Raw genomic sequence first — 247,460 nt, 5'->3', positions numbered from 1 at the left:
AATCAATAATTGAAATCCCACATTGAATTAATATTAGAAGTCTGATTTACAACATGAAACAATGGACATCCTAATAATCGTTAAGTTTAACAACTTCTGCAATATGCTAACCTTAATTGTTGTGATTATAAATAACCAACTTAACTTTATTTTATGTATTTTTGGGCAATGTAATCCTTTTTACTGAATAAAAAAGTTAGTTATAACATAATTTAAAAAAAAGCATGAACTTTATAATGCTCCGGAGATGCAAAGATTGCGGAACATTTAATAATGACATAACTAATTATGTCCCCGACGAAGTGGAGATTATAGACATTTAGTTAGAACAGTGGTTCCCAAACTTTTTTGTCTCGTTTACCCCTTGCCATGTTTTCTGTTTTTTTGGTAGACCCCTGGCTTAACTTAAATTGCATTTTCGCAAATGCATCAATTCACTTTCTTGTCTCATCTAATCTTTAACTGTAGTGAGTTGAAGAGTTAAAAAGTAATTGAAAGCTATATTTTAAGTAAGAGATTTATCTTTTTTTATTAATATTATTTAAATTTAAGCCAATTAAAATAACAATTAATATTTAAAACTGACATCACCAAACACACTGGATTTTTGTTTTTTGAAGGTACAACATCCGTTGCTATGGATATTTTTTCATATAGGAATTTGCTGCATGAAGTAGTCCTCCAAACATAACATATTAATTAATTAATTGGGCTTTAGTATCATTGTTAACGTTTTCGCAAAGAGCAGTTTCTAGTGAATTTCTTGCTTTTCACGTGTGGCGCAAAATCGGGTCTGCGGAACTGCTTTTATTAACAGAAAGGGCGAGTTACTGGCGCATAAACAAGTAAGCTTTGGGCAGGAGGAACTCGTTAGTTTTGGCTTGCAATCCACCTTGCCGAAGGAAAACTGAATTCAAACCTCTGCTGCCTTGCAGCTATACACAAACATTAGAAAGGTGTCGTGGGTCAAAAGTGAGAAAAATATGGAGTCGGCGATCCTTAGGTAGTTTGCAGCAAATAGCGCTACGCTCTGTCAGAGCCTGCGACGTCGCTGATCCCAATCTATTTATGTCTTTTGCAAAGAATTATATTCGAAGCTTTTAATGTTATAACTCATACCACCGGTGTGCCCTTGAACTGTATTGTTGCTTAAAGGAATTCATTAAACAATATCAGATGTAGGTTTGTGTAAAACAGTCTTTAAATTACTTAAACGGCTGGTAAAAATCAATGTTTTACCTATTGTGGTTTCCGTATTTGGCTATAAGTAAAGAGATCTTGTAAGACGCTCACAGACCACCATCTTCTTTATATGATGTTAATGCGAGATTTTGTTGGTCTATTCTGAATTTTATCTTAGAGTGTTCGAAAGTTTTAAAAATCTGTTTATCATGGTAACATCGTCTCAGATGATCCTCCAGCATAATTAGTTTCATATCATCATAAAAAAGTCACTTAGGCAAATGCTTGTTTGACAATGAAGGAATGAATCCCAATTTTAAATAATCAACGTTGTACAAACTACATTTCTTTTGGTTAAACATAGTTACGCCTATGAAATGAAAATCGACGCCTTATTGTGTATAAGCAGTCATGTTGTAAAAGCCGATGTTGAGAGGGTGCACTGCATCACAGCACAAGCCCCTCCCCTGCAGAAAGCGCCATACCTGTAGAGTTCATGAAGAATAACGGTGGCGGTCGAGTTTAAATCATGGGACATACCGCCCTTTCCGTTTCTTTGTATATATTATTTGAATAATGATACTTAAATTACTTTATAGGTAATTACAAAACTTATATAAACTCATTGACTGGTACAAATTATTACAATTATGAATCGTTCGAAACAAAACATTAATCAATCAAAATTTCAACAAATTATTTAAATAAATAGTGGTAATTAATACAGAAAAAGAAAAATAAATCTTACAGTATTGAGATACATTGCTGTAAATGTGGGGTTCTTTTCTTTGAAAAAGATGTTTTTTTAAGGTATTTCTTACAGTATGCTTGTAAAACATTTTTATTTTGTCATTTCTATGTGTTTAGGTTTTGTGTTGAAAGGTTCTTATTAAGCTCATGGCTACGTTTGCTCTTTGATATTGAAAGTTGAAGACGCATAAATAAACCAAATAGATACGTTTAGGATGGTTTCATAACAATTGTTGTTTTATTCTGTCAGTTACCACTAAGTATCATGTTGAAATCTGGGCATTAATTGCAAAAGTACCTGCATTAGCCAGCCATTAGCCTATATTGTATGGTGTACCACCAGAATAAGTTTTGACTTCAAAATCTAGCGTAGTAGTGTTACTTTTCACGATAGCTAAAATCAGTAATGTCCCTTGTTTAAAACAAATTTCCCAGATAAAATAATGTAAATAATGCTATGCATAAGATCGATAGATTAACTTTAACATCAATGTAATAATCTAGAACACTTCACCGATACTTCAGAAATTTGATATTTGTTTGCAGTTTGTGCAGAGATAAGGAAAGTTGAGATTGCTTTGCAATTAAGCTTATTTACTTAATTAAAGCTTTTTTTTTCTTTGATATTCTACACGAATTACTGACATTCGTAAACGAAGGATAAAATAGAAAATCAACAGAATCGATTTATATAATATAATTCATTAGTAGACATTATTTTTAGAAGATAATATAAAAATTCGTCAAGTTGCCGAAACAAAATTGAGCCACAGCTTGAAGGAATCTTTCATAAAAACCCAACTATCTAGAAAAAATAAATGCTTATATTTCTGAAAAGTACATAAAAAATAATTTTATTTTAATGGGTTTTAAAACTCGTTTTTCAGTCTGGTGCATTTCTGCCGTTTTCAGACTATACTTCAACAAAGCCAAAAGGTTCACCGAGACATTCCATGATGGCTCCTAAGCAGAAAAGGCAGAAACATTGTTTTAATAATTGGAAATGGTCACAAATCATCATATCTGATCACAAATTCCCCAAGTGCTGCAAACGAAGTAATCTCTGGGCCACACGTCATAGGTTTGAAGGAAAACTGTTCTGTTTAATAACCCCTTTCAATTCAGCAAAAACTGAGCAGTGGCGTAGTTAGGAATTTGCCATCATTTGGGGGCCTGGAGGGGCTTTACCTCTTTTAGGGCCTTACATTTTGAGTAATATTTAATGTAAAAAAAAATTCGAACACTCATTTGGGGTCCCCCTTCAAGTGGGGGCCCGGTGGGATTTTCATATTTTCCCCGCGCTTCCCGCCCATCCTAGTTACGCCACTGAAACTGTGAAAGGTTCTGAAATTTGGAGTAGTGATTGTTTCATCGTCTCTCAAAAGCCAATCAACATTCAGTCGGGGCGCATACACAAACACACACGCACACGCATGCACACACACACACACGCATGCACACACACACAAAGCAAGCACGGCCACTGATACCGCTCATTGAAATACATTTCCAGGCCTCCCCTATTCCGGTACTACTTTGATTGGCTCCACACGCACTAGTGTGGGCGTCTGACCTAGTTTCCTGTTGAAGTAACCAACAGAGTCCAAATGATTTTTTTAAAGTTATCAGTTGTTTGACAAATGTGTATAAACTCAGTAATATTATTTTATATTTATTTAGTGTCTAATTAGTATTAAGAAGAAACGTTGCTAACACACACACAGAGAAAGAGAGAAAGAGAGAGAGAGAGAGAGAGAGAGAGAATAGGGGGGAAAATTAAGAGAAGAAGAGAGAGAGCGAGGCGAGACAGAAATAGAGAGAGGGAGAGAGAGCAGACCTATTTATGTTCTGTTGGACTCAACTAAAAAGTATGATTAATGATTATAATTATAGCTTTTATATTGCGCTACTTTCGTGCTTAAAGCATGCTCAGCGATATAGTCCAATCTCATCAATGGGTGGAGGGGGTATCTGTGAGAAGGTTTTCCGTGCTGCCTTTAGGCGCTCTGTAAAAAAACACTCTTCTCCAGTCGGGTGTCGAGCCTAGAGCCCCCTTCATAGGTAACTAAGTGTACTTAGCCTTTCGACCACGCTTCCCAAGATCATTATTTCCAGGATTATGATTTATACCCCAAATGCTATACGACACCTACCAACTAGTCAATGAAAAGAAAATACACATTCAACCCACAACAAATCTCAAGCATATGAGTCTATGTAATTATATTTTATATGCGAGATAATATACACCACGACCAATATGCCTTGACATCCTACGTAAATGTCAATAATAATGGGAAAAAAAACACGATCAAAAAATACTTTTTTTTGCAAACAAAGCTTATACGAAGTGTAATTGTATCAATTAGTTTGGATCAGTCAAGTAATTAAATTTGTAATAGATCTAGACAATAAATATGTGCGATCACAAATATTTTTATCTTTTTTTTTGTGTGGAGCTATTTCATGCTTTTAGCTTTCTCAATACGCTATGATCTTATCACTTATCTCGACCAGTTGGGAAAATGGGGGGGGGGGGGGAGAAAGGAATATCTGGATGGATTTTACTGTAATCAGTTTTTAAAAACTTAAAAAAAAAAAGAATAGCCCCACTACATTCAAGTACAATGTCTTTCTCTTGTTCGAGATACCAAAACAAAATAATGAATTACTAATAGTTATTTAGCCAATTGGTTAATTTTTGTTCTATAGGTTTATGTGGTGTCGGGTAAAAGAAATAATTGTGCATGATTTCAGCTTGATACGAGATTTGGCGTGGGGGAAAAAACGTGTACACACTTTTTACCATACAGTCAGACAGAAAGCTTTGTAGAAACCACAAGGAAACAAGGCTGCTTAGTGTTATATAGGTCGCATAGATGTAATAGGCAAATAGAACGTATGTGTCAGTAGATGCCAGAGGGCCTCTGAAAAAAAAAAACAGTTGGAGAGTTCTTACGAAGGTCCAGGGACACACGTTTGAGGCCCAGGCGAAAGCCTTTATAGAGGACAGGCGCAGAAGACTTATATAAAACTAAATGTAACCCATGCAGACAACGGCTTTGTCTGCACTAGGTGTGGAAAAATATTCAGGTCGCAACTGGATTTGCGTAGCCTTGTGAAACACTGCACTCATCCTTAATCTTCATAATCGAAGACATTGTCATTAAAACATGTTATACAATAAATTGTCATGTCATATAAGTCAAGGATCTAGAAACAATTGTAACTCCTTGTGTTTTATAGAGACCAATCGTCTTAAAAGGCCTAAACACTGACCTGCAACCTGTGGGCAGTGGAGATCAATAGCTTGTTGATACGTCACAGGCCTGTACGTGGCAACGTGCTATTGGTCTCCCCTGCACAGGTTATGACGTCGCAGGTTAGTTTTGAGGTTTATATAACGAATGGGCTATGTTATATAAAAATCACATATATACAGTTTATTATATATGAGCTATATGTGTTTTTTTAGGATTTTAAATACTCTCCATTTCACCTACTTAAGAAAATAATGATGGAAATTATCACGTAGCCCGTGTTATTCGCCAAATGCTGGAGAGAGGGAAACACTCTGCAGTAATTGAGAAGATTGGCCAGCCATTGTTTGGCTCGTGAACAAAAACAAAACAACTTTGAAGTATGTGAATATGGAACATTTTTATAGTAGAAAGTGATCACAACCTTTTAAGCGATATGCAAACAAGCACAGGACATGGCCGAAGAATTGGAAGGTCACTCGCTCTTCAACGACTTTTAACGGTGAGGACTGACTTATTAAACCGTTTGTATTTGGAGTTGTTAAGATGGTATAAAGAAACACACAATTCCTCTTTCTTGTTGTCTAATCATCTTTGTTTTTTTTTTCTATTCTTTTTCTTTCATATATATTGAAAGGCAATGACGACCTAGGACTTTTAGCTAGCTTTCCTTGCTTGACTGTCTATCTAGGCTTGATCTAAGCTTTCCTTGCTTGACTGTATATCTAGGCTTGATCTAAGCTTTCCTTGCTTGACTGTATATCTAGGCTTGATTTAAGCTTTCCTTGCTTGACTGTATATCTAGACTTGAACTAAGCTTTCCTTGCTTGACTGTATATCTAGACTTGAACTAAGCTTTCCTTGCTTGACTGTATATCTAGGCTTGATCTAAGCTTTCCTTGCTTGACTGTATATCTAGGCTTGATCTAAGCTTTCCTTGCTTGACTGTATATATAGGCTTGATCTAAGCTTTCCTTGCTTGACTGTATATCTAGGCTTCATCTAAGCTTTCCTTGCTTGACTGTATATCTAGGCTTGATTTAAGCTTTTCTTGCTTGACTGTATATCTAGGCTTGATCTAAGCTTTCCTTGCTTGACTGTATATCTAGGCTTGATCTAAGCTTTCCTTGCTTGACTGTATATCTAGGCTTCATCTAAGCTTTCCTTGCTTGACTGTATATCTAGGCTTGATTTAAGCTTTTCTTGCTTGACTGTATATCTAGGCTTGATCTAAGCTTTCCTTGCTTGACTGTATATCTAGGCTTGATCTAAGCTTTCCTTGCTTGACTGTATATCTAGGCTTCATCTAAGCTTTCCTTGCTTGACTGTATATCTAGGCTTGATTTAAGCTTTTCTTGCTTGACTGTATATCTAGGCTTGATCTAAGCTTTCCTTGCTTGACTGTATATCTAGGCTTGATCTAAGCTTTCCTTGCTTGACTGTATATCTAGGCTTGATCTAAGCTTTCCTTGCTTGACTGTATATCTAGGCTTTATCTAAGCTTTCCTTGCTTGACAGTATATCTAGGCTTTATCTAAGCTTTCCTTGCTTGACTGTATATCTAGGCTTGATTTAAGCTTTCCTTGCTTGACTGTATATCTAGGCTTCATCTAAGCTTTTCTTGCTTGACTGTATATCTAGGCTTGATTTAAGCTTTCCTTGCTTGACTGTATATCTAGGCTTCATCTAAGCTTTCCTTGCTTGACTGTATATCTAGGAGTGATCTAAGATTTCCTTGTTTGACTGTATATCTACGTTTGATCTAAGCTTTCCTTGCTTGACTGTATATCTAGCCTTGATCTATCTTATCTTATCTTATCTTATATGATACAGACGTTACTTCAAAAAAGATGATTTCGTCTACGCGTTATGCTTTTAGTCATGCATATTAACCAATGACTTAAATTCTGCCAAGTCACTGGTTTTTCTGGCTAGCTCAGGCAACCCATTCCATGCTCTAATAGCACTAGGGAAGAAGGAGTATTTGTACAAATTTGTCCTAGCATATGGGACGAGGAATGTGCCTTTATCTTTGTGTCTTTCAGAGTATTTTATTAGCGGCCACCGTAAGGGGAAAAAAACGCTATTAGGTTTGTGCAAAATGTCCGTCTATCCGTCTGTCACACTCAGAGCTCGAAAACTAGAAGAGATATGAAAAATATTATTTCATCATTAAATGCGGCTTCAAAAGTTTAGGTGCAACGGCTACTTTTGGTTTTCTAAAAGGAAACCGTTTAATTTATAAAATTAATTATGCAAGCGATTATTTCATAAAAATACGCCAATTCTAAAACAATTACGTAAATGTAAGGGAGGCAATGTTACAATATGCTAACAAAGATGAACAACTATTTTGTATTTTCAGTGTCACTAAGTAAAATATATTTAAAAAATGTACAGGAAATGTTTACAACAAATATAAATAATAGTTAAAGATGTTTTTTCTGGTCAATTAGCTGCTAAAATTAAAAGAAAACATTTCTGTTTGTTTATAAAGGCTAATAATGCATTTTGTATGTAAATATCACACACATTTTTTTTAATGGACTTTTTATGCAGCGATTTTCGTGCAGTAGCGTAAGGTCGCTACATGATCAGGTACTAAACCAATTCCTTAAACTTTTTAAAAAAATCAGATTTTATTTATTTTTTGTTTAGTGCCCCCATCCGAATAAAAGAAGATTATTTTTGTGCGTTTTGTCTGTTGGTCGGTCTGTCCGTCACGATTAGATTAAAAAAACTAGAACTCTAAAAGCTATTGAAAATCTGATTTACACTTTAATGTTCCTCATCTCAATAGTTTTAAGTATCTAAAAATTGATTGTTCCGGATTTTTTTGTGCAAAATTAATCAACCCCAACAAATGTTTGTTTGCTCTTCTAATTTATATTACATTCAATTTCCATGCTTAAACGTTGCAAAAACACATTATCAATAATATGTTGTTCCGTTTTTTATGTAAATAGCATATTAATGCTAAATCAAAATCTCTATACTGACTTATATTTCATTAAGTGTAAAAATGTTCCGGAAATTGTTTTATAAAACATGAATTATGCCTAATGATGTTTTGAAATCGCATAATTTACTAATATTACACTTATATTATTTGACAATGCGTCACTATAATTTGGTTATCAATATCAAATTGCTTTGTATTTTCATCTTTAAACAAATTTTAAAAATATCGACAATAGGTTGTTCAGGGCTTAAAAAAAAGTAATTTACTAGAATTGATTACTGAAAATTACTTTTTTAGACATTTAATTTTCTTGCTAAAACATAACATAGAAGTTTTGTAATCGATAAAGAAAGTTCCGGATTTTGTTTCTTACAAATCGTCGCCAGAAATTTCCGAATTTATTTAAAAATCTACTAACGCCAAATAATTGTTTGAACTCCCTCTTCTAATTAATAAACAAATAATCTTCTCATTTACGAAATAATGTTTTTACGGATTTTTATGAAAAATATTTTAACTCACTACTCTCTTACAGTACATTTAACTTTCTACCTAAAACATGTAAAAATCTAATTATCGTTAATATTATGTTCCGATTTTTAAGGAAAACAGAATCCAAACTCCAAAGTAAGGTATGAAAATCTCTCCACATGGCTGTAGTACATCTAATTTTTATACGAGACCATCCAAAAAATTTAATTAACAGTATTACATTTATCTGAAATTCTCTTTTTCTTTTACTATTTATACAAACATCCGGAACAATCTATTATATACACTTTTAAATTGTGTTCATACCTAAAAATTATTGCGATGTTTTGAGACGTAAAATAAAGGTTAATCAATTTTTAATAACTTTTAGTGGTTCTTTTTTTTATATCAAGATGACGGACAGACCGACTGATAGACAAAACGCAAAAACAATACGGCTTTGATCCTTTTTAAATAAATTCTATTAGAACTCAGTGCACCAATGTCTATGAACCCTTGTTAAATATCTCGTGTAAATAAAGACATTTTTTTTTATGGTACCGGTACTAGCCTATTGACCGTGTTAGAAGAGCCAATGAAAAACGCAAATGGGTCGACGGCAAGGCTGGGACGGAAACATTCTCAGAGCCCTTTACCATGATGGAGGTGGCTTTCGCGATCAAAAAGGCGAGACTACACAAGGCAGTGGGGCCAGATGGCATCAGCGCTGAGATGCTAAAAAATCTTGGAACGATTGGCCTCCTAAAACTTCACGGCTTACTAAATCGGACATGGATTCAAGGGGACTTCCCTAAGGCATGGAGATTGGCTACCATTGTTCCTATCCTTAAAAAGGGCAAGAATGCAAACAGTCCTGAGAGTTACAGACCAATTTCCCTCACATCGTCTGTGGGGAAGGTTGCGGAGAGAATCATTAACTGACGGCTTACGTGGTACCTAGAGTCCCACAATTTAATTTGTCAGGAGCAGGGTGGTTTCAGACAGCGGCGTAGTGCAATGGACCAGGTTACAGTCTTTATGCAAGAGGTGGCGGACGGTTTTCAGAGAGGCGGAAGGGAGAAGAAGGGTGAGTCGACACTCGCGGTCTTTCTAGATCTAAAACAGGCGTACGATAGAGTCTGGAGACAAGGCTTGTTGCTTAAGTTGATGGACCTTGGGGTAAACTCCAATATGTATCGATGGATCAAAAGCTTCCTAACGAACAGGTTAGTTCAAACACGTTATGGCGAGCAACTGTCAAATAAGAAGGTACTCGAGCAGGGGTTGCCTCAGGGCTCGTCACTCTCATGCACACTTTTTCTGGTATTCATCAACGATTTGACCAAACGCCTAGTGTGTCGCTCATTACATTTTGCGGACGATTTGCTGATCTGGAAAACTGGGAGATCCGCAGCCGCTCTAGCTGCGGAGATCCAACGTGACCTAGTCACGATTTCCTGCTACACACGATTGTGGAATATGGAGGTTAATTGAGCGAAAACAGTCTGGACCCTTTTCACCCTTGGCAAAGATATCTACAAAGAAAAGATTTCTCTCTCAATCAATGGTACCGAATTAAAAATGGAAGCCAAGCCGAAATACCTGGGAGTCACCCTGGACCCAAAAATGGGTTTGTCCGACCATGTGAGAACAGTGCGAGAGCAAGAGTCAGAGAGCCTTAAGGTAGTCAAGCGGTTAGCCACGACCAAGTGGGGGGCCAAAGCGAACGTGTTACGGGCCCTCTACATTGGAGCGGTAAGGTCGAGGATGGAGTACTCGTCTCTTGCACAAGTCTATGCCTCACAAACGTCTCTAGCGGGGCTGGACTCAGTGCAGAACCAAGCAATTAGACTCATTTGTGGTGCATTTCGTACGACGCCAACTGCGGCATGTGAGGTCATGACAAATCTCCCACCACTGAGATTACGAAGGGAGCGAGCCGTTATGATCGCTTATGAAAAATTCAAACGGCTAGAAGAAGGCTGCCCAGTCAGGAGTCTGGTCGACAATTGGCAGGGTGGAAATCGGCTGAAGCGGAACTCTTTCATGCACTTGGTGCGGGAATTGTCCAAAGAAGTCGATTTACCCCAGAACAGAGCAGCTCTCGCTCTGCAAGGGGCTTCTTCTCCGGCGAATGCTCCTGGAGTCCCAGAGGTGAGGAAATCGCTGATTGACCCAGATGTTAACAAGAAATGCACAAAAACTGTCCTACGAAACACTGCCAGGAAAACTGTCGCCCAGTACCCAGCTGATTCCATTAAAGTGTACACAGATGGTTCCACGAGAGAGAACCTCGGACAAAAAACCTCTGGGTATGGTGTGGTAGTTCGATTCCCTGGCTCGACCGAGAACGATGAGATTCTAGGTGCGCGTTCTGGTAGGAGTAATTACGTAGCTGAAATGGTTGCAATTCAAAATGCAGTAGAGTACATTGAAGAACGACTTAACGAGAAAACAGCACAACCCAGTCCTATTGTGCTATTTACAGACTCTCTGTCGAGCCTACAAGCCATTGAAAGCCCTGCAGATACGCTCCCGGAACCACTGGCAAAAACACTGGCGTGCGTGGGACGCCTCCAAGAAAAACACAAAATTCGGACGACATTCCAATACGTACCTGGACATGTGGATGTGGAAGGTAATGTGAAGGCTGACTTATTAGCCAAGCTCGGCACAAAACTGGACCCTGTGGACGAGCCACAGACTTTTGAGCAGGCGCGTGCGATAGTAGATGAATGGGCAAGAGATAAATGGTGCAAAAGCTGGGAGACTGGTAATACGGGAAGGGAAGTCTGGCAAAACTTAAAAGGGCCCTCAAAATCGGACTAATGGTGGCAGCTAAATAGGGAAGAACAGGTGACAATCGCTAGGTACCGAACGGGACACTGTCCAATTGGTGCCTATTTTGCTAAATTTAAACCAAACTTCGACTCACGCTGCAGGCATTGTCAGGACGACGTCGAAACAGTTAACCACATCCTTTACGAGTGCGCAACACTACACCCTAAACATGGCCATTTGAGTGAAACAAAAGCTGGTTTGCATGAGGAGCTGGCTCTGTACGGAGACAGAGAAGCTTTGAGAATAACTGCCGCTTTCCTTGTCCGTGTTATCAGAGAATAGAGTTCTCAACATGGTGCCCTAGTGCGATGAGACTTACACGGTAATGGAATTTTTTTTCTTTGACGTCATATGAATGGACTCTTTAAATGTAATGTTAAAAGAACGCACTCGGTGCACCAATGTCTATTAACACTCGAAAAAGTGCTCGTTTTAATGAAAATATATTTTAGTCTAACTAAGCCGTGTGACGTAGTGTTTTTTTTTTCCTTTGACGTCATATGGAATGAATTCTTTAAATGAAATGCTTAAAGAACGCACTCGGTGCACCAAAGTCTATGAACACTCGATAAATGGCTCGTAATGATGAAGGCGATTTTTAGTCTAGCTAGGCCGTGTGACGTAGTGTTTTTTTTCCCTCTGACGTTATATGGAATTAATTCTTCAAATAAAATTAAAAAAGAACTCGGTATAGTAATGTTTAATAAGCCTCGTTATGTGACTCGCGTTTAAAAAAGGAATGATATCTTGATTTAGATCTAATCTAGATTTTTTAAAACTAGATCTAGATTTTTATTACAGTATATCTAGATCTGGATTTATATTCTAATTAAAAAATTTTTAGAGTCTAGATCTAGAATTTCTAGATCTAGTTTAGACTAAAATAGACTAGATTATGATGTAGAATATCAATTTCTAAACTTTAAGTGTAAAAAAAAAATTGTAGATTTTCATTTCCAAACGTTTTGATCAAAATTGTAATGTTTTAATATACTAAAACTAATCTACTATTTTTTATTTAATTTAAATTTACAGCAAATGAATCTTTGAAACATTATTACTTTTGACCATCAAAATTAAATCACCTCTTGAATATTATTTGCGAATATGCAGATCCGACAGGGATCCGACTTCGACGGGGGCCGCCTCTGAGTTTGTGTAACACAAACTCTCTTTGTAATCTTGTTAAATTTTGTTTTTGTATTTGAAGATTATGGTCCAGTGTTTTATGTATAGTTGCTACTTTACCTTTGAGTCTTCTGTCCTGAAGGCTTTCTAAATTTAGTGATTTTACTAAAGGTGTTACTCTGGTTAAGTGTGAATATTCGTTTGTTATGAATCTCACTGCTCTATTTTGTGTCTGTTCCAGTTTCTTAATGTTATCTTGAGTTGAGGGGTCCCAAACGGAGGATGCATATTGTATTATTGGCCTAACCAAGGTTAAATAACATTTTAGTTTTATGTTCTTATTTGTTTTATAGAAATTTCTTTTAATAAATCCTAATGCTTTGTTTGATTTTTTTATAGTTTCAACAATATGTGGATTCCATGACAGTTTTTTTTTCATTTATTATAACACCTAGGTATTTTGCGTTTTTAGTTTGTGTTACTAGTTTGCCATGAATAAGATAAGTGGAATTAATTTGTTTTAGTTTTTTTGTTACTGTTAACAACCGACATTTTTCTGGGTGGAAAGACATGCTCCAATTTGATTCCCATTTCTGTAATTCATCTAATTCTCTTTGTAAAATATCTGTCTTGTGTTGTTTTTATTGTTCTATATATTATGCAATCGTCTGCAAATAATCTGACTTTAGTTCCTGAGGTAATGCAATTTGGTAAATCATTTATGTAAATTAAGAATAGTAGTGGACCTAAGACAGTTCCTTGAGGTACACTGTTTACTGTTATCAAGCTTTTCTTGCTTGACTGTTTATCTAGGCTTGATCTAGCCTTTCTTTCTTGACTGTATATCTAGGCTTGATCTAAGCTTTCCTTGCTTGACTGTATATCTAGGCTTGATCTAAGCTTTCCTTGCTTGACTGTATATCTAGGCTTGATCTAAGCTTTTCTTGCTTGACTGTTTATCTAGGCTTGATCTAAGCTTTCCTTGCTTGACTGTATATCTAGGCTTGATCTAAGCTTTTCTTGCTTGACTGTTTATCTAGGCTTGATCTAAGCTTTCCTTGCTTGACTGTATATCTAGGCTTGATCTAAGCTTTCCTTGCTTGACTGTATATCTAGGCTTGATCTAAGCTTTCCTTGCTTGACTGTATATCTAGGCTTGATCTAAGCTTTCCTTGCTTGACTGTATATGTAGGCTTGATCTAAGCTTTCCTTGCTTGACTGTATATCTAGGCTTCATCTAAGCTTTCTTTGCTTGACTGTATATCTAGGCTTGATCTAAGCTTTCCTTGCTTGACTGTATATCTAGGCTTGATCTAAGCTTTCCTTGCTTGACTGTATATCTAGGCTTTATCTAAGCTTTCCTTGCTTGACTGTATATCTAGGCTTCATCTAAGCTTTCTTTGCTTGACTGTATATCTAGGCTTGATCTAAGCTTTCCTTGCTTGACTGTATATCTAGGCTTGATCTAGATTTCCTTGCTTGACTGTATAGCTAGGCTTGATCTAGCCTTTCTAGCTTGACTGTATATCTAGGCTTGATCTAAGCTTTCCTTGCTTGACTGTATATCTAGGCTTGATCTAGATTTCCTTGCTTGACTGTATAGCTAGGCTTTATTTGCCAATAAAACTCGTGACCTAATCTTCATGTTTAAGATTTAACGTCTGGACTGAAGTACTTATACTAAGCCAGAATACAATGGTACGTACCATCCACTTACTAGTAAATGTAGTTGTTTTGGCCGTATTAAATTAAATTTCAGACAAATAGACCTAACTAGTAAACTTTTGAAAGAGACTTGATTGTTATACCCAACAATTTTAAAATGTCTGCCTCTTATTTGTTAATTGTATCCTTTTGTCTTACATCGGGAAACACAAACTCGTCTCACTTTTTCTTCAGGGAGTTTTTACTTTTTTAAAATGTTCAATCTCTACCATCACCTTACACTTTGTTTTCATAGTCTAAAACTGGAAGTTGGAGGAAGGGAGCTGGTCAGAAAACTAAAACTCAACTAAAAATGAGATCATTTATTTCAAAATAACATTTCGTACATAATAGTATGGTTGATTACATCTACTTTGATTGAGCATCGCGCAATAATGTTAATGTGATAAGTTCTATCCTAGGGGTTCTCAACCTGTGGTTCGCGACCCCCTTGGGGGTCGATAGACGATTTGCCAGGGGTCGCCTAAGACCATCGAAAATATGGATTGTTTTGTCTATTCTTCTATTGCTGTGTGTGTGTGGGAGGGGTCGCGGCAGAGTGGGGGATTGTAAAAAGGGGTCGCCGAGCATAAAAGGTTGAGAACCGCTGTTCTATCCCCACACTAGCATTTTTTCTCTTTATTTTAAAACAAATAAAATGTGCATAATTAGTCTACTATTCTATTTGAACATAAAGTTGAAATCAATTTAAAAAAATAATTTACTTGTTTTAAATTAATTTTCTTTATTGTCTTCGAGCTTTCTCAGATCCAAAATAATATAGGCAGATGCCCTTTGACACAACATCTGTTTAAAGAGACGACAATAGCTGCTGCCTAAAAATATCGTTCCAGAGATGACTAATGCCCAGGTTTTCATCTGATTATTTTTATAAAATGATTCATATTAGCATCGCAACTGTATGATGCCATGGAGTATTGCTAAAATGAACTCACATAGAAAAGTTTGATGGAATACATTTGTGATGACTTTCTAATTGTAATGAACCACAAAACATCTAATCGAAGTAACAAACTCGAAGAGCTTTATTTTATAGTCATCTACAGCTCCTTCTTTCCTCTCTAGTTTCTACCTCACAACCTACACCAACGGGCCTAGCCTCTCAACTGTCATTCAGCATTCCTGACCGCTCGTTAACCCGCTAGGCTGACCCATTCAATCGCTGGACAGGTACAGAACAGGGGCGTAACTTAAGGGTGACACTCATGCTCCACGACATACATACACACCATGATCCTTTCGCATCAACATTTACTCGTTGGAATATGTAAAGTTTGAATGTACAAAACGTTTCAATAATTTCATGTATTTTTTGTGTTACAAACTGGCAGCTCTTCCAAGTCCATACAAGTACACACGTCTGTCTCAAAGTCTTTCCTTCAGCTGAAATGAAATCCTGAGCATTGGTTATGGTCGGAACGATGTCGTCCACACAGCAATTTCCCCCCCTCTCCGCGCATCTGATGTGACCAAAGGAATAGAATATCCGATGCAGTTTGGGATTAGTTGTGCTGCAGGCTCTGGTTGGCTGTAGCACAGTAGCTCCTGATTTTTCCTAAGGGTTGTCTCCTGAAGCCTTCAACGTGTTTTGGTAGCCTATAGCCGCAAGGCAGCGGAGGTCTGGATTCAGAGTTTTCTTTCTTCTAGACGGGTAGCCAACCAAGGCTAACGAGCCCTTCCTGCCCGAAACTTACTGGTTGAGGCGCCAGTAGCTCGCCTTTGCCCCTTCTCCTGTAGGTGATAAACACTTTTATATTGACTTTAAGAATACTATAAAAAGGGAAACGATTCAAGAAAACCGATGGATTTGCAGAAGTGAAATTTGTGACTAGATTGACACATGGATACGCGTAGCATGTAATTATCTTCTGTTTTGAAAGAACGGCTGTAATCTGAATTCAGACGCGAGACACAAATTGTAACTTATCTTTGCACCAAATTGTCCCAGAGATGAACGTGGGCTGAAAGTAATTGTGTTATTATTAAACAATAACTTAGCTTTTTGATATTCCTTTATCTCTTGAAGCAAGTGTAAATAGTTGTACAGTATGTAGACTTAAAGCGTGCTTTGAATGGCACTCTTTAGTTAAGCACGCAAAGACAAACAACAGAGACAACACTACAAAAGTTGAAGATGTATATTTCATGAAACAATGTTTTAGGGCTAATGTAGAACCGAGACACTCATTGGACCAACGCATGGACAAAGAAGACGGCGACAACGAAAGTAATAGTGGGTATGTAGACTCAATACTAATACAAAATAGATCTAGATGTAGATATAGAATAGATATAGATTGGACTGGACCTTTATGTAGACCTTATAGAGACATGGACTAGATCTAGATCTTGATGTAGACTACATCTTGATGTAGGCTGGACTTTGATGTAGACTAGATTATAGATCCAGATCTAAATGAAGACTACCCCTCGATATAACGAGATTCTAGACCTTGTTGTAGACTAAATTTTGATGTTGATTAGGTTTTGTGCAGACTTAAAGAGTTACCAGATGTAAAAAGATTGAAGATAATTTCAAATTATTCATGATTGCCTTTAAGAGTGAAAATGTCTGTCATTCACTCTATTGTTTATTTTCCTTGCCTATTTTTATTATTATTTATTTATTTATTTAATTTTGGTATCTTCTGACAACTTTCTTCCTGAACAGACTGTTGTATCTATTTAAGTCTAAACTCTTGTTACGCCATTTTTTTTCTTTTGCCTTTTCGGGACAATGCTAATAGTAAATGCGAGCTTTAGGTGTTGAAGGCACTAAAGAGAAAATAAATAATCAAACTTTTCATTGACTCAGTGAGAACCATTTTTTATGTGTTGGATGTTCTTTTGGAAACCTAGCCCAAACCTTCAGCAGGTGAAGGTAGGCTGGCAGGGTTTGAACCTGGGACCTTAGAGACGTCAGACCAGAGCACATACCACACGTTCAGTCAGCCATCTTAAACAGCTTGAATAAAGAAAAAAAAGTCATTGTTGGCCTCCTTCAGTCGTAGAACGACTATGGTTCATCTCGCACACTTCCTCATGTGGCTGTGGAGCCTTATTTTGGAGAGACATTGCCGTCCACAAATATCGCAGGTTAAGGTGACTTTTGCTTCGGTGGTAGAGGAGCTGGCCATTTTTCGTATTGTACGTTTATCTTCCTGAGCTGAGACCCATGTTCTTTCACTGTTCATAGCTTTCTTGGTCACTGTCTCTCTCCATCTGGTGCGGTCTAGAGCTATGTCTTGCCAATGGTCAGTATTGATGTTCACTGATTTAAGGTCCCGTTTTATTACATCTATGTAGCGGAGGTGGAGGCGACCAGTTTTTCTTGAGCCAGTCGCGAGTTGTCCGTAGAGGATGACTTTCGGGATGCGATTGTCCTCCATCCGGCGAACATGTCCAACCCAACGCAGGCGGCATTGTCTGAAGGCTGTAAAGATGCTGGGATTAAGCAGACTATAAGGCATTAAAACGATATAACATTCGATTAACTGAGAAGTGTCTAGTCCCTGCCCCCCCCCCCAAGTGTAATCAACTGGTACTGAAGTACTGATATCGGATTTTAAATATCATGATATAAGCCTTTATCAGCATCTGTTTTATTCATTTTATAAATTGTCAAATTGTATGAATGTTATGGGAAATGAAATTCAATTAAAAATATTATAAAAAATTAAATTAAATCATTCTTAGATTTAATGAACGGGATATCTTTCTAGATTACTTCATGAACGGGATATCTTTCTAGATTACTTCATGAACGGGATATCTTTCTAGATTACTTTATGAACGGGATATCTTTCTAGATTACTTTATGAACGGGATATCTTTCTAGATTACTTCATGAACGGGATATCTTTCTAGATTACTTTATGAACGGGATATCTTTCTAGATTACTTTATGAACGGGATATCTTTCTAGATTAATTTATAAACGGGATATCTTTCTAGATTACTTTATAAACGGAATATCTTTCTAGATTACTTTATAAACGGAATATCTTTCTAGATTACTTTATAAACGGGATATCTTTCTAGATTAATTTATAAACGGGATATCTTTCTAGATTAATTTATAAACGGGATATCTTTCTAGATTACTTTATAAACGGGATATCTTTCTAGATTACTTTATAAACGGGATATCTTTCTAGATTACTTTATAAACTGGATATCTTTCTAGATTACTTTATGAACGGGATATCTTTCTAGATTACTTTATAAACGGGATATCTTTCTAGATTACTTTATAAACGGGATATCTTTCTAGATTACTTTATAAACGGGATATCTTTCTAGATTCTGTATTTGAAGTAAAACTCCATCAAGGGATGTAGAGATCCACATTTGTATTATAACTATTGCACCGTGTAAGTTCCTCTTTTGGACACTTTGAGCCATACAGCAGATAAAGTAAAACTCATCTTTTTAAAATGGCCGATGCCTAACGAGGGTGTCACTTGGCTGAACTGAAGGGCGGTCTAAAAATCTCGAAATTCAAAATCCCAGTCTTCACCAGGATTCGAGATCCCTATGTCCTGCAGCAATATATAATGATATGTTTCTGTTCACGCCAAAGTTTGACCAGTTTATTAACAGTGCGAAACTGCAATTTGTCCAGCCAGTTCGCGAAATGTCAGGGGAATATCGGCCAAAATCGTCAAGTAATGGTCATTAGCAGAGTCTGTGTTGTTTTTTTTTGATAAATGAATAGTATTATATGACAGAAACACAAACAATTTAAGTTCCTCATTCAGACCTTGAGATCTATAGGGCAGATGATATAAAGGCCATCTGTTTCTGTGGCCCACTTTATATAACATAAACTCATAAACACATTTGATTTCACGCCACGATCATTTCGCGAAATGGCCGTCCAATCTTCAAAATGCCACACTTAGGGCTTTGGTCGTAACATAAATTTTGATAGCTTTTCTTAAATTAATTGTTAATGATAATGGAATGTAAATATAACCATTCATCTCATGTAGGTCAATAGAGTGATTCAGTAATGTGTCAATATAGTTTGTCAGGAGAGTGAGTCAACAGAGTGAGTCGATAAAGAGAGGCAATACAGTGAGTCAGTAGAGTGAGTCAGTAGAGTGAGCCAGTAGAGTGAGTCAGTAAAGTGAGTCAGTAGAGTGAGTCAGTAGAGTGAGTCAGTAGAGTGAGTCAGTAGAGTCAGCCAGTAGAGTGAGTCACTAGAGTGAGCCAGTAGAGTGAGTCAGTAGAGTGAGCCAGTAGAGTGAGCCAGTAGAGTGAGCCAGTAGAGTGAGCCAGTAGAGTGAGTCAGTAGAGTGAGCCAGTAGAGTGAGTCAGTAGAGTGAGTCAGTAGAAGAATGAGTCAGTAGAGTGAGTCAGTAGAGTGAGTCAGTAGAGTGAGTCAGTAGAAGAGTGAGTCAGTAGAGTGAGCCAGTAGAGTGAGCCAGTAGAGTGAGCCAGTAGAGTGAGCCAGTAGAGTGAGTCAGTAGAGTGAGCCAGTAGAGTGAGCCAGTAGAGTGAGCCAGTAGAGTGAGTCAGTAGAGTGATTCAGTAGAGTGAGTCAGTAGAGTAAGTCAGTAGAGTGAGCCAGTAGAGTGAGTCAGTAGAGTGAGTCAGTAGAGTGAGTCAGTAGAGTGAGCCAGTAGAGTGAGACAATAGAGTGAGCCAGTGGAGTGAGTCAGTAGAGTGAGCCAGTAGAGTGAGTCAGTAGAGTGAGCCAGTAGAGTGAGCCAGTAGAGTGAGCCAGTAGAGTGAGTCAGTAGAGTGAGCCAGTAGAGTGAGTCAGTAGAGTGAGCCAGTAGAGTGAGTCAGTAGAGTGAGCCAGTAGAGTGAGTCAGTAGAGTGAGTCAGTAGAGTGAGTCAGTAGAGTGAGTCAGTAGAGTGCGAAAGAAGAGAGATGGTAATGACGAAGGGTGGAACTATTCCCCTCGTATCTTATGTCAAACTAACTGGCCGCTACTTATCTCGACATTGAATTGTTGACTTTTCACATTATCAACTCGTGACAATCTAATTGGACTACGGTCACCCTGAAATAACATTTCGGCGCCTTGAGGAGGTGGGGCGTTGTCAAGGAAGCCTTCCCACTCCCCGGCAAGCATTTTGGTTACCAGAGCCAATTCAGAGATATTGATAACAGAGCTATGTCAATGTCCAGCCTCAGTCACTTTCCTGTGTGAGCGATACGGTGGAAAACGACTAATTTAACAGAACAATAGCTAATTGAAAGACATTCATCACAATTGTCAACTAAAATGATTCCAAACTACCGACTAGTAGAAAAATATCAATACGTGTAAGGGTTATATACATTAATTCAAAGACAGAAAGATTAAAAAATCGAGAAGAAAACAAAAACAAACATCGAAAACAAACTGTAGAGAGGCAGGCCTATGTCTGGCTTAGAATGAATATGCATCCTTTGTTTTTGTAACGTAAATGTACAGATATCTAATATATAAAGCAGAAAGTAAGGCGTATGTATGTATGTATGTATGTATGTCCCCGAATAGAAATCAAAACCGTTTCACCGATCTTGATAAAACTTGGCAGAAATGTTCCTTGGGTACTAACTTGAACCGTGACGTATGCATAGTAGCCCTAAAACAAACTTAAGACCCTCCAAAAAAAAAGTTGACCAACTCTATAAAAGTATTGTATCTTATTAATCTAGGCTATGTTTATCATGATGACATGAGAAAAGATTTTCTTTAATTGTTTCTAATGCACTATATCAGTGACTACATCAGCAATACGCAAGTTAAGACCCGCGGGCAGCGGGTAATATATGTCTAGTAATTCTATAAAACTTGTGTTTCAATTCTACTTTAAATATGGCCTGCTTACGTTTGTTGAGTGTAAGAATCTGAATTCTAAGTCTACTACTTGCGTCAATGCAGATGAACTTCCAATGTCTTTAAAAACTAGATGTATTTTATAGAATTGTTATGGACACTTTTATCTGATCTAATGTGCTATTCAAGTACAGCATTATTCTCTACAACATTATTGTTGATCACTTATCTTCTTAAGAATTACATTAGATTCACTCTTCTGTTCTTATTGTTTAAATATATCTCACGCTACAGCCAATAATAACAATTAGATTAATTTGTCAGTTTTTCCATCTTTCATATTCGAGACAAACAAAACTCTCAGCTATCCTAGGTTCGTCTATCTCTCCTGAAATGGGGAATATAAAATCGATTGGGCTTTGTGATTGATACACAACATCATGATTTTAACCGTAGAAAATCTCAATGTCGCCTTTTTATTTGTGTTCATGAACATGTCGGTGATTATTTTGTAAAAACTTAACAGTTAACCAGGGTGTCACGTGGTCAGCACAACGACCAAACACCTTCACTTTCCCGAACTAATGACAGGTAGCCATGAGAGTTAGATGAACCCAGGGAGGTCCTAAAAATCTCGAAATTTTAAATACTCTTCTTCACAGAGACTCGAACACGGGATCCATAGGTTTGGAAACCAAGCCCTTTACCACTCAGCCACCGCGCGCCTATCACGCCTTTGATTGTAGCTTCATTATTACACTTTTTTTTTGTTAATGTAAAATGTTCTCAATTCGATCTCTATATAGACAAGACGAGACTACTGACCAACCGAATGACAGACCCAGCGATGATCCTTGCTACATACACATGTGTACAACGTCTGCCCAGATACTACAGATGCTCTCACATATAGGTAGGTGCCAGGTGTGTTTAGGAGGAATTATTAAGAATTGAAACAGCCATGCTAGTTTACACTCAGGTCACTGACAGTTTTTCTCAATCTTTATCTCGAATGTGAAGAATTTATCTATATATATAATTCTCTTCATGGCTCAACCATTCCTGACACCACCAAGAAGTCATGGAAAGATCGCCTTTTTTATTTCTGCAAGTCGGATTAGAGTTACCCTGCGTGACTTTAGCGGCAAAAAAAAAAAGAGGGGAGGTGAGAACAAGTAGTATTCACCTGTCACTAAAGAGCAGGGCTGGACTTAACCATTGCGGGACCCTATGCAAAACTGATTGAGCGGGGCCCAGTTTGGGTAGGGATACGGATAATAAGTGAAAATTAAGAGTTTGTATTTGAAAATATATTCGTCTTTCATTTATTCATTCTTTATTACGTCGGAATTACTTTACGAGCCTTGCGTGTAGCGAAGTCATACAGTATATCATAAAAATTCTGTTTCCCAGATAGATCACGCTCAATAGCAAGAATTACCAAATGTTTCAATCTATCTTCAAGAATTGTTGACCTCAAGTAATTCTTCATTAGTTTGAGGTGCGAGAAGCTTCTTTCACCATATTCACAATTACGGGTATTGTATAATGCCGTCTTTTTTATCGCGCTTAGGATTGGCGTTTTCCATATTGAATGACACCACAAAATGCCAATTTTGGTCTATATATTTCAGGAGATTTTTATGAGTTTTTAAAAGATTTTAATAATTTCCGGAGATTTCCAGAAATTTTTCGCATATTTTGCTGTTTCAGAGGATTTCCAAAAGCTTCTGGTAAATCAGAAGGACGAGGGGAATTTTTTATAAATTATAAAATGGTTTAAATTAATAATTTGCACCTAGATTTAGCGCGGGTCCTAAGACTGGCCCTGCTATAAAACAAAGGAATGGAGGGGGCTAACATTTGAATATATTTAATTCGGGATGAAAGTTTTGTAGAATATAAATTGATTTAGACACGAATAAACTCATTGCATAAGTCAGCTTTCCATTTTCTCTCCATCCGCTCTCAAACACAAAAGCCTTTGCGATAGTAATGCTAGACGCGCTTTCCTATCAGTCTATGCATTTTTAATATGTCTGAGGATCTGAGGTCCCATTCGTAAACATCATCGTGGTTTATCGTTTGGCATTAAGGGTTCTTAGTCCTGAGAAAAAAATGATTTCTTTTGGAGAATTTGACCATATGGCATGTGGATAGTGCTGGCATTCAAGGGTCAGTATCATTGTGTCAATAATAAGCCCAGAATAAATTGCGAGAGTGATGCCGAAACAACGTCCAGCGGACCATATCCGGTCCGTTTCGCGGTGCTTTCCGGCCCCTGAAAACTTTTTGCCCATTGTACACGATGGAGCAGCTACGGATTGGTTTCCATGACACTCCACAACATTTGGAGGCGGTCTGTCACATGGGTGTCACAGATTTATATGACACCAAACTCGAAAGAAATTTGGCAAGGCTGGATTGACTTATAGACAACATAAGCCATAGCTTAGTTTTGTTAGGGGACCAAGTTATGTCTTAACAGTATGATCATTAGATTGACAACTAAACTAGTGAAACTAATTATACTAACCATACACGCGTGTCGTTTACCTGAAGAGTCTCTGCTTTGAATGTACCCTGTACTTAGGTACGTCCACACCTGTGCAGGTGATTGAAATAGAGAGCCTGAGTGAGGAGTGCGAGTCCAGTCCTTCTTCGTCTCCGTCCTCGGTCAGCTCATCAACTCCAACCTCGATATCAGGTGAGTTAGTCGGTGTCACAGCACTCATAGTCAATGTATTGGGTGCAAGGAAAGTAGTTTGAACAAAATATTATTTATTATTTTCTATTTATAAGGATTTCATTTCAATGTTCAGTTCTGAAGTCTCCTAGGGGCGTTAACTGTTTCTTCTTTCACCATACCTCTCTCCTTCTTTGTTTCACATTCTCCCTGTCTTCTCATTTTATTGTTCTTCACGTTTGACATACAATCTATATCTATATTTATGTGACTTATATAACATCATGTCTGTGGCGTAGCTAGGAGTTTGCTAACATTTGGGGTCCCGGGGGGGGGGGGGCTTGACCTCTATGGGGGCCCCAGCAATTTCAACATTCAACATCATGACATGATATAATTTAATGTGAAAAAAAATTAGAACACTTATTTGGGGGCCCCCTCAACTGGAGGCCGGGGGTGAATCTTCACATTATCTCCCCCTGCCACCCTAGCTACGCCTATGCACCATGTTGATAGGGTTGTGCATTGAGAGTCCCTAGGGCCAGTTCAACTTACCCTTGTTATCGTAGTACTTAACTAAATACAGAATCTACGAACACTTCCTATTTTTTCCCAAACAAACAAAAAAAAACTTGATTTTATTTAACACACATATATATAAAGTTCAACTTTATGTAAAAGATATCAAATAATTTAGACAATACATTTGAACACATTTAAAAACATTTGCTTTCATCATATATTACTCCCACGTGATTCAGTCTTATGTCTCCCCTCTCGTTTTCGTTCAACCATATTTATCCCCTAATCTGCGCCAATCCTATTAAAAGTGACTTCAGATATTAGACACATACACACATAGCGCACCATATACCTTTTTTCTAAAAATCTTTTCTTTGATCCTTTTTCACCTCTATTGTTATAATCCATGTTTCAGAAAATAAACCTTTTTTTTTCCTCTGTCTTCTCTTGTCCTTTTATCTTGTATTTTCACTCACTTTTCTTCTCTCCCTCCCTTCTCTCTCTCTCTCTCTCTCTCTCGGTCATCTTGCTGTTTATTTTTGTTCTGCTTTGATTAACGATTGCTGTGGCCTAACTAAACAAAGTTAAACTACTGTCAGTACACACTATCACGACTTGCATGAACATATCTACGCTCACCTCTTGCAGACGAAGCTAATTACGTCATATGGGCGGAACCTATTATGACCTGTCGGCTAGTGCCGGCCAAAAACAACTGCACGAGCGAAGTTCGAAGATTGCCACCTGGCCATAGAAATGTGGCTAGCACAACGCACTCTGCATCAAGTATGTAATACAAATATAGCAGCATTGAAGATAATCTCAGTTTTGTAGTAGCTAGTATTAAGTAAAGAAAAGAATAGATGACTATCTATTTGGGGGACATTTCCAAAGGGTTACATAACGTCAGAGATATCCAACATTTTGCGACCTATTGTCCATGTAAATTCCGACAGAAGAAGGCCTATCATGGGGGCCTACCAAACAACGCCGCGTTCAATCGAGAACAATCGTTATAGGCCTTAACGCTGACCAGCGACGTCACAGGGCTGACGTTCCGCCGCCTACAGGTTGCGACTTCGCAGGTTAGCTTTGAGGCCTACTGTAACAATCGCTCTCGGTTCAATGACCTTTGAGGCTGCACCATAGACTGAAGCTTCGAGGTTCCGGATAGTACAGCGTCATGTACCGGACATGGCCACGGGCTTTAGGCTAGACAACACTGTTTTAGGTCTATAGCTTAAAGGTTCCCTTTTAGACCTTGTGATCTATAGGGGAGATGATGTAAAGGTCATCTGTTTCTGTAGCCCACGGTTAACGAGGGTGCCATGTGGCCAGCACAACGACCAACAGCCTTTACTTTTCCCCAACTAATGTCAGGTACCCATTAGAGCTGGGTGGACTCAGAGGCGCCCTAAGATCTCAAAATTAAAAATCCCAGTCTTCATCGGGTTTCTAACCCCGGACCCTCAGTTCGGACTCCTATCGTTTTACCGCTAAGCCACAGCGTCTCCAGACCTATAGCTTAGGCAACCAAATAATAGGTCTATAGCTTAGGCAACACTATTTTAGGTCTATAATTTAGGCAACACTGTTGTGAGTCTATAGGTTAGGCAGCATTTGCGTCTATATCTTAGGCAACACTGTTTGCAGTCTATAGGTTTTTATGGAAGTGTTTCTATAACCAGCGTGAGTCCATTTCCTTCACACACACGCACAACTTACATACACACACACAAACAAAGATGAATAAAATAAATGCAACTATTGATAAGTACAACAAAGACACACTAAAGTACAATAGGAACCTGTAACACTGATTTGTAATTGATTTGGACTTTAAAAAATTACATTCTTGTTTCTTTTGAAATATATTGTTAAGGACTACATAACTTTAGCACATAATGCAATTGAAGTTCTTTTTCAACATTTAAAATACACATTTGCAATTTGATGGTAACACATACATAAAGATTTCTTTCTAGCTGTAGATGTATTTTGGTTGACCTTAAGATAATGTTTAAAGGCTACACTAACTTTCTCATTCTGATTCTAACTTAACCTTTGACTTCAGCTACTACTGGAGAGCCCAGGAATACACTGCCCGGTACATGCTTTCATACTGAAGGAACAATTACTGTTAAGAAAAGTAAGATGATCTAGAAAGAATGTCTGTATTAATTGCATACCTTAAAGCGAACAGAAATAAACACAATTGATGTGCTTTTAAAAAACCTTTCCCAGAACAACTGTAAGGTAGAGCTCATGAAAGACAAACATAAGACAGTTTCTTGAAGCTTTCTTTGTAACTCCCTATAACACAATTAAAATCTTTCTTGACGAGATACACATGGAACGTAATGAGGTCTAAAAGTGTTTCTTTTTCTCACCAAATTTTCCTTGATTACGAGTCTGTAACGTTACCCTACTATTGAGCTTGAGATTCAACATTGAGTTAAGGGAAGGAGGTAACACCTTTGTTATTTGTTTTTACCTTGATTACTTACGCAACAAAATTAGTTTTGTTTTTAAATCTAGATCTAGTTTTGCAAATCCTATCCCAAAGTAAGAGGAGATCTAAATGTGAAAATCCCCCCAGGGCCCCCAATTGAGGGGTCCTCAATTCAGTATCCGAATTTTTTTTTACTTTAAATATTAAGCCAATGCCATATCATCTTGTTATTTATAATAATTTATATATATAAATTAGTGATCATTCTGCATGTATTCCACACATTAGACTTTTATATTTATTAAGTATATTATATCATGATTTCTAATGTCAAAATGCAAGCCCCCTGACTCAAATCCCTTGCTGTAGTTTCGTAATTATAACTCCATATTTTAAATCCTAGATCTAGTTTTTTAGCCCTATACCATCATAAATAAAGCCTCGATCTAATAATGTAGACATGATTGCACATGGTAAGACCTACATCTAGTTATATTAAGCACGCAATACTTAATTATCAATGTCATCAATGTGTTGGCCATACAGTATAAACCAGATCTAGTGAAGCAATGAACTGTTAAGCAATAACCCAAGGATAGATTCATTTATGAATAACAAGAGAAAGAATATATTATCCTATAATACGGATGTCGAAATGGCGACCTTCTAAAGACTGAATGTTTTATCCTCAAAAAAATATCATTTGAATGGTATTCAATGCGATTAGATTCTGCGCGGCTTAATTCTAATATTTGGCTTTAAAAACTACTACATTCCATTCCTGAAGACGGATAGATTCTTGCGACAGTTCCTTGCTATTATCTTCTGTTAAGATTGTTGCTTGTTAGCCATATAGTCATAAACAATTTCACTCTAGTAATTAATATGTATGGATGTATATATTGATTCGTAATAGGACAACTTTTTGTTTTCTCATACTAACGTATTCCCTGACTCGTTAACTTTTGAACAGGGAGTCCAAACGCTGGCACCTCGACTGCGATATTCTCTGAAGCCTTAAAGAAAATGTCGAAAGCCGCAGACACTATCAGACAAGCCAAGAACGTACTATCTGCATTGACTGTCAACAACAACAATGATCTTAATTCAGTGGCAGAGGATGACAATCAAAACGAAGGACATTCAGCAAAAGACGCCACATCGGAGCACGTGACTCGTACGGGTGAAAGTGTTTCTCTAAGCCAGAGATCCCAAAGAGAGAAGGGTGAGTCAGAGATGGAAAACAAATTTCCGGAACCAATTTTGGTCAAATCTTGCACAGACTCTGAAAGATCTATATCGGTCAATACCGTATCCAGGGATATGCACACTATGACAATGGGAGACTCAGGAATGTCGACGTTAAACACCATTGCTCACACGGCTTTTTCCCAGCCAATAAACCAAAGGAACGAAAGGAACACTAGACTGCGGTCCACTGCACTTCCTTCAAGAGCGCCATGGTCATCAAACATGTTCGACTCGGACTACCAGGCTGCTCGCATTGTGCGCTATCCTCGAATATTTGGCCCAGGATACAGGCGCTTGGGGGAAACCACAGTGAACGAAGATAACAGCCAGAATAATCCGAAGCAGTGTCCCGGAAAGGGGGATATGGTCCAGTCTCCGGAGTCTTCTATCTCCCAGAAGTCAACACTTAATGTTGGCATTGGTTCTTGCGCACGCGAAAGTGAAATCGAAAGGCGATTAAACCTAAAGAGTAATATTCCCTCCGCGACCAAGTCCTGTTCAACGACCATTCGAAACAAGATCACAGTGGTCGACTTGAAAACGGCCTTGGACCTCGCTATACGCAACCTAGAGAAGAATGAGAAGTGGAAAAGTTATAAAAATAATATGCATGCAGGAACGGAGGATAATTCAAAAGTTATTCCCAATTCGCTTAATTCGTCTCCCCTGAGAGGACTTACCTTGACTTCTTCACAAAATCAGCGCCAAGGAAGTAGTCGTAGCTTGACTCCAAGGGAAAATTCTGCTTTTCAACCAGTCACGGCTACTAATGAAAACCTGAAACCTAAAAATGAAGACGCCCTTTCACCCATGCGTTGCGTAGAAATTAATCCAAGTCTATCAAGAACTAATGATTGGGACAAGTATATTATCCCCATTTCGGATATTCGATCTAGCATATATACGAACAATGGCGAGACTGCTAAGGAATCGCTACCACAACCAATCTCAAAATCGCCTTTAGTTTCTTCTAAGCAGAAAAAAGTTGATTTTTTAATTCCTTTGGCAAAAGAGATTGGCTCTTCGTGTCCAAATACCGACCATTGGGAGTCCGAGAAAAGCTCCTTTAGGAACCAGAAATCTCCCATGGAAAAAAGTACCATAGATGAGCAAAGGGAAATAAGCCATACAGATTGCAGCGAGAGTGACTCAGTCTTTATAAAGCTAAAGACATATTTTAAGCCCATAGGACAATTGTCTGAGGACGATGTCAACAGTTACCAAACTTATACACGGAAAGACGCTGACTCGGACAGCTATTCAGGCGGAACCCCTCTTGCTATGCAAGATGAGGATAATATGTCTGATAAATTGGGCCGTGGACGCGATACCTATTTGTCTAAATTAACTCCGTTATTGGAAAACGGCGCCGCTGATGAAGATCAAAACGTGGCTACGGATGATGGTCACCTCGAAGGCAGTGAAATACATGAGCATCGAAGAAAAGACATACCGATTGATCTTCTAGCGCCCCCAGGGTTTCATCCGCGCAACAAAACTGACGCCCTCGATACAGAAAATTGTGATGGGGACGAAAGGCTGAAAGGAAGCTCACACTGTGTACCCCAACCTGAAGAGAGGACAATATTGACTGCTTCGCCAACGAAAAGGTCTCCGAGGGTTTCATGTAGTCATTTATTTGAAACAAGTCCTGCCCTATTTCTTGGAGATACTAGCATGTTAGACTCGAGCAAGGAAGCAAGTGTCACATGCGATAAGGTATTGAATAAGATAGGTAAAGAGAGAATCAAAGAAAAGAGACTCGGCGAGATAACACCAAGGATTAATAAAGATTGGAGTGAGGCAGATGTTGCTGCTAAGGAAACAAACTTCTGGGACATAGTCCAACCAAGCGTTGCCGCCATGGATGCTGAATCTCAAGAAACCGATGACGATTCAGTGTCGGTAACTGTTAAGTCAGTTTCTGTGAGTATTTCTACAGCTAACCTCTTACCAACATTTGAGTTCCGTAGCAGGACCCGACGACCGCATAGGAAATATTTTCACGATAGGCACGTCTCGGAATTTTTCCATCCTTGGGAGATTGAGCTGCTGAATGAACCATTTGTGATCCAGTCTTCAGAGCTCCTCACACGTGACCAAAACGTGTTGAAAGAAGTAGTCAAATGTGAGGTCATCCAAGAGTCGGACGAGATTGAGACTATTGAGCTGGTCGATGAAACTTTCAACCGCGCAGACGATAAACCTAAGGCAAGAATTTTTACTACCGAGTCTGGAAACCAGTTAAAATCTATCTTGACTAGAAAGCAACAAAATTATCATATTTCGGATCCAAAAATGATCACTGTTTCTGACGCTGTTAGCTTCGCTTATCACGAAACTTCAGAAGAGTGTGAGCCGGAGGTATTGAAGAAAGTGAAATTCGATATGGTGTCATACGTCTCTCAGTCCAATGACGGAACATCTTTTGTAAATCAGCCTGAGTCGCTTCAAGTTGAATCCCAGAAAGAAGACGCTTCCGAAGACCAGAAAGCGAAAGCAAAACGAGAACCAATCGGAGTTAGAATCCGGAGATTTTTCAGGTCCTGTCTAAGGTTAAGCAAATGATTTGAACCACAAATTGAGGGACTTAACAATACTTCTAGAATACCTTTTACCAGTAATTGAAAATGCGAGTCAGCGTTTATTTGAAAGGACTTAAAATTACTTGTAAACTTATGTTGGACTAAACTGAGAACACTGACAAATATATACACATATTTAGAACAGTATGTATTGTTAGTTAATTTTCTGAATATACATTGTATTCATATAACAGCGTTCTCGTCATCTCTTGAGATGTCGTCATTTTGTAGTCATATCTATCTATCTATCTATCTATCTATCTATCTATCTATCTATCTATCTATCTATCTATCTATCTATCTATCTATCTACCTACCTACCTGTCTGTCTGTCTGTCTCTCTATCTATCATTTTATGTCTGCCTCCCTCTGTTTACTTTTCAGGACTATGAATTATTTACCCTACTCTTTTATGTTTTTCTTACATTTGTCTGTTTGTTTTATATGCACGCTGGACTGTCTTTCAGACTTTTCAATGGTCCCGGGTTCACACCCTGCCTGCTTCCAACATCCGTCGTCCTGAAGAAGCTTTGGACTAGGAAGGAAAAAAGTTTTCAACATCCGAAACATGTCAAATATTTTACAAACCTTTAAAGAGATCCTTGATTGACTTCAAAGTGATACAGACTTATTGTTGACTTTAGCGAAACATGAGACAAAATTATTGTGGATTTTAGTGAAACACGAGATACAATTATTGCTGACGATAGTGAAAAAGTCAAACAAAATGATATCTTGTGAAATCCACTTGAGAATTGTCATAATGCTACTTTGAAACTTACTCCTAGAGATCTATAGACTGAGCCATCTCCCATTATTTCAGTTGCTTGCTAACAAAGTCGTGTCTAACTAAGGTTGAATGATCACGAGCGTTGGATGATTTGAAATGTAGATTTATTCAAAACATGCTCGTTGATAAGTGACCCTTTCATTTTATGAAACCAGTTCACATTGAATCTGACCTCCTGATTCTTGAGCCAATGTTTTAGCACTATGTTGTGTGTCAAATACAAACACAAAGCATCTTTTTCGTTTGTTACAGTGCTAAGTAGTTGTAATAACAAAACAAGTGCATGAAGAGATGAACGGAATTCTAAGTCCAGTTGATAAATATATGACCTCGCATCGAACTCGCGCACCACCTTATCAATGTGACATTAGTTAACAGTTTGTTTCTTATTTCGGTCTCGATGCCAGATCAATCCAGCTAGTCGAATAGAGAGAACCGATACCACTTAGGTGTGAATCATTGATGGAGTGCTCACCCACAGAGATCATTCATTTGATTTGACCCGGGAATGGAAAAGATGGAATTGGAATGACTAACTATTCCTAGGCTACGGTTGTTTGTGTTGGTCACTTCACTCAAAGGTCACCCATACAACACTTAAAGATACACATAGACAAACACACATTGACATACATAGATTTATTTGTACAAACACTTATATGAGTGTTGTTACAAGCTCTTCATTGCACTATGATTTTTTTTTCTGGATAGGAACGTGAAGATTAATAATTTAAAATAAATAACGTTTTACTAATGTATTAAATGGAAGACAAATAGAAGTAGATAGGCTCAAATAAAAAAAAAGACTTTTAAAATATTTTAATTATGTATATTAAGATCGTATCTCTTTTTTTTTCTTTTTTTTTTTCCAGTTGTAATCCGTTTTGGGCCTTTTTTTTTTCAACCTTAATTAGCGTTATTTAAACCTAAAAGACAGATTAATAATCAATTTCTAAACTACAATTGTCATAATAATTTCAAAGTTGATGCTATACTTAAACTTTACCTTCTGCACAAATGACCAATTAGCTATTTAGGAAATAAAGATGAACTAAATTTTGCATTTAATTAAGTAGTTATTAAGAAAATGAAGGTGACATCGATTTTCAACTGTGCTTTATGTTATTTTTATCTATGCGTTGAAGAATGATAGACAGACAGCGCAAACACAATATTGCCTTTCACTGACTAGCCTATTAACAAACTAGATTCTGCTGTCTGGTTTAAAACTACAGCAGACAGAAAGGCTCACAATTAATAAAAAAAAAAGTATTCACTAATATAAATATGAGACCTTTTTAGTATCCTCGCACCTACGTGGCCTACCCTACTTATAAAGTCCAGTAGGGAATCGGCGCCATTGATTGTTGGATAGGCTTTTATCCAACAAACATGTTTGGACCAGGAGCTCTTCGCCTCCAATCCTGTCTGAGAGTTCCAAGCAGTACGGCCATTGGCGATCTGTGGTCCGCACCGCGCCTAGGAACGGCCTGGTCCATATAAGCAGCTGGAGGCAGCGCTAACCATGGGTGATTGACCTTATTTTCTTGTACTTTAAAAGCCTCGATCCGTGCAGTGATCGCTACATCTATTGCTCTCATATTACGGTCCCCTTTGTAGAACGGTGTGGCGACTTTTTTTTTTTTTGACTGGGTTGCTGGCTTTTGTTTAATTCCCACCCCGAGTGAGAAAAAGCTCACCCAGGGTATCCTGCTGGGGCCTTTTTTCGCTTCCCATTCTTAGCCTAGTTCCACTGCTAGACGTTTCGAAGGAGCCGCCACGCTGAGGCGACGGAGGCTGAATCCTCCTACCTACCAGACTTAGCGGATCATAAAGCTGTTTACCAGACTTAGCGGATCATAAAGCTGTTTACCAGACTTAGCGGATCATAAAGCTGTTTCATCTATTTCTGTTCCCTAATGTTAAAGTCAGTTAAGGTAACCATCGTCTTCATCATCTGTCCCTTGACTTTCGTAGTTGGGGACGCTATCACAGTAGGTGTAACCAAAATCCCTCCACTTTTCCCGGTACAGCGCTGCTCTTAGCAGGATATCAAGAGAGAGAGAGAGAGACAGGTCCATTCTTTTATGTTGTCGTGTTATCCAGCCAGCTTTTCTTTGGTCGACCCTTTTTACATGTTTCCTTCACAGTACTTTGAAGGAAGATAGATAGATAGATAGATAGATAGACAGACAGACAGACAGACAGATAGATAGATAGATAGATAGATAGATAGATAGATAGATAGATAGATAGATAGATAGATAGATAGATAGATAGATAGATAGATAGATAGATAGATAGATAGATAGACATACTGACTGACAGATACATAGATAGATTGATAGATAGATAGATAGATAGATGGATAGATAGATAGATAGATAGATAGATAGATAGATAGTTGAATAATGTCAGCTATCCTGTCACAAGTAGTCTACACCAACACGCTGTAAGCAACGTATCACGAGAGACAGAAGAAAAGCTGGGTTTTCTAGGTTGTCTGTGTTTTCTAGGTTGTCTTGGGTTTTCTGTGCCCGGCTCTTGAGTTCCCTAATTATCCTTGCACGGATATTGTTATCTCGGCTTCGAATGACCTACGAGATGCTTGCTTGACCTTTTTTTTTTGTCGCGCATACCAAACACTCACGAGAACTTCTGATGAGTGACGCCTCATTTGCATACAGAGGCTACTGCCCACATCATCAGGATGTCTTTTACACTCTGATATGTGAGGGTATTATTTTTCTCTCTTTATTTGTGTATCTCTCTCCAGAGCCTTTGACAAACTTGAGAACTCAAATACTCCTGTGTTTCACTTGATTTGACATCTCAAATATGTTTCAGCGTGTTTCAATTTGTTTTACTGTTTGGCTGTGTTCTTTATGTTTCACTGTGTTTCATTGTTTCGCCGTGTTCCTTGTTCCACTCTTTTGCTGTGTTTCGTGCTTCACTGTTTCGATGAGTTCCTTCAGTTTCAATGTGTTTAACTGTTTCGATGAGTTCCTTCAGTTTCAATGTGTTTAACTGTTTCGATGAGTTCCTTCAGTTTCAATGTGTTTAACTGTTTAGATTTGTTTGTAGGTTCGACTGTGTTCCACTGCTTCGTTATGTTTCATTGCCTTTCAATGTCTGAAGACTTTGGGATACATAGAACACATTCTCATTGCCAAATTTTTATGTTTCAAAAATACAATCACACAAATGAAAGTATACTTACTACTAAATTTCTAAATTTTTATAAACTGTGATGCATGTTGATTCCTTATCTTGTAAACCAGAATATGAAATGACTCTCTCAACAGGATCGTTCAAAGAAATTAATTTGTTATTCTATATCAGTGAGTCACAAACTTTTTTGTCTCGTAGACCCCTTTCCGTGTTGTCAAGTTTTCGGTAGACCCTAGATTTTTAATTTTTTAAATTCAACATGAAATGTGTTTATTTTCCACGCTGATTTCTGTCATATATATTTATTTTAACAAATAAATTAAAATTTTAAGAGATTCATAACAAACGAATATTCACATTTGACTGGAGTAACACCTTTGGTAAAATCACTAGATGTGGAAAGCCTTCGGGACAGAAGACTCAAAGGTAAAGTAGCAATTATACATTAAGCACTGAACCATAATCTTCAAATACAAAAACAAAATTTAATAAAATACTCTGAAAGACACAAAGATCAAGGCACATTCCTCGTCCCATATGCTAGGACAAATTTGTACAAATACTCCTTCTTTCCTAGTGCTATTAGAGCTTGGAATGGTTTGCCTGAGCTAGCTAGGAAAACCAGTGACTTGGCAGAATTTAAGTCATTGGTTAATATGCATGACTAAATGTATGACGCGTAGGACGTAATCATCTTCTTTTTTGAAGTAACGTCTGTATTATATAAGATAAGATAAGATAATGAAGCTAAAAAAGATTATATATTACCAAACAAAAAATGTACACATATTTACACATATTAGTGAGCTGCTATGAGAAAATGTCAAAATTGGGCTTCAATTTAGTTCAATATTAAAACTTCTCGGTTAGTGATGTCCAGTAGTTTTTTTTTTAAATTATCATTAGAAGATTAGCAACCTTACTGAAACATTTTTTTCACTAGATATGAAGATGGAATAACAATTAGAAACTTTATGTTGATATTTTAATTAGTATCAAGTATTATCTTTTCTGTAGCAAGAAGAGCTGTCTGCAAGAGAGGCGGAAAAATATGTCGGTCACAACTGGGTTTGCGTAGTCATGTGAAACACTGAAATCATTTGAATCTTCGGAATTGAAGAAATTGCCATTTTTATTATCGTCTCAAATGATCCTCCAGCTTGAATGGTTTTATAGCGTCATCACTTTGTTGAGTTAAAGACACATACAAGGCAATGAAGACATTGGAATGAAGTCAAATTTCAATGAAACAACATTGCTGTGTCTTCTTTCCTTTTTGTATAATATTACTTTCTCATAGACATAATTAAGATATATAAATACGGTGTTAACATTTATAAATAAAAACATATTTTGGACTACCAAGGTTACAATTCAAAGCATTAACTATGCACAAATCTTGTGTGTATGAGTTTATTCCATAAATAGAAACTAAAATTCAGGCTCGACATAGACCACCAATTCATTTTGTTTTCATTCTCGTAGACCCCTTGCAGTCGTCGTAGACCTTGGGGGTCTATATAGACCCCTTTGGGAATCACTGTTCTATATGTAAAGAATTCCAAAGGCAATATTGTTTCCAACCAGCAGGGCATGAATGAAACATGCGGTCATTTGAGTCATACCTCCTCGTCACGTGACACTCATGACTTCTGTCAACAACCAAATTGAGTCCAGTAACTTTTCGGACGCTCGTTCGCACGTTGCTTCCCAAGCTAGGGCCACTATCTCCAAAAGCGCATAAACTTTGATCTTGGGCAGATAACTGATCCGAAAAGCTCCCACCCCACCCCACCCTCCACTCTATTTTTATTCTTCGTGATCTCATCAATTGTTCTCTCCCCGCATGAAACCTGAAAGAGCTTTGGTCGCATTAATCTTGGTGGGATTGGTCGGTGAACGACCTTCCAAGTCGACCTTCTTCTGAATAGGGACAAAGTCAAAAGACACTTTGGGCCGATCAAGAAGTGTTGATAGTGGCTAGATATCGAAAAATATAAAAAAGAGGTACAACTTATCCTTTGGGGAAAAGAAGATCCACCTATTTTGTAATGAATAATTAACAACTTCCGATGCAATTCTGTAATAAATAAAGGGGAACAACTAGCACAGGTTGACTACCTTTTTTTTTTCTTTACAAAGCTTATATCAACTCATCTGTCTGTCTGGTAAACAAGTTTGAACACGTTACTTCTCCCACACCCATTCTCGGATAAAATGGAAACTTTGCACTATTATTATTGTAGTGGAGTGGATATCTTTTTAGAAAAACACCGGCCACCCCGATATCCACGTGACCCTTCACCCTAGATGGCACCTTGTGTCCGCGCATGACAAGGCAGACCAACGTGGGCACTGTCCATTCGACCGGCATCTCGTATCGCTGTAATGTCCGTATGTTACTGGACCTAAGTCGTCTCCACTCCCTTTTGTGCTTGGTTCTACACCATGTGTTCGTATGGCTGCAGGTCTTTAATGTATAATAAACAGTTTTGAATCGCCCTACGAGTCGCCTTGTCCTTTAGTTTGTTCTGTGCCAAACCCACCACAGAAACTTGGTAGCACGAGTGGGGTCAGGAAGAGAGACTACACTGTGGGACCAGAAGTCGTCTCAGAATCTGCTTCCTGACAACCGAAACTAAGAAAGTGACAACCAGACGTAGATGTCAACAAGTAACAGTTAGTTTTTTCTCGTTTCTGTACTTTCAAATATTTTCTATTTTTTGTTTTCTTCTTTTTGTTTCAGGGTAGTTAGATTTAGTTTAGTATATTTTAATATAATTTGCTTATATTTTCTTAATTGTGATTTTACTTAGCTTGAACATTGTTTCTGTTGAGATAGATTTAGTTATTAGGTTACTATTATTGTTAGAGTTTCTCAAGACCTGCAGCCAGATGGAGGGAAGTATGGTGGAACCTAGTTCATTGAAGGGGAGAGACGTGGGTCCCGTGTGCAGTGGAGGAGAGCCGGAGGGAATGGAACGTGTCACTAAGGAGATGTTGACTCGACTACAAGCTGAACTTGAGGCATTGAAACTGGCCTGTCAGCGCCCTCATTACATCATAGAACCTGCTAGAAAAATTAGACATTTCAGTGGGGATGGCAGAAATGAGGAAGTTTCAATTGAAGATTTCGTCAGAGAAATAAGAGATCTATGGGAACTTCGGCCTTACCTCTCGCCTCAAGAGAAGACAGCAACCATCATTGCGAATATAAGTGGTCCAGCAAGAGTAGAGGTAGATCTTCAGCCACCTCATATCAGAAGTGATCCAGAAGCTCTGCTTGATGCACTTACATCTGCTTTTGAAGTAATCATACCGGTGCGAGAGGCAGAGATTGCATTTCTGATGTCGCAGCAGAGAAGAAGTGAGTCGCTGCTTGAATTTTCTCACCGACTATTTAAGGAGTTTACAACGGCCATCAGACAAGAACAAAGAGAAGGCTTAGATTGCTTCAAGGAGGAAAGATTGAGGGACCAATATGCCTATGGAATCAGTGATCCTGACCTACGTAGAGAGCTGTTTAAGTTCATGGCGCAACATCCCCAGACAAGCTTTCAAACGCTACGAAACTATGCGTTCAAGTTGGAGAACCAGAACAAAGATGCAGTTCGAGCCCAAGAACATTGGCCTGAAGTTCTCTTAGCACAGTTCGCCAAACTAGAGAAGCAACTTGAAGAGATAAAGGGGTCCGGGTATAACAGTCGGCTAAGTTCAAGGAACCCACTCTCTAGTCAACAGCATAGTCAACGCAGACCAACACAAAGACACATGGAACATAGCCATCAAAACAGAAGTCGACCAACAGCACCACCGGGTCTTGTGTGGACGAGGACCAAGAGAGGATTCTTCCCATACACTGATGATGGATCACCAGTCTGCACCCAGTGCTGGGAAGTTGGACATGTAAGGCGTCACTGTCAGCAATCACCACAACTCACAGCTGAGGTTCAATCTGTGTGCAATAGTGAACCCATTGTTTCACAGCCAACCCACCAAGTAGAACAACGAACCAATGAGCCACAAGCTGATGCAATGTACAATACAGATGCAAGTCACTCAATTCAAACATCGAGAAATAGAAACTTTAACACTGGGCAGCCAAACAAGAACAGGCATAACAGAGTCCGGAGGCCAGATAGACAAAGAAGAAACTACAGGCATTTTAACCAGCCACAAAGACGATTTCACTCACTGCTCCCTATCACACTTTCTACAGCTTCCCAGTCATTATGTTTAGAGAAAGACAGACCACTCTGTATGACCGATGGAACCAGCACGTTACAAACTGGAAAGATGCTTGTCGTTTCAGAAGACACTGACAAGAAACAGTTGTTTCAGTTTTCAGAAACCTACTAGGCTGAACGCCCCGGGACGGGTCGTTTCAAGCTAGGGGCTCTGTAGTGGAGTGGATATCTTTTTAGAAAAACACCGGCCACCCCGATATCCACGTGACCCTTCACCCTAGATGGCACCTTGTGTCCGCGCATGACAAGGCAGACCAACGTGGGCACTGTCCATTCGACCGGCATCTCGTATCGCTGTAATGTCCGTATGTTACTGGACCTAAGTCGTCTCCACTCCCTTTTGTGCTTGGTTCTACACCATGTGTTCGTATGGCTGCAGGTCTTTAATGTATAATAAACAGTTTTGAATCGCCCTACGAGTCGCCTTGTCCTTTAGTTTGTTCTGTGCCAAACCCACCACATTATTATTATTACTATTATTGCACTATTATTTATTGGCGAAAATAATACATGAATCAATTGAAAGCTAGTCAATTGATTTTTGGTAACAAAAAAGGGAAATCAACCCTTTAGTATTAAAAGTTGTTTCTAAATATGTACGGTTTTCTCCCATTAGATAATTATACACGTTATCTCTATCACACCTATTTTCAATGAAACATGAATAAATTAAAAAATTAACTAGTAAATTAATTATTGATGACTCATTTTTTGTAAGACAACGAAAGGGAGAAATAGCTTCAGCATTATTGATATATCAGATTTAATAGTGGATTTCATTCCCTTTGATAATTCTTTTTTTTTTAGTATTCTACATTTTGCTTGTTATATATAGAGACAGTTTTTATGGCCTTAGATATTTTTTATGTGAAAGATTAAGCAGGTTTTATTAATCAATTAATGGCTTGTACAATCCCAATGATTTAATGGGAGTCTTACCCTAAGTATTTCGCCTATCGCCTAAACAGCCCAAATACAAACAAATTGAACCTGGGCTCGGTCTCGTTAAAGGCTCTATTTTCCTAAAAAAAAAAATACAATTGATATATATCAGGGGTTCTCAACTTGTGGGTCGCGACCCCCTTGGGGGTCGATTGACCATTTGCCAGGGGTCGCCTAACACCATCGAAAATATGGATTGTTATTGTCTACTCTTCTATTGCTGTATGTGAGTGTCGGGTGGGGGGGGGGGGTCGCGGAAGAGTGGGGGATTCTAAAAAGGGTCGCCGAGCTTAAAAGGTTGAGAACGGCTGATATATAGCGTTTTGAAAAGAGTTTCTAACTCGTTTGCCACATTGGAGAAAACACTAGTTTGACCGTTATAATTTTTTAAAGTATAAAAAGAAATAAATTTAAATTTGGCTAGAGATCTAGAAAATATTTATCTTGGACGAACTAGACGTCTTCGGGTATTTCCGCATGTAGGCATTCTTCATTAAGGTGTTTACTAAATAAATGTTCAGGAACATTTCGCTTACCATCTTCCAACTCTAGTTCTAAAGGCTAACTAAATGTGAAAGAACTTTTTTCCTCGGTATTAAGGGGAGGGGGAGAAGAGGAAACTGGACTTTGTAAAAGTGCTTTATTTATTTTCAAAATCTAACATTTATAGGTTATTAAGAGCAAAATAATCGCTTAATAAAATTTAAAAAAGGAGGAATTGTCTTTTTTTTTTTTTTTTTTTAAGTTTTTATTTTTTATTTTTTGTTCGTCGTTGTTTTCCGAAGATTGAATGTCCTGAGCTTGGGCAGAGTTGGGCAGAGAGGAAATTGGGAAATGGGAAATCGGAGAAGGAATCAACGATAGCATCAAAAACTTTCTCTCTCACTTTGTGTGTTGAGTGTCCACCGGCGTCCAGTTTCTCTCAAGGGGGAGACAAACACTAGCCACGTTCCGTGACCACCAACACATTGTGTTCGTAGGGCCCAACTCGCACGTCCAGCAAGGTAGTCCAATGACCTTGGGGAATACTCTGGAATTATATTACATATTGCGGCTTTTACCAATGATGTATCCTAGTGTGGTGATTTTGTATCGAGTTGCTAATGAATGCAGAACCACAGTTAAATTGTTTAGAAACAAAATGAGCACAGAGATATTAATTATATAGAATTTACATTCAGACTATTTTTACCCGAAAAAATTTTAATCATTATCCATCATTTTGATTGTTTACTCTGTTATTTTCATTAAAAACGCGTGCTGATGCATTGATTCTTTGTCTGTATCTGTTTTGTATTTTTCGGATGTTCTTTCAGATTTGAAGATAATTTCCTCCTTGTTCAAACCTCCCATGGGCAGGGTATAAACACGAGACTATCGAGAACATTCAATCTATAGAGAAAAAAAATCTTTTTGTTAACTTGTTAAAGGATGAAAATAGTATAGTCTTTACAACAAGAGATAATGAATGAAAAAACTAATAACATGTTAGTTTTGTTTTTTCCGAAGCCTCAATTAAACGCCACATTCCCGTTTCCATTTCTACACTTCTTTTTGGTATTTTGTTCTCTAAATACAAAGAAATATCAATTTGGATATTTTAATTGTAATTTTTTGTTTGACCCCTTTCGAATGTCGCGAAATGACACAAGATCTAGATTATATCTTTTTAATGCTGTTAGGAGTTAGTCGGCGTCTAAATAAATCCTTCCATTGATCACCACACACTTTTGAGATTTGAAATCTATATATAGCATCTATTGTGAGTTTTAAACATTTTATCTACATCCTTTAATCATTAGAAAAAGAACCAAAACCTATATTTTTAATGCTATTAGGCTTAGGAAAAGTAAGCGGAAATGACGTAAGACATATTCGGGGCTACAAATAAATGCATACAAGAAATGACGGAGAGCCTAGATAGAGAGGCACCCAAGATTGGCCTCCGCATAAACTTTGATAAGACTACAATTTTGCGAGTGGGATATAAGGCAAAGGGTGTCCCCGTCAAACTAGGCGAGTCAAAGCTTGAAGAGGTGGACAAGTTCACGTACCTTGGCAGCATCATAACAAACGATTGGGGATGCCTTCCATTATGTAGCGTGCCGAATAAGAAAGGCAGGTAGCATTTTCCAAAGGCTGCAGCCTATTTGGACAAACCAAGCCATTGGACTTACCCTCTTAACACAATCGTGCCAAGACAGCTTGCCGTCCAATGCCCCAAACGGCGCGGAAGGACATAATTCTGAGTAAGTAAGTAAGTCTAAGAAAGCTTGCAGTTTTTTGCCTTTTTCCGGTGGTCAGGTTTCGAATATGTCAAATCAGGTTTTCAGTAAGCGCCTTAGAGGTAAAAGGAACCTTAGTACGAAATTTCATGCGATACAACAGTCTAAGAAATCTCTTTATCAATGTTTTAGTGGTAACGTAGAAATATTTTACAAATTTTGGTTTTTGTTAGTCCCAATAAAGGCATTTTTGTAATTTGCCTAAAAAAATCTTAAATTTATTTGGAAATTTATTTGAAAATAAAATTTTATGTATCTTTAAGACCTGAAGAAATACTTGTTAAGAGAGTTATCCCAAATTTGGGATCTAATGCAGAACAGTTCTATAAAGAATTTGTATACATGGCGTAAAAACTATAAATAGCTCGCTTTTTGGTGTATCCGGTGTCCAAACTAAAGGAAGTGTTGTAGTGCAATGAAATGTCAATATAGAGGAAGCATTAGACTTTCACTCTAGGACTTAAAACGTAGATTGACATGACAGCGAGCTATTGGTCTCCACTGAATACAAGGTTGCCACGTCACAGGTCTGTCTTCAGGCCTACTCTAACGATTGGTCTCGGTCGTACTCGCCTCGATAGTTCCAACACTTTGGTGCGGAATAACTTTAGGAAGGCTACAAGTCTAGTTAGATCATACAAAACACGTTTGAACCTAAATTGCGATACGTACAAAGGACAATGACCGACTTTCGGGCTCCATCTCGAGGATTACGTCCTAAACATCAGACATGACCTCCAGTGAGCTAACTTAAACGTCATAAACAATTAAAAAAACAAAACAGAACGATGTTATTTCATGAACGTGGGTGTTGCCCTTTAGAGACGAGTGTTGACAATATCACTTGATGAATTAGTAAAACCTAATTCAATTTATCATATAATGTTAAAGGTCATTTACTGATTTCACTTCCTTTTTTTTTTTTTTTTTTTTTTTTTTTTTTTTTTTTTTTTTGACAAAAATTTCAACAGATGCTAAACTATTGAATTTGGTGTGAAAGTAAAGGTACTTTTCAGTCCTTGCTCTCCTTGGGGGGGGGGGGGAGGGCATATAATGTTTGTTTTTTATATCTCTAAGGCCCACGGTTAACGATGGTGTCATGTGGCAATCCCAATAACAAGTCGCATTTACTTTCTTCAAGCCATGAAAGATACCAAGTAGCTCTTTTCCGCGAAGATCTGTGTTCCAGTCTTGACAAGGGTTCGACCTTTTTAAAAGAGGGTTAGAAAACCCAGTGATTTAAACATCTAGCATTCATCTAATGTGACCAGACTAAATGTTACACTTTCTGACCCTTACATATAATTGGGATTACATGTACCCCTTTCAGACCTAGCGATCTATGGGATAATCATGTATTCCTCTCTGACCTTGCAAATCTACGGGGGCAGGTGATGTGAAGCTAATCTGTTGCTATGGCTAACATTTAACGAGGGAGTCATGTAGGCAGCACAACGACCAAACGCTTATACCTCCCCAACGTATCTCAGATATCCTTTAGAGTTGAGTGGATCTCAGAGGTGTTCTCAAAGCTCTGACCAGTGGATCTCAGAGGTGTTCTCATAGCTCTGACCAGTAGATCTCAGAGGTGTTTTAATAGTTCTGACCAGTTTATCTCAGAGGTATTCTCATAGCTCTGACCAGAGGGATCTCAGAGGTGTTCTCATATCTGACCAGTGGATATCAGAGGTGTTCTAATAGCTGTGACCAGACCAATAAAATCGAAATTAGGACCATAAATGGTACATTTTAAATTAGGGTTAGTGTTTGGTAAACATTTTCTATTTTACTCCAACCCGCTAAACCACTTAGTAAGCCTACTTTATATTCGCTTAATGGAGCACCTATGCACTCTAATTTAAACACGATTGTAAACATTCAACAAAATGGAAAACGAGAAACATAAAAGAAAAATACAAACGTCACCCGATCACACATCACTCAATAAAACATCACATGACACATCACCCTATCACACTATCACAAATCTTCTATTGAAAATTGATCACCTTGTTATTTAAAACAAAACGCCCATTAGTTTTAGGATCTCATAAAAAAATCAAATATACTATAATGAGAGGCAACTGGTAATTAGACAGGTCACAATGACCTGCCAGGAATGCTCAGTCAAATGTTAAATAGCTCGTGTGTCACTGGGCGACTCATAGAAACCTGTGGCCTAGATCCACGGTCAAGCAAATAAAAGCTTTTTTTTTTAAATATTTCAATTTGATAATATATGTCAAATTATTGATCATGACAGTTACTTTTTTTTATTGAAGAATAAAACAAAATTAAACTTTATTTCATTATGTGATAGAACTCTATTTAAATGCTAATCACGTGGGAGTGACATAGCACACCATAATGAAACGAATTCTGAGACATACGTAAAGAACCACCGTTTCCTTTTCTAAGCAGAATCTGTAAACCGCTATGTGAGAGCGTCTGCAAAAGGATTGTCTGATACTTCTGAATGAGACGTATCGGTGCGTCTCCTCCAACTTAATTCCACCCATCCTTTACACGTCAGACGGGACAAAAGTTTTCATGAGTGTCTTACTATTGTTGCTTTCATGCTTTTTATGTGCCCAAAAAAGGTTTACTTAAAGACGACTTGCTTAACAACAAGCTAATCATACGAAGATTAACTTCATCCTTAATAAATATAAACGAATAAGCGCTGCAAGTGGTTCGAATGTTTTTCCACATGAAGAATTTGTCAGTGTCGCCATTTTTTAAAATTTAATAAGCTTTATTTAAATGGTTACAAAGTGCATGCTTAGCATCCAGGATATTTTAGTGTTTCAGCTCAAAATGTTGGAAAACCTGAGCAGCGTGGCCATGCTACTCTCTGGCTAAAGAAGGGAGGGGGGGGGTCTGGCTAAAGCTTGCTAAACGAGGGGGAGGCATCACGTATAAAAGATTTATTAGTAATGGACTATTAGAGCTTATATAAAAACACTTCTAGAGTTATTGACCATATGATAAAGCAAACAATCGTTTTGTATTCCTTATCGTGGCATCATTGGGTTTTTGTTGGGCATGCCAACGTAATGAGAGAAGGTCAGGTGTTCAGAGATTTCATCTCGACCAGACTGTCTCTCTCCTTTGTTATTGGTACAGTTAGAATACACATCGGGAGTCTAGGTCAGACTGCCCTGAGCTCAACTTGACCTTCCCATTCACTCATTGGTTAAAATCGCAGCACATGCAAGCAGCCTTCTCCAGCAACTAACTGGTTTATTGGTTTTGGTGGTCAAGTTTTTGTTTTCTCATGAATCACTAGCTGGTATTTTTTTTTAAAGTAAAACAAAGCCAATACAATTAACTCTTTCTCTCGAAATTGACGATGCCAGCGTTGAATTGACTCCCTTTAAACTAAATTGGTGTTATATAAAAAGAGCATGCATTCTCCTATAATTCGATACCAAATGTAACATTTTCTGAGAAAACAAACACAAAAGTTACTGAAGTTTAACCATAATAGGAAAGTAAAATACAAATGAGCAAAACGAATAACACTATCGGAGCGAGAAAAATAATTACAGAGAGAAAGAGTTAAAGAGTGGCTGACTGGCTAGGCCGCTTTGCAACGATTATGTGGGATCCAGCTCAAATCCTGACTTGAAATGAGTTTGCTGTACGCCAAAAGGCCTCACGGAAACCTTTTCCACTATATCCCCTCCTCTCATAGGTCGACAAAAGAGACTGAATCACAGGGCACCGAGTATTCTATAACATAAACGATACACTATACAAAAAGTAATGTTTTAAAGAATGTACAAGATTTAGTCCTCGCTTGTGATTGCCTAGTTTCTGATTTATCTCACGGCGTCCCTATGACATATTCTTTGCAAGTTTCATGAAGATTAGTCAAACACTGTCAATATAAACATAACTTGCATACATAAATCATAGTCATACAAAACATAAACAGACAGTTGGTCTAGTGATTCTAATTTTGTTTCAAGTTTACTAAAAAGATAAATGTAAGTTATCCACAAGAAATCAAACATTAAAATAAACAAATTGGAGTCGAAAAAGCGAGAGCTGTGAAAGAAAAATACTAAAAGCAAACGAACTCTTTTTTGTTTTGTTGGCAAATGTTTATTGACGATTTGTAGAATCGATGGAACTATATACAGTTTGGTTTGAACCAAGTCAAGATTTGAATTCAAGATTTTCTATTGAAGACATTTCACATTGTAACTCCAAAACCCCTTCCACTCATCTCCCACACAAAAAAAAGGAATAACATAAAAGACAAACAAATAAAGAAATAAACAAATACATGTTCACAGAGAAAAAGATAATACGTTCTGAGTTGAGGTTGTAATGTCTCTATATATAATTACAAATACAAAGATTTTAATGCGTCATTTTTTGTATATTGATGTTAATTGCAAAAGATCTTCTGGCTCAACACCAAAAAAAGCTGGCTTGTTGAAAAACAAAAGATTGCAGTTTAATGAAAGGAATTCAACAATGGATATTTTCAAACATGGCGAACTATAAATAGCTTAGCTTTTGGCGTTTCCGGTGTAGACAATACAGGAAATGTTGACATGCTAGGTTTTTTTTCAAAGGTAAGGCTTGAGATATTTGAGATATTGCTAGAGTAAAGCTGGATTAGTTTAGTATTATACTCTTCTATTCTTACTAAGTGTGTTACATTACAACAAAATCACTAATGAATGTACAAACTACTCTAAAACATAAACTTCATTATTGCTATGTATATAATTATAGAAATAAATAGAATGACTGAATCGTCATACCGTGTCAAATACGAGAAAAGAGGTATTCTTATTTATTTGGCTATACAGCAAAATTAGGAGAAGGGTAATATCTATTTGCTTAGATACATAGATTAGGTACAAATTAAAACTGTCAACATAGTACTTGGTAACACTGAATGAATGTTAGTGCGTTGAAAAAACATTAAAAAAAAACACTTTTTCATATAGATTTTTTAAAAAATGTACCTTATTTATATAATTATAAATGAATAATTATTACGTTTGTAGAATGCCAGTAGGTCGACTTCCACAAGACATTCTGCATGGTGATCTAATAGAAGGCAGGAGAGCCGCTGGTCGCCCACTTTTACGCCATACAAAATCGACTTTAGCAGCTGGGAAAAAGTGACACTGGATAGATTCACATGGAGAGGAAGAGTCTTGGATTGCAGATGCCATTCACAACAGCAGCAGAAAGAAGGGTGAAAATGCAACGGCGCCTGGTGATTACATATGCCTAGCCTGCGACCGCAGCTGTGTATCAGGAGATTGGTCTCTTTAGTCACACAAGAAGTTGCAAAGGGATAGGACTATCTCTCGAGACGTAAAATGCCACAGAATTATTACAATCATAATAATATGGAAATGACTTTGAGATTAAATTGATCTAAATGAATACAGAGATATGGAGTGATTACATCATTTAATTATGGATGGATTTGATAAAATGAACACAGAGAAATGGAAAAGTTGTGACAAACACACACACACATATATATAAAGAGGGCGCGATAAATACACACAGACACATGCATCTATGAATTGGGGGTTGAAAGGGGTACTCACACTTTAGTTTGAGACTGAGAAATACACTAACACAATACAACACTTAGTGTGAGTGGTTGGATGTCATATCAGTATATATTGCTTCTCATTACAGTTTGTGATAAGATGACAAGAAAGGGTTGCAATAGGAACACACATGAGTCTTACATTATATACATCATAGTTTCTCTTAGTAATGTACATTTCAATCCTACAGCCTTGGGTACTAATTATTTACAACTATACGCTTATTGAAACATGAAATCAACAAGCATTATACTTGATGACCTTGAATGTGTTGGCTGTCTTCGTCCTAATTGAAGTTGTTCAGGGACAACAGATGAAATAAGCTGAGTTAGACGACAATAAAAGACAGACTTAGTTCAATATTAGATATGATAATCGTACTGTTTTAGTTTTGCGTCGAGGCAACCTACAGCTAAACAAATGGTTTTTAGATGTAAGCTATTACACTATGAAGTGTTTAAAAAAAGGCTTGCAATACTGCAAACACTGTGGCAGCAAACACAGGTGTAAGAAACACTGTGGTAACAAACACTGAGGTTACAAACACTGTGGTAGCAAACACTGTGGTAACAAACACTGTGGTAACAAACACTGAGGTAACAAACACTGTGGTAACAAACACTGTGTTAACAAACACTGGTGTAACAAACATTGTGGTAACAAACACTGAGGTAACAAACACTGTGGTAACAAACACTGTGGTAACAAACACTGTGGTAGCAAACACTGGAGTAACAATTATAAGTCTCCAAAATTAACCACATAGTCACATTAAAACATTTGACATTAAAGAGAAAATAGTGTCACCATGCACGCATTCTTTCTTGGTGAGACATTATATTTAGCATAATAGGCTGTCTGTAAACGTATTCGCCAATAACAGAAGAGCTTTTCATAGCTAGAAAGATTGAAGACCAAATAGAAAGACTGAAAATAAAAATAAAAACTTTGCTATTATCTCGGAGGCGGCGTGACAAGGAGGCTCAAGTAGAGGGGCGAGATCACGACAAATGTCAGTTCCAGTCTGACGAAGGCGTGTAATGCAGGGGGGAATGGTTGGCGTATGTGATCTCGTCGTGATTGTTGTCCCTCTTTTCACGCTGCTCAGTGTCTGCAGACGTGTAGGCCGTCCTTCTGAACTCTTCACCCAGTTCCTGGGTCCTAAAATTGTCCGTCTGTTTTGATTTGGTTTGACGTAGCTTCTGAAAGCCAAGTAACAAAATCAGACCACATTACAATAGGCCAAAACAAATGGATTGAACTTACTTTTCATTTATGTAATCGTTGAATAAAGACTTCAAACACAACAGGTCAAAAAAAGAAATGGTGCAGTTTCATGACGTATTAAAAAAATCTCTAATTTTCAAGGATGTCTGAATTGAGAGCTGTATATTTTTATGTCATTTAATCTAGGAATTGCCTCATTAAAATTTAAATTCACTATTTCTCTATCAAATATACAGTGCCAGATTTAAGTCAGTGGAGGTCAGGGGCAGTACTTTTTGTGGAGTACCCTACCCTCATTTGAAAATGAAAGGATCTTAATTGATAAGTGACCCATTAGATCACCTGCCCATTTGATCTCTTTTGTTTTATATTTAGAGGGCAGACTTTAAGAAGAAGGCTTCAAATAGGAGGGTGAGGCTTTAGGTGACTGTATAGTAAAGCCATCGAGGAAAGGCTCTACTGCATATGACATTTTTTTTTGGATGGGAAGCCGTCCCTGACACATATATCTTGAAGATGTATACGGCCCCATGTTGGGAAATGCTGGGCTTCTGTTAAGTTCTTGAGATAAGCACTTACTTTTTAAGTTCTTGAGATAAGCACTTACCCTTTTCCGTCTTAGTTGTCCGTAGATATATTGCAAGACACACAGGAGAACGGAAATGACCGCACCGCTTAGGATGACCACGTACATCCCAGAGACAGTCTCAAAATCCAGAGATTGCGTCTTGGCACTTTGATGATGACTTGGACAGTTCTGCGGCCTCCACCACCTGAAAGAGATTCGGCAATTGTTCATGCACTTGGTATGATAGCACTTTTGTATTTATAACTTTTTGTCTCTGTCTTGTTGGATTTGAGATCTATAAGTGATTAATACTAAACTCTTTGAAGGTGTTTGAGTTGCAAGTTAGTTTTTGTTTTAAATGTCTCAGACTCAAGATTGTTTCAATCATGGTTGACCTCATGAAAACCTGGACACCTTATCTACCAAGAGACAGTTATTTAGTGAGTTAGGCGTTTTGATATTTGGTACATCTTATGCAAACACAAGAATAGCTGTTTTGTGATGTGAAAATAGTTAATGAAGAGACTCGGTTTAGCATCAAGAGAAAGTACAGCATTAACACATTTATAAATGAAAGCTATAGCAATTCTTTGGAAGAGATATTAGGAAAAAAATAGTCCTCTGTAATTGATCGAAGTCTAGCTTTGTGTTCGTTTGGTTATAAATATAAGTATACACTCAGCAAAAAATCTGAAAAACCAGGGGCTGCTATACTGAAAGTATCAATAAGTTTGCAAGAATTTTTATTACGAGGTGCACTAATGATTGGCATATTGAGGCCAGTCCAAAGAAAGCCCGAAAAGGTCCAAATCTCTTATACATTGAGTTACAGGATGTGGTGTAAATACGATTGAGTGCTCTTTTGCAGGCTACACATATATAGGTCAAAGTCAGTACAATTGAATGTAAACACAATTTAAAACTAGACACGTGTGACTACGGAAAATAAACAAAACGCGAAAAGCAATAGTAGGTGTTACTTCCCCTGCGAAACAAAAAGCTATAAATATTATGTAATAACATAAACCCAAATAAACACAACTGGCCAGATTTTGGCAAGAGTTATGTCCACAAACTAGATAAAACAAATCATTAAATTAAATCTGAACTTGTTTTTCTGGTTTCCTCTTTTTCATTTTCTACTGTACAGTGTAAAGAGATATAACTCAAGTGACTATAGTTTAATATTGTAGCCTGTTTAGTTTATCCAATTATTTTTGTACAGTTGATATGTAAGGAGGATGTACGTTTTACTCGTTTGTTTGCAATAGTGCCTTTATTTCTTTATTTAAATAACCACACATATAAGGTGTGAGTCTATAAATAAGTCAGAAACACCAGGCGTAAGATGCAAACTAGTCCCCATGTTCAGTGGCGTCACTAGGGTAGGTGTCACCCGGTGCGGTCACACCCCCCCCCCCTTTAATTTTTTTTCTTTCGTTTTTTGTTGAGCCGTAATACTTGTACTTTATAATTATCTACGTTATTTGATTGTTGAACAACTATAAAATAAGTGTGTATTAAATTTTTTAATTGTTTAATATAATTGATCTATACTTCACTGGGTTTGTGTAGTCATTCGAAACTCTGCACATATAGGACATATTATATTTATTTCAACCACTCAAGCTGATTAAAATTCAAATTTCTATTTCATTTCTATCCATTTATTTGAAAGTAGTCGACAACAAAAGAATTTAGTTTTTTTGCTATTAAGAGACTAAATAATCCAGATTAGGTAGCATCAGAACCATTCTTTTGACAACTGGCGTATTTTCACTTTTGCTCTGGATAATTTCCTTCGTAAATCATGTGAAATTGCTAAACGCCAAGAAGAAAAATCCCTAAAATATTCAAGTATATCATTTGAATAGCACATTGTAACATTTCCTTCATCTTGGCTACAGCTTCTTTTGCAAAAAATGAAATTACTTACATATCTTGAGAAATCTCAATGGCCACTTTTTTTACTTTTCAATTTTACAAAACTTACATTCTTTACATGTGAGATTTCAATCATATTTTATGCCTGAAGAATGTCGTCATTTGTTAAACAGTGACTGTTGGTTGGCATCCTGATATTACGGTGCTAGTCACAAATTCAATAGATTCGATTTAAATATTTTTTAAAATCAAAGCATTGTTCATATCCATACATGCAGATGGTATACATCTGAAAGTAAGGTTTCATGTTTTGTTTGTGATAATAAGTATGATATAACATTTTAAACAATTGGTTAATTTCGTAAAAAAAAATATATTTAGTCGAAAGGAAAAGAAAAGTCCATAGATCTATTTATTAATTGTGAAAAGCATGTTCCAATATTTAGCCACTGTCGTTTATTTTTTTAATTGTCAGTTATTCCCAAAATGCATTTTTTTACTTGGGTGTCACCCCCCTAACGGATGTCACCCGGTGCGAACCGCACCCACCTAGTGACGCCACTGCCCATGTTTAATATCACCGTTTTTTGTTTTTTTTAGAATTACCCATTAGGTCATGCTGATCTGGAGAGTGAACGGTCCGAGATGAAAATAACGACTCATAAAGTCTAGAACAAAATAAAACTCTTTTCTTTTCAATGTCATACTTAATTCAATGATTTAAATTGCTTTCAGAAAAAAACGTTTGGTTAAAGTTAGCATTACAGAAACGAAAGATCAACGTTTGACATCGTAACGTAAAGGCAATGTAAACGTTTGACTGGAGATATTTGATAGGAGCTTTACAATGGACAAACTTGAAGGTAAACATGAATCTTCCATGGATGTGCACGGCTAACTGAGTGAATTAAAAGGAAAAAGGAGTGGACATAAAATAAAGGGGAGAGAGTGGACATAAAATAAAAGGGAGAGAGTGGACATAAAATAAAGGGGAGAGAGTGGACATAAAATAAAGGGGAGAGAGAGGACATGAAATAAAAGGGAGAGAGAGGACATAAAATAAAGGGGAGAGAGTGGACCTGAAATAAAAGGGAGAGAGAGGACATGAAATAAAGGGGAGAGAGAGGACATGAAATAAAGGGGAGAGAAAGGACATAAAATAAAGGGAAGAGTGGACATGAAATAAAGGGGAGAGAGTTGACATGAAATAAAGGGGACAGAGTGGACATAAAATAAAGGGGACAGAGTGGACATGAAATAAAGGGGACAGAGTGGACATGAAATAAAGGGGACAGAGTGGACATAAAATAAAGGGGACAGTGGACATAAAATAAAGGGGACAGAGTGGACATGAAATAAAGGGGACAGAGTGGACATAAAATAAAGGGGACAGAGTGGACATGAAATAAAGGGGACAGAGTGGACATGAAATAAAGGGGAGAGAGTGGACATGAAATAAAGGGGACAGAGTGGACATAAAATAAAGGGGACAGAGTGGACATGAAATAAAGGGGACAGAGTGGACATGAAATAAAGGGGACAGAGTGGACATAAAATAAAGGGGACAGAGTGGACATGAAATAAAGGGGACAGAGTGGACATGAAATAAAGGGGAGAGAGTGGACATGAAATAAAGGGGACAGAGTGGACATAAAATAAAGGGGACAGAGTGGACATGAAATAAAGGGGACAGAGTGGACATGAAATAAAGGGGACAGAGTGGACATAAAATAAAGGGGACAGAGTGGACATGAAATAAAGGGGACAGAGTGGACATGAAATAAAGTGGACAGAGTGGACATAAAATAAAGGGGACAGAGTGGACATGAAATAAAGGGGACAGAGTGGACATAAAATAAAGGGGACAGAGTGGACATAAAAATAAAGGGGAGAGAGTGGACATGAAATAATGGAAGCTTTAAGACTTAAGGATGTATACACGTTTTTTTTCCAGCAGTGATTTTTTGTACTCCTGAGATTCTTCCAATGGATGTACACAGATTATGAAGAAGTTTTGTTCAGCTATTGCATCCAAATCTACAATATACCAAATGATGTCCTCACACCGTGGCATTTTAAAACATTAAATGTCCTACCAATTGAGAACTAACCCAAACAAGTGTCAAGTATGTGTTGAATGACGAGCTGGCACGAGAATCTAGTAGTCGGCCACGTTTCCAATTGTGTCATCTTAAGAGATATTGGATATTTAAGCGCAGAACGATATTATTTAAAACATCTGGATATCTTTAAGGTACAAACGATCGTTCCAATCTTTACAAATGTCTTGAAAGTGACTTCTTCACCAGTTGTAAGTATACTGTAAGTAAACATGCTTATCCTGCTTCTCAACCTGCTGTGACCTGAAGTTGATCGTTCACGTCTTGCCCCACTTGCCGGTGTAGAGAATGACATTGTGATGGCAGATATTAGACCTGGCGCTGCTTAGTAACGGCTTAAGAAAGAAGTATCCTCTGAATAGCAATGTCAGTTTCAACTAGTTGACTCTCAAACCTGACGAGACGAATCAGAATCTCCAAACACATAGAAAATACTCAAGGACTGAGGCAAGACTTTACACAGCCACTGCATTTTGTTTTTCGACATGATTGATGACCAACTCTCGATGTGCATTTCTTAAGTGTGTGTGTTTATGGAGTGGGGGACAAGGTGGAGAAGAAAGGAGAAAATAAAAAAAATTACTGGCGTTGTGGGATGGGGGGGGGGGGAAGGAATCCGGATATGACGTCAGTTTCGTTTAAGATAACCTTCAGCATTATTTAGTCTCACTAAAGCGCACATATTACCAAACGAGAAAAATAAATTTGACATACACGTAGCGTAAACAGACCAACCTGGAACGTGGCGCTCTTGAGTTTGTACACGAAAATAACAACTTCCCGCAAATTGCAGTTGGTATTTTTTTTTTCAATGAAACAAATATAGCAACAATTAAATGCATGTGTGTGTATGTGTGTGTGCCCGCATACATGTATGCGTATGTGTTTTAGTTAAAAAAGAAAAGTATTTTTAAGCCACATAATTCCTAAGGTTGTAAGGCTTATGTCTACATAACCAAATATGTATTTATGTGTCTGTGTATGTCTGTGTGCTATGGTGTGTATGCTATGATATTGTGTTGATGAAAAAAAAAAAATATATTTATGACCCGAAAAAATTCAATCCATATCTATTATTAGAAATGACACTGTTGGCAAGAGAGGTTTTATGTTCAGACGTTGAGATTAAGTAGTTTTTTTGTGTGTGTTTTAGGAAACCTAAAGCTGGTGAACTGTTATGGAACGCATAGATATCGCTCAAGTCCAATGTAGCCTCCATGTAATGATAATTAATGCACTTCATTGTACGTGATAGATATGTTCATAACAAGGACAGACATTGTATGTGCACAGTGTAGAATGAGAAATGAGTTTATTGAAAATGTTCATAATTGGAAACTTGGACAAAGAGAAAGAAAGAAAGAGAGAGAGAGAGAAAGATAGAGAGATTGAGAGATAGAAAGAGAGAGATAGAGATAAAGAGAGAACAAGAATGAAGAATTCGAATAAAGAGGTCAAAAGTTATAGCCTAGAAGGTTTCTTAAAGCAAATTTAAAAATCTGATTTATCCCTTATATCTAGGTATCATTGTCACTCCTGTCTTTTTACAATGCTTACGCTGTCTTATTGGTACAAGTTATGTCTCCAATATCGGATTAAGTTGAAATTTTGCACAATTATTTAATTTTCCTGACAACACAATAAACAATTTAAAAATTAACCAATTAGCTAATTGACTATTGGTAATTTTTTTTTTGTTTGGTATCTCGAACAAGGGAAAAAAATTAATACTAGACTGAAGTGATGGCATAAGCTGAATTAGTTCCCTTCATAGGTCGCTGCTATAGATTGAAACAAACAAAATATAAGAATACAATTTTTCACTAGCAGAGTGGTTAGCACGTCGGAATAAGGAGGCGTGAGCCACGAGTTCGAAACTGGATCTTTCCCCCCCCCCCATTTTTTGTGTAAATACTTTTAAAAATCAATGACTGTATTCCCCCAGATCTCTCTTTCCTTTATCCTCCGCTTCCCATTTTGCCGCTACTGGTCCAGGTAAGATCAGAGGGTAGCGAGAAAGCTGAAGGCATTAAACAGCGCTTAACAAACAAAAAATGGTAACATTAATCGCACAGATTTATTGTTGTTGGTCTAGATATATTACGAATTTAATTACATGAATGATCCAAACTAATTGATACATTTACATTTGGAGCTTTGTATTTCTTATATTTTTAAAAAGTATTTTTCTTTTTTTTCTTGTAAAAGAAATTTACTTCAAAACAGAAAGTTTTAAAAGAGTAGCATTATCTGTAAAAGAAAATAATGGTTTAGAGACTTAGAAGTCTACATCAAGCTAATTAATTAATTAGCGCATGGCATTATCAAAGTTACAAGTAACACCATAAAATATGCCCAGTTTTCTTTTTGCAATGTTGAATTACATAATAAGATACCAATAACTCATTTTTAGCGGCCCCCGAAAGGGGCCAAGACGCTATTAGTAAGAAACACTGAAGGCTTTTTAGTAAGGGATGTGACTATTTACCATATTTTTAGCGCAATTATGCAAACGGTTTTCGATTTTTGTCAATTTTTACAATTTTTTTTTACAATTGTATTACTAAGTTCAATATGCTCTGTCCTATTAACTACTACATTCACACAAAAAAATCTTAACATTTTTTAAAGAAAAAAAATCTATTTAGTATTCATATGAGTTTGACGTAATTTAAAACAACAATTAATAAGTAGTTTTTCATATTATCGCTTGAACGGCTGAGCTCCGCTGGCATTATGGAGCACAGAACTATAGGAATATTATTTTCCTTGAGGCTTTAAAAAAGAGATTGAACCTTTATAAAACAATTAGATAATCATTATAAGACATCAGTTAGTAAGGCAAGGTTCATATCTAACTACACATAAACTTTCACCTATCCCTTGGTCTGCTGAACCGTTGGGGCACCACACAGGATCTGTCAACCTTCTTTCTCCATTCTTCTCTGTCATTTGCCTTTGATAGAATTTCATTCTGATAATCTTTCTGAAAATATTGAAACCTGCCTTTTTACCTGCTTGGGTGGACCACTTCGGGTTCCGATTTCGAGTTTGTGTTTACACACAAACTGTCTTTGTAACCTTGTTTTATTTACAAACTGTATAACTCACCAATGTTAGCATGTTGCTATTTTTAGAAGTTTGCGTTGTTAAAGTGACCAATTTAGTAAGTTATGAACTTTATATTTTAGTCCTGTTATGTTACTAACACGTAACTATTGTTGAAAGTTGGTGGTGCAGTTTGCCATGAATACAAGTATTTAAGATATTGCACTTTTAATCCAAACTTTCTGAAAAAGACTGAGAGGTGGAAGAAAATAAGAAAATCGTGTCGAATAAATGACATGAAATTATAGCTTTTATATAGTGCTAATTTCTTGCTTATAGCATGCTCAGGGCGTTATGATCTCAATAATAAGAGAAATTATTTGAAACGATGGACTCGTTTTCTATTTCAGAACATTGACAGGTGCTAACATTTGGGTTTTCGAAGCAGTACAAGGAAAGGGCAAAGAACTCTTATCAACGTGTCAGCAGAAGATTCCCAAACACAAGAGACGATGAAGAAGAATTGTAATTAGGATGAATACTGAAAACGTGCGGTCATACTGGACCCTAATCTTACAAAACAAAACAGAAAAACTTGTTTGCTACTAGCCCGATATTACCCATGGCCTGCGGGCCTTAGTTTAATAATGTAGTGGATTGGATTTAGTTCTACGTCAAACTTAGCTAATGTTCCTTTTAAGTTTTTTTTTTCTTTCGCCACGAAAATAAAAGTAGAAAATGGGTTTACCCGTTCAGCCGATATATTCATATCAAATATAAAATACTGTGAATGTGAGTGTACCTGATTTGTTAAAACGGGTTTATCCAATTTGTTAAACAGTTTCTTTCTTTAATAGAGATAAATTAAGCTTTTGTGGGAGGAACATTAAACGTACACTTGTTTTTTCAAGATTGGTCAAATGGCTTTGATTTCTATGCGGGACATTCATACATACATATATACAAACATACCCCTTACTTTCTGCTTTATATATTAGATAGTGAATACTTTACAGTGGAAACATTTTTGTGTATTGTAAAAATAGTGTGTCTAAAATCTTATTTTTAGAGGCCCCCAAAATGGGAAAAGACGCTATTAGTTTTATGTGGCCTCTCTGTCCGTCCGTCTGTCCGTCCGTCCGGTTAAGATCTCAGAAACTAGAAGAGAAAATGAAAAGCGGACATTATGCTATTTTAGATCATTCAAAGTTCTTATGCAACGGCTACTTTTTTCTTTTCCGTAAGTGAACCATCTAATTTTTAAAATTACATATGCAAGCAGATTTTTAAAAAAATAAAAAAATACTCCACTTTTAAATGGAAAGCTTCTGTGGAGGTATGTTTTTTTAAAAGTTCACAGACTTCTTCATTAATAACTCAAGCTGTATTCATAGATTCGCGCATTGATACAAAAATTTGCATCTAAGGTCACAATGGAAAACATGTGATCGGATCATAATAAAATATATTTTCTATTTATTAACTAACTTATTTAATGGAATACTGATTGAAATGTTGTTTTTTAAAAAAGAATTTTAATACTAACTTCGTTTTAAGTATCAGTTTAAAAAAAATGAACTACTTTTATAACACGCAGTTTTATACACTTGTCAGTGTAAATAAAACTAAATATAGCCCAGATCTACATATATTTATAATAATTTAAACAAAATTTTAATTATTAAGGCAATAGCTTGTCTGACAGCTTAGGGTTGCAGATTTATTTATAATATAAACAGTAGATTCACATTAAGAAGTGATCCGATACGGACAGCATAGTAGGCCTACACTATTATTTTTTAATTTTTTTAAATCTAATTTTGTAAGAAGAATACATCTTTTTTATTTTGTTTTTTATACATATAACATGTTATTAATTTTGTAATGTATGGATAAGGTTAATAATTATTATTTAAAAAATAAGTGTACGCTAAATTAACATATGGAGATGCTTGGCTGAGGGGTAAAGCACTTGGAGCCTGAAGTCCCGTGTTTGAATCCTCGTGAAGACTCTAGGTGAACAACTTCGGGAACCGATTTTGAGTTTGTGTTTCCACACAAACTGTCTTTGTAGCCTTGTTTTTTTTTTCTAAGTTGTGAAATTGAAACCTTTGGCTTGGTTACTGAGCAAGTTCTAAATCGCATGCCAAGGGCGATGCTTTTGTCGAACTTATAGGTGGAAGGCGTTACAAATGTGCCCCACGGGAACGATATAATGTTAAACTCATACGCCATTTAGACGTCCATGGCAGAGAGAAACGAAGCTGGGAGAAAATGGCCACTGAAAGTGACAGTTGGAGAGCTCTACAGAAGGCTGCAGGACATACTTGAGGCCCAAAGAAAAGCCTTTGTAGAGGAGTTGTATAGACCCAATGCGAACATTAGATGTGAGAAAAATATACAACTGGGTTTGACTAGTCATGCGAGACACTGCACTCATCCTAAATTTTCGGAATCGAAGACATTGATTTTAAACTTCTTAAGTAAGGAGACTACTAAGTACAGGATTAATATAAACAAACAATTGAAGATTATATGAAAACATTAATGATGTCTAATAGACAGTGAGTCTACAAATTAACAATACTATCATTCACACAATAGGTTTGTTAGGTGAATACAAACAATGAACACGCGGGCTGTGAACATAACACTTTACCACTGTAACAGCTGTTTGAACCACATTTTTCAAAGACTTTTTTCAACACAGGCGTGCGCTCTTTTATCCAAGCCGACACTTTAGATTACACACTACCAATTACACACTCAACGCTGTTATTTGTTAGCTTACTATGAACGTCCAATGAGTTTATTTAGGAAAAGCAAAGTCTCACAAAGCTTCAAACATTAAAAGTATAACGAATGGTTGGTACTAATTATTAATTGACCTGATCTCATTAACGAACAGATATGCACTTTGTCTTACGGTCAGATTATAAGGAATTTAATTTAGTATTACCGTTCCTTTCTATGTGGTTTATATACTTCATGTTAATAATAGTATACACTACTTATAAATTGTTGTTTTAAATTATATTCCACTTATATACCTACCAAACAGATTTTTTCTCTTTAAAAAAAAAGTAAACATTTTCTTTAAAATGTGAGTAGCTGGTATAGCAGGATGTACACAATTTAGTAATACATTTTTTTAAAATCATTTTTTTAACAAAAAATCTAAATCGTTTTCAATAAATGTTTTAATGTTATGCTGAAGAAGTTCTCCCTTACAACAGGGTCCCCCGTGTTGTTCTTTCTTTTTTTTTTACTATCAATATTGAATACTTGTAAAAAAAAAAAAAACCTGTTTGCATAGTTGAACTTAAAAATTATTTTTTTTTCGTTTTCAGAGAAGAGAGAAGTAGCCGTTCATCAGAACGTTGAAAGATGCATTTTCAATATCTTTTCTAGTTTATGAGATCTAAACCGGACGGTCGGACAAACAGACCACATAAAACTAATAGCGGCTATTCCCCTTTCGGGGGCCACTAATATAAAATTACGAAGAGAGTTTGTGTTTTCACAAGGCATATGCAATCCATAATATTGTTTTGTTTATTCAAAGTAATATCTTCATGTTAGATCTTTAATAATACAAACCAGCGAATTCAACTAGATTTAAAAAAAAAATATTATACCTGACGTATACAAATACATTGCCATTTTAAACTTTATGTGATAATCAATGACATTCTGGAACTTTTGCCAGAAAAATAAAATGTTAAAAGAGAGAATTCAAAAAAATTATTTGGCATTATATTTCAAACGAAAAAAACAACAACTGAAAAACTGAAAAACCCAACTTTTGGGGAAAAAAAACAAATGTGTAATATAAGTCAAAAGAACGATTTCAAGAATTAATTGATGCTGTTTTTGTGTTTTTTTTTATTTTAAGAAAATGAACAAACGATTATCGATAATGAGATCTCTTTACCTTTTGGCAAACAAATATTCGGTTAAAAATATCTCACCTACATTTATGTATTGTTTTAAAAGTGGTCAGAGAACTAATTGACTCATTTATTTCAACTCATTTATTTAAAAAAAACAAAAGACTCATAGCTATTCACTTTCAGAAAATAGCCAGCAAAATAAAAGAAAATCTTTTTTGAAAAAATAACAAAACAAAACCTATCTAAGGAAAAGATCTCCGCACTTACAAGAATCTCTTAATAATGTAGAAGTTATTTCTGTTATTCTAAATCATAACAATATAATTAATTACCAATAATTAATTGACTAATCGGTTATTTATAAAATTTATTCCTGTTTGTTAGATACAATAAATATTTAGTTTAAAGTTTCAACACGATCCTAGAATGGATGTGAGAGAAATAACGTGTTCAATTATCTAAGGGGGCGAAACCCTACATGGTTAGCTGTATCTGTGAATACTGAAAGATTAATTTCCCTTTTGGTATTAAAAAACAAATTACCAGTAATTAATTTACAAATTGGTTTTATGTTTTTTATTGATTCATACCTTGTCTATACTAATGAATAATTGTGCAAAGTTTCAACTTGATCCGAGAAAGGGTGTGTAAGACATAACGTGTACACACTTTTTACCAGGCGACGGACGGACAGACAGACAGACAGACAGATTGAGAAAGTGAGTTGATATAAGTTTTTTAAAAATAAGACTTTGCACCAAACCTATGAGTTCCTATTATCATATTGGAGTTTCAATTTCCTTTTTTAGTTTTTGCAATCTAAACTTGGTAGATAGTGGTCAGACGGTCCACACAAAATTAATGGTGGCTTGGCCGCTGAATACATTTTCGTTCTTTTAAATAAAAAAATAATTCCTAACACATCTCACTTGTTAAGATCTAGCTCTAGTAGGTAGATGGACATTATGATATGCCTGAGGTTATAATTGGTGCATGTATTTGAGTGATAGTAAACAGTATCTTTACTGAGGGAAGTCTCAATCTCCGATTGAGACTAGAAGTCTTAATTCAAGTTGTCTTACAGAGCACCCTACAGGCAATACGGACACGTTTTCTCAGAAAAAAAAATAGAGCCAGTTTTAGGAACATGGTTATTAAACACACACACACACACCACCCACACCCACACCCACACACTCACAAACCAACACATCCACCCACACATACACACACACACAATACTCATGGATATGTTCTACTATTTCCGCTGGTTTGCTACGTTTTGTATTTAAATACCTTTCGAAAATATCTGCATATTTAAAAAAAAAAAAATGTTAAATTTATATTTTAAGGCAGTTTTTGACAAACTTTTTCTTTAATGGAACACTTTGCACATTCTGAGTATTTAGCAGAACACTTTGATTAATTTATAATTGATTAGAGAGATTAATTCACGCAGTGGCGTACTAGTTAATTATTCCAGGAGTTAGTGGAACACTTATTCAGACCTTGCGGAACACTAGGGTGCCGCGGAACACAGATTGGAAATCACTGTTTTAAATTATTGTGAATTGTACAAATGAAAGAAATAGAATTATTTCTAGCAATGCTGCACAAACAATTTGAATATTTACTTTCATAACACATTTATGCTTTCTTTATTGACCGCATGCGTCGTCGTGTGTTTCTAGGGATGGGTATATGATGTGATGATCTCCCTAACAACCCGGCTTAGCTAGTCACGTGACACATCCGGGCAATGTGGGAAACGTTTACTGCCAACTACATGTCTACGTAAAAGAGAGAATAAAAAAAAGATAAGAAATACTTTTACAACAAGGTTACAAAGACAGATTGGGTGTAAACACAAACTCAAAATCGGCCCCCCGAAGTGGTCCACCCAGGCAGGTAAAAAGGCAGATTTCAATGGAGAATGGAGAAAGAAGGTTGACAGATCTTGTGTAGTGCCCCTAAGGTCCAGCAGACCAAGGGATAGGTGAAAGTGAATGTAAAGTTAGATGTGAACCTGGCTTAACTGATGTCTTATAATGAGTATCTAATTGATCTAATTAATTTGTAAAGGGTCAATCTCTTATTCAAAGCCTCAAGATAAAATACATTCCAGTAAAAAAAAATCCCTTTAGTTTTGTGTTCCATGATGACACTGTGATTCTGCAGTCCACGCGATAATATGAAAAGCTACTTATTAATTATTATTTTAAATCATGTAAATGTAGTATTTAGTATGACAGAACTTACATAACTTTGCAATCCAAGCAAGGGTGTGGGAGGTTGTATGTCCTAAGTCAGTAAGAATAGCAGATTAGGTTTTTGAACTAACATTTTGTGATAGCAGGATAATGCACTGTAGATACCTCAGAATATACATGTTTTTTTAAATACCGGAAATAGTGCATAGCGCTCCCCCATACCCCCTTACTGGCAAAGGCGGGGTGTCTACAGTTTTTCCACTAACTCCAGGAAGAACCTATTCTAGGGTACAATAAACGTCTTGCGAAATGTAGGATGGTTAGAATGTAATAATCATTAATTATGTACACACACACTCACTCTCTCACACACACACACATATCTATCTCTCTCTATATATATAAATATATATATGGCTGTGGGGGGGGGACTACCCCCCCCCAAAAAAAAAAAATGGCTACGCCCATGACCCCCCCCCCCTTAATTAACCAGTTAGAGCAGAGGTTCACAACCTGTTGGTCGAGACACCCTTGGGGGGTCGATTGACGATTTGCCAGGGGTCGCCTAAGACCATCGAAAATATGGATTGTTATTGTCTACTCTTCTATTGCTGTATGAATGTGTTGGGGTTGGGGGGGGGGGTCGGGGCAGAGTTGGGGAATATAAAAAGGGGTCGACGAGCTTAAAAGGTTGAGAAGCGCTTAGCTAGAGCATCTCAGGGAGCGGAGTAAACAAAACTATTCTCTCCATTTGGAGCTGTATTTATGCCTTGTCTTGAAATCTACAGTGTTTCATTGATCATAGTCAAAAGAGTGGACGTAAACTGGACCACTACGTAAGTATGAAAGACATTTGAGACAGATGTCTGTATCATAGAAGTTAGTCGTAACATCAAAATATTGTATTAAACCTGTTTTGTTCACTCAAAGACGTCAGCAGAATGATGAAACGCCCTCGGGAGAGTTTCGACTGTTCCGAAGAGCGGAAGAGGGGTAGAAAACGCATTGGCAGAGACATATTGCAGTGTCTTAAGCAAACAAGAAACCAAGGTTTAACGTCCTGCTAAAGAAGTCTTTCACATAAACTATGAAAAAGTATAAGTAAGGTGAAAAGATATTCTTAGAAGTATAATGCAATAAAAATGTATTCATAATCGTCACAATGTTTGTTTTTCGTGATCCATAGTCAAATAAAAAAAAACAACTATAGCTTTTGGCTTTAAATACTGTAAGGGTAATGCCCCGCACTTTGTTAGGCCCCGCGCAAATTCTAAGTCTAAATTATTCAATTAAACCATAATAGCTTTTATATAATAACAGGGTTTCCGCGGCCTCCTAGAAAACTCATGTAATTCCATCCTGTAATATACAAAAAGTCCTGTTAATCTCTAAAAGTTATTAAAATCTCCTGAAAAATAGACAATAGACAAAATTGTAAATTTTGGGGTTTCCAATCCAACGCGCGATAAAAAAAAAACGGCATTGTCATGTTTCAAAGACGAATGTATTTTCAAATACCAAATCTTAATTTTGACATTAGACTTATCCCAACCCATACTGGGCCCCGCGCATTCCGTTTCGCCTAGGGCCGGACCTGGACTGATACAAGACATATTTTGAACCTTCAACAATGAGATAAAGGCATTTGTTCACAGGTTGAGAAAGGCTGACAGGGATTTGAGAAATGTTACAACAGTTAGTACTTTAGAATCCCCATAAAAAAAGAGAACAATCTGGATAATCAGACCTGGATGTATTTGTTAAAACTGAACTACATCAGTTGGTCGAAACTTGCATTAAACACTAGATAACAAATAGAAAGCGTTTCACATTAAACACTAGATAACAAATAGAAAGCGTTTCACATTAAACACTAGATAACAAACAGAAAACGTTTCACATTAAACACTAGATAACAAATAGAAAACGTTTCACATTAAACACTAGATAACAAACAGAAAACGTTTCACATTAAACACTAGATAACAAACAGAAAACGTTTCACATTAAACACTAGATAACAAACAGAAAACGTTTCACATTAAACACTAGATAACAAATAGAAAACGTTTCACATTAAACACTAGATAACAAATAGAAAACGTTTCATATTAAACACTAGATAACAAATAGAAAACGTTTCACATTAAACACTAGATAACAAATAGAAAACGTTTCACATTAAACACTAGATAACAAACAGAAAACGTTTCATATTAAACACTAGATAACAAATAGAAAACGTTTCACATTAAACACTAGATAACAAATAGAAAACGTTTCACATTAAACACTAGATAACAAACAGAAAACGTTTCACATTAAACACTAGATAACAAATAGAAAACGTTTCATATTAAACACTAGATAACAAATAGAAAACGTTTCACATTAAACACTAGATAACAAATAGAAAACGTTTCACATTAAACACTAGATAACAAACAGAAAACGTTTCATATTAAACACTAGATAACAAACAGAAAACGTTTCACATTAAACACTAGATAACAAATAGAAAGCGTTTCATATTAAACACTAGATAACAAATAGAAAGCGTTTCATTCTCTTGCTATTTTCACTAAGGCTAGCGTAATGCTTGACATGAAGATATTCTTCTCATCATGGGGAATATGTTTCCTTGAAGTGCTATATCCACGCCCTCTGGTGCCATAGGCTTAGAAATAGACAATCAATAACAAGGGGAGACAAAAAAAAACGAATGTCAGGAAAGAAACACAACCCTGGGATACAATCACGGGTTATCTGCACGTTGACAAGCTTTAACTAAAGGAACAAAATGATACGGTCAGGGCTGAGATATATGGACAAGCACTTGGATAGATTGGTGGCTCGTTGTCAAAGAGTTCTCTCCCTTGTTGGCGTCAGGGGTAGGTAATGAAAAGAGTCGAAATATTGAAAAAGAATAGAAATACAATGTTGCTTTTTTTTTTTTTAAAATTTTCTAGCTTCAACTTTTGGAGACTTCGAGAAGCAGAAGTAGAGATTGAACGTAAGCTTAATGTCAATGTGTGTGTGCTCGCGTCCATGTGTGTGTGTGTGTGAGCATGTGTATATGTTTTATTTTTGTACATTTGTTTGCGTCAACGCCATGAAAGATTGATGGATAGATGAATGGATGGATAGATGGATGGATAGCTCTAGATGTATCGAGTGAAGTGATACAGACGGAAGGTTAAGAAGAAATCGTAACTAAAGGCGAGAGACTTGAAGAAATAAGAGAAAAACGGGAGAGGGAGTTGGTTTTCTTATATTTATAAAAATACTATCATTTAATATTTGATTTGTATGTATTTTGACAAAATAAGTTAAATCTTCCTCAAGTTAATTTGGGAAATGATAAATACATGTACATAATAACTTTTCTACGAATTTAAAAATGAGGGCGGGGGGGGGGGACAATTATTGTATTAATTACTTGGTCTTTCAGTTATTATGCGACGATGTCCATATGAACACTGCTAATTTTAAATTTATGTAGTATGAGTTTAAAGTTACAATAGTGGTATGTGACGGCGGTCATAAAGGCAATTAACACAGTGAAGTAATTGAAACTAATCTAAAGCACACAAAAAAGTTATCTTCATTTATTTGTGGAACCAAGTGATTTTCTCTTTGCACATTGGAACTGGTTACATTCACTTCATCGATCCACGGAAGCCCTGCCACTGGACAAGAAGTAGATGACCAACGTCCAGATGGGACATTCAGATCAGTACGAGTGTGTTTGCAATCACAGCTACAGTTCTACCTAAAGATTAAAGACTAACTGTGGGTCAAGCCAAGTCACTTTCGGGTCATTCCTGTGAGAAAAACAACTGATGGAAAAGGGGGGACGGGTGGTGGCAGTGACATCGTGATGGTCTCATCCAGACTGATAGCCCACATCCGAAGCCTAATGCTTCTCAGATTACAAGAACACAAGTTGTCCTTTTACTTTCCTAGTACCGATGGAATACACTGAGAATAACAAACAGAGAAAACAAAACGAGGAGATATTCAGAGATAGGGACAGAGTATATCAATACAAGACATTTAATTTATATAGGACTTGATATATGGACAGAGAGAAAGAGAGAGAGAGAGAGAAAGGGAGGAAACAAGGAGATTGTTATGGAAAGGAGACGGATAGTAAGAGAGTAAGAGAGAGAGAGAGAGAGAGAGAGAGAGAGAGAGAGAAATGAACATCGCAAGATAGAAACAACCTAAACATCTTATTAGTCTGGACTTTTAATCAAATTTTCCCTGTACATCTAGAAGACATCCGTCCTCGTAACTCCGCCCCCCCCCCCCAGCTCACCCCTCCCCGCTAGAGATTCATCTCGGCCACATTTTTCTTTTTACTCAAGATTTGTATAAAGATAAAAGACTAAATAGTACAGTGGGAAGGGTGTGAGCTGGAAAAAGTGTGGCCCCCGGGGGGGGGGGGCGGTAAAGATGAACGGAGTACACAAAAGATAATAGTTTTGATTAGAAAAGATCTTGCAGAGAATAAAAAAAACAAATATTTGACACAAACAAAGAAACAAACTTATTGACCTAGACTTGAAGACACTTGCTGCTAAAGAAAACGCGAGGGTCCAATACACAAACAGAGAATATCCAAACCAAAATATTTACACTTTTCTTAATCTAATCGAAGAAAGAAAATGCGATATTCAATTTGACAATGTATTACATTTGTGTTTAATCTGTACTTAACATCTCCAATCAAATGTCTTTCAAATACCAAGAAAAAAAAAAAAAAGAGCTGATTTTTTGGTGTCTCCGGTGTAGAGGCTAGAGAAAGTGTGTTGATGAGAGATGCTTTGTTTTTTAAAAAGTAATATTTTGTTCCTTTGGTGCAATGTCTAGCACTAAAGAATAAAATATTCTAATCTATTCCATTTGTACTCATTTTTTGCTTATTTGGTAACTGAGTGGTCTTGACATTTAGTTGATCATGAAAATCTTCAATAGAAATAGAATGAGTGCTTTTATCATGTCTTACTTCCATTTGTCTGAATTAATAGACATTTGTTTAACATAACATTTGAAGCTTCCTTTAAAATCTCCATGGGACATACTGCATTTCTCATTAATCTTCAGACTCGAATAGAAGCCTTATTATAATCAACGTCTCCACTCCATTTATCTGCCTCTTACTTTGAGTAGCAACAATGATACTAATAACACTAAATCACATATTTGGATACGTTCACGAAACTAGTCTTCCTTCAGTGAGATCTGGGTAAAGATGCGAACTTAGAGAGGTTATTTCAAAAAGGATATTCCAAAGTAAAGAAGTTAATTCAAAGAAAAGAGGTTATTTCAAAGTAAAGAGGTTATTTATTTCAGGGTAAAGAGGTTATTTTAAAGTAAAGAGGATATTTCAAGGAAAAGAAGTTATTTCAAAGTAAAGAGGTTATTTATTTCAGGGTTAAGAGGTTATTTTAAAGTAAAGAGATTATTTCAAGGAAAAGAAGTTATTTCAAAGTAAAGAGGATATTTCAGGGTAAGGAGATTATTTCAAAGTAAAGAGGTTATTTCAAAGTCAGGGACGGTCTTAGGCCACTGCAACCTATGCGGCGGCAGTGGGCCCCGCACTTTCATAGGCCCCGCGCTATGCGAATTCTAGGTGTAAATTATTAAATTAAACCATTAAAACTTATCATTAAAGGGTTCCTGGAATTCTCCTAAAATTATAAAATATAAGAAAAAGTCATGAAAATCTCCTGAAATTATTAAAATCTTCTGCAAACTGATGCAAATCTCCTTAAAACAGACAAAATTGTCATTTCGGGGTGTCATTCAATATAGATCCATTGTCAGCTTTCATTCAATAAAAATGTAATAATAAGCCGAATTTTAACCAAAACAAGAAGTTCAAATGACATCTGAAAGTTTATCAGCTTTTTGTTGGAAAACTACTATCTACTGTAGATGGCTCGTAAAGTTAATTTGACAGTGATTTTGTAATTAGTAAAGTATAAATAAAATGCAAAGACGAATTTCTTTTCTAAAACAAAATCTTAATTTTCACTCATTATCCTTATCACAACCCAAATTAGGCCCCGCGCAATCCATTACGCATAGGGCCCCGCAACCTGTAGGACCGGCCCTGTTAAAAGTAAAGAGGTTATTTCAAAGAAAAGAGGTTATTTGAAAGTAAAGAGGTTTTCTCAAAGTAAATAAGTTATTTTAAAGTAAAGAGGTTATTTCAAAGAAAAGAGGTTATTTGAAAGTAAAGAGGTTATTTGAAAGTAAAGAGGTTATTTCAAAGTAAAGAGGTTATTTCAAAGAAAAGAGGTTTTTTGAAAGTAAAGAGGTTTTCTCAAAGTAAAGAGGTTATTTCAAGGAAAAGAAGTTATTTCAAAGTAAAGAGGTTATTTCAAGGAAAAGAAGTTATTTCAAAGTAAAGAGGTTATTTCAAAGAAAATAGGTTCTTTCTAAGTAAAGAGGTTATTTCCAATTAAAGAGTTTATTTCAAAGTAAAGATGTTTTTTTCAAAGTAAAGTGGTTTTCTATTAATCTTCGCGTAGCATCAAATACAACCTTTCTTTGACTATGTAAGTAGATGCACATACGATTGAATTTAATGTAAAAACGTATTTCTAGGAGGAAAAGGTTGAAAACTTTTGGTAGCCGCTAAGAAATAGGCGAACTAAAAGAAAAACAAACAGCATATGTTTGTACTTTTCTTTATCTTGAAGTAGCAGTACATTACTGTCAGGCTATTGATAGAATTGATGGTTGGTCGAATTCATGCGTGAATCTCATTCAGGATAGGTGTAATTTTTTTTTTAGTAGGTAGTAGGTGTACTCTAGCAAGTAAGTCAAAGTAAAAAAGACTTTCTAATGAAATGCTATAAATAGATTGATTTTTGTGTGTGTGTACATTTTTATTTCTCAGTTATCTGACTCTTGACATTGCAGAGTAGAAAGAGAGTGCAGAAAGTCAATTTCTATGTTCGAGCTGTAAAGTAGGGATTAATTATGTTGGTATTGGGTTAGGGAACATTACAGTAACGTTCAATTTACTGTAGCTAATTTCTAATATCTTCCAATTTCTTGTATATTCTTGTCTATTAGTTAATTATCTGTTACTTCTTAACACGTTTGCCACGCAATATTTTGTATTTCCTGAACAAGAAAAGAAGAAATTGTAAAAGTTGTCCCCCTTTTCTAAGTCACATGCTTACTCTTGTTACCATAGTTTAATATAGTTTACTGTTTCATAAACTCAATAGTTTAATCATACTTCTGTTACTTCTAATTTCAATTATGCGCACAGCATAGTGTGTAAAGATGAAATGAATCGACACCCTATAAATTTATTTATGTTTATATATATGTTTGTGTGTGTGTGTGTGTAAATTACCCGCAAAACATGTAAGTGTCTGTTTGAGTTTAAGTGTGCGTGTTTCGGTGTGCGTCCTTAATTGTGATTAGATGTGCTTCCATGACTGTATGCTAAGATGTGCGTTAGATGTGCTTCCATTATTGTATGTATGGATGTTTCGAACCTGACTGAATTTAGATGTGTTTGCGTAATTGTGTGCGTGTCCACTTGTGTGTGTGTGTGTGTGTGGTGTGTGTGTGTGAATGTAAAGAAAACAAAACAACCGTTCAGTATCTATCCAAAGTAGTTTTGTCTGACTGACAAGCTGGACACATAGCTGGACACATAGCAGGAAGTAGAATTCACTTTCTTGTGTTCTCTTCATTGGTTGTTTGTCAACAAGTCAGAACTACATCGTGTACCCGAGTTAATCTTTTCTCCATGGACCACATTTTTCTTTCTATCCACGATTGTTTGCTGACTGGGAAGATAACAGACTTTGTTTTTTGGAGTCCCCTAGGACGGGTTCAAAATGTGCATTCAGTTTTTTTTTTCTATCTACCTACTAACCCGAATGTTCAGACATATGATGAAGGATTCTCAAGCTCTTTTTCTAAAAGCCATTGTAGAGGAAATCTTTTAAACATCTAAAATGATTTCCTCCATAGTAACGATTGTTTTCAAAATGAAAGTAGTGGATATATTGTTTTAACGTAATTCAGGGCCAGTTTATAGTCAGTTACGCGAGATAACCATCCATGGACTAGCATTCTATGGGAGTGCCATTTCCTTAGCTAGAAAGTTATAGAAAAAAAAACTTTTGAAAATATGCATAGTACATTAAAGAAATAAGTAAAAAATATTAAATGTGCAAGTGATCTATTATGTCAATAATGTAGCATGAATGAAGATCATTTCCATTTAAGTGTTCAGCACAGGGTAAGAGGATCCCACCAAAAAACTGCCCAAGGTCTCCACTTACTGAAATCCAGCCATGGCCTTAACATTGTGAATTTAATGAAACGTTTACTGAGACAATGCCCCCAAAACAAGCTTAACTCTTTCTCTCCGTAATTATTTACCACATTCTGGTGGAATCAACGTTGGTATCGTCAGTTCGGAGAGAAAGAGTTAATATATAGATTGAATGTTGAAGTCATAAAGTATAAGGAATGGTGACAGACAGTCATAACACTTTTAAAAGTAGTTAATATTATTTATTAAGACCTGTCCTTTATAGCTCGTTCGTTCAACCAACAGGCCCATTACTAAAGGTACATAATACTAGTTTGATTAAACTATCCTTTTGTTTTTGTTTTTACTCAAATTAATAAAAAATAGCCGGATATGACCCACGGCCTGCGGCGCTTAGTTTGGGTATCACTGATCTACTGGATTGGTTTAGATCTATGTCAAACTTGGAGAATGTTCCCTTGACATTTTTTTTTTATTTTGACACGAAAATAAAAGTAGAGTGTGTAAATCTTTTATCCGTTCATATTTAATATCAGGTGACCGAGCCTCGCTCGGATGAGTAATTTGGTAAGGAAGGATATTTACCCGAAGTTATTTTGGGAATATTGTTGTAATTACGAAAATGAACTATCGGGTAAAGACTATCAATCCGAAGAGTTGCTTTTTAGTTCTTTCAGTTCTCAATGTAAGTGTACATGGCGATTAGAATAGAAAGTAGGCCTATAGAAAACCACAGCTCACGTCTTAACGTTTTACATTGCTTCTTTGATGTAGAACTATTGAGCTATTATAGGCTTGTAAGAAAGTCTTTGCAGTGTAACTTCTAAAATTGTTACTTTCTGACATTTAATATTGCAATTAATATATTCATTATGGCTCTGAGACATGGACACTTTACAGAAAAAACTAAGACTTCTTGAGTGCTTTCACCAAAGATGCTTGCGCTCCATCATGGACATACGGTGGCAGGACCGCACTACAAACAGCGATGTCCTTGCCAACGCCGGTATGGACAGTATAGAGGGACTTCTTATGGTCCAACAGTTGCACTGGGTAGGGCACGTATCCCGTATGGGAGACGAACGAATGCCAAGGCAGTCTTTTTTGTGAGCTAAAAGGTGGTCGACGTGACAGAAGCGCTCCACGGAAATTCTTCAAAGACCAGCTTAGTCGTCAACTTTCCTTGGCTAACATAGAAGAGAGCACCTGGTTGCATGCGGCCTCCGAACGAGACAGCTGGATGTCTCTCACGAAGGCCGCGGGATACACATTTGAGACAAAAAGAAAATCTGCAGCCGAGAACAAACGCAGACGGCGAAAAGAAAATCTAAATCGGCCACCTGCGGACAATGGTTATGCTTGCTCTGGATGTGGCAAAATATGTAGGTCACAGTTGGGGCTGCACAGCAAAGGGAAATACTGCATTCCTCACTTATCTTCGGACTCGAATTTCATACCATTTTGCAAGAATATCGCTGTTTGTATTGTGGTCTTTGGTGAAGTCGTTCAAGAAGTCTTAGTTGCTTTTTATAAAGTACTCATGTCTCAGATCCACATAGATGGGTTGAGAGAATACTGGTTGAAACTGATTTTTGTAGACAGGCGAGCGATTTATTTCGCCACACTCTCGCTTGAATGCGTCCAAAAGCACGACTATCCATAATCACATATCAAACTCTCTTTAAAACAATGCGTCAATTGATACAATGCTTCCCAGATAATGTGAAGTTATCTACCACTTTAAGGGATGTCTATGGCAGTGATCTTTGGGCTGAGTAGGTTTTATTGGGTGACTTTTGGAACATGACTTCTGTTTTACCGAGGTTTATAGGTTAACAAATAAAAAAAAAAGGCAGCAGCGTGATGAAAATTCGTTGACCGCGAGCTGGATATCATCAGGGCCAGCCCTAGGCCTATGTTGTCACAGTGGTGGACCCCGAAGGTTCAAAAGCTCCGCGCTAATTCTAGGTGTAAATTATTAAATTAAACCATTATAATTTATAATAGGGTTCCCGTGGTCTCCTTGTTTTCAAGGAGCTCCTGGAAATCTCCTCCTGAAACACATAAAAATGTCCTTAAAAAGACAAAATTGTCATTTTGGGGTGTCAATCAATATGGTAAACGCCAGTCCTACGCGTGATATAAAAAAACGGCATCGTCAGCTTTCATTTAATAAAAATGTAATGCAAATACGAATTTATTTTCTAATACAAAATCTTTATTTTCACTTATTATCCTTATCAATACCCTTACTGGTCCACGCGCAATCCTCATTTTTTTCACATAGGGCCCCGCAAATGTTAGGGCCGGCCCTGATTGTGCAAGTAAGGCATAAGCTGTGTTATGACCATTTCCTACGTTTTGGTATTGGACGGCAGACTTCGAAGCTTAAACACATTGCAATAATTCACCAGCAAAATAATAACAAAGTAAAAGCTACCTACGGGTGTAAGCAATTAAAGTGTAAACAACTTATAAAGCCTTTAAAACACAATAACTAATCATACATAAAGATATTTCATTATTTTTCTTCCATAGTTTCATAATGGATCAATGTAAATTAAGATGGTGCGCAAATGTTTAATTACGCCAATTGAATCATTAAAACTTTTTCTTGTTTGCGAAGAAATGTCTTAGTGTACTGCTGTGAGCCTAGTGACGTAAGCGGTGTCAAGTTTTTTTTCCTATTGACGTCATATAGAAAATTTCATTCATAAAACATTCTAGCCAAAATTAATTTTTCGATAATGAGCCATTTTCAAACCGATATAACGGTCGACCTCGAGTTTTCCCGATGTGGCCAGTGAGTTGAGAATTTTTTTCTCACTATTATGCACATATCGTGAACTTTTAAAGAAAATCGTTAGAGCCGTTTTCGAAATAAAATTTATATATATATATAAATATAAATATATATACATACATACATACAAGAATTGCTCGCTTAAGAGTATAGGATATACAATGTAAAATACTGTGAATACGGGTTTACCCGATTTCTTTAAAAGTTTCGTTCTGTAATAGTGATACATTGCTGTACTTTTTGTCTATTTTAGGGCTCTCCGGTTGTGGTAGGGACATTAAACATACACTACGGTCTAAAGAACATTTATTCCAAGTTTTAGTAAGATTGGTCAAACGATTTTGATTTTTATTCGAGACATACATACATATAAACGCCTTACTTTCTGCATTATATTATAGATCAATGAACTTTATTATATAAGCTAAGAAAAGAGAGCAAGACGGAAAGAAGCTTTTAAAGCACCGTTGGCCTCATTTCATGTTTTCTAGAAGATAGTAGGATATTTTTTATTTTATCAAAGTTTGAGACTCCCTGTTCACCTCACGACGTAAGAGTTAAGGACGTAACTCCCACCAGGTAAAGTTTTATTGGCAGATGGCTGACTGCATTAGTCGATATTGAGGAAGGCAACAACAAACTAAAGCAGAGCTGAACACCTTCGGAGTAAACGCTCTATAACATTGGATAGACTTGAGATAAGAAAAAGATAAAGAAAGTCAAGATGCTTGGACAAGAGGGTGATAAGTTCAGAGAGAGAGAACTTGAGGATCAGAGAAATAGTTTTGAAGAATCCGAATAGTCCAAACAAAAAAAAAAAAGAATGTTGTAAGTGTGAAGACGTAGGGTTGATCCAGATTGTGAAGTAGATGAAATCTTTCTCTCCTCCTCTTTTTTTTTATCTCTCCCTCTCTCTCCCTCGTTTCCCCTTTTCTCTTTCATATAGATGATTTTTTTTTAAAAATGTGTTCCCTTATGACCAACATAATGGACACGACATGGCCTGAATTGTGCCTATGTGCCACAAACCCAAAATATAAAATACCAAACACAAAGTTTAAACACAATTTTGCAGCCAGTTAGAAATACGTTTTAAATATAAAATAAAACAAAAAGTATTAGAAAAATATCTATTCAAACTAGCATTCAGTCTTTCAAAACCCTGCTGACAAAGTTATAAAAAAAAACTAGAAAACAATAAATCCTACAGTGCACTGCCTTAAAACACTTTAGAAATCGGATGAATTTATATCATAATTTTCTTTTCTAATAAAATAATTATTGAGCATTGAGCGCTTGGCTTCCGAACCGGGATTTGGGGTTCAAATCCTGGTGAAGACTTGGATTTTTAATTTCGGGATCTTCGGGCGCCACTGAGTCCACCCAGCTCTAATGGCGGTTGGTCGTTGTGATGACCACATGACACCCTCGTTAACCATAGGCCATAGAAACAGATGACCTTTACATCATCTGTCCTATACACCAAGAGGTGTGAAAGGTGAACTTTTTAAACTTTGTATATTATAAAAAAAAGTTTTAATAAAGAAAAAAGAGAAGAAAAAAGATGTACACATATCTATGTTACGTTTTTTTGACTCACGAATATTTAGTAAACAGACCGTCAAGTTTCATACAGCTTTTATGATATCCATTTCGGGTAGAGAAAAAAACACATGAATTTACCAGCAACTAGATCTAGATTATATTTTGTGATCTAGTTACGCGAAGTTGTGAGAATGAAATTGTTGAGTATTGTATTGTAAACAAAGCTCCGTGATGAGAAACGGTGTAAGTATGTAACTTAAGTCTATGCTAACTAAAGCTGGACAATGGGAAAATAGATCATTTCAGCCAATCCCCAGGATTTCCTTCTCTAGCAACTGCAAGATTTTTTTTTCTTTTTATCTGTTTTCTGATAGAGACAATTATTAAATTTAAAAAAAAAGGTTGTCTTCTTTCTTTGTTTTAGATGGGGGTGGGCGGGGTAAGATGTACTTGTGTGTGAGTTTGAGGGGGGCTGTATTCTCTGATGTCCTCTAGATCTGTTAGGCTGTATGCTGATTTTTCCGTGACTTAATAACACGAAGCCAGTGAATGAAAACTAGAAGGCTGTCGGGTTATCCTGAAAATATTCCTCACATCATCTTGTCTTCAAAGGTTGATGTTTTAATGGACATTTTCTTGATGATCATCAACTTTTGTACAGAGAAAGGAAGTCTTAATGTCACGGGAGAAATGACCTTTCTCTCAATTATCAACAACAGAATGTTATGCATTTGCTCAAAGAAAAGGTCAAAAGGAATATGAAAATATAACTTAATGCTCTAGGATTAGTTCATGATCGATTCAAGGGATATCCTGTGTTCGATACTCTTTTTTACAAAGATTATATTAATTAACTCACTCCGTCCGTTTGTCTGTCCGTGTGATACAATTTTTTTCCCTCCCACTTCCATATTTCGGATCAAGATAAATTTTTGCGCAATTATCTATAGCCCATGGCAATACAAGAATATTTTTTTTTGATTGACCAATTAGTTAATCAATTGATGGAAATTAGATAACTTTGTTTCACACAGAAAAAGGGAATTAAACCTAGCAGTAGTGAGAGAGGGCATTATTTTGCGGTTCTTTCCATTAGATATTCTTTGTTTGTTTTTTTAAAGCCTTTTTTTTAAAATAATTTGCTTGTTTTATTTTAAAGAGACATTTAAATCAATAAAATTTTTAATCAAAAGCTACACTTGAGTTTGAGTTCGACGCAATCCTATTGACAACAAGGTTTTAGTTTAGCGTGACAACATAGCTCTAAAATAAACAAGATTACAAAGAGAGTTTGTGTTACACAAACTCAGAGGCGGCCCCCGTCGAAGTCGGATCCCTGTCGGATCTGCATATTCGCAAATAATATTCAAGAGGTGATTTAATTTTGATGTAAAATGTTTTACACGTTTCGGATGTTCCTTCAGAGTTGAAGATAATTACTTCCTAGTCCAAACCTCCTGCAGGACGACGGGGGATGGGAGCGGGCAGGGTTTGAACCCTGGGCCATCCATAAATCTTAACGACAGTCCAGCGCGCAAACCGCACTACCAGGCAGCCATCCGATGGTCAAAAGTAATAATGTTTCAAAGATTCATTTGCCGTAAATTTAAATTTGAATTTAATAAAAAAAAATAGATTAGTTTTAGTATATTAAAACATTACAATATTGATCAAAACGTTTGGAAATGAAAATCTACACTTTTTTTACACTTTAAGTTTAGAAATTGAAATTCTAGATCTTAATCTAGTCTATTTTAGTCTAAACTAGATCTAGAAATTCTAGATCTAGACTCTAAAATAATTTTAATTAGAATATAAATCCAGATCTAGATATACTGTAATAAAAATCTAGATCTAGTTTAAAAAATCTAGATTAGATCTAAATCAAGATATCATTCCTTTTTTAAACGCGAGTCACATAACGAGGCTTAATAAACATTACTATGCCGAGTTCTTTTTTCATTTCGTTTGAAGAATTTATTCCATATAACGTCAGAGGGAAAAAAAAACACTACGTCACACGGCCTAGCTAGACTAAAAATCGCCTTCATCTATAAGAGCCATTTATCGAGTGTTCATAGACTTTGGTGCACCGAGTGCGTTCTTTAAGCATTTCATTTAAAGAATTCATTCCATATGACGTCAAAGGAAAAAAAAACACTACGTCACACGGCCTAGCTAGAATAAAAATCGCCTTCATCATTACGAGCCTTTTATCGAGTGTTCATAGACATTGGTGCATCGAGTGCGTTCTTTTAGCATTTCTTTTAAAGAATTCATTCCATATGACGTCAAAGGAAAAAAAACACTACGTCACAAGGCCTAGCTAGACTAAAAATCACCTTTATCAACACGAGCCATTTCTCGAGTGTTCATAGACATTGGTGCACCGAGTGCGTTCTTTTAGCATTTCATTTAAAGAATTCATTCCATGTGACGTCAAAGGAAAAAAAAACACTACGTCACACGGCTTAGTTAGACTAAAATATGTTTTCATTAATACAAGAAATTTTTTCGAGGGTTAATAGACATTGGTGCACCGAGTGCGTTCTTTTAACATTACATTTAAAGAGTCCATTCATATGACGTCAAAGAAAAAAAATTCCATTACCTCACAATAGGCTAGTACCGGTACCATAAAAAAAATGTCTTTATTTACACGAGATATTTAACGAGGGTTCATAGACATTGGTGCACTGAGTTCTAATAGATATTATTTAAAAAGGATCAAAGCCGCATTGTTTTTGCGTTTTGTCTGTCAGTCGGTCTGTCCGTTATCTTGATATAAAAAAAACAACTAAAAGTTATTAAAAATTGATTAACCTTTATTTTACGTTTCAAAACATCGCAATAATTTTTAGGTATGAACACAATTGAAAAGTTTATGTAATAGATTGTTCCGGATGTTTGTATAAATAGTAAAAGAAAAAGAGAATTTCAGATAAATGTAATACCGTTAATTAAATTTTTTGGATGGTCTCGTATAAAAATTAGATGTACTACAGCCACTTGGAGAGATTTTCATACCTTACTTTGGTGTTTGGATTCTGTTTTCCTTAAAAATCGGAACATAATATTAACGATAATTAGATTTTTTAATGTTTTAGGTAGAAAGTTAAATGTACTGTAAGAGAGTAGTGAGTTAAAATATTTTTCATAAAAATCCGTAAAAACATTATTTCGTAAATGAGAAGATTATTTGTTTATTAATTAGAAGAGGGAGTTCAAACAATTATTTGGCGTTAGTAGATTTTTAAATAAATTCGGAAATTTCTGGCGACGATTTGTAAGAAACAAATTCCGGAACTTTCTTTATCGATTACAAAACTTCTATGTTATGTTTTACAAGAAAATTAAATGTCTAAAAAGTAATTTTCAGTAATCAATTCTAGTAAATTACTTTTTTTAAAAGCCTTATGCGATTTTAAACAATCATTAGGCATAATTCATGTTTTATAAAACAATATCCGGAACATTTTTACACTTAATGAAATATAAGTCAGTATAGAGATTTTGATTTAGCATTAATATGCTATTTACATAAAATACGGAACAACATATTATTGATAATGTGTTTTTGCAAAGTTTAAGCATGGAAATTGAATGTAATATAAGTTAGAAGAGCAAACAAACATTTGTTGGCGTTGATTAGTTTTGCACAAAAAAATCCGGAACAATCAATTTTAGATACTTAAAACTATTGAGATGTTATGGGAGAAACATTAAAGGGTAAATCAGATTTTCAATAGCTTTTAGAGTTCTAGTTTTTTAAATCTAATCGTGACGGACAGACCGACCAACAGACAAAACGCACAAAAATAAGCTTCTTTTATTCGGATGGGGGCACTAAACAAAAAATAAATAAAATCTGATTTTTAAAAAAAGTTTAAGAAATTGGTTTAGCACCTGATCATGTTGCGACGTTACGCTACTGCACGAAAATCGCTGCATAAAAAGTCCATTTAAAAAAATGTGCGTGATATTTACATACAAAGTGCATTATTAGCCTTTATAAACAAACAGAAATGTTTTCTTTTAATTTTAGCAGCTAGTTGACCAGAAAAAACGTCTTTAACTATTATTTATATTTGTTGTAAACATTTCCTGTACATTTTTAAAATATATTTGACTTAGTGATACTAAAAATACACAGAAATTGTCCATCTTTGTTAGCATATTGTAACATTGCCTCCCTTAGATTTACGTAATTGTTTTAGAATTGGTGTATTTTTATGAAAAAATCGCTTGCATAATTAATTTTATAAATTAAACGGTTTGCTTTTAGAAAACCAAAAGTAGCCGTTGCACCTAAACTTTTCAAGCCGGATTTAATGATGAAATAATATTTTTCATATCTCTTCTAGTTTTCGAGATCTGAGTGTGACCGACGGACAGACGGACATTTTGCACAAACCTAATAGCGGCTTTTTCCCCTTACGGGGGCCGCTAAAAATTGAAAGTGTGGTGTATATGTGTGTTTGTGAGTGTGTGTGGGCAGGCTTATTACCCATTCACTATGACTAAACTTCCCCATTTAGTTGTATGTACACAAGCTGTGCTTTTTACTCGTAGCATCGAATCTTTTAAAAAATAAAATTGGGTTGACACTTAGTCAATGACCAAATACATTGAAAAATAAGCATACATCATTTAAATAGCGAACAACCTGTAATGTTAATTTAACAGTAAATCGTTACACATGCGAGTCAGCTTACTTCACATTGTGCTGCAAGCATTCTTAGAAGATCTTTGTCTCACGTCATCCTCTCAGCAGCAGACTACTCAAGAAATAATGATTCTCTTGTTTAATTCCTCCTTCATGAAGCTAATACATTTTGTAGACACGATTACTTTGTTCTTTAGAACTAATGAATGATTCATGATAGATATAAAAAAAAGGACCATTTACACAGCCCCGAATCCCCCCACGCCTCCGAAAAATTCATTCATAAGCTTAAGTATAAATAAATCTACTTAGAGTATGTAAACTTCTAATGATAGGTCTATAGATCCAGAGCTTAAAGTATGTATGTATTTAACTATGGAATGAATACATTCGGGAATGAGGGCTGACCGGTACGCGACGTTTTTATTTATTAAGGGAAAAACTAACTTTTGTTGTTCTTTTTTAAATACTAAAAAAAAAGGCTTATCTGAGGGTCTGATGGGAAGAGCTCCACATTTACAGCATTATATGTCAATAATGTAGAATTTATTTTCCTTTCTCAATATCAAATACAATAATTAATTACAAATAATTAATTGACTAATTTTGGTAAACTTTTTAGTTGATTCATGTCTTGTTACTTGTTAGGTAAAACAAATAATTGTGTAAAGTTTGGGATCCGAGGATGGTTGTGGGAGAAACAACTTGTTCAAAACTTGCACCAGACAGACAGAGATGATATATAGACCTACTTTGTAAAAATATCAGCACACATGAACTGTGCGATCCTCAAAAACGACATAAAAATATCAAAACAAAACAAAATCTAAAAACTCCACTGGGCGTAGAGCTTGACAGACACCTTTTTGTTTAGAAACCATGCGCTTTACATTCGTCGCTTCCGCTAATTAAACAAAAAAATAAAATAGGTTGATCATCCTATGTCAATTAAAGCCTGTCTTTTCTAGTGACTTTAAATGACAGTGCGTTAACATATATCTAGATAGGCGTTTGGAAAATTCACTTTGAATAATGTTGTTCTGTGAGCTGCATTGTTTTATTCTTGCAATTTGTGTTTGTTTAGAAACCACTATTGAGCAATATTCTTGTTGGTACTTAGTTTGTTCCAATGTATTAGCCACGTATGTTAATATTAAAAAGATGCCTCCATTGTCCTCACGCCTTGAGCAACAAAAAAGCTAAATAGTGAGAGATTGTGCCTGACAGAGATTGTCAGGGCCTGACTCAAAGTCGTATCAAAGGGCTAATGCACTCGCCAGCTCCAACAGAAAACAAAGTTATGGCTATTGATCAAAACGCGGACCATTGTGTCCGGTCAGAGAACTTAATCGGACACTGCTCGGAATCATAGCTCGGAGGACTGGCACTATTTGAGTAGATTTGATACTAGTAATGTGTGGAGGGAGGGTAATTGGGGCGCTGAATGGCTCCCGTGGTGTTCTCGTGTGGGCGCCACTGTTTGTTTGCTCATAGCTCGAGGAGGAGTTAAAACACTATCTGCGATGATGTTGTGATGAATGGATGGATGAATTGATTTGGAAGCTATACACATGTGTGTGTGTGTGTGCTAGTATGTGGGGAGTGATATTTATGTATGTGAGGAGGTGCTGTAGAGGAGAGAGTGAAAGGGGGAGTAAGCCAGATGGATAGTCTGTTACACTGCATTCTATAACATTTCGTCTAATAACCATAAGAATAAGCCCCACCCGCCCCATTTTTTTAAATATAAAAATACAAAACATAATGGATTGAGTATATGTTGCGATGTAGTTGGTGGACCCTGTCGGTCTTTTATACTTGCACAACACTAGAAATACAAACTTGCATTTAACTCAAAAGATTGTTACGGATAAATATAAAGGACCTCTAAATTTTGTTATATAAACCTAATAACACATATGTTCTTGCAATGGACATCCTTTTTTTTTATTTAATGTATATATAAAATAGAAGAGTGTGGCGGTTTTTAGTTTCACTATTGTCTATGTAATAGAAGACTTTTAAATTTCATTGTGAAATAGTGCATGCATTTAATCAAAACCAGTTCACGTATTTCATTTTAGGAAACAAAAGAAGCTGTGGTACCCGTTTTAAAACATGCATAATACTTCACATCAGGCTTTACAGTCATCCTACGTGTAAGCTCTGAACACTAAAAACCTTTTTTGTTGTTTTTTTAAACAAACATTTTTAAAAACTTGCACCTCAATAAATATCAAAGTGAATAGAAGGTTTAGAATGAGCTGCTGCATTCCAAGACCTTGTGTGAGCGGACCGGAAGACGGGTTTGTCTGGAGAAAAGCAATGAGCTCATTTCGAAGTAGAGATGTTGATAGCGTCATTGCTGGGAACCTGAAGGAAAGCTGGAGAGTGTGTGTGTACTTGGGTAACATAAGAAGTAGAAGATAGAGAGAGTTGTTTTTTTTTTCAACTAAGTGAAAAAAGAGTTCTCATTTAATCTAAGTTTTAGGATTTATTTCAACAGACGAAAATCTTTAAATAAAAGAAAAATTGACCGAAATATCTTTTAAATTTTGTTTGTTTGTTTGTTTTTTCCCTATTAAAATCATGCAAGAATAGATACACCTGTAATTAGCCAACACTTTTCATAATCCATTATTTCTTCATTTATTTATCTGAGATCTCTTGTCTGCAGTTATTTCCCTTTCTATCTTGAGCCTCCGTTATTTTTCTCTAGATTAGGTCTTTTCAGATTGAGCCTAATAGTTTGATTTGCTTTGCATAACACAATTTTACATATTGAAAAAGAGTAATGGGTTGGCTAAACTGAGAGCTTGGTCATGGCAGCCCACTCACGTAATAGTTCGATGAGACTCAGGATACAGACACATGCAAGTCGAAATTCTCCTTTAAACTGTGCAGAGGAGGCTCTATAGCGGGGAGAAGATGTATTCTTGACTGAGGTCAGACTTCATCTAAGCGCATCGTCATTTGTATGACGTATTGAAAAACTAGTTTTATTTTTAACCTATTTTAGAATTCAAACTTTTATAACTTTTTATGTCTTTTGGTGACCTTCTCGAAAATAAACTTTAATAAAAATGACAGAAAAAAAATGAATGATGGATCCCAAAGGTTCATGAAAATTATCGAATGTCATTGATTTCTTAGATGAAGTAGCTTCTAATGTCAGATCATCATTCTAACACTCCACTCCCCCCCCCCCTTTTTATTTCCCTATCTACTTTCACTCCTCTCCATCTAATGCTTTGACTAGTTCATCTACACATTTACCACATAGATGGCGCCCTAGAACTGTCTTGTCATTTGGTTCATTTCTGTACTGCGTTCATTTGAAGTCAGTCTTCATCTTAGCGCTAGTCTCTCGTTCAGGGAGAAGTAATCTATTTTAATGAACTTACAGAGAAACTTATGCACGTTGAGAATGTTATTATTTATTGTATGTTAAATTTAGTAAGTTTAATATTGTTCTATATTGGAAACACATAAGTGATTTAAAGGCACATTTTTAATTTATTAAAGACATAACTATTTTTTAAAGGGATAAATAAAATTGTTATTCTATTGCCTTGCTAGCATTTATATAGCAATGTATACTGAAAAATATAGTATAATATAATAATATAATTTGCAGTTTGTAATTTGGATTATATAAAGGAGGTACTGTTTTTTTGAAGAAAGTATTTTTAATTTCTTGTTTTGTATAGTTTTTATATGTGTTATTTTCTGCAAGCGGTTTGAGTCCAAATTTAGTCTATTCAAAGCGCTATTGTCATTAAAATGTCATCGTGATTATCAATCCCGGTGTCCATTCTAAAAAACAACAACAAAAAAAAAAAAAAAAAAACTATTAGTACCGCCATGATCATTGACGTCAAAAATTAATCTATCGCCTACGGGAAGGCGGATCTGAGCACGAGTCACTTCAGAGTGAATGCCCTTGTATTGGACCGGAAGGCTAAACGGAGGCTAACTGGTTATTAATTAATTACGCATAATAATGAAGATGAAAAAGAAAATAAATAAAATATAACCCAATAGAAAACCATTTTTAGGAGGTGGCTGGAGAAGGTGGAAGGGATATCAGCTTCAAAGGTGAATCCCAAGGGCGTACTCTAGCAATAGTCATGGACCATCGCCTACAAACCGTATGACGTCATTAATTCACAAAAGTGCGAGTTACTAGTTATCCACTCCCAATTTTGATTTTTGAAATTGTTTCTAACATTTGTCTGACATCTGCAGCTTGTATCTAGGTCTGTAACTTGAATAATTTGTTATATACTATAAAGTAGAAAGTAAGGCGTATGTATGTATGTATGTATGTATGTATGTTTGTATGTATGTATGTATGTATGTATGTATGTATGTATGTATGTATGTATGTATGTATGCATGTCCCGCATAGAAACTGAGAACAAGATTCTGAGGTACAATGCTGGAGAATGAAGTAAAACTGCAAGCAAGACAGAGTATCTCCGACTAAACAGACATCTTGCAGCAATATTGCCAACGTACGCGAACAAACCAGTGATGGAATTACTAAGTGACATTTCCTACAATTTAACTTTGTGAAAGTTTGTGTGTGTGTGTGTGTATAAATCTGACAAGTATCTTTGCCTGTCTTCAAAGTACACTTTTGGAATGTAAATAAATGAAATATTCTGAAATTAGTCATTATAGCTTATTAAAAGTTTTACTTAGTGTTTGCATATTTATGTTTTAAGATATCTAAAGTTTCCTGCAAAATGACTGAAAAATAATGATAACATTAAAACAATACGATATCTAAAGTATTTCTTTCAAAACGAATGAAACTTATTTTTTTTCTGCGTTATTTTGTCCGCGCTATTTTGTCCGCGCTATTTTGTCGGGGTACCCTGTCTAATGCTTCGTCTATGTTGACCTTGTATAGTGCTAGAAACGGAAAAGCTTAGGAAACGTGTCTCTGCGGGGCTTTAAAGTACAAAGTACACGATCACATAACTTTAACACAAACACCAACTTATCAACGCTTCATTTCTTTGGTACACCAGAGACACCAAAAAGGTTGCTACTTAGAGTTGTTTCTGACATGTACGAAAATCTCTTATTAGGCCAACTCTTTATAATAAACATGAACATCTATCTATCGTTCCATCAAGTTCTCTTTTTGATTCATCTCAGTTCTACCTAAGAGAAGACAAGACTGTGTCACTTCTGTGTTCCTATGCCCATTTAAGTAAAACATATGTTCCAAGATTTGTTTTTAAATTGTTATTTTCGGTTCTTTCATTCGTACCACGAAGATGTACCTTTATACAGTCTGTAGCTTTTTCTGAATTTTACCCTGTAAACTGTTGCAAATCAAAAGTAAAGAAACCTACACAAAACTATTTTCATTATTTGTGGTGTGAGAGTCTATTAGATATCTGTTCTGACCTTCAACTTGACCGTTTGGTAAGTGAGAAGATGAACACTTAACTAAATGCGTTGTGGATCGCCAAGAGAACCATAGAACTCGTTTCTAAAAATAGCTAAACACTGAGACTCGGGAAAGTGCAGTAAAAGGTCACTAATTACCAATGAGACTTTCCACCTTTGTGTAACCTCCCAACCCACGCAGACGTTGGTCAATTCACTTAGTCACTTGTTGATAACAGAGTTAACCTTTGGCCATCCATCGAAAGGGATTTCTCTCGAAATGTTTCATATCTTCGTGTGAACTGATGTTTACAAACAGACGACAATGAATACATTTGTGTAACATCCATGTCACAGGCACCTCTTAACTCTACTTTAACCTTCAACTACCTCCATATTTTTGATAGCCCATGATCGCTCCTAATGGCGTGGAGCCGTGAAAGTCTTTGTTACAGACCCTCAACAGACCCAAGCTATTCGAGTGTGGTCAACTTTTGTAAGAAAAAATAGGGCTTCATAACCCTTTTGAAGCTCATTGCTCATCTTCGACCATGACTACTTCTGGAGGCCAATGAATAGTTCGTGAGTTGATCTTAGACCACTATCACTACTTCTGGAGACCAATGAATAGTTCGTGAGTTGATCTTAGACCACTATCACTACTTCTGGAGGCCCAATGAATAGTTCATGAGTTGATCTTAGACCACTATCACTACTTCTGGAGGCCCAATGAATAGTTCATGAGTTGATCTTAGACCACTATCACTACTTCTGGAGGCCCAATGAATAGTTCGTGAGTTGATCTTAGACCACTATCACTACTTCTGGAGGCCCAATGAATAGTTCGTGAGTTGATCTTAGACCACTATCACTACTTCTGGAGGCCAATTGAAATAAACTATGGTTGTCCTACAGTTGACAGGTCAAAAGTATGTCAGGTTGTTTTTTTTTTTCACAAAGACTAGTTTCTCAATAACTAGACTACATTGAATCTACAAAAAGAAAAATCTGTCTAAAACATTCTTAAACAAAAAGTCAACTGTACAAGGAAAACATTCTTTGAAACAAAAAAAGTCAACTGTACAAGGAAAACATTCTTTGAAACAAAAAAGTCAACTGTACAATGAAAACATTCTTTCAAACAAAAAAAGTCAACTGTACAAGGAAAACATTCTTTGAAACAAAAAAGTCAACTGTACAATGAAAACATTCTTTGAAACGTGTGAAATCTGTGGCTGAGTGGCTAAAACCGCTTGGCTATCAATCAATGGGAGCTCGAGTTTGAATCCCAACACGAGTAGAGTTGTCTTAACTGAAATAAGGCAGCACGGAATACAACCTCAACCCACCAGTCCTCAAAAGAGATACGCCCTAGCACTCTGAGCATGCTATAGTACGTGGTTTTGCGAAATATACAAATTCCTATTAAATTTCAAGTGTCTATTTTGTTTCCAATGCATTTGTTCAAAGTTGTAAAGTCAATAATTCTTTTTTCTTCAATGTTGTGTTTCTGTTGGCTGACATAAAGATAGTGTGTACTGTCGTAGATCAAACCGAGTATGAACTGTCATCCAAATGCGATTTGCGTGAAACCAATGCGGGGGTGTTATAGGTCAGATGGTCATCACGACACGTTTACTTAATGAGCCGTTCAACGGGGCATACATAAATTGACAACTAATGTCATGACCTGTGTATACATTGAAGACTATTCGGTAGCAGTTCGTGTTTACGACCTTGCAAGCTGTTACCAATAGATTTATCAATGTCGTAAACTTTTCAACTCGTTTGAGCAGCATGTTACTTCAAAAGAGAATGTTTTCCATTCCCAGAGAAAGTTAAAGAGATGAATGTATTGGTTTTATCTTCACCTGAACTTAAGGTACTGAATTACTTGGTTTCAATCCCAGCTGACCTTAAGGACCTGAATGTCTTGCTATTTATCTTCATAAATGTGTGTTCATTACCTCATTAAAACGTTTGTGTTTGGTCTTTTCTACCTTCAAATTGATTACATCCGGTTTTATGTTCATGTTTACTTGAACTAGAATAGCTTGAAGTTATATGCATTGAATGGTAAAATGATAAATCGAGCTAACACAAGTCAGTTTGCTTCGATTATCTATATTATAAAGTAGAATGTAAGGTGTATGTATGTATGTTACTTATAGACATCAAAACCGCTTGACCAATCTTGATAAAACTAGGCAGGAATGTTCCTTGGGTACTAATTTAGACCGTAGTGTATGTATTGTAGCCCTAAAACAAACTTGAGACCCTCAAAAAAAATAAAGTTGTCCGACTCTATTAAAGCTATAGTATTTATGGATCTAGGCCATGGTTAACAATGTTGACATGAGAAAAGATCGAAAGGATTTAGACCTAGATCTAATTTTAAGAAACACACTTTGCGCAGATAGTTTTTTACTTTGACACATGAAAATACAAAAGAAGATCCATTGATTTCATTATATTGTAGTGGAGTGGATATCTTTTTAGAAAACACCGGCCACCCCGATATCCACGTGACCCTTCACCCTAGATGGCACCTTGTGTCCGCGCATGACAGAGGCAGACCAACGTGGGCACTGTCCATTCGACCGGCATTTCTTGTCGCTGTAATGTCCGTATGTTACTGGACCTAAGTCGTCTCCACTCCCTTTTGTGCTTTGGTTCTACACGATGTGTTCACGTATGGCTGCAGGTAATCACATTTTACTTATTCATATTAGCTTGTAAATTTAATTACCGGTAGTAGTTTATATAGAATATCATGTTGGACTATTCTTATTTTTAGAAGCCAGCATGTAGATGAATTCATTTATTGAAATGCGTACCTGTAGTATTCTATATAGAATGTGAACTGTCCATCTTGTAAATGTATTTTTACAACAAGTGTTTAGATACTGGCTTTTAAGAAACAGTATATTTGTGAGTGTATAGATTTGTTATATTTAATTATAGTTTTTGTAAGGAAAGGAAAGAGCGAAGCTCTTCAATGTATGTTAGTTTTATATAGAACTAGTTGATTTATTTTTTATTAATTACTTTGTCATTTATTTGTATAATGTTTGTTGGTGTTCTATATCTCTCTTGTGTTTATAAAAGAGATGATTGGTTCACACTATAAGATTTTCTTCTTTTCGTTTTTTTGCTAGATCTAGTACTTATACCTGATGTTGTGTTTACTAATTGGTCTGTTCATTTAGGCCATATAATTATGTTTATTTTATGCTCATTAGTATTTATGTTGTATGTTTGCCTTTTGCAGGTCTTTAGTGTACAATAAAGTTTGGAATCGTCCTACGAGTTGCCTTCGTCATTTAGAATTTAGTTGTCTTCTGTGCCAAACCCACCACAGTATAATAAAATTAACCTTCAATTTTGTGTTTCAAAAGCATTTTTTACATAAATTAGTTCCTGATATCTGTGACTACAGATTTCCTGGCGAACATTCTTTCATTGACAATACCGTAATGAATCGCGTACTAAAAATTAATTCGTTTAATTGTTTACTTAATAATCCCATCCCTAGATCTAAAACTCTAATTCATCTCTAAGATGATAAAACTTTTCTTCGCACAGATAGTTTTATACTTTAACACATGAACATACTAATTATAGTCCATTCATTTCATATTTTGATCAAATAAACATTCAAATTTGGTTTTCTAAAGCATTTTTAATAGACTGCATTCGTTTACGAAAGCTACGAAGCCGAGTTGAGATAGGCCTAGATCTATATTCATCTATGAATCGCGTACTAAAAATTATTTCGTTTAATTGTTCACTTTATAATACCATTCATTTAACAAATATATCGCTCTTTTCGTTTTTATTAGATAAGAATGTATCGACTTCGGGTAAACCCATTTTCGCAAAACTAATTTTATTTTCGTAGCGAAATAGAAAAAACTTGAAAGGATCATTAGCTAAGTTTAACATACATCTAAATCCAATCCACTACATTAGCAAACACAAACTTAGACCCGCAGGCCGCGGGTAATGTCAGGCTAGTATAATATATATTTGGCATGAGGTGAAATAAAATTAATTTTGTAATTCAACTAACTTGATGGAATTCTATAACTTTCTACATAAATTTGATTTGGTTTGTAGGCTTAATTTTTAAGGCTGTACGTTTCCATTTAGCCAAAATAGATAGGGTGATTGAGGCATTCAGCCTCCTGTCACAGGGAGATTGGGGCATTCAGCCTCCTGTCACAGTGTGATTGAGGCATTCAGCCTCCTGTCACAGGGTGATTAAGGCATTCAGCCTCCTGTCACAGGGTGATTGAGGCATTCAGCCTCCTGTCACAAGGTTATTGAGACATTCAGCCTCCTGTCACAGGGTGATTGAGACATTCAGCCTCGTGTCACAAGGTGATTGAGACATTCAGCCTTGTGTCACAAGGTGATTGAGACATTCAGCCTCCTGTCACAGGGTGATTGAGACATTCAGCCTCGTGTCACAAGGTGATTGAGACATTCAGCCTCCTGTCACAAGGTGATTGAGACATTCAGCCTCCTGTCACAGGGTGATTGAGACATTCAGCCTCCTGTCACAAGGTGATTGAGACATTCAGCCTCCTGTCACAGGGTGATTGAGACATTTAGCCTCGTGTCACATGGTGATTGAGACATTTAGCCTCGTGTCACATGGTGATTTGGGCTTTCGACCTCCTGTCACAGAGTGATTGGGGCAATTGTCCTCCTGCTATATAGCAATTGGGGCATTCACAGGATTAGCGAAAACGATAGCAACCAAAATCTGTTCAGTTCGTTAGAGAATAACACAGAGGAAGATTAGCAGTGTATGTTAATGGTCCTCTTGTAAAAAAATAAAATGTTATGTGCCTTGTGTAAAATATTCAGTTACCCTACTAGCCCTAATGCATAAAAGTTACGCTTAAATACCTTAAGCATGACTGAGCCGAACAGTTGTAATGTATATACTCTACATAGAACTGATATTATGTTAAAAAAAAAAAAAGAGCAAATATTTAAGAGCGTGTATAATGTTACTCAAATAGCCCCTGTCTACGGCTTTACATGTAATATTAAAATTGTTGCGTGCTCTAAAACACGCACTAACCTTCCACCACCAGCCCTCACAAGCTGTGTTAATTAAAAATGACATTTTATGGTTGCCAGGAACTGGACGTTAAGACCCCCAACCTTCACCTTTCCCTCTCCCTTTTTAAAAACTAGTTCTTGAATGTAACAGAACGTAATTTAATACAAACACACTCACAGCAAACTACAAACAAAGGCAAACATCCTTTCTATTAGCTGCTCACGCATATGCAATAACACAGCTGGGTAAATCCGTTGTACAAACTGTCTACTCCAGCGGCCTACCTTTGATTAACAAGCTAATGCTAAAATCAATCCTATAAATCTCCCCGTGGAAGAGAAAAAAAAAGTAATCTTTCCTTAATGCTTGGTAACAGGAAAACTACCAGAACGTAAAGTGTCGAAAACAAACAAAGCCGAAACGTTTTCTACTTTAAAGCGATAACGAGAAGTAGAAGGAGATTATTATCACAGACTGAGAGAAATTGAACTGGCTTTAAGAGGGGAGTTAATAAAGAGAAGCCCAGAAAACAAGTTTAATTAAACTAATTTATTTAAATTACCTTGTTCAGTAAACATTTTTTCTTTACAAAAACAGAAAGAGAGAACGAAATGTAGACACCATTATTTATTTCTGCGATGGTTGCGGGCCTTATCCGTTTCGTAACGCCGTGATATCTGGCCTCGAACCTTCGGTCTACAGTGCAAGAACTTGGTGGGTTACAAAGAAGGAAAAAAAAGCCACCAAAAAGTATTTAAATCGGCCCATGTCAAAAAGGCCGCGATGTCATGTACTTCTCAAATGTATCTGGTCGGACTGGTCCCATGGCTAAAAAGAGAGCATCAGAGTAGTATGCCCTTAAGCCTACCTAAGACTGTAAGGTTAAATCAGTTACAGGCATCTCGTGGTGAAAGTCAAGGCTGTTGGTTGTCGAACATACCAGACATTACCATAGAGAATGTTTTCTTAATTCCAGATACCACACGTAGACATGGTTTAACATTTTCGAAAGGACCAAAAAAAAGTCTAATTAATGCTTAGAAAACCAATTAAGCCAGGGGATAGTTTACATTGACTCTGCCAATGATCCGAAATTTTACCAAAAGTTTTCGATCAAACAATCTTTTGTGGTTGAATCAAAACAAACATTTTTTTCAACTGACTTTCTTTTTGGTTATGATGTTATCTGCTGACGAATTTCTCACGTACGTTTCGTGTCTGTATGAATGGAAAGTCTTTTTTAAATTTGATGACTATATTATAAGTTGTTTTTTTTTGTACCATATTTTACTCTTTCTCAATCTAGATTTACATATAAATTGTTCTCTCGCCATTTTACGGTTCATGTTTCGCGGGTTAAAAAAAATATTAATGTAACATATTTAATGATTTTTTTTTTCTGTTTTGCTTCTAGAAGGGCAGTGCAGCACTTCTTGGCATTCATTTCGTCGTCATGTCCAACGTCACAAGTACCTAGTACTCGCAGAGTACTCCACACCTAACTCATCATCATTCTAGCTGCAGGGTGTAGTTTTAATGAAAAGCACCAATTATGAACATATTAAACTCATTCATCTAGGTTTAGGATTTCAAAGCTTCCATTGACTCTCTCTGTCTGTCGGGTACACATTTTGTACAAGTGTTTCTCTCACTTCCGTTCCAATACCTTGGATCAAGTTAAAGATTTCTATAATTATTGAGTGTTCCTAACAAACATAAACCATTTTTTTTTTAAATTAATTCATTTAATACTGTAATTGATGAACTTTGTTCCATACAGAAATGGGAAATAAATATTACAGCATTTAGAGAATACGGCTATAAATGTGGTTGAGTTATTCCCCTTAGATAACTTTTTTTTTTAAGTATTTTTTTTTTTAATAGATTTTCTTGTTATGAACATACAAGTAGATAGTCCTAGAAATGAAACGTATACAATTTAAGAAAGGTAATGGGAAACAAAATTGACATTGTTATGTATATGAATGTGCGAATTTTACATAAACACTTCAATAATGTATAAATATATAAGGAAAACGTACCCATATAGTAGTTCTTACATATCGAAGGTGGGCCTGCTTATATTTGATTAATCGTGTTTGGTTACTATGTTCATGTGTTCGTATATATATAGCTATTTTTATATTTTGCCTAAACTTGTTGTTGAAATTCAACGCCCTCTATTCCTTCGCTCAACCAACACATAAGAAGAGAAGCGATTCATAAATAAAAGACAAGTTCAGAATACAACAATAACGATTCGAAAAGTTTATCTAAGACTCAGTGGCGTAGCTAGCCATGTGCGGGTGTTGCGGGTCGCACGGGGCATCAAGTGGTGAGGGGCATCAAACTGAGCATAAAATTTCTCATTAAAAACTGCACACATACATGAACAAACAAACTACTGTATTTAATTAAAAAATTTATTCATTTTGCCACTCTGTTAATATTATGGGCGTTTGCTCAAGATTGATAAGTCTGGCTGGCGCTCATAGTGCTAGCTCAGGCGGAGAAATTGTCTTCTCAGGTTAAAATGGTTGAAGGCAGGGATCAAAGGGTCCTAAAGGTAAAAATCTGATAATGAAAAAGAATCTTGGATTATATTCATTTTCGCTCAAAGCAGAATCCGGCCCTTAATGGGCATTACGAACGAGTTGAAGAAGAATTCTAAAGTAGGCGGATTGTTAGTTGCTATGCAGTCTTAATTTTCTCACCTGTTTTGATTCTTGGCCCCTGAATAAACTGAAGTAAAAGACGGGTAAGTCTACCTTCAAAAACAACGATCTTCAATTCGAGACTGTGCACTTAAATGGAGAACATAAGAAACATTGATACCTATTAGTCAGAAGGGCAACGCTAAAGCCATTATTATTATTCAAAGACGTATTGGCCACAATAAATAGAAGCCAAGCGAAAAAGGTGAAGCTTTTGTATAAACATATAAGAACGAACTACGGCTTGAGATTTATTCTTCCTTGGACGTGATAGTCCAAGAAATAATACCCAAATATGAGCAATATCATGATGTGGTAGGTGAATATGAATTTTGTCGCTATCCCAACCATTGAATGCTCAGATTGAAATCAATCTCGATAGTGATCATAGCAACATTGACAAAAACAAATTTCTTCTGGAGCGAAAGAGGCGTCAACAGTTAGTCTCAATTTCTTCAGAATCCTTTGAACTTCTCAAACAAGGACCTGTTTGAGATCTTGAGGTTAAAAAAAATATAAAGGTATCACCTAGAATGCCACCAGGCAGGGGCGGACTGGCTATATGGGCAAACGGGCAAATGCCCGGTGGGCCGGTACCAAATGGGCCGGTCTGGTCGCGACCAAAGAAAAAAAATTCAATGCAGACAACTTTTTTAAAAAAGTGACAGCAGCAAGACACAAAGGGCCGAACACGTTTTCTTGTTTTTTTTTTTTGTTTTTTTTTAATTCTTATTACAATTAATTTTGTTTGAAATTCAACAAGAATATAAAAAACAAAAAAACACAGTACGTATTATCATTTGCAAAACGTTAGACCGTACTTCCTGCTATGCACGAGCGGCATGGGCTGCTTTGATGTCTTCGAGGTTGTGTTTGGCCTAATCATTTTGCTGGTCGGCATGGGCCTTTGATGGCACTCCCATTTTTTTTGCTCCTTCCCTCCCCCGTCTTTTAATGGTTCCAATGAAATTTAACCAAAAAGAGGGATGAGAAAGGTTAAGTTAGAAAACATTGATATAACGCAGCAAAAAAAAAAAAAAAATAGGCGCGACAATAAGCTCTTTAACAATGCTTAATAACACATACACACAGCCGCGAACTTGCAAACCACCTAACTTATTCACAGCTCAATAACATGAATATGGGTATAAAGCTCTACTTTCTGCGATTTGAAAAGAAAAAGTAAGTTTCTTTTTGTTATAACATCTAAAGTACTACAATTAAGGCTTAAAAAAATATTTAATTAAAAAATAAATCTAGATCTAAATCAATTTTTATACTATTATAGTTAATGGCAAACCTATGCTTAGTATGAAGTCATTTATGATGAAAATTATTACAATAATTACAAAAATTTATAATATGCTGTTTCATCCGATATTTAATGAAAGGAGATTTATATTTTAAATAATGGGTCCTGGTATATTCATATACAAGTCGCGTTTTTGAGAATGTACTAGGAGGAAGCAAGAGCTTTTCACATTAAGTAAGTGCCTCTTTAACCGTTCTGCTTTTTCTTATTTTTTAATGCAATGGGTTGCCTGAGTCAGCCAGGAAAACCAATGATTTAGCATATTTTAAGTCACAGATCAACATGCATGACTAGATTGACAAATGAAATGCGTAAGACGTGACTATCTTATTTTTTGAAGAAACGTCTGTAATCTATAAGTAATACCAAAAAGCCTCAAACTCATTAGGCGGCTATTGTATTGTTTATAGTTTTCAGACTACATACATATATAAATAGAATACATTATGTAATCCTACGAATGCATCCATCCAGTTTTCGATGTGTTATCAAACTTTATATATTTTATAGAGAATTAGGCTTACGTCTATAATATAACACATGGGCGTAGTCGGGAGGGGAGGGTCTTCAACCCATCACTTGCCTCAGACCTCATTGTCTGAAAGGGAAACTTTACTTACTGCCCCAGTGCACCAAACTACAGTCACCAAATTTCATGAGCGTAGCCAAAAGAGGTTTTGTGGTTTCCTTCCCCTCCAATACAAAACTAAAGAATTTTACCATTTTCAACCAGTCGCTGGACTCCATTGAATATCAGCTTTGGTTTTTTTTTTTTTTTAGCGGAAGAATAGCAGGCTAATTGCACTGTAGATACCTCAGAATATGCATTTATAAAGCTTAAAATAACAAAAATTATGCTTGGTTCCGGAGCGAAGGTGAGCTCACAGCACGGCCCCGGACTCCCTAGCTGCACTTTAGCGGTGTGTACTGTCCACTAATTATAGGAAGAGAGTATTCTAGGGTAGAAAAAACTTTGAAAAAATGAAAGATGAGAATGTAATGAAGATTAATTACATACACACACACACTATATATATATATATATATATATATATATATATATATATATATATATATATATATATATATATATATATATATATATATATATATATATATTGCGGATGGGGTAAAAATCCACAAACACACAAAAAATATATGACATGCCATGTGTGGGCCGGTTTATATGGTAATGCCCGGGCCGATTTTGATACCCAGTCCGCACCACGTGATTCAGTTCTAAATATTGTCTAGATATTCGTGATGCCTATTGAATGCCAAATTCTGCTTTGTGAGAAAAAGAAATAAGAAAAAGAAATATGTCCAAGATTCTCTTCTGGTAGCATTAACAGATTTTAGTGTGGCTATATGCGAGCGAAGTTTTTTCAGACTTAATTAAGTTGATCAAGAATTTATACCAATCAGCGATGAGTTTCACTAACTAGGCATTAATGGAAAACAGATTTCGATAAAATTATTGATAGTTTTGCGACCAAGAAAGATCGTACTATTTATTTGTAGTATATTTTTTTAAGGTATAATAACGTATTTTCTATGTTTTATATCCGAGGGGGGGGGGCATCAAGAGGAGATGCCGCACTGGGCATCAAACACCCTAGCTACGCCACTGCTAAGACTACCTCAACATATACTAGCCTCTCTACCCGGTCTGAGCGCGCGACTATTTAGCAGTAAGTGGGAATGCGCAGGTAACCCTAAATGAGTGGTCATGAATCGTCAGTGACCTTCAGCTACTTCCTCTCCAGCTGTCTTCACAAATCTAAGCTGCTAGTAGGAAACTTAAGATTCTGCAAGCCGGAGAAAAACAAGAGGGGAAAAAAATCATTTCGATTTTAGATGAGAAGAAGAAAAAGAAAAGGAAGCTTCTTGCCGAACGAAATGGAAGATGTATGGTCCATGGAGATGGAAGGGGGGATATGTTGAATTTATGAGGATCAAATAGAAAGGGGAGAGAGGGAATAAGAAAAAGAAAAAAAATAGGTTTATTCATTTCTGTATGTTCAGTTGAACATTGACTTAGTAGTATGTTATGTTCATTTGGATGTTCACAAGTAGCTGTAACACAATTTGGCTTCACATGAAATCAATGAATTAGACTTTTGTTATTTTCAAATATTTGTTTCTAATTCCAATGTCAACAGTAAATTTAAACTGTAGCTTTTCTCAATAGAAATAAATTAATTAAATGTATATGTTAAAAAAATAGAATTAACCGTGTTCCATTTAAGACATTGTCCCAGTGCTACAAATAGGGTGTGGCTTAGGCATTAAAATATAGTATTTTTACACACATCAAAATTAGATCTAAAAGTGGATTGTTTAAATATCTTTTAATAAATGATCTATCCAAATGACAATGGTCTTACCTATTAGGATCGTGCTACGTCGTAACGTAAGTTGTAAGTGAGTAATTAGTTCATAGTATTCCCACACTTAACTCATTGAGAAAAAAAAAGAATTTCATTGGTGTCAGAGAGGAAAATTCTTTCCAAACTATGGTTCTAAAAATACATTAATATAGAAAAAATCTCAAACATCGAAGTGTTGCTTGTACAGGGTTGATTGTAGATAAGCTTCAGGACATCGAGCCACACATTGTACAGGTGCGATCATTAACTGAAGCTTCCTGTGCTTAATATCTCATATCTCATCTCGTCTTGCTATCATTTAGTCTGATAAACCAGTGATACAAGGACATGTACAGAAACCTAACAGACAAGTGTGTCTATAACATTTTTAAGCATTAACGCACGCGATTTTTAAATATAAAACTTATCTATATTTGAACCATTCAGTTTAGTGTGATAGCTTTTCAATTTTAAAAAAAAGGTCTCTACGTTAAGATTTTAATACTATAAAATTGTTATTATATAGATTTTCAAAACTTGCCTCGTATATTTATTATTAACACACAAATATACAGACACCCTAACACACACACACAAGCCCATATAAACACTCCCTAGTTAATTATATTCCTTACCAGCAGTTTCTCCGATAAGTCAAAAACTATCATTACCAAACTCCTACCAATTGTTCTTTTACAGACGCGTTGATCTCTGTGTCAGAGGTTTCGCAATAATAAGTCTGCAATTAAGCCATCCCTCACTAAGGCTGCAATCAGCAATCATCTGGTTCTCACCTAGTATTGATTAACTAATCTTTTCTAAAAACAGGTACTCATTTCTAAGAATAATTACATATAAAGAAGTGCTACTTTTGAAAGTGTAAGAGGTGTAACGCGAATTATAAGTTAATACAATAATATATAGGAATAAAATATAATAAATTTAATGAGCTGAATTACGTTGAATTGTTTTACAAATACAACCTACGCTTTTATTCCAACCATTGTTAGCTCCTCTCAATACTAAAGGTTTAATTTCTGATAAGTTTGCTAGTGAAATTATAACTTGTTGTATCTTAAAATGCTGTTCGGGTTGGGTACTGTTCAATATAGTCTTTACGCCAGCATAGTTAACAACTAAATGCTATAAGTCTTCCGATTAACCAACGCATGGATTCACTGATAAGTGACCAGATTCTAAGTATCTTTAACAACACCTTGTACTTCTGTATCCGTCCTATTGTTCTTGTCCTTGGCGTGGCTACATGTAGCTTCAGCGCGTACGTCTATTACAGGATGGGTCTGAACGACAGTGTCCGCGTGTCCTTCTTCGTCCTCTGCATCTACGACCTCGGTTTCGTGCTCATGTCCTCGGTGGGCGCAGTCTGCATCATCTTGAACATCGGTTTCCCGCAGGTTACCAGCGCCATGACCTTTAACCCTTTCTACGTGAATAACATCTCCTACTGGTGCGCTGGTATATTTTATCACTCGTCTTTGATGACCACGGGGTTCATCAGTGGGGTCAGGTGCTGCTGCGTGGCGATCCCGTTCAAGTTCAGGAAAGTTTTCTCCACTAAAAGAACTGCCGCAGCGCTGCTCATCATCTTCATCATCTCCTGCTCCTTGCAGCTACCTGTGGTCGCCACACAATACGTGAGTTACACAAAAGAAAAAAATAACCTCACAAAGATTGCAATACTGTCCACTAGTAATCACGATATCACAGTGGCTGTCAACGACATCCTTAACAGAAATATCTTATCTTGGATTACCATGGCCGTCATGTTCATCTCTTTGATCGTCATGACAGCTAAACTGAAATCCTCGGTTGAATTTCGCATGCTCGCCACAACAGGACATCACAGCAGTTCGAAACTATCTGCAATCTGCTGTTGCAGTAAATACAGAACAGAGCAACTTAAACCATCGTCGCAGCGCTTATTTGCAAATTTGAGAACTCAGGATTTGGATGACAACATTCAGAATGATTCCAGAATTATCTCAAACTCAGATCACAGAGAAGGAGGTACCGGGAAGGAGACAAAATCAACGCTTGAAAACTTAAGAGAACTGCAGCTCATTAAATCTGTGGCTCTCATTACTGCGATGGTGGTGGCCTTGGCGCTGCCTTTCATGGTGTACTCCCTGGTGAGGCGTCTGATGCCCCAGTTCAATGCCGGCAATATTTACGGCAACCTGTTCAGTGTGATCACGACCCTGAGCGCAGTATGCGCCTACCTCAACTCTGCACTGAATGTTTTCATTTTCTATTGCTGTAACACTAAATTTAAAGCTGTAGCCAATGACATCTTTTCTTGCTTTCAAAACTCAAGGAGCGTTAAACAATAGAATAGAATGACTGTCACATTTTAACAAAAGTACGCCCAGATACGAGGAAAAGAAATGATTTAGATAAAGAATACTCTTTATATGTACTAAAGCTAATGACGAGACTCATTAATACTTAACAGAATGCTCCTGTTTTGTTTTTTGTGTGTGAATTTCAGTGCTTAGATTGAGAATGTTTCTTTGTGAGCAGCTAGGAGATAGATTGAACATGATCTCAATTTATATGTATAGAAGGAGAGCTATGGAATCTGATCTACAATTGAAAAATCTGTGAACATTCAGGGTATGATTTAGTTTTAAGTGATTCAGTTTGATTTGTATTAGTTTTGGTTTCTTTGTTGTATTGCATGGTATTGGCTTTTTTTTTGGCATTTGAGCTAGCAATTCTGCTACTCAATACTTCATGCCAGGACTAATCCTAGTGCAGTGGTTCCCAAACCTTTTTATTAACAGAACACTTAATACATTCTGAGTATTTTGCTTTATTTTTTCAGAGAGATGAATTCACTTGGTGACTTAATAGTTTATTATTCCAGTAGTTCGTGGAACACCTACTCAGGCCTCGCGGAACACTAAGGTTCCGAGGAACACAGTTTGGGGAACACTACTTAGACTTAGACTTAGGTCCTCCCGCGCCGTTCGTCGCATTGGGCGGCAAGCTGACTCCATAATGATCTGTCACTGGCAATGTCTGAAGCCTCCTCCCACCTGGTGTCCACTGTTCTGAGGTCCTCCATGAAGGTGTGTCGCCAGGTAATACAAGGACGTCCCTGTTTGCGCTTTCCTCGTTTTGGCTTCCATGTTATCGCAACTCTTGGTGTGCGTAATTCATTTTGACGTAGAACATGTCCCGCAAACCTCATGCGACGCTCAGACACAACCTCACTAAGTGTTTGACTCCCAGTTCGGCATAGGATTTCCTTGTTTGAGATCCGGTCTGTGTAACTGACTCCCAAAATCCGTCTCAGCCATCTCTGTTGAGCCACATTTAGTCTTTTCTCAATTTTGACAGATGACTTCAACGTCTCACATGCATATGTAGCAGTTGGAATGACGATTGTGTTGAGAAGGTGTATTTTTGTCTCGAGTCCAATGGCTTGGCTAGTCCAAATAGGCTGCAGCCTTTGGAAAATGCTCCCTGCCTTTCCTATTCGGCACGCTACATCATGGTAAGCATCTCCATCATTTGTTATGATGCTGCCAAGATACGTGAACTTGTCCAGCTCTTCAAGCTTTGACTCGCCAAGTCTGACGGGGACACCCTTTGCCTTATATCCCACTCGCATAATATTAGTCTTATCCAAGTTTATGCGGAGGCCAATTTTGGGTGCCTCTCTGTCTAGGCTCTCCGTCATTTCTTGAATGCATTTATTTGTAGCCCCGAGTAGTGCAACATCATCAGCAAAGTCCAAGTCCGTCAATCGGAGTTGTTCATGCCATGGAATACCAAAGGCAGTCTGGTTCATTGCTCTCCTCATTATGTAGTCGATGGCTAGGAGGAAAAGGAAGGGAGATAAGATGCACCCCTGTCTCACACCTGTCTCGATTGTAAAAAACTCTGTTGTTCCCTCTTCTGTTTTAATGCAGCAACTAGACTGACTGTAAAGGTGTCGTAGGATCTGGACGAATTTCTCTGGGATACCGCATTCTCTAACTATTTTCCATAGTGATTCTCGGTGGACACTATCAAACGCTTTTTTGAAGTCCACGAAACTGATCGTTAGCCGTTGTTGGTACTCAAGACTTTGTTCTATGATATTTTGTAAAACGAAAATCTGCTCTGTACATGATCTGCCTCTTCGGAAACCTGCTTGTTCTTCTCTGAGCCTTTTATCTACAGACTGTTGAAGCCGTCTCAACAAAACAGTGCTGAAAACTTTGCCTGGGACAGAGAGGAGAGTAATGCCCCTCCAGTTGTTGCAGTCTGCCAAGTTGCCCTTTTTTGGAAGCTTTACAATCACTCCCTTTTGCCAGTCCTCTGGGACTTTTGAAGTTCGCCAACAGAGATTTAAAAGATCAGTCATTCTGTTAACAATGCACTGTCCCCCATATTTTAGCATTTCTGCTGATATCATGTCTAGTCCTGGTGCTTTGTTATTCTTTAGCACTGCAATGGCCATGGTAACCTCCTCGGCAGTTATTGGGTCTGTCTTGACCTTGAGATCATTGTCTGGAGAGGGGTCCTTGAATATGTAAGTTAGATCTGGCGACAGTTGGTTAAGGGTCTCTTTAAAGTGCTCTACCCATCTTGCATCCTGTTCTTCTTTTGTTAACAAAGTTTTGCCTTGCTTGTCTTTTATTGGTGCCCCATGTCCACTCTTTGCTCCAGTGAGATCTCGGACAATACGAAGGAGGGTTTTTGTGTCATTTCTGCTTGCAGCTGCTTGTGACTCTTGTCGCTTCTGCTCAATCCAGTCCCGTTTATCTTGCCGACAGCTTCTCTTTACTTTCAGATCTGCTTCCCTATAGGCTTCTTCCGCTAGGCTGCGATCCTGTGTTTCATTTTTCTGATCTCGTCTACGTTTGGCCTCTTTCCTCTCATCTTTCAATTTCCATGTTCTGTCTTGTATCCACCGTTCCTTGTATGAACCTCGCCTCCTTCCGATAACTTCTTCCGGGCACCCAATAGTGGTATCTTTGAAGTTGGCCCACTCTTCTTCAAGGGTCAATATATCTGCAAGAGCCTCAAAGAGGTTCATTAGTTTCAATTGGAACTGTGCTGCAGTATTGCCGTCTTTAAGCTTCTCTACATTAAATGGGCGGGGTCGTGTGGCTCGTTTTGGTTGGCGTTTCAATCGGAGCTTACATTTGCCACTGACAAGGTAGCGGTCTGAGCCGATATCAGCTCCTCTGCGGGTCCGCACGTCTAACAGAGATGACCTCCATCGTTTGGAGATGCAAATGTAATCTATCTCGTTGAAGGTTTCTCCATTTGGTGATCGCCATGTTTTTTTGTGTATTTGTTTGTGCTTAAAATATGTGTTTCCAATTGATGCGCAGAGAGAAATCAAGCGCTCGCCATTATCACTGATGTTTTCTACAGAGCCATATGGTCCCATTACATATTCAAAGCCAGTTCGGTTGGGATTGATTTTGGCGTTAAAGTCTCCCATCAGTAGAATTAGGTCGTGAGTAGGTGTTTCATCAAGAGTGGTTTGTAGTTGATTATAGAAATTATCTTTGATGGTATCTTCTGCATCCTCTGTAGGGGCATAAGATTGGATGGTAGTGACTTTAATTTGCTTTGTTTGGAGTCGAGCTGTAATGATGCGGTCACTGACCGGCTTCCAAGCAATTAGCGCTGAGGCTGCTATTTTAGACATGATGATTCCTACACCACCAATGTGCTCCTTGTCATGTCCTGAATATATTATTGTCTTGCCGTCAATGATTATTTGGGGAACACTAATCTAGTACTAATTTTAAAAGGCGTTAATCCTTCATTCCAAAAGCTTTCAATGTATCACTTTATCTATCGTCTCCTTATTCTTGAAGCCTTCTATTTCATATTTCATAAGTATTTCTGAGTTATATCTTTACAATAAACAAACTCTTATAGGTAGGGTGTTTGCGTTATTTGTCTGTGTTACGGCCTACATTCCTATATATTGTATGTGTGTGTACTTTGTGTACATTACATTTTGGAGTTAGATTTGTAGGCAACACATTGGTATGTGTGTTGGTAAAATATTGCTTAGCTATCTATTCATAATACTGGGAGTCGCCATTGCTAGTTGTAATCAATACTGCGTGTCATTTGTCATTGAGATTGAGGAAGTAACATGAGCAGTGAAGCTGTTAGAGTCTCTTCCATGACCCCACATCGTTTACCATTGATACAGAGCATTGAACTGCACTGAATGGATGTCTATCACGAACAGGGCAAACCTCAACAACAAACAAACTGTGCATGTCTACATCTCATCAACAAAACAAGTGGGGATCAAAAATTACTTTTGTAGCTTATTAGGCCCTACTGTCTCTGTATAAAACAAAGTTAATTAATCACATCTAATAGACTAATTACGTAATTTTTTATTGATTCATGTGTTGTCATCGACCATGATTAATTGTGCAAAGTTTCAACTTGATCAGAGAAGTGGGAGAAACAAGGTGTACAAGGTGCTACCCTAACAGACAGAGAGAGTGAGTTGGTTAAAGCTTTGGAAAAAAATATTTTTCAAGTTCATAGGGCATGCGATGTCAAGATGAAAATTATAAATAGGCAACATTTAGATAGAGCGTCGTACAGACAGCACAACAACCTGACAAATAACAGGTACCCCAAATAAATTCATTAAGTATTCTAGTTAGGTCTCACACCCTTGATAGAATTTGCGTTCTTCATCGGTGCCTTATATTTTACGGCTACTCAAACACAGAGCTACTTAAGGAATATTCTTGTTCCATAACAATACAGAAGTTGATTCGGTGTTTCCACAAGAGCGACGGAACCGTTACTGGCATCCATGTAATGACCAAATCTAATAAAAGTGTGTGTTTAAACTTTAGCAAAAAAATGTGGTGAAAGGACAATTTTCGTTGGTACTTGTGAATTTTATTTTATTAACTCTTTCTCTCCGTAATTATTTTTCTCATTCCGATAGTATAAATTCGATTAGCTCATATGTATATCACAATCCTGTTATGATTAAGCGTCAATAACTTTTTTGTTTGTTATCAGAAAATGTTTTATTTGGCATGCAACAAAAATTAAAAATTATAAGTCCAAAAACCAATTGAGTTTAATCGGAGTCTAATCAACGTTGGCATTGTCAATTAGGAGAGAAAGAGTTAATTGGTATTGGGGAGAAGAATAGCGGCAGACACAAGGCGCGATGGGAAGACAGAATCTAGGAATGGACAGGCATAATCCTGGCAAGAGACAGAGAGGAAAGAAAGGAGAGAGACCGCAGACAGATGATGAGTGGTGCCCTGATAGTCCAACAAAACAAGAACAGGTGATTTTGATTTAGCGGGGGGCGTTTTTTAACCACCACTAGAACATTATTGTGTGGCTATATTGAGAAGCAATCTTATTGAGCTATTGTTCTCAACAGTGTTTGTAGTCTGCATGTTGTATTTTCAATTTTGAAGTGACATATAAGCTTTAATACTGGCGATTCACGATGATTTTTTTTTTGTTTTAAATAATAATGATAATAATTAGAGATTTAATAATAATAAGCAATGACATTTTAAATTCGTTGTGGCCTACTCGATTTTCCATTCTAAGAATACACACATTTTTCTTTTAGAATTCAGTGATTCTAATGAAATTATAGATTGTGTAAAAATATGTACTTCTTGTTGTATAAATGAGGAAAGTGTAGTGTTTCATTTAATGGCAAAAAGACTAAAAGAAAGTTTATTAAAATATAAATACAGAACTAAACAGTCGCTAGTTGCTTTTCGTACATATAGTCGGCAAACGAAACACAATTTTTTTGTCATGCAACATGAAGAATTCAAAGTGTATCACTTCAAACACTTGATCAGGTTCTACATTGGACTTACTTCCTTTCCAGCTTGTACAGTATCCCTTCGTCTTGCAGCTGGAGGATGGCCATGGACAGCTGCTCTCCGTAGGGAGCGTTCTTTGTATAGGCGAAACCGTAGCCTTTCAGATCAAACGGCGTCCCGATCTCCATCAGCATGCAGTCATTGCTGATTTTATGTCGAATGACTGGAGAGTCCCAAATGAAGGCGTACCCCCCTTGATTCACGCGCCTGGAGATAGGTCGAAAACATAAATACAAGATAGGACTACACCATTACTTACAGGTTCTAAATAAAGATAAAGACATAGACCAATGTCAACAAATGTAAAAAAGCAAAACAAGGAGATAAAAATGTTTTTAAAGATAATTTCTCCATTATAAAGATGATTAATTTTTGTAAGAACTACTACTTTGTTCTTAGTAAGTATCGAATCATAGATCAAGAAAAAGAAAGTGTTTATCCCGCCTCCACGTTCCAACAAATATCCTCTATGTCTAGTCAGAGAATGTAAAATTCTAGTTTGGTGTTACAGATCCAATTAAGGTAATATTTAAAAATGTAGCTTAGACTAGAATACTGGATCTAGTTAGGTATATGGTATAGAAAATTCAAGTTTGGTGATATAGGTACAGACTTAGAAACATTATAAGAAAAATAAAAATAAAAAAATACAGCAATTATAATTCTCTTACTATCTAAAAAAGCAGGTTCCATTTTTTATAATTTGACGTTTTTTTTAGGCTTTGACATTGCAATTTGAATAGAGGAATTGTTAAAAGCCAGTAGTTTAGACTGAGTTCAAAGCCAGTAGTTTAGACTGATTTCAAAAGCCAGTAGTTTAGACTGAGTTCAAAAGCCAGTAGTTTAGACTGAGTTCCAAAGCCAGTAGTTTAGACTGAGTTCTTCCAAACACGGAACACAAAATATTCCTGAACGCAGGGCCGGTCTTAGGTCACTGCAACCTATGTGGCAGGTTTCAATATTTTTAGAAAGAATATCAGAAAATATGAACTAACTACAAACAATCAACAACTACAACACTGTCGATAAAAAATATAGGAGATGTGCATTTGTCAAAATTGTTTCCGATACTGTTGTTTTGATAGTTTGACTAACGACTTCATAGCACAGGATACAGAGATTTATTAATGTTATTATTATTATTATTAGATTTTTCATATTCATATGTATTCAATGAACTGATAGTTATGAAGATAAGATTAATTCTTGAATGGACAGGCCTGTCAGGAAAGGAAATTGTATCAAAGGCAAAGGAGAAAGAGAAATGGAGAAAGATGGTTGCCAGATCTTGTGTGTTGCCCCTACGGTCCAAAAGACCAAGGGATAGGTGAAGGTGATGGTGAAGTCAAATGTGGACCTGGCCTAACTGAGGGGAACAAAGAAAAAAAGTACATCAGAACTTTGAAAGGTCTGAAATATCATAATGTAGGATTCTAGTTTACGATATCTAAACGGGACGGACGGACAGACCACACAAAGCTAATAGCGGCTATTTCTCTTTCGGGGGCCACTAAAAAGGCGTAGGTCAAATTTCATTTTAAGATGGGCCTACATATAAACTTTAAATTTTTAGGAGAATCAATAAAACAGTTTTTCAACTTCCAGTTTCTACCAACCATACATGATGAGTTAGCAAGCTAATAAGAGAAATAGCAAATATAGAACTTTACAATTGATGCGGAATATATTTCTCACAACAGCTGTCCAGCTTCGATGTGGTCCCAGACGACATATTTTGTCAAAGTTCTCTTCCTATCCCAAAACCATCTACAAACACAAAGGAACAAAGCCTAGGGCCTTATAGTTATGGATTGAAAATGTAACTATTGTACTTGAACTGGGAGTTAAAGATTACTCACGCAAAGCCCTTGTCCACGTTCCTAACCATAGAATTTGGTGACAGAGAAAACATGTAGGCCCACATCGTAGCGTAATGTCTCATTTTAGTGTGTTCAAAGAAGTAGGCCGTTTGAGAACCATCCACTGTACCGTAGTCAAAAATATTCTGAAAGAGATTCAATCGAAACACTATTTGAGAGCTACCATAAGTAGCATGATAAAGAACTGTAATTTTATTAGTTCGATACAGTTACCAGAATAAAATCACAAATACATTGTAGTGCTTGTATATATATATATGTATATAACTAAATATATACATATATATATATAACTATATCTATACATATATGCCTTTTCGGACTTGTAGACCTTATTAGACTGTTATCATAATTCTAAAAACAGTTAAATATTGTTTTGTTATAATGTGTGTTGTTGTTTTACTTTAATTGGAAGGAGCTGTGAAGGAAGCAAAATGTAAAAAAAAAATATCTGAGCTTTGACAAAACTAGTAGAGAAGCTTCTTTAAGTTCATTCAAAGTGTTGATCATTGCGGAGCATATAATGCATCCAGTTTGTTAATAAACAGCAAGATAAATTCAAATACTGGTCACTGATCTTCATAAAAACAAAAGGTGTGTTGTTGTGCTCAGAAATGACTAGTCTAAATACTTGTGTTTAAGCTTGAACAACTTGGTTAGTTCATGAACATTCTTGCTACCTGAACCTTGGTTCATGAGTGAAAAACACAAACAATAATTCCAAAACTACATCTCAAATAATGATAATTGAAAACAGGGAAGTAATATTATATGTTAAATTATCATTACTTGTGTGGCCAGATCCGCGGCCGAGTTCATGTCCACATCTCCCACAGTGATGGTCAAAAAGGCTGCCAGATTGGCCGTGTAGATAGAGGAGACGATGAGACAGAAGAACCACCAGGCTGAGGACACTATTCTTGATGATATGGCGTGAGGACTGGGGACATAATCAAATTGTCATTAGGCTCCAACCTGAAGCTTGCCTTCCAAAGTGTTGCCATGGACGTAGAGTAGACAGAGAGACTAGTGGTTAAATATTCTAATTAGCTTTTTCTTGTAAGCATCACTGACAGTATTCTTTGCTCATTACTTACCTGCCACTGAGGCTTCCCCTGAGTAAGGTTCCCCAGATATACCAGAAGCTCTCTCGCAGGTTGTGAGCGTACTTGGCCTGCCTGTCAGAGTTGACACGGCTCACGGCGAACAGCATTAGACTGGTACTGACGAAAGCTATAAATATAGCAGACCAGACAACCTGTGGTCCAGAACAGTTGATAATCCAATTAGCGATGCTTTAAAAAATAGCTTTAGTAAACAAAACAAACAAACCAATAGATAGTACAATTTGAAATGACAGTCTAGTACGGTTCTTGTTGTAAATGATATTTAGGTAGAAATGTGTTTGTGAAACTGCGCTCCTTAATGTGTATATCAATCACGTGATTACGAGTCAAGGTCTCAAGAGAAGTGTAAATATGAAGTTTATTTAAACAATGTTTTCGCGAACATTCAAGTTTTTCAATAGAAGATTGAAAGGGAAAAAAGGGAGTTAACTAGCAATCAACATTTTTACCTTTTTTTTCCTGTTAGAGAGGTGTTTATTTAAAAACCTATAAAATTGACACGAACTTATATCGCGGTCATTCTAATCATAAGTTTTGAGCTTCATGTTGAGAAATTTTGTGAATTTATTATTGAGATTAAGTTACTAACGTGTGTTCAATCTGTTCATGATTACTACTTGAAGTATTAGATTGTTTTATTTCATAACGACCATTGTTGTGATTCCTTCACCTACAAATACTGCCGGCATATTTTGGACATTGGGTCATCTTGTGATAAGACGCAGTGGTGTATCTTGGGTCGCTGTCACGCGGTGCGGTTAGATCAGGGTGTCTCCCCATCTCCCCCTTCCCATTTCTAAATAAACACTTGCTTTTTTTTATTAGACTTTTTAAAAAGGTAAGACATTTCGGAAACTGTTTTATATTATACAATTGTTTCTCAAACTTTTACTTGTGACGCCCACCCCCAAAAAAGTTATGTTAGCCGACCACTTGCTATCTATGGGATCTGGGGGAGTGCTGAACGCCAAGCGATTTTTCCTAACAGATTCAGAAATGCATTTTCTGGGGTGTCTACAGATCTATTCTCTGCTATTATTGTAATAAAAAAAAAGGTTAAATATTAAATCCACTATTCACGTAGACCAGCGATTGGTAGAAAAAGAGATCAATGTGAAAAATGTTTTTATTTAAAAGGGAGACGCTGAGCATTTTGCTGCATTTTTTTGAGTTTCAGAAACTCATGTTAATGTCTTTCGCCAAAAGAAAAAAAAAGGAAGTTTTGTACTCAGAAAACGAATTTCTTTCACATTGATAAAATTGTCATTTTTCTTGATTTATACTTAGAAATGAAATCACCACAATAGAAATACATTTTTTTGTCATTAAAAATCGTTTTCGCCCCCCCCCTCTCTTTTTATTATGCTTTATAAAAATTAAACGTTTTTTATATTCGTATAAAAATTGTTTTAAAAAATAATATAGATCTCTATAAAGATCTAGATTTAGGTATTAAACGTGAATAAGAATGTTTCAGTAGTTATCTATAGTCACTTATTTTTTAAGAAGTTGTCTGCTTTTGCAATTGTGCTATTTTTTTCACTTGGCTGTCCCCCCTTAGTTAGTGGCACCCGGTGCAGCCAGCACCCCCCACAACCACTCCTAGTGACATCACTGACAAGACGTAGTAAAAATTATGAAAACTAGGAATGAGACCAAAGGAAACACACACACACGAAACAGAATCTCACATTAGACAAAGGCAGAAGGAACTGAAATATCCAAATTCGATGTTCAGGTCTTTTGACCACCACTGTCGTTCCTTTGGTGATGTAAGGCTTAGTGAAGTCTACTGCTCCTGCTCTTTCTGGGGTGATCTGGAAAGCTCCAACTCCAAGGTCTGCTCTCTAAAGAAAATTTCGTCAAGAGAGTTGGTCAGTTTGGTCTTAACGTTAATAAGATTAATAAAAGAAAAAAAAAGTATGTTATTGAGGTATTTTCACGATAAACTCGCTAAACAAGGTCAAGGCCTCCTAATTGAACTTCAATGTTGCCAACTAAAAAAAAAATAGAACCACAAGAAGATTTAAGTGATTAAAATACTTGATTCTGCGATACTGAAAGAGTGCACATAACTTATAATTCACCTTAAAAATACATATCTTATCAGCACTTTCTTCTATACCACGGATACACCAACAAAAAGCTAGCTTTCTATATTTTTGTGCCGCTATACATGATAATTTCTAATCAAATGTATGAATTAGAAAGTCTGATTGATTAGAAATGGAAACACATTTAGAGTTTGGGAAGACTTGAAGTTAAAAGCGTACTTCATTCTATGTAAATATACATTTATGTTTAATACATGTATGTACTTCATTCTATGTAAATATACATTTATGTTTAATACATGTATGTACTTCATTCTATGTAAATATACATTTATGTTTAATACATGTATGTACTTCATTCTATGTAGCATCAACCTCAGTTCTCTTGCATGTGGACTACTTATAGGTATTCAAGTAAAGAGGCGGATGCTTATGAAAGTGCTAACTGACTTCCATCAACTGAGAACCCCTCATACCCCCTTCTCATTAAAAAAAATAGTTTTTACTGTGCGACAATTTATGGGAGGTGGAAAATAAAACCTGGGCTTTATCGTCTGTAAACATTTCAGTGGTCAACGTGACACGTTAATCAGATCGATTTAAGGAAACAGATGATTGAACGAATAACTCGGTGGAGGTTTCTAACGCTTGTTAGCAGGTTTCTATTACAATTAGGTTTAATGAAGAGAAATACTTCGTCAACGTACAGACTGTACACAAACACATCGGAAGGAAAGTAGATTTCGTGAGAGGTTAAGAGAAAGAGAAAGAGAGAAAGAGAGAGAGAAAGGAATAAAGTGAATGAGGGAAAAAAAGTGCGTGAATATTAAAAAGTAAGTGAATGAAATAGAGGGAGAAAGTAAAACAAAGTGAAATTAAGAAAACATAAATAGACATAAGAGAAATGAAAGAGACATAAGAGAAACTATAGAGACATAAAAGAAACTAAAGAGACGTAAGAGAAACTAAAGAGAATAAGAGAAACTAAAGAAACCACAAAGAATAAAAAGAGATATAACAGAAACTAAAGAGACATAAGAGAAACAGAGAAACTAAAGAGACATAAGAGAAACTAAAAAGACATAAGAGAAACAAAGAAACTAAAGAGACATAAGAGGAACAGAGAAACTAAAGAGACACAAGAGAAACTAAAGAGACATAACAGAAACTAAGTAGACATACGAGAAATGAAAGAGATATAAGAGAAACAAAAGAGACATAAAAGAAACTAAAGAGACATAAGAGAAACTAAAGAGACAAAGAGAAACTAAGGAGACATAAGAGAAACTAAAGAGACATAACAGAAACTAAAGGGACATAAGAGAAACTAAAGAGAAATAAGAGAAACTAAAGAGACACAAGAGAAACTAAGGAGACATAAGAGAAACAAAAGAGACATAATAGAAACTAAAGATACACAAGAGAAAATAAAGGGACATAAGAGAAACTAAAGAGACACAAGAGAAACTAAGAGACATAAGAGAAACTAAAGAGACATAAGAGAAAATAAAGGGACATAAGAGAATCTAAAGGGACATAAGAGAAACAAATAGACATAAAAGAAACTAAAGAGACATAAGAGAAACTAAAAAGACAAAGAGAAACTAAAGAGACAAAGAGAAACTAAGGAGACATAAGAGAAACTAAAGAGACATAACAGAAACTAAAGAGAAAAAAAGAGAAACTAAGGAGACATAAGAGAAACTAAAGAGACACAAGAGAAACTAAAGAGACATGACAGAAACTAAAGAGACATAAGAGAAATTAAAGAGACATAAGAGAAAATAAAGGGACATAAGAGAAACTAAAGAGACACAAGAGAAACTAAAGAGACACAAGAGAAACTAAAAAGACATAAGAGAAAATAAAGGGACATAAGAGAAACTAAAGAGACACAAGAGAAACTAAGAGACATAAGAGAAACTAAAGAGACATAAGAGAAAATAAAGGGACATAAGAGAATCTAAAGAGACATAAGAGAAACTAAAGAGACAGCAAAGAAGCTAAAGAGACACAAGAGAAACAAATAGACATAATAATAATAATCATTAATAAAAATAGTTTCATTTATCTATCGCTGTTTACAAACACAATTGAGGCTTAAGGTGCTTTGAAAACATAACATGACTTGAACAAGAGATTTCAATTGAAATAAGAGAAGCTAAGAGACATTAATTTGCTTCACTCCCACCCTTACCCCTTCCTATAAACCTCAAAAGCCTACACTGGTTTTAAATGCAGATGTCAAAGCCCAACTGCTCTCACGAGTGACATGTAATGGACCTTGTGTGACTGACGCAGTTCTATTCTTGTCTGACTTACCGACCGGACAATCTCGTTTATCATTCCAGTCCATCCATGGGTTTTATAGCTTCCATACTTCCCGTCTGGAACCTGGGGAACAAACATGTGTCATAACTGATTGTCTTTCAAAGAGAAATAAAAAAAAATAGGAATAGTGCTACGCTGTATATTCAGGTTAGACCACAGGCCTAGCTATTTAATATTATGGGAACACAAGTCTAAGTATGATCTTGAAAAACATATTCAAAATCTTTTTTCTAATGCTTATTGAGCCTAAAGTAAAACAAGATAAAATAGATTTTAAAACAAGGTTACAATAAAAGTTTGTGTGAAAACACAAACTCAAAATCGGCCCTCGAAGTGGTCCGCCCATGCAGGTAATAAGGTAGGTTTCAATATTTTCAGAAAGAATATCAGAATGAAATTCTATCAAAGGAAAAGAAAAGAATGGAGAAAGAAGGTTGACAGATCTTGTGTTGTGCCCCAACGGTCCAGCATACCAGAGGTCCAGTATACCAAGGGATAGATGAAAGTGAAGGAGAAGTTCGATTTGAAACTGGCCTAACTGATGTCATATAATTGATTATCTCATTGATCTAATTGTTCTGTAAAGGGTCAATCTCTTATTCAAAGCCATAAAGAAAAAAAAATCAAAAAAAAAAATCAAAAAAAATTCTCCCCTTGCTGTAGTTCATTGTTTCGCATTTGATTCGTGACATTGCAGTTCATCGTAGTATATGAAACTATGTATTAATTGTTGTTTTAAATTACATTCCACTTATATGCATATTAAATAGATTTTTTCTCTTTAAAAAATAAAAGTAAACATATTTTGGAAATATGTTAGTTGCTATGACAGATCTTACTTATCTTAGCAATACTATTCAATTTTTTTTTTTTTTTTTTTTTTTTTACAAAATGTCTAAAACCGTTTGCATAAATATGTTAAAATATGGTAAATAGTCATCTTCCTTACTAAATAGCCTCCCACGTTTGTTACTATTAATAGTAAATAGTTGTATAAATGTTGTATATTTATGAAACAGCTGCTTGCATAGTTGGTTTTAAAAATTAACATTTTCACTTTCAGAAAAGAAAAAAGTAGCCGTTGCATCAGAACTTTGAATGGTCTAAAGTCTAAAATATCATGATTTTCAATATCTTTTCCAGTTTACGAGGTCTAAACAGAACTGATGGACGGACGGACAGACAGACCAAACAAAACTAATAGCGTCTATTACTTTTTCAGGGCCGCTAAAAATCTTTTTTTTTTCATTGTTGTCCAATAAAATCAATCGGATAGGATTTAATCGGATCGGATTCAGCTATAATCATAAATAATTGAAGTAGAAATGACACAGAAATTAGAGTGTATACAACTGTACACTCAACTCGAATCCCAAAACACATTCAGTACATTAAATGTGCACTCTTTTGGATGGTTCATTTTTTTACTTAGTTTGAGAATGTATTATAGCGAAAGGCCTCTCTAAAGTATTTCAGTAATAGAAGTGAAATGAACGGACTATGTTCAGACAAAATTTCCTAATTATTTAGTAGGGAAGGAAAAAAATTGAATGGACCATGCAGACCCAACAAATTGAATGGACCATGCAGACCCAACAAATTGGATGGACCATGCAGACCCAACAAATTGGATGGACCATGCAGACCCAACAACTTGAATGGACCATGCAGACCCAACAAATTGAATGGACCATGCAGACCCAACAAATTGAATGGACCATGCAGATCCAACAACTTGGACGGACCATGCAGACCCAACAAATTGAATGGACCATGCAGACCCAACAAATTGGATGGACCATGCAGACCCAACAAATTGAATGCACCATGCAGACCCAACAAATTGAATGGACCATGCAGACCCAACAACTTGGATGGACCATGCAGATCCAACAAATTGAATAGACCATGCGGACACAACAAATTGAATGAACCATGCAGACCCAACAACTTGGATGGACCATGCAGACCCAACAACTTGGATGGACCATGCAGACCCAACAAATTGAATGGACCATGCAGACCCAACAACTTGGATGGACCATGCAGACCCAACAACTTGGATGGACCATGCAGACCCAACAAATTGAATGAACCATGCAGACCCAACAACTTGGATGGACCATGCAGACCCAACAAATTGAATGGACCATGCAGACCCAACAAATTGAATGAACCATGCAGACCCAACAAATTGAATGGACCATGCAGACCCAACAAATTGAATGGACCATGCAGACCCAACAACTTGGATGGACCATGCAGACCCAACAAATTGAATGGACCATGCAGACCCAACAAATTGGATGGACCAGGCAGACCCAACAACTTGGATGGACCATGCAGACCCAACAAATTGAATGGACCATGCAGACCCAACAAATTGGATGGACCATGCAGACCCAACAAATTGAATGGACCATGCAGACCCAACAAATTGGATGGACCATGCAGACCCAACAAATTGAATGGACCATGCAGACCCAACAAATTGAATGGACCAGGCAGACCCAACAAATTGAAAGGACCATGCAGACCCAACAAATTTGATGGACCATGCAGACCCAAAAAATTGAATGGACCATGCAGACCCAACAAATTGAATGGACCATGCAGACCCAACAAATTGAATGAACCATGCAGACCCAACAAATTGAATGGACTATGCAGACCCAACAAATTAAATGGACCATGCAGACCCAACAAATTGGATGGACCATGCAGACCCAACAAATTGGATGGACCATGCAGACCCAACAAATTGAATGGACCATGCAGACCCAACAAATTGAATGGACCATGCAGACCCAACAAATTGAATGGACCATGCAGACCCAACAAATTGAATGAACCCTGCAGACCCAACAAATTGAATGGACCATGCAGACCCAACAAATTGAATGGACCATGCAGACCCAACAAATTGGATAGACCATGCAGACCCAACAAATTGAATGGACCATGCAGACCCAACAAATTGGATGGACCATGCAGACCCAACAAATTGAATGGACCATGCAGACCCAACAAATTGAATGGACCATGCAGACCCAACAAATTGAATGGACCATGCAGACCCAACAAATTGGATGGACCATGCAGACCCAGAAATTGAATGGACCATGCAGACCCAACAAATTGGATGGACCATGCAGACCCAACAAATTGAATGGACCATGCAGACCCAACAAATTGAATGGACCATGCAGACCCAACAAATTGGATGGACCATGCAGACCCAACAACTTGGATGGACCATGCAGACCCAACAAATTGGATGGACCATGCAGACCCAACAAATTGAATGGACCATGCAGACCCAACAAATTGAATGAACCATGCAGACCCAACAAATTGGATGGACCATGCAGATCCAACAAATTGAATGGACCATGCAGACCCAACAAATTGGATGGACCATGCAGACCCAACAAATTGAATGGACCATGCAGACCCAACAAATTGAATGGACCATGCAGACCCAACAAATTGGATGGACCATGCAGACCCAACAACTTGGATGGACCATGCAGACCCAACAACTTGGATGTCTTCAGGACATATCATCGTTAGCGAGAGTTTACGCTTATGGCTCACCTTTGATATATTGTACCGAAAGCCTAGAATTCTGGAAACTTCTTCTAGAATGTCAATGCAGAATCCTTCGAAGTCCCCATTGTCCGTTCTTTTGGAAACAAATGGATCCTCCTAAACGGAAAGAGAACCCAAAGAAAATGTCTTCATGTATTTAGCTAGTTTAACGTTTAAAATAGCAGAGCACAGTTTTGATAGATAAGAATAAAGAAACCTCATCCTAGTCATTGCATGATCAGATGGCTTTGAGCGAAATACAGTTTCAAGTTCCCTCAACTGGACAGGCTATAGATTTCTATGTACCTTTCAGTACCTTTCGACTCTAAGCTACAAACAATACATGAAAATTAAAAAAAGCTATATCTAAAATTTCACATACATCTCACTAGAGTACAAGTTATTTCCCTTTTTTTTAAGCAAAATCAATTAATTACTACTATTTAATTAAATATTTTCTTTTATTGATTCATTTTTTGTGCTAGAAACAATCAATAATTGTGGAGAGTTTCAACTTGACCCGAGAATGGAAAGTGTGAGTAACAACGTGCTGAAACTTTGTACCAGAGGCAGTGAGTTGATAAAAGCTTTGTGAAACATCATACGATATTTAGTTTTAATATTATTAAAATAAGGATTCATTGAATACACATGATATATTATAGAGATGTTCTTTTCATATTTTATATTGATGTCAGATGCAAAATTTAAATTTTATTCTGACACAGTTACATGCTCTAGAAATTTAAAATCTCTGTTAAAATTTCTTAAACATTCCACATTTTTAAATAAAAGATTTGAACACTTACAATCATGACTGTGACTCTCAATGGCTCGTTCCCAAAGACGTTCCCCTCAAGCCTGGAAACGGTGCTGTAGGATCGTGAGGGCTCCACGCGCTGCTTGAGTTCACTTTGCTTACTTCTCCACGTACCACTCTATAATAGACACACACACACAAACACATGTCCTGACCATCTTAGCTAGGAATATGTAACACTGATCAATGATGAATGTGTGGGAATGGGAACAGTCATGTTCCATTGAGCAGAAAATAGGGTGTATCAACTTTTACATTGCAGGGAGAAGAAATTAGTTTAAAAAGGAACTTTTGTTAGGTCTAGCTTTGGTCTCTCTCTCTCTCTGTAACATATCACTGGGTATTGGTCACTTTGATGATTCTAAAACCACTAAACGAACATAGATGAAATAAATAAAAATCGTCGTTTGACCAGACAAGCGAATACTTCGAGCAATCAGCAATATAGAGAAGGGAATACAAAGAAAGAGAGACCACATTTTGATATTATATTCAGCTCTACCGCGTTGGATAAGACAATATTGGGCTGCGGAATATTGTTAATCCGTCATTCACACCAGAAATAATATTTGAACAAATCTGTATTGATGCTTTGGATTCTACTAAGCGTGGTCGAGAGGCTAAGTACGCTTAAAATTGGCTTGGCTTGGCTACCCATAAAAGGGGCTTGAGGTTCAACACCCGACTGAGCGTCTAAAGGCAGCACGGAAAACCTTCTCCCAGATACCCCCTCCCCCAACTGGTCCACAAATGAGATTGGACCATAGCGCTCTGAGCATGCTATAAGCATGAAAGTAGCGCTATATAAAAGTTATAATTTTTTTACCTATAAATAGCTTTTCTAATCCAAACCCATTCTATAAATCTGTATCATAATGAAAAAAAAAGGCCATTAAATTAATCTTTTCTCTAATAAATTGCAAACATTATTTGAAAAGAGAAGATAATTTCGTCCCACGCGTTTCGTGTGCCTATCTAGTCATGCATGTTAATCAGTAACCCAAACTCTGCTTAGTCATAACTTTTACTGGCTGATTCAGGCAACCCATTCCATGCTCTAATGATACAAGGGATGAAGGAATGCTTGTAACAATTTTTCTAGCAAATTTTGTTTTTCACTATGCTAAAAGAATAACTTAAAACATTTTATGAGTTGCGTTTTTCGTAACAGCAAACACATACAAACACATATCATATATAAACACTCACTCTGAATTCAATTTAAAATAAAATTTGATCAATAGCTAAGAGAAACAAAATCTAAATATTTTTAACATCTACTCTGTGGGATGCAATTGTATTACAATATGTCACATTTATTTGTCTACAATTACAAATGCAAAAAAAAAAAAAAAAATATTTGTGGATCAAATGGCTATTGCTCTAAAGGAAATGGTGTTTGAATACTGTTAGAATATAAGTTGCTATAATGAATGTATACATCTAGCACAATCAGTTATACATCTAGCACAATCAGTTATACATCTAGCACAATCAAGTTATACATCTAGCACAATCAGTTATACATCTAGCACAATCAGTTATACATCTAGCACAATCAGTTATACATCTAGCACAATCAGTTATACATCTAGCACAATCAGTTATACATCTAGCACAATCAGTTATACATCTAGCACAATCAAGTTATACATCTAGCACAATCAGTTATACATCTAGCACAATCAGTTATACATCTAGCACAATCAGTTATACATCTAGCACAATCAAGTTATACATCTAGCACAATCAAGTTATACATAATAAGTTTCAGGAGCCGTTGGGGTGAATTTTAGTTGAACCGAGACCAATTGTTATAGAAGGCCTTGAAGTTCGAAATGTGATTTAGCGACAAGCTATTGGTGTAAACTGCCCACAGGTTGCGACGTCACAGATCAGTATTCACGTCTTCTGTAACGATTGGTATTGGTTAAACACATTCCCCTGGTTACTTCCGGAGACAACTGTTACGGTTTAATTGGCTCCTAGACCTTTCGATATAGAAGTCTTGAACACAGACCTGCGACGTCGCAACCTAAGGGTGGTGGAAACCAATAGCTCGTTTCCACGTCCTCCAGACCTGTGATGTGGCAATGAGTTATTGTTCTCACAGGTTTTTGACGTTACTGGTCAGTGTTCAGGTCTGCTCTAACGAATGGTCTGGCTCCTACGTACTAGACTTTAAAATTGAGATCGATTTGCTTACAAGTATAATTAGAGTCTAGGCTAGTTTTATGAAATGACAACAAATGCATGAAAGGAAAGAACTGATTATCAATAGATGATTTCAGAAAAGATGATGAAGATGGGCGACAAACACAAAATGCTTTAGCAGAGGCGGAGCTATATCTTTTTATTCTAAAATATTAACTCAAATGAAAAAAAATATACTAATTGGGTAAAATATAGTAAAAACAATCTTTAATTTATTTTTCTCTCACTAAATGTCTGTTATGTAAGAATAAAAATTTAACTTCTCATGTTAGTTAGCGTTTAAGCAAGGCTTTATTTTTCCTGAGAGATCCACCTCTGAACAAATCCACCTCTGAACAGATCCACCTCTGCTAGAAGGAAATAATGTCATAACGGGTTCATTTTATTTAGTTATTAGTGCTGCTTATGCTTTGGTTGTACAGAACTAAGAGATAAATGCTGGGTTGATAGTGAGTGTATTACAGTCAAATGTTCAAAGTCGTTTCATTTCACTACACAACATGTCTAACTCAACAATACTTCAAAGATAAGCGGGAAGATAAGCGGGAAGATAAGCGGGGCAGCATGCAGCAAAACGAAACACAATTAAAAGCACACATTTTTACAACAACCCATTTACAATGATAGCAATAACACAATGTTTTAGCTCTCTTGAAAAAGAAATGAGTTTTGGTAAGTTTTAGACAACAGAGCTATTTATATTATACCTGGACTGGACATGGAAATATCTCAACCTACACAAAAATGTTGTGATACACTTTTAAAAACCTGAAGCGATGCGTTATTTGTACAATATACGTAAAACAAAAAGTTTCCCTTTCAGATCTTGCGATCTATGGGGCAGGGGATGTAAATGTCATCTGTTTCTGTGGCCCACCGTTAACGAGGGTGTCATGTAGCCAGGAGAACGACTAACCGCCTTTACTTTTCCCCAAATAATGTCCGGTATCCATTAGATCTGGGTGGACTCATAGGCGTTCAAAGATCCCGAAATTAAAAATATTCACCAGGATTCGAACCCGGGACACAAATTAAGTAAAGTGTATTTTTCAATCCTAGCCTATGTAACATATAATTTAATGCTTAGATGTAGATCTAGTAATTTAACATTGAAAATAAGAGCACTTTCGTGTCATGATTATTATTTTGCTATTTTAGATACAAAATGTAGAAAGATCTAGGTAATCAATCTATTTAAATGTACATGTGATGATTAAATCAACAGATGTGAAATATTTCAATCTAGGATTTTGAAACATTATCTCAATGAAAACTAACAGGAAATGACTTTATTTCAAAGATTTGCGAGAATATATAGTTCTGTGATTAATAGCCCATTCTATTTAAAAACCGCATGATGGTATTGCATTATTTCTAAACTTTAAAAATTAAAGATCATTACTTTTCTAAGACAGAAAAGATCAATTTTTCTAGAATCGGGTTGACTTCCCTTACAGCTTGAAAAAGACTTATGTACATGACAACATAACTATATATAGATCTGTGATCATCATCGGATAAGAATTTTATTCCGATTTCCAGTCTAGGTATAGGATTTAGTATGTGAGCCCATGTTTCAGACTTACAGAAAAATTTCAATTTAAACTTTACATCTTTCTCCGCAAACCAAGCTTTCATTCGAATTTGTGTTACTTACGCTTCTTTCTAAATGCACTGTGTTAGCTGACTCCAAACCCTACAAATCCATTATTATGTCAATGCTCAGGGTCGGATTTAAGAATGTGGAGGCCCCTGGAAAGAATTGTTTTGTTGAGGCCCCCAACACTTTTTTTCCAAAGCTTTAATACAAATCCACGTAAAAAAGAGAGTACGTGTAGATTTACTTTTTGTTTGGTGAAAAAAAGAAATTATTGAATATACATATTTAAATAACCCAAAAAAATGTAACTTTTAGGGTTGACGAAATGTAATATTTGCAGAACTTCAAGTATATATATTAAAAAAGTAATATATTTTGACATTTTTGTTTACCTCCACAGTGTTGTCAACTGTCAGATTAAAAAATTGTGTAGGTAAAAAATGCTAAAAAAAAATAAAATAAAATAAAAAATAATAATTTGCTAACTCATATAAAATCTAGATTTTTTCGCTATTGTGTGGGGCTCTTTATTGTGAAATCCCATGGGCAGAAGACCCTCCTGCCCGCCCTTAAATCCGCCCAAGCAATGATGTCTCTAGAAATATCTTCAACGTAGGTCAACGTACATCTATGGCATGTCCTCACTTGAGTTACCCTAAAGTCAGGGTCGGCAAATTGTGGAACAAAATCTCAATGTCAAAAGCCTCCCTAAAAATATAATAGTATCTGTTATTTCGTTTCCATCTTAAATATTTAATGACGTGAAATTGGACATTTTTTAAATGAACACTTAAACAGTTCAGTGCTTGAACATCTTATTTCTATAATAGCGACTTTATAAAAGAAAAATTCACAATTGTGTTGTTAGTGTAATCTTTCATATTTTTTTAATAAGAGGAGTTTGAACTCTTTTTTGCCGACCCTCTAAAACTAACCGAGTTATACTTATTGAAATTACAGCCGGAAATGGCCTGCGAGCCTTAGTTTGGGTATCGATGACCTAGTGGATTGGATTTAGATCAATATCAAACATGGTGACTGTTTCTTTGACATTTTATTTATTTGGCCATGAAAATGAAAGTAGAGTGTAAAAAATGGTTTGATCTAAAATATAAAATAATGTGAAGACGGGTTTACCCGATTTATTTAAATTTTTCGTTCTTTAAAAGAGATAAATTTAGGTATTTTTAAATATTTCTAGTGCCTTCCGGTTGTTGGAGGGACATTTAACATGCACTGCGGTCTCCGCCAAGATCTAAGAAACACTTATGCCAAGTTTTATCAAGATTGGTCAAACAGTTTTGATTTCTAAGCAGGACATACCTACATACATATATACATACATAAATACATACATACTTCTTACATTCTACTTTATATATTAGATATATATATATATATATATATATACTATAGACATCCATACAATTACGTGAAACAACAAAACTAAAACTAGATATTGAATGAGGAAGTGTGAGTACTACTCAGGCGTGAAACTGTAATTGAATAAAAAAGTACAGACACTACACTGATATCAAATACATTACTATAAAATTGGACCCAAGACTTTCGAATATCGTAGCGTTTTGTTGCAGGCTCTTGTATAAACTCTAGTGTAGAGTGTAAAAGAAGAAACAACATTGACAGTCAAATATAAAGTGACATGACAAAGAAACACATTAATAATGAATTTAAAAATAATCAAGCAAAAAAAAACAAAACAATAGGATTTCAAACAACCTTCGACACCTCTTACCACTACATACATGTTTTTTGGGGTGCTGGAAATAAAAGAAGTTATTTATATTTATAGTTTAGGGACATAGTAGAAAAGCCACACATACAGTCAGTCTTTCAGAATATCTTTTTGGAAATGCAATGTTTCCTCATGGCTTATAGTTGAAACTATTTCAATGTTATTTAAAAAAAAAAGATTAAAAAAAAAAAAGAATTTACAAGCTTTAAAATAAGTTGGCAATTTGGAAGGCGAGTACCGATACATTTTTATCAGTTGGCTAAATCCTTAATGATTCTGTTTTTTTTTTTTGGGGGGTGGAGTTTGGTATTATATTGTATTAATACAATAACGTTATCATTTGAGAAACTACAATATCTCTTTGTGGCTATTTTAATCTATGATGATCCACTTTGAGTCGATGTTGTTTGAAAATAACCGGCTCTATGCATGTATGCATTTTCAATAGGGAGATTAAAAGTTCATTCATCATATTGATATGGAACACTGTTTCCCCTGAAATATTGGTGGCTTTTGTAGATGGCTTGTTGAAAACAATGACTCGAGAATCCTAAAGACATGCTTTTAAATGTTTAATTTCTTAAACTTGGTTTTTAAAAAAATCTATAGGGCAGATGATTTAAAGGTAATCTGTTTCTGTGGCCGAACCACCTTTACTTTTCCCCAACTAATGTCAGGAACCCATTAGAGCTGGGTGGACTCAGAGGCGCCCAAAAATCCCAAAAGTAAAAATCCCAGTCTTCACCAGGATTCGAACCCAAGAACCCAGTTCAGAAGCCAAACGCCCCCCTTACATTTTGTACTGTGAACAAATGTTTCTTCGATTAATTTTCAGCTTTCGTTGTTTTTTTTTGTTGTTGTTGTTGTTGCTTTTGTTTTTTTTTTGTTTTTTTTTGGGGGGGGGGGGGGGGGGTGCGTGATTATGCATAGAAAGCGTGACTCTATTACAAGTCCTTAGACTGCCTATCAAACTGTTCAACTGTCAGACAAGGCTATCTATTGTACTTGAGTTTTCAGCTTAGCTTTTCAAAAGTCTTATTTCAAAGTGACAATGACTCGATTGTTTGAGTGCAGCACTATTCGAGATTTGAATACACGGTGAAAATCTAGAAATATCTAATGGTGTATCCGGTGTACAGAGACCATGACGTGTTCATAAGCTCTTTGTTTTTCTACAAGGTATACGAGAGTTTTGGGGAACTTTTTAGCTCTGCAGAATAAAATTGTCTAAGCTTTACCGTTTGCAGCTTTGATTCAGTTGATAACATTGAAGTTTAAAGAAGCGTACTAGCCTATCGTGATAATCCCCTGATTCACTGTAACTCTTCTCTCTCTGTTTCAAAAGAGATCTTAGACTGCAAGTTTTAGCACAGAGCAAGGGTTAAAAAATAAAACAACTTATCACTGTATGTTATAATTTAAGAAAAAAAAAAGATTGTTAGAAAGAGAAACCAATCCAATCTTTGTATGCAGTGTTAATATTAGGCGAGGTCTAAGTCTGACAGTCGAAAACAGCCCACCTAGTAGTACTGGGCTACTATGACTGTGGAATGTTAAGGGATTATCTCACTAGCGTGCAATTTGAGTTGATGTAATACAACAATGCGCAAAGAACTGGCCAAAGAAATAACTTATTTACAAGTACACATAGGAAGTCTTTATTTTTTAATTTGGCTCTTCGCAATATAAATGTAAATTTACCCTTCTATATGTACCATACATGTATATTTTTTTTTAAATTTTATTTCAAGTCCTTTTTAAAATCTATGGTAATTCAGCTCTCACGAGAAAACTGTTGTGACTTATTTGCCATTCTTTTTTAATTGTCTTTGCGTATAGGTCACTTGCTAATAAGTGATTTAGATAGAGTTATATAGAGGAATGACGTAATCCAACATTTTATTGTAACGATTTAAACAGAAAAGATTAATTTTTTAACTCACTATTTTAGTAAAACACTGCTATAGTTCTTTATCTTAGAGAATCGAAGACATTACCATTATTAAAATAGTCACTCATTAGGCAATAGCTAGTTAGCTAGTCATAAGGCAATAGCTAGTTAGCTAGTTAGTGACGTGAGAAGAAAAGTAAAATAATGAAACTCAAATTTAAACAATTATGAACAAATGTTTAATGTATAGAGAAGAAAAGAAATGATTCCACTATTTATATTGTATTTAAAATTTGTACTTTACAGATAATATTCCAGAATGTCACATTAATATAATTCGTATCTGCTTTTCCAGGAGATATATTTGAGTCTTTCTGGTAATTATTACGTTACACTTATTGAACAAAGAGACTCTCAAAGAAATTAATACAATTTTTATTATTCAGATAAAGGAACATTGGAGACTTAAATTAATAAATGTCTTTTTTAGATGGTTCCAAGTTTATTTTTTTGATGTTGTTTTTTGTTTATTTTGAATTGTTGACTTAAAAATGCTCATGTATGTTGGTTCGGGCTGTCCTACAAGGAAGTGTGAATCAACATATTTTTATTTTAATCTTCTTATTGACACTGATGACGTAATGATTTAAAGACCTTGACCCTCCTGATCATATGCTAAGCATGTATAGCTAAACAAGGTAATAGATGTAAACACAAATAGGAATGTGTCAATAACATGTCAAGGACTTTGAAAGTGCACACACGAAACATAAATCTAAGAAACAAAAAGAGTTGACATCATGTGCACTTAGAAAGGAAAGAACTTGAACAGAACAAACGTGCACTACAATAAGAGTGCATTAAGTGCACACACAAACACACAGACATACAAAAACAAGCTGCCACTTATGCTATAGGCTGCTTATACAAGAGTGATACAAGAAAAAATTTTACATGGATATAGTCGCTTATATATATATAAAAAAGGTGGTCCAACAGTAGTGGACAGCCAACATAAACATTAGAAATATAAATAAATTGAATAAAACCCTAAAATCATTGGAAACAGACAAACCCGCACTTTGAAACCTATTCGAGTAAACATTCACAAGAAAGCTATAAATATTTCAATGATAAAAAAAATTAAAATCTTAAATTTGCTATTGTAAGATTTTACAATGACAGACAACATGTAAGACGCAGATGGCAAGAACAGAAATAACAACTCTTTTGTTCCCATAACAATTGCATTAGTGATAAAATCTATATATATCTCTTATGTACATTCCATATGAGAAACAGTTCTGTGAATTCATATTTGTGTGAGTATGATGTATCGCTAGGATCTATGCACACATTTTATCAAGCTGATATTTATACTTGATACATAGTATTATATTTACTAACACATTAATTACATTAACATTGCAATTTTATTATGAACAATAATACTGAAAATTCTATGAGCGTAGCTTAAGGGGTTTTAGTTTACCCCCCCCCCCCTTTTTCAGCAGTGTTTGAAGCTAAAAAATACCTCTTCAATATAAAAAAAAAAGCAAAGTACGCACTCAAAATGGTTTGAGCGTAGTTGCTTGTTTTCATTTTTTTAGGATCGGTTCTTTTTAATACTTAAAATAACTGAGAACAAAGCAAGAATAATCTGCACTTCTAAGCGGCATTGACTTAGAGATCAATCCTTTAGTTGATCAATATCCTCACTATAGTACAGAGCGTGTACGTAAAGGTTGGACACAAAGTTCTGTAGAGATTTGGAAACTAGAAGTGACTAGGTCAATGCAATAAAAATGTCGCCGTATCAAATGTCTCTATTTGTTCAGTGCTTGAGTCACATATTGCACCAGAATATTGAATTTTGTTTCTCTATGCAATCTCTCTAATCTTTAGTTTCTGTTGTTTAAGTGCAAACTTCAGAGCAGTGGTTCCAAAAATGTTTGAGACTACTCCTGTCAGGTAAACTTCGGGGTTTTCAGTGGCATTCATAAATTATGAACACAAATTGATTCGTACGCCTTTCTTTTTTGTTATCCTTCTTTATGCCCTTCTTTATGCCCTGATTGATAGAATTGCGAAAAAAATAAACTAAATACGGCATACTAGAGATAGTTTTACGGGGTACAGAAGTGAGACCCAATGGTTTTAGAAATGAGAACACTTTCCTTTCTCTGACTGTCTTGTTATTGAAAGTTGTGAGAAATGAGCTCTAGTCCAGTGATGAAGTGATCTAAATGCGCCAAGTGCCCTCAGTAGTTGTGAAGCTTGACAAATAAGCTCTTCCTATTGACGAAATCCTTGCTAAAACTGTTTCACTAATTGACAAGCCAATCACGAAGTTGAAACAAGCTGCCCATCTTTAGGTAACTCATGACTCAACCTGATGGCGTATTTACTCTTAAAGAAGCTTTTGATAAATATCAGTTAACATACACGCATTCTACTTTGTATCTGTTTTTTTTTCTGACATGTAAATCAGGACTGCAGTACTAATAGGTCTAAATAAGAATAAAGGCTCATAAAACAGTTCCTATATTAAGTGGCGGAACAGAACGGAACTGAGTGTTTGCAATCTTCTCTTATTAATATGTATAATATGTTTTAAAAATATCTTTCAGTTGCATGTAATGCTTTATAAATTCCCCCCCCCCAACCCACCTACCTTTTATTTTTTTCAAAATTCATGTTAATGTTTTATTCCATCAACTACGATCGCCAACTAAATCAAATAAAAAGTGTTGGCAATAAAGTCTATGCTTGTGATCTTTTATTCAGTTAGTCTTGTAAGTTTTATTAAAGAAAATAGGTTGATAGTGGTCACAGTCGAACTTTTGTCTGGGACCAACTAACCTTTTTTTTCCCAGCCTCTCCCCCCTGCCCTTTCACAAACCAAAGAGTAACATTAAGATTTTGAGTTGGGAGTCTGAGAGAGGGTGAGATAATGTGGGGAACTGTAAGACTGGAGTGAAGGAGTACTTAGCAATAACCTATCAATCCAATCCTATGGCTCATTCTCGACTTTCCTCACTCAGTAAAACTAAATTGCAATGATAATGTCCTTAATTTGATGTGGGAACTTATCTGTAGCTAGCTATTATATTGATTCATAATTGTATATGTATAGCCTCATTTTGTAATGATTACTAAGCCTATAAAATGAGAGGGTATCCAACATTGACAATGAGATTTGTTGAAACTAGAAGAACAGACTTCAACAGACGTCGTACAATAGACGACATACAATAAACGACATACGACATACATCAGACGACATACAACAGACGACATACAGCAGCTTATCATTCTACATGTCAACGATACATAAATAATATGGATTTATATTCACTTTTTCAAGTTTAAAGCTTATACCCGAGTAGGTTCTTGTACACATACTGCACTTCAAACTAAATAGTCTTATTTATGTCATCTTTTTGTCTGAATAGAAAATTGAAGAATAAAATATAGATCTTCATCAATGTAATTATTTCCAACATTTAGTAGAGTGCTAACTTAAACTGGAATGAAACACACTATTACATTATATGATAAGTTGATAGAGAGCACTAGAGAATGAACTTTCATTTGTTATTTCAATCAACTAAAGCAAGGTTCCTAAGAAAACAGGTCACTATGCAAACAGTAGTATTCAGTCGACACTGAGGCTTTCTGTAAGTCAACTTAATCACGTGATATCCAACGGACCCAAAACGTTTGAAAATAAAACCAGTTATTATTGAGGTCATTGAATCCCTCTAAAACTCTTGTGTACGCTGCTGACTCTAGTCCTAGAAAAGAAAAGTAAAATGTCTAGCACTTACCTCCCCTGTCTTGTAACCTTCTAGCGTCATGAGTTGCAGAAAGCTCTCCTGCCGTTGACCTTGAACAGAGAAATCCAGGTGTCCGGTACATCCGTCCATCTCCAGCTAAGAAAAAAAATATAGGGATGTGTGAAAATGATGCACTTTATAGTGTTCTCTGTTAAAATTAAAGCAATACTCTCAATAATGTAAAAATTGTCTGTATTTGTCGTATTGAAGAATATAATTTATTAGCCAAATAACGTCACACACACACACACACACAAACAAGGAAATTCTTGTCTCACATTATATAGATAGGGAAAAAAAATGACGTCATAAGTTTTTTTTGTAAGATATAGATCTAGGACTATGTGGAGAAATTTGATGTCAGGCAATTTATGCACAGAAAGGCAAATAAACAGGCAGATGTAAATATACAAGTGATATGCTTCTTCAGAATAGGACTTTATTTTTCAAGAGGTCGTGGTCCATGAGATACAAGATGAAGTAGGCAATGAGATACAAGAGGAAGTAGGCAATGAGATACAACAGGAAGTATTCAATCAAATACAAGAGGAAGTAGGCGATGAGATACAAGATGAAGTAGGCAATGAGATACAAGAGGAAGTAGGCAATGAGATACAACAGGAAGTATTCAATCAAATACAAGAGGAAGTAGGCGATGAGATACAAGAGGAAGTAGGCGATGAGATACAACAGGAAGTAGGCAATGAGATACAACAGGAAGTAGGCGATGAGATACAACAGGAAGTAGGCAATGAGATACAACAGGAAGTATTCAATCAAATACAAGAGGAAGTAGGCGATGAGATACAAGAGGAAGTAGGCGATGAGATACAACAGGAAGTAGGCGATGAGATACAAGAGGAAGTAGGCAATGAGATACAACAGGAAGTAGGCGATGAGATACAACAGGAAGTAGGCAATGAGATACAACAGGAAGTAGGCAATGAGATACAAGAGGAAGTAGGCGATGAGATACAAGAGGAAGTAGGCAATGAGATACAAGAGGAAGTAGGCGATGAGATACAAGAGGAAGTAGGCGATGAGATACAAGAGGAAGTAGGCGATGAGATACAAGAGGAAGTAGGCGATGAGATACAAGAGGAAGTAGGCAATGAGATACAAGAGGAAGTAGGCAATGAGATACAAGAGGAAGTAGGCAATGAGATACAAGAGGAAGTAGGCAATGAGATACAAGAGGAAGTAGGCGATGAGATACAAGAGGAAGTAGGCGATGAGATACAAGAGGAAGTAGGCAAGGAGATACAAGAGGAAGTAGGCAATGATATACAAGAGGAAGTATTCAATCAAATACAAGAAGAAGTAGGCGATGAGATACAAGAGGAAGTAGGCAAGGAGAAACAAGAGGAAATAGGCGATGAGATACAACAGGAAGTAGGCAATGAGATACAAGATGAAGTAGGCAATGAGATACAACAGGAAGTAGGCAATGAGATACAAGAGGAAGTATTCAATCAAATACAAGAAGAAATAAGCAATGAAATACAAGAGGAAGTAGGCAATGAGATACAAGAGGAAGTAGGCAATGAGATACAAGAGGAAGTAGGCAATGAGATACAAGAGGAAGTAGGCAATGAGATACAAGAGGAAGTGGCCAATGGCTTGAGTTTTATTCTTTCTTCAATTGAAAACAGAAAAAGTTGCTCGATAAATGAGTTAAAAAACTTGCAACTGACACGATTGACTTGTTTAAATCTCTGCCCTAATTCAAGGACTAAGCACTACACTTTGTACTCACCCTCCTAACTGTCTGCCTCATCTTGCCCTTCTCTGTTTTTTGCCCTCCACCCACGGACCCATTCATCTGTCTGTACAGCATGATGGCGTCATGAAACACCGCCCTCCTCAAGTTAATGTAGTCGTGCTGGAGTTTACAGTACATGGAGTTGTAGTCCATCATTAATCGAATCACCGTCACATTGGCGTAGGAATCGACAAATCGGGAGAGATCATACTCCCGGAGACCCTATTGTATACAATCGAGATTTCATAGATCATACACTGTGTGGTTTTAAAGAAAATACATGATTCATGTTTGTTTATGAAACAGATATGTTTATGTTCCTCCCAGCACTCTCTATCGTTAATGACATTATGTCTAACAGCTATATACATTGAACAGAAAAAACATTAAAAATACTTTTTTTTTACAGAAACATTGCTAAACTCTAAATAACTAATGAATGTTAGATTAAAATGAATCTTTTTGACTCGGAAAACTTTTTTTTTCTTTTTAAATATTCAGGTCTTTTTCTTTCGTATCTATAATTGTTAGACGTCCAGACCAGATTTAAATTTCATTTTTATTAAAATTTGAACAATTAAAACGGTCAAACAAGAGTCTTATCAGTGTGGCCAACAAGCTAATAAATCTTTTCTCTGCGATATACATCAACTGTTAAATAGGAAAATTGTTAGAGCCGTTTTTGATATCCGGGTCCAGGTTTCATCCACCCAGGTTCCTCCATACAATTCTGACTTGAATATAGGTATTGTAAAAAGAAAGGAAAATGTAGAAATGATTGATCTCTTGGGTTCAGATTTCATTTCTCTTAAAGAACGGTGCAGAAATGTTACGTAATAATTTGTTCAAAACTGAGAGTCATCCGTGCGTGACACCTGTACAAGCCATTGATGTTCAATTAAAGGTTAATTTGACATTTAAACATTGTAAATAGTTGGCACAATGACCCACATATTGAACATGTTCTTGTCAGTTCTATGTCGGCCCCGAGTGTAATATTGTACAAGAACATAACGATTTTATTCACCAGTTACTTTTGTCGTCTGCTAAGCCACAATTCTGCAAGAAACTTTTTTTTTTCTAAAGATCCATTCGAGAATCTTAGAAAGTAAATAGGAACCTTTTTTCTCGGATGTCAACTTGAACGTTTCCAATACTAACTACTGACTGAAAGTTATAGAAAGCACTTTGCTAATTGTATAATTTGCAATCAATATAATTTATTAAAAAAAACTCATAAAGAGACTATGAACAGATCCCCGCAAAAAAAACAACAACATATTTTATGCTTCTTACTCTGACAAAATGTAACACACTAATACATAAATCACCAAACCATAACTTATGAAAATAAAACCATAAACTGATCAACAGTTTAGACACTAAAAAAAACTCAATGTTCCGCATGATGGAATAATCTCAGGTAAATCCACTTACTTACAGTGTCATTTCAGTAAAGAACCAGGCAATATGATGAATACAACTTAATTCTTTCACACGAACGACTACACGAACACAGGGCTATTCTTTCTTAGCACGTTAAATTTACCTTTTTGACAAATAAAACGCCAGTAACTTATAAGACACATAAAGATGTACTAATGATAAGCAATTATATATATCTGACTACTCCCAATTTAAAAAAAAGCCACTGAATATACACTTAATGACATCAACTTACACGTTCAGAAAGGGAAAACTTTCTCCACTAGTTGTTTTAAGAATGTTGCTAATGACCAAAGTTTAAAAAAAAAAAGATTGATGAACTTACCAAGTTGACCAGCAACCACTTGTGTGGTGTAGAGAATAAACTTAATGACAGAGCCTGGAAGTTACAGAAATACGAAAATAAATGTAAAGGAAATAAAAAGACTTAGATCACATGTGGATTAGAGACTAAACAATGTCAAGGACACTAACTGGACTTCCAAATTGCCAAGGAAATCCAATTAAAAGTTTACAAACTTTGATGGTGTAGTGCTACAGTGTGCACAACAATCATCAAGTAACATACCTTATTAACACTTCCTTGATTGTGTACATCCGGATACACCAAAAGGCTAGCTATTTATAGGTTTTACGCCCTGAAGGGAACTCTTTAATAGCTAAGCACAGTGTAAACTAAAAACATGTGCTCAACAGCACTGTAAAAAAAGCAGGAACTATGTATGTAAGAGAAACTAAAAGCAGGAGTTAATTACCTCATCGAGCACAAGTCTTGTGTGCTGTGGGTTTAAAACTGTCACAAATGTGGTAAAGTAATGATTGCGCACTGAGATGAGCTTCTCGCGAATGTTTCCCAGTGTCCGGTTGTTGATCAATACACTGGTGGCCTGCATGCTGGACGTCTGGGCTAACTTCTCCAGGATCACTTCTCCTAGAACAAAAGTCATTGAATGTAAGAGTAGTTCGCCTTTACTGACCTAGAGGAAAGTATCTGGTAGCAGACAGCCTCTGAAAGAGACAGTTGGAAAGCTCTGACAAAGGCTGCTGGACACACATTTGAGACACAAAGAAAAGCCAATATTGAAGACACGCGCTGAAGACGGAAAGAAAACTTAATTTGACCGCCAGCGGACAACAGCTTGAAATGAGGGAAACTATGCTGGTCTCACTTTGGTTTGCGTAGTCATATGAAACACTGCACTCATCCTTAATCTTCGGAATCGAAGACATTCCCATTCTATTCTCAATACACTGACTACATTTCCTTATATTTTTTTTCTAGCTAAGAAAGATTCACGGAGACTTCTCATACCCCTATCACCAGGGACAGAACTATACCCTGTCAATAAAATCTTTCACATTATAGAAATGGGGATTATAGACATCAAATTGGAAACAAATAATACAAGGTGAGACGGGGATCATATAAGTATGCACAGATTACTCATAACAGATAAGGCACATAATGGATCATATGCAAGTTATTGGGAACAGATTAGCATAAGACTGAATAAGATAACGTATCAGTCTATAGTCTATAACAATATGAGAACCATATTAGGATCAGGTAGTCCCAAGAAACGGTCAGAGTTAAAAAGGAGATATGACAGAACAGATAGGATTTTGATAACAACACACTTTGGGAATCACATAACATAATTCTATGTACTAGAGATATACTATTGGGGATCATATAACACAAGTCTATGTACTAGAGATAACTTTGGGCATCACATAACACAAGTCTATGTACTAGAGATATACTATTGGGCATCACATAACACAAGTCTATGTACTAGAGATAACTTTGGGCATCACATAACACAAGTCTATGTACTAGAGATATACTATTGGGCATCACATAACACAAGTCTATGTACTAGAGATAACTTTGGGCATCACATAACACAAGTCTATGTACTAGAGATAACTCAGTTTGTAGATCAAATAGATGGAGATGTGGATCAAACAACACAATATGAGAATTAAACAACAAAAGAATGAAAACACAAGTTGTGGAGAAGATTGAAAGAATGAATAACGAGTTTAGAAAACTGAGATGAACATGACACAGTTTCGAAACTTTATTATGTATTGTGAACAACGACCTCGTTCCTTCAATCTGTCAATCTCTCCTTTGGTCTTACATGAAAACTTTGTGCTTGAAAATACTTTTAATTAAGACAGGATTACGCTCAAATCTAATAGTTCTGACTCCGCCATTGATGAGATAGATTTAAGCAATTATGTTTAAAAATTAGTTTGATTTACAGTATCAATAAATACCTGGGTGTGTGTCGTAGAATACCACGACCTTGTTGAGGTCATAGTACTGGAGCATGTCTTTCGTGGCGTTGGCGAAGACTTCGGCGTTGGGGAACAGCTGTATCAGGTAAGATGATGATAGTTCGTGTGCAAGCGGGGTCAGTGATGTCACGAAGTAAGGAATTCGCAAGTTCTCTGTGACCACCGCATAGGCCCAGCTGTAAGGTCCGATGACAGCGTCCAGACCCATCCCCCGAAGAGCTTTAATAGCTGGAAGTAATACAATCATTGCTATTCTTAATTATTTTTAAAGGAAAGTTTGTACATTTGCTACATATTTATTAACCAATATTTTTATTGTTTGCAAATGAAAAATATAAAATAGGAATATTCCCTTTTGCTATTTCGCTAGTTTAAGTTTTGTTGTTGTTGTTGTTGTTTTTTGTGGTGAAATGGAAATTGTAGACAGTCAGATCGACAGTGACCTCGGACTGTGTCCTCAGAGTTGAGTATTACAATGTAAATGTAACAAATTTTTTGGAAAAAATGGTAGTTGGACTTAACATTATTTTCTCTACTATGTAAATCAAAACTTTTTGACTCCGGTGAAGCAGATTTTGTGGAACATTCAATTGTGACGACTGGGTCCTCGGAAGTCTTCGTCACTTTCTTTTGTTGCCCATTGTATTGTTTATAAGATTGATGTAACTAGAAAAATACTGAATAAAAAGTGACATTTGAAATTCAATTCACATTGCCCCAAATTTATTTAATGTGGCAAAAAGTGTAACACTTTCCGATAGTTTATAGACTATTCAGCAACCTGGAGGTGTCACAAATTACAAACCAATAAGTTAACTTTTCGTAAAAACTTGACTCATAAACCCAAGAAAATGTATCTAAATGAAACATACTGTAAAAAGGGAAATTGAATTTGACCTGTCAGTCTATTGAATTGACGTGTAATGAAATAAAATAAACAGTGTGTTTTGCTTTGTTGGGCTGTGACAGTGTAAGCTCATCTATCGGGATTCACCAGGTACACGAATAAATGGAACACATTTTTTTCAAGAACAGGAAATACACTTCGTTTCTGGGATGAATTAATTTATTTAATACTGTGATTTGCTTTAAAGAAATCATTTTAGTGTGGTATTTCAATGTAATTTAGACCAGTTAATTAATTATATTTTTTAAAATTTCTTATTGTATTATTATGTAATAAATTACATAATTTCAAAAAGTAAACGTCAAGCGTACCTTTTTTGTAACTGTAGACATCATCAGGGCTGTAGTCTTCTAGATACACACTTGTGAATGATATGTTGTCTATTTCACGGATGATTTTCTGAGCGTGATACGCTGCTGGGTTTAATGAAGAGTTTATGATACCTGTAAGAAAGAATAATAGAAAGCTTTCACAAGAAGCTAATTAGTCTACTCACATAACAAAAGAAACCAGAAATAGGGCATTGCTACATGTTGCATTTTTATACATTTTTATGGAGCACCTTTCAATTTTTGAAGGTTTTTTTTTATTTTTTTTAAATAATCACTATTTCCTTTCATTTTTCGGTTGCTGGTAACGTCCTCGAGGAAGAATACGCAAGCAGTGCGAGATGAAACAACGCGATGTTGGGTAATTAGTGTTTCCTATTTATATGCAATTAGCTGTAACTTAATAGGCACAAACTAAAACAACGACAAGGGTAATCCAGCATCGGCTGTATTATTACGTAAGAGAGCAACGGAGGTATTAAGTATCACTGAATATAGACCAAACGAATTGGCCAAACGGACATTGACCGGCTTAGCATTGCAATGAAGATCGTTCCCCTATCAAATAAGCATTGACCGTAAGAGCACTCTATGCGAATACTCTCCGATGATGGGTTTTAACCAATAACAAAGTGATCAAATGAGCATTGGAGCGGCTCAATGTATAGGTCGATAAGCTTAGGTAGAACAAATAAACAAAATGATATCTCTCAGTAATAGAACTATGGGAATATGTTATTTTCCATGTATTCCTAGATACATAACTCAACAAATGAGTCGTGTGGCTAGGAGTACATGAAGGCGAAGTTGTTATTTTACTTTTTTTTGGTTATATTCAATAAAAAATTATTAATTACTCTTTGATTTAATGAGCAAACAAAGTTAGCACGTTTGCATCCTATTACCAAAAAAAATCTATAGCGACCACCGGAGGACAATGGTTATGCTTGCTCTGGTTGTGGCATAATATGTGGGTCACAGCTGGGGCTGCGTAGCCACGGGAAATACTGCATTCCTAATTACACTATCCTCCTTTATCTTATAGGCCTACGGCTTACCAGCCTTCTCCCCTCCCTCACATTAATTTGATTATTTTTTTATTAAACGTCAAGTATTGCTTCAAGTATCGTCCCCTGATGATGCCAAACTGATTCAAATAAATAGTTTTGAAAAGATACTGTGAAAAGATTTCAGTGTACCGACATGACTGTAAAAGAAAAAAAAAAGGGGGGGGGGTTCAGATTAGAAAAAAATTAGTTGGTCCCTGTGGAGGCACACTGGGTAGCTATGGTATCTATACTCAGGGGCGTACCTCAATACATAACTAATAAAATATATGTACGTATAGTCATATGTGCAATAATGATAACATTCTATAATGGTTGCTCGATGGTTCTTAACTTTGGTCAAAGGCACGATTGCATAACCCAGAAAAACCAAACATAACCCAGAAAAACCAAACATTGCCAAGAAAAACAGATGGATGGCTAGTCAATGATGGTCTATATTCATTCACTTGTAATAAATTGGGAATTAACTATTTTTGTGTAGTTGTGAAGACAGGAGTGATTCCATTTAAGAGGATTATATAAGGCCTTGAAAAGTGTGTATATTGAAGTCCATTTGTTATAGAAGGCCTCAACACTGACATGCTACTGTATAAGTACATCTTTTGTATCTAATATTAACAAAAAGTGTGATTCCATTTATGTTTTGTATATAACTTCACTGATATTGAAAGGCTATAAATATTTGTGAATAAAAATTAAGTTTTATTGTTGTGATGAAGGATTTTGGGCATTAATTCGAATCAATAGGGCAGATATTTTGTTTGTGTATGCTGAAAAGTTTTCTGATGTAACCATGAGTAAGTAGGGCGGATATTTTGGTTGTGTTGGCTGAAAAGTTTCTGATGTAACCATGAGTAAGTAGGGCGGATATTTTGGTTGTGTTGGCTGAAAAGTTTCTGATGTAACCAAAAGGTGATATTGCGTAATTCAAGTGAATGTAAAAGGACTGGTGTGAAAGTTGAAGGGGCGTCAAGCAAGTGACGTGAGACAGAAAAAAAATATTTTAAGAGAGCTATATCTTGTTTAAATTATCAATCCAACTCTGTTGCAAAATACATCTACTTTCAAGTTGTTCATAAAAGTTTTATTTAAGTTTCTTTTTAAGGAAGCCTGATCACGTTTATTAAAAGTTTATTTTCATTGATATACTTCAGCACGCCTACATCAGTTTAGTTGTATTAGCTGTCTAGAGCTACAAACCTAAGACTGACCAACAATAGAGAGGTTTTGCTAGTAGCATGAGCTCTGTTATATATACAGTTAGTCATTCAAATGACATCTAAGTTTTATTACTGGTAGCAGTCTTTGTATTAACAAATTTACATCGAGTATTCGTGTCATAAAAGCTAAATATAAGTATACATTGATAGTTGGATTTGTACAAAGTTTAAGATAAAACAAGCACCATAGAACAAAAGAATACTTTAAAAAAACAAAGCTTATCTAAGGGAAGTAACCGCTAAGTACTGCCTCTATCTGAAAATTACGGGGTTTATCTCCCTTTCATCTATATAAAACCAAATTAATTAATTAGTACTACTCATCGGCCTCCTTCAGTCGTAGAACGACTATGGTTCATCTCGCACACTTCCTCTTGTGGCTGTGGAGCCCTATTTTGGAGAGACACTCCCGTTCACAAATATCGCAGGTTAAGGTGGCTTTTGCTTCGGTGGTAGAGAAGCTGGCCATTTTTCGCATTGTCCGTTTTTCTTTCAGGGCTGAGGCCCATGTTCTTTCACTATCCATAGCTTTCTTGGTCACTGTCTCTCTCCATCTGTTGCGGTCTAGAGTTATGTCATCCCAATGGTCAGTATTGATGTTCACTGATTTGAGGTCCCGTTTTATTACATTTATGTAACGGAGGTGGGGGCGACCAGTTTTTCTTGTGCCAGTCGCGAGTTGTCCGTAGAGGATGACTTTCGGGATGCGCTTGTCCTCCATCCGGTGAACATGTCCAAGCCAGCGCAAACGGGGTTGTCTGAGACCTGTAAAGATGCTGGGAATACCTGTTCGTGAAAGTAGTACTAAATGATCAACTAATTGTTTAATTTTTGGATTGATTCGTGTATTGTTATCGACTATGAATATTTATGTAAAATTTCAATTTGATCTGAGAATGGGAAGAGGGAGAAAAAAACGTTTAAAAGCGTACTAAAAGACTAAATACATATATATATGTCTCTCATTCAGTAGCATTTATTCCTCTTATTTCGAAATAATGAAAATAATTAATCATAAAAAATTAATTCACTAATTGTTCAATTTTTAAGTTGATTCATGTCTTGTCAGCTTTAATGAGCAATTGTGCAAAGTTTTTACTTGGTCCGAAAAAGGGAAATTGGAGAAAAAACTTGTTCAAACTTTTTACCAGACAAACAGACAGACGGACAGAGTGAGTTGATTAAGCTTTTTAAAAAATTTTCATCGCTGTTATCTATTACAGTTGTAATGATTGAATAAGTCTGTAGTGTTTCATTATAGATATCGTGGGAGTAGCCATGCTATATAACCTTTACAATTTATAGTGAACCATTCGCTTCTAGCTATCTGGTCACTACCCGTGGCAATAAATATTCCCCATTAATAAAGGCATTCCCCATAGTATTCCTCTCCTGGTGACGCCGAGTCAACAACAGGCTAGAGGAAACATTTGATTTCATCATCTGGATCTGAAACCGCACGTTCCTATACTGGGCACAATGAAATCAAAAGAAATAGGATCCGTCGCTGTACCGCTTCCAGTGGACAAATGAAACATGTACAATGTGTGAGCAAGAGAAGGGAATATGAAGGAGTATGTAATGAGATCCCGAGGCTATGATGTCCATACAGGGTGAGCAGTGACACAGAGGTAAACAAAGATCAATTCAGTCACGTGACTTTCCATACCTTCGTCACCAAAGTTTACACTATAAACAAAAGTCATGAGTCATGAAACAACTGAATCCGATACAACGTCATTGAATTATCACCCGAGTCATTGGATACTATCATGGAAACATTAAATAATAATGTGTATACAACATTTGAAAAAAAAGGTAGAGTAAAGCGACCAATTCGGACTTTTCGATCTTTAGGGCAGATTCTGTAAAGGTCATCAGTGACCAACAACCAAATGAGTTACTTTTCCCCAACAAGTCTGAATGTCATTCCTAAATATAAATACTTCTATTCAGGGGCGTCCTACAAACACCGAAACTAAAAATTCCAATCTTCACCGCGATTCGAACCCAGGTCCCTTGGTTTGGGACTCAGCCACCATCACCCCCGTATACAGTATAATAGTGGCTTTTCTAGTTTACTTTAGTAACATTGGTTGAAGATTACAATAGAGTCTCACACTCTATTAGAGGATATTCCAGTATTTGTAGATGCTTTGAGATGAAGTCCGTTCTGTTTTGATTTATTTTGATGTGAACTTCAAGCATTTAGTCTTAATGTGTACTTCAAGCATTTAGTCTTAATGTGTATGGAAAGCATCTAGTCTTAATGTGTACTTCAAGCATTTAGTCTTAATGTGTATGGAAAGCATCTAGTCTTAATGTGTACTTCAAGCATTTAGTCTTAATTTGTATGGAAAGCATTTAGTCTTAATTTGTATGGAAAGTATTTAGTCTTAATGTGTATGGAAAGTATTTAGTCTTAATGTGTATGGAAAGCAAATGCAAATACAAAATAAAACTAAAAAGATTAGATTGGAAAGAAAAAAAAAAGGGGGGGGGAATAGCCGTCATAAATGTTACTAAGTAATCTGACATTGTTCTGGAGGGCTTACAGAGACTGGTCAGCATCAACATTTGGCTCTAATCGCTAACCTATCTATATCCACTTCTGATTAGCTGGTAACGAAAAACTTATGTAATTTAAATGTAATTAAAATATTTGGTTAAAAGTAGAAGCAAATTAATTTTGTTTAACTTATATAATAAAAAGAAAAAAAAATTAACAAATATTTTTTTAAAGACAGTACCTTCATTTTTTTAAACTTCAAATAAAATAAAATAAATAAAAAGTAAAAATAATTTATAAAATGATTATTTAAAAATTGTGTTTTTTCCATTCGGGTATCGAACTCGTAATATCGTCAGTTTCTAGAAAATACGCATCATTTGATTCGGGCAGCGAGTGCAGTATATTTCGATTACTTATTGGTATGTTCATTAAAAAGACATTTAGATCAAACAGTGGACCTAAAGTTCTGATTTAGAACTCTTAAGATCTTGTCTAGATCTACTTCTGCATCTAGAATCTAGATGTAATCTATATTTGAAATGCGTTGAACGAAATTAACTTCTTATTTTAATAACGTCTGTAATCTATAGGAAGAGAGAGACCGTGACCCAATACAGAAAGCTTTAAAAAATAATTCAACAAGCAATAATGGCTTTGAATAGGCTATAGTGTATTTCCGGTACTACATTTTGATTTCCCATTATCTCCAAGTAATTTCAAGATACGTTTTATTTTCACTCAACGTGCAAACATTAATTTGAAACCCGAGCATTCTGCGAGTGTACTGCGTGTGGAGGTGTACAGGTAGAATAAGGATTGCTGGGAAACAAAGGTTGTGGCCAGCTGCGGCCAGATTTAGCATTCTTAAGATTGTGTTACTAAGCCCATACAACGCAATGAATCATAGATTACCAAGCAAATAGACTATCAAGCTAATTTATTAAACAAACTATAACCTTATCCTTAGAGGGCACGTTCTTTCATATCTTGGCAATGTTATAAAAATAAAACTAATCTCGTTTTCTGTGGGTTTATGCTTTATAAAACCTCAAAAAAGAAATGAATATATAAAAAAGCTCTTTACACTTGGACCTCTTATAGTTTTAACTGCTATATTCACATGCCGCAGTTGTTTTATCTTGATAGATGACCAGGTAGTAGTGAGCCAACAAACTTTGGATGGAAGGGCTCCAGGTGTATCTAGAAAGTTTTGAGTTAAAGTGAATGTCACATTGGACAATTCTGATAATACCTCACTTTCACCTATCCCTTAGACTGTTTAAAAAAAAAACGAGCCGACCCGCGGAGTAGCATATGACACCCCCCTCTTTTTTTTTTCTGTCATCGCGAAAGTTATGTGGGGAAACTCTTGTCCGACTTGCAGAAATAAAGGAGTTATCTTTCCATGACTTTTTCATCGTGGTGTCCCGCATGGTTGGGCCACGAAAAGAATTATACATACAGAAATGAGAAGAGAAACTGTACAGCACAGAGTTTCTGATGACCAACATAGATGACCGCCACAGATAACCGCCACAGAAGACTTGTAAAGTTACAAGTCATAATTGTTGTCACTCCGACTCTTTATCTTATCTTATATAATACAGACGTTACTTCAAAAAAGAAGATGATTACGTCCTACGCGTCATGCATTTAGTCATGCATATTAACCAATGACTTAAATTCTGCCAAGTCACTGGTTTTCCTGGCTAGCTCAGGCAACCCATTCCATGCTCTAATAGCACTAGGGAAGAAGGAGTATTTGTACTCTTTATACCTACACACCAACATGCAAAGACATACTCATACACAGACACACTCACATGCATACAATCTTTTACCTTAAAACCTTGGACTAAGTAGTACACTAAAATAGTTGAACAAGGTCAATGTTTTCAGATTGCTCTCCAGCTCCGGGTAATTGACCCATTGTTGCTGACATTTAAATTAGGCCATTCCAACCTGGCACGTTGGACAAAGTTTCTTATCGCTTTATCGGTGTTGTTTATAAAGTGGTTGCACAGCAGATTCAAGTGGAGGGAGGGGGATCCATTTTGATTTGGCGTTAATCATACATCATTTACTGAATATTCCATTGCCAAATGTTATCACAGGTCCATTTAATGTCCAGACGTCTATTTTTATAATTCATTTCCAAATTTGTATCCCACCCTTTTTTTTTGCGTTTTTTGTGTCTGTCTGTCTGTCTGTGTTGTACAAATGTTGTACACGCTATTTCTTCCACTTTCCCTTCACCGATCAAGTTGCTACATTGCACGACAATGGATTGTCCTTAAGAAACATGAATCAATAAAAAAAAAAATTAAGGAGTTAAATAATTAATTAGTGGTAATAAATTAGTTTGATATAAAATAGAGGAAGTACACCAAACAGTATTGAGATATATGGTTGTAAATGTGCAGTTCTTTCACCTATGTACGCTTTGTTTTTTTTTCTAAGTATTTTTGTATAGGTACTTGTATCTATAATGTGGAAACTTTGAAGCCTGTTCAATCCGAAGCATTATAAAATTTGAACAGTAAGCTTAATTTTTAGCGGCTCCCGAAAGGGGAAAAGACGCTATTAGTTTTGTATGGCCTGTCTGTCCGTCTGTCCGTCCCGTTTAGATCTCAGAAACTAGAAGAAAATGAAAATCGGGCATCATGATATTTTAGATCATTCAAAGTTCTGATGCAACGAAAGTGAACCAATTTTTTAAATTACATATGCAAGCAGATTTTTCAAAAATTACACCACTTTTCAATGAAAAATTTCAGGGGAGGTAACTCTTTTTAAAGATCATGGACTTCTTCATTAATAAATCAAGCTTCACTCATAGATTCGCGCATTGGTACAAAACATTTGCAACTAAGGTCACAATGGTAAAAGTGTCAATGGATCATTATAAAATAGATTTTCCATTTATTAACTAATTTATTGAATAGAATACTGATTCAATTGTTATTTTTTTTTTAAATAATTTTGATACGAACTTCGTTGTAGTTATAAGTTTCAAAAATAACGAGCTACTTTTTGACATATTCTCATTATAGGGGCCTACACTTGACAGTCTAAATAAGACTAAATAGAGTTAGAGTTTTGAGCTTTTTCAAGATTCTAGATATAGATCTAAACTTAGATCTATATCTGTATCTATATGGATCTATATCTGTATCTTCAGTACGGGTCAGGACGTAACCTTGAGACCACTGTGGAGGCTCGGGAAAGAGGCAACCCGCCGTAGGTATTAAATAAGATATTACCTAAGCCATTATTACGCATTTTAGTACATTTGGAAAGCTGAATCAATGTAGTGGAATCTAAAGGCGTTGGAAGCAATACTTTTTCAAATGACAATTACAATAAAGCAAAAGATAAGTTAAAACGGTTTCCCGAAAATGCCGGGCGTCCAGACTGTACATTATAGTCAAGCAGTCAACATTATCGAGAAATTGTGTAATGTTCATGTACATTTCAATAACAGATCTTGTGTGGTGCCCCAACGGTCCAACATACTAGGGGATAGGTGAAGATGAAGATGATATATCATCAATTCATTATCGCAAATTAGGGAGCATATGCTAGTTTACACAACGATATCAGTATTTGTTAAGATCAATGATTACTTAAGGCCACTGGTCATTGTCACAGTCTCGGTTGACATTGCCTGTTATATGTTCACCTCAGGTTAACAGGGTGAAACAACACGTGAAACATCCGGCAACACTTTATAGAATGGAGTTAAACAATACGAATTTTTTTTTATAGTTAATGTACATGAATATTGTATTGTTAAAGGTTTTCCTTAGTATATCATAGGAACAAGGTTATGACCGATGAAAGCTTGTCCTAAGATATCAGCTTCTCTTTTAATCTGATTGCCTCATCTGAAAATATCGCTAACATAGTTCATAGTGTTGTTATTACAACTTTGTTATATAATATCCCGTTACCATGGACTGAAAACAACAATGTTGATATTAAAAGTTTTGTAAATAATTTTTTCAAGTTTTAGAGATGTTTTTGAAAAAAAATAATTTTGATCTGATCTTTTATCCTTTTTTAATTTTAAAATAATTTTTCGAGCTACAACGTTTTGAAAAACGTTAACTAAATAGAGTCTAATCATTGAAAAACTTCAACTAAATAGAGTCTAATCATTGAAAAACTTCAACTAAATAGAGTCTAATCATTGAAAAACTTCAACTAAATAGAGTCTAATCATTGAAAAACTTCAACTAAATAGTCTAATCATTGAAAAACGTTAACTAAATAGAGTCTAATCATTGAAAAACTTCAACTAAATAGAGTCTAATCATTGAAAAACTTCAACTAAATAGTCTAATCATTGAAAAACGTTAACTAAATAGAGTCTAATCATTGAAAAACTTCAACTAAATAGAGTCTAATCATTGAAAAACTTCAACTAAATAGAGTCTAATCATTGAAAAACTTCAACTAAATAGAGTCTAATCATTGAAAAACTTCAACTAAATAGAGTCTAATCATTGAAAAACTTCAACTAAATAGTCTAATCATTGAAAAACGTTAACTAAATAGAGTCTAATCATTGAAAAACTTCAACTAAATAGAGTCTAATCATTGAAAAACTTCAACTAAATAGTCTAATCAATGAAAAACTTCAACTAAATAGAGTCTAATCATTGAAAAACTTCAACTAAATAGAGTCTAATCATTGAAAAACTTCAACTAAATAGAGTCTAATCATTGAAAAACTTCAACTAAATAGAGTCTAATCATTGAAAAACTTCAACTAAATAGAGTCTAATCATTGAAAAACTTCAACTAAATAGAGTCTAATCATTGAAAAACTTCAACTAAATAGAGTCTAATCATTGAAAAACTTCAACTAAATAGAGTCTAATCAATGAAAAACTTCAACTAAATAGAGTCTAATCATTGAAAAACTTCAACTAAATAGAGTCTAATCAATGAAAAACTTCAACTAAATAGAGTCTAATCATTGAAAAACTTCAACTAAATAGAGTCTAATCATTGAAAAACTTCAACTAAGTAGAGTCTAATCATTGAAAAACTTCAACTAAATAGAGTCTAATCATTGAAAAACTTCAACTAAATAGTCTAATCATTGAAAAACTTCAACTAAATAGAGTCTAATCATTGAAAAACTTCAACTAAATAGAGTCTAATCAATGAAAAACTTCAACTAAATAGAGTCTAATCATTGAAAAACTTCAACTAAATAGAGTCTAATCATTGAAAAACTTCAACTAAATAGAGTCTAATCATTGAAAAACTTCAACTAAATAGTCTAATCATTGAAAAACTTCAACTAAATAGAGTCTAATCATTGAAAAACTTCAACTAAATAGAGTCTAATCATTGAAAAACTTCAACTAAATAGAGTCTAATCATTGAAAAACTTCAACTAAATAGTCTAATCATTGAAAAACTTCAACTAAATAGAGTCTAATCATTGAAAAACTTCAACTAAATAGAGTCTAATCATTGAAAAACTTCAACTAAATAGTCTAATCATTGAAAAACTTCAACTAAATAGAGTCTAATCATTGAAAAACTTCAACTAAATAGAGTCTAATCATTGAAAAACTTCAACTAAATAGAGTCTAATCAATGAAAAACTTCAACTAAATAGAGTCTAATCATTGAAAAACTTCAACTAAATAGTCTAATCATTGAAAAACTTCAACTAAATAGAGTCTAATCATTGAAAAACTTCAACTAAATAGTCTAATCATTGAAAAACTTCAACTAAATAGAGTCTAATCATTGAAAAACTTCAACTAAATAGAGTCTAATCATTGAAAAACTTCAACTAAATAGAGTCTAATCATTGAAAAACTTCAACTAAATAGAGTCTAATCAATGAAAAACTTCAACTAAATAGAGTCTAATCATTGAAAAACTTCAACTAAATAGTCTAATCATTGAAAAACTTCAACTAAATAGAGTCTAATCATTGAAAAACTTCAACTAAATAGTCTAATCATTGAAAAACTTCAACTAAATAGAGTCTAATCATTGAAAAACTTCAACTAAATAGAGTCTAATCATTGAAAAACTTCAACTAAATAGAGTCTAATCATTGAAAAACTTCAACTAAATAGAGTCTAATCATTGAAAAACTTCAACTAAATAGAGTCTAATCATTGAAAAACTTCAACTAAATAGAGTCTAATCATTGAAAAACTTCAACTAAATAGAGTCTAACAAGTCTGTCTTCAGAATTCTTTGAGGGAGTATAAGGTATGTGTGAATAAGCCGGTAACATCCTAATGAAAAGCCAATTTATATACAGGGTTGCCCATGGGACACATTTCTCTATCCAACCCATCTCCTCTCATTGGATTCCCGTTATAATATTAATATGGAACACAGTTCTGATAAAATCATTTAATTTATGAAAGTTTAGGTATAGTGTTAGCTAGATCCTGGAACTCATATTTTTGGGTCGGCCATTTTGGGGTGCTACGTTTACACAGCCTGTACTCAGTAACAACGTGACTTCAAGGGAGCTGCCTTCCTGCCTTCACAAATTCATTTGAAATTAACAATTCAGAAAGAAATTCAGCAACGAAACAGATTACACCAGATTAAAACTAGCTTTTTGTTTACAGATCGCCAAGCTGCGCACATGCGCAATGTGCCAGTCTGGCAGTGCTACCGCTCGTTAAATAGAGAAAACCTAGAAAGAGCCTTTAAAAAACCTAGGAAAACCTAAATTATTCTTTAGACTCGAAATCCTTCTCCTAGCACCGTGCAGTTACATAGATGATGAATGAATTCTATTTTGTTGCACTTACCAACTGCAAATTTCAGCCTAAATTTATTTCACAATATCAAGCATCGACTACCATGGGAGATACAAATGTGTGCTGTCCCATGCCATCCCAAGGGTCGTTTCCAATGGTATTCCCACGGTAATAACATTTCCTATGGACAACACTGTTAAATATCAAGCGAATAGAAAGGAGTATGTACATTTGTATCCTTTCTGTATGTATGCTCGGAAAAAAACATTAAAACCGTCTGACAAGTCTTGATAGAACTTTGTATTAATCATTATTTGATACTAAAGGTAAACCAAGATATGAAGATCCATAGTAGCCCAAAGACAAGCTGAAAAACTCTACAAAAAAAAATACAAATTACCGCTCTATTCTATGAAGGCAATAGATTTGATTGGATCTAGGTTTTATGGAGTGTGTTCATCTGTTTTATAGAGGACACAGAAAGTGAGTATTTTTGTTAGTTGTTGAGAGAGAGAGAGCGAAAGAGCGAGAGAGAGAGAGTGTGTTGATTTAATGTTAGTCTTGCAGAATGATGCAAGATAAGTAGTACTGTCGTAAGCTGTGTTAAGTACGCCAGACGACTTCCGAATGCCAGAGTGCAATGACGTGTTTTTATAGTGAGTTAGATTTGTTTTCAATATCAGTTTATTTCAACTCAATTGGTCCATATTGTAATAAAAGTTATAGTTAGTTTCCTTCACAAAGAAGTTGATGAAGTTAAATATAATACGCCTACATCTGTTAAGTTGTATTCAGTTTGGTACCACAAGTCCATATCTTGAATAGTCATTTTAAAAAACTCCATTCATACTATCGCGATCATGCGCAGCATCTATATATATATATTCTCTTCATGGCTAAAGAGTTTGGACACGCAAGGAGTAAGAAAAGATCACTCTTTTATTTCTGCAAGTCGGAAGGACTAGAAATACCCTAAGACAAAAAAAAAAGATGGAGGGGGGGGGGAGAGAACAAGTAGTATACACCCGTCACAAAATAGCAGGGCAGGGCTTAACCGTTCTGACCACGTAGTTTTAGTGGCGAAAAAAAGAGGGGGGGGGTAGGGAGAGGAGAATAAGTAACCTACTCTGTATTCACCGGTCACTAAACAGCAGGGCCGTATTCAACCGTTGTGGGGCACTATACGAAACGGATTTCGCGGGGCCAAGTTTGGGTACGTATACGGATAATAAGTGAAAATTAAGAGTTTGTATTAGAAAATTAAGTCGTCTTTGCATTTTATTCATTCTTTACTACGTACAGAATTACATTACGAGCCTTGCGTGTAGCGAAGTCAAACAGCATATCATAAAAATCTATTTCTTACATGGGCGGATGTCGGAGTTTATTGACTGATCTTTTGCTTTAATTTTGTTTATTTTAGGTGAAATTTTAATACTAAACCATCACTTGCCCTAGCACAGCCAAGGGAATTTTAAGTTTAAAACACCCTACCAGGGGTTTTGAGTTTAAAACCCCTTACCATGAGGTTTTCGTTTGAAAACCTATACCAGGGGGTTTTAAGTTTAAAACTCCCTACCAGGGGTTTTGAGTTTAAAACCCCCAACCAGGGTTTTTGAGTTTGAAAACCCCTACCAGGGGGTTTTTAGTTTGAAACCCCCTACAAGGGGGGGTTTGCATTTAAATCCTCCTCTTCTAAAAACAAAACAAAAATGCAAACGACAATCCCAAAATTCCAAGAGCACACCTAAGAAAGATTTTGATTTTAAACCCCTCTCCAAAATTTAAGATAAACCCCTCATCAACATACAAAAGCAAATTACGCACTCAAAATGCTATGAGCATAGCCAAAGGTTTTTTTTAGTTTAAACCCCCTGCCAGCGTGGTTTGAAGCTAAAAAATAAATCAAATTTCGCAAACTTAATGCTATGAGCGTAGCCAAGCTTATTGGATTTTGACGATAAAACTTCCCTTTTCGATATAACATCTAAAGCAAAATAGTCACTTAATTCCAAAATCGTAGTCAAGAGAAGTTACACATGTCTACCAGTGACTGGGCTCCATTAATAAAGAGGCAATGAAATTGAAAAGAACTAAATGTGGCTCTACAAAGATGGCTAAGACGGATTTTAGGATTCAGTTATAGAGATCGGGTCTAAATCAAGGAAATTCTATGTCGAAATGGGAGTCAGTCCTTTAGTAAGATTGTGACAGAGCGTCGCATGAGGTTTACGGGACATGTTCTCCGACAAAATGAATTACGCATAATAAGAGTTGCGATGACATCCTAGTACAACTTGGCGCCACACTTTCATAAAAGTCCTCAGAGCAGGTGGAAAGAGGCTTCGGACATTGCCAGTGACAGATTTTTTTGGAAACAGCTTGCCAGCGAATGCGCCGAAAGGCGCGGGAGGGTCTAAGTCAGTAAGAATAGCACATTAGGTTTTTGAAATAAAACTTTTTAATAGCAAAATAATGCACTGTAGGTACCTCAGAATATGCATTTAGTTGGCTTTCAATACCAGAAATAGTGCTTGGCGGCGGGGCTCCGCCCCGCGATGGGGGAGCTCTCAGTGTTTCCCCAGATCCATTGCTGGCAAGGGCGAGGAGTCTACAATTTTTTCACTAACTCCAGGAAGAACCTATTCTTGGGCACAATAAACGTCTTCCAAAAGAATGAAGGGTCGGAATGAAATCTAGATTAATTATGTACACACACACACACACACATCCATACAAACATATATATTTTTTTTCGATGGGGGGGGGGGGGAGAAAAAAATCCCCCCCCCCCCCGAAAAAAATTCTGGCTACGCCCTTGATTTCTTACATAGCTTACGCTCAATAGCAAGAATTACCAAATGTTTTAATCTGTCTACGAGAATAGATGAACTCAAGTAATTCTTCATTAATTTGAAGTTTCTTTCACCAAATTCCACAATTACGCGTATTGCCTAGTGTCGTTTTTTTTTTTATCGCGCGTAGGATTAGCGTTTTCCTTATTGAATAACACCTTAAAATGTATGAGTTTTCAAAACATTTTAATAATTTCCGGAGATTTCCAGGACTTTTCCGTATATTTTGCAATTTCAGGAGATTTTCAGGAGCTCCTGGTAAATCGACATGAGGCCACGGGAAATCTGTTATAAGTTATAAAAGGGTTTAATTTAATAATTTACACCAAGAATAAGCGCGGGTCCTATGAAAGTGTGGGGCCGACTGCGGTCGCATAGGTTGCATTGGCCTAAGGCCATCCCTACAAAATAACGACGTATGCTACGCCGTAGGTCGACTAGTAGTGATATAAATCAAATGAGCTTGAAGGATCTTAAATAGAAAAAAAAACAAACAAGGTTGCAAAAACCGTATACGTGGAAACACAAACACTCAAAATCGGCCCCCAATGTGGTTAGCTTAGGCAGTTAAAAAAACAATACACCTCATCACTGACAGTAATGTCTCTGTTTTCCTGTCCCGATTAGATCGCACAAACTAGAAAAGATATTTAAAAATCCAATATCGTTATATTGTAGATCTTTAAGAGTTCTGAAAAAAATTGCAACCCACTAATTGTTGAGATAAAATAGATCTAAATTTTGCCAGCAAGAAAGCAGCTCAGATTTTAGAGTTGTTAATTGTTGTTGTTAATTTTTTTTTTTGCAAATTAGTAATACATTAACAATAAATACACATTAAGTCGAAACTAATATCACTGTTTTATTTCGTTTTTTTAAGTGGGGGGGGGGGGCATCACGAGAAGCTGCCGCACTGGGCATCATATATACCCTAGCTACGCCACTGGCGAAATGCCAACACTATAAGTTAGTCGACGCTGCTGTGAATATCGAACAAGAAGTTTAATAATAAAGAAGTGAACCTTCGAATGTCGTCAAGCTAAATCTTTACATTCATCAAAGCTTTTTATTTCTAAAGCAGTCAAGAATAGTCGGTTTACATCGGTTGATATTTCGCTTTTCTTCCTCAAAACCTAGTCTAGTTTTTACTAGTCGCTTCATTGTCTCTAAGTCAAAACTTCGAGACCAATAACTAATTCCAAATTATACCATAACGGTATGGTACTTATAGAAATCAAAACCATCTGACAAATCCTGATAAAAGTTCCATGAAGGTTAACTAGATCAAGGTAGTGACAGTAGTATTTTTTCAATTACTCTCCCACATCATAAAGGCCCTAAAAATGTTTTAACAAAAAAATTAAAAATATCCCTATTGAAGAACAAAACTATTTCCAAAACAATAAACCAATTTTCCCATTATTTTAAATAAGCTTTTAATAAGTTGGCTAAACGGGTAAATTTCAGTGATATTGTCTACGTTTAATTTCATGTAAAAATTAAAAAAGTATTTAATATTTTTAAATGTTCGTTGTTTAATAATTTAAAACTTTTTTCACATTATTAATTGAGATCTACATCTGTGTTCCATATGCATTACATCAGGTGCATTCAGCAAGTCATGACTGACTGCGCGTAAAAAAGCAATCCCTTTTACCTAGATCTAGTTACAACTAAGACGAATGCTCATCAGATTAAAAAAAACAACACACAATCGATTGACTGTGAATTCTTGAAGTCCAAAGTAAACAATGCACTTACCTAACAGGTGCATTTCATGTTGGACTTCCCCATTTTGGGACAGGTCAATTTTGGTGTCATCAAAGGAGTCATCCAGTTTGCTCGTGGCCTCTGTAGTCTCCCACAACGACGTCGCCGCCGAAGTGGTCTCATTACCCCGAGCCCCTCCAAAAGACGCCACTGTCAACAGCAAAAGAACAGCGGCAATGTGCACAAAGTGCTGACCAAAGGCGGCGACCCATTCTGACATCCCGGTGACGCAACCACAGGTCCTGCGACGAGTCTGAAGTGGCAATAGCCCAGCGCACTTGAAACGACATCTGGTCAAGCCATAAGACCCCATATTTCTCCTGTTAGTTTTCACCTAAACTACTTCCTGTCCAGTTCCAAGAAAAACAACAGGATCTGGCACATTTTGTATCAATATCAAATTTAAAAAACAACAAGAAATCTCAGAAATCGCGCTTTTGAAAATGAACAACGAAACTATTCACACATTTTGATTGCCTATTTTTAGTACTTCCATTTTTTTTGGGGCTACTTCTGCCTACTTACAAATCAAAGAACAATGTCCAATAGAAAATGAGAAAAAAAATATTTAAAAAAAAATGGCGGAAATAATAATAATCCTCCATGCAAAGAATCACTGCAAAAAACTAGAGTAACGAAGCCACCACCTCCCACCCCACATTTTCTTTTCCCTGTTACATCTCTCACTCTCATTCTTTCTTTACGCTCCCTCTCTCTCTCTCCCTCATACACTCACATATTTAAACACTCACGCGATAGCCACATCACCTCTCTTTGCTGTGTCTCTATGCCTCCCCCCCCTCCCCCGTCCTTACAGCCTTCCCTGCGTTCGTTTTCGCCGTGGGTAGAGCGACAGAATTTCTGTTGGGAATAAAGGTGCGTGAGTGGGCAAACTAACTGGGCGCTCATGTTGGTATACACTTCGCTCCCTCCCCCCACCCATCGCCCCGGACACACTCACAGGTCGACACTGGATTTGTCAAGAAGAATGGTGCATGAGCGCAAGAGTGAGTGAGTGTGTTGGAAGAGATGTGGGCATGAGGGTCGCTCATTAACATAAACGTGAAGCTCGCAGTAAAGGGGGGGGCAGTGTGTTATGAAGAGTAGATTCAAACCAGACATTCCTCTGTGCTGGGGCAAACAAAGCGATATACCTAGGTACTTGTAACTACACTGGACAAACACTAGATTCACTAGACTGAACAAAGTTACTTTTTATTTTATCAAAGAACTGTCCAAATGGACTACATCTATTATCTATTAAACTGTATCTCTTTTTTCTTAGCACGAAGTTTTTACTGTAAAGTGATGTAGCTTTAACATTTGGGCAGTTCACCACTTATTTGTTAACGTAATTTATCTTCTGGCCCTTAGCCAATATAACTAATACCAAATCTATTCTATCTAGAATAAGGCAGAGTCTTAGGATGAAAAGATCAAGGACGGATGCAGTATTTTACATTGAAATATAGACCTAACCGAGACCCACATATTTTGCCACGCGAACATATTGCGTACTACAAGTCTACCAGACTAGGATAATTTTTTAACGTGGCAATGGGATTGATCAGAACAATACCACTGTATAGACCAGAGCCATCTAGAGATGAATAACAGGGATTAACAGTGGCAATATATATATAGTATCTATATATATAATTCTCTTCATGGCTCAACAGTCTGTACACCAAGAAGTAATAGAAAGATCACTCTTTTATTTCTGCAAGTCCGACTAGAGTTACCCATGTAACTTTAGCGGCAAAAAAAAAAGAGGGGGGGGGGAATAAAAAGTAATCTAGTCTGTATTCACCAGTCATTAAATAACAGGGCCGGATTTAACCATTTTGGGGATTTCGCGGGGCCAAGTTTGGGTAGGTATATGGATAATTCAACTACTCATTTTAGGAGTGCTTTTTTTGTAAAAAAAAATAGGTGTCGGTACTCAATGATGGATTGCCTAACTTTTAACTACTAATAAATTAATAATAAACGTTAAAATACAAGAAAAGTCATATTTTTTTCCCACATTGAAAAAGGTGTCGGTAAGCCGTACCGGTGCGTACGGTCACAAAATAACACTGGTACTACGTAAATAGTCCGTTGAGGCCTATCCCCATTTGAGCTAATCGAAATGGGAAAAAGGCCAAGGGAAGCTATAAGGATTAACTTTCTAGTACATTAAATTCAAATGTTATGTCCCTTTAATCATCATTTTTTTACTATTCCCCTTTTATTACTCGGTTCAATTCGTAACTTCGTGGCAACAAAAACTTGGGTGGGTGGACACGCATCTCGAAATTGGCTCTAACGACTTTAAATAAAAATGTTGCAGTTTATGTATATCACTTAACAAGGATTTTTTCTCTAGTGGGAGGAGGGGGGGGGGGGTGTGTGGAGGGTTGTAAAAAAAGTTCCTATTTTTATCCATTTAACCTTCATTAGTAATTAAAATCATCGCTCTATCAGTTGTATAACGGAGTAAGGAATCCTGGTTAAGGGATTGCAGTTATCTACTAGACTTAATCATATTTCATTGATAGGCCTTTAGATCTAGACTTAGAAGAGGACGCGCACAATTTTCCAAAACATTTATTTATTAAACTCTTGAATAATATAATGCCGTTCAAGATAAATATTTTCTCATTCTCAAGTAACAGTAGCCTAGTGGTGGCGACGGTCATTTTGGCAATGGACGTTTTTGCAATCGCTTATTTGGCGTTGGCGGTTTATACTACCGTCGTTTTGGAGGTAGCCGTTTCGGTCATGGTCGTTCTAGCGATGGACGTTTTAAAGACGTCCATTTTTGCACGAGGAATTCTTTCAATGGTTTAGAAAACATACAACATTTGTAATAAATATATCATTTCTATACGAAAAAAAGGGACCTAACCATTTAAAAAGGAGGAAGCAATGAATTTAAAAAAAATATTTATGAAATAATAAGAGCAAAATTCACCAAACAAATTTGTTACAGTCCTGCTTTGTAGCGTCAGTAAGTGTATCCCTCAAATGTCAGGTAGTGCTTTCACTATGTTTAGTATAGCTCAAGACAAAAGTGAAAACATGGTGTTTTAATTTCATGGTTTTTAACTAAAAGTAGTAAGCCATCAGTTAATGTAAATATTTGGTAAGAACTTATAGTGAAAGTGTATTGTTTATTTATTTGTATGACTGTTACAATCTATACAAAGACTTTTTCGGTGATAATATTCAATGCTTTGATTGGTTTCATTTACAATTTTAAGGATGTCACCCCCTGAAGCTTGGTACATAATAAATAATCCTCTCGTCAACAGAAATCGTGTCAATAAACATGAGGCTGTCTGTTTAAGGTCTAAATTTTAAAAAGTACTGCATTTCTTACAGCAAGTGTAATTGTATCAAGTTGTCTAAATCAGTAATGCAATTAAATTTTTAAAAGATCTAAGTTACCAATAATAAATATGTGCGCTTAGAAATTGTTTTTGTTTACCGCTATTTCACATGCCTCAAGCTTTCTGAATTCGTTATGACCATATCACTTGTCTGGACTAGATGGGGAAAAGTGGGATGTAGAATGAATGAGGTAACTCTGTGAATGTATGAATGAGGTAACTCTGTGAATGTATGAATGAGGTAACTCTGTGAATGTATGAATGAGGTAACTCTGTGAATGTTATCGTGATCGCTTTTTAAAATGCATTTTATATGAACCAACAATTATGCGACTTGAACTGTGCCAGCGACAATGTTGTGAAAAATAGATGGTTATATAATTATCTGTTGTAAGTTTCAAACTTTTAAGTGACGACCTAATTCTCTACACAAAATTTACAGAGAACTAATTCAACGTAAACCACCATATCTACAAAGTTCGAAAAGTTCAATTTAGTTCTCTTGTTAGGTACTTAGGTACCACACACAATATCTAATTGCAAATTGTCAATTAACTAATTTGTACAAGAAATAATTGTGGACAATTTTAATTTAAGATTGGATGTGGCAGAAATAACGTATAGAATCTACTAGACATAAAGACAGACAGACAGACAGAATGAGTCAAAGTAAGCTTTGTAAAAAATCTGAGCTTATGTGATATCAATTAAATGTTGGAGGATTACTTCATTGTATCAAGGGAGGCAACTAATTAGAATAAAAACATTAAACAGTGTTACTTCCCATGTGTTTATAAGTTGGAAAAAAGAAACGGATTTAACACATGGATTAAATTCCGCAAATACTTTATAAGGAGTGCATTATTTCACGTGGCTACATAGCCTCAGCTGCGACCTACATATTTGCCACATCCAGTGCAGACGTAACCATTGCCCGGTGGTCGATTTAGATTCTCTACCGTCTACGTCTGTCCTTGGCAGTGGATTTTCTTTTTGTCTCAAATGTTTATCTCGCGGCTTTTGTAAGTGATCTCCAGCTGTAGCGTTCCGAAGCCGCTGGAAACCAGGTGCTCTCTTCCAAAGGCACCCGCAGGAATTTTTGCAGATGAGTGCTAGTTGCCTCCTATGAGTCAAAGTCGTAGCTTCAATTTTCTTGTTACAGAGAATATTAAAGGAAAGAACTGGTCTCCCTTCACCCCCATCCCCCATTAGTCCCAATCACTATGCGATTTTAAGTGCTTTGTAAATATTTGTTTCGTAAAATATAAAAAAACTAAAAACACTAACTTGTGAACACGTTGTGAAGTTCCTCCTTGCGGTCGATCAAACAAAAAACTTCAAAGACTTGAGGCTGAAACTGTCACTAACTTTCGTAATGCTTCTCATCGGGATGGACAGGCTGGCGATTAACGCTTATCGTGCAGTTCTGATATTCTTCTTCAGGTTCCAGCTCTTGAATGGTTATAGGATGAAGAGAAAACAGAATAAACTGAGTATTATTACATATATCTATTACATATATCTACATATATCTAAAGTCTGGTCGAATACAAACGTCATCAACAAATCGAACGCTCAAAGACATCTGTTCGGTGCCTCAGATATCTGTAGTTTCATCAATAGCAAATGAAATTCAATTATGCTGCTGCTGCTCCTAATTTACGGTTTCTTGCTGCTTCCAGTGCTCCGTTGATCCATATCAACGTTTCGACACGGACGATGGCATGTCAAGAACTTTTTAAAACCTCTGCCATTGTAAACTGGTGGACATGCTAAACCTTCTATTTCATTGAGCGCCAACATTGACCGTAACCCAGCAGTGCTGGAAATAAAGTCTGAAATTGAAACATCAAAAGACGTATGCAAACTAGTCATCAGGACAATTGGACAACAAGAGCATCCGGGTACAAGTACATTTGACAAGGAAGTCTTCGCTATGATTGGTGTAAAGAAAAACAATTGCACAGATTGTTTCTATAAAATCAGAATAATGGACATTTCATGACCATATTAACGAAAAAGTCGTTATCGAATATAGAATTTCTATAAAATGATGGAAATGTGTACTGAAAGTGTATCTATAATGCTGAAAAGTTTATAAATGTTTTATAAAACCTCATAAAAGATACACTTAGAAGAGTTATAATTACTGTATTTTGTTTGAAAGCATACAAATCATAGTACACACTGATCAGATTCATAAGTTATAAGATTTTAAAGGAGAAAAAGCTGGTGAAATTTACTAAATATCCTAATATCTAATTAATGTCTAGAAATGAGTGAGCTTGAATTTAGGATGTGTCGAGATCAGGAATATAAAAAAAAATGTAGCTTCGGTGTATGGAGGCGAGGTGACTGAGTGGTAAAGCACTTGGCTTTTGCAACTAGGGTTCCGGGTTCTAATCCTGGTGAAGACTGGGAGTCACAAAGTCCATCCAGCTCTAATGGGTACCTGACATTAGTTGGGGAAAAGTAAAGGCGGTTGATCGTTGTGCTGGCTACATGACACCCTCGTTAACCATGGACCACAGAAACAGATGAACTTTACATCATCTGCCCCATAGATCGCAAGTTCTGAAGGGGTTCTTTACTTCTTTAGCTTCGGTGTAAGGAGCCATAAAAGGAGTACAGGTAATTTTAAAAACCAACAGAAAAGCTAGTTAATAGATGTGTATTTAATAGATGTGTATTTAATAGATGTGTATTTAATAGATGTGTATTTAATAGATGTGTATTTAATAGATGTGTATTTAATAGATGTGTATTTAATGTGTGCTCGACATACTCGTTCAGAAAATGCTTCTTGCCTAAAATTTTTGGTACAATGGAAATCATTTAAAATTATAGCCTTTAGAGCCGCAGCTTAAGATCTATTGCCAGATATCCTTGTTTTCTTTTCTTTTCAGGGTAAGATGTATTAGAAAGCCAAAGATACATAAAGAATGCCTACCTTTAAACAATTAATAAAGTGGAAGCTAATCCCTTTTTTTCTTTACCAAAAGCATAACGCGTTCGACAATGGAACTGACCACACTTTCACAACGTGCAAATTGATTAAAAATAAAATCGTAAAAGACATTAATTTTAAATTTTGATAAGTTTTCAAGTTTGAAATCCAGAAAAAAACAACAACATTGTTGTTTACTTAAGGTTGCATTGTTGCAAAATTAATCTATATATAAATTGTACCAACTGAATTTTAAAATGTAATTGACACTCATTTTATAGTTAACAATTAATTAATGTAGTTAATTATAAAGTATGTGTATTATGGCTCAACAAACAAACAAAAAACACGAAATTTTTCGGATGGGGGGTACCATCCACCCTAGTGGCGCCACTGCACTACACTCAGAGGCAAGTTGAAAAAAAACCTAGAAATTAAAATTAAGTGGGGTTAGGGGTTAAAACAACAAACTGGACAGACATATTCATGCATTTACACAACAAATACATAACACCCAAAGCACGAGAAGTGGCCTACAGATTACTCTTCGGGATGACCCCAATAAAAAGAAATACAACAAGATCCAAATATACCTGTAAAAATGTGTAAAAAAGAAAACCCAAACCAAGAGAAACCCCTATTTTGTGAATGTGAGATAGTTGAGAAAGCGAAAAAAGCCCTAGAAGATATTAATGACGCAAACAGTCAGACCTGTACCCATGTAAACATTGCTATCTTTTTTATTAAAGTACTTAAAGCCATAAGTAAAAAACTTACAGATATCAATGTAATTATTTTAGCAAAATATAGAAATCTTATTTGGAATACCTGTCTACAAATTGTGTACTATAACATAAATTATAATGAATTATATTAGATCACATTATTAAGAAAATTATTGAACGCAAAGTGAAACAATTAAGCATTAAATAAATATATCAAGATTGTCCATTAACTAATAGCCAGAAAGTCAAAGAACGGAAAGAAATTAAGAAATCAAGAAGCGAACACTTGAGAAGCCAAGAAAAGGGAAGGAAAAATAACTAAGAACAAGGGCAGACATTTAGTATTTCTTTAGACACTGTTTTCTTCGTTTGTTCTAATATTGGACATTAAACATAACCTCATGATATGTCAACCAACTTTTGTATAAAGTTTTACTTTTAAAAGTTAATAGTTATGTACATAGTTTGTTTTTTTATTTATCTGTAAGTTATTGCTTTACGGATGTTGAAACAATTATTCTCCACTATCATTGTCCTTATTGTACATGCTTGTGCAGTTTACAGACAAAAGAAAAAGAAAGAGGAGAAGAGGAAAAGAGAGAAGAGGGGGGAGAAAAACAAAAGGAGAAAAGAGAAAGGAAAAGAGGGAAAAGAAAAAAGAAGAGAAAAAGATGGGAAAAAAAGACAAATCTACAATCCAAGCCCAAACCTCCAGCAGGTTCTAACCCTGTATCATTGAGACAACAGTCCAGAGTTTACACCATACAACCAATCAGCCAAAGGTATCATGTATTTTAGTAAATAAACTTTTGCGTATGTGTATAATTATTTAAAGTTTTTAAAGCTATTCTACACAGGGTCGGCCCTAACCATTGCTGGGATTTATGCGAAACGGATTGCGCGGGGCCCAGTCTGGGTAGGGATAAGGATAATAGGTGAATGATACCCCAAAATGACAATTGTTTTTTCTAATTTTCAGGAGAGTTTTATGAGTTTTCATGGAATGTTAACAAATGTAGGAAATTTCCAAGACTCTTAGTATATTGTGCAATTTTATGAGACTTTCAGGAGCTCCTGGAAAATAAGTTATAAATTATAATGGTTTAATTTATTAGTTTACACCTAGAATTAGCGCGGGGCCTATGACAGTGCGGGCCCTACTGCTGCTGCATTGGTTTCATTGGCTTAAGGCCGGCCCTGATTCTATAACGAAACTCTCCCCTGCCATATATCAGTTGTACGTACTTCTTGAAGGTATTTTTAGAAATAAAAAAAAGTTTTGAAAAAATTCTTTATGCAAACGTAATAAATGAATAGCCGTGAGACTATAAATATATACATGTCACTGACTATTAATTATTAGCCTTAAGTATTTGATCCATTGATTGCTTTACTTTGCATTAAGTAAAGGGAGAGAGAGAGAAAGAGAGAGAGAGAGAGAGAGAGAGAGAGAGAGAGAGAGAGAGAGACTATGGGAATGAAATTAGAATAAGAGAGAGTTTTTTTTTTTTAAATGTCTGAATTCCAACAGAACTGTGCTTCAATGTTTTTTGTTTAGATCATCATCACCCCCCTCCTTTTGTTCACTCCCCTTTGCTCTTCAATGGTCCCTCTTTTCCCGGTTAAACTCCAATGGTAGCCAAGCACTCTGAAATCAGAGGCACTCCTTCTAAACACCTCCCTTGCGCTTCTTTTAGAGCGTCTCAGAAAGAAAATATCTATCCTAGTAGTGCGGCCGTCGCTGGGTGCATTATTTGAGAGGGCTTACCTTTGTATGTGAATGTGGTACACCCGAGTTACACTGAGTTAGGCTGAGTGTTTCTTTAGGCCAACTTGTATATGCGTCTGCTCGACGTCTATTGTTCGTGTCCTTGTGTAGCGCCATGTAATTATCTCTCCCTGTTAGGGAGAAATATGTTTTAATAAGCCTCTTATGTGACTCAATAGAGGCGGTAATATACAGCTTGATTCATACGAAGAGAATTTAAACATGTTTTTAGTTTCGTACAAACAAACAGAACGTTTTTATTCTAATACAACAGATTGGTTTAGTAAGAAAAAGAGAAATGTAGAGAAAAAAAGAGAAATAAAGAGAGTTAAAGATAAAGAGAATTATTTACCGGTAGTGAAATAAAAAGGGAGACAGTGGGCCTACGACAGATAATTAGAGCTAGGACCTAGTAAGGTCTAATGAGATGCAGGAATTAAAATAAGAGCTCTATGGAGAAAAACAGAATGAGAGAGAGAGAGAGAGAGAGAGAGATAGTTCTCAACTAATTGATATATGCTGCCCACTAAAATGTGTGTTGACTCTGCCAACATAATGACAAAAGAAAAAGGGTAATGTGAGAAACAATGTAAGATAAAGAAAATGGTGAGTATATCTATGAAAAGATTCTAATCAAATCATTTTTTTATTCTTTGAAACCAATGAAGCTTATCTCTGCTATTTCAAAACAAAGAAATTACAGTGTTATAGACCAGAAAAAAAAAACAACATATCAGACAATGAGATCGTTCATATAGTGAACTCTTAAAATGGTTCAACCTAAGGTTCAAATATTTTTTTTTCTTTTAAATATGAAATGTCACTCGGAGATTCAAATGTCGATTGGTGGACCGGTGCCCACATTGCAACTCCGCCTAAACAATAGGCAGACCCACCTTATGTTTTGTGTCAGGAAACGACAAACTCTCCCATTCTGAAGTTAAAAAAAGCAAGGTCCCTGGTTTCTGTCAGGGCGATGAAAACAGGCGATGAAGCTGATAATTCTACCGCCGCCTACACTCTTGATAGATGACTGCACAGATGACAGGGACACACAGATGACAGGGACACACAGATGACGAATGGGAGTGTCAATATGAGCTGATAAATTTCTCTTTGATACATACACACATACGCACGCACATAGACACGCACATAGACACAGGTAACGGGTAACAAGAAAGAAGTAAGGTAACCGCAAGGCTGTATTGAACCTACCTAAAGCACCAAAAGGTTATACACCAGATTAACAGCTTGAAATTTATGTCTGTATAGTGTGTTTCTCTATCACTTAGATCAATAATACACAGACAGTTTATTGTACTATAATATGTTGGTTTCATGGGGGATATTTGTGATATAAAGCACAATGTAAGTATGTGTGTATGTATGTATGTATGTATGTATGGTTTGTACTGCATTCCTCATTAATCATCGGACTCGAAGACTAGCCTTATTATGTATGTTGTATGTATGTATGTATGTATGTATGTATGTATGTATGTATGTATGTATGTATGTACGTACGTATGTATGTATGTATGTATGTATGTATGTATGTATGTATGTATGTCCCAAATAAAAAATCAAAACCATTTGACCAATCTTGATAAAACTTGGCATAAATGTTCCTTGGGTCCTAGCGAGACCATAATCTATATATATAATTTTCTTCATGGCACAAGAGTTTGAACACCAAGTAATGGAAAGATCACTCTTTTATTTCTGTAAGTCGGACGGACTAGAGTTACCCCACGTAATTTTAGAGGCGAAAAAAAAAAAAAAAAGAGGGCGGGGGAGAACAAGTAGTATTCACCCGTCACTAAATAGCAGGGCCGGACTTAACCATTGTGGAGCCCAATGCGAAACGGATTTCGCGGGGCCCAGTTTGGGTAGGGATACGGATAAGTGAAAATTAAGAGTTTGTATTTAAAAATATATTCGTCTTTGCATTTTATTCCTTCTTTACTACGCACAGAATTACTACACGAGCCTGTCTGTAGCGAAGTCATACAGTATATCATAAAAATTCTGTTTCCTACATAGATCACGCTCAATAGCAGGAATTAAAAAATGTTTTAATCTATCTTTGAGAATTGTTGACCTCAAGTAATTCTACATTAGTTTGAGGCGCGAGAAGCTTCTTTCACTACATTCCACAATTACGGGTATTGCATAATGCGCGTAGGATTGGCGTTTTCCATATTGAATGACACCCCAAAATAACAATTTTCGTCTTTATATTTCAGGAGATTGGTATGAGTTTTCAAAAGATTTTAATAATTTCAGATATTTCCAGGACTCCTGGTAAATCAGGAGGCCGCGGGATATCTGTTATAAGTTATAAAATGGTTTAGTTTAACAATTTATACACCTAGAATTAGCGCAAGTCCTATGAAAGTGCAGGGGCGCGGTGGCTGAGTGGTCAAGCGCTCGGCTTCTGAACCTGAGGTCCAGGCTTCGAATCTCGGTGAAGGCTGGGATTTCGAATTTCAGGATTTTTAGGGCGTCTATGAGTCCACCCAACTCTAATGGGTACCTGACTTAAGTTGGGGAAAGTAAAGGCGGTTGGTCGTTGTGCTGGCCACATGACACCCGCTCGTTAACCGTTGGCCATAGAAACAGATGACCTTAACATCATCTGCCTCATAGATCGCAAGGTCTGAAAGGGAAACTTTACTTTTTTTTTTCTATTAAAATGCGGGGCCCACTGCGCATTGGTTGCAGTGGCCAAAGGCCGGCCCTGCAAAACAGCGGCGTATGGTACGCCGCCGGTCGACTAGTGTATGTTTAATTTCCCTCCCACACACAAATAGACAAAAAGCTCCTAATTGTATTTCTCTATTAAAGAACGAAAAGTATACTAGTTCAAATAAATTGTATATTTGTTCCTAGGTCAATCTTGTCATGCATGTTAACCAATGACTTAAATTCAACCAAAAACTGCTATTTATACTAATTTATAATTATCCGGCATAGATGGTTAAGCAACAAAAAATGAAAAGGACAATTAGACCAAATATAGAAATGGCTTCATGAACTTGATTTAGACAACCCAAAATTAACACTTAAACGTCCAGGATTAAGTGCATGATACTAGGATACTTTCTCTGATTTGACCTCACATGGTAAATAGATTCCAGCACGAAAAACTTTAGATGAATTTTCTTCCAATGGGCCTTGTCAATGTAACTCCGAAATATTGTAGACAAATTATTTATTGAAAGGATCGAATGTCCCTCTTCTGTGATATCTACAATCTATCTATACAAATAGTATGATCTTTGTCATCGTGAAATATTTCTGACACTTTTAACATTTGACATAGTTCTAGGTTGAGCTGTCACGGAAAGTGATTGTATTATGATCTTGAACAAACAAAAAAAAAGCAGATTAAAGATTAGCAACAAGTGAACCGTGTTAAGGAAGTCGTAGACTCAAAGCAGTCTAAACTAATAAAAACTTCAAAGAAGTTGGCTTTACAGCTCAGTCCAGAGCGTTGTACCATGATACGGAGAAGTGGCTTTACAGCTCAGTCCAGAGCGTTGTACCATGATACGGAGAAGTGGCTTTACAGCTCAGTCCAGAGCGTTGTACCATGATACGGAGAAGTGGCTTTACAGCTCAGTCCAGAGCGTTGTACCATGATACGGAGATCAATGGAATGTGATATTTTAATCAATGAATCGGTGATTCGCAATTTAAAAAAACATCTCTACATAATAAACATTTCTTCAGGGCGATCAAAGCAATTTCTGAAACAATGTTGCTATTTATATATAGAAAAAGAGAGGAAGTGAGAGAAACTGAGAGAGGATAAGAGAGAAAGAGGAAGAGAGATAGATGAAAAGTGGAGAGAAAAACAGAGAGAAAAAGAGAACGAGGAAAAGAGAGAGAGTAAAAGGGATAAAAAGAGAGAAGAAGAAAGAGAAAGAGGGAGAGAGATGGAAAAAGAGAGGGGTGGTGGGAAGAGAGATAGAGAAAGGAAGAGAGAAAAAGAGAGAGATTATTGTTTTTCATTAGAGTGCTTACTAATTATTTATATTTTCTGTATTATCCTCTAAAATAATAGCAAAGAAGGTAATGTTAAGAAATGAATTTACCCACACCACAGTTTGTTATGAATAGATTTAAGTAAATCTCCATAAATGAAAATACAGACTATATCTTAGTATACATATGAACTGAAACTGAATATGAAATGTTTCTATAAGAGGACATTGGTAGGACTCTGACATTGAGTATATAGGACATGATCGTCATATAATTACTGAGTAAAAATTAAATTAAAACAATGTAAGAGATGCTTTTAAAAAGATATAGCATATAAAAGGGAAAGAACTCTCTTTTACAGCAATATATCTCTAAATACTGCTAGATTCATTTCTCCTTTTGTAAAAAAAAAAATACAAAATTAAGTACTACAAATCTAATTGATTAATTTGGTTAGTTTTTCTGATCGAATCATTAGTTTCATAGGGACAATGACTTATTTGCAGTTTCAACTTGATCCGAGAAGGGGAAGTAAGAGAAATAACGTGTACAAAATTTAAACGAGACAGACAGACAGACAGACGGAATGAGCAGATAGAAAAAAACACACTGGGTTTGCCTTCAAACTATCGGCTTGCTGGGTCAAAAAGGATTTAGGAAAAAAAAAATTAAGTTTAAATTGAAGTTTGACTAAGTTTAATTTAGACACGTGACATCCCCACGTAGAATGCCCCACGTAAAATGTAGATCTTAGTTTTCCTAGCACTATCAGTGTAGAACATAGGCTGGACCGTGTTTAGGGAAACTGGATATAGCACTACAGAGCTGTCAGTTCAAGTCAGAGTGTCATCTTGTTTTATGACGACATTGACAGCATTTCACCTTCCCATCCAGGGGTGCGGATTAAAAAAAAGGAACTGGGAGTCTGTCAAAATGAAAAAAAAAAAGGAACTGGAATGCCATTGGGGTCGGGAAGGAAGAAAAGGAGGTGCTTTTAGTGCAAATCGATTCAAAAATATGACACAAAAAGTTATTCTGCTTATTCAATGTAAAGTTCCCCTTTCAGACCCTGTGAAATATAGGACAGATGATGTAAAGGCCATTTGTTTCTGTGGCCTACGGTTAACGAGGGTGTCATGTGGCCAGCACAACGACCAACCGCCTTTACTTTCCTTGACTAATGTCAGGTACCCATTAGAGCTGGATGAACTCAGAGGCGACTAAGGATGGCGAAATTAAAAATCCCAGTCTTCAACAGGATTCAAACCCGGGACACCCGGTACAGAAGCCAAGCTTTGGTGCAAATGTGATACATACGAGCGCAAAAGCATCTCATCTTGTTTGTGTTTCTAGATGAATCAGGTGAGAGATTCTGTGAAAATTTTCTCCTTTGAGTATACTTGAATAAACATAATAGTCTCTAATTTACATTGGTATTTCTTTGTCAAAATAGGGGTAAGTTTTGAAATAGACTTGAAGTTAGAACTGAATCCTGAGAAAATTATAATTGTATTGATAATTCAGACAGATCTTCATAAAGCTTATAATGCCCACACTTCCTATAGTCCGGCTAGGGTTTGACAGCGCACGAGGCTCTGACTGGGGATCATTGTGGCGACACTACATAGCGCGTACCAAACAACAAGGCAACCATTCTTACATTTGACGTTTCATGTTGAGATCACCTCCAAAATGTTTACAGTAAAACATTGCGTGTACAAGTTGAACAGTGTAAAGTCAACTGACGATTCTATGATAAAATGTCATGCCCTGAGTCCGTAAATCTCTACATGTCCCTCCACAAAATACGCTTTACCTGTAAGTTAAGACCTCTGCGTAAGTGACCAGTGGTCATCTTTCAGGATTATCACCAACGCCATCCGTATATTTTATTTTCCTTGTACAAGGACGTGCCTGGGTCTGAGAATAAAGATAAGTATCAATTTTCGAATCAGCTTGAGCTTAACACTGGGAAACAAAGGCCAGGGGAGCTGAAAGAGTGAGGTAGAGGCTGTGCCCTAGTTTGATGGGGTGTGCTACGAGACGGGCGATCAAAAAGGAAGTAATTGTTTTCGCCTCTTCCATTGAAAACTTTTATGGGTTTACCGTTTTGTCTGGACCAGGGAACCCACTTTCTCGTTCCGCGAGCACCTGTAATATAAGGAGAGATGCATTTCCGCATCGTTCTACATCGCTTCGTCCTCCTGGCCTTCTTTTTCTTTTTTCTCTCTTTGGTCTCTTTTCTCTGAACTCCCCTATACTTTCCCGTAAGCTGATCTCTTGAGATTCTCACGAAGAGAAAGGAAGTCGGCTAATTTTCTCCCACCGAACCCCCCCTGCCCTCGAACGCCTAAACCCCGTTATCAGTGTAAATCAGGACCGTCGGGTAGAGTTCGCGCAGGTGATAGAGTCGTTAACAACCTCAGATGACCTGTCCGCCTGTCTTTAAGTGACACGTGACTTGTCGTGGCTCTATCTATCTATCTATCTATCTATCTATCTATCTATCTATCTATCTATCTATCTATCTATCTATCTATCTATCTATCTATATCTATATATCGGTTTGTCTGTCTTTTCTCACTCTCTTATGTGTGTGTTTGTGTTTGTGTGTATTTGTGAATGTGCGTTTGTGTCAATACGGTATTGAATTGAGTTTTTCATTATTGAGTTAAAAATCAACTTCGATTCATCTGTTTTTCTTCTATTGACCATTCAAACCTGACTTCATTCTGTTCTTCATTAAAATTACTAAACATTCCTTGACCAGATTTATATAGTTAAATCTTTTTTTAACCCCAAGTCTATTATTATGCATTCTCGTCCCAATAAGGATACTGTACTCAAACATATTAAGACAAGTAGTACTTTTTAATCTGAACTAAATCGCCTAATTGAATTACTTATATAAATTAGTTTTTAAAAAGTGTTTCACCCAAAACAAACAATCAGCTGTGACGTACAAGAGACATGAGATTTATTTACAAGACAATTCCACACTCCGAGTACTATTGACATCACCTGGTTATTGGCGCTAGTGATATAAAACTAGTTTACTAGGTAATTAAAGCGTAAGTAGTCAACAGGCTAAGCAATAATCCTGTGACCTGTATCAATACAAAACATAAATATATCCCCTTCATACGCTACTGATCAGAACCAGATCAATAACTATTGGTCTAACACACATTATCTCCCCTGAATAAGAACACAATTCCCATGTTCCACTCACAATGAAGAAACAAAACTTCCACACACACTCAAATACCTAACCCCCCCCCCTCCTTTGCTTTTAACAAAGTACACTTAAAACTTACAACTGTTTGAAACTCAGAAAATTAACATGTTAGCTAAAGACTTTTCTGACTTTCACAGAGATTTTCATCTCATCGCCAAATAAAATAATATAAAAAGTGTCCCACTTCTATTCTCATACACTTCAGAAGCCAGGCCCTTTAAGTTTGAAGCCATTGTTTGATCTCCTAGCATTTCCCTTTGTCCTAGAAGCCAGTTTCACACTCGCTTCCACACAGCGGTGTGTTTGTGTGGGGGAGAGTATTCAAAGTCAAATTTAATAGACATTTGATACAAGAGCTGGGCCGACGGACTGGTCCACGTCTGTATGCCAGGCCCAGGTCTAATAAGTTCTACTAGAGAGACGGAAACAGTTCAAACGATGGCGAGATATAAAGGAAAGTGAGGGTAATATAACTGGAAGGAACAGAGTCTTCACCTGAAAGTTGCTTCCAATAAATTTCTTTGTCCCTGGGACGTAAACAATAGTATTTTGAAATAAAATTTACAATGTCAAGGCTATTACAAAGATGGTTACCATCCATAGTTCCCAAGTCACGTGATCTCGTTCGAAAACTGGGTTATGTTTTTTAACCTTTACGAAATGATGCAACATTTGTAATGCGAATACAAGGCTACAAACTAACTACCTAGAAATACACTGAACTCGGATTTGAAAACATTAATACTGTCACAATATGCTTTATGTGACAAGCCGGGGATTGTTATGTATATATTATATATCTCCAGAAATTCAAATAATGAAGATCTTTTAATTCAAAATACAAAACATTAATTCAGGAACTAGGAATCACTCATAATATACAAAATGTACAAATGAAACTGTATCAATTGAATATCTTCTTCTGAGCTCCTCAACAAATAATTGCAAACTAACAAATTAATTCTACAACTGAAATTTATGCGACTTGTCTCTTTAAGTTCCATCTAACAACTGACGATTAAAACACTTTCCCAGCAAACCGCGCTTCCAATGACGTCATAGCACTTCCGTATATAGGTCCTTCTACAAAAAAGTCGGAGCTAGTAACTAAGGTTACTGCCGGCAGCTAGTCTGCTACGTGACAAATACATTACAGGCATTCCGAAAGAACAAAAAAAAATTGTATTCAGTTTTAAATTTAAATGATTAAAACTAAAAGACAAATTCAAAATTAGAACTAGATAAACTTTTGTATGTTGCATTATGAAAATCGTTGATAGGGCTCACTTAGATCTATACTATTATAGTGTGTTACAAGTTGTTAAAATGTTTTTATATTCTGGTACTTAGGAAGGTGTGTAGGGGCGAGATGAAGTCGTAGGTCTTTTGAAGAGTGAAAGCTTGAGGAGACGTACAAACGTTTACTTGTAATGTTGCTTTAATGCCATTAATTCTTTTATCGTTTACACTTCCCTGTAGTATTGCTTTGTTGATAATCTTAAAGCTAAAGAAGCTCGAATCTTAATTAGCAAATTTCTATATGTATATATTTTCTCTCTCTCTCTCTCACTCTCATTGCCTCCTTTAGTTTATCTCTCTTTTTCTCACTCTTGTCTTATTATATCCCTCGCTCTCTCTCTCTTTTTTTTTCTCTCTCTCACACTTCGTCACGTTCTATCTATCTCTCTTTCTCTTTATTACATTGTCTCGCTTTCTTTCTCTCTTTTTCTCTCTCTCTTTCTCTCTCTCTCTCTCTAATTATTTCACTCTATCTATCTCTCCTTAACTCTTTCTCATTATCTCGCTCTATGTTTCCATTTCCCTCTCTTATTGACTCTCTCTCTTTCTATCTCATTGTCCCGCTCTATGACTCTCTCTCTTTCTCTCTTTGTGCCTCTCTATGTCTCTCTCTCTTTCTATCTCATTGTCCCGCTCTATGACTCTCTCTTTCTATCTCAATGTCCCGCTCTATGACTCTCTCTCTTTCTATCTCATTGTCCAGCTCTATGACTCTCTCTCATTCTCTCATTGTCCCGCTCTATGACTCTCTCTCTTTTTCTCTCATTGTCCTGCTCTATGACTCTCTCTCTTTCTATCTCATTGTCCCGCTCTATGACTCTCTCTCTTTCTCTCATTGTCCCGCTCTATGACTCTCTCTCTTTCTATCTCATTGTCCCGCTCTATGACTCTCTCTCTCTTTCTATCTCATTGTCCCGCTCTATGACTCTCTCTCTTTCTCTCATTGTCCCGCTCTATGACTCTCTCTTTCTATCTCATTGTCCCGCTCTATGACTCTCTCTCTTTCTATCTCATTGTCCCGCTCTATGACTCTCTCTCTTTCTCTCATTGTCCCGCTCTATGACTCTCTCTCTTTCTCTCATTGTCCCGTTCTATGACTCTCTCTCTTTCTATCTCATTGTCCCGCTCTATGACTCTCTCTCTCTTTCTATCTCATTGTCCCGCTGTATGACTCTCTCTCATTCTCTCATTGTCCCGCTATATGACTCTCTCTCTTTCTATCTCATTGTCCCGCTCTATGACTCTCTCTTTCTATCTCATTGTCCCGCTCTATGACTCTCTCTCTCTTTCTCTCACTGTCCCGCTCTATGAATCTCTCTTTCTATCTCATTGTCCCGCTCTATGACTCTCTCTCTTTCTCTCATTGTCCCGCTCTATGACTATCTCTTTCTCTCATTATCCCGCTCTATGACTCTCTCTCTTTCTATCTCATTGTCCCGCTCTATGACTCTCTCTTTCTATCTCATTGTCCTGCTCTATGACTCTCTCTCTTTCTCTCATTGTCCCGCTCTATGACTCTCTCTTTCTCTCATTGTCCCGCTCTATGACTCTCTCTCTTTCTCTCATTGTCCCGCTCTATGACTCTCTCTCTTTCTATCTCATTGTCCCGCTCTATGACTCTCTCTCTCTTTCTATCTCATTGTCCCGCTCTATGACTCTCTCTCTTTCTCTCATTGTCCCGCTCTATGACTCTCTCTTTCTATCTCATTGTCCCGCTCTATGACTCTCTCTCTTTCTATCTCATTGTCCCGCTCTATGACTCTCTCTCTTTCTCTCATTGTCCCGCTCTATGACTCTCTCTCTTTCTCTCATTGTCCCGTTCTATGACTCTCTCTCTTTCTATCTCATTGTCCCGCTCTATGACTCTCTCTCTCTTTCTATCTCATTGTCCCGCTGTATGACTCTCTCTCATTCTCTCATTGTCCCGCTATATGACTCTCTCTCTTTCTATCTCATTGTCCCGCTCTATGACTCTCTCTTTCTATCTCATTGTCCCGCTCTATGACTCTCTCTCTCTTTCTCTCACTGTCCCGCTCTATGAATCTCTCTTTCTATCTCATTGTCCCGCTCTATGACTCTCTCTCTTTCTCTCATTGTCCCGCTCTATGACTATCTCTTTCTCTCATTATCCCGCTCTATGACTCTCTCTCTTTCTATCTCATTGTCCCGCTCTATGACTCTCTCTTTCTATCTCATTGTCCTGCTCTATGACTCTCTCTCTTTCTCTCATTGTCCCGCTCTATGACTCTCTCTTTCTCTCATTGTCCCGCTCTATGACTCTCTCTCTTTCTATCTCATTGTCTCTTTTTCTCTATTTCATTGAATCCTCTGTCTCTCTCTTTCTCTATCTCATTGTCTTTCTCTGTCTCTATCTCTCTCTCTGTCTCATTGTCTCGCTCTATTTCTCTCTCTGTCACTCCTTCTCTTGCTGTTTGACTTTGAAATTAAATTTTGAAACAAAAATGTCTCGAGCCAATAAAAAAAAAAATAAACTAGAAATAATTGCAAATAAAACTCAGACAGACTTGACATATATTAAGTATATTACAATTAATTAATACAATGACTACAACTAATCACTTTCCTATAGAATCATGTCTTTAGCATATATAACTAGAACCTTTTTTTTCTTAATTTCTAGAACGCAACATTTATCACAATATAAAGTGGCACACACACACATGCAAACACAGACTGACAGATTCTGCACATACCGCAAAGTTTATAGTTTAAGATGTCATAACCACCAAAAGCCATAAAATCATTTCACCTTTTAATGTAAATTTAATCATAACCACCAGAAGTGACAAGACGGTATTGCTTTCTTTTAGCTAAATTTAATCAAAACCACAAAAAGCAAAATAGCACAGTCAGTCAGTCAAAATGTATTTCAGTTCAATTTGTCATGCCAGTGGAGAAGTATTCTACGAGATTGGTATCAGATGCCTTTTTGTTTTGCATTTACAAAGAGGATTTGGCAAGTTTTGCACATCGTCAGTATTCCTGTGAAGTTGAATTCTGCTTGACACTTTGTTCAGCCAATTTCGTTCAGGTCCGGCTTAATTTTTTGACCAAATTTCTTTTGTTGCCCAGAAGGGTTAGAAATGTTAATACCTTCTTTAAACAACAGTTTCCTCCCTTTATTCGTGTATCTGTTGTTTTTTTCCCACTTCAGTTTACCTGGAGTAGTGTGAAGTTCTAGAGAGGAGGGATGAAAGATACGAAGATGGCGTGAGGGAACATGGAGGAATAGGGAAAGAAAGAAAGTCTTAACGTGCCGTGTTTGTTATTTTGTAGTGCAGTGTTGACAGATAGATTTTCAGACTCCCTGTCTACACTGACTGGACACGGTGCCGCCCCCCCTGGCCAAACATCGGCACCACACAGTGACATCATGGGCACCGCGGCTGCACCCGCTCGGGCCCACATACCGACAAATTTCTGTCGCGTTCCAGGGGTCCTTTGAAGACATCCCCCCGCCCTCCGTAGTTTTGTCGATGCTCTTGTTTGTCCTGGTATCAACCGTTTGAAACGCCTGCAACTACTGCAGGAGTTTGTGCGAACATTTTTTCCCGAGACTCTAGCCTGAAGCAGTGCGGTGAAATGGGATGCTATGGAATGACGGGGCAGGTCATTGATGGTCTTTGCCTCGCGCTGATAACAATAGCCCTCATTGTTTCATCCTGATTTGAAAGTATGAAGTCTGCTTTGTTTTAGATCAAACATTAATTTGTTTTCTAAAGCAGTAAAAGAATTATATGAAAACAGGCCCAAGTCTACTTAATATAACCTAAACGTCTAGATATGTAAAACAAAAACGCTACATTTTAAAGAAAGGAAGAGAAAAAAAAGAGGGGGGGGGGATGAGAATGTAAACGTAATTTTAATTTTATGTAAATATAAATCTTCAATATTTCATTATTTTAATGGGAGAAAAAAAAAACAATCAAAATTTTTTTTTCTTGTTATGTTCTCTTTTCATTCAGAAATTGATTTTATAAAAAAAAAATAACTGCTTAAATATTTAAAAGTATTGAATAGAATACCAAAATAGGTTAAATAAAGTGCTTTATTGACTTCACTGAACTCTGCTAAGGGGATGAACTATGTTTTAGCCTAAGGGAACTAAGCGTAAAGAAAAGTACAGAAAAAGCCACAACGTGAACTGGTCTTGTATTAAATACCTCCATGATAAATCCATACAGTACTGAGGCTTGAAAGATGTCAGTTCATTACAAAAAAAAATCTCTTAGCCAAAATTTCTCAAAGAAAGGAGATATTTATATAGAAGTAAAAAAAAAAAGCTTAATAAACTGCGGAGTGAACTGAAGCAGAAAGATAGACATGTGAAAGAGCGGTATTGTCATGCAACAATCTAGCCACGGGGTTATACGGGCCAAACATACGGAAGAACAAAACTCTACTATGTGGAGTGAACGTGTTTTTTTTTTCTTTTAAATCTCTAGTTTCTGTGAGATTTTTAAAAAGCAAAGCCGTGAACTGAAGAATACAACGTTATGCTTGAATGGTTCTTAAATTGTGATCGTTGCAGACCTCGTCGTCCAATATTTTGCCAGTAATTCAAAACAAATAAGGCTTCTGGTCTTTGAGGATGGAGGCCTATAACTAAAGACATGAGGGCTGTGTAAAGCGCAAATGTTTACACAAATTAAATGTAAATTTAAGACTTAAAAAAAAAGCATCAATAAGAATTTCTCCAAGCTGGAGCTCTGTCCGCCGCCGCTCACTGCCGTCCTGCACGAGGTTTGAAACAGGACATTAAAAGTTTAATTTCTTAAATATTACAAATCAAATCTTTTTTTTTTAAACGTTACAAGATAAGATCCTCACCTCACTCCACCTATCCCTTAGTCTGTTGGACCGTTGGGGCACCAAGCAAGATTTGTCGACCGTCTTTCTCCATTCCTCCATGTCTTTTGCCTTGTTTAAAACCTCTTTCAATGGTAGGCCCGTCCATTCTTTTATGTTGTCCTCCCATCGCTTTCTGTCTGCCTCTTCTTCTTTTTCCTTTTACTGTTCCTGAAGGAAGGTCTTTGCGAGCCCCGTGGATGTTGTAATATGGCCATATATTGCATTTCTTTACAATACTTAGCAGGTCAACATGGGGTCCGATCGCTGCAGTAACCCTGTCTCTAAAAAAGATAAGATACTTATTTGAAACCATTAACATCTTCACTAAATCAATGCATGTTATATGTTCACTTTCAGGTCGAAATGCTGAAATGAAATTGTTCTGGTTTTGGGCCTGGGACTTTTACATTACATCTTAACTATGTGTTAAATTACGTTCCCTAAATATGTACATATAGTCTAAGTATATTATATTATATTATATTATATTATATTATATTATATTATATTATATTATATTATATTATATTATATTATATTATATTATATTATATTATATTTTATTTTATTTTATTTTATTTTATTTTATTTTATTAAATAATATTATATTATATCTCTTAATATAGTTTGAGAAAAAAAAAATGCCCGAATATTTTTAAAAGTTGACATTGACCTACAGTACGCTTTTATTTCTTTCATTAAAACGCTCACGACTTCGTCCACCAGCTTCGGATTTCACATGGAAGTCCATCGTTCTAAACAATACAATCTCCACTAGAAGCTCAGAGTTCCATTAATTAATTAATAATGATGTTCATACTGCGGCCAGCTGGACCTTACAAATAGATTTTTTTTTTGTTCTCTGACTACGTGCGTGTTCCTGAGTCCTTGCGTGTCGTTTCTTGTGTTGTTATGGCAACAGGTAGCTTAGAAACGAGAGGCAAGCTTAGAGGCTACTTCTCCCCTCCTCAAATGGTTTATTTATTTATCTTAATGACCAGTGATATAATCATTTAAAAAACACACAAAGACACTTTAACCATCGGAAAACAAAAGTTCTCAATACTCTCATACATGTACACTGAAAGCAAAGAAATGGTAGTAATAAAACTGGTTTATATTAATGAAAACCGGGTAGCCACAAATCATTTCCTTTTAGCTAGCTACTAATAAACCTCTATAAGAAAAGTAGCAATGTCATCGAAGCCCTTTGTTTACATGACGAGTGACGAGTATTTTGGGTCCTGAAAGGTAAAGTCTTTGGACAGCTAGGCTATTGTTTAATGTGACCTTGTATTAGGATAGGTCATAAGACCAGTGACTTCTGTACTGGCAAGTTAGTCCAGTGGTACTTTGTGGTCCCAAATTATATTATCTAGGCTATTAACTATAGCCTCTAGATATACAAAATAACTGAGACAGATAAGTAATAATACTGAGATTTCAGTTGCAACAAAAAAAAAAATAGAGTTTATTTAGAAACAAAAGAAAAGATCATGGAATGTATAAATGGAAATAAAGGCTCACAAAAGAAAATGAAATAATGAAACAAATCAAAGTAGTAAGACAGGTTCAGGTCAACATAATTTAAGAACCACCACCACAGAGGTACAGTAGTGTCCTTTTTTCAAAAACCAAAACGATTGTTTACAATAATATCATATGTACACTAACAATGAAAGGACATCATCCATGAGACACACTACTGTCTCGTATCAAAACAAAAGATGTCTTTTACACACACAAAAAAAACATACAGGAAAGGATAAGAGACTAAGTAGACATAATATTTACATAAACCAACTTATTACTAACAAATAAATAAAGTCTACTTAGCTCATTACCGAAACTATCTTCCCATGACAGTGGCACACTCCTCTTGAGTAACAAGGTAATAATACAACAACACAAGTATTAGTTAAACGTTATAAAGATTTAGTTCAGACTACAATGGTCAGCTCAAAGAGTCAAGAGAACATGGCAATTGTAAACAGTTAACAGGGACTTAAATAAAGTATTAAAGGGGATTGACTACTATTGAAAACAAAAGTAGCTACCCTTAATGTTCCTCTTGTCATATTTAATGTACTTGTTGTTTGTAATTCAAGTATATTCAAACAGGTCATTAGTTCCTAGCGTCTAGGTTTTAAAAGTATTTCTAAAATAAGTATTCAAGTAAGATTTGTACTAATGCAGTACTGATACTGTGTTTAATCAAATTAGTCTTGAGTATTTTTGTATAAAGTTGAGATTTCCATACACAACGAAGAATCTAAAAATAGCAAGCTTTCTGGTGTATCCGCTGTACAAACTAAAAGAAGCAATGTATTTACCAAGTCACGTGATTATACCTTGTGGACATTTTGCTCCTCTTTTAGGAACTTTTATTTAGTTGGCATTTTGGAAGTTAGAGTCCTTGACATTGTTTAGTTTATTGTGAAGATCTCCACTACTTTCATCTCATTGTATATGTCACATTTTAATGTCTTTTACTCCCAATATATTATTTAACAATAATAGCATTTTTTCCCTCGTGGATTTAGTTGAGTCACAAATAGGCTAAGAGATATAGACGAGTTGGCAAATATATAAAGCTCTTTCTATGGCTGAACTCAGTAAAAAAAAATTTGTGTCGTTGTGATGGCTATATTATCTCATATTGTATCATAGTAAGCCTACTATAGTAATTTGAAGGGAAATAAATTGGAAAGTAATTTGAAACATTTTTTGTGTAAGTTCAAAATATATTTTAAAAAATTCAACTCTTTTATTTTCTCCTTGCCAGTTCAACAAACTTTTTTTTATATATCAAAATGATTCGTATCCATTTGATCTATTTGATGACTAGATGTTACTGAGATTAATTATGATTGTTAGCCGGACCTAAGACTAAGGTGGAAATCCAAAAAACTGCTAGGTGTGTGACAATCAGATGTGGTATGGAACACGTCCTAGCCCAAGTTCTCTGTTGGCTTTCTTGATGTCCGATATCCTCTCGAGCCTCGATGTGAACATCAATGTTTTCTTTGTCGCGGGCTTCGTTGTTTTATTTCCTTTTTGTACTGACCCATTGTGTCAATTGGCCTCTGTATGGTAGACTCTGCGGCTTTTTCCGGACACAAGTAAAGCCGCGAACAAAAGTGATTGTGTAAGTGAACAGATACTTACTTGGAGTTGCCTCACCTTAAAGGCCGAAGTGGAAAGGGAAAAAAAGGGGAAAGGCAAAAGGAAGTACTCTCGAATCCTTGTAGGTGGAATGTCCACTACAGGTGACCAGTAGCCCGAGATGAAAGAAGATTCTGTACAATAGCGATTTCGTTGACAGCATCGTTGTGTGTGTGTTGTCTTCTTTAATTGGCCGGTGTAAGTGAACAGCGTTGCTAAGGCGCTTGAAGAATCTTTTAACTGTTTACAAAGTGGCTGAAATCTTTTGTTAGCGTCGCGGGAGTAATTGGCGCGAAATAGGTAGCAGAGGCTGGTCGTCTGTAACTATTGTGTCAGTTAAACCTCGCCAAACGATTCTTAACACATCAAAGTAGCAGGTCGCCATTGCGTTCTTGTGTTTCGAGGTCATGGTCAATGCTGTTGCTAAGCCAACAAACTGTCAGAAGACAAAAGTTTTTTCCGCCTCTTCAGCCCAATCATGTCTAAGCTTTTCGTTCAAATCAAGCAGTTTACATCAGACTAAAAATAATTAGAAAAAAAAAAGTTAACTAACCACTGTGCCAGCGAACTGCTAATGAAAATAGAAGTACTCATAGCTATCATTACTATAGTTACAAACCTTTACGCTGCAACATCTATACATAGACGCAGTCAGATTCAGCAATAACATTTTAATTAATGTCGATCTTGTGCTATCTAGAGCAAATAAATAAACTTTTAAAAATAATTTTAAAGTATCTACTTAACATGGTGAGAATAATCTGTAATATGCGAGGCACAGTATGCAGTCTTATTCTTAAAAACAACATTGCTTTGACCCTTTCATTTTGACCTCTTGTCTCTCTTTAATTGAATGTATTTGCATAAATCCACACATATTTTTTAAAAATAATTTTCTCTGATTAGGAAATGAAAAAAGATACTCCTCGTCTATGAAGGTCAAGGTAACGTTTTATGTGTTACTAGGCTCACGTGAGCAGACAGCTGACGACAACAGGGGCGTTAATTAACTTACACCTCTTTAGACAACATTATGTCCCCTTCTCTTCCCTTTTTTTTAAATGTTGGGTGGTCTTTTTTTTTTTTAAATTGTTTCCTGGATATTTTTTTCCAATGGACAGTGCATACATTATAAGTCGATTATTGATTTGGTATCGGCGTTTCGACAAGGTTATCGCGTCTTTGACCCTAACCAGACAACGAACAGGGATGACTTTAATGGTTTTTGAGAGGTGGTTGTTGGGATGCAAATGAGGCTCAATTATGGGCTGTGAGGTAGCTGCAAATGTTTCTTGTCTTGAACCTGTATCGAACCTGTCTTAAGCCTGTCAGTTCCTTTAGCAGTCATTAGGCTCCCTAATAATGTTCTCTTTCTTTATCAGTTCTTTAGACTAATAAATGATTCTTTTGTTTTCTGAACTTTCAAAAATTCTAGTAGGTTGGACTATAAAGAAATCTACCGTAGAGAATAGTGAAGTAACAGTTGAGATGTATAGTTGAAAGAAGGCTAGGCTACCAAGGGCGCTGAAGATCTAATGTAGACTAGAGCGCTAAAAATCAGCATGGTAGCATACCTCCAATTCCTCTTTGTCCACAAAAAAGATTGGAGCATAGCCCACTGACCAAGCATTAGCGTGAAATATGCGCTATACAAAAGCTTAAAGAAACACTCATCCGTTTGTGACCTATGACCTATTCATTTCCTGTCATATATTTTTATCCTGACACCTCGTTGAGACTCAGAAGCGTGCCCATGTTTCTCGAAAGACAAAAGATGGTTTCTGTAAATAAAGTCAAAATGATTATGTAATACAATCAGTGTCGAAGCAGGACGTTTTGGCGCTGCCGTCTCGGCGCGACCGTTTTGGCGCAGCCGCTTTGTCGCAATGGTCTTTTTTGGCGCAGGGGACCTTTTGGCGCAAAATGTTTTGATCACATTCTTTTTATTATTTCTTAAAAGAAGAATTATACATGTCTATGTTTTGTATGTGTGTTCGTGTTTAACGTGTTATTCATATATAAAACAGTGGCGTAGCTAGGGTGAGGGAAGGGGGATGTCCAAATTTGAAAATCCCCCAGGGCCCGCACTTGAGGGTCCCCCAAATGAGTGTCCGAAATTTGTTTTTGTATTAAATATTGCGCCATTATTTCATGATTTGATGTCAAATATCAAAATGCAGGATCTCCTAAGGAGGTCAAGCTCCCCCCCCCCCCCGGCTTCCAAATCCCTACTTACGCCACAGAATACAATATTAGATGGTCAGTGCGTATATCCTTATAATTTATTGATATCAACATTTCGGCCCGCGAGCCATGTCTGACTCACGACGCGGTGCTATCTGGCCCCCCCCAAAACTCTACCCACAAAACAAACCGCCAGTGTGTTAGACTTGAGCGATGTTTTGCAGTGATGCAACAGAAAGTAAAGAGCATATCATTGTTCTAGTTTGTGATGCTACGGTGCACTTCCTAGTTCTATTTGCACCGAGTCGCCATCTTTGTGGTCTTTCACGTCAGATTGAATACTTCCATCTCTCCTCATTTCACCCTCTACGCTCTTTTTTTTCTTTGGTTAAATCCTTAATCACTCCCAATAGCTCTTTATTATTAACTTTTGGTCGTAACGTCAACAGAGGACATTTTTACGATGATCAGAGTTTGTTTGTGATTTTTAATCCCAGAGATATTCTTTGGATATTACAAGCTCCTCGTCAATTAGACAAGAAGGGAGAGAAAAAAAAAGATGGCAGGACTGGGGAAAGAGAAACAATTATTTAGGAATCACAAATGAAACATAAAAGCTTCTAATTGAAGTTTCATGGAAATAAATCCCCTCCGCTTCCTCTCTCACACATGACATCATCAGCGAATACATTAAGTTTCAGCCAATGGGAAGAGTCCAAGGAACTTCTCGTCCTAACGTCACACGAGAATAATTAGAATGTCAGTCACCATAAAACATCGTTTTTTTTTTCTCTCTTTCCCTCAGGTTCTTGTCATCAAATTTTGTCTTCATGTCATTCTCGGTCTTTATGAGAGAGAGAGAGAGAGAGAGTGAGAGAGAGAGAGAGAGAGGCGACGGTTGGGATAGTGACATTAAGGGACTTCACATCAACGTCGCCACACTAAACAAAAACGGGTTCATTCGGGTGGCGGCTCTATGTGGGTCATCGCCACAAGGGTGTCCCCCCATCTGTCTGTACAAGGAAGGTAACTCTCAGCCTTTGTGGTTAACCAAGTCGGTTTGGTGAAGTGATACATTGGATGAAAAAAAGAAATAATTCCATTGTAGCTTTAAACTTCTGTACTTTACGAAATAGAAAAAGTACAAAAAACTATTCAAACTATTTAATATATAAGGTAACACTGTCAATGTCTAGCAACAGAGATGGACACATTCTAAATGAGCAGTTCTAACCAAACAAGGGACTTCAAAGAAAAATTTATTTGTTTTAATGAAAATTAGTCGAGATTCTTAGTACAAAGCATCACGAGCCTTGCGATTTTTCTTATGTTTTATTAACATCTGTACATGAATCAAAGGATTAGAACCCTCTTCTCATTGAGTTCAGATAAAGCAGATGTCTCCTTCAGGGGCAGACTGGGTCATAAGTTCGGTCCGGGCATAGTATATCTTATAATAGTCATCCAATTCTAGGCCAACTTTTCCTCAACATCATTATGTAATGTTTGATAATGTATCGATAACTGTACGTATGCATATCAAAATACTTCAAATCAACATTTCACATTGCCTGAAATTGTTCAAGCCATTCTGCACAACGCCTAGTCATTGTATACATAGACTATTTAAAGTAAGAAATAGAGAAATCATTTCCTACTTTGTCTGAAATCTATAAGCATTTAGGTTTGCCTGATTTTGCACTTAGCTGATAAACCACCCGATCTTGTTTACATCTGAGTGACTTATACCACTAATAGTCTTTGTCTTAAGCAACCGCTCTTAAATAAATTTTCCGCTTAGTATTTTATGACAACAGCGTTAGGTTGACATTTTTTTTAGAATCAAATTTAATCTGTGAAGCAGAAGTGATTGGTGGAAAATCAAGATAGAGACATCAGGAGGACAGTTTCAAAACAATCAAAGTCTGCTCCTCACCAGGTTACCATCTGAAGGTGTCTTCTCTTTCTTCAACATCGGAACTCATGACTCTGTCCAGGTCAACAAGAGCGGACACCAACTTCGTGAAAGAACGGATATCTACGTAGACGTCCGTTAGCGTGAGCCGGCCATTAAGGGATTAGCGGATCATCCCCGTTGAGATGGGCTATTGTCCACTCAGCCGTGCTTTATCTTTTGTCTCTATCCCTCTCCCTCTGAGAGGGCTGTTCTCTCTCTGTCCTCCCCCTCTCATTGACCTAAACCTGCGGTATCCGCTTCTAGTTACACTTGTGTGTCTAGCTAAGACAACTCTCTCCATTTCTCTGTCAACAGAATTTGATTTAAGTCCCCCTTAACTTATAATGTATACCCGGTCCTTAATCTCTTGTATTCTCGTCGTGCGCCCATATGGGTCCGCATTTAGGCCGGCGACAGACCCGTCTTTATCATCCTAGGCCAGACGTCTCACTTAGAAATAGGCTAATAATACAAGAAAGAAAAAAAGAAGAAATAAAATAAAAAGGAAGGACAGATTTAAACAAGCAAACTATAAAAAAAATAATAATAAAACTAAGAACTTATCCAAGGAAATAACCGCACATTTATAGACGTCTCTTTATACTATAATATTTGTTTTCTTTTTCAATATTAAACAAAATTGATAGCTTAACACCTGGTTAATATTTTGATTGATTCGTGTTTTGTAAAGGACAATGAATTATTGTGCAAAGTTTTCACTTGTTCCTAGAATGTTAAAATAAAGTATGTGTTTTAAATGTGTACTAGGTAGATCCATGTAGTTCGTTTCAACTTTGTAATAAAGACAGGCAGTCTGTGTTTGGCACAGATCATGAAACCAAAACAATCCTTACTAGAATATCAATCAAGGAAAGATATGGGTTATCTGGAATCGACATTGGGCGGTAAAGTGTGGGTGAGTTGAGGGGGGGGGGTTAACACGGAGATTAAATGAGATTATGGTTTTACTTTGACAAGGGCTATAAGGGCTCATGGGCCCTGCTAGCGCACCGGTATGCCTGACTGAAACAACGGGGTGGTGACATAGATTAAGAGATATCGTTGCTTATCAAAGAAGCTGTTTGGAACAAATGGAAAGAAACAGTTGCACTGTTGCGGGAGACGCATTGTCATTATGAGTTATAATAAAACTTTGAAGGCAAACTTAAGAATTACCTTTTAATGTAACACAAAGACTTTTAGTAGTCACTGTAAACACACGCTGAATTAAGAGCTGGATAATCGGTGACACTTATAACTTTAATACGATGTTTAAGGGTTATAGCTGTAGTTTTTATTTCAAGCTTTTTTTCATTACTTTTATATTTCCTTCTTTTATTTCATTTTTTCACTTTCTCTCTCTTTCTTTCGCCTTCTCTCTCTCTCTCTTAATTTCTCTTTCTTTCTTTTACTTTATTTTCTTCTATCTTTTATCTGTCTCTTTCTATTTCTCTTTTTTTTTTTAATCTCTCCCTACTTTTTTTTTCTCTCTTGCTCTCCTTTTCTCTAACTTTCATGCTTCTCTCTTTTTCATTTACTCTCTTTCTCGTCAGAGTGTTTAATGAATGTATCATTTTTTTAATGGGGGCTCATTCCTGTAGGCTGTGAGAAACACGGCACGAAAACAAAAACCTACAAACTTGTCCTGATGGTCTAATTTTGTCCACAATATATTTCTACTGAGATTATACTGCACACATCCATAGACCTCATAGAGGTTTAGATGTAGATGATGTTGGACATCGATTACCTGGTAAATGTTGAACATCAATTTTGATTAGTAGGTTCCTGATACCTGTTTGACTTTGGGAGACAGATACCATGCATCTGTTAGACATCGAGTAGACATATGGTAGTGGACATCTATTGTACTCTTGTGTTGGTCTCTGTTGGTCAGATTACAAGCTCACGATTCATCGGTAACATACGAAAAAAAAAACAACTCCTATCAGCCAAACAAAATATATTTTATGTCTCAATTAGAAAGACTTTTGGGGGGGGGGGGGGCGGGGGCGGGCATTCTTCCTTTTCCCAACCCCCCTTTTTTTTTTCTATATTTTATTTTCAATTCCCCGACAGTGTGGACCCATGCGCTGTCAACGTCAGACGCATACAGCCTCTCTCACAGCTGGACAATGACAAGTGTTGATTCAATACCCAAAATATTTCATTTCAAAATATGCCATTGAGGTCAAAGTCGTTTTACGAAATGTTTCCTACCACTGACACATAGACCTACTTTATGTAAGATACAGTCATGTCGGAGAACGAGACAAGAAAGGAAGGAGGCCATTAGGTGCTTAACATAAGCCCACAGCCAGCATACGCTCTTTCTTTGTATGCTAATGTATCCAGTGTAGATCTGACAAGCGCTCAGAATTATTGTCGTCTTCTAGACTCATCTATAGACTGCACACATCCTTCATCTTCAGAATATTAAGACATTGCCAATATTATTGAGTTAAGTCTCGCTACTCTAGGCACGTTGCCCCCGTCGGTAATAGAAGTCGAAATATTATTGTCATGATGTTTCTGTTTAAAAGATCCAGCGTCGTAATCAGAAGTGTCGATTTTATTATTCAGTTTGGATGAAACGTCCTTGCTGACATCGTTTAATATTACATGTAAATCAAGCAAAATGTATTTGTAATTTTAAGATCAATCTAAAATTTCAATTCTTGTTATATTGATTTTATTTGCTTTTTTTTTTATATAAAATCTTAATTTATTGATGTATCATTCTTATGGAGTGTGTGTGAGTGTGTTTCCTGGGTGACGATGTTGAGAAGTTAGGCGATTGGTTGGTTGCTGTGGCGTGTAGAATGATGAAATATGATCCGATCTGTCGTAGTGCAAATGTTAATAACAGCAGACAATGTACAAACATGATAGAGTAAAGACGCGTTTTTGTTGTAAGTTAGATTTTCTTTAAAATACCATTTTTTAGTTTTATTACTAGATTTATTTCATTTCATTTTGAGTTGAATTTTTTTCTATATTGTAACACAAGTTTTATTTAGTTTGTTTTTTTCTTAAAAGAAATGTTTAAGTTATTATAAGCTCTGCAATACAAATAAATACGTCTACATTGGTTAAGTTGTACTAGCGAACTGAGGCTACAAGTCAACGAGAGACAACAGCAACATAAACTAGAGACAGAAAAAATAAACACGGGCATCTTTGCAGTAGATCTATATTCTATGATTAGCACACAGTAACTACTTAACAGTGGGGGCGCGGTGGCTGAGGGGTCAAGCGCTTGGCTTCCAGTGAGGACTGGGATTTAATTTAGTGTTTTTAGGGCACCCCTGAGCCCACCCAACTCTAATGGGTACCTGGCTACGGTTGGTTGTTGTGCGGCCCGCAAGACACTCTAATCGCTAACTGTTGGCCAAAGAAACAGAGGCCCTTAACATAGTCTGCCTAATAGATCTCAAAGTCTAAAAGGGGAACATTACTATTACTTTAACTACTTAACAATGACTTAAAAAACTATCTGAATTCAAATGTTCTAATTTTGGATGTTCATTATAAATAAATTCGATATTAAAGAACTCGGCGTGCTGATATTCTCGGGAAACTTGGAAACTGATCGCTGAAGGTCATACAGTAGCGTGGGAGTAGCCGTTAGAGGTGCCTGGGCTAGTTTCATAACACACACACACTCTCAAACAAACACACACACAATTGTAATGCGATGGTTACCCAACGCCAAGGACAGGAAATAAAAACCTGCAATCTGTCGCCTGCATTAAACCGGAGATGTTCTGCGCATAATACACGAGCGACGTCAAGGATTGAACATGTGTAGTTTTTCCTGTGACAAAGACATGCTGTTTTAAGCATGTGTATATATTGAACATATATATGTGTGTGTGTGTGATAGATACAATCAATTAAAGTCAGTAAAACCAATATCAATGCAAGATAGACAATGTTGAAATGTAAGACCCCTACCATGTAGAATGTTGCTTTTATTTATGCATTTATTTTCAGTCATTATGGCAGTAACATGTAAGAAAAGTGAGACACTGTTTTATCTTGATAACTCAGTAAACATTTTTGGTAGTGTTATTTGTCATTTCCATTCGGGTTTTATAAACGTTTTATTCATATTTCATTAACTTATTTTGTGATCGACATTTATTTTTCTGGGGGTGGGGGTAATATAAATGTTATTGAATCATAAGCTATACACTATATCAAATAACGGACAACTAATATAATACAAAGGTAAAAACAAAGTCTTACAATGGAGGACAACAAAACCTATAAAAACTAGGCTCAAAGCCTACAATGAATTTGATGAAACATGTCTGTACATCAGAGGCTGGAAAAACAATAGATCATAATTTCTCCGACCAAGCGATCTATCGCATAAGTTTATCATTAGTGTAAATATAGACTACGTGTGGAGATCTATACGCGACATTCTCTTTACGCCATTATCTTGTATGAAATATGCCATTCACTTAATGAATGGTGAGTCTATTTCACTATTTAGTCAATTGTGCTTTAGTGCTACAAAAATGTTTGTTTTTTTCAACAGTGAGTCGGCTTATATGTTTCCATTCTTCCTTCAGAATTGAAAGTTATAATAGCAGGCGCGGTTCGACCCAGGAACCAGTTAGACAATGGTCTGAAGCGCATACCACAAAACCTGGCATCCCCCTGACTACAGCATTTGCAGTTTGTCCGTCGGGTTAAATATTAGCTCAATCTTGAGGACCTCTGAGATTCAGGTTTCTTTTACTCAGCCCTGAATATACATCTGCTCAGGAATGATGTTAAAAAAATATTGTGTGATTTTAGTAGGTTTGTTTAAGCTTTTAAATCAAAGATATCTGTGGCATTTTACGTCTCGAGAGACGATCTTTTCCCTTTGCAACTTCTTGTGTGACTAAAGAGGCCAATCCTTGATACACAGCTGCGATCGCACGTTGGGCATATATAATCACCAGGCGCCGTTGCATTTTCACCCTTCTTTCTGCTTCTGTTGTGTATGACATCTGCAATCCGTGACCCTTCCTTTATGCTCTCTCTCCACGTGGATCTATCTAAATCAAAGATATGCAGAACTGAATTAGGTTAATAAATTGAGTGACAGAAGGATATTTTAGTACTATATGGCAATACCATAGCCACAGCGAATCACACACATGTCACACAGCCACTCACACAAAGCCGCTCACACACATATAAACGAACACATCATTTATGTCATATTGTTTGACGCATGTTGAAAAGTTTAGTTGTTGTTTTTTTTTAGAATAAATCCCAGTCTGTGATACAGTGTGATGGAAGCAACATACAACTGATGTGTTTCAATGGAGAGATGGAGAGAGAACGACTTGAGAATTGAGTTCAGCAAAAGAGATTTGAAGAGAAACTATGTTAAAGGAGAGATCAGTTTCACAGATTTGGACATAGAGAGAAACAGAGAAACAGAGAGAGAGAGAGAGAGAGAGAGAGAGAGACAGACAGAGAGAGAGAGAGAGACAGAGACAGAGAGAAACAAAAAGAGACAGAGAAACAAAGAGAGACAGAGAAATACAAGAAGTAAAGGAGAAGAAAAGGTAGAGAAGCAAAAGAAATTATTTATGAAAGAAAGAAAAAGAAGTTTATCACGTTTCTGTTTAAAGAACAACTTTATGACTAGAAGTCCGAATGTTTGTTCTTCCTTTACGATGTCCTAGATGTGGCGTACACCCAACTAAAAATAAATAATTTTCTTTTTTAAAAACAATTCTTAAAATTCTTGACCCCTCGGTACTTTGTAAAGTTTTAATTTACCAGACGAACGTCCGGCGGTCAATGATTCTGGAGCTTCAATTTTATGAAAATAAATAAGCATTAGACCGACTTTTGAATGTCTAATAAATTACGTGTGGGATGGGGAGGGGGGGTGGGTACAGTATCTCTACGAAGGTTGTGTGGATGGGGAGGGAAGGGATGAAAGATGGCTGAGATAGCCAGTGATAGGGGCAGTAATTCTTGGTGTCCAAGAGAGATTATCTCCCTCTTGTCCTGCAATTTCGGCCACTCTTAAATAACTCGCCTTGGTATTAAAATGTCAGGAAGACACCGGGAATATAATGGTGACCGGGAAGTTCTCTGCAGGACCAGCTTCCTGAGATAAGACAGAAAAATTTTTTTAACAAAATAGAGAATGCATAGAAAAAATAATAATTTCTAAGAACAAAAATATAAAGTGTGTTCTTTAAGATAAATATTCAATTCTATAAAAACAATATGAACACACCAAAGATCAATTTTTGATTTCGATAAATAAGTTAAATTGGTAGTTCTAGGTGTGCACTACGGGTGTTGTTTTAAAGTGTGCTCTAATGTGTATTATTAGGGTGCGCTAAGTGTGTTATGAATATGCTGCGTGTTCTAATTGTGTTCTTCTGGTGTTCTAAGTGTGTTGTAAGGGTGTCCTAGGTGTCGTCGGTGTTTTGATGTTTTGCAATTGATGCTGTTCTAAAAAGAGTGATATATCACATCAATAATTGATGAACTAGTTTATGGTTTGGACTGCTTTTTTTTATATCAACATAAATTACGAGATCATTTGAGAAAGAGTATGTGTGTGAGAGGGAGAGAGATAGGTAGAGAGAGAGAGAGAGATGGGAAGAAAGAAAGATAATGTGAGTGTGTGTGTGTGTGTGTGGTGAGAAATAAGAATATACATCATTATTAAATCACGTTCCATGTCTAACGCGATGGTCTACAGTTTAAATCTATCGAATCCTTCTGCTTTCAATGACATATAGACATATATTGTCAGAGAAACTTATGGAACATGCCCTCATCTCTGTACCACTGAACCCCCCCCCCCCTCTCCTATTTTTAATTTAAACCCAACCTCAGAAGACGAAACCAAGAAAAAAGCAGCTTTAAGTTTCAAAATGACACAAACTCACTTGAGCGGAGAAGCCTACCACTAGCACAAGACGATGAGATTAAAAGTTCCTTGAACTTTGGGGTGTATCGTAAGATCAACTCGTCTAGATCTAGAACTGTTCCTAGCCTAGGAAGTAAGGTTGACGTTCACCCCACAAGTTTTACTATGTTAATACCAGAGTATGGAGTTATGGACCCTGCCATTTCCCGATTAACTGAAGCGAAGAGGAGCGAAGGGAAACTTGTGTGTGCTCTAATAATAGATCTGCGCGCTATGGCAAGGCATTATTAATAGAGGCCGGTGATTACGTGGTGGATTACAGAACACGGTGCCTGTTTTAAATCTATAATTATAAAGCCTCATAGCAAAAATAATTTTAGGTACACAAAATACAATGAATTCAACAAAAAGAAAAAAAAAAAAGGGGGGGGGGGGTTCCATCCTGAGTTTACTGATATGGCATTTATCCAAGTAAAGAAAATCTCAAAATAGTGTAAATCTTAATTTCTAATTGTATCACATTGACCTAGACAGCGATGGGATTTAACAATTCACACCATTTCCAGGGCTATCATCTTTGATCATTATAAGTATTATCATAAACATAACCTATAACCATTCTCTGACACTTCCAACAGACGAAATTTTAGTGTAGTCTTCTTAGTAGGGTTCACTGAGGAATTTCGACAGTACCGCCCTACCAGGTCAGGAGTCAAAACTTTCGGCTATTCCACGAGTTTGTTTTAGTAACTTAACTCAACATTTGTTGTTGCATATTCACCCAGGGCTGGGGGTCTGTCTCTCCCTCTCTCTCTCTCTCTCTCTCTCTCTCTATATATATATATATATATATATATATATATATATATATATATATATATATATATAATTTATATACAATAGCTCCGAGGGATTGAAAACCTCTGACAATTGCCAGCTTTTAGCTTCAAATACTGATGTCCATTTTAAAACCCTGTTGACTATTGTTCATAATTTATTTTTTTTTTAGGAAAAAAAGGGGGGGGGGTTCATTGTTTTGAATACCATATGCTGCATTGTAATCTAGTGTTGCTATTGTATGTTTCATGTCTTATCTATTTACCATTTGTTTCTGCGTTGAATATGAGTTTCAATTATCCGTAAGATCATATTAATGTGTAATTTCTAGGTATAGAAAGATAAAGCTTTTCAACAACAAGGACAATAGGGAAATAACGTGTTCAGATTCCCACGACAATAGCTGACCATTAAACTGGCATTTGGCAGGTCATATTTTTTGCTTCTTGGTAAGCCTCTCATCCTTCAGGTAAACTAATTGCTCTCTTGCCAATAAAAGTGTAACCAAAACGTCAAGTGGTCAGCTAACGTGGTCAGTTAATGTGGTCAGCGTGGGTCATAAAGTTCCCTTTGTTTCCCAGTGCAAAGAGACTGCCCTAACCCAGCACTTTTTTTTTATGACATTGTGTAACGGGTCATCGCGACGAGTTAATGCCCTTGTCCCCTCTGGATGACCAGAGAGCGTGTCACAAGAGGCAATATGGCGTGTCTTTTTCGGGGACTGCAGAAGATACTGGTAAAACAAAGAAGTTATAGAAGTCAGGTCTAAACCAGGGGTAATGTCTTTATTAAGACCGTCATATAAAATTTTCCAAAAAGTCTGTGAGTGGTAGATTGAGGTGGGGGTGACTAGCTGTTGAGACTTAGTGACTCATCAGCGTAATAACTATTGGAAAGGTAGAAGTTGTCAGACACAAAATGTTTTAAGTGTTTTAAATACTGACAGTAATTTCATGTTTATACTTCAAGAGGATGGAATGGGCCTCATCTTGGATAAGGTATTAAAATAATAAAATGAACACATAAAAATAGTGAGGGGGGGGGGGGCCGAAACACAATTTGGCAAAACAGAAGCGAGAAATGGGTCGATACAACAAATCGAAGATTTCACTTTTTATTCTCATCTCTTTATTTTATGAGTTACAAGTGTTCCTTTATAAAAAGTAACAAGTAAAATACATTTTAAAAACACATCCTTTATATAACTTACAGAGTGGTATCTCTTCTTTTAATAGCAAAAAAATGTTGGATAAAAAAAAATGGGACGTTTAGTCCGTTCAAGGTCAATAGTTTCTAGTTCTCCAGGCAAATTGAAATATATTTCTTTGTATTAAACAAAACGTATAACGGTCAAACTAGAGTTTTCATATATTCTTATCTTATATATTACAGACGATACTTCCAAGAAGAGGATAATCACATCCAACGCATTTCATGTACCAATCAAGTCATGCATGTTAATCAATGACTTATACTCTGCTAAGTCTTTGATTTTCCTGGCTGATTTAGGCAACCCTATTGTGGCCAACGAACTAGTAAGTGTTTTCTCAGCGATATATATTTCTAGGAAAATCGTCAGAGGCGTTTTTGCTATCTGTGTCCAGGTTCTACCCACTCAGAAGTTCTCACCCAGCTTGCACCTTGTAACTAGAATTGAGATATTGTAAAAAAGGATTATTGCGTTCTACAAATCTGGATGTGTTAATTTACTCGTTTAAGTTATTTAGTGCCTTAAACACTACAAAGTCATCGCTATTTCTGCTGATTATGGAAAGTAAACAATTAATTGTTTGACTGACTGGGGAATAAAGAGCAATTAATGTCTTTAATGAATTGTATTAAACATTGCGTAATCACGTGAAACATTTTGTGTAGTCACGTGACACTGCACTCATTCTTAATCTTCATTGTGACATTATAACTACATTATATAGACATTTTTAAAATGATTGTTAAAATACTATTTAACAATACTTCAGCGCATGGAACAATTTAACGTTAGCCAGTGGCGTAGCTAGGAATTGGACATCATTTAGGGGCCCCTGCATTTTGCGTAATATTTAAAATTTAATGTGAAAAACTCTCAATTTAGGGCCCCCTTTAAGTGGGGCACGGGGGGGGGGAATCCCTCACTCCCCCTTCCTTGCCACGCCTCTGACGTTAGTACATTTAAAAGAAATGTTCCGAAATTGAAATACAAATAATCTGACAAACACACACCACCGGCGATTAATGGTTTTATAATCTCAAACATCACAAGAAAATTCTTTGATCATGGCTACAGCCAAGAATATAATATTGTTACGTATTTCTGAATCTTCTGGCTAGATGTATTAGTTGGCACACAAATAAAAACACAGCAAAGAACTTGACGACTAAACTTTCAGTTTCATATAACTTTAATGACTATTAACTCTAATAACTTGACGACTAAACTTTCAGTTTCATATAACTTTAATGACTATTAACTCTAACAATTCGTTACTGTAACATGTAGCGTAGAAGACTGTACAATATCTGTCAGTTTACAGTTAGCTATACTTCGTTGCACTGCATCTCTTCACTTCGTTGCAATTCCTCTCTTCTCAATTTGCATCGAGCCGTATTCCACAGAACAGACCAACGACACACTTCCCAGTGTCGCTCCAGGTCTCCCAAAGCTGAACCAAGTCGTAACAGACCAACGACACACTTCCCAGTGTCGCTCCAGGTCTCCCAAAGCTGAACCAAGTCGTACTCTAGTCTACCACATCAGAGCCGCACACGTCTTACATCGACTGTATCGACTGTAACGGCTCAAGTCCACTGTAGTTCGCTGTATAGACTTTAACGACAGTAGTCCACTCCAGTTAACTCTACCCTAGTTAACTTGCATCGAGTCGAACACATTTATCTTCCACAGAGCCGCACACGTCTTACATAGTCTGTATCGACTGTAACGGCTCACTCACGACTCCATACGACTGACTTTAACATTAACTCTCTGGCTTATATAGAGTCCCTAATCGCTTGTCCAAAGTTGCACAAACACTCCTAGTATCCTCTGAAATAACACGTGAGGAAACGTCACATCCTGTCTTTGTTTATACATGTAGATTCCAGAAAACATCGGCTGCAGTGTCATCAAGTTGGGGTCACACGTAGTGACCTCTATCTGTCACTGTTCATTAGTAACTGTCCCCCTACTTAGATCTGTTCGTCCCCTGGAACAACACGTGAGGGCACGTCACATCCTGTCTTTGTTTGTACATGTAGATTCCAGAGGACACTCGCTGTGTGTCATCTCGCCGGGGTCATACGTTGACCTCTACCTATCACTGTTCATTTGTAACACTGCCCCCTTCTTAGATCTGTTCGTCCCGAACAGATTCTACTTCACCACGATACTGATGAAATCGATCGACGATCAAGAAGGAAGCTTTGGTGGTTGCCCCCTTCTCAGAGATGTTCTTTCAATCTGGCCGTTGTCCATCTTCTTTCCATAGAAGAATGGGAGCCAAATCCTCATTTTTCAGCAGGTCCTCACAAATGTTTTCATCAATCTTGGTATGGAAACATCGATCTTCAGATGACGACATTGGGCACTCTTGTCGAGAAAATCCATCAGCATTCTAACGAGTTCGTGCTTCACTGGCTGAGTTTTACATTCTCCAGCATCTTTTTACAGAGCTTCTTCAGAGATACACAGGTTCATCACAGTACAGCAATATTCACATGTTCTTCTTACAACAGCAACTGACTTTGGGTTTGTACGATGTCTGTTGGGTTGATCTTCTTGTACAGTTCTGTCACAGATGGTTACTCACTACAGTTCTGACATCTTTAAACTACTTCTTTTCTGTCCTTCTTGCTTCTGACTTAATTAGCGTTCTTCTAAAACCTTTGTTATACTTCATCAAGCTATTCTCATGAGGAATGTTCTTAAATTATTCTTTAGTGGCTTCACACTTTCAACTGATAGTAAGGCTTTCTTCTTTGGTCTGATGGTTCCGGACAGAATCTTTCTAAAAACATGGGCTGTGGAGTTTCATCAGTGCAGGTGGGGGTCTATCAGTGGGAGAATTGGTGGGCTTGTTTTCTAACAACATGGGCTATGGAGTTTCATAAATGCAGGTGGGGGTCTATCAGTGGGAGAAGGGGTGGGTTTGTATCTTGATCTTGTTGGAGCCATCCACGTTGCACTCTGCATATGTCGCTTTCTCCGCCTCCTCAATTTGATATTTCTTTGGTTGCGTTGATGTCGTTGTCGTTGTCTTGCTTTCCTGTCGATCAATGCTGATGGCAGCGACTTAGCACATAGGAAGGCATTGTATTTCATAGCTGTAGTCATCAAGACTGTTGATCTAACAAGTTGCTTCAGCATTATTCTTTGATGGGTGCTTTGCGAATGAGCTGCAAGTCCACTTGAAGGCAAGTTGTCAAACACGTCATCACCTTCATCCGAGTCTGGAGGACTCGACTGTGGGGCAGGTTGATAACATTCAACGTGCAAAGGTCCATCAACTTCAGCATCAGTTTCTATTGTAATTCCTTGACTATCACCAGGGCTTCTCGCGCCTACCTTGATAGCTGTACAAGCTTCTGTTAGGTCTAGAGCTTGTTGGTGTATTTCTTGGCATTCACAGTCTTCTTGCATAGCTACGTACGTACAGTTCTTGTCAAACGCATGAGTGCAATAATCAAGCTTCGAGTTCCTCTCGTAGACACTGGCAGATAGACGGAAGTCTTTAAGGCCCACAGCAACAGGCTTGGACGCAGACCCAACGTTGTCTTGATCTGTTTGGCTGGTTGAGGTACTCATATCAGGTTTATCTGTAGCTAAAGCTTCGGTCAAACTATAGGTCTCTTCTATTGTTTCTTCAGCGGTCTCATTCTGCTTCTCGTTGAAATAGTAACAGCTACCGTCTCTTTTCATTTCTTGTGGGCCACATTCGTTTGGTTTACTATCACAGTCACAGACAGCACAACCATCACCAGCATCCCTATCGTAATTGTCTGTATCGCCACATTCTTGGTTGGACAATTGTTCGCTGTTCATCAATGGTGTAGTTCTTTCATCTGTCGACTCAATCTGATAATGTTGGGTGTTCAGCAGCTCATTAATCATGATTCTAGTTTGATCTTTTATTGTATCTGTTTGTTCTTCTGTCTTGTTGGGCGTGGTAGCTATTTGTTCATTCTCATTCATGACTTTGATCAAATGGTTAAAAGAAGAAAATCTGGTGTTGATTTCTGATTCTATCTTCTTAATGCTCTCTTTCACCGAGTTCATTTTGTATTGCAAAGTTCTCAGGAGCTCCGTCATATTAGGCTTGATTTCAAATTGGCAGGTGTCCGGATTCTCATCTTCCTCCAACAGGGCTTGTCTGAGACGTGCTGTTAGCGTTTCCTTATTTCCGTTAAGCTGTAGACCTCTTTCTCGAAGCTCTTGTCTAAGTTCTTTCATGTCAAGTTCAATAAGAAGTTTGATGGAACACATTCTAGCCAGAAAGATCCCACTTCTGACACCAATTGTTACGTATTTCTGAATCTTCTGGCTAGATGTATTAGTTGGCACACAAATAAAAACACAGCAAAGAACTTGACGACTAAACTTTCAGTTTCATATAACTTTAATGACTATTAACTCTAATAACTTGACGACTAAACTTTCAGTTTCATATAACTTTAATGACTATTAACTCTAACAATTCGTTACTGTAACATGTAGCGTAGAAGACTGTACAATATCTGTCAGTTTACAGTTAGCTATACTTCGTTGCACTGCATCTCTTCACTTCGTTGCAATTCCTCTCTTCTCAATTTGCATCGAGCCGTATTCCACAGAACAGACCAACGACACACTTCCCAGTGTCGCTCCAGGTCTCCCAAAGCTGAACCAAGTCGTAACAGACCAACGACACACTTCCCAGTGTCGCTCCAGGTCTCCCAAAGCTGAACCAAGTCGTACTCTAGTCTACCACATCAGAGCCGCACACGTCTTACATCGACTGTATCGACTGTAACGGCTCAAGTCCACTGTAGTTCGCTGTATAGACTTTAACGACAGTAGTCCACTCCAGTTAACTCTACCCTAGTTAACTTGCATCGAGTCGAACACATTTCTCTTCCACAGAGCCGCACACGTCTTACATAGTCTGTATCGACTGTAACGGCTCACTCACGACTCCATACGACTGACTTTAACATTAACTCTCTGGCTTATATAGAGTCCCTAATCGCTTGTCCAAAGTTGCACAAACACTCCTAGTATCCTCTGAAATAACACGTGAGGAAACGTCACATCCTGTCTTTGTTTATACATGTAGATTCCAGAAAACATCGGCTGCAGTGTCATCAAGTTGGGGTCACACGTAGTGACCTCTATCTGTCACTGTTCATTAGTAACTGTCCCCCTACTTAGATCTGTTCGTCCCCTGGAACAACACGTGAGGGCACGTCACATCCTGTCTTTGTTTGTACATGTAGATTCCAGAGGACACTCGCTGTGTGTCATCTCGCCGGGGTCATACGTTGACCTCTACCTATCACTGTTCATTTGTAACACTGCCCCCTTCTTAGATCTGTTCGTCCCGAACAGATTCTACTTCACCACGATACTGATGAAATCGATCGACGATCAAGAAGGAAGCTTTGGTGGTTGCCCCCTTCTCAGAGATGTTCTTTCAATCTGGCCGTTGTCCATCTTCTTTCCATAGAAGAATGGGAGCCAAATCCTCATTTTTCAGCAGGTCCTCACAAATGTTTTCATCAATCTTGGTATGGAAACATCGATCTTCAGATGACGACATTGGGCACTCTTGTCGAGAAAATCCATCAGCATTCTAACGAGTTCGTGCTTCACTGGCTGAGTTTTACATTCTCCAGCATCTTTTTACAGAGCTTCTTCAGAGATACACAGGTTCATCACAGTACAGCAATATTCACATGTTCTTCTTACAACAGCAACTGACTTTGGGTTTGTACGATGTCTGTTGGGTTGATCTTCTTGTACAGTTCTGACATCTTTAAACTACTTCTTTTCTGTCCTTCTTGCTTCTGACTTAATTAGCGTTCTTCTAAAACCTTTGTTATACTTCATCAAGCTATTCTCATGAGGAATGTTCTTAAATTATTCTTTAGTGGCTTCACACTTTCAACTGATAGTAAGGCTTTCTTCTTTGGTCTGATGGTTCCGGACAGAATCTTTCTAAAAACATGGGCTGTGGAGTTTCATCAGTGCAGGTGGGGGTCTATCAGTGGGAGAATTGGTGGGCTTGTTTTCTAACAACATGGGCTATGGAGTTTCATAAATGCAGGTGGGGGTCTATCAGTGGGAGAAGGGGTGGGTTTGTATCTTGATCTTGTTGGAGCCATCCACGTTGCACTCTGCATATGTCGCTTTCTCCGCCTCCTCAATTTGATATTTCTTTGGTTGCGTTGATGTCGTTGTCGTTGTCTTGCTTTCCTGTCGATCAATGCTGATGGCAGCGACTTAGCACATAGGAAGGCATTGTATTTCATAGCTGTAGTCATCAAGACTGTTGATCTAACAAGTTGCTTCAGCATTATTCTTTGATGGGTGCTTTGCGAATGAGCTGCAAGTCCACTTGAAGGCAAGTTGTCAAACACGTCATCACCTTCATCCGAGTCTGGAGGACTCGACTGTGGGGCAGGTTGATAACATTCAACGTGCAAAGGTCCATCAACTTCAGCATCAGTTTCTATTGTAATTCCTTGACTATCACCAGGGCTTCTCGCGCCTACCTTGATAGCTGTACAAGCTTCTGTTAGGTCTAGAGCTTGTTGGTGTATTTCTTGGCATTCACAGTCTTCTTGCATAGCTACGTACGTACAGTTCTTGTCAAACGCATGAGTGCAATAATCAAGCTTCGAGTTCCTCTCGTAGACACTGGCAGATAGACGGAAGTCTTTAAGGCCCACAGCAACAGGCTTGGACGCAGACCCAACGTTGTCTTGATCTGTTTGGCTGGTTGAGGTACTCATATCAGGTTTATCTGTAGCTAAAGCTTCGGTCAAACTATAGGTCTCTTCTATTGTTTCTTCAGCGGTCTCATTCTGCTTCTCGTTGAAATAGTAACAGCTACCGTCTCTTTTCATTTCTTGTGGGCCACATTCGTTTGGTTTACTATCACAGTCACAGACAGCACAACCATCACCAGCATCCCTATCGTAATTGTCTGTATCGCCACATTCTTGGTTGGACAATTGTTCGCTGTTCATCAATGGTGTAGTTCTTTCATCTGTCGACTCAATCTGATAATGTTGGGTGTTCAGCAGCTCATTAATCATGATTCTAGTTTGATCTTTTATTGTATCTGTTTGTTCTTCTGTCTTGTTGGGCGTGGTAGCTATTTGTTCATTCTCATTCATGACTTTGATCAAATGGTTAAAAGAAGAAAATCTGGTGTTGATTTCTGATTCTATCTTCTTAATGCTCTCTTTCACCGAGTTCATTTTGTATTGCAAAGTTCTCAGGAGCTCCGTCATATTAGGCTTGATTTCAAATTGGCAGGTGTCCGGATTCTCATCTTCCTCCAACAGGGCTTGTCTGAGACGTGCTGTTAGCGTTTCCTTATTTCCGTTAAGCTGTAGACCTCTTTCTCGAAGCTCTTGTCTAAGTTCTTTCATGTCAAGTTCAATAAGAAGTTTGATGGAACACATTCTAGCCAGAAAGATCCCACTTCTGACACCAATTGTTACGTATTTCTGAATCTTCTGGCTAGATGTATTAGTTGGCACACAAATAAAAACACAGCAAAGAACTTGACGACTAAACTTTCAGTTTCATATAACTTTAATGACTATTAACTCTAATAACTTGACGACTAAACTTTCAGTTTCATATAACTTTAATGACTATTAACTCTAACAATTCGTTACTGTAACATGTAGCGTAGAAGACTGTACAATATCTGTCAGTTTACAGTTAGCTATACTTCGTTGCACTGCATCTCTTCACTTCGTTGCAATTCCTCTCTTCTCAATTTGCATCGAGCCGTATTCCACAGAACAGACCAACGACACACTTCCCAGTGTCGCTCCAGGTCTCCCAAAGCTGAACCAAGTCGTAACAGACCAACGACACACTTCCCAGTGTCGCTCCAGGTCTCCCAAAGCTGAACCAAGTCGTACTCTAGTCTACCACATCAGAGCCGCACACGTCTTACATCGACTGTATCGACTGTAACGGCTCAAGTCCACTGTAGTTCGCTGTATAGACTTTAACGACAGTAGTCCACTCCAGTTAACTCTACCCTAGTTAACTTGCATCGAGTCGAACACATTTCTCTTCCACAGAGCCGCACACGTCTTACATAGTCTGTATCGACTGTAACGGCTCACTCACGACTCCATACGACTGACTTTAACATTAACTCTCTGGCTTATATAGAGTCCCTAATCGCTTGTCCAAAGTTGCACAAACACTCCTAGTATCCTCTGAAATAACACGTGAGGAAACGTCACATCCTGTCTTTGTTTATACATGTAGATTCCAGAAAACATCGGCTGCAGTGTCATCAAGTTGGGGTCACACGTAGTGACCTCTATCTGTCACTGTTCATTAGTAACTGTCCCCCTACTTAGATCTGTTCGTCCCCTGGAACAACACGTGAGGGCACGTCACATCCTGTCTTTGTTTGTACATGTAGATTCCAGAGGACACTCGCTGTGTGTCATCTCGCCGGGGTCATACGTTGACCTCTACCTATCACTGTTCATTTGTAACAATATTTTGTAATGTAGGTTTTTATTTTGTTTACATTCCTCTCAAAAACCGAGTTCGTATTTTGATTTAGGCAGTGTTCAGATAGATGCTGAATGACGATAAAATATTTGGGGTTTATATCCAACATTTAAAATGCTAAAAAGTTTTAAGACGAAATGAGATAGATACAAGGATTATATGGTGGAACTTACTAGACAAAGACATTTTTCAAACTTTCAACACAGACAGGGGAGTCTAATTCATTTTAGCCCAAAGCACTGAAAATTAATTTTTCTTCCCTCCAGTTAAACTGGTTAGGATTGAAATATTGAATGTAGAATAGTTTTAAAATAAGCGATGGTTTAAAACAGTGGGAGAGAAAGGTGGACTGGAAATGTGAGCTTTATAGAATGAAGCGAGAAAACAAAGGTCTCTGTTGTTGTTCTTTAAAACTTAAAGGATGTATTCACAATTATCTGATTGTTTCGAATCAGTTCAATACATCTTTTTGATCTTACACACAGTGTAGCCCTTAGTACAATACATGGTATTAACATGAGATAGGTAGAATATTTAATCTGATTTGAGCATATGACCTATTTTCAACGTTATAAACCTGATCAGACAACTTGCTCTGTTTCTAAATGTCCAAAATTAAAATTAACTTTAAAATTGGAAAAAAAGGTTTGATGTGAAATAAGAAAGCCAACTATTATGGTGCCAGTTGTCTTGATAATGAGATTTTATGTTAAGCATTCATCTGTCTTTTCACACTCAACTTGCTTCGTCTCTGTATTGACCTATAGTCTTGTTCTTCTAGACGGTTTTAATCATGAATATAACATTGGTTTTGGGATTCGGAAAAAAAGCTGTAACTTTTTGTTTCTCTACATATCTATTGCGAAATTTCTTTTTAAACTTACCTTGTGTTACTGCGTGTTAGAAATTGTTGATGTTTATAATGTGTGAGTTTAAAGTGTGTCAACTAGGTGTGTCAGCGCGTGAGTGTAACGTCTTCTTATACTTTAATACTTATTCCAGTAGGACTCATTTATAATTATTTCGAAATAGAATAGTCTGTTTAAAATAGTATCTAAATCAGCTCGGCAATTCAATTATTTAAGAAGGAAAATGATTGACGCACATAGATAACTGCTTCTTTTTGAAGTAACGTCTGTATTTTATTGCATATATATATGTATTGCATTTTCAGGTCTTGCCTTCATGTTCTCACTCTAATAGGAGTGCTGTTACACTAGTCCGATTTCCTATTGGATAAATTGATTTGTAGGCGTGGCTTTTTGAAATTTATCGATCTGTGACACGTGGGTTCAAACTGGGATGGTTAGCACATATTAGGACCAAGTTTTTCGTTTTTTAATGGGGGCCTATGGAAATTGTCGGCCTTTCATTATGTAATTAATTACATAATTAAAATTATGTTTCCACCTGTGTCTTGAATGTTCATTCGAAACCTACTTAGACCAGTAAGGCCTGAGTAAGGTCAAGAAAGCGACAGGTGAAAAAAAAAACAACATCGCGGGTACCGGAGGGATTCAAACGACACAGTTGCTGTGGCGAGGAGACGGTGATGTCCCCTTGTACAGTGACGCTTGATTCCTTGCTCGTGTCGTGTCACGCGGGGAGAGACGAGTTAGTGTCCTTGGTCCCTGCAGTTCTACGCGCGCCACCCACGCCCTTCCCACCCCACCACACACTGCTCTCCTTCCCAGGTTTGCCCCCCTCCCCCACCCCACCATTTACCGATCCCCGCTCCTGATCTGGAAGAGCTCGCTAGCTGCGGCGTTAAAACTCTTGTTTTCATTGATCGCTGAGTGTAGGGACACGACTGGAAAGATTCGAAGTGTAGGACTTACCTGTTTGAAACAACTCCTTTAATAGTTGTGTTTCTCACCAAAGTAACATGTATTTCATTACTTATTCAATTATTTGAGTAACGGCAAATACTGGAATATACTACATCACAGACAAGTATACTATAGGTACTATAGGGATAGTATATTAATTTTATTCAATTCATCACAAATCTGGATTACAATTCACATAGAGATTATCAATACCCATACGTTGGTTTGTGTAACATTAAATCTAGGAGTATCGATCAACTTAATGGTAAGTACAATTGGTGATTTATTTCTCACTCATATTGCCTTCATATCTATCTATCTATCTATCTATCTATCTATCTATCTATCTATCTATCTATCTATCTATCTATCTATCTATCTATCTATCTATCTATCTATCTATCTATCTATCTATCTATCTATCTATATATCAATCTATCTATCTATCTATCTATCTATCTATCTATCTATCTATCTATCTATATATCAATCTATCTATCTATCTATCTATATATCTATCTATCTATCTATCTAACTGTCTGTCTGTCTGTCTTTCTGCCTATCTTTGCTTTGAATACAAGAAAAGATCAAATTTCATTATATTTATTAACATCTTAATATCCCAAGCTACTGGTCAATCCCTTGCTCAACTGAAACTTGTTTTAAAAAAAGTCCTGTTCCCAACGTTCACTAAATACTTTTGTTTATGAAATGACAGATCTCTTCAGCATCACCATCTAATTCATTTTGTAATTGTATTATTAGTATGTTATTATTAAAACTTGCTGCTGATTTCACAACTTTATACAATTCTATCAAATGTTTGGTGACCGATATTGTAAATAAGTGTGAGTGAATGACCCTTGACCTAACTGCATTAGTCGAATATGGTTCAAGTATATTGAAGAAATTTTTTTTTCTGGACATTTCTATGTATATGTTCCACAGAAAACTTCTAAATGAGTTATGTTATGCGAGATATTACAGTTATTCTTATTTACTTTGGTTTTGCTTATATAAAATTGCACACAAATTGCTTAGGTCTAGAACCTCATTATATGTTTTGAACCAAAAAGAGAGAGAGAAAAAAAGGTTTAATTAATGCATTCTGATTTGAGCCTACTATTTGAAATTCACGTTTCAATTCATCATGAATATTTTATTTGCACTTTTTTGTTTTCATGAGAACAAGAGTAGCACACGTTACTCCCCCCCCCCTTTTTTCATTTTTTTTCTTCTTCTTTCGTTACTTTTGTTACCCGTCTCCAGACACTTCCTGTGTGTCGGGTCACTAACCTGATTCGCTTAATACCAGTCTTGGTCAACAGCAGATGTCCGACCTGGGGGCTTTCTTTAAAGCTGGAAGTCTTTCTCTCCTGGGTCCCAGGTAGGGCCTGCTCACGCTTGTGACGTGTCATTGTATCCAGCGTAACCAAAAAAAAAAAAATAAAGACTACAAAATATAGGTGTTTAATATGAACAACCTCAGGTGTTTAATACTATGACATATTCAGGTGTTTGGGATGCTAAAAATTGTATTTTTAAAAAAGGACATTAAATGTACCTATTTTAGACCATGCTATCTTTAAGCCAATTTTTTTTCTATGGCAGACGGTTATCGAGGGTGTCATGTGACCAGCACAACAACCGAAAGTCTTTGTACACATAAGTCAAGTAGACATTAGACTGGATTCGGGGGGGGGGGAGTGCCTTTAAAATCTGTAGTTTTTACCGGGATTCGAAGTCGAGACCCTAGGTTCAAATTCAAAGCGCTCTACTACTAAGCCACCAAACACCACTACTATAGATTTTTAATACGATGAAACAGTTCGTATTTGTTATTCTGAAACCATTTATGTTTGAATAGAGTCAACCATGGGCGTAGCCAGGGGGGGATTCTTGGGGTTCAACCCCCCCCCCCCCCCCGAAATGACTGATTTTTGCTTTCATTTGTTTATTTTAGGTGAGATTTTAATACTAAATCATCACTTACCACAGCACAGCCGAGGCAGTTTTGAGTTAAAAACCCTCTACCAGGGGGTTTTGAGTTTAAATCCCCCTACCAGAGGGTTTTGAGATTTTAAAAACCCTTATCAGGGGGTTTTGAGATACAAATCCCTCTACCAGGGGGCTTTGAGTTTAAAACCCCTACAGGGGGTTTTGAATTTTAAACCCCCTACCAGAGGTTTTTGCAGTTAAATCCCCCTCTTCTATAAAACAAAACAAAAAAAAATGCAAACAACAATCCCCAAATTCCAACAGCACAATTGAGGAAGATTTTGATTTTGAATTAAAAACAAAACAAACGAAAAAAAACCCAGAGATTTTTTAGTTTAAAACCCCTTGTCACTGTGTTGTTTTATATGTTATGAATGTGGCTGTGGTTATCAATGTAGGCGTGGTGGTGACATTGGGTTCTTGTTACAAATCACAGAATAATAAAATGACGCTGGGTGTAGCAGACACAATAAGTTTAATATAACACCACATAGTGAATACACCATACAATTCGACCCAGGAATGGTCAGTATTAATCCAACAGTAATATACGAATATCACAACTTAGTACTTATTCTATAACCAACTACTTTAAACATCTAACTCTACTGCTTATATCTTAAGTGACTCAATACAAGTGCTTGCTACAAGATCTCTATGTGGACTGACTGCCTTTAACTCTCTGGTTCACCTAAGGTCAAAAGTGTTCACCTTAGTGCAACATGGGTTGTGAATAAGATTCACAATATGGAATTAACATACACAATACAGAATTAGGGTTTCTACTCTATGGCACCAACTTTGAGGTGGTGACATTACCTATCACCCCCCTTTTGAAAAAAATTTTGAAGAAATTTTTTTCAGCTTGACGACATAATTATCATAAGTAGGATCAATTGGAATTCTTGGGGTCTATGAAATGTTCAATTGCTGAGTTCAAATAGAACTACAAACTTGAAATAAAATATATAATATGACAGTGTTACACAAAATATTTGCTGAATCAAAAAAATTCATACAAGGGCAAAATTCTCTAATTCATCATATTCTTGTAAGGCAATTCAAATAATTCTCTGAGTCAAATGCTTAACATCCCAAATAATTCTTTACATGTAGTTCTAATATATACATCAATATTCAAATGTGTTCAATATTTACAAGTCTTTTTCATAATAATATGTGCAAAGTGTGACAAAAATTTCAATGACAATCTCCTATGTCACAATGTGAAAAATTAATACAAGTTTTTATTCACAATATCTATTTATAAAAAAATCTTTGACACTATAGAAATGTTAGAAGTCTGGTTTTTGACACCAATAATACAATATGTATAAATCATGTAGAAAATGTTACAAGTAAGTCTCAATATGTAAGTGATAAGTATAGAAAAATTCAAAATATGTGTCAAAATTCAAGATCAAATTGATTAATGATCATTGTTACAAATTCAATGTATCTGTTTACTTCAATATGAGGTTTGACATCTCCATAAAAAATTGTTGTGCATTAATATTACACAAGTAAATATGTATAATTCAAATATCAAAATATTGGATCAAAAGTATCAACATGAAATCAAAGTAATAAGTATCCCTCATAGTGCTTGTTACATGCACCTTATGTTTCAATTAAGTATTTCTCCATATGACAGTTCAAATAATTTGTAGCTAGTAATGGCAAAAGTTAAATGTTACATTGTTTATCAAATAATTATTGTGTACAAAGTTCAAAAAACTCCTTTGTCAAAAAAACTTCAACTGAGAAATTGTGTCAGTTGTGATACAATCTTTGAGGTTACGTTAATTTGTTCAAGCATATATATACAAGCATAACATCCTACTAGTTTAGTTGTATTCATTTTAATCTGTTGTGAAAAAAATGTGTAAGTCCAATTTAAAAGAATAATATCAAGTGTCTCTTTCAGCACTTGAAATATCAAAAAGTTTGTACAACAATCTTCTTGTTTACATCAATGATTGTTACAAAAAATATAGTCCATAAGAATAGTTTGACAAAAATGTTTTCAAAAAAATACAAGTGTATGTCAATATTTAATTACACTAATTGACGTTAAATAAATAAGTTACATTATGAATCAATCTCCTTTTTTCAATAGTATTGAAAAATGTGACTAAGTTATATAATTGTGATAAATGACATAGTAAACAAAATTGCAATCTTGTTTACAATAGCTGTAGAAAAAATTTTGTCAAAGTTGTTCTCAATACAATGAGAAAAAATAATGTTTACATTACATGGAAAAAAATTAAGCTAGGTACTGAATAAGTTGGGAAAAAAATTCAATGTTTGTTTACATTGTTGAGTACAAAAATGTTATTCTTGTTGACAAAAGAATGTGAAAAAATTGTTGGTTACAATGTAGTAATCAAATTCCAAAGTTTGTTTACAAATAGAGTTTTTTTTTTAAAAATGAAGTCTTAGTTCTAGTTCAATGTTTACAAATATAGAGTACAATGTTTTCAAAATAATGCTCAGTGTTTACAAAATAATGCTCATAGTTGGTTGTAAAAATAATTTTTTATTTTAAGGTGTGAATCTTAAATCTTTGACATTTAGCAATACAAGTTTTGACTAACATGACATAGATCATTATCTAAGTCATTCTGATTATCTTGAATATATCTGGACATAAAATCAGCAATAACATTATCTTTCCCTTTTATTTGTTTTATTTCAAAATGGAAATCAGCTAGGATCATGGTCCATCTTGTAATTCTACTATTAGTATTTGCTTTAACATTTAGAGTGGTTAATGGTTTATGATCTGTAAATATTAGGAAAAGTCTGCCTAACAGATGTCTTTTTAGTCGCAGTGTACACCACACTATGGCTAAACATTCTTTTTCTATGGTACTGTTTCATATTCTATTGGTCTTTCAGTTGCTACAGCTGCTATGTTTTGTCTGGTATGATTGTTATTGTGGTAAGTATGTTGTCTATCTTGAAATTGGTCTCTTCTAGACATTCTGTTGTTTTGCCATCTTCTGTTTGTTTGATGTGATCTACTGTTAGTTGGAATGTAGCTTTGCCATGTTCTTCTGTTATATTGTTGTTGATAGGATCTATTATAGTTAGGACTGAAGCTCTGGAAAGTTCTGTTATCTCTTCCATATTTATGGTTTCTATTTACATGTTGCTGTTTTTCTGATGCCATTCTCTTTCTGCACTCTGCTTTGGTGTGACCCAATATGCCACAGAAAAAAACATTGTATGCACTTGGCATATTTAAATTTATTTGTAGTTCTTGGATGGTTTTCTGTCACTGTTGCAGCTACATTGTACAATTCCCTTTTGTCAATGGTGATGTTTGGGTGTGAGTCTTTGTATGTTGTTAAGTTTGATATCAATTCAGCTTCATTTTTTATTTTTCTCTCCTTCAGGAATGAGAATGCTGCATCTGTAACATTAATTAACACATTCTCAATGAGAAAGAAATCTAAGATCTGTTTGGGGTCATCTAAGTTGCAGTTTGCGAGTTGTAGCCACTTTTTCATGTTCTGGCGCATGTCATGTATTGTTCTTTTTAAATCTGTATTCTTTGCTAGTTTTATTTCCCTAAAAAGTTTTCGATAGTGCTCCTCCGTTTTGCCAAAATGTTCAATAAGTCTTTGTTTTACTGTGTTGTAGTCTTTTCTTTGCTCCATAGTTAGTGTGTCGATGATGTTTAGTGGTTCACCTCTTAGGTTAGCTAGAAGTTGTTGAGCCATTTGTGCACTATTCATATTTGCTGTTTGACAGATGTATTCAAATTGAATTATGAAATTTTCCAATGTGTCTTCTTTTGGGTCAAAGTTCCTAAATTTGCTATGATACTGATAATGAGATGAAGTTTGACTTGCTGAATTGTCTTTATTTTCTTTTGCTAGCTTGGCCATTTTTTCTTCATGTTCTTTTAATTTTATTTCATGCTGGCGTTCTTTTTCTTTCTCTAAGTTTTCTTGTTCTTTCTCTCTCAGTCTTCTTTCATGTAGCCTTTCTTCACGTTGCTTGTCTTTTTCTACTCTAATTCTATCTATTTCAATTTTAATGAATGCAGCTCTATCATCTTCTTTTAACTTTAGTTTATCCACTATCTCTATTAGTTTTTCATACTCAGCCATTTTCAAAGATTCAAATTAGTAATATAGTTACTTAATAGATATGATAACACTAGGTAGTTGTAAATGAATATTGTACGATAAATACTTATTATAGCTCAAATAGTAATTGCAGGTAATAGTAGATATATATTTTGTGCGAAACAATTGAGGTTATGAGGTATCTTAAGTTATTCTTGGTACTTTGTCTAGTTCGTAATGTAATACTTTACTGATCAATTATGTGATTATGTATTTTTAGTATCTCCCCTTGCAATGTAAAAGTTTATTGCAACAAATAATTCACAATTGTGTGAGCCTTATTAGTCTGATAAATAGTGATCAATGTATCGATAGTATCAAATAGTTGAATGTGCTCAAAGTATATATTATTTACAATCAATCTTGTCACAATCTCAAATCAAAATATATCCCATAGTGTATCAAGTGTGTAGTGTAGTGTTGATAATAATAAAAAATAGGTTGAAATAAGAAGTAAAATAAATATATATATTAATAAGTAATTAGACAAACATAAATACACTATAGATACTAAACAGTCTGCTTTAAAGAGACATTACAAGATAGTAGAAATAGTAGACAAAAGAATTACAATGAGAAATAACAATGACGCAAAAGAAAATTCAACAGATGTAAACAAGACAATACAAGAGTTTAACAATATGATAGATACTTAACGAAATACAAACTTGACTAATACAGCTATACGATCAAGTATTTACTTTATCTAAAGAGTCCCTACCAATACCTGGATGCTTACTTGAAAAAAAATATAAATGCTCAGACTCAATAGATAATTAAATTTAGTCCCTAAAGTCAAATGTATATATAAATACAAATGTAAAAAATTGTGGTGTAGTTCAAGAGAACTAATCAATACTGATAATACTAAGGGTAATTAAAGTTACTTCCCTTAAATATTCACTTGATGCTTGACTTGTACATAAAGTTCCGGTGATGCTCCACATAAATTATGTCCACAGTACAGTTCATAAGTAATCCACTTGCTAAATCCGCAGCAGAACGGTACAGTTCATAAGTAATTCACTTGCTAAATCCACAGCACAATGGTACAGTTCATAAGTAATCCACTTGTTAAATCCACAGCACAATGGTACAGTTCATAAGTAATCCACTTGTTAAATCCACAGTACAATGTTCCAGTTCATAAGTAATCCACTTGTTAAATCCACAGTAGAATAGTACAGTTCATAAGTAATCCAATAAATACTTCATATGTTTGACAGATAATCCATTAAACAATTCATATAGTTGACAAGTAATCCAATAAATAATTCATGTGCTTGATAGGTAATCCACTGTTTCGTACAGTTGCTGAAACAAATATAAATAACTAAAAATGACCTTAGGTAGTGACGACAAGAGAGGTCTAAGAGTAAGAGCGCTCTCTTATTAAATGTGCTGTTAGACAGCGACAATAGGAGTGTGTCATTAGAATTATGACGAGCACTCGATGTAGATGATTCTTGAATATGTCAGCTACTTCGACTGACCATATATCAGCTGTCTTCAAACGATGACTTGAATGACTTGTAGTACTAGATTTTCACCCACACCGGTTGTAGTATTACGGTTGTCTAGTTTCCCCACACAGGCTGTAGTATCCAGGTTGTCTCAGCATTTCATGTTTGATCTCTTTCGCTTAGGATGTTAAAGTAACTTTGAACAATGCTGTGCTCCTAAAGCTATCTCAACTGGTGTACAAAAAAAATACAACCACATAAATCAGGCTTCCAGATAAATGACACTTAGGACAGTAGTCAACTGGAAAAGTTGAAAATACAGCTCAGACAGGAACAGTTCGAATTGTTCAGTTCATCACAGATGAAAAAATAGCTTGCTAATGGTAACTGTGTCATGGCAGGTCAACATGACATGTAGTAGTAGATCTACATACCAAGTGTGTAGTCAAAAAATTTAATAAATTCTGGATTAGTTGCAATTCATGTAAAGTTCAATCTTGAAGTACAAGTTAAAATAGTAGGCACAGTTAACTTTCAATTTCAGCTCTGTTTTCTGTTAGAGTTAGAGTGTTAGACTAGCTGAAGATAATAATAATGAATAATGTCACTCTTGGATCACGTGAATCTCACTTGAAAAATTGTGTGCTGGTCTCAATAAATGTAGATCTAGGTCATCTCTATAATGTTGAATGTGTCGCTGAACGACCAAATGAGAAAAATAGTAGAGTCTATAATAATCAGGTTTTAGCTTTCTTGCTCGTTGAGTGGCGTCATGTGTAAACAAATATTTTTTAGAGTTACTTTTTCATGTGTTAACTAAATAGTTCACTTGCCAACTTCAAAAATATCCGTATAAATGTTACTGTAAGTAACTGTAGTATTAAAATATTTCTGACAGCAATAGGAAAAAAATTCTTGACTTGTTCCTCTGGTGCTCATAAATCCTTTAAGTTAGTAGATCTGACACTTCTGATATCATAAAATATCGTTTGCTGACACTTCTGACACTATAATTGCTGTTTGCTGACACTTCTGACACTATGCTGTTTGCTGACACTTCTGACACTATAAATGCTGTTTGCTGACACTTCTGACACCATTAATGTCACTGTGTTGTTTTATATGTTATGAATGTGGCTGTGGTTATCAATGTAGGCGTGGTGGTGACATTGGGTTCTTGTTACAAATCACAGAATAATAAAATGACGCTGGGTGTAGCAGACACAATAAGTTTAATATAACACCACATAGTGAATACACCATACAATTCGACCCAGGAATGGTCAGTATTAATCCAACAGTAATATACGAATATCACAACTTAGTACTTATTCTATAACCAACTACTTTAAACATCTAACTCTACTGCTTATATCTTAAGTGACTCAATACAAGTGCTTGCTACAAGATCTCTATGTGGACTGACTGCCTTTAACTCTCTGGTTCACCTAAGGTCAAAAGTGTTCACCTTAGTGCAACATGGGTTGTGAATAAGATTCACAATATGGAATTAACATACACAATACAGAATTAGGGTTTCTACTCTATGGCACCAACTTTGAGGTGGTGACACCCCTCAACAGATGATTTGACGAAAAAACTTTCCTTTTCGATATAAAATCTAAAGCGAAATACAGGCATGTAATTCCAAGAGCGTAGTCAAGAAAGGTTACAAATTTCTACCAGTGGCTTGGGCTCCATTAATTAAGTGTGAATAGTCTTCTGCCGAAATTGAAAATCATTAAATGTGTCTCAACAAAGATGGCTAAGACAGATTTTAGGAGTCAGTCATAGAGATCGGGTCTAAATCAAAGAAATCATATGCCGAACTGGGAGTCGAATCCTTAGTAAGGTTGTCACAGAGCGTCGCATGAGGTTTTGCGGGACATGTTTTCCGACAAAATGAATTACGCAAAATAAGAGTTGCGAAAACAGCTTGCCGGAAAATGCGCCGAACGGCGCGAGAGGGTCTAAGTCAGTAAGAATAGCACATTAGGTTTTTGAAATAAAACTTTTTAATAGCAAGATAATGCACTGTAGATACCTCAGAATATGCATTTTGTTGGCTTTCAATACCAGAAATAGTGCTCGGCGGCGGGGCGAGTGGGGGAGCGCTACGAACTCCCCCAGACCCCCTAGCTAGCAAGGGCGGGGAGTCTACAATAAACAATAAACGTCTTCCGAAAGGGTCAGAATGTAATAAAGATTAATTATGTACACACACACACATATATTTATATATATAATTTTTTTTCGCGGGGGGGGGGGGGGAGGTCGGGGGGATTCCCCCCCCTCCCCCAAAACCCTCCCCGAAAAAAAATCCTGGCTACGCCCATGGAGTCAACCTTAGGTAATTAATATGATAAAACTAGAGATGTTTGGTAGGCCGAAAATCAATGTGAGGAATATATGTTTCTATTTTAAGTACTTGTTTTTTTTTTCTTATTATTATTCTCCCTCTCTCTTTTTCTCCTTTCTCTCTCTCTCTCTCTCTCTCACTCTCTCTCTCTGCCATTTCTCATGCTCTTTGCAAACTAAATTCAATATACATAGATTTCTTCTAGTCATGTGTGTATCATTTCTTGTAAATTTTGTCTTTTAACACACTCTATCATCTAGATATACACTTGACTATCTTGTGGAAATAAGCAATATTTGCCTGCTTGAGATTTTCGTACACAGTGGAAAAACTATAAATAGCAAGCTTATTATCTGTATCCTACGTGCAAAATAGGGGAACTGTTGATAGAGTTCACCTTTACCTATCCCATAGTCTGGTGGACCGTTGGGGCACCTCACAAGATTTGTCCACCGTCTTTCTTCATTCCTCTCTGTCTTTTGCCTTGGATAGAACCTCTTTCAATGGCATTCTTTTACGTTGTCTTCCCATCGCGTTCTCTGTCTGCCTCTTCGTCTTTTTCTTGGTGCTGTTCCCTGAAGGAAAGTCTTTGCGAGCCCCAATATGCTAATGTTTTTTTAGAATGTATACGGTAATTTGTTAGCACTTCTTAGCACCATAAAGTCAAATTTTCTCTCAGCTGTTCTGCTTGTAGCACTAAATAACCTCAAAAATTATTTTCAAACCAATGGGCAACTAATTAGCGGTAATAAAGAAGAGTTGATAATGAGATCGACTGCTACGCCTGAGATATTGTTATCAAGACTAGAATATAGTTCCTGGGTGATTTTAAACAATAACTTCTCAGGAATGTAAAAATTAGCTAAATAATGTTGTCGATAAATTATAGCCTTACATAAATAGATCCAGACCTATGTAGATCATGTCTATCATTTAAAAAATTAAAAGAAAAGACTTCAACAGCTGACGTTGTTTAGTTGCAAATATTTTTATTTACTAGGCTTACCTGAAAATATTAGCACCACATTCTAAAACTAGATCTAGAGATTTATTCATCATCACTCCTTTGAGTTCCTCATGGAACATAGGGCCTCGACAAAAACACGCCACTCTCCACGGTCTCTTGCTAGCTTTTTGATGGTGAACCAGGTAGATGTGCACAAATTGCCAAGGAAATGGCCAACTACAAACTACAGATCCTGGGAATGAGTGAAGTTCGATGGAACACATTCGGTGAAACAAGACTGCAATCAGGAGAAACTCTTCTCTGGAAAGGAAAAAGAAGATGACTTACATGAAAATGGTGTAGCACTACTACTAAACAAGGAAGCTTTCAAAAGTCTTCTAGAATGGGAACCAGTTTCAGAACGAATAATTAGAGCCAAATTTTTGTCTAAGTTAAAAAATGTTCACATCATTATGTGCTATGCTCCCACCAACCTTGCAGAGATTTATTAGCAAGTTATTATAAATTATAATATGAATAAAGTGCTATATTTTCGGGCTTATAAAAATATATATTTCACAGAAATTTTAGAATTATAGGCTAGTCTACACGAAGAAATCTAGAACTTTTTGTTTTTTAAGATGAGTACAGTAAGGGTTACTCCAGCGTCCTTGACATTACTTAGTTGAACTTGAAAATCTACATTTGCACCGCAAATAAAACGTTTTAACAAAAGCTTTTTTACTTCGTTGTTTCATTCACACCAGAAAAAAAAATACTTTGATTTTAAAGCTAAAAGCGCATTAACGATGCATGTTGTTCATGAGCCATTTCTGTTCTTTCAAGTTTAACCTTAGTTTGGACAGCTATTAAAAACATCTCCTTAGGTTGTTAAGGCCACTTCATTAAAATTCCCTACTTTCTTGTGTCCAGAATTCAAAATTAATGGTTTTACTAATTTGCTCGCATTCCCCAAGGACTAAACCAGAAAAGGTTTCTCTAGTTAGTTAGTGAAGAGTTTAAAAAATCTGTAAAGAAAAGCGCTTACAAATGTTGAGAGATGGGAAATGATAGGTAGGGGCCTTAAAGCCTCCAATCTTTGGTCTAAAACAAAAGGATGTGTCACCGATTGAAAGTAAGACGCTAAAGACGTTATGCCCCGGGGGGCCTCGGGCTCTCAATGGGGCATTAGGTTTGAAGATCGTTCACTGCAACAGCTATTGATGTCTTGATAAGTGGAGAAAGGGACCGACCTGTGTATGCTGGGGGATGGTATATCAGAGAGACACTTCATGTGTGTACACCGATAGATGTGTATGTGTAGGTAATAGAAATGAACGAATATTTAAGTGTGACACGGTGCTTTCTATACCCAAGCGTTGCCGCATTTTGTGAAGAGAAAATGGAAACTATACAATAACTTTCTATTCCTAATGCTATTCAAACTTCACATTTTCTTTCATATGAATAGTTGACATTAACACATGTACCGGAAGCTCAAAATTGGAACCAGTGAAATCTGCCCATGTGGAGTATGCCGACCATGTCCTCCAAAACTGCTCTCTTTACCAAGAGGCCCGTATAAGACATTGGCCCCAAATCACCCCAAATAGAAAGAAAACTATATGGAGAGCTCCCTGATTTGGAAACCACTGCGCAGTTCATCTCCTGTATTGGTCTAGTCATCTGAACACTTCAACATAACTATGAGAACGAAGAAGAAGAAGAAATATTTGACATTGATATTAGTTCAAAAGACTTGTGTAAGAATAAAGATTATTATTAAAATCTATCAATGCTCCTGACCAACCATGAGACCCAATAAACTTCAAAGAACTTAATTTACAACCATGAGACCCAATAAACTTCAAAGAACTTAATTTACAACCATGAGACCCAATAAACTTCAAAGAACTTAATTTACAACCATGAGACCCAATAAACTTCAAAGAACTTAATTTACAACCATGAGACCCAATAAACTTCAAAGAACTTAATTTACAACCATGAGACCCAATACACTTCAAAGAACTTAATTTACAACCATGAGACCCAATACACTTCAAAGAACTTAATTTACAACCATGAGACCCAATACACTTCAAAGAACTTAATTTACAACCATGAGACCCAATACACTTCAAAGAACTTAATTTACAACCATGAGACCCAATACACTTCAAAGAACTTAATTTACAACCATGAGACCCAATACACTTCAAAGAACTTAATTTACAACCATGAGACCCAATAAACTTCAAAGAACTTAATTTACAACCATGAGACCCAATAAACTTCAAAGAACTTAATTTACAACCATGAGACCCAATACACTTCAAAGAACTTAATTTACAACCATGAGACCCAATACACTTCAAAGAACTTAATTTACAACCATGAGACCCAATACACTTCAAAGAACTTAATTTACAACCATGAGACCCAATACACTTCAAAGAACTTAATTTACAACCATGAGACCCAATACACTTCAAAGAACTTAATTTACAACCATGAGACCCAATAAACTTCAAACACTTAATTTACAACCATGAGACCCAATACACTTCAAAGAACTTAATTTACAACCATGAGACCCAATACACTTCAAAGAACTTAATTTACACTACAACAAGTTTCTCCCTTTTCTTTTTCTTCTTTTCCTTTCCGACATTTTGATCTTTCCGATATTGTCTCCCCTTAAGAACTATTTTCTCCTTTTTACGTCTTCTTTCTCTTTCTAACTATCTTATCTTATCTTATATAATACAGACGTTACTTCAAAAAAGAAGATGATTACGTCCTACCCGTCATGCATTTAGTCATGCATATTAACCAATGACTTAAATTCTGCCAAGTCACTGGTTTTCCTGGCTAGCTCAGGCAACCCATTCCATGCTCTAATAGCACTAGGGAAGAAGGAGTATTTATACAAATTTGTCCTAGCATATGGGACGAGGAATGTGCCTTTATCTTTGTGTCTTTCAGAGTATATTATTACATTTTGTTTTTGTATTTGAAGATTATGGTTCAGTGTTTTTTGTATGATTGCTACTTTACTTTTGAGCCTTCTGTCCTGAAGGCTTTCTAAATTTAGTGATTTTACTAAAGTCAAATGTGAATATTCTTTTGTTATGAATCGCACTGCTCTATTTTGAGTCTGATCCAGTTTCTTAATGTTTTCTTGAGTTGAGGGGTCCCAAACGGAGGATGCATATTCTATTATTGGCCTAACCAAGGTTAAATAACATTTTAGTTTTATGTTCTTATTTGTTTTCACTTCTTTTTCTCCCCTCTTTTCCTTCTCTTTCTCTCACTTTCTGTCCCTCGATCTTTCCCTCACCCTTTTATTATTTCTCTCGCTCTCTTTCACTGTTTCTCTATCTATCTCTATTCTCTGTCTCTTCCTCCATCTCTTTTTCTTTTAAGCGAGTAGATTTAAAAGTAGCATGCGAGCGTGTCTTTGACTGTCTTGTTATCATCCGTCAACATTTTGAGACAGTCATTAGTACTGGCTAACTATCAGACCAGTTGGAATTCACTGATTACACTAACTATTCAGCTAACTGACCCATCTTTCAGTTAGTTACTTCCCACTAGTTCAGACCGTGCGAACCAAGATTCGTCTTTTTTGTCATATTCTACTTATTTTTATATTTAAAAGACATCATATTATTATCTAGATGTTCCTTTAGTCCTGTTTCTTACCACGCCCCCTTTTTCTTACCACGCCCCCTGTTTTTCTTTCTTTCCTTCCAATCTGAAATTGTTAAATTTCTTTAGCGGCCGTCTTTTTTCACTCCATCCATTAGATAGTCCCTAATTTACTGACCCAACATCTGAAGAACTAAATTACACTTTTAAGTAATTTAACTAATGATGCTCCACTTACCGTCCGGCCACCTGACCTCGACGCGTGACCTCCTTATACCTGACTCACGGCAGTCAGAGTACCTGATCCGGTCTAAAAGTGGCCTGAATGGCTTCAGATGAATCCGGAACTTAATTACAACAACGGTGTCCAGCTGTGGGCCAAGTCTAATCACGTGGTCGTTGAGAGATGAAAAAAAAAGTTTTAATCATGCGCTTCATAGAATTTAATCATCGGCTTTCTTCTTCTTTTTCTTCTTGCTCATCGCTGCAGTAAAGGTAGCAGAGGGTGCTAAAGGTAACGAGAGGGAGCTAAAGGTAGCTAGAGAAAGCTCAATAAAGCTAGAGAAAGCTAAAGGTAACTAGTGAAAGCTCAATGTAACTTGAGAAAGCCTAACTAGAGAAAGCCTAATTTAGCAAGAGAAAGCTAAATAAAGCTAGAGAAAGCTAAATGTAGCTAGAGAAAGCTAATAGTCATTAAAGCTAAATGTAGCTAGAGGAATTTTAAAAATCTATAGGAAACGATGGAGAAATACAAATAACTTAGGTATTTAGATAGAACTTAAAAGTGTAGCTAGAGGGAGCTAAGCGTAGTGAGAGATATCTAGGGTAACTAGAAGGAGCTAAACCTACTTTATGCTTGTCTTTTGATTACCGGGTTAGCATTAGTTAGTATTAGTAGTATTGGTTAGTATTAGTTAGTATTAGTATTGGTAAGTATTAGTTAGCAATGGTTAGTATTGTTATATCAAAGGTCGAGATTAGTATGAGTAGTTTAATTAGCCCTGTTTCAATGCCGAGTGATAAGGCTGTAATCTAAACTGGAAGTCTTGAATTTGAAGGCTTACATTTTAAATGCAATGTCTCACGATGTACCTGGGCCAGGCGGGATCTGGCACTTAATAATAGAGGTGCACATTTGTGGTGGTTCCAAGATACGCTCGTCAATACCTGACCTTATATACAACTAAATACCTTTACTGAAACTATTAACAAAGAGCTATTTCCAGGATCAGATCTACGAGGCTTTAAGAAGCTAATAACTCTTAAACTTCCATACGTCGCTGTGTTCGGCTTCATGTTGATTCTGCCTTCAAGTCAAACATAAGACTTGTGTACAAGATGTCAACACTTAGAATTGCTCGCTCTATTCAAAGATATTTCACGCAGCCAAACATTTGAAGCACTCCCTTTATAGAGTCTCTTATAATGGATAGGTAAAAAATGAGGATAAAGAGACTTGACAAAAATATGAAAAGGATAAAAGATGACTAAGTGCTAGTCTTCCACGCTCTGGTCTACTTTGCCTTGTAACAACACTGTTTCATACGTAATGCAATAGAAATAGAAATACAAATTCATGACATTTTTCATCTATTCACGCTCATATCTGCAATATTTTAAGTTTCAATATCACTGCCTGGTATGGCAATCTGAGCATTAAAAATAAAAATAAACTTTATAGAATCCTAAATGCTGCTGGTAAAATCATTGGCAAAAAACAAACCCCATTTGGGCAGTTGTTTGAGACAAACTTCTATAAAAAAGCTAACAAGATCCTCGAAATAAAGAATCACCCTTTGGGTCAGGATTTTGTGATTTTACCATCACAAAAGAGATACAAGATACCGATAGCAAAGACAAACAGACACAAACACTCTTTTGTTCCCATGGCAATCAAATCATTAAATAAGAACAATCTGGTATAAACTTTGTCACATGTAAATTATGAGTGAGTCTGGTGTGAATGTACACTTTGGTTTCTTATAGTTATAATGTTTTTTGTTTGGTGTAATGCACAAATTGTAAGACAAATTTCCATACGGACAATAAAGATTATTATTATTATTATATTATAAGAAATGTAAAATATTCAAAATCACATTGCTCTGTTAGAAACAATTTTTCACCAGTTAACAATGAGAGTGAAATAAGTGAAATAAGATGGAGACACACGTGAGTATCTTTTTTTATCCTATATGATAAGACGAATTCGTACCAATCTTTCTCCTTTCCTTCTGGAATGGGTTGCATGAATCAGCCAGGAAAACCAATAACTAAGGAGAGTTTAAGTAACAAGATTAACACAAGCATCTCGTAGGATGAAATTATCTATCTTTTTTTCTTAAAGGAAAAAATATGTAAAACAAGCAAATAAACAATAATAATAATATACGCACTGTGAAACGGAAATACTTAAAGAGCAGACGACAAAATGAGTTTGTCGAACAGGGTTAAGATTTCTGCTATTTGAAATTTTGTCCTGCGTTCATTGTATTCACATCTTTTTTTTTTCATTATATTCTTTTTTTTTTTCCATTATATTTTCAATTCTTCATCATTCACTGTCTGTTTTTAGTTTGCGCCAATTATTTTACGTCAGATTATAGATTTTGCCATTACATTGTCTGACTTCTTCTCGGAGCTGAAAATAACGCAGCCAAACAGCGTGTTACCATGGAGACTACTATTTAAAGAAACATTTTTTTCTAAATTCTACCGACTGCTTCTTTTGGTTGTCAGGAGATTGTTTTTTCTTTATATATTTGAATAGATCGATATATGTGTTAAAGTTGAGTCTAGAAAGATGTAGAACTAGATCTGGCACAGCAGAACTGGAAAATCAAAAGCAGATATAGACAGAGACACGGAAACTCTGGTAGACACAGAGGCGTAGCTAGGGTGTGATGGGAGAATTTTACCCCCCCCCCCGGGCTCCCACTTGAGGGTGACCCCCAAATGAGCGGGTTTTTTTTTTACATTAAATATTAAGTATTACGCAAAATGCAGGGGCCCGCAAAGAGGTCAAGCCCCCCCCCCCGGTTACCCAAATGATGGCGAATTCCTAACTACGCCACTGGGTACAGATACAGATGGACAGACAAATTGATGTACAAAAACGTCATTTCAGATTAATATCACATAAGTTGATACACCCAAGCTGTCACCATTATTGCCATGTAATCCAATTCACATTATCTACAATGAAGACTGACGATACGATTTCATTTACAGGGTTTGCACTAGTCTTGAGAGTGTCTCTCGCCATAACATGTGTTAATGTATCCATTTGCCCTTATCGCATGTTATATTAAGGAGAAAGGAGATTCCCTGTCCCCAATAATACTAGGAATTACAACCAACTCACAGACTCTTGTAGCTCATCTACTATCTTTGATACCATTTAATTTCACCCCCCCCCACTCCCCCCCCCCCTCTTTTTATGATGACCTACAATGCTAGACCCAGGCTTTTAGTTCACAATTACTTGCAGTTATCTCCCTGCTAGGTGGAACTCTTGGTATCATTGTCTCCCCTATTAGCTGGGCCACTTTTAAATACACAACGTAATTATACTCACATCTGTGAAGTGACTCACACACCAAGCAATGTGGGATATCACAATGAAAGAGTTCTTCTGTAAGAATATTAAAACACACACACACACACACAGAGAGAGAGAGAGAGAGAGAGAGAGAGAGAGAGAGAGAGAGAGAGAAACAAAGATGGCAGTGCTGTTCAATTTTACAAATATTGTTTTTCTTATGTTATGATATAGTAATTGGATAACAATTGTCTGCATTTGAGTCATGATTTCTAGTTTTAAGATCTACTGAAATAATATCTGCATAAAGAGAAAACAATCTGATATCAATATTGCTAGAAATGACTTTAAAAAAAGAACGATTCCCATAACCTATAAAGATAAATAAAGTTATATATCAACTGCCTTCAATTATTCTTATTTTAAGACTATCAACTGAACTATATAATAGTCTTGTAACGTTCTAGCAGCCAGATATCTCCCAGTGACCTCCACTTTTCAAATCCTTAGTCTTCCTATCTCCTAATTACTAATGATGTCCCCGGGTTGCACAGGCACGCCTATGATTGACCTTCTCTCTGGGGTCATTTATCTCAGCCCGAAGTCTCAGTAACCCTTAATCTTTTGTTTGTTTTGTTTGCCTCCCAAATAAAAAAAAAGGTCATTTCTTTGATCTTGTAATACCAAGTATATCTATGACGAGGAAAAATATGTTGACCTATGTATGTCAACTTTGTAATATAACATATGCATTCGTGGAATATGTGGTCTTCCTTCACTGGTAAAACGACTGTGGTTCACCTCGCAGGACACTTTTTTGTGTGACTGACACTCCTATTCTGGGGAGACTCTCCCTTTCACATATAAGGCAGGTTATGGTGGCATTTGCTTTGATGTTAGATTAGGGGTTCCCAACATGTGGATCACGACCTCTTTGGGGACTACTTGCTTGAGGTCACCTAAGACCAAGGGAAATTGGCGTTTTTTTTTTTTTGTGTGTGTCTCTTAACTTAGGGCATTTTGTTTTGGTCGTTTTCAACGTGCTCGGTATTTGTGCCCAAGTTGGTATACATTCACTTCTGTAGCAATGTAGCAAAGATATCCCATCACTCAGGGTTAAACTTTAGTGTGTTAGACTCTCGTCAAATGAGTTATGAAACAATCGTCAAGAGACACTTGAATAATATAAAAAGTGTGCGTTTGTATGTGTGTGGAGGGGGTAACATATGAACTTAAACCAGAGAGGGCGCTTTACAAGATAAACAATACAAAGCTTTTGCTATGCTCAGTTTCTCAATGATGCATTATGGGTTTCAGATCTATACATTTTCAATTACGATTTTATAACAATAGCAAAATCACATTTACCCAGGCCTATGAACTAAAATAATTTTAGGGTTAGGAGTCGTCACCTATTGGAGAATTGCATTAGGGTGTCGTGGAGCTAAAATGTTGAGAACCGCTGTGTTGGGCCATAGCTTAACTTTTCTCATTGCTTATGTATATGCTCAGTGGGCTATGGTCAAAACTTTATTTGGTTAGTTCTGGGCTATCTCGGAGGCGATAAATAAGCTAATTGAGTAAAATCTCAAATCAATAGTTTTTTTTTCTGCTGATTTAAACCTTAACTCAGCTGCGCATGGATTTAGCCACTCAGCCACAGCACCTTTGTAAGAATTTTTAATTCAGATGTCCATGTGCATAAACAGAAACTGTGAGACATTTTAAAGCTGGAGAACTAGACGATTCTAAACTATTAAAGGCTATTATTTCATACTCTGTACTAAGAACATTGGATGTAATGTCTTCAATCGAATGGTGAACTAGCCTTCTACACCAATATTTTGGAAAGCTCTTTTTTTGGTCCTACTATAACTAATGTGTAAACATTATATTAACTTGTTCTTCCTGATTTGTTTTTTTTTAACTAACAATGCCTTAGACACACGCCTAGACTCGCAACTGTTTCTAAGTCAAAGTCATAACGGCCCCACTTACGGAAAACTACTGTTAATCAATGTCCATAAGCATATTTTTTTTTTATAGAATAAATATCGTGAATCAACTGCGTCGTATCCTAGAAGAATCGTAATGCCACTCAAGGCATGTTATCTTAGTAGGATAATGTCACTAATGCCACATGTTATCATGATTCTATGCTGCTAAGAATCTATGCTGCTATATCCTGGCTGATGTTAGTATCCCTTCGATACAATGTTCCATGTTATTTTATTCTGTCAGTGTAGCTATGATACTTTACTGCTACATTCGAGGCTAGTATCTCTTTGATACTGCCCCGTGTTACCATCGCTAGGACTATGTGAGCACTGTAGGTTATAGACTTTCCTTCGAGAAAATAAAAACACCAAATTACTAAGACCAATTTCGGTGTCTGGCTAGCCCTGTCAATGACTCTATCAGTAGTGTTTGGTCTGTCGTGTCTCCTGTCATCTTCTGATCTCGAGAACCGGCTTTCATACAGCGCTGTAAAGGGCAGTGACTGGACGTCTGGTAATACGGAATGTAGAACCATGTCAATGACACTTAATAAACAAGGCTCATGCTAGCTAAAGAAAGCAGTCACTTGAAAGAAAAAAGACTTCCCGTATGGGAGGTCAGCATCATCGGTTTGTTTTCTTTATAAATAACGTATCTATCTTTTTATTTATTCGTGTAATTTTTCTTTATTTAGTATTATGGTATGAAGCTGTCTTACTGATAACTTTGCAGAGGGAACATATTTTTTACATCATATTGGATCTAACTCTATTCAAACATTGCTATACATCTGGTTTGGCTATATTATTATGGTAGCATTTACTGTTAAGTAAGTTAAGGATATTTTTGTACAACAGAAGATTCATGTAACGGTAACTTGGTAGGCTAACATTTTCTCTACTATTATTCCATGGTATCAAGAGCGAAGCTGTCTCAGTGATTCCCCATTTGCTCCCCTGACATGTTTATGATTAGGAGATGAAGGGGCGATAATTGCTTGATACTATCAGAGAGACTGTTTTTTTGGTTTCTATTTTCGTGTACTCGATTGTCTCCCTTTTCATACTATTTTGTCACTTGGTGCAAAAATCTTAGTTCACACACACACACACAAACACACACACGTGACACATCAGCCTCTCCTGGACATGAGAATGATGCGTCTTAACAAAGAGATGTTATAATTGGCCCATTGTCTGCAATGCTGACAGCTAGAGACACCCTCTCTGAATAAACAAGTTTAATGGAAATGATAGAGGAGAAGTATTGAATTTCCATAGAAAGCTAGTCAAGACAAATAAACAACTAGCATCTAGATCTAGATCTTCTTGACCGCTACAAATACAGATAGAGAGCTTGAAGACCACCAAATTGCCAAGGTAAACTGAAGGAATTTCAATTGAAATTGAATATGTAGTCTCCCTTCAGTTAACATATTGCAAATGGTTACATATTGCGCTCAGCGTGCTGGTATAATATGTGTGCTATGTTTGCTATTGTGCCATGTGTATTGGGTACTGTCTGTGCTGTTGTGCTATGTGTGCTATTGGGCTAATGTCCTAGTATGTGCTGAATGTTTGCTACTTGTGATATCTGTGCAACAGTTGTATGTGTTTTATAGTAGCTGTGTGTTCATGTGCGATACATGTTTGTGTAATCTCGATAAATAACTAAACTACGCATGGTGCATGATTAGCTAAATAAAGGATTTGCATTGAGGGAGAAAAAACAGAACCTTAAACCTTTTTTCTTAAGATTAACATTTTTCAAGTCCAGAGGGGTAGCCTTATCTTGGCTTACCTTATTCGCCACTAAAACTATAATGCAAATTTATAGTGAAAAAATTGTAACCACTACTATTGCCACTCCAGACCTTCGTCTGATTTCTTTTCAATTAAAAACCCAAGGGAAAAAAAGGAACAGGAAAGACGATCCAATTTCTAATGCCAATAAGGATTAAAAATAAATTCTGCGTGGCTACTTCAAAATAAGCGGGTGCCCAGAGATATATTATACTGGCTTGTGACCCTTTCAATTTATTGAGGTCCATTTTTAGGTCGTAACTTAGTACTTCGGCCTAATAGTATTGTTACAAATGAACAGTGATAGGTAGAGGTCAACGTATGACCCCGGCGAGATGACACAGCAGCTAGTGTTCCCTGGAATCTACATGTACAAACAAAGACAGGATGTGACGTGTCCTCACGTGTTGTTCCAGGGGACGAATAGATCTAAGTAGAGGGACAGTTACTAATGAACAGTGACAGATAAAGGTCACTACGTGTGACCCCGACTTGATGACACTGCATCGAGTGTTTTCTGGAATCTACGTGTATAAATAGAGACAGGATGTGACGTTTCCTCACGTGTTATTTCAGAGAATACTAGCCGTGTTTGTGCAACTTTGGACAAGCGATTAGGGACTCTATATAAGCCAGAGAGTTAATGTGAAAGTCAGTCGTATGGAGTCGTATGGAGTCGTGAGTGAGCCGTTACAGTCGATACAGACTATGTAAGACGTGTGCGGCTCTGTGGAAGAGAAATTTGTACGACTCGATGCAAGTTAACTAGGGTAGAGTTAACTGGAGTGGACTACTGTCGTTAAAGTCTATACAGCAAACTACAGTGGACTTGAGCCGTTACAGTCGATACAGTCGATGTAAGACTTGTGCGGCTCTGATTCGGTAGACTTGAGTACGACTTGGTTCAGCTTTGGGAGACCTGGAGCGACACTGGGAAGTGTGTCGTTGGTCTGTTACGACTTGGTTCAGTTTTGGAGACCTGGAGCGACACTGGGAAGTGTGTCGTTGGTCTGTTCTGTGGAATACGGCTCGATGGAAGTTGAGAAGAGACGAATTGCAACGAAGTGAAGAGATGAATTACAACGAAGTATAGCTAACTGTAAACTGACAGATATTGTACAGTCTTCTACGCTACATGTTACAGTAATGTTAGAGTTAATAGTCATTAAAGTTATATGAAACTGCAAGTTTAGTCGTCAAGTTCTTTACAGTGTTTTTATTTGTGTGCCAACTAATACATCTAGCCAGAAGATTCAGAAATACGTAACAATTGGTGTCAGAAGTGGGATCTTTCTGGCTAGAATGTGTTCCACCAAACTTCTTAATGAACTTGACATGAAAGACCTTAGACAAGAGCTTCGAGAAAGAGGTCTACAGCTTAACGGAAATAAGGAAACGCTAACAGCACGTCTCAGACAAGCCCTGTTGGAGGAAGATGAGAATCCGGACACTTGTCAATTTGAAATCAAACCTAATATGACGGAGCTCCTGAGAACTTTGCAATACAAAATGAACTCGGTGAAAGAGAGCATTAAGAACATAGAATCAGAAATCAACACCAGATTTTCTTCATTTAACCAGTTGATCAAAGTCATGAATGAGAATGAACAAATAGCTACCACGCCCAACAAGACAGAAGAACAAACAAATACGATAAAAGATCAAACGAGAATCCTGATTAACGAGCTACTGGTCATCCTGCAGTATCAGATTGAGTCGACTGATGAAAGGGCTACACCATTGATGAACAGCGAACAATTGTCCAACCAAGTATGTGGCGATACAGACAATTACGATAGGGATGCTGGTGATGGTTGTGCTGTCTGTGACTGTGATAGCAAACCAAACAAATGTGGCCCACAAGACATGAAAAGAGACGGTAGCTGTTACTATTTCAACGAAAAGCAGAATGAGACGGCTGAAGAAACAATAGAAGAGACCTATAGTTTGACCGAAGCTTTAGCTACGGATATACCCGATATGAGTATCTCAACCAGCCAAACAGATCAAGACAACGTTGGGTCTGAGTCCAAGCCTGTTGCTGTGGGCCTTAAAGACTTCTGTCTATCTGCCAGTGTCTACGAGAGGAACTCGAAGCTTGATTATTGCACCCATGTGTTTGACAAGAACTGTACGTACGTAGCTTTACAAGAAGACTGTGAATGCCAAGAAATACACCAGCAAGGTCTGGACTTAACAGAAGCATGTCCAGCTGTCAAGATCAGCGCGAGAAGCCCTGGTGAAAGTCAAGGAAACACAATAGAATCTGATGCTGAAGTTGATGGACCTTTGCACGTTGAATGTTATCAACCTGCCCCACAGTCGAGTCCTCTAGACTCGGATGAAGGTGATGACGTGTTTGACAACTTGCCTTCAAGTGGACTTGCAGCTCATTCGCAAAGCACACATCGAAGAATAATGCTGAAGCAACTTGTTAGATCTACAGTCTTGATGACTACAGCTATGAAATGCCATACCTTCCTATGTGCTAAGAGGCTGCCATCAGCATTGATCGACAAGAAAGCAAGCCAACGACAACGACATCAACGCAACCAAAGAAATATCAAATTAAGGAGGAGGCGGAGAAAGCGACACATGCAGAGGGCAACGTGGATGGCTCCAACAAGATCAAGATACAAACCCACCCCTTCTCCCACTGATAGACCCCCACCTGCACTGATGAAACTCCACAGCCCATGTTGTTAGAAAACAAGCCCACCACTTCTTCCACTGATAAACCCCCACCTGCACTAATGAAACTCCATAGCCCATGTTGTTAGAAAGATTCTGTCCAGAACCATCAGACCAAAGAAGAAAACCTTACTATCAGTTGAAAGTGTGAAGCCACTAAAGAATAATCTAAGAACATTCCTCATTAGAATAGGTTTGATGAAGTATAACAGAGGTTTTAGAAGAACGCTAATTAAGTCAGAAGCAAGAAGGACAGAAAAGAAGTAGTTTAAGATGTCAGAACTGTAGTGAGTAACCATCTGTGACAGAACTGTACAAGAAGATCAACCCAACAGGCATCGTACAAACCCAAAGTCAGTTGCTGTTGTAAGAAGAACATGTGAATATTGCTGTACTGTAATGAACCTGGTCATCTCTGAAGAAGCTCTGGAAAAAGCCTAACCCATCTGTAAAAAGATGCTTGAAAATATAAAACTCAGCCAGTGAAGCACGAACTCGTTAGAATGCTGATGAATTTTCTCGACAAGAGTGCCCAATGTCGTCATCTGAAGGTCGATGTTTCCATACCAAGATTGATGAAAACATTTGTGAGGAACTGCTGAAAAATGAGGATTTGGCTCCCATTCTTCTATGGAAAGAAGATGGACAACTGCCAGATTGAAAGAACATCTCTGAGAAGGGGGCAACCACCAAAGCTTCCTAATTGATCGTCGATCGATTTCATCAGTATCGTGATGAAGTAGAATCTGTTCGGGACGAACAGATCTAAGAAGGGGGCAGTGTTACAAATGAACAGTGATAGGTAGAGGTCAACGTATGACCCCGGCGAGATGACACAGCAGCTAGTGTTCCCTGGAATCTACATGTACAAACAAAGACAGGATGTGACGTGTCCTCACGTGTTGTTCCAGGGGACGAATAGATCTAAGTAGAGGGACAGTTACTAATGAACAGTGACAGATAAAGGTCACTACGTGTGACCCCGACTTGATGACACTGCATCGAGTGTTTTCTGGAATCTACGTGTATAAATAGAGACAGGATGTGACGTTTCCTCACGTGTTATTTCAGAGAATACTAGCCGTGTTTGTGCAACTTTGGACAAGCGATTAGGGACTCTATATAAGCCAGAGAGTTAATGTGAAAGTCAGTCGTATGGAGTCGTATGGAGTCGTGAGTGAGCCGTTACAGTCGATACAGACTATGTAAGACGTGTGCGGCTCTGTGGAAGAGAAATGTGTACGACTCGATGCAAGTTAACTAGGGTAGAGTTAACTGGAGTGGACTACTGTCGTTAAAGTCTATACAGCAAACTACAGTGGACTTGAGCCGTTACAGTCGATACAGTCGATGTAAGACTTGTGCGGCTCTGATTCGGTAGACTTGAGTACGACTTGGTTCAGCTTTGGGAGACCTGGAGCGACACTGGGAAGTGTGTCGTTGGTCTGTTACGACTTGGTTCAGTTTTGGAGACCTGGAGCGACACTGGGAAGTGTGTCGTTGGTCTGTTCTGTGGAATACGGCTCGATGGAAGTTGAGAAGAGACGAATTGCAACGAAGTGAAGAGATGAATTACAACGAAGTATAGCTAACTGTAAACTGACAGATATTGTACAGTCTTCTACGCTACATGTTACAGTAATGTTAGAGTTAATAGTCATTAAAGTTATATGAAACTGCAAGTTTAGTCGTCAAGTTCTTTACAGTGTTTTTATTTGTGTGCCAACTAATACATCTAGCCAGAAGATTCAGAAATACGTAACAGTATTAAGACGCTTGCTGGGGGATGGAATGTACATGAGAAGGAAGAGATAGAGAGAAGGGGTGAAAAGAGAGAAAGATGGCAGAAAGTTGTGGACATATTTCTCTACTGATCTGAAACTTTGGCATTTTGTTGTTTTTTTTTTTTTTGGTTGAACATAAAAACAGAGAATATGACATTGTATAACTTGGAGCAGTGTTTCTCAAACTGTGTCCCGCTAACCCAAGTGTTTCGCGTGGCTGAATAGGTGTATTACTGTCATAATGGTTTCAATTATGTATGATTGTAACTAGAACCAGAAGCAGGCACAAATATACCATAAGACCGAGGCCAGAAATACGCTACGAGTGCAACATTTCTTGTTACTACGTTGACCCATCTCCGACCTGTATTTTCTTTCACATCTCACAAATAATTACACTTTTTTGTTTTTCTTGTTGAGTACGACGCTGACCCTGGAATATGGATGTATACAGTTGTTGTTGTTGTTGTTGTTGTTGTTGTTGTTGTTGTTGTTGTTTAAGCTGAACTAAATCTGTTTTAAAGGCACTCTTTATGTATTGTACAAAGGGGACAAACAAGTCATATTTAATTCTCTTAACTTTAGAGTGAACCCACCCAAGGTTCCGCCAACGACTCCTACCTCACTCAATGTAATAAAAATGTTTATTTAGAGTTAGTTTCAGGCGATTAGCGGGGCCCACAAATTAAATGTCAGACCTGTCCATTTTGAGTCCATTCAGTGGTCAATCACTTGTCAGAGTCTTAGAATACTGACCTCTCGGTAATGGGATAGTGACGAGGAGAGACAGAGGGAAAGGGATGGAAAAATGGGGGAGGGCTAGACTTGTTAATGGACATTTAGTTTTCTGAATGCAAGTGGGAGTTGCTGGGGCGGGAAATGATGCTTCGGTCTCTTCAGTCGTAGCCCCCTCCCGTCCCCTCCCGTTTTCTCCTTTCTCGGTCCTTTACTTTCTTAGATGTCCAGTTGTTGTTTTTTTTATGTAAATTGTCTGCAATAACCTTGAAAAGACGAGTGTGTGTGTGTGTGTGTGTGAATGGACTCCAAATTTGACACTAATCTTGCAAGGGAAAGAAATTGTACTTGTCTGATGTGATGGTAAAATTTGAATGAGCCCCCTTTACATTATGTAGGTCGCCACTTCTAAGTTTGAAGCTAACAATAAATAACTATAAAACCTTTTATTTTTATAAGCAATTCGCTGACACAGTGGTTAGTATGTTGGCTTGAGGAGGCTTGAGTCCATCGAGTTCAAATTCAATTCGCACAATTTTAAAAAAAATAAAATGTATTTTGTATAGAATGTAACCTTACCAAAATACCCCCTTTTCTCCAACCCTCACCCCTCTTTGTTCCAACTGGTCCAGATAAGTGGTAGGATCATAGCCCATTGACAAAGCTAAAAACACGAAATTGCGCTAAACAAAAACAATTTGGTAAAAGGATCTCTAATTGTACAGATTTATTATTGTTATGTTAGAAAGCTATTACAAATTTATTTACATGACTGATCCAAACTAATTGATACAATTACAGCTAATAATAGCTTCTTTTTTTAAAAGTATTTTTGGTATTTCTTATCTTGTTGAAACTTGAGTAAATCACTATTATACCATTATGCGCACCTATTTAAAGAAGATTGATTTTTAAGACACAACTTTTGTTTCCAGACATTCCGTGATGATATACAGTAACAATAAACGTATATTTCGCGTAACGATTTGAACTACTAAATAAAGAAAATACGCTTCGCATACTCCTTCCCCCCCCCCCCTTTCTTAAAAAGAAATTAAGAAGTTTTGCTAAAAGTTAAAAGGAATTCAGAAGAGGCTGCAGCAGAAATGTCACAATTTCCTCAGGTTGCACATTACAAACCTCACTCACTGATTGTCCAAACATTTGGTATCCGATACTGTGAACTAGTAAAATATAAAAAAAAACAATTTAGAAAGAAAAAAAAAGCGTATATTAATTGTAATTATATCATTTAGTTTGACTCAGTTATGTCATAACGTTTTCAATACATCTTCACCTTCACATCTGGCTTAGTTTGTTTAACTCCTCGGGCACCACATTAGATCTAGACTAACAATAATAAATTGTGTGCGATTGGAAATACTTGTACCAATTGTTTTTGTATAGAGCAATTTAATGCTTTTTAGCAGCGCGATATGGTCCAACCACTAGTGGGTGAGGGTGGGGGGGGGGGAGAAGGGAGAAGAATACTTATAACCAGTCAACGTTCAGATAACGTTGCAGACATTGCAAAGGTTCCCATGGAAACCAAACTCCCTCTTATTATATTTCTCTAAATGAGATTCTCATATCAAGTGTCATTGTAGTGGTAGAAGATGTTGCAGGTGGCAGATGACAAAGAAAACATCCTAACTAAGGTCTGGTCACTGCAGTGGTCATCGGAATGTTGTTGCCCTGACTACGTTCAACAAAAACACATTTACGTGGACTTGTCTGTGACGAACAGAGGCTTGAGGGCAGGCAGCAACAATGACCACACCGTCCAAACACACACAGACATTGACTGACAGTGGACGGACAGGCAATTCACGTACGTGAAAAGACCTGACACTCGGACCGAGTGGACGTTGGACCCTCCTGATTACTAGAGCTAGCTGTTTCCGTTTCCATAATGACCTATTCAGACTGTGTTTTTCATGTTCTAAATTAGTTGTCCTAACTGCAATGTGTTCCACTTGAAGGTCTGCGGACATCAAGTTTGTTTAGGCAATGGTGACGAGTGTCAAGTCTTTTGTCCTGGCACTTGAACGCTGATAGTTGTTTTCTTTACAATGTTTGACAATTTGTTGATTTGTTGTAAAGAGAGAAATGTAAACACTTTAATGTTTTCTTTTTGAAATACAAGAAAGTACATAACTGATTGCTCTACTATCTTACATGTTAGGTCCAAAATTAAAATGTAAATGGCTCATGTATCAAAGGCAAAAGAATAAAAGAAAATAGCCTGTTTAATCTAAAAGTTGTACTATTTTTTGTTTGTTTAATCTAACATTTTGTTTTTAATGTTTATGGACTGTAGGCCTACGTGTGGACTCTATGGATTTCTGGTTCATGTATTGGTGTCAGTATTTGTATAGTTTTTTTTTTGTTTTCTTATTGTGGTGACTTGAAAGTTACCTTCAACTAAGTCTACTGTGTGGTACTGCCTTCAGATAAGCACCTCCCTAGCAGAGGGGGTTAGCATGTCTGCCCGAAGAGGCGTGAGCCGCGATTTCGAATTCAGGCCGTTCCCCCCCCCCCTTTTTTTTATTTTTTATTGCGTTTAAAACCCAATTAGGGTAAAATCCAACCAGATCTCCATTTCTACCCTCCCCCCCCCACCCTTTTCATGTTCCCAACTGGACCAGAGAAGTGATTAGACCATAACGTGTTGGGAAAGCTCAAAGCACAAAACTAGCGCTAATTAGAAACATTTGGTAAAAATAGTATTAACCGCACAGATTTATTGTTCTTGGTCTAGATCTATTAATAAAAAAATTAAATACACCACTGTTTTAGACTAATTCATAAAAAAGCTTTGTTTAAAAAAATATTTCATATGTTTTATTTTTCAGTTCAAATACCTACGTTCAAAGTTTGATAAGAAAAAGGAATTCTGAGCAAGAGTCACTAGAGACAGCATTCAAGGAGACCAATTCTGGGACAATATCTGTGTTCATCCTTCAATATTGGGTCACAGGCTAGAGAGTTGACTGCATTAATGAGACACTTTAAACTGTTTTTAATTGGAGTAGTTTTTATTTTATAAGTTCATAAAATGTTATCATAGAGGATAACATTCAAATAGGAATAATAATCCGGAGGGAAATAGATAAACTACGGAATCAAAACTAATATGTCAATAATCGAGATTATGGGCATCCTTACAAAGTAACAAGCAAGAATTGCTGATGACATTTATAATTAAGTCTGAAAAAGTCTTAAGATGAATCTCATGATTCTGGAAATTTTGACTCTGGGTATGCTATTTTCCTCGACCAATGCCCAGCTTCAGGATGTGGTGTTCACTCAGCCAGAGGAGCAAAGTGCTGGTCAGTTCGTTGGCAGTGTTGCAACAAGCCCTAGCTTAACTGCATTCATTGGAGACACTGACCGCGCTAGCTTGAGGTACAACATTCTTTCTGACAGCGGCAACAAAAATGGTGATTTGTTCAGAATTGATCCTTTCTCCGGAAATGTGACGTTCGGAGTCAGGGTTGACAAAGAAAAGGCTTGCCCCACCAGCGATTTGTGTGAACTCAACTTTGCCGTTGCAGTTACTGGAAGCAGCAACTTCTTTACCAGAGTTGCCGTGAAAGTTGTCATTACGGATATTAACGACAACAGCCCAACGTTCAAGGACAGCTCCATGGATGTGCACATTAGCGAGGCGGCCCCAGTTGGTTCTTCTTTTTCGTTGAGTCCCGCCACTGATCTAGATCTCAGCGCGGAAAACGGCGTCAGCAGTTACGGAATAGAACCCGAGAGCGATACTTTTAGATTGGCTGTCATTCAGAACCAGGTGGGGACGTCGCAAGTTTACCTTGTGACAAAACAGAACCTCGATCGCGAGACCATAGACTCTTATAAACTAATCGTGGTGGCCAAGGATGGCGGCACTCCCCAGAGAAGTGGAACCTTAACGGTGAACGTGGTGGTGGATGACTTCAACGACAACAGTCCCGTATTCTCGAGCACCATCTACGCCGCCAGCTTCAACGAGACAGCGGGTACGGGATACAATGTTCTAACCGTCAGTGCCACGGATCTCGATACGGGCGACAATGGTAAAGTCATCTACAGCCTCAGTACGTTTCAGCCACCCAACAAGTTTGATTTACGAGACAAGATTGACGTCAACAGCACATCGGGCGTTGTTTTCCTGAAGAAGCCATTGCCGAGTGGAGAATACCAGGTTTTGATTGACGCTCGAGACTTGGGCTACCCACAGAGATTCAATCAGTCGTTATTAAAAATTTCCGTACTGGACACGGAAAACAGCCAGCCCATTCTGACGTTGACTCCAGTGCCCAACAATGATCTACCAGCAGGCTGGGTGCCCGAGGTTATCGCGGGCGCTGGCACAGTCGTGGCTGTTCTTACAGTCGATGATCCAGATTCGGGTCAGAACGGAATCGTCGTATGCTCCAGTCTTGAACCAAACTTTCTCCTCCAGCAGCTAGGCCCCGGGGCCTACAAATTGACACTTGCTGGGCCCTTAGACAGGGAGCGTAATGGGAGTTTTAGCGTCACTGTAATATGTCAGGACCACGGTACGCCTAGTCTCAACGGTACCGCTAGCATTGTCATCCACGTCTGGGATATGAATGACAATAAGCCGATCTTTGGGAAATCCACATACACTGCCAGCATCATTGAAAACAATCTGAAAAGCGATACTGTGCTCGTTGTAAACGCTTTGGACGCCGATGAAGGTGAAAATGCTAGAATCGAATACAGGCTTGCCGATGATGATGGAAGTTTTATCATATCTGCAAGTACTGGGGTGATCAAGGCTAACAAAGTATTTGATTACGAAGAAGCATCAAGATATGAGTTTACGGTGCTCGCGATGGACAACGGAAACCCAAGACTTACCGGAAGTGCCAGCGTGGTGGTCACAATACGAGATATCAACGACGTAGCGCCCAAATTCTCGCAAGATCTCTACATGTTTCAAATTTACGAGAATCGAGAGCGAGACAGTATCGTTGGAAATTTCACTGTAACTGACCCGGATACGGAAGAAGGCGGTGTGATTACTCTTTCTCTACAGCCCAAGATTGCCACGGAACCTGTAGTTCCTTTCACGGTGACCAAAGATGGACGCGTACTATCACTGGAAAAATTTGATCGGGAAATGAAAAGTTTATACAGTTTCTATATTGTAGCCACAGATAACGGACAGCGTCGATTGTCCTCTTCTGTTCTTGTCACCGTGAAAATTTTGGATGAAAATGACAATAAACCAGAATTCGTTTTTCCAGGAAATCAAAATTTTTCAGCGTTTGTTGACATTCCAATATTTGCTGATACCGTGATACTAAAAATAGAGGCTCAAGACCCAGATGAAGGCAAAAATGCTGCTCTGATATACAGTCTTTCTGAAAGTAATGCTTCTGACCTCTTTAGAATCGCCAGAGTCAGTGGTGAGTTGATGCCCAACAGGAACATTGTCGCGGGGGACATCGGAACCTACGCCATCACAATTAATGTCACTGACCAGGGTTACCCTGCGCTGTGGTCAACCAGAGTGCTTCTTCTCGTTGTCCAGTCCGGTTCCGAACCCTCCACTGGGAAGGTAATTGCCGACCAGAACGTGCTTATAGTCGCCTGCATCATCTGCTTTACCGTGATTGTATCTGGAGCGGTGCTGGTGGTCATCTGTGTTTTAAAGAGGCAGGATCACCAGAGGAAGTACGCCTCGTCCCGCCGGGACCATGTCCACGCAAGTCTAGATGGCAGACAGCAGTATGACCTAGCTGTAAGTATTTACACAATAATAAATGTCGTTGTCTTTGTAAATCTTTATAAAATATCTTGGTTGGCGTCAGAATGGGTTGGAGGTAGTTGCACAAGGTCCCCTGCGCCCCTGACAGCGTTTCTCTTTACACAACAAACACTTAAACAGAGAGATGAGGAAAAACATATTTACCACTGTCCCAGCATTCCCCTGGCTTCTTAGGAAGATCTATCACTAGGCTTGTGGGAATGTATACATACTAATATAGAAGATGTTGAATATAATCTAAAATGTCAGTGACTCTTGACTTCTAAAACAAAAACTCTCAACTGAATCCTTTTACACTCCAGCATTTTGAGTTCTGTCCTATTATAATAATTTAAACATCAAGAATACATTACTAACTAACTACGCATCCGTGAATGAAACCGTAGTCATTTGACCAGCTTTCCTAGTATATACTCTTACATACATAAAAATGAATATAGATGTCTAGTAATGTAGTAAAGGATGCAATTAAATACATGAAATCTAATGCTACTGTTACATGTCTGTTAAATCGGTTGGTATTCACTTCAGTTTTTTTAAAAGCTCTACCAGCATATTTGTTTATTTCCATTTAATTTGTTAAAAAGTGCGAATCAATTTTATGGCTACAGATGAAGGCAGAAAACTTTGAAATGTAAAGGGCGGAGCAAAAATAAACGAAAGAATGTCTCTACTATCTGTTCAGATGATTTCTAATGGGGTGGATACTTGCAGACGATAATTGATCAGTACATTTCGCACATTGTATCAGCTGCAACTGAGACTTGCCTTTCTTCTTTTCACGCTATGGTGAACAAATAATTCTTGCCCCACTAACAATGAATAAAAACAAACGCGAGAAATCTGTTGCTGTTCACCTGCACTGACCAATACAAGATCATATTCCCCCCCCCCCCTAAAAATTATATTTCCAGCCGTTTTGTTTTCCTTTCTTTTTTTCTGCTGGACACACTGACCAGTGGGCAGGGCACTGCAATTTTCCAAACAAAGTTTGCTCTTTGTGAGGCGTTTCTCCACCAGACACACCAGTGTGTCAATAGAACGGGGCCGGCCTAGACACACATTGCTCAAAGAACAAATCTGGCAGATTTGTGAGGGGCATATTGTGACTTAAGGCGATTTAACCTGCGGGTTAAGAGGACCGGGCCGTCGCCAGGGAGGGTCAGACGTTCGTGGTCAAACATCGAAATAACACACGGACTAAAAACTTAAGGGGGGAAAAAGTTTGAATTTTAAGTCTGATTAAAATCAAATACATCGATATTTGTCACTAATTTCATAGGAAAGATCATGAAAGTTTGCTGCAGGGGTAGGCTCCCTTTAGTCCCCACACTAGGAGATAATTACGTGGTGAATGGGCATTAATAGAAACACCATAGAGTTGTTTTTGAAAGAAACATTTGTTAACACGTTTTAATAGCTCCACATTTTAGGCCTGATTTCCTCTGCGGCGTGGGGGCTAAGTGGTAAAGCGCTTGGTTTCCGAACCGGGGGTTCTATGTTCAAATCTCGGCGAAGACTTGAATTTTGATTATCGGGATATTTAGGGCGCCTCTGAGTCCACCCAGTTCTAATGAGTACTTGGCATTAGTTGGGAAAAAGTAAAGTCGGTGGGTCGTAGTGCTGGCCACATGTCACCCTCGTTAATCGTGGGCAACAGAAACGTCCTTTACATCCTCTGCTCTATAGATCACAAGGTCTGAAGGGGAACTTTTTTCTCTTTTCTTAGCATCATTCTTTAATAGAAATAAAAAATAATCTTTATTATCCATGAGAACATTTGTTTTGCAATTGTGCATTACAAAAAAACAACACACACAAAAAAACATAATTAGAGTAAACAATGTGTACGATAGCACATAAAATATACATTCATCCAGCAGTTTCTGTTACACACTTCATGTGTACTTTACAACATTTTATGAAAGAAATAAAGGCGCCGTAAGACGGAGACTAGCTCATTTCACTGTAAAATTGTTGAGGCTTCCCGAAACCCAGGACAGATAGGGGACACAGCATCAGACACATTAAAATCGACATACTCACAGGAATCACTTAACAGGCCACATGGGAGAGAATTCTATAAACAAGGACTGGTGAGAGAGAAAACTGAAGCAGATCACAATCAATTGAAATAGTAGGTCACTTCAAGAAACAAAAGTTATTTTTTTACAGAACCGAATGTATGTTTAACAGTGTGCTACAAGAAACATCTATCTAGCCTGCCTCTTTCAGGAGAAGAATAAAAGTAATACATTCCAAGACAAAAAGTTAATGATCAAGCGTATAAATTAGTGGACTACTGAGCCTCTCATTACTTTATACACAAAGAGAAAGCATAATGTGATAGGCCTTGATCTTGTAGTTGTTGATGAATTTTACTCTGGAGATGTCTGGGTTTCTGGTACGGGTGTATTAGATGCGTTAAAAGTACTACAGAACCATGCCTACACATGTAACAAGGTTAAAGGACTAAATCCAGACCGTTAGATACCTGAATGAAGTTTAATACTGAAAAGACCAAAACGAGTCTCTGTCCCTACTACGAGGTTCACTCCTTGAAGTCCTAACACCAACTGACTAATAACAACATGCACAAACTAGAACCCACTACATCGTGGCGCCACTACATGTCGCGTTCAAAGTCCATCAACTATAGTGCGTCTCTATACTAACCAAATGTCTAACAATAATTAAGTGTGCTACTAATTAAGTGTGCTACTAATTAAGTGTGCAACTAATTAAGTGTGCTACTAATTAAGTGTGCAACTAATTAAGTGTGCTACTAATTAAGTGTGCTACTAATTAAGTGTGCAACTAATTAAGTGTGCTACTAATTAAGTGTGCAACTAATTAAGTGTGCTACTAATTAAGTGTGCAACTAATTAAGTGTGCTACTAATTAAGTGTGCTACTAATTAAGTGTGCAACTAATTAAGTGTGCTACTAATTAAGTGTGCAACTAATTAAGTGTGCTACTAATTAAGTGTGCAACTAATTAAGTGTGCTACTAATTAAGTGTGCAACTAATTAAGTGTGCTACTAATTAAGTGTGCTACTAATTAAGTGTGCTACTAATTAAGTGTGCTACTAATTAAGTGTGCTACTAATTAAGTGTGCTACTAATTAAGTGTGCTACTAATTAAGTGTGCTACTAATTAAGTGTGCTACTAATTAAGTGTGCAACTAATTAAGTGTGCTACTAATTAAGTGTGCTACTAATTAAGTGTGCAACTAATTTAATTTATAATGTTTTATTCCTCTCCTCGGTTACCTAAAAAAAGACAGAAAGGTTTACATCATAGTTTAAAAGACTTCTATAACAAATTGTATCCATGCAGCAAAATTCTAAAGTGCCTAGATCTCTAAGACTTCAGAGCGTAGCCAATAACGGAAGGAGGTACGACAGTAATATATGTTTGCTGGTCAGTCAGTGCCGGACTTCAATAGTGGAAGACTTTGCAGCCGCATATAGTTTCACATTTAAAGGAAGCCTACATAAAAACTAGCATATTAAATATAACAAATATATAAAATAAACAAATTAAATTAACGATGGCTCTATTGTTTTTTTTAGAAATATTACATCCTGTTAGATTTATTAATATTGTAAGTTCATTTATATTGAAGTTTGGACAGGCTCCGTGCATACAAAGGAATTCTTCTTACTAAAATCCGAGTATTCTATAATACAAAGCAACAAATGAGATACTAACATTTACAATTCCACGTAGACCACTTCGACTCTTTGGCATTGCAAAATTAAGAAGAAAAAAAACGAAAAAAAAAAGGAAAGGAATTCCGGAGGCTCGTTACCAATGTTTGTGCGCTCAGAGCGTCGCGGCGTATTGTGACATATTTACATCGGTCGACTAAATCATTCGCGGTTTGATTCTAATGATGTCGCCCTGACCACGTGACAGTGATACATGACAAGACAAACAAGACCCTTTAAGCACATTACAGAAACACAATCAATTATACATGTCCGTGGCAGCTCCTTCCCTTGGCCTATCAGAACATTAACAGAGCGCTCTATTTAACTGTAGAAAGAGCGGGGAGTAGGGGAAGTCCACTCTCTATGTTGACCACTCTAAGCCGGCTTCAAATACCTTGACGTAGACGTGTGGGCCCGGGGGGGGGGGAGCAAATCCGACACGCGTGTGTTGACCAACGACCAACAATGTCCGGTCCACTCATCCAGGAACAACCACCAAAGTGTTGTAAAAAGAAAAAGTAAACTTTGTTACGGGCAGTGAGGTGAGGTAAGCGGTCACTTGAGTAGGCTTCTCTTCAGTCATCCAGAGTATTAGCCCCTGTCATTTTAGTCTATTTTCTCCCCCCCCCTCCCCACGTGAGGAGGGTAAGAGGCGACTTTGAACTGGTTTTCTCGTGTGTCGCTCTGTTTACGGTTTCTTGAAACCTTCCTGCCTGCAACAAGAGCACTACATGCTTGACAGCTTGAGAACACTTGTCTGAATAAGAATGAAGGGGTCTTTAGACATGGCTAAAGTAACCATGCCACTTTTCGGAAGACTAATTATATTACATTTTAAACGTAGTGCAGTGGACTTTATTGAATTCCATGGGTTACCAACTCTCTCTCTCTCTCTCTCTCTCTTTCTATCTCTCTCTCTCTCTCTCTCTCTCTCTCTCCCTTCCTCTTTCCACGCCTCGCCTACCTATTTTCTTTTTTTACCCATATACCCTTAGATCAGTGCTGTCCAGTCTGCGGCTCGCGGGCCATATCCGGCCCAGACGCGGTGCTATTAGGTTCTCAAACTCAGTACGTTATTCTAAAGTAGTGTTTGAGGTTTACGTGTTTGTTACACAAGAGCTGCGGTTATGAATATGTCCCCATGTTGAAAAAAAAAGTTAGGTCAATCCTGCTAACGGTCATTTATGAACCCAAGACTATGACTGCTTCGTAATAACCGAAGATATTTAATAAGGGCCTCTCTAAATTAAAAGCTCTTCGTTCTATCTGTTCGATCTTCATTAAGAACAAAAATAATTAATTAATAGACGAACACAAATGTGTTGCATTGTCTTTAGTTTCGAGGAATACGCTTGAGTGCAGTATTACACATGGCCACGCAAACCTAATAGTGAACTGGATATTGACAAATTTGTGAGACAACTACAGTATAATAATACTAATAAATACGTTGACATAGGGTGTCATGGATATCTGTAGTTGTCATGTAGATTTGAAGAAAGAAAGAAACAAAATATCTATATAAAAAGATGCGTTTATTCTTTTTGACTACAAAGCCACAACTTCACAACGCAATTGTTACGTCTGACACATCTTCAACTCCACTCCACTCCCATCACTCAGATCGATATCCTGTAATAAAATAATCCTTCATATAATTAAAGTTCCTTCATTTAATTTAACCATTCCATTCAATTTTGCTGGGTAGCGGGCTGTTTATTTTACAGATACACTCATCAAATTTAGGTCATAACACTAATAGTTTTTTTTATCGGACCACAAGAACACTGGAACCATTATAAAAATTATTTTTTTTCCCTTTTTTTTTCCCTTTTAGGGCCTGTTACGACATTGTAACCACTTCATCAGCCCAGACATCACGTTCCTAATTAAAAGTGATATTGTTACGTTTTTTTTTCCTCTTTTTGTAAATATATAAATAAAAAGTTGTTGATTATCTTCCCCTGTCACGTGATTTCATGCAATGTAATTACTTGTCAATTTCATTGCAACAACTAAAACTAAAAAAAATGATAATTTGATGTTTAGATAAAAGTTGTATCAACTGGGCCCAGGGATTACTTGTCACATCTTTCTTTGTCCGCACTGGACACAATTTGACTTCATCTATTCATCCTCACGTTCGGAGAGGCGCCTTTCTCCCCTTCGTTTTAACAATAATCTTTCCGACAGTATTTGGCCCGCGCACAAGTCACAAATGAAAACATCGGCAGACGTGACGATCAACATCCGGAGGGAAGATAATCCCCGCATTTTCTGAGGCGGCTAATGAAGACCTTATATTAATGACTCTTATAACAGTTTAAGAAGGATTCAGTTTTATCTGTTACATTATTTATAGGTTGTTTTTTTATTTTACTTACGATTCCATATTTAAAAATAAAATGTTTATTTTAATATTATCCCTGTCACGTTAGCTGCAAAGACGTGGTCCCCATATTCTTTTCACCGGTTCTGTGTTTTGCTCAGGGTTGACTCCCTGTTTGGGAAGTGACAAGGGGGGAAACATAGCTGCAATCGAAAAACCGATGGCATTCGGCCCACCAAAATCCACACACAGAATTCGAATTACTCGTAGCAGAAATGTGTCTTAAATTCACCTTCACTTGATTTTTTGAGATGTTTATGTGCCAAATGTGTATCACCTCAGACCGAAGAACATTTGGTTAAGCATCGTTGGTTTTAACTATCACAAATGAGACAAATAGATTGCAATATAGCTTCGTTCTATCAGTAGTCTAAGGTACCCGAAATGGATACCGGCTATGGAGTGTTTGCATAGTAGAATGTCTGGAGTTGACCAGTGTCGCCAGTTAGGGAACTGATATCAGTTTGAGGCATTAGGCCAGTGGCGTAGCAGAGTATCCGTGGGCCCGGGTTCAAGAATATCTTGGTAGGCCCCCTTCTTCGACCGTATGTCCATAGAGTCATTCGCCCGTATGCAAATTACTACCCCAGTGGTCAATGGTCCTATGCACCAGCTAGCCCTGTAGTGTACACGTAGTTTTTTTTTTAACAAGTAGGCCCAATTATGTCATTACTTTTGATTCAGTTAAGACTCCAACAAGTTATAGGGACTTTAAAATCATGTTTGTACAATTTCTTATCAATATTAAACGACTTCAATGCGTTTCGAATGACAAAAGAAATGTCTTATGAGTTCTTTTTCCCATTATACACACTTACATTCCGAAAACATTTCTACGTTTAAATCTATTAAACATTGATACAAACTATTACCTGATTCTACGTCCATTATTTAACAGTAAATAGATTAACTTTTATTTACTAACATTTTTTGTGGCCTTCTAAGTAACAAAGTCAGTAACCAGTGCATCTGTTTCTAAACAGTTGTCTGTTTCTCAATGAAAGAACACAAAGTGAAACCAACTTGCTCTGTATCATAGAAAAATTTAAAATAATTTTTGATCAATTGAAATTTCTAAAATGACGTCATGCTGAACAAACTGATACAAAGTGAGAACTGACATGCATGCTGGGAAAATGTTTAGAAAACCTGATAAAATGCGGTTGTATATGGGAAAAAAAGTATTCCATGTAGTTGTCTATAAAAATAAACAGCCACATTTCGTATTAAACACAGACTTGTCGTTATGAAAGGCTTCCTTTAAGGATTGCATCTCTGAGCAATATCCTATAGAAATATCATCTGGCTCAGATGAATCTAGAAGCATGTTGACATCATCTAACTCTTTGCCGTTTGCACTTGAAATGAAATCTACAAAACTAGGCTTCAACATTTTGACAATGTTTTTATGCCCATGAAATCTGTCATGTAGGCCTATTTGAGAAACAATGGCATCAATAGTTCGGTCAAATACGTTGAGTTGAAAAGTCTTCTCTTGAATTTTCTCTTCTTAGTAGGCTCATCGAATTGCCTTTCAACTTTCCGTAATTGTATAGAGCGAACACAAACAAACAAACAAAATTGTATCAAGACCCAGCTACTTCAGCAGCCTCTATTTGTACACTCTTAAAGTCATTCTGTAATGATTTACTTGATTCCAGATCTTCAGTTGACTTTCTGCTTTATGTAGATCTTGCTGCTCACTTTCCAACATTACAACGTTGATCGCGCTTACAATTTAGTACTGGACACTAAGCAGAACAATATGACCGAATGTTTGTTATTGTTTCAGTAAGTGCAGCAGCTCGTTGATTAATTACTATAACACCAAAGTCAGTTCAATCCTCAAATTTTGTTTTTTCATCATCTCAAAGAGTATAGGGATTTTATTACTTTTTTTTTTAGATGTAGGATGATGTACAATATTCTACACCAGAAATTATTCATAGTTCATTCGATTGTCCTATTTTCCGACAGTAGACATCATGCCTATGCCTTTTTTTTTTAAATTTACACCAATCCTAGATTGAACTCAAAAGGCTTTATTAAAATTTTATTTTAAAGACAGAAAAAAACAAAAAATTGAGCTTTAAGAAAATTGAATAAATAGCAGTTGTGTCGAAATTTTTATTCGTGACTATCCCAATAGACTTTTTTTTTTTTTTTTGTTAACCAAACTATCACTTTTTTTCCCACCCCAATTTCTGTAATGCTATTAAAAAAAGAATGGAGCGATCTGGCAAATATTTTCAACTTAAATGCACGATCAGGGCTAGACACCATTACAATAAACCTGACAGTAATTTGGGTTGCTGTCATACTGACTCTAGCTTAAAACACGGATAAATGCTTTAAAACGAATATAAAGTTTTGGTATAAAGTTTAAGACATTTTGAGGGAGTTTATTGGATTCTATTTTTTTAAATCGCTTCTTACACAAGTGTTATTCTTCTGTTCACTTTGGTGTCATACGTCCCTAAGTTATCACTTGGGCCCCAATGGTCATGAGTAATGGGCTCAATCGAAATGAACCCCGTTGCGCCATTGTTGCCACGCTACAGGTTGTGGGCCCTAATGGTCGTGGGCCGGGTTTATTGAACCCCTTCACCACTGCATTAGGCATCGTAATCTTAAAAGAGCCGCGATATAGTCGATAGCGACAAAAAAAACAACAACTTCAGCTTAGTAACTAAACATACACACATATACTCAGCATGCTCTCTCAAACTGTACACAATATACAAATTAGATTTCACCCTGCGAATATATTTATAATAGAATATAAAAAAAAATAAGATAGAAATATTACACTAAAATTTCACATTTAAATGTTGAATCTAACGTTCTATCTATCACGGTTGTTTTACCTTAAATTTTATATTAGTACACCTTTATAAAGTAATTTTTAAATATGATTTTGTTTTCGTCCTGCGAAAACCCTTGCATTCTGTATTTGATAAATTCTAAACTTACAACGGAATTTCATTAATTTTACTTCATCTTTTTTTTGTTTTTGTTTGTTTGACGAAGATTGTAGAAATATAGTCTAGGTTCAAGCTCATTAAACATAATATTTATACTTTAATCATTATAGAACATCATTGCAATACAATTTGATTCAGCTTTAATAAGTAGTTACATTATAAATCAACAATTGATGAATAAGGTCAAGCGATAAGTATTGCTTTTCATAGTAATTATATTAGTTTGGTCATCAGTGACTATGAATCTAAAAATCTTATATAATGGAAAGTAAATAACATTTATTAAGGATATTGTTTAAGCTCAGTGGCTGAGCTGTAAAGCGCGGGTTCTAATCTTGGGGATGGAATATTTAGGGCGCCACCCAGCTCTAACGGGTACCTGACATTATTTTGTGAAAAGTAAAGGCGGTTGGTAGTAGTACATTTAATAGGCAATGCATTGGTTCCCATTCTATTTAAATGTATTATTTCTTTGTTGAACAAAGGCGATGTTAATTTGTTATAGCTTACATTGACTTGTAGCTTACATTGACTTGTAGCTTACAATGACTTGAAGGTTTTAAATTGAATAAAGCGATTAAATAATGCGATGTATGTAAAGAGCTGGTCTACATAACCTACTGTTGAACTGTTGGGGCACCACACACGACCTTACAACAACCTCACTACATTCCTTTCTGTGTTTTGCCAGGATTAGATCTCTGCCCTGGTCTGTGACAGCAGGAGCGGCCCTACTTTAGATATTCTCACGTCTCTCTTAATAATACTTTGTTCCGTTTTCTTTCAGTCTAACTTTACTTTCTGTTTCTACATTTTCAGATAACTGGTGTTAAGGATCCTACACCAAGCCTCGATCTGAACTCTTCCTTTCAACAACAGAACCAGCAGCCGAAAAGTCACAAAGGAAATGGTAACAGTCTCCAGGATCCTTCCAATGTTTCTATTGGTGATAAGATGATGAACATCCCGGGCTCGTCGTCTGGCCAAGTGTTCTTAGCGAAAACTGCTATCACCAAGGTACACGAAGGCCCATTGGGCGCCTATGTTTGTTAGTTTTGAACTCTAGCTTTTAATTCTTATACTCTTTACTTCTTCAGTGTGTTCAGATTCGAACATTTTATTTCAAAAAGTACGACGTAAAAGAGTTAATGTCATTTCGTATTTGTGTATGCTATTTCATTATCTTATAACTTCGGCGCCATGTCACATTTATTCTTACTCATTGTCAATCTTAGTTCATCCTTTCCTTTCCCATAATACTGTATGGAACAGCGTGAAGTTGCGACTATCTCGTTTTACATCTAGTCCTTTTCCCTACCTGTGAGTTTGGCTAATTTGTTTAGAAGCTAATTGACTACACCTCACCAACATAACATGGATACTTTAAAAACCTCACTTACAAACTAATAGTCTTAAAATATGTGTGTGTGTGTGTTTGTGTGATTTGTTCTGAAAGTTACTCATGAACTGAATATTATTTCGCCCTAGTCCGGAACTCTTACAAATCTTCAGCGGATGGCAGCGAACAAGGTTCAAATTCGGGACCGACTTCATGACAGACAGAAGTCTTATTTCACTGTTAACGTTTCTGTTTAGAAACTCCACATTTTTTTTTGTTTTGTTTTATTATCATTAGTTTTTTTTGTAGTCGTAATAAAAACCATTTTGATTCACTAATTACTACTAAGAAAATACTAACTTTTTTTCCTTTTGTATTTTGTTTGTAGTTGCCCGAAACAAATGCAGCAAAGCACGATGACTTCCACAGTACCAGCTCCAATGAAACCAGCACTGGAGACAGTGGTCACGGCAGTGATGAAGATATGTCCAACAGCATGGAGCAGACAAACATGCCTTCTATGGCCGTGGAGCATGCCGTCCCTCTGGCCATCACGGCGGCAAGCCGACAGAGCGTTGTCAGGGCCAGTTTTCCACAGCAGAATCGGGCTCAGAGGCCTTCTCTGTCCAAGTCGCCACCAAGGGCAAAGAACAGTACCGTGAGGTTTGACCCTCACGTCAGCTACGATAATATACCACCACTTCGCTCGCCACCACCTGCCTTGCCATCACAGATAGCCAACCGCACTAACATTATAAACAACAATGGTAGTAATTCTGCTTACTCTCAACCTATGACCCACAAATATGATCTCGTGGTGAGACAAAATCAGCAGCACCCACCTCAACATCAGCTTCACGCACCCCACCCTCACTCGAACCTGTACCCACCACACAGGCCTTATCATGCGGATAGCGGCGTCCTCCCGCATCTACCATCTCAGAACAGCAAAGCCAGGTTATCGGCTGTCTACCCAACATCACCACAGAAACAGGTCGCGTACCGCCCAGCGTCGTCGTCCGTGGGCGATGATCTGGACGATGACAGTGACTTAAACACCACAACGTCTGGAAGTTACAGCATAGCATCAGACGATGTTGCGAGACTCAATAGTTTGGGAGAAATCAAAGACATGTTTGTATGAACACTTTCCAAGGCATAGCCTTTAATTGTAGCCCACTGGCCCCATAAAGGAGGAGGAGGACAATGACAACACTCTGATGTATGCATTAAGTCATCGGCAGCCAGATGCTTTCTCGGAAATGGACATGAAGCAATGCTCCCGAATAAGCGGATATCCAAATATTTCCAAGTCTAGGTGGAAGTATAAGAAAAAAATCCGTTTCGTCTAGTGCTAAATGCTGTTATTAAAAGGACTGCACATAGCATAGGTGAAATTATTCACTCATAATTAAAGGCAAAAGGAGTTCTAATTATATTACTTACCCCAATTATTCCTAAAAAAAAATAGTACAGACTAGTGACAATGTAACCTCAAGTTCCAGTTTATGACTTACATAATGTTGTTTAAGCAACGTAATTTTCACGGCCAGATGAAAACAAATTATGAGACTTTATCTTTTGAGTAGATCTCACTTTCTTTTTGAATCTTCTGTGACTTAAACTGGTATTTTCCCGCAAGCACTGAGTGCTTAACATGCAGTGATATGCAAATAATACATGAATATTGACGAACAATTAGCTTCCTAGAAAATATAATTTTTGTCAACATAAAAGAAACTAGTCAAAATAATCTGTTTCGTGTAAATTTGTGTTGTTATTATTTTTTTTTAATTTGTATATAAATACAGTTATAATATAATATTCAATTTACAGTTCTTGTTGCATATGTATATATATGGCAATATTTAGGTCCATATTTCCAAATAGCTACTAGGTAAATATGACTCCGTACAATAACTTACACTACAGTGCTAAAATCTAATGTTTAGGTCCATATTTCTAAATAGCTATTACGTCTCAGTTGGACCCTTTAGTTTTGGTTGTTTAAATATAAAATTGCCATAATAAAATCATAGCGAGACTGAAACAAAACCGTTCCTTGACATTCCACTTGTTCCACTCTATGATAACGCGACTATAGAAAGTACACTGAATGTTAGAAACGAATATTATTAACGTTTATGTTGAAATGATAAGTTAAGACAAAATGGTTTTACTATTTTCTTTAAGTCGTTATTTTGCAATCAAGCAATTTTAACTATAAAAAGTAAAGTTCCCCTTTCAGACCTTGTGGTCTTTAGATCAGATGTTGTAAAGGTCATCTGTTTCTGTGGCCTACGGTTAACGAGGGTGTCATTTGGCCAGCACAACGACCAATTTCAACTATACGATACGTTATTTAACAGGCAGCATTTTGAATGTTAAAATGTATTTCTATTGAAAGCAATGACACAATTGTATATCGCATTTACACACTTTAAAAAAAATCTTTTTTCTGTTGGAGTGTTGACCACAAGTGATTTAGCCAAACAATGCCAATCATTCTTTGCTGTTTTCCTACATTCCAGTTGCTAATTTTGTCACTTTTGTCTATCTCCGGTCTTTGTACGTTCCCTTGCAAGACAGTCTTAGAAAGAGCTGAGAATCTTGTGCTATGACCCTATCTAGTGCTAAACAAAGACAGCTCATCCTTATAGCATAGTAACACATTGCCATTTGGTCCAATTTCTTTGGCAATGGGAAGGAATATCAGGGGAAGTTTATCCGAGCTATTAACTCAAATCTCATATTGAAATTTCTAAGTCTATGTCAGGATTCGAACTCTAGCCTTCTCTGTTAGACACATATCTGACATTAGATCGCACCTTCATTTTGTGATGTAATCATTCAAAGTTATAATTTATAACTTTTTATAACGTCTCATGTTGCATTGGGACCTATTTATTTTTCTTTGTTTTATGCTTCAAATTCTAAATTTTTGTTGAACTTATGCTTTAGTTAAGTATCAGGCGTGAAGTGGTATGATACTGGGTATCACTTCTCATGGAAATATACCACATAGGAATGAACTTTTGTGTATAGGTACTTAATTGTTATTGTTAAACAACCTGTTAATATAATCAAACTGTTAAATAATGTACAGATATTGTTGAATGTCCACATGTGTGAATGTGAGAATGCTATGCAGTTGAAATTTTATTTATAAAGAACGACTAGTTGAGTGAATTTGTTAATTCCAAGAAATAAATAGGTCAAACTAAAATGAATAAAGTAGCCTACACAGTTTATGTATTTCATAATAAAAACACATTTAATTATTTATCTAAATCTTGATTTTATTTATCATAAAGAACAAATATTTTTTCAATGTTACAAACATAGAATATACTTAGAACTATGACTTAGAATGAATGTGTGACTCTCCTTTGTGTACTGTTATCTATCAGACAAATATTAAATTTGTGGATTGAAACAATTCGGGTGTGTAAATATGTAGATACTTCGTACAAACAAAAATGGCCAGTAAAAGACAAAGTGGTGAGGTGAGGACAGAAAAAATAACAGAGAGAGAGAGTAGGGAAAGAAAGGGAGGGCACTTGTGTGTGTATGAGAGAGGAAGAGAGAGAGCGAGAGAGAGAGAGAGAGAGAAAGATATGTTGAAGATAAAAAGAAAACATTTAACATGGTGAAACTCCAAGAAAACAAAAACGAATGAAATTAACTCAATGTGAATGTGACGCGAACAAAAAACAAAATACCACTGTCAATCTGTACCTTCTGATATTCTGTCCATGCTTTGATATCATTCTCATAATAAAATCAAATTATATTTTCCATTGAAAGTTGTTCATTTATTTCTGGAATTATTTGTTCAAAACGTTCAGATTTTCTTATTGGAAGAATAGATATTGAATAGGAGAAGTTTGAGGTTTCACATCATTGATGCGTTCTACTTCCTCTGAGGAGCTGTTTGACATCAAAGTGGATTTCTTTTTACACCCGAGCATAAAGAAACTACTCCCAGAGAGGAATGGGGCAAAACTATTTGATTATTATATCGATTAAATGTGTTCATGACAAGTCAAATACATTACGAATGTCCTGATGTTATTATATCACGTCCAGTAAGTCGTCCATCTTGTTGCCGTTGTTCCTGTAACAAAGTTACAAAATGTTCACAACGTCAATTGTTGACGCGGAGTTGTAAAGTGTGACGATGTCTGGGATGATTGCCTGCTCAGCTCCAGTGCTGTTAGTGTACTTTCAACCACACCCTTCAATCCAACATTCTCAGATATCCATTTCATTCACTTTTACGGTGGGTCCTGGTCGGTGCTCTCGTCTGTAACAGCAGCCACACTTTTTCTATTATTTTTTTTTTTTTTGGGGGGGGGGGGTGCATTGCTTTTAGAATGCCATTAAGGTCACGTGAGTCAGCCATCAAACTACGTCCTAGCCAATGACTGGTACCACAGAATCCATTTGTTCATCTAATAAATACTGTTTGGAAAAAGAAAGCATAATTATGGGGAGGCACTCCCCATTTATAACCATATATCTCAATAATGTAGGGTTTATTTATTATGAATTATCAATAAGTAATCAATTAATTAGTTGATTTTTTCTAA

The 247,460-nt window shown here is 36.6% G+C and overlaps 4 protein-coding genes across 8 annotated transcripts; 3 read left to right on the top strand and 1 right to left on the bottom strand.

Moving 5' to 3' along the window:
- Positions 1–10,206: 10,206 nt before the first annotated feature.
- On the top strand, positions 10,207–11,454 carry LOC129927824 (uncharacterized). The gene has a single exon (XM_056039344.1). The coding sequence runs from the start codon at positions 10,207–10,209 to the stop codon at positions 11,452–11,454; it is 1,248 nt and encodes a 415-aa protein (XP_055895319.1).
- Positions 11,455–16,280: 4,826 nt separating this feature from the next.
- Positions 16,281–30,776, top strand: LOC106070406 (uncharacterized). 2 transcript variants are annotated; one of them, XM_013230310.2, is made up of 6 exons: positions 16,281–16,556; positions 21,905–22,011; positions 23,692–23,805; positions 24,955–25,092; positions 26,381–26,455; positions 27,732–30,776. In XM_013230310.2, the coding sequence occupies exons 1-6, from the start codon at positions 16,465–16,467 to the stop codon at positions 30,575–30,577; spliced, it is 3,372 nt and encodes a 1,123-aa protein (XP_013085764.2). In that variant the 5' UTR covers positions 16,281–16,464; the 3' UTR covers positions 30,578–30,776. The 2 variants fall into 2 exon arrangements, with proteins under 2 accessions (XP_013085764.2, XP_055895277.1); XM_056039302.1 differs by lacking the exon at positions 24,955–25,092.
- Positions 30,777–46,116: 15,340 nt separating this feature from the next.
- LOC106056661 (glutamate receptor ionotropic, kainate 2-like) lies at positions 46,117–151,449 on the bottom strand. 4 transcript variants are annotated; one of them, XM_056038639.1, is made up of 19 exons: positions 150,684–151,449; positions 134,493–134,624; positions 133,254–133,502; positions 131,723–131,898; positions 131,293–131,346; positions 129,516–129,743; positions 127,751–127,855; positions 122,040–122,054; positions 121,821–121,883; positions 116,449–116,577; positions 115,646–115,756; positions 112,040–112,111; positions 109,355–109,510; positions 107,634–107,794; positions 107,326–107,476; positions 106,516–106,661; positions 104,651–104,863; positions 49,458–49,623; positions 46,117–48,825 (listed from the first exon to the last, which is right to left on the bottom strand). In XM_056038639.1, exons 1-19 carry the CDS (start codon positions 151,003–151,005, stop codon positions 48,637–48,639), a joined length of 2,838 nt encoding a protein of 945 aa, XP_055894614.1. In that variant the 5' UTR covers positions 151,006–151,449; the 3' UTR covers positions 46,117–48,636. The 4 variants fall into 4 exon arrangements, with proteins under 4 accessions (XP_055894614.1, XP_055894616.1, XP_055894615.1 ...); XM_056038641.1 differs by lacking the exon at positions 121,821–121,883; XM_056038640.1 differs by lacking the exon at positions 122,040–122,054.
- Positions 151,450–199,492: 48,043 nt separating this feature from the next.
- LOC106074552 (protocadherin-9-like) lies at positions 199,493–246,666 on the top strand. Its single transcript, XM_056038621.1, has 4 exons — positions 199,493–199,800; positions 229,504–232,412; positions 242,349–242,546; positions 243,257–246,666. The coding sequence occupies exons 2-4, from the start codon at positions 229,875–229,877 to the stop codon at positions 244,010–244,012; spliced, it is 3,492 nt and encodes a 1,163-aa protein (XP_055894596.1). The 5' UTR covers positions 199,493–199,800; positions 229,504–229,874; the 3' UTR covers positions 244,013–246,666.
- Positions 246,667–247,460: the final 794 nt, after the last annotated feature.

The sequence above is a fragment of the Biomphalaria glabrata genome, chromosome 8 (assembly GCF_947242115.1).
Source record: "Biomphalaria glabrata chromosome 8, xgBioGlab47.1, whole genome shotgun sequence".
NCBI lineage: Eukaryota > Metazoa > Mollusca > Gastropoda > Planorbidae > Biomphalaria > Biomphalaria glabrata.
Note: the sequence above shows the minus strand (reverse complement) of the source record. Positions and strands in the feature narration are given on the sequence as shown.

Excerpts from the sequence above, each read along its gene's own strand:
- LOC106056661 (XM_056038639.1), bottom strand. The coding sequence starts at position 151,005 with ATGGGGTCTTATGGCTTGACCAGATGTCGTTTCAAGTGCGCTGGGCTA. Across the intron at positions 131,347-131,722 it reads CAAGACTTGTGCTCGATGAG|GCTCTGTCATTAAGTTTATT; the intron begins GTAATTAACTCC and ends TGTAACTTCCAG. Across the intron at positions 129,744-131,292 it reads AGTGGTTGCTGGTCAACTTG|GGTCTCCGGGAGTATGATCT; the intron begins GTAAGTTCATCA and ends TGTATACAATAG.
- LOC106074552 (XM_056038621.1), top strand. The coding sequence starts at position 229,875 with ATGAATCTCATGATTCTGGAAATTTTGACTCTGGGTATGCTATTTTCC. Across the intron at positions 232,413-242,348 it reads GACAGCAGTATGACCTAGCT|ATAACTGGTGTTAAGGATCC; the intron begins GTAAGTATTTAC and ends CTACATTTTCAG. Across the intron at positions 242,547-243,256 it reads CGAAAACTGCTATCACCAAG|TTGCCCGAAACAAATGCAGC; the intron begins GTACACGAAGGC and ends TTTTGTTTGTAG.
- LOC106070406 (XM_013230310.2), top strand. The coding sequence starts at position 16,465 with ATGAAACAATGTTTTAGGGCTAATGTAGAACCGAGACACTCATTGGAC. Across the intron at positions 23,806-24,954 it reads AACTCCAACCTCGATATCAG|ACGAAGCTAATTACGTCATA; the intron begins GTGAGTTAGTCG and ends CACCTCTTGCAG. Across the intron at positions 26,456-27,731 it reads AACAATTACTGTTAAGAAAA|GGAGTCCAAACGCTGGCACC; the intron begins GTAAGATGATCT and ends ACTTTTGAACAG.
- LOC129927824 (XM_056039344.1), top strand. The coding sequence starts at position 10,207 with ATGGAAGCCAAGCCGAAATACCTGGGAGTCACCCTGGACCCAAAAATG.